The 288,358-nt window shown below is 44.3% G+C and overlaps 2 protein-coding genes across 4 annotated transcripts; both read left to right on the top strand.

Moving 5' to 3' along the window:
- Positions 1 to 77,287: 77,287 nt before the first annotated feature.
- IFNGR1 (interferon gamma receptor 1) lies at positions 77,288 to 167,029 on the top strand. 3 transcript variants are annotated; one of them, XM_040350512.1, is made up of 7 exons: positions 77,288 to 77,529; positions 129,240 to 129,354; positions 134,111 to 134,283; positions 141,151 to 141,284; positions 143,244 to 143,394; positions 145,213 to 145,337; positions 163,056 to 167,029. In XM_040350512.1, exons 1-7 carry the CDS (start codon positions 77,436 to 77,438, stop codon positions 163,224 to 163,226), a joined length of 963 nt encoding a protein of 320 aa, XP_040206446.1. In that variant the 5' UTR covers positions 77,288 to 77,435; the 3' UTR covers positions 163,227 to 167,029. The 3 variants fall into 3 exon arrangements, with proteins under 3 accessions (XP_040206446.1, XP_040206445.1, XP_040206444.1); XM_040350511.1 differs by lacking the exon at positions 163,056 to 167,029 and adding an exon at positions 147,777 to 148,607 and having other exon boundaries at positions 77,292 to 77,529; positions 129,240 to 129,336; XM_040350510.1 differs by lacking the exon at positions 163,056 to 167,029 and adding an exon at positions 147,777 to 148,607 and having other exon boundaries at positions 77,293 to 77,529.
- Positions 167,030 to 173,675: 6,646 nt separating this feature from the next.
- Positions 173,676 to 221,863, top strand: LOC120937354 (interleukin-22 receptor subunit alpha-1-like). Its single transcript, XM_040350509.1, has 7 exons — positions 173,676 to 173,970; positions 180,823 to 180,955; positions 184,527 to 184,702; positions 189,385 to 189,536; positions 209,472 to 209,610; positions 216,461 to 216,597; positions 221,314 to 221,863. Exons 1-7 carry the CDS (start codon positions 173,931 to 173,933, stop codon positions 221,824 to 221,826), a joined length of 1,290 nt encoding a protein of 429 aa, XP_040206443.1. The 5' UTR covers positions 173,676 to 173,930; the 3' UTR covers positions 221,827 to 221,863.
- The last annotated feature ends 66,495 nt before the right edge of the window (positions 221,864 to 288,358 follow it).

The raw sequence follows: 288,358 nt of genomic DNA, 5'->3' as shown, positions 1-288,358 counted from the left end.
TGCGCAAACCAATCAATAAACGCTTATTGCGATTTTTTTACGAAAAATATGTAGAAGAATTCGTATCGGCCTAGACTGAGAAAAAAAATGTTTTTTTTTATATATTTTTGGGGGATATTTATTATAGCAAAAAGTAAAAAAATATTCATTTTTTTTCAAAATTGTCGCTCTATTTTTGTTTATAGCGCAAAAACTAAAAACCGCAGATGTGATCAAATACCACCGAAAGAAAGCTCTATTTCTGGGAAAAAAAGGACGGCAATTTTGTTTGGGAGCCATGACGCACGACGGCGCAATTGTCAGTTAAAGCGACGCAGTGACGAATTGCAAAAAGTGGCCTGGTCTTTGACCAGCAATATGGTCCGGGGCTTAAGTGGTTAAACATACAGCCAGAGCTACAATGGAATGATTTATGTCAAAGCATATTCATGTGCTCGAATGGCCCAGTCAAAGGCCAGACCTAAATACAATTGAGAATCTGTGGCAAGACTTAAAAATTGCTGTTCATAGATGCTCTCTATCCAATCTGACAGAGTTTGGGCTATTTTGCAAAGAAGAATGGGCAAAAATGTCACTCTCTAGATGTGCAAAGCTGGTAGAGACATGCCCAAAAAGACTTGAAGCTGTGATTTCAGTTAAAGGTGGTTCTACAAAGTATTGACTCAGTGGAGCTGACACACCACACTTTTTACATATTTATTTGTAAAAAAAAATAGAAAATCATTTATCATTTTACTTCCACTTCACAATTATGTGGCACTTTGTGTTGGTCTATCACATAAAATCCCAATAAAATACATTTACGTTTTTGGTTGTAACATGACAAAATTTGGAAAAGTTCAAGGTATGAATACTGTTTCAATACACTGTACATAGCAGAGAGAGCGAGAGAGCCCTTAACGTGGTTCTAGACCTCAGACATGAAATATGAAGCACATCCATCTATAGTATTGTCTCATTTAAGAGCACTAAGTGTAATTTATGTCTGCTACTTCATTCCTCTGCTATCAGCATGAATCACTTCTCACATGTTTTCCTGACACCAAGAGAAAAAAGGTGACAGGGAAGGAGCTCCACTTGATTAATAGTCTTAGCTCTGTTCCTGTGTGCTGTGTGAAGGGGGTGTGTGCCTTACCTCCAATCAACTCTCAAAGCTCTTCTCACTAAGCTTCTGTAGAGTGTAATTTCATTCTGACAGCTTAGACAAACTTTATAAATTCTGGTAGATTTTGAACTGCTGTAGAGGAGGCAAGAGTGCAGATAAACCGGTCCAACATATGTAGGAGGATTTGTTTAATCTCTGTGTATCACCTGAGGCCAGTCACTTCACTGGGTATACAGTATCTCACAAAAGTGAGTGCACCCCTGACATTTTTGAAAATATTATATTATAGGTTTTCATGTGACAACACTGAAGAAATTACACTTTGCTACAATGTAAAGTAGTCAGTGTACAGCTTGTATAACAGTGTAAATGTGTTATCCCCTCAAAACAACTCAGCACACGGCCATTAATGTCTTAACCGCTGGCAACAAAAGTGAGTACACCCCTAAGTGAAAATGTCCAAATTGGGCCCAATTAGCCATTTTCCCTCCCCTGTCCAGGGGGCTTGTTAGTGTTACAAGGTCTAAAGGTGTGAATGGGGAGCAGGTGTGTTAAATTTGGTGTTATCGCTCTCACTCTCTCATACTGGTCACTGGAAGTTCAACACGGCACCTCATGGCAAAGAACTCTCTGAGGATCTGAAAAAAAATAATTGTTGCTCTACATAAAGATGGCCTAGGCGATAAAAAGATCGCCAAGATCCTGAAACTGAGCTGCAGCATTGTGGCCAAGACCATACAGCAGTTTAACAGGACAGGTTCCACTCAGAACATGCCTCGCCGTGGTCGACCAAAGAAGTTCATTGCACATGCTCAGCATCATATCTATGTGCTGCCAGCAATTCTGCAGAGGTTGAAGGGGTGGGGGGTCAGCCTGTTATTACTCAGAGTATATACCGCACACTGCATCAAATTGGTCTGCTTGGCTGTCATCCCAGAAGGAAGCCTCTTCTAAAGATCATGTACAAGAAAGCCCCGCAAACAGTTTGCTGAAGACAAGCAGACTATGGCCATGAATTACTGTAACCATGTCCTGTGGTCTGATGAGACCAAGATAAACTTATTTGGTTCAGATGCTGTCAAGCATTTGTGGCGGCAACCAGGAGAGGAGTATAAAGATAAGTGTGTCTTGCCTACAGTCAAGCATGGTGGTGGGAGTGTCATGGTCTGGGGCTGTATGAGTGCTGCCAGCACTGGCTAGCTACAGTTCATTGAGGGATCCATGAATGCCAACATGTACTGTGACATACTGAAGCAGAGCAGTATCCCCTCTTTTTGGAGACTGGGCCACAGGGCAGTATTCCAACATTATAAGGGCCCCAAACACACCTCCAAGATGACCACTGCCTTGCTAAAGAAACTGAGAACCTTTTCTGCAAAAATGTTCTCAGTTTGCTGGTGATACTTTAGGATTGCTTTCTGTTGAGTGAGCCCCCAGATCCTTCCAGGGTTTTATTTGGTAATATAGTATTTTTGAAAGAACTTTCTCTTTCCAGGCTGGTATACTTGGTAGCTAACATCATCATAGGAGCAGAAATTTACTCTATACAACACCAAAACAAATCTGTCTCCCAGGTAAAGGTTCTGCTTTTTAGCATAGCAGTTAATGCAGATTTTATGGAATTTAATTGATATCCATTATTAAAGGGGAGTTCCAGCCTTTTAGTGTTTATTAAAAGTCAGCAGCTACAAAAAGTGTAGCTGCTGACTTTTGATAAACAGACACTTACCTGCTCCACAGTCCAACGACGCAGCCGCCCGGAGCTCCGCTCCTCTCCCCCCCTCTCCGGCCGGCGTCCTCATTGTTACTGTGGGCACCCGGCCGTGACAGCTTTCAGCTTCACGGCCGGGCACTCACTGCGCGATTGGCTGGGATCTGTCACGTGTCCCAGGCGATCGCCTACAGGGAAGGGCCGCCAAAAGATATGACGTATCGCCTTAGCGGCCCCTCAGCAGAAGGAGGAAGTGGGACAGGATGTCCCACTCCTCCTGAAGCCTCCACTCCCCCCCCCCCCCCAAAAAAAATGACATGCCAAATGTGGCATGTAAGGGGGCGAGGAGTGGATTAAGCGGAAGTTCCACTTTTGGGTGGAACTCCGCTTTAAAGTGCTAACCAGGGCAGTGGTTGCAGATTCATGTTTCCTTGTTCTATAAAATTATTTGTCCATGTTTTACCTTGATCCGTGCAACTCAGTAACAAGAAAACAAACATTGGAGGTAATTTATTAAATCATTCATGTTTACTCTGGTACACTTAATATATTAAATCTTTTTTTGGGGAATTTTTTGGAAACATAAGGTTTCCCCGAACTTGACCGGGTAGTTGTAGATACACCGTTGAATGAGTAGTAATCACAAATTAGCTTTTGGTGAAATGTAACAGTCACAACTGAGGCCTCGTACACATGACCGAGAAACTCGACGGGCGAAACACATCGTTTTACTCGTCGAGCTCCTTGTGAAGCCGTCGAGAAACTCGACAAGCCAATTTTCTCCATTCCCGTCAAGGAAATAGAGAACATGCTCTCTTTTTGGCTCGTCGAGTTTCTCGACAGTTTCCTTGACGAAAATGTACACACGACCGGTTTCCTCGGCAAAATAATATCTCCCAGTAAGTTTCTTGCTGGTTTTTGCCGATAAACTCGGTCGTGTGTATGAGACCTGAGAATGTCCTGCTGGAGGAAAAACTCACTGGTTCATAATAATATATGCATCCACATTTTTCGTAATAATGACTACTGCTGAATGGCCACCAAAACGCTGGTCATCTTTGGGGTCACAAGTAGCCAGTCCACAACTGCTTTTAATTTTTATTAGATCGATCCCCTGTTTAATTTTTATTAGATCCCTTCTAGCCTTACTAGCCAAACTGCTACCCAAACTCATCGATGCATTCCATTACAATTCTGATGACTGCTGGCATGCAACAAACAGTTCATACACTAGTGAAATAATATATATCTAGTGCCTAAATGTCCTAAATATTCCACGCAGAAAATTTTAATTGTCTTTTATAAAACATGCTAGACACAATTTATCTCAGCACAACTATATGTGCATATTAAATGTGACTGCTGATAAGAAATATAGTCTTAACAGCACATAAAAAGGCAAAACTAACACAGTGTAAAAAATGCAGTTAATGTCAAACTTCAGCAGTTATGGAATAAAAGAAATGAAAAATGGTCAAAATCTTGTTTGAAGACCTTAAGAAGGAGAATTTATTGTTGCTCAGTAAAGCCTATATTAAATGGGTTGGCAGAAGCATACAAATAAAGCTGCTCGCATAATGGGTAATGTTAGGACACAGAAAGATGAAAGTAAAGTAAGTTCATTTCTTCCCATAACAAAACAAAGGTTCATGGAGAATATACTTGATATCAAACTGAGTTTCCTGCTGGCTCTAGTTACCTGGGAGTTTTCAGCCCACTGGCTGAATAATGTGCTTCAAACAATAGCAATGACAGCAGAAGTGTGGAGAGACTGATGGGGCTTCCTGTGGTCTTTTCCTTTACAATCTAACGCTATTCTTTATCAACAAGTATATAAGACAATGTTTATGTTTTTAATAAGTAATCCTCCATGGAACAGACTTTCATTATAATAACAAAGGAGAGAGTTCTGAGGTGTTGTTACCAATGAGTCCAATTAAAAACTTCACACTCATACATTACAAATATGCAATGTTCATCCATTCTAGAGATCATACAAATGAAAGATGATTTATTTTTCTGTTCACATCCCCCTTACTCCTATTCTAACTACCTTGTAAAAGGAAGATGCTTATAGGTGAAACTCGAAAATTTTTAATATTGTGCAAAAGTTCATTTATTTCACTAATGCAACTTAAAAAGAAACTAATATATGAGATAGACTCATTACATGCAAAGCATGATAGTTCAAGCCATGATTTATCATAATTGTGATGATTATGGCTTACAACTCATGAAAACCCCAAATCCACAATCTCAGAAAATGTGAATATTTCATGCAATCAATAAAACAAGGATTGTACATAGAATAATATCGGACTTCTGAAAAGTATAAACATGCATATGTACTCAGTACTTGGTATAGGCCCCTTTTGCAGCAATTACTGCCTCAATGCGGCGTGGCATGGAAACTATCAGCCTGTGGCACTGCTGAGGTGTTATGAAGACCAGGATGCTTCAACAGTGGCCTTCAGCTCTTCTGCATTGTTCGGACTCATGTCTCTCATATTTCCCTTGGCAATGCCCCATAGATTCTCTATGGGGTTCAGGTCAAGGAGTTTGCTGGCCAATCAAGCACAGTAATCCCACGGTCATTGAACCAGGTTTTGGTGATTTTGGCAGTGTGGGCAGATGCCAAGTCCTGCTGGAAAAAAATTAAGTCAGCATCCCCATAGAGCTCATCTGCGGAAGAAAGCATGAAGTGCTCCAAAATCTCCTGGTAGATGGCTGCGTTGACCCTGGACTTAATGAAGCACAGTAGACCAACACCAGCAGATGACATGGCTCCCCAAATCAACACAGACTGTGGAAACTTCACACTGGACTTCAAGCATCTTGCAGTGTGTGCACTGACTCCAGCCTCAGTCCTCTCCTTGTGAAAGTCCCCAACACTTTTGAATGGCCTTTTCCTGACAATCCTCTCCAGGCTGCGGTCATCCCTGCTGCTTGTGCACCTTTTTCTTTCACATTTTTCCCTTCCACATAACTTTCTATTAATGTGCTTTGATACAGCACTTTGGGAACATCCAACTTATTTTGCAATTACCTTTTGAGGCTTTCCCTCCTTATGGAGGGTGTCAATGATGGTTTTCTGCACAACTGTCAGGTCAGCAGTCTTTCCCATGATTGTGATTCCTACTAAACCAAACCATTTAAAAGCTCAGGAACCCTTTGCAGGTGTTATGGCTTAATTAGCTGATTAGAGTGGGATACTTTGAGCCTAGAATATTACACCTTTTCACAATATTCAAATTTCCTGAGATTGTGGATTTGGGGTTTTCATGAGCTGTAAGCCATAATCATCACAATTATGACAAATCACGGCTTGAACTATCTTGCTTTGCATGGAATGAGTCTATTTCATATATTAGTTTCATCTTTTAAGTTGCATTAGTGAAATAAATGAACTTTTGCACGATATTCACATTTTTCGAGTTTCACCTGTATACTTACCTATTATGAGTGTGCTCCAGTTCGGTCTTGTGATCTCCCCAGTGGCCGACATCGGGGTTGGTGACATCACCCAAAGGCTTATTATGGGGCATCCATTATCTGCTGCTCCCCCTCTCCTCTGAAGCCATCACTGGAAGCCAACTACATGACTGGACCAGAGCACCCTGAAAAGTATAAGCAACTTTCTTCTACAGGGTAGTTAGAATAAGTATTAGAGGGGGTTGGGAGCAGATATAGGATTATGTAGTCGAATCCTGGACTTCCACATTAATAGTCAGGGCTGAAACTAGGGGGGGGGAGCATGTGCCCAAGGTGCCACATTGAGAGGGATTACACTGTCTCCATGTTCCAGGGCCCCCATGCAACCTCCCTGTCATATGTAGACAGGGGGGGTGTGGGGGCAGCATTTACTAGAACTGATAGGTTGTGTTTTTCTTCTGCAGCAGCTGAAAGCCAACTTTTCCTCCTCTCCCTCCCAGTGGAATTCAGTGACTGCAGGAAAAAATCAGCCAATTGGTTCTAGTAAATGCTAGAATCCAAGACTATAGAATGAGTCGATTACAAGCCTAACCTCCAGAGCAGATTAGGAGGGGTCCTGCCAGGAAAGAAAACGAGCACACAGAGGCAGGTCTTATTAAAGACCCGATTTTTGTCTCACTTTTTCTTTTGCCTTCCTAATCCGCTATGGAAGTAAGGCTTGAAAACACCTCATTCAGACCTCACCTATGCAGTGACTGTGTAGTCCTTTGTGCTACATGTGCAGAGAGTCACTATTACCAAAACTTTGAAATGACAAAAATACAAGGGGTATTCAAAAAAGTTTCCACACTTTTTTATTTTTAATAGAGATAAAAAAAGTGTGGAAACTTTTTGAAGAACCCTTGTATATATTAATATTGCCATCCTATGGCTTATTTATTTATTTATTTATTACACTTAAACTTCTCTCTCTGAGCAGGGGGTGTGTGGATGGAGAACTTCTCTCTCAGGGGCGTCTTTGCCCCAGGTGAAAGAATGTCTAGCTTTGCCACTGTTAATAGTCACTAATGTGCACCACCTACAACAAGCTGTTTTTAAAGAAAAATATAATATATAACTTATTTTGCATCAAACGTAAAGAAGACCAGTGAGCAGCTTCTGGAGAACAGTCCCACAGAAGGAATGAGGCCTCGTACACACGACCATTTTCCTCGGCAAAATCCATCAAGAAAAATGCTGGCAGAGCATTTTTGCCGAGAAAAACGGTCGTGTGTATGTTTTTCATCGAGAAAACTGTCGTGGATCTCGACGAGGAAAAAAGAGAACATGCTCTCTTTTCGCTCGTCGGGAGTCTCAGTTTCCTCGTTGTGTTTCTCGTCGCGCTGGTTTACGACGGGAAAAAAGTTTGTGTGTTTGCTCAGAATAAAGTATGAGACGGGAGCGCACCTTCGGTAAAAGTAGCATTCGTAATGGAGATAGCACATTCGTCATGCTGTAACAGACTAAAAAATGCGAATCGTCTCTCACCAAACTTTTACTAACATGCGGTAACACGAGATTAGCAAAAGCAGACCCAAGGGTGGTGCCAGTGGAATCGAACGTCCCCTTTATAGTGCCGTTGTACGTTGTTGTCTGTCACCACGTTTGGACAAGATTCTCGACAAGCCTGTCAAGAAACTCGGCGAGGAAAACAGCGTTTCTTTTACGACGAGATTCTCGGTCGTGTGTACGAGGCCTGAGTCTATAGGAATGAGAGATGAGGTGGGCAAAACTTATTTTTTACTAGTACTCTAGACCAAAACTTTGTTCCCCTTTTTTCTTGATGTTTACTTAATCCTCCTCCCAGGGTGAGGCTTGGTTCATTTGGTGGTCCCCAGGTTCCTGATTTCAGCAATTATTTAATATAATAAAGATATTTATAATTAGAAATATGAAAATGTGAATTATAGTTATAATTTTTTTTTTATGAGAATTGATTGTTGTTTATGTATTTTCACAGAACCTGAAGAAGTGCGGCATTTGGGACCCACTAACCACATTATGATCGTTGTTAATCCCCCTATCAAAGTCATCTTGAATCCACAGGTTATTCAGCTTCAAGAATAACAAAGGAGACAAGTGGTATATATTAAGGATGGGAAACAATGACAAGCTGTGAAACACATTTGTAGAAAATATCTTTAATATGTTTTCATGTGATATTGGAATTTAGCAAAAAAAACCTTGTTGTATTTGTTAAGCTATTGTTTTTATAGTTTTATTTGAATTAAAATTGAAATTTTAACAGTGATATGTGTGCATCATATTATTAGGCACCTTCAAAGTCTCATATTTGGTAAAATCTTTTGGTATCTGTAATTTCAGGGATGGTGGTGCGGTGCCTATTCTGACAATCTTGGCAATTTATACAGAGATGGTTGCAAAACAAACATTTAACTGTGGGAGTGCATGGGAGAGCCCCATTGCAAGGGTAGGTAATCTCCCTGAAGTTCAATTTAAAAGTTTAACTCTATGCAAAACGTTTTTGTTTATTTTTCTTCGTTTTTGGATAGAAGGGGAATGAGTTTAGAAATTCTGTCATGCTTTATCACTTAGCTATTTCACTAAGGAGATTTACAAGGAACACCAAACAAAAAAAATTAGAAAAAGGATGTCCCAGATATAGATATTAGGGAAGATGAGCTATCTCCGAGATAATGCTGTACTCAATTTAAAGCCTAAATCCAGATTGGTGCCCCTCTCTGCACCAGGTATTTTAGGTGTCTTTTGACCTGTTGGGTGATCAGAAAAGCCATGGTTATTGGGCTCTGACCTAGGTGAAGGATATTCCTCACTGCTGAAAATAAAGGAGAGCATGTTGAAAAATATGAGCAGCTTTTTTTGCAGCATCATACTGTGAGCCCAAGCTCTTGGATTACACTTCTCCAAGGATGTGTCATTGATAGTCTGGTGTGACAGGAAGTACCAGGAAACAAACTCAGAAGTGAAACTACTCACGACACAGAGCACAACGCTGGGGTGTGAAAAGGGTGACTAGTAATCGTGCTTTGAAAACATTCACTATACTGTATATTCCAGTTTGGGTTCTCATAAGCTTTGGACTAAGGATCTACACTTTGCAGAACTGGATTAGTATGTTAGTGTGACACACTTTTAGTTGGAAATGTTAAAAAAAATTATATACATTTATGTGCATTGTAATATGCAGAGCCCATGGTCACCAAACAGCCATTTGTAAAAGTAAAACAGTCTTTATTGATTTTTCATTAAATTGGAAAATGCAAACTTTCTTCATAAAAGCAAAATACAAACAGTCCATAGTGCTGGTATTGTGAAGGCAATATTATGGCTTACCGCCGAAATGCCAGTCCCACATCTGGGTTAGGGATCTTGTCTGCCCAGGGCACTGGAAAAGGTGCAGGAGCTCAACACTGTATCCTGACCTAGGCCAACAAGGCCCATGCCTAGGGCAGCACGTTGCAGCAGTGCAGCACGGAAAGAGTCCCTGCCTGCTTGCGCTACACTGTAAGTGTAGCACCAGTCTGGTCTGATGGGGCGAACTAGGCTAAGGGGCAAATTAGTCTAGTGCCTACATTAAGCGACTGCACTGCTTCAGGTATGCGGGCAGCCGGCATTCCGAAACTGTGTGGGGGGGGGGGGTGGGCTGCTTCTAATTTTGACTTTTCCATCATCCTGAACCACAAGCCTTCCTCACTGTGCTATATGTTTTCTGCTGTACCATTGGCATGGTTATATCCTCTTAGTCCTCTCCATAAAATTATCAGAAATTTGCGCTTAAAATAGAACTATAGGCAACACTTTTTTTTTCATTTTGGATGGAGTAAGGGAGAGTTATAGTCCCTGTCAATTTTTTTTTTTACCATCCCTGTCCCATTGCAGAGATTTCCCTTCACTTCCTGCCCCATGGCCAAACAGGAAGTGAGAGGAAATCTATGCAAATTAAGGGAAGCCATTGCCCCTCAACCAGGCTCCCAGAACTAGTGTCCCCAATCAAACAAATTCAGGGCGGGTCTTAAACAGAACAGGGTGTGGCATTGACAGGAAGGGGTGGGTCATATTTAAATTAGGGGGTGCACGAGTTTAGTCAGGCCTAGGGCAGCACAAAACCTAAATACACTACTGCAGGAGCTCAGCAAACAGATTCTCAGTTTCCAGACAGTCCACACTATCTTACAGCTGTGAACTGCCTTACACTCCACCTCACAGACCCCTGATGACTCGGGCCTGTTCAAGCTTCCCTTGCAGGTGGGTTAACCTTTTCAGGACCAAAGTCCCTGTAATCAGGGTTTGGAGGCTCATTCCTACTCAAAGTCTCTCAAAGTCTCCTAATTCTGAGTCCCAAATATTACTTACAATACAGAGAGTGCTGAAATCCAGGAATCTTTAACCCTACATGGGTTAGAACCACTGAGTGCTAAAACTGTCCTTTAAACTCTGCTTTAAAGGGACCACAATCCAAATAGTGGAGAATTATATCCCCCATCTAGGACCCATCCCTGGCATTCTGTACAACAGTTAATTCCAGTAGCTCCCTTGTGACTCACTGCTACATGTGTGTGACACCACCTGTCCTTTACCTGTGTGGGGAGATTCCCTGTTTGCATTTGTGCCATGTCAAAAGTAATGCTTAAGTTCACTTAAACTTGTGTGTTGTCAAATTTTCTGTTGCTAGGGGCTAAAGATTTGTTTGTTTGGGGGGGGGGGATGTAGTTCCGGTTGGGGCTCTTTAAATATCCCCTAGCAGCACTGACAAAATAAAAATCCACAGGACATGTTTTCGCTTTCCCCTGTTTGAGTGATAGAAGCAAAGACAGAGGTGGGGGGACTGGACTTTGATTGGCTTCTAGCACAGTTGAGGGGCAGGACCCCACCCTAGCAATGGCCAGAGAAATTCTGATTGGCTGCGCTGCCAGAAGTAAGCTTTGCTCCCAAAACACCTATGGGACAGAGAGCTCTCTGAGCATCATGTGTGGGTGTGTGGCCCGGATGTTTGCTGAGTCCACATGGTCACTGTGCTGCTAATGGCATGTGTGAATGCGGCAAATCCCCAACGACCACATGGGCTATCCCTGTCCTTTTGTTGCAAAGTGCCATTCCTCAGAACATTCTCACCATGCCCCAAAGCTGGCTCAAGAGATGAAACCTGGGAGAGGGGTGAGATCCTTTTGCTGGCACACGTGGGACCAATGGAGTTCTGGGAACAGCTGTTAACCTGATGAGAGATCTTAAGAACCTGTTTATATTTGAGCACTCCAATGCTACAAAACAAGGGTGCCAATTCCAGCAGGACTTTGTTATTACGTTTACTGGCCAATGCTGTAGGCAAGGCTTTGTCTTTACAGGGAGTGCAGAATTATTAGGCAAATGAGTATTTTGACCACATCATCCTCTTTATGCATGTTGTCTTACTCCAAGCTGTATAGGCTTGAAAGCCTTCTACCAATTAAGCATATTAGGTGATGTGCATCTCTGTAATGTGGTCTCTGTGGTCTAATGACATTAACACCCTATATCAGGTGTGCATAATTATTAGTCAACTTCCTTTCCTTTGGCAAAATGGGTCAAAAGAAGGACTTGACAGGCTCAGAAAAGTCAAAAATAGTGAGATATCTTGCAGAGGGATGCAGCACTCTTAAAATTGCAAAGCTTCTGAAGCGTGATCATCAAACAATCAAGCGTTTCATTCAAAATAGTCAACAGGGTCGCAAGAAGCGTGTGGAAAAACCAAGGCGCAAAATAACTGCCCATGAACTGAGAAAAGTCAAGCGTGCAGCTGCCAAGATGCCACTTGCCACCAGTTTGGCCATATTTCAGAGCTGCAACATCACTGGAGTGCCCAAAAGCACAAGGTGTGCAATACTCAGAGACATGGCCAAGGTAAGAAAGGCTGAAAGACGACCACCACTGAACAAGACACACAAGCTGAAACGTCAAGACTGGGCCAAGAAATATCTCAAGACTGATTTTTCTAAGGTTTTTATGGACTGATGAAATGAGAGTGAGTCTTGATGGGCCAGATGGATGGGCCCGTGGCTGGATTGGTAAAGGGCAGAGAGCTCCAGTCCGACTCAGACGCCAGCAAGGTGGAGGTGGAGTACTGGTTTGGGCTGGTATCATCAAAGATGAGCTTGTGGGGCCTTTTCGGTTTGAGGATGGAGTCAAGCTCAACTCCCAGTCCTACTGCCAGTTTCTGGAAGACACCTTCTTCAAGCAGTGGTACAGGAAGAAGTCTGCATCCTTCAAGAAAAACATGATTTTCATGCAGGACAATGCTCCATCACACGCGTCCAAGTACTCCACAGCTAGGCTGGCAAGAAAGGGTATAAAAGAAGAAAAACTAATGACATGGCCTCCTTGTTCACCTGATCTGAACCCCATTGAGAACCTGTGGTCCATCATCAAATGTGAGATTTACAAGGAGGGAAAAACAGTACACCTCTCTGAACAGTGTCTGGGAGGCTGTGGTTGCTGCTGCACGCAATGTTGATGGTGAACAGATCAAAACACTGACAGAATCCATGGATGGCAGGCTTTTGAGTGTCCATGCAAAGAAAGGTGGCTATATTGGTCACTGATTTGTTTTTGTTTTGTTTTTGAATGTCAGAAATGTATATTTGTGAATGTTGAGATGTTATATTGGTTTCACTGGTAAAAATAAATAATTGAAATGGGTATATATTTCTTTTTTGTTAAGTTGCCTAATAATTCTGCACAGTAATAGTCACCTGCACACACAGATATCCCCCTAAAATAGCTAACACTAAAAACAAACTAAAAACTACTTCCAAAAATATTCTGCTTTGATATTAATGAGTTTTTTGGGTTCATTGAGAACATGGTTATTGTTCAATAATACAATTAATCCTCAAAAATACAACTTGCCTAATAATTCTGCACTCCCTGTAGATTGGTGTATTTCTGTATTAGAGATCACATTGGGGCTTATTTACGAAAGGCAAATACACTTTGCACTACAAGTGCAAACTACAAGTGCAAAGTGCACTTGGAAGTGCAGTCGCTGTAAATCTGAGAGGTAGGTTTGAAATGAGGGGAAGCCCCTCTAATTTTATCATCCAATCATGTGCAAGCTAAAATGTTGTTTTTTATTTTCCTTGCATGTCCCCCTCGGATCTACAGCGACTGCACTTCTAAGTGCACTTTCAGTGCAATTTCAAGTGCACTTTGCACTTGTAGTTTGCACTTGTAGTGCAAAGTGGATTTTCGTTTCGTAAATAACCACCATTGTGTCTCTGTTTAACTCCCTTTCTTTTACATGGCTCATTCCCTTTAAAGCTCTTTGAAACATTCAGTGTGTCATGGTGTTTTTCATGTTCAGGTAAGGGTGGATCACTACTAGTGCAGAACAGAAGGGACCTAATAAATCCATCAGTCCCTTGGGGGGCTATCACTACATACAGTGAAAAAATATTTGAACTTTTAGCCTTCTGACAATGTTTTTATCGCTATAATTCCTTCCTGTCCTGGTGACAACTGCACCTCCCATTTCTTGCATAGGCATCACAGGGACAGGAAGTGAGGGAATATCTTTTTAATGAGGTCACACACACATATAACCTGACAAACATGTTAACATTTTGTAACTCTATCCAAAGCTAAGAAAAATAAAATGTGTCTATAATCAGGCTTTAAAGTTGGCACTTTCAGGTGATTACCTTTAGCACTGAATTATTTATCACTTGAAGTATCGTTATTAAAACTCTACTGGCAGACAACTAGAAGATGTTCAGCTTTGAAGGAAGCACAGGTCTTAAAATATATACAGCAAAATGTTCATGTAAAATATAAGAAAAATAACCAAAAAATATGCCACAGCCGTTAGCATAATAAAACATTTGGTAATGTTAATACTGAAAATTCATTCTATTTATTATACAAATCAGGCGAGAGTAAGAGTAGAGCAGGAGATTTAGTGTTTTAGATTCAACAACATAATGATTTATTACAGAAGCTGCCCTCAGCGTGCAAGAAATAAAGCGAGGAAGAAACACACAGAGCACTTTATGAGCTGCAACATTTAACTATCTGGAAATATTTATAGTCACCAGTAATTCATAGCATTTAAATGTAATTCTATAATGCAAATAACCATTTTTCCTCCAGCAGTTGGCTCATGAATAAACCTAAAAGGGTCTCAGGTTGGAGACAGCAGTGGAGAGAAAGAAGAGACGCAGGGGGAATAGGCGTAGCAGTGCTCCTGTTGTCTCTCTGAAGAAATGTCACTGAATGACCATGGGAGCAGTTCATGGCTCAGCATGGCCATTCTGTGTAATGCTATATGTGACATGACACAGAACAATCTACAACCACCACGACAACAAAACAGGAATGCTGATCAGCCAGCCAAGAAAAAAATGGATGTAATTGTAATAACAGGAAAACAAGTTTTCAAGACATGTTCCCTTTATTTAAAAGAACATTAAATAAAAATGAAAAGGAAGGATTCATTCTATTAGCCACTTCGTCTCTGCTGAAAAGTTGTAATTACCTATCGTATTCTCTTATTTTTGTTCGTTCTGATGTTTAAAATGTAAGTTCCCTTTAGTTGAGAAAAATAAAATAATTTTCCTATCAATTATATATTTTAAAATAATTTAGTAGACCTAATGTTGTAAAAATATTGGCGTTATCCAACCACTTCCAGCCCAGGCATATTTTTTATTTGAAAAAAAAAAAACACTTTCATGAATTAAAAAAACTAAAAACTAAAGTTAACCCAATTTTTTTTTGTTTTATGCGAAATACGATGTTACGTTGAGTAAATAGATACCTAACATGTCATGCTTTAAAATTGCGCACACTTGTGGAATGGCACCAGACTACATTTTTTTACAGGTTACCACTTAAGAGTTACAAAGGAGTTCTTGCCTTAGAATTATTGCTCTCACTCTAACATTTGCGGCAATACCTAACATGTATGGTTTGACTGCCGTTTACATATGCGGGCACAACCTACTTACGTGTTATCGCTTCTGCGTGCGAGCACGAGGGGATGGGGGCGCTTTTAAAATGTTTTATTATTGTTTTTCTTTTATTGTTTTTAGAGTTTCCCTTAAAAAAATGTTTTATCAGTTTTATTCCTATTAGAAAGAATGTAAACATCCCTTGGAATAGGGCATGACAGGTCCTCTTTATGGAGAAATCTGGGTGCTATAAGTCCCCAGATCTCTCCTCTATGCTGAAAAGCCTGAGATAAAGAAAAAAAAAGATCTTAGGCTTCCCAGAAAAAAACAGTCAGTGTTTACATGACATCGCTTGCTTCCTCCGAGGGTCATAGAGATGGCCGGGGACCATGTGGTCCACAGTCAGCTGTAATAAACTGACACCGGGGCGGATTCATTCTCTGGCTCCTCGGTCGCACAGGTAAGCCGGGAGGAGCACCGGAGGGCGGAGGGACATGCGTCCCCTCCCACCAGTAAAAGCAATCAACCGGCTGAACAGCCACTATGATTGCTTTTACATTGCAGGGAGTTTCCGGCTGAAAAAAACGATATGTGAATGATAAATGCAGCTGTAGGCACCATTCAGAAATCTCCACTTTAACCTAAGGACGTCATATGACGTCCACTTAAGGTTAAGTGGTTAAGGGGCAGTTATCTTTCCATGGAGTAAATGCTTTGGTCATTATTGTAGTTTTTACCAAAAATAAATCTTGGATCTATCAGTCAAAGCTTAATGTTTACATTTAGAATTTAATAGTTGTGACTACAGTGCATTAGGGATGAGCCAAACACCCCCAGTTCAGTTCGCAGCAGAACATGTGAACAGGCAATGCATTTGTGCAATCACGCGAACACCATTAAAATATATGGGGCATGAATGTGAAAAATACAAAACGACTGTTTGTTCAGGAGCAGTGATTTTAATAATGCTTAAAGTGAAACAATAAACATGAAATATTCCTTTATCGTGCCTGGGGGTCTTCTTAGTCTGCCTGTAAAGTAGCGCATCTTTCCCATGTTTATAACAGTACCACAGCAAAATGACATTTCTAAAGGAAAAAAAAATAATTTAAAACTGCTTGTGGCTGTAATGTATCCTGGCAATATAGATAAAAATCATTGAAAATAAATAAAAGGAAAATGGTGTGGGGTTCCCCCGCAAAATCCATACCAGGCCCTTTAAGGTCTGGTATGGCTATTAACGAGAACCCTATGCCAATTTTTTTTATAATGGTGTGGGGGTCCGCCCCCTAAAATCCATACCAGGCTCTTCAGGTCTGGTAGGGATTTTAAGGTTAACCCTACACAAAAAAAAATAAGAAAAATGGCTTAGGGGTCCCCCACCAAAATCCATACCAGACCCTTATCCGAGCGCACGACCTGGCAGCCTCCCCATTCCCTGTTAAAGGGGGCTTCCAGATATCTTCCTTTGTACACGCTCCACTCTTTGTATCATGTGATTATTTTAGAAAAACTACTACGAAGAGATGGTTTTATTTTTTTCTAAACTACAGCATAAATAACTTTCTGACATCTCTTAGGCTGGGTTCACACTATTGCAAATTGTAAGCGGTTTCACCGCATCCAATTCACAATAGCAGGAGATTTTGACCGGCTCTCTATGGAGCTGGTTCACATATCTTCGCTGCGGCTCCGATGCAAATTTGCACAGGAGCCCTCTGTGTCTTTTGATCCGTTTCAGGTCTGAATTCAGCCAAAAATTCAGTCTGATAACGGACCTGAAATGATGAATGGGCACGCATTGGACCCCTGCTGTGAACCACTTGCGAAGATAGTGGGAACGCAGCCTGAACATTTTTAAATATTGAGACTCAGCGCTGCTTACTGCCACCACATGCATTGGCCCATGAGTACCATTATGGTGAACAGCCTTGATAACATACAATTCAAAATATTAATCTCAGTACTGCACTGACATTTTTATAGCTTTCATAAACAGTTCTATGGGCTTCATTTGCTTATTTGCTAATCTAAAAAGGGTGAACAGTTTTTCTTTTTCTTTTTCCTTTGTTGCTAACTATAATGTAATAATTTGCTTGTACACTAATTACTACATATTTTGGGGGAAGCTGATCAAGGTTTTTTAGCTTATTGTAGAGATTGGATTAGGATAAAAAACTATGCACCACTTTTTAGGTTCTAGTGGTAGCCATGTACCCTGAATATTTTATAACTGTGATCTTATTATATTATTAACTATTTCAGACTCGGGCCACTGTAAAAAGACGGCCTCAAGGTGGCTCTATAAATCCGGGAGGCCGTCTTTTTACGGCCTCGGGTCCTCCGGCCACTGGGGGGCGCGCGCCACATCACCGCAATGCCGATGCGCGTGCCTGGCGGCCGCGATGTCCGCCAGATGCCCGCGATCGGCACTTTTAGAGCAGGGACGTGGAGCTCTGTGTGTAAACACAGAGCCCCACATCCTGTCAGGGAGAGGAGACTGATGCTGTGTCCCTTGTACATAGGGACACAGCATCGGTCACCTCCCCCAGTCAGTCCCCTCCCCCCACAGTAAGAATCACGCCCAGGATCCACATTTAACCCCTTCCTCGCCCCCTAGTGTTTACCCCTTCCCTGCCAGTCACATTTATACAGTAATCAGTGCGTTTTTATAGTGCTGTTCGCTGTATTAATGTGAATGTGTCCCAAAAATGTGTCAAAAGTGTCCGATGTGTCAGCCATAATATCGCAGTCCTGACAAAATTTGCAGATCGCCGTATCACTAGTAAAAAAATAAATAATAAAAAAAATGTCAGAATTCTATCCCCTATTTTGTAGCCACTAAGGGCCAGATTCACAGAAAAAGTTTCAAATTTGCCGCGTCGTATCTTTATTTTGAATTCACAAACAAAGATACGACGGCATTTGGCTAAGATCCGACAGGCGTACGGCTTCGTACGCCTTCGGATCTTAGGATGCAATACTTCGGCGCCCGCTGGGTGGAGTTTGCGTTGTTTTCCGCGTCGGGTATGCTAATTAGCTGTTTACGGCGATCCACGAAGGTACGCGCGTTCGTCGCATTCTCTTACGTCGTCGCTAGTCGGCTTTTCCCATCGCAAAGTTACGGCTGCTATTTAGGTGGTGTAAAATTAGACAGCCCATGTTAATGTATGGCTATCGTTCCCACGTCGAATTTCTATTTTTTTTTTTTTTCGTAAGTCGTCCGGGAATACGAAAGTACGTAACGCACGTCGCCGTTCAAAACATTACGTCGGGGGCGACGTCATTTCGCGCAAAGCACGGCGGGAAATTTCAAAACGGAGCATGCGCAGTACGTTCGGCGCGGGAACGCGCCTAATCTAAATGGTACACGCCCCATTTGAATTAGGCGGGCTTGCGCCGGACGGCTTTACACTATGCCGCCGCAAGTTTACAGGCAAGTGCTTTGTGAATCAAGCACTTACGCTGTAAACTTGCGGCGGTGTAACGTAAACGCGATACGTTACGCCGCCGTAAAAGTACATGAATCTGGCCCTATAACTTTTGCGCAAACCAATCACTATACGCTTATTGCGATTTTTTTTATATATTTTTTTTTTACCAAAAATATGTAGAATACATATCGGCCTAAACTGAGAAAAAAAATAGTTTTTTTTTTTTAAATGGGATATTTATTATAGCAAAAAGTAAAAAATATTGTGTTTTTTTTCAAAATGATCGCTCTTTTTTTGTTTATAGCGCAAAAAAAAAAAAACGCAGAGGTGATCAAATACCATAAAAAGACAGCTCTATTTGTGGGAAAGAAAGGATGTCAACTTTGTTTGGGAGGCACGTCGCACGACCGTGCAATTTTAATTTAAAGCGACGCAGTGCTAAAAGCTGAAATTTTGCCTGGGCAGGAAGGGGGTATATGTGCCCAGTAAGCAAGTGGTTAATAGTGTATCTGTATAACCACATCTAGCATAGGCTGGCTCAGATTTCAATCCAATTGCATACAGAAATCGGGGAGTTCTGTAGACTCTATGGAGAATAAAGATCTGTGTCAGTCTGTGTGATGGAGAAAAAGACACCCGGGGCGAGGACCGAAAAATATCATCCCAGACCTCCTCGGGGATAGAACCAATATCTTTTTCCCAACCAGTCCTAGAGCAAATGGGAAAGTTCAGTGAAAAGCTATCAAAATATCATCCCAGACCTCCTCTGGGATAGAACCAATATCTTTTTCCCAACCAGTCCTAGAGCAAATGGGAAAGTTCAGTGAAAAGCTATCTTACAATATCCTATATGTATCAGAGGTGAGACCTTTTGTTGACCTTGCCTGTACTATCTTATCAAGAACAAGGATAGGGGGAAAAATATCCTAGCAGAAGTGAATTGGGCAGGTAAAGCATGTCTTAGTTGGAGGAATTAATAAAACCAATTAGATTGTAAAGAGAACCCTTCCCTTAGATCTTCAAAGGATTTAAGTATACCGTTTTCCTATAACTGAGGTAGAGTTGTTATTCCTAATTTCCACCATCTCTGAAAGTCTCTAAGTACCAACATTTTAGGAAGTCTATAATTTTCCCATATGGGAGTGTATCTAGTAGGATAAGAGACACCCAGTATTTTTTTAACTGTTTCCCATATTTTACATATTAATGTGCAGGTAGGCATATCGGCAAGCGAGACACCCATCTTGCACCATCTAGGACATAGAGTGGTAATCGACCCTTAAATGCATACGAAAATAATCGTTGAGCAGGAAGAAGTGTCTGGTCAGACTCCCATCCAGCAAAGTGCTGTAGTTGGGATGCAAAAAAGTATAACCTTGGATTAGGAACTGCCAGACCGCCTGCATTTTTGGGGTGTTGTAGAATCTCCAATTTAATGCGAAGGGTTTTATTCCACAATATTAATCGTCTAAATATGGTATTAATCTTAATAAAGTTCCGTATGGGTATCCACTTCAGGGCATTGTGTAAAAAAAAGAAGAAGCTGAGGCATTTATATGATGTTAATTAGAGTGATACGGCCTATTAACGGGAGCTTATTCCAGGTTTTACTTTGATTTTGGAATCTAGAAAGTAATGGAAGTATTTGATCCACAATATATGACTTATATCTCTTAACTGGTATTTTAGAATCGTGTAGTATAAAAAAAAGGCCGGATCTTCAGGGATCTCATCTTCCCAAAACTGCTGACTAATTCTCTGAACCTCCCTCCAAAAACCCTCAATTCTAAGGCAGGACCAGAAAATATGCAATAACGTCTCAGGCTCCTCACTGCATCTCCAGCAGATATCAGAGACATCTGGAAAATATCTGTGGAGAAGAGCTTGGGTCCGATACTTTTGAGAGACAATTTTATAATTTGTTTCCTGCGTTCTCGTACACATTGAAGATTCAAATATGTTATGTATTATATTAGTACGCTGTTCTTCTGAAAAAGTTCTACCCAGTTCCAATTCCCACTTACATAGGAATGGCAATTGGAAATCTTCTGAAGGTCTGATTAATAAGTCATACATCTTCGAGAGAGCATGGGAGAGCATAGGAGAGCATGGGAGAATAAACTTTTCTCGTTACAATATTCTTCAAATATCGTTATTTCTTCTGATTACTGCACTTTGCACATTTCTGTTAGGCCTCGTACACACGACCGAGTTTCTCAGCAAAAACCAGCAAGAAACTTGCTGGGAGATATTTTTTGCTGAGGAAACAGGTCGTGTGTACATTTTCGTCGAGGAAACTGTCGAGAAACTCGACGAGCCAAAAATAGAGCAAGTTCTCTATTTCCTCGACGGGAATGGAGAAACTTGCCTTGTCGAGTTCCTTGACAGCCTAACAAGGAACTAGACGAGGAAAACGATGTGTTTCGCCCGTCGAGGTCCTCGGTCGTGTGTACGAGGCTTCACATTTCATACCATCTTAAAGAATAAGCTTTGCTTAAAGTGGATGTAAACCCAGTTCATGGAATTTGAGCTGGGCACATATATCTGCCATATTTTGTTATCTCTCTTCAAAGAGCTAAGTCTCGTAGCTATCTCCTGACCTGTTCCTCTGTTATCAGCATAATTCTCGGACACATCAGATAAAAGAAACCTGAAATTTCTGTCGGGGGAGGTTGCTATAAATAGATTAGCAGGGAGCTGGCCCAGTTACAAAACACCTCTGATGCCTCGTACACACGATCGGTTTTCCCGACGGGAAAACTACCATGTTTGCTTTTGGTCAGGAAAACCAGCCCTGTGTGTGCTCCATAGCAGTTTTCCCGACAGGAAAACTGCGAGCAAAAAAATTTGAACTTTTTTCCCGTTGCGATCCTCTGCATTCTTTTGCTCGGCAGTTTTCCTATGGGAAACATTGCAGTGGAGAATACACACGGCCGGTTTTCCCGACCAAAGCTGTCATGGCAGTTTTCCTGTCGGGAAAACTGGCTGTATGTACACAGAGAAAAGCAACCAAGCAGGTTCTCGGTTTTCCCCTCAGTTTTCCCCGCGGACTTTTGACCGCGGGGAAAAACCGATTGTGTGTACGAGGCATTAGAGTCTCAGCCTATGATGAGTGGTGTGTGCCTTTCCTCCAATCAGCAATTTTAGCTATCTTGGCTGTATGCCCAGACATCACACTGTGTTAAACAGGAAGAGAACATTTCCTAACACGATCTGAACTTTCTAAACAGTATATAAATGTGAAGACGGCAGATATACATGTAAAACCTATGTAGGGAGATTTTGTTCATCTCTGTGTATCATCTGAGGCTGTTTACTTCACTGCATGTATGGAGCACTCTAATAATGTAATTCACAGGCACCATCAATAGGGGACACACCTATAAACTACAACTATCATTTGTAAGGGTTCTTTGATTTTCAAATTTGAGGTGAAGAATCCAATGTTTAGAATAGATATTACTTAAAGGGGAGTTCCACCCACAATTTCACTTTTTAAATATAAATACCCCTGTAATACACAAGCTTAATGTATTCTAGTAAAGTTAGTCTGTAAACTAAGGTCCGTTTTGTTAGGTTGTTACAGCATTTAAATAGTTTATAATCTAGAAATAGACCGTGGCCATCTTAAGTGTGGGCATCATGAAGCCAGACTGTATGACTTCCTGGATTTCAGCTTTGCATATCTCGCACATGCTCAGTGCACAAGCAATGTAATAGGTTTCAGTCAGGTTTGCAAGGACTACTGGGAAACATGATGCCTATCCCAGAAACCCTTGCAAATAGCCTAGGCAAATAAGGAGGAGGAAGTAATGAAGGACTACAAAATAAAGGTATTTACAAGCAACAAATTAAATAAAAATTGTCCATTCTGAACACTATGAGATTAGAGCATGCAGCACAGACAAACATAAAAAAATGGGTGGAACTCCACTTTAAGGATATGTTACAGTCAATCAAATTTAGAGGGACTGCCTTTTTGAACCCCAAATGGAAATGTATATTTAGACATTTTGCTACAATGGCCCTGCATAGACTGCATTTATTAATGGATGCCTGCACTCAGAAAGATGCAAATCATAAAATATCAGACCACTGCATGCACAAATGTTGAGTTAGCTAGATTGTTATATAAACTGTTTTGCATGACATAAAACTCAGAGACAGCCACACACACTAATTTTGCATTCAGTGTGTGATGTCAGAATGATTACCCTTGTCATAAAATATCTCAGCTCTATATTTTTCATTATCATTTTTATTGACACATAAAATTCTGTTAACTCATGGACAAACTGCATTATTTGCACAATAACAAAAGTATTTTAACTAAACTTGCCAAAATCTGTGATATTACCATTGGTTAAATTGGATCATCTTTATATCTTTAATATTCACCCTTCAGTAAGCACTTTAAGAGTTTTATTTGGAACAAATAATACATTTTATTGCATTTGGCTCTTGTATCCCAGCTGTGAACAATCTAATTATGCTAATCAATTAGTTTTTGCTTTTTATCATTTTCTCAGCTGCCGTTCTGTCAAATACACCCACAGTTTTGTGGCCCATTTGTGCTTTGGTTTGACTTACTATGTGAAATATAAAGTTTGCCAAACATAATTAGTACAGAAAAATATTTAGCGCTTTTCATACAATTTCCACTGGCTTTAGTAACATTTCCATTTTTTTTTTACTAAGTTAGCTATTATGTGCATAATTTTTTTCAGAGGAAAGAAAAAAGAAAGCAAAATACTCCAAGGTCAGTGATCAGTGTGTAAGTGTAAAATCGGGATTTCAATTTCACTGATTGAGCTTGTTTCTCTTTTTTCAGTCAGTTTTTTTCTTTCTGTAAAAAAAATAATTAAATAATGGATAATGAGGGGCTCTTTTTTTGGTACAAGCGCAGGCCCATGATAGTTAAAAGGGGTTTTCATAACTCTCCGAAGCCGTTTAAATACCATTGCACACAGTGCCGATCCTGACCTCCCTGGGGCCCTAAGCAAAATGACATGTCACATTTTGAGAAGCGGGGGGGGGGGGCTGCCGATAGTGACATGTTACATTAACCACTTCAGCCCCGGACCATTTTGCTGGTCAATGACAGGGCCACTTTTTGCGATTCAGCACTGCGTCGCTTTAACTGACAATTGCGCGGTCGTGCAACGTGGCTCCCAAACAAAATTGGTGTAATTTTTTTCCCACAAATAGAGCTTTCTTTTGGTGGTATTTGATCACCTTTGCGGTTTTTAGTTTTTGCGCTATAAACAAAAATAAAGCGACAATTTTGAAAAAAAAATGAATATTTTTTACTTTTTGCTATAATAAATATCCCCCAAAAATATATAAAAAAACTATTTTTTTCCTCAGTTTAGGCCGATACGTATTCTTCTACATATTTTTCGTAAAAAAAATCGCAATAAGCATTCATTGATTCATTGGTTTGCGCAAAAATTATAGCGTCTACAAAATAGGGGATAGTTTTATGGCATTTTTATTAATATTTTTTTTTTACTAGTAATGGCGGCAATCAGCGATTTTTATCGGTACTGCGACCTTATGGCAGAAACTTCGGACACTTTTGACACATTTTTGGGACCATTGGCATTTTTATAGCGATCACTGCTATAAAAATGCATTAATTACTGTAAAAATGCCACTGGCAAGGAAGGGGTTAACACTAGGGGGCGAGGAAGGGGTTAATTATGTTCCCTAGGTGTGTTCTAACTGAAGGGGGGTGGGAATAACTTGGGGAAATGACAGATCGCTGTTCATACATTGTATGAACAGACGAACAGTAATTTCTCCCCCTGACAGGACCAGGAGCTGTGTGTTTACACACACAGCTTCCGGTTCTCGCTCTGTAACGAGCGATCGCGGGTGCCCGGCGGTGATCGCGCCCGCCGGGCACGCGTGTCGGCACCAGGGGCGCACGAGCGCCTCCGGCGGCGTGCACGCACCTTTAATGGCTGGAATGCGAAATTATGTATAGATACGTGATTTCGTGCAGCCGACCTGCCGCCGTATAACTGCGGCGGCTGGTCGATTAGTGGTTAAAGATTAAAATTGAGAAGCGGGGGAGGGGGTGTTCTGCTGGAAATTACATCTTACATTAAAGTGAGATTCAGGGGGTGCTGACTTCTTACCATGCAGCCAGTGAGTTGAGAAGCAGGGTGATGGGCCGAAAATGACTTCTCACCTCTAGTAATTTGGGGGGCCCTCCGCAGCTTTGCGGGGCCTTAAGCGGCTTGCATGGTGAGCCTATAGGCCCTGATTGCACTCTTAACCACTTAACGCCCGCCGCACGACTATATACGTCCGCAAAATGGCACGGACAGGCAGATGGGCGTATATATACGTCCCTGCCTTCTAGTGGGTGGGGGGTCCGATCGGGACCCCCACCCGCTGCGTGCGGCGGGCAGATTCCCTCGGGGAGCGATCCGGGACGACGGCGCGGCTATTCGTTTATAGCCGCTCCGTCGTGATCGCTCCCCGAGGCTGAAGAACGGGGAGAGCCGTGTGTAAACACGGCTTCCCCGTGCTTCACTGTGGCGGCGTATCGATCGAGTGATCCCTTTTATAAGGGAGACTCGATCGATGATGTCAGTCCTACAGCCACACCCCCCTACTGTAGTAAACACACACTAGGTGAACCCTAACTCCTACAGCGCCCCCTGTGGTTAACTCCCAAACTGCAACTGTCATTTTCACAATAAAGAATGCAATTTAAATTTCTTTTTTGCTGTGAAAATGACAATGGTCCCAAAAATGTGTCAAAATTGTCCGAAGTGTCCGCCATAATGTCGCAGTCACGAAAAAAATCGCTGATCGCCGCCAATAGTAGTAAAAAAATAATCTATATATATATAAAACTCAATGTGTGTGTGTGTGTATGTATGTATGTATGTATGTATGTTCCAGCATCACGTCCAAACGGCTAAAGATATTAACATGAAACTTGGCACACATGTTACTTATATGTCAGCAACAAACATAGGATAGGTGGTTTAACCCTTACCCACCCCCATTTGCCATGGTCAGGGTTTTTCTTTAAAGTCCCATTCAACTCTATGGGAAATACATGTTACTGCATAACTTACAAACGGCTGTAGATATTTCGATAACACTTGGTCACATGTTACTTATATGTCCACTTAAACTATAGGATAGTTAATTTATCCCTTAACTACCCCCATTTGTGAGGGTCGGGGTTTTTGTTTAAAGTCCCATGCAAATCAATGGGAAATGTATGTTCCCACATAACTTCTGTACGCCTGCAGATATTTCAATAATACCTGGTACACATATTACTTATATGCCAAATAAAAATATATGACAGTTAAATTAACCCTTACCTACACCCTTATATAAAAGATGGGTATATTTATATTACTATGATTTTCCTCCCCAAAGACCGGGCAACGCCGGGTATTCGGCTAGTAATTAATAAAAATGCAATAAAACTATCCCCTATTTTGTAGAAGAATACGTATCGGCCTAAACTGAGGAAAAAAAAAAATTTATATATGTTTTTGGGGGATATTTATTACAGCAAAAAGTAAAAAATATTGCATTTTTTTTTTAAATTGTCGCTCTATTTTTTTTTATAGCGCAAAAAATAAAAAACGCAGAGGTGATCAAATACCACCAAAAGAAAGCTCTATTTGTGGGGAAAAAAGGACGCAAATTTTTTTTGGAGCCACGTCGCACGACCGAGCAATTGTCTGTTAAAGCGACGCAGTGCCGAATCGCAAAACCTGGCCTGGGCATTTAGCTGCAAAATGGTCCGGGGCTTAAGTGGTTAAAAAAAAAAAAAAATCTGCATTCATTATTGACTTCAATACATTTATCAAAATCTCCAGATATGTTTCTGAAATTTCACAGTTAATTTATAAAAAAAATGTGTTTATTCAACTGCCCAACCAACTAAATCTTTTGGTTCTAACTTACAATAAGTTTGAACAAACACTTCCTACAAGATTTCTACCTCGGAGGAAGACACATTTCCATTATACTAAACCACCAAACTCATAGTAAAACTTATCTATTATTGCTCTTGAGCCTTTACCACCTCTTGTCTGGCCTATGGTAAAATGACGGCTCGGCAGGAGCTTCCTTATCCTGGGTGGATATCATATGAAGTCCTCCAGGTTCGCGATTTGTGTGTGCCCTAGGGGCTGTGCATCGGCGTAATCTGACACCCGCTGTATCCCCTGGACACAGCGAAGACAGATCATAGTACCAGGCCAGCCCTGGTACCATATGATTGCTGTGACCAATCATAGCGATCACATGTAAATAGTACACAATGGCTTTCATTCATAGCCAGACATTGTGTACTATTGTGATCTCTGTGATTGGTCACAGTGATCAGTGCCACAAAAAAATCAGTTCCAGTTAGTTCATCCATATGCTGCACTGATCACCCACTCTATCCACATGCAATTTGCCTTGCTGGGATGGGGAGCTGCAGAAGCTCCCCATGGACCTGGGGCCCCTGGGCACTGTCTGTGAAAAAAGATGGCCCTGGCAGCGATCACATGGTACAGGAGCCTATCACAGCAGACCTGTACTATGTGATAGCTGTAGCCAATCACATCTATCACAACAGTACACAATGGTACATGAATAGTTGCCATTCATAAAAATGATTGCTTACAGTATAACAGTGATCAGATCATCACTGTAATAGGTAATTATAGTAAAAAAAAAATCCTGATCACCTTCCCAGAGCAATTTAGTGGGGTATTTGTACTGCCCTGGCATTTTAGGACACTTTCACCCCCTTCCTGCCCAAGCCATTTATCAGCTTACAGCGCTGTCACACTTTGAATGACAATTGCACGGTCATGCAACACTGTACACATATGAATTTTTTATAATTTTTTCCCCACAAATAGAGCTTTCTTTTGGTGGTATTTGATCACCTTTGCATTTTTTTGCGCTATAAACAAATATAGAGCGACAATTGTGAAAAAAAAAAAATATTTTTTACTTTTTGCTATAATAAATATCCCCCCAAAAAATACAAAAAAGCTATTTTTTTCCTCAGTTTAGGCTGATACGTATTCTTCTACATATTTTTGGTAAAAAAAATCTCAATAAGCATATATTGATTGGTTTGCGCAAAAGTTATAGCGTCTACAAAATAGGGGATAGATTTATAGCATTTTTATTATTTTTTTTTACTAGTAATGGTGGCGATCTGCGATTTTTATCATGACTGCGATATTGTGGCAAACATGTCGGACACTTTTGACACATTTTTGGGACCATTCACATTTATACAGCGATTAGTGCTATAAAAATGCATTGATTACTGTGTAAATGTGACTGGCAGGGAAGGGGTTAACACTAGGGGCGATCAAGGGGTTAATGTGTTCCCTAGGGAGTGATTCTTACTGTGGGGGGAGGGGACTGACTGGGTGATGTGACCGATCGGTGTCCCTATGTACAAGGGACACACCATCGGTCTCCTCTCCCTGATAGGACGTGGATCTGTGTGTTTACACATACAGATCCACGGTCCTGCTTAGTTACTGGGAAATCGCTTGTGCCCTAGTGGCCTGGGAAGGAGAAGACGTCATATGACATCTTCCCAGAACGAAAGCCTTATTGTCCCACCTTCATATGACGGCGGGCGGTAGGCAAGTACTGTATTTATTGGCGTATAACACTAAATTTTTTCCCCTGAAAATAGGGGGTAAGCTGCATGTTATACGCAGGGGGCTGTGGAAAGGTTTTTTTCCTGAAATTTCCCTCTTAAAGTTAGGGTGCGTGTTACACGCCTGTGCGTGTTATACGCCGATAAATACTGTAGTTAAATATATATACCATCATTTGTAGTCTCTATGGGCCAGATTCACATAGAACTGCGGCGGCGTAACGTATCGTAGATTCACAGAGCACTTGCGATGAAAACTACGCCGGCGCAAGGCGGGCCAATTCAAATGGGCGTGTGCCATTTAAATTAGGCGCGCTCCCGCGCCAGACCTACTGCGCATGCTCAATTTCGCAATTCCCGTTGTGCTTTGCGCGCCGTGACATCATTTTTTCGAACGGCGACGCGCGTAGCGTACTTCCGTATTCCCGGACGTGTTACGCAAACAACATTAAATTTTAAATTTCGATGCGGGAACGACGGCCATACTTTATACAGCAATACGATTGCTGTGTAAAGTTAGGGCAGGTCAAATAATGACTAACTTTGCAACGGGAAACTAGACTAGCGGCGACGTAGCGAACGCAAAATCCGTCGTGGATCGCCGTAACTCCAAATTTGCATACCCGACGCTGGTTTACGACGCGAACTCCCCCCAGCGGCGGCCGCGGTACTGCATCCTAAGATCCGATAGTGTAAAACAATTACACCTGTCGGATCTTATGGATATCTATGCGTAACTGATTCTATGAATCAGTCGCATAGATAGAAACAGAGATACGACGGCGTATCAGGAGATACGCCGTCGTATCTCTTTGGTGAATCTGGCCCCCTCAAACTATGGCCCTCCAGCTGTTGTAGAACTACACATACCACGAGTCATTGTAATATACTGACATTCATAGACATGACTAGGCATGATGGGAATTGTAGTTCCTGAACAACTGGAGGGCCGTAGTTTGAAGACCCATTATCTATCCCCTATATTATAGACGCGATAACTTTTGCGATAACTTTTGCGCAAGCCAATCAATATATGCTAACTGGGATTGTTTTTTACCAAAAATATGTAGCAGAATACATATTGGCCTAAACTGAGGAAGAAATATTTTTTTTTTTACATTATTTTTTGGATATTTATTATAGCAAAAAGTAAAAAAAAAAATTATTTTTTTCAAAATTGCCGCTCTTTTTTTGTTTATAGCGCAAAAAATTAAAACCACAGAGGTGATCAAATACCACCAAAAGAGGGGGAAAAAAGGACATCAGTTTTGTTTGGGTTCAACGTCGCACGACCGCACAATTGTCAGTTAAAGCGACGCAGTGCCGTATTGCAAAAAATGGCCTGGCCAGGAAGTGTGTAAATCCTTCCGGGCTGAAGTGGTTAAGTAACGGTGTCTATGTGCTGGTGAGTTATTTTCCAACTTATTTTTGTAAAACTGACTGCTAAAAATGTAAATAACATAGTTTATTCCATATTTAACAAACATATCATGGTTCAGGCATATGATTAGAGAAAAGTATTTTTACAGGGATTACACAATGTGGTGGATTTACTAAAGGCATAGACTTGCAAGTGCAGTTGCAAAAATGCTGTTTTTTTATTTTTTTTATTCTTTGAATGTGATTGGGTACTCTTTGCAAAATTAAGCTTTACCTCATTTATTAAGTTCTGGAGCAATTACGCGTGGCAGAGTGCAACTGCACTTGCAAAGTGCACAGTCTATTTGTCTTTAGTAAATCCACCCCAATATGCCTTCAGGGGTTCCACTGTTGACCACCACTGCAGAGGATTATATCCATCCCATTCTAGCATCAGTGGGGTAGATTCAGTAACATTTGCGCATTTTTTAAGTAGGCGCAGGGCACCGTTTTTGCCCTGCGCCCCCGCAAATTTTCTGCGCTACCCTCGATTCACGGAGCAGTAGCTCCGTAAATTGCGTGGGCGCTCCGGCAAAATGCCCGGCGTAAGCGCGCGCAATTTAAATGATCCCGTAGGGGGCGGGAATAATTTAAATTAGGCGCGTTCCCGCGCCGAGCGTAGTGTGCATGCTCCGTCGGGAAACTTTCCCGACGTGCATTGCGGTAAATGACGTCGCAAGGACGTCATTTGCTTCAAAGTGAACGTGAATGGCGTCCAGCGCCATTCACGATTCACTTACGCAAACAACGTAAATTTTAAATTTCGCGACGCGGGAACGACGGGTATACTTTAGCATTGGCTGCCCCTGCTATAGAAGGGGCAGCCTTACGCAAAAAAACGACGTACGCAAACGACGTAAACTGCGTACGCAGGGCTCGCGTAACATTGTGAATCGGCGTTAGTATGCAATTTGCATACTATACGCTGACCACAACGGGAACGCCACCTAGTGGCCAACGTAAGAATGCAGCCTAAGATATGAGGGCATAAGAGCCTTATGCCACGCATATCTTAGGCTGCAGTCGGCGTAACAAGCTCTCTGAATCAGGAGAAGTCGTTACGCCGGGGCAAGTAAGCAATTGCGCTGCATAACTATGGTTACGCAGGCGCAATTGCTTCTTGAATCTGGGCCAGTGTTAACATGGCAGTCTACCGCTGACTCCTGTGCTGAGCACCGTTGGGCAGATTGATATCAGCCTAACAGTACATTTGCGTTCCAGTGCCTAATGTCACCATTCTGAGTCGGCAGCAATGTGTAGTTATACATAAATGTGCATCCTGCTCTGGATGGGAAGGGGTTAAATGTGTACAGACTATTTTCCAGGCTTTCTAGAGTCCTGCTCCCTGCTGCAAGCCCCATAAATACCAAAGGAGGGCTTAGGCCTCGTACACACGATAGGTTAACCAGAGGACAACGGTCTGAAGGACCGTTTTCATCGGTCAAAACCGATCGTGTGTGGGCCCCATAGGTTATTTAACCATCGGTTAAAAAAAAGCCAACTTGCTTTAAATTTTAACCGATGGATTCCTAACCGAAAGGTCAAAAACGATCGTTAGTAGGCACGAACCATCGGTTAAAAATCCACGCATGCTCAGACTAAATTAGGGGACGGGAGCGCTCGTTCTTGTAAAACTCGCGTTCGTTTTGGAGATGGCACATTCTACATTTTGAAAACTAGTGCCTCATTTATTGCAGCACATTTTTTTCTTCCTTCTATTGCTAGAATAAACACGTTGTTTTGCTGATGCTATTTAGACAGAGTTCTCCCATACTGACTTCTTTTATTTTTTGCTTGTGATCTAATTTTTTTTTGTTTTGGTTTTTAGAAAGCTAGATCTCCAAAATAATTTGTTTTACTCCACATAATTTTTTTTTTTTTTTTTTGGAGAATTTTCTTTTTTTTTATTATCTCAAGTTATCACAACAATGTTTTTTTTTTCTTCTTCTTTTTGGAGAATTTTCTTCTTTTATTTTTTTGAGGCCAAGAAATATTTTGTAAACTACTATACCTGACTGAAGATGTTCAGATCTGGCTACTCAATCTCTGCCAACTCCGCGACACCCTCTGCAGGGGTGGGGGGGACAGTGGAAGGAACGCTGGAGGGAGCGGTGGAGGGAAGGGTGGAAGGAAGACTGGAAGGTGATTATCTGTCCTTGATCTCATCGTCCAGAAAACAGAGCTGTTTATAGTACCACAGCTTGGGCTCCTGTACTTCATCTGCTGCTGCTCCTGACCTCTGAGAAGCACGGACCTGTATCAAACGCTTCTTGTAAGCACTCCTCATGTTATTGATTTTTTTGCTTATCATGGTGGAAGTTATCTCTTGTATCCAGGTCTGCATATACGTGATCAATTGGTCAATTGTTGCCCTTCGAACATTCTTGTTAGAATAGGATGGATTTCTGATTTCCCACTGGTTTTTAAAAGTTCAATATTTGTTGATGAATCGCATTATATTCTCGGGGTAAAAAATCCGCTGCCAGGGCCCGTTGTCGCTCATCCATTTTTTGCAGCTGGTCAGCAAGGTAGGTGCTGTAGCCCTCAACAGGGTTAAGGGGGCCCTCATGATGGAAGCCGCCTCCCTATTGACCTGCAGAGACTCTTCCTCCAGCTGGGACATGCGCCTCTGTTTTTTTTGGGTTTGTTTACAACAAAATATGGTCTGGCATAGCAATGGAGATAAGCCTCATATTTTATATTCCATGTGAGTGCATCTGAGTGTGTTTTGTGCAAGACCCCCTGGCTCTATCAATATTACACAATCCTGCTCTATGTTCCTTATGTTTGCATGGACTGCCTTGGAATGTGAGAGCAACTTATACCATCAAGACCAGACCATAAAGGTTTTCCTATCAGGCTCCATTTGCTTGATGTAAGGTGAGCTGCTGGGACCACCAGAGGTGTGTGTGGAGACTTTTAAGGTGACGGTCTATCCTTTCTTCACCAGAGTTGGCTGCGGGGTCTCCCTTCATTGAATATCTGTCCTCATTTTCAACCATCAAATTTACCAGACTTTTGGAGACCTGGGGTTTCTTTCGTCTCTTGGACTTTATTTTAGTTGCATATGTGTATCTTCTATATTTACTGAGTTATTGTTCAATTTATCACTATCTATAGTAATCACCACGGTATACCCACGTATTCACTGTCACTTGTGTCCCCTCCCCCCCTCCCCTTTCACACATTTGCAATTTATTATTGATAGTGTGTTTCACAGCGCAGACATCTTTTACTTGTTCCATTATCACTTTGTCTATCAAGGTAGACCTTCCTAGGTTTTGCAGCAGTGCTCCTTTCACCCTCCCTCTCCCCTACCCCCCCCCCTTTGCATTCACAGACAGCGCAGGAGTTTCACTTTTCACCTTTTAAGTTGCATTAGTGAAATAAATAAACTTTTGCACGTTATTGAAATTGTTTGAGTTTCACCTGTAAAGCTGACCATACCTATACAAGACACCACCTAAATAAAAGTTAGCCTTTTCTTTCCCTATGAACCCTGAAACTCTTCTACTTGCTTGTGCTAAAGGGGAGGGGAACAGTAAGGGACTTTCAGGGGCTGGTTTATAAAACATTCACTTTGAGTGTGTCTACATTCACGCACGTGTAACCAATAATTCCTGTGGGAAAAAAAGGACGACAATTTAGTTTGGGTACAGCGTTGCATGACCGCGCAATCGTCAGTTAAAGCGACACAGTGCCGTATTGCAAAAAATGGGCTTGGTCATTAAGGGGGCAAATCTTCCGTTCCTTAAGTGGTTAATCTTTGTAATCGATACCAGGCCTAAAGGAACTCACACTGCTTTTTTTTTCACTTTTCCCCATGTTTGTTTCCCTTCATCTGTCAGTCATCCCTGGCTGACAACTGAATGTGCCAGGAGGGGATGAGTTATTTCCTGGGTAGATATGAATCACTGGTTGTTAGGATGCCATGCGTGCCAGCTCCCTAACACCAAGGAGGAAGCTTTCGCATTTAGCCGTAATAATACAACTGCAAAATGTTTTGCTTCACTCTGCAGCTGAAGGTTCCTTTGGCTGATCAAACACCCATTTGTTCGGTTGTTCATAGACTGATAGACTGCACAGTGCAGAAGCCTCCCTCATATTATGCCCCCCGCTGGTTGAATATTCTTAGCCTCTTAACTTTCATGGTCGAATGTTCTTAATCTATTTTCCTATTAGGATCCCATGTTAGGGGTTAAACGTATTACATTCACCTGGCGAAAGATAAGAAAACTATTACGCACCTGTTACAAACATTACGGGAATTATTTGTTGGGCTTACACAAATGTTGAGAAATTTTCAAAGAATTTTTTTTTTTTTTTATATAAATCAGCCTCTAAGGCCTAGTACACACGAGAGGATTTATCAGCGGAAACAGTCCGCGGATCAATTCCAGCGGATCGATCCTCTCGTGTGTACGGGGCCTAAGAAGGACTTTTTACTTTATTTTACTTGCACTTGTACTTTAACTGATGTACAAGAGAGGTGACAATCCTCCATCAGATTGGGACCAATTTATTTTCCCAAAGTTTCCATGTAACCAAGAGTGGGACTATAATGTGAGTGCATAATTCCAATAACAGTTATTGTTAGACTAATAGTGAAATATTTAATACTTAAAACAAAAGAGAAAGTGCACCAGCCAAATACAACACTGACACCATTTTTTTTTTTAAATCATAGACATATCATCATATAGAGTACAGAGTATTAGGTAGATTCAGGTAGCTTGGCTTAAACTTATGGCAGCGTAGCTTAGCGTGTTTAGGCTACGCCGCCGTAAGTTAGCTAGGCAAGTACATGATTCACAATGTACTTGCCTTCTAAGATACGTAGCCGTAGCCTAAAGCGGGCGGGCGTAAGGGCGCGTAATTCAAATGTGTGTAAGGGGGCGTGTTTTATGTTAATGGGGCTTGACCTGACGTTTTTGAAGTTTTTTTTAACTTGCGTTTCGCCGGGCGCCTACATTTCCCAGTGTGCATTGCGGCTAAGTACGCCGCACGGGCCTATTGATTTACGTAAACGACGTAAATCCCGATTCACGGACGACTTACGCAAACAACGTAAAAATTTCGAATTTCGAAGCGGGAACGGCGGCCATACTTTAACATTGGCTACACCACCTAGGGGGCATCTTTAACTTTAGGCGGCCTATCTCTTACGTAAATGGCGTAAAAGTACTGCGTCGGCCGGGCGTACGTTCATGAATCGGCGTATCTACTAATTTGCATATTCTACGCCGACCGCAATGGAAGCGCCACCTAGCGGCCATCCGAAATATTGCAACCTAAGATAGGACGGCGCAAGCTGTCTTATCTTAGATATGTTTAAGCGTATCTCTGATTGAGAATACCCTTAAACATAAGTCGGCGTAGATTCTGAGTTAGGTCGGCTTATCTACTGATAAGCCGGCCTAACTCTTACTGAATCTACCTATATGTTCACATCCAGATGTAGGATAAGAAGACCTCTCAAACACTTACAGTGAGATGTAGTTGGTGCAAGTAAGCTAACCCATTTCAAGGGCCAATTTCTCAAGGCAAAGCTGCTTGCATTAATGCTTGCCTTTAAACGCTTGATGTATCACTGACATGTAAGGTGGCAAGGCGGCTCTGCTGCTCCAGCACTCTGCCGCGGGCGACCCGGCTGTGCTGTGATTCTACACAGCAGATTCCCATCAGCAGGTGCCGGCCAATGGATGACCGCCGGCACCAGCCGATCATCGGGAAGACACACAGAAAAAACAAGACAGAGCTCTGTCTTGTCAGTAGGAAAGTTATGGATTTTCTTTCCCTGCAAAGCCGAGAATAAAATCCATCACTTTTCTTTAGTAATAGCAGCACACCTAGTATACCAAAACACTGGTGAGACACACACTTAACCCCATTGCCCTAGCTGTTTAAACCCTTCCCATCCAGTATAATTAGTACAGTGACAGTGTATATATTTAGCACTGATCATTGTATTAGTGTGACTGGTTCCCAAAAAGTGTCAAAAGTGTCAGTGTCCGATTGACCACTGCAATGTCGCAGTCCTGCTATAAGTCATTGATCGCTGCCACTACTAGTGAAATAAATAAATACAAATTCCAGTATACATACCATTGTTGCCTGCGACCAGATGCGACCAGATGCCATCAGGTATCCCCATCGGTGTACTTGGTGTGGCCCTGTTCACTATAAATTTCTGGTTTGCTGGTGTGAATGTAGCCTACCACTTGTTACTTGTTAGTAGGGATGACGTCAGGTGTGTTTGGATCCTAGTCCGAAAACACCCAAGCAATCATGCCGGAAACTGTCACTGTACTGGGCCAATCATAAGCAGCTGAGGCAGTCGCTGGTATAGAGGACACAAAAAAAAAGGATTCTTCAGTTCCACAGTCTTAGTATCTTAGGGCCTAATCCACAAACAGCGGCGCATGTCATTTAAGTTACGGCGCCCTAATTTGGTGTCGTAAGTGCCGTATCCACAGCGCATTTGCGCATAAAATTGCGCAAGCGTAACTTAAATCCCGAGGCGTAAGGCGGGGTTATTGCAAGTGGAAAGGAAGTGGGCGTGCTTCATTGTAATGAGCCGTGACCCCATGCAAATGAAGGGCCGGCCGTACTGCGCATGCGCGCACGAATCTGCTGCTCACTGGGCATGTGCAGAACTTGGCTTGGCGCAATCAGTGAGATAGGTAAAAGGCCAAGCGTACTTAGTTTGAGGATCGCCCTGTGTATAAAAAGCCCCACACAAACACACTTCCCTTGCAAAAGTATTTCCCTGTGTTACCCTTCCTAGAGCAAGTTGCTTCTGCTATGAACGTTTGTTGGTGTTTGTTGGTGAGTTGTGTGTGATAGTAAAGTTTTGGAGGAGTATTAGATTGTAGTTGGTGTTTGTTTCTGCTAAGTGTATTTTCTGTTTGTTTTTTTCTGAGTGTATTTTGTGTTTGTTTTTTCCTGAGTGTATTTTGTGTTTGTTTTTTGCGTGTATGTTTTTGAATTTGTAGTAGCTGTCTGCTTGTGTTTTTTGTTTATTGTGTGTTTCTTCTGTGTGTATTTTTGTTTGTTTGTTGTGTGTGTATTTTTGTTTGTTTGTCCTGTGAGTTGATTCTTGTTGCTGAGTGGTGTCGGTGATGGCACCCAAGCGCAGGAAGCTCAATTTTTCACAGGTAGAGAAGCAAATTCTTGCTCGGGCCATCGTCCTATATGGGCGATATTTGCATGGCCCTGATAGCCGGAACACCTCCCCGGCCCAAAGGAAGGTGATAATAAAAAAGATTACGGATCAGATCAATGCGGCGGGGGGGGGGGAGACGAGGACCCCCGCTGGCATCCAAAAAAAGATTAACGATCTAAAGAGCCTGGTCCGTAACAAGGTGGCCCAAATAAATGCCCATACCACGGGCACTGGAGGAGGCCCAGCCTGCCCCATCAGGCTCAGTGAGGAGCAATGGGCAGTGGCCCGGTGTTTCCAGCCAGAGCATGTGGTGGGCCTGCGTGGATATCAATCTGATGTTCCTGTGAGGCCAGGTAAGTTTTTGGTTTTTCTATCTGGTGATTAGCATGTGTGGGTGGGGGAAGGGAAGATGTGCCAAGTGTGTGGATCCTCAAACCTGTGATTGTTTTGTGTCCTCCACAGATGACCAGGAGATTGCAGGCCCATCAGGCCAGGCTGCTGCACCACCCCAAGGACAAGAGGCTGCTGATGAGTCCCAAGAAGGGCAGGATTCCCCAGGGGAGGGGAGTGGCCAAACCTCCCCTCATGAGGAGGTTGAGGGGGAGGAGGATGAGGGGGAGGGGGATGAGGGGGTGGAGGAAGAAGATCTGCAGATTGGCCGGGAAGTCCTTTTGGCCTCGGATATGTTGTCCCTTGAGGCTACCCTTGAGGCTACCCCTGAGGCTGCCAGCAGTCAGGCCACCATCAGGGGTAGCCCCTCCCACTCCTCTCTCAACAGGCCTCAACCCACAAGGGTCACTCTCTCCCCTCCTCCAGGGCCACAAGCCTCAGGGGCAGGCAGGATGGCGACTCAGGAGACCAGGGGGGTGGCCGAGCGTCTGCCGGGCAGTCTGCAGAGGGACAATGCCCGGCAGACCCGCCATCTGGGTCAGATAAAAGAGACTCTGACCCAGATGGAGCACAGCCTGGGTGCAATGAAGGAGTCACTCAGTGATGGGGCCACAAACTCATTGGCGGTCATCACATGTTTGTGGGACCTGAAGACCGCCACAACAGGCGTGGCCCAGGAGGTGACTGCCCTGACCCAGGCTGTGCAGGACAATACCAGGGCTGGCCAGGCCAATACGGCTGCCCTCACAATGTGTCTCACAAGGATAGCAGTGGCCTTGGAGGGAAGGCCAGCAGGAGGACAGTCACCAGGGGAGGCTCCTCCTTCCCGTGCTCACCCACCCCCCCATGAAGATACTCCCTCCCCTGCTCACACCCCCTCCATGAAGATACTCCCTCCCCTGCTCACACCCCCCCATGAAGATCCTCCGGTTGCCCGTGGCCGTGCCTGTGGGCGGCCCAGGCGTAGCAAACGCCGCCGCTATTAATTTGGCAGGGGTACTTTTGTTTTTTATTTTTATGATTTTGTTTGGCATACTGTACTTATGATTTGGTTTATGTGTGTGAATGATGTGTGAATGTGGGGGGGTGGCATTCCTGATTAAATAAGGGTGTCACCCTCAGTTTTGGTGGAGAAGGGATCCCCAGGACCAGGGAGAAGTGATGCCAGGTCCCTGAATGGTGTATGAATGCACAGTGACATAATTGGAGCCGTGGCGTGGGCGTTACTGCTCCCAAGTACCATTGGGGGGGGTACTTGGATCTAATCCAATTCGATGTGCATGTGATGTGTCTGTGCTAGTGGTGTGCATTCATGCATTCTCATTGTGACATAATTAATGTGCGTTTACTGTGCAAAGATACATTCTCATTGTGCCATGTTTAATGTGCGTTTACTGTGCAAAGATGCCTTCTGCGAGGCGTCTCCTGGCTGCTGTGCCCTCAGCATACCGGGTAGAGTTGGTTGGGGGGGGATTGTCTGGTTCAGGGGTCAGGTCATCACATATGTCAATCTCCAGGCCCCTTCTCACTGCGAAGTTGTGCAGAATACAACATGCACCGATGATCTGGCACACAAAGTCTGGGGAATACAACATGGTACCCCCAGACTTATCCAGGCATCGGAAACGTGACTTCAGGAGGCCAAATGTGCGTTCCACCACTGCACGGGTACGTATGTGTGCAGCATTGTATCTTTCCTCTCCTGGGGTTTGGGGGTTCCGGAATGGAGTCATAAGATGGGGTCCCAGTGCATATGCAGAGTCACCTGGAAGGGAAAAGACAGGAGGATGTTAGTCATGCATGTGCCCCTCGTGATGTCTGCATCATGGGGGGGGGACAGTCATATCTGACACCCATGTCACTCACCAACCAGCCAGCTGTCCCCATACACATTCTGTTCCAATTCTCTGGAGATCTTGCTGTGACGGAATATATAGCTGTCATGGCTGGATCCTGGGAATTTGGCACAGACGTGCCATATGAGGCATTTGGCATCCACTATCACCTAAACATTGATTGAATGCCAGTGCTTCCTATTACGGTACATGTGCTCTGTCTCATGGGGGGGTTGTAGTGCCACATGGGTGCAATCAATGGCCCCGATGGTGCGTGGGAATCCAGCAATTTGGAAAAAATCAGTCATTGTGTCCATTCGCTGGACCTCCTGGGAGGGTTTGATGAATTGATTGACCATGCGTCTCAGGATTGCAGGGACAACCTGGTGCACACATCTGCTCATGGAGGATTGTGCCATCCCAGCCACACGTCCACTTGTGCGCTGAAAAGAGCCAGTGGCAAGGAAATGGAGTGTTGCCATTACCTTGATCAGTGGCTGCACTGCATGTGAGCGTTGTGTTGGGCTGGTGAGATCATCCTGCAGGATTGTGGTTAATTCCAGGATGGCTTCACGGTTGAATCTGAAGGTGCCATACACCTATCAAAACAGCGGCGTGTCTAGCGTAATTTGCGCATGAAGAAGCGCCGGTGTAATTATTTTAGGTTGGACGGAAAAACCTGGATTTCAGGCGTAACTCATTATGAGGATCAGGCGCAAAGATACGCGCGGTGTAAATTTCAATTACGCCGCGTATCTCGAGTTAAGTCGGCGCATCTGCTTTGTGGATTAGGCCCTTAGGGACCACATTAACCCTTTTGGGTTTTATTCTTTTCTATGTCTTTTTTATTTATATTTTTGTTATATAAGTATATTCTGTGAAAGACAGATCACAAAGCCCAGCTTTATTGCTTGTTTTTTGTTTTGTGTTTTGCAATTGTACATGTATATAGGCTTTACATATTATAGTCTAGGTTAGAGTATGAGCATTGTATTTGTTCTTATTTCTTTTTTGCATTCTTTATTTATGTCTTGGATATGTTTGCCTTGTGTATTATTTATAAGGAAACAAAGATTATATTTAAAGGAAAGCACCCGAATAGAGTCTTAACCATTCCCTACTCTATACAAAACAAAACACAAAAAATGTTTCTACTTTATATACACTTTAGGTAAATGAAAGTGAATAAGACCATTTCTCCTGTGTGAATAAAAAAGAATGTGTTATGGTAAATACAGAGGATCTTATCCCCATTGTATTAGGCAAATGTAAGGGGTCTTTGTAAATAAAAAAACGCAGTGTGGTTGTCTTGAGCGTTTGCACAGATACAAGGACAAATCACCATACTTTTTATAATATGATTATTTCCTGTGATTGTCAGCTCTATCTAGTGGCTATAATAATGTCATCTAATTTTATTTGGGTGTTTCAGAAAAAATACATCATTATGGCCACTAGATGGAACTGAGAGCTTACAGTATATGACAAAAATGTGATATTCATATGTTGTGCCTGGGCAAATTCTTAAGATAACCCCACAGAATTATTTTATACATATACCCCAATGTGTCTTCAAATTGGACTCTGAAGTTATGGTTTACATATTGCATTGTGAATACCATGTAATGGCTAGCACGTTATTCTGGCTTTTGTTGCTACAAGGTCTCAAAAGCTTCCATTAATTGCTATTCAAAATTCTTTCTTTAGTGACAAATGAAATTATATGTTTAAAAAAAATATACTATAGCTCAGCATAAATTACAGCACTGTGGCCATATCTAAAATGATGTACGGCTCCGCTCAGCACAGCAATAACTACAGTTATTTTACATGTGCATTCCATTAGATAACTAACGAAAAACCATCCCAGTCTTTTCAGATGGTTTCATGTTCTCTGTCTTAGCACCTACTATAAACCTTCAGTAGAAAATAAATTTGAACAGATTCCTAATCGGCTATTTATTATGCAAACATAATACAAGAGTTCACGTCAAGCATTTGGCATTGTTTAATAAATGAGAAAAGAAAAAGTGGAAAAATACAGAGTAAGAATTTTGGAAGCAATGTATTAGTTGTGATCACTGAATAATTGTAATGGATTTATTTAGCTGTTGTTTACTATTGAAATGTTTACTCAAAAGTAAGTTTAGATACGCATTTCCCATTTTACATATATCCCCTTTATATTTTTGTTATTGTATTTAATAAAGCCATTCACAGACTAGCCATATGTCCAAGCTTTCAATGGCCCAGTGAAATCACCCTGCTTCCTGCTTTAAAAAGTCCCACATAAACTTAAATGTTTGCTCTGACTTATGGTTTATCTCTAAGCATACTGTTAAGCTACAATGACATGCCAAATTTTCTGCCTTCATAATTGGTGTCCTGGAACCTGTGGGACAGTTCTGAGATTTTGGCCACTAGATCCAGGGCACTCAGCATTTTACTGATTGGTGGTGGGACAGTCTGCATTCTGACAGCTAGTGCAGCAATTTTGCTCCTGGCTGAGGAAATCTCCTATCACTAACACCTTTTTTATGCCTCTTTTCAGTATTTTGCGTGACATGTAAGGCCCCGTACAGACGAGAGGATCTATCCGCTGGGATTGATCCGCGGATCAGTTCCAGCGGATAGATCCGGTCGTTTGTAGGCCCGAGCGGACAATTTTCGGCGGATAAAAATCCAGCCGACGGATTCCCAGCAGATAAAAATTTTGTAGCATGCTACAAAATCTATCCGCTGGGATCCAGTCCAGCGGACTGATCCGGTCGTCTGTACAGACTCACCGGATCAGTCCGTCCGCTCCCATCCCTCGCATGCGTCGTAATGATTCGACGCATGCGTGGAAGTGTTTACCTTCCAGCGTCGCGCACATCGCCGCATCATTGTCGCGTGACGGCGCGACACGTGACAGCGGATGTTTTCCGCACGGATTTTGATCCGATGGTGTGTACAAGCCATCGGATCAAAATCCGGAGGAGGAATGTCCGCTTCCAGCAGATAACCCCTCGTCTGTACGAGGCCTAAGAGTTAAAAATAGATCATTCATTTCGGGAGACATCCTATGTTGGGAGCTGATTGCAAGTATATGTGGAGATTTCTGAAGGTTAGAGGAGATCAACAGGACTGTCACTAAATTCCATTCCCATGCATATTGGACAGTACGAAACATACTACCGTTATGTATTGCTGATCCCTGCACTTTGTACATTACATTCTCCTGATCCCTTCACTCTGTACATCACATACTACTGACCCCTGCAATGTTCGTTACACATTCCCGACTCCTGCCTTTGACCTTTGGCTCATATGGCCCCAAGCATTAGTATCACGAGGACACCGTCCAACCGTAGCAGCTATTAGCCTCTGTCGGCAGACGTGCTGCACGGTGTGCCTTCTGCCTACACAAAAAAGTCAGAAACTCATGCACAGGGGCTAAACACTGATTGTGTATGAGGCCTAAAATGTATATTTTCCTTGAAATTCTGCATAAGATATTTATTTTATACATATCAGTGTGTACATATTGTATATATTTTGTTGCATTCTATTTCAAATTCTTCTTTTATGTCGTACTGTGTATTTAATACATGCTCCTTTTCTAGTTGTAGGGGGAGCCATGTCTTTGGTTGCAATTTTGGCTCATGATGATGTTTGTTGCTTTTCAAAATAAAAGAACTTGATGAAAGTTGCTGCATCAGTTAGCTTTCATTTAAAGGATGACATCACGGTAATTATTAATGTTGTTTTATCTAAGGGGAATTTTGAAAACATGGCTGCCCATTGCCCATGTTCTCTAATTCCTGCGCTATCAATTATACAGTGCATTGTGTTATGATGCCATCTGGTGGAAAAAAAAGATATTGCATCTACGTGTACATTAAATGTTTTTGCACTCTGTATAGACTAGAGCAGGGGTCCATGCGGCCCGCAGAGGACATTTAACCGGCCCACCCCACCCTGAAATGCACGGCAGGTTGTAACACAGCGATCCCACTGTGTCACGGAGCTCACAGTGTTAACAGTTCGGGCGCGCTATGATAAAAGTCCCGCCCTCCTCCTGACCTAGACTAGCTTGTGTGATAGAGCCAGTGTTCTGTCTATCACACGAGCTAGTCTAGGAGGAGGAGGGCGGGACTTTTATCATAGCGCGCACGAACTGTTAACAACACTGTGAGCTTCGTGACACAGCGGGACCGTGACACAGCAAAGGTGAGGGGGGTTGCAATGAGGGGCTGATGATGATGATGATGATGATGATGTAATGATGATGGGGGGGGGCTTGCAATGATCTTTATCGGCTTGCAATTATTGATTGTGAGGGGGGCTTGCAATGAGGGGCTTGCAATGATGCTGGCGAGGGGGGGCTTGCAATGAGGGGCTAATGATGATGAGGTGGGGGGGGGGGCTTGCAATGATCATGATAGTTTTTTTTTATAGTCCGGCCCTCCAACGGTCTGAGGGACAGTGAACCGGCCCCCTGTTTAAAAAGTTTGAGGACCCCTGGACTAGAGAGTAATGCCTTCAAATGGGAGTAAGCAACCTTTGAGAGATGGAGATATGCCTGAACAACATGGAAGAGATGAAACATAACCTAAGTGATGTACCCCTTCTTTGTATGTAAGAGATTAAATAGTAAGGGCACAATAAAAAGAAAGGATGGTACAAAGAAAACATTAAACACTAGCTTCATTAGGAACTTGGCATCCACTAAGATTCACAATCATTTTCATGTCTGGAGAGTAATTGGTCACGCCAAGTCTGATGTAGGAGACTAATGTGAATGCAGTACAACTGATGCTGCAGGCTGATCCACTCAGCTTGTTTCTGACCCAGCTGGTCTCAAATCTGGCCCATCTAGCTGGTTTGAGTTCTAGCCCAGATGACTTCTTTGAGTTCTGGTCTGGCTGGCTTGTTTGAGTTCTAACTAGAAATGTGCTTTCATTATGATTCATTTTTCAGATGAAATTTTTTTTTTCGGAGATGTATCTGAATTTCCAAATGGACAATGAATCTGAAACGACGTTATAATGAGAAAAAAAATAATGCATTCATTCATTCACGTTGTTCAGATGACATCACATTTTCAAAAGCATTCAATAACATTCAAATTAATTGAGAATAGCTGTGGTTAATAGGAAGCAGGTGAATTTGGGGGGGAACCCCATGCCAAATGTAAAAAAAAAAGTGTGGGGTCCCATCCAAATTCCATTCCAGACCCTTAAGTCTGGTATGGATTTTACAGGGTACCCAATGCCAATTTTTTTTATTGCGTGGGGTCCCCCAAAATCCATACCAGACCCTTATCCGAGCATGTAGCCCAGCAGGTCAGGAAAGGGGGGACAAGCAAGCATCCCACCCCTTTCCTGTACCATACCAGGTCACATGTCTTCAACAAGGACTTCCCCACAACCCTGGCCCAATGGTTATGAGGGTGCAGGTCGTAAGTTATCGGAATCTAGATGCCCCCTTTAAAAAGGGGGCACCAAGATCCTGGCCCAAGGGGGCACCGAGATCCTGGCCCGCTTTATGTGAATGAGTAGGGGTACACAAAAAAAAATCAGAAGTAAATAAAAACCAAGAAGACATGTTTTTTATTAAAAAATAAACCCCAAAAAATGAATGTTCCCTGAAGAAGATTCAATGTCAATCATGATAATAGCTGACCCACACAACAAAAAAAAAACGCCCAGCGAACATGATTTGTCCTGTGAACAAGACATGACTAGGCATAATGGGAATTGTAGTTCCTGAACAACTGGAGGGCCATAGTTTTGAGACCCCTGGAGGGCAATGAGTCCCGCAGCAGCCTATTACAAAACGTCAAGAAATGGGAACATTTTTGGAAGTAACATTACAATAAGCTGAACGTCACACATAACTCAAATACACTGAGAGGTAGGGAAACATTATTGCCAAGGATTATTCCCAATGTCTCATAGCATGATACCTCATGATACCCAATGAAAAGGAAAAAAGAGGAAGAAGAAAAATAATTAAAGTAAGAGAAAAAGCCAGAGATGGTCCCTTCAGTTCGAGCCTCCTTCCACAAGATGTCCCAGTGTCTAGGGAGCTTGGAGGTACGCAATCCAGGAGTTCCACACTTCTCAAACCTAGCTTGTTTATCTCTATGGATACTGGTCAGTTTTTCATTAATCATAATCCAGGATATTTTGTGTTTCACAAATGTGACATTTATCACGGGCGATTTAAATGCCCTTGCTATAGTTATTTTACTGTAGCTTCTACCAAATTTAAAAATATAAGAGTTCGAAGATGTCTGGGGATCTCCTCCGACAGGTCAGCGTCAATCTGGCTATATTATGTCCCATCACTAAGTGGATAAGATTGAACATCCTGATCCAGAAATGTCAGACTGAATTTGGACTTTTTAATCACAGATATACCGTATGTATTTTCTTTTCAATTTTTGTTTATTAAGGAATGATAAGGTTGTATTTCTATATGTCTTTTAAATTTTGTTCCAATCTGTGTTTGTTATCCACATGAAAAAACAATTATTAATTATTCTAAATGCAGTTACTGTCTAAATAAAATATTTAAAATGGTAAAGTAATACATACCTGTTTTCAAATAGAAGAATGGGAATTCTTTGTTTTTTCTGCAAAAAATTAAAATTCTAGGTTCGGTTCACACTATTGCGAATTGGAATGCGGGATCCCCGCATTCAATTCACAATAGCAGGAGATTGTGAATGGCTCTCTAGAAGCCGGTTCACATACCTTTGATGCGTCTGTGGCACGAATTTGCACAGGAGCTATGTGCGTCTTTTGGTCTGTTTCAGGTCCGAATTCAGCCCGAATTCAGCAAAACCAGGATGCACAGGACCCCTAAATGGAACAAGGACTGTATATGTTATGAACTTTTCAACTGTACACAAGATTAGGTAACCACCCCCTTTCCCTCATAAAAATGTAAAAGCTTCCGGTTGATATCAATTTTCAGTGCTGATCTATAAGCATATATTGCTTGACAAATGTTCTCCTGATTTTCTCTATAAATAAAAGGTATTGTATATTTTTGGCAGGCCATTGTTTGTAACTCTTCCTTACTTTAAGATGCTAAAGGTGAAGAAACACTTTGTGATGATCCAGACGCAGCAGAAAGAGTGTTTCTGGAATGAGAACTCTGGAGGGAAAAGCTATTCGCACTTTCATTCTGGTCCTTATCATTTCATTCCACAAAGTATCTTTCAATGTCTTTAGGGGACCTCAGGCATACCAGGATATGTTTCGTCATCCTTGTAGCATTTGTAAAATAATATTTTTTCTCACAATATTTGAGAATTACAGCTTTGCTCTCAGCAGAAATTGCAATGTGGAAATGTTTCCAACCTTTAGATGTTGGTCTCACCTGTTTACTGATGATTCGTACCAGGGCCGGACTTAGGTGTTCAGGCGCTCTGTGCGAGATAATCCTGTGCCCCCACCAAATGGCCCCTGTAAATTAAAGTATAGGGTGGTATTGGGCCGGCTGGGGCGATATAGGGGAGGTTGGGGTAATATAAGGCAGGTTGGGGTGGCATAGGGCAAGATGGGGTGGTATAGAGCAGGGTGTGGTAGCATAGGGCAGGTTGCGGTGGTATTGGGCAGGTTGCGGTGGTATAGGGCAGGCTGGGGTGGTATAGGGCAGGCTGGGGTGGTATAGGGCAGGCTGGGTTGGTATAGGGCAGGCTGGGGTGGCATAGGGCAGGCTGAGGTGGCATAGGGCAGGCTGATGTGGCATAGGGTAGGATGATGTGGCATAGGGCAGGCTGATGTGGCATAGGGCAGGCTGGGGTGGTATAGGGCAGTTTGTGGTGGTATAGGGCAGTTTTTGGTGGCATAGGGCAGTTTGTGGTGGAATAGGGCAGTTTGTGGTGGCATAGGGCAGGCTGGGGTGATATAGGGCAGGCTGTGGTGGTATAGGGCAGTTTGTGGTGGCATAGGGCAGTTTGTGGTGACCAAGGGCAGTTTGTGGTGGCATAGGGCAGGCTGAGGTGGCATAGGGCAGGCTGATGTGGCATAGGGTAGGCTGATGTGGCATAGGGCAGGCTGATGTGGCATAGGGCAGGCTGGGGTGATATAGGGCAGGCTGGGGTGGTATAGGGCAGTTTGTGGTGGTATAGGGCAGTTTGTGGTGGCATAGGGCAGGCTGGGGTGATATAGGGCAGGCTGGGGTGATATAGGGCAGGCTGGGGTGGTATAGGGCAGTTTGTGGTGGTATAGGGCAGTTTGTGGTGGCATAGGGCAGGCTGGGGTGGCATAGGGCAGGCTGGGGTGGTATGGTGCCAGGTCAGGACTCTGTAGGGACATGTGCAGCAGTGCAGTAACTAACAGCATGAGACATTGGAGATCCCTGAGGGACAGCATTAGATGGGGGAGTGTTACAGGCAGGCAGCCCCCCCCGCACAAGCCACGGGGGGGGGGGACGGGCCAGGACGGACCTGGGAAACCGCGCGGTGGCTGTGAGCTGCAAGAGAGACCCCAACAAGGGGGAGGAGGAGGGAGCTGAGCACTGTGGCGCTTGAGCGCCCCCACCTCTGTGGCGCCTGGGTGAACTGCACCCCGTCTAGGATCAGCCCTGATGTGACTCACATTCTGCGAGCTGTGTGTGCCACATGGCGCCCTTGTTGCCCATGGCGCCCTGTGCAGCCGCACGGCTCGCACACCCCAAAGGCCAGCTCTGCCTCGTACACACGACCGGTTTTCCCGTTGGAAAAACTGCAATGAGAGCTTTTGGACAGGAATTCCGACCGTGTGTATGCTCCATCGCTGTTTTTCCGACATGAAAACTACCGGGAAAAAAAGGAAAAAATCCTAGCGGGAAAACCGTTCGTCTGTATGCTTTTCCGATGGGACAAAAAACATGCATGCTCGGAAACAATTTGACGCATGCTCGGAAGCATAGAACTTCATTTTCCTGGCTCGTCATAGTCTTTTACTGTACGTCACCGCTTTCTTGGCAGTCAAAAGTTCACCAGACTTTTGTGTAACCATGTGTATGCAAGGCAGGCTTGAGAGAAATTTTCCATCCGACGAGGCATGAGAGGAGGAAAAGAAACCAATTTACTGACCATACTATAGGCAAACAATATGCTGTAATGGTGGAAAACATTAATATGAATCATTTACAGGTTATAAAGGTATGTGAAAGGAAAATAGATAGGGGGCGCTAATAGTTAATTTGTGAAAATCCAAGTAAACACTATATAATTACAATAAAGTGCTTGTGCATACTGTGCAAAAAATGTAAATTTTAGCCATAAAGAACAATCACAGAATGAATGTGTTGTATTGCAAAACTTTTACTAAACAAAAATAGATTTAAAGTGCATGTGCAATGAAAACAAAGAATAAGAATGATTAAAGTGAGTGAATCACACAATTAGAAAATACACAAAAATATGAGCTAAATAAATTAAATTATTAGATTGCAAATGTCCATATGTTCCCTGATCGACACTGCATGTGTGATAATTATAAGATAATCAGGATGTCCACCTTCACCACTTTTATCACCCGATAGTGCATAAAAAGATGGCCCCTTACCGCATGTAGTTGACCTTTTTAACTAAAAAGAGGTCAGATAAAGCTTAGTTGTCACCATGGACAAAAACGTGGATAATCTGAGATTCCTGTTGTTCCGCTGGTTAGGGCATCATATGAATAAAAACAGAGAGATGCCACCATAGCATAATAACGTTTTATTTAGGATAAATACATACACAGTGGGGAAAATGAAGGCTTACTTGAAAAGTGCCCACATCCCGGCACTGAGGCTTTGGGCTAGTAGATCAGAATGTCAGTCCTGAAAACCGCGCGCTTCCTGATGACGGATTACTGAAACGTACGTCGAGGCGACACGCAGACCACGCACAACTTCCTGTGCAGCTGGTTCTCAGCCTTTGCGAGTTGACACGCACGCTGTAGCTTCCACCGGCGCGGACATCGCTCCTCACTTGATCGGTTTTCAGCACTGACATTCTGATCTAGTTGACGCATGCTTGGAAGCATTGAACTTAATTTTTTTCAGCACGTCGTTGTGTTTTACGTCACCGCGTTGGACTCGATCGTTTTTTGAACTGATGGTGTGTAGGCACATCAGACCGTCAGTCTGCTTCATCGGTGAACCGATGAAACTGAACTTCAGTTCGTTTTCATCAGTTTGGACTGATCGTGTGTACAGAGCCTCACCTGTCAATTAAGGCCTGAGAGGGCAGAAACTATTATGTATTTTATCCCAACAATCACCCAACTGTAGGAGTTAAAAGATGGAGCCCACAAGCAAACTAAACTGGAGACTTTCTCTTGCAGTGCTCCCTAGTGGCTAAAATTCATATTTCTCTTGTTTGAGAACTGCATTGAGAGGTACAGTGTTACTTAAACAGTTTTTTGGGATTCACTTGTCTTTAGCTGAGAGAACCGGGAATAATTTAAGACTTTGCATAAAGTTTTTAGAAAACTTTCATTACGTTTTTCATGTTATATCGTTTTGTGTCATAGATATATTATTTATCATTGTAAAAGAACGTAATCCACACTTTTTCTAGAGAAAAAACAAAAACGGCTATGAAAAAAATGGGAAAAAAACTGTTTTTTTCCCAGCTTGCCTTCTCTACATCAAACACAGCAAGTTTAGTTGTGCTGCATGAATGTTTGTCACATTCTTACAGCAAAGATTTTCTACATAGACCCCTAAGTGTTATGTAAAAAACACAATAAAAAGCAAAACTGTCCCCTGTGTCATTTGGAAACTGCTGACAGTGTCTAGCCAAGCCAAAGAAATGTTACAAATTGAAAGAAATAGTACTTCATGATGAGTCAGTAAAAATACCACAATAAATTGCAACAATTTCACATCATCAACATATGTGTAAACACACTGCCATCTCGTGGACTTGGTATAAAGTGTGGAACTAGATGCCAGTGTGTTCAAGATATTGTAGCCTGCTATTTGACCAAGGCAACTTTCTATCAATATTTGTAGTACAACAAAGTCACATTAGTGCAGTTATAATTCCCCCTGAATGGCTTAACAGTGTACAGTTACTTGATTTACAATTTAATATTTTTACATTAAAATAATGCTTATTTTCCTGACACTTTATGGTGACAATGGGGGTTATTTACGAAAGGCAAATCCACTTTGCACTACAAGTGCAAACTACAAGTGCAAAGTGCACTTGAAATTGCATTAAAGTGCACTTGGAAGTGCAGTCCCTGTAAATCTGAGGGGTAGAGCTGAAATGAGGGGAAGTTCTGCTGATTGTATCATCCGATCATATGCAAGATAAAATGCTGTTTTTTTATGTTCCTTGCATATCTCCCCCGGATCTACAGCGACTGCACTTCCAAGTGCACTTTCAGTGCAATTTCAAGTGCAAAACACTCAGAGAAATAACACAAATAAAGATGTTAAACCTTTATCTCACATGTACAGTATCTCACAAAATTTAGTACACTCCTCACATTTTTGTAAATATTTTATTTAATCTTTTCATGTGACAACACTGAAGAAATTACACTTTGCTACAATGTAAAGCAGTGAGTGTACAGCTTGTATAACAGTGACAACTTGCTGTCCCCTCAAGATAACTCAAGACACAGCCATTAATGTCTAAACCGCTGGCAACAAAAGTGAGTACACCCCCAAGTGAAAATGTCCAAATTGTGCCCAAAGTGTCAATATTTTGTGTGGCCACCATTATTTTTCAGCATTGCCTTAACCCTCTTGGGCATGGAGCTTCACAGGTTGACACTGGAGTCCTCTTCACTTGAAAGACCCACATCAAAGAAAAAGGCGGACTTCTCCTTGTTCTTCATCTGGGATCTTCAACCCTACTATACCTCCAGTCCTCTCAAAAACCAGCACTGAGAGGAATGAAGGTATAGCAGTCGGTGTCCCAAGTCGCTGCAGCCAATCTGCTAGCAGTAAACCACCATCTGATTTTAGCAGGCAAATTTCCCTATCCCATTTGCTGAACTGTAAAAAGAAATTTGGTCCCAGCCATCCACATGCTCAGTGTCTAAATGCTAGCCTGGCCAAATTGCTAGCACTGCAACTTCTGCCATTGCAGCTGGTAGACTCTGCCCCCTTTCATGAATTTGTGGAATGTGCTGTACCTCAGTAGCAGGTTCCAAATGCCATTTCTTTTCACAGAATGCTATTCCGGCTCTTTACCGGCATGTGGAAGACAATGTTTTGGTCTTGTTGGACAGGGTGGTCAGCAGTAAGGTTCATATTACTGCCGACTCATGGTCCTTACCTTTCCTTAATTCTGCTGGTAGCTGGGAATGATGCATTTTTTTATTAAAACATTTAAAATGTCCCGCAATGTCCATTCATCTTCTATTCTGCCACAGATGAGCCGAAGGAAAAAAATGCAACAGTTCCGCCTCCATAGGAGGCATCCTGCCGACTGACGCTTCTCTCGCTTTTACAGCTGTCATATAGCTGACGGTGGGGCCACTCAGTGACGTAAATGGGTGACCCTGCCCACCTCTGACGCCACGGGGGTTTCGACTCGAACATCAAGCTCATCCCTACTGACGACTGAAAAATAGTTTAAAGGCATTGGTCATTCGATTCTGAGTTCTCTGGGTCACTAAGGATCACAGGATCCGTAACTACCTTCTCCCAGCCACGTACAACTCCTTTGGTTTCTGGGGACTGAAAACCATCCCTTGAAGACTGCTGCTGAGTGTTATCCTCTACATCCATGCTGACACAATCCTCTTCCTCCTCCTCTTCTTCCTGTGTGTTTGGCAGGCCCGCAGGAATGCTATCTGGATAAAGGGGGCCTTGAGAGGTAAGGAAGTCCTGTTCTGCCTCAAGTGCTCTGTCCATGATTCCACAAAGCGTGTGCTCCAACAGGAAGACTAGAGGGACAGTGTCACTGATGCATGCATTGTCGCTGCTCACCATCCTTGTGGTATCCTCAAATGGTGACAGGACAGTGCATGCATCCTTGATCAGAAGCCACAGGTGTGGCAAAATGAAGCCAAGCTCCCCTGACTCTGTCCTGTGCCATACTCACACAGATATTCATTGATGGCCCTCTGCTGTCTGTGCAGCCGCTGCAGCATTGCCAACGTTGAGTTCCCCGTGGTGGACATGTCACAAATGAGGCGGTTGGTGGGAAGGTTCCATTCCCTTTGAATGTCAACCAGCTGAGCACTGGCATTGTATGACTGGTGGAAATGACCACAGACTTGATCTTGTAAGCCTGGGTACCTGTTCCAGAATTGCTGCACCACCAAATTCAGGATTGGTGCCAAACATGGAACATGGGTCAAGTGTCCCTGTCGGAGGGTGGAGAGAAGGTTGGTGCCATTGTCGCATACAACCATTCCTGGCTGAAGCTTGCATCTCTGTGCCTGCCCCTGCAGAGCTGACAGAATCTCTGCCCCAGTGTGGCTCCTGTCCCCTAGGCAGACCAATCCCACCACCACATGACATCTTTTTGCCTGACTGCTTGTGTAGCCCCTTGAATGCTTACGGAGCACCGCTGGTTCAGAGGACAAATCTGCAGAAGAGGTCATAGAGGAAGAAGAGGAGGGGGTGGAGGAGAGAGCTGGGGCAGAATCACCACTAGCATTTTGGAGGCGTGGTTGCGGAACAAGCTCCAACAACACTGAACCCTGTCCTTTATCCTTCCCAGCTACCAGCAGAGTTACTCAGTTCTTATTACAGTTCAGCAACTGGGGTAGGGAAAATTGCCTGCTAAAATCAGATAGTGGTATACTGCTAGCAGATTGGCTGCAAGTACTTGGGACACCTATTGCTATACCTTCATTCCTCTCAGTACAGGATTTTGAGAGGACTGGAGGTATAGTAGGGTTGAAGATCCCAGTTGAAGAACAAGGAGAAGTCCGCCTTTTTCTTTGATGTGAGTCTTTCAATGTTTTTGCCAACCGACTGCATGGCAGGTCGTCATATGTCTGGTCAAGCATGTGGTGCCCAAGTGGCTGCTGTTCTGGCCACGCTTGATCAACTTCAGACATTGGTTACAAACAGCAATGGTGAGATCTGCTGCACACAAGGCCCACACCAAGGAACTTTTAAAAGTCAGCGGGGAGTCAGCAGCACCCTGCACCTGCAGAGTTCTGCAGTGTGTTGCAATAGGGTGGCTGCCCTTAAGCTGCTCCCTAGAGGAATTCTGCCTTGTTGTGCCTCCTCCTTCTCTCTTCTCTCAGGCACCCAAGTACAGTCAGTGACCTAATCATCCCCTCTCTCCTCGTCACTGGAGCAAACTTGGCAGTATGCTGCAGCTGGGGGAACATGACTGCTAGTTTCTTGTCCTTCTGGGCACCCCCTCTCTTTAGGATCACGTTACTCCACTCTACTACACTTATGGCGTACACAGTATACAATAAAGTGCAGCCATTGTACAGTTGCTAATACAGTGCAATGCTCACAGGCCACTAAAAGAGGGCAAGCAGCCTCTGTGTCTACAGTCAAAAGTGGTGGTCATGGACATGGTGCATCCTCTGCAGGTGGCAGTGGGGCCCGCTTGTCATTTCTTTCTGCTGCTGGCCGTGTTATTGGACCAGAACATGCAGAAGAGGTAGCTGCCAAAGTGGTCTATTCCACCGGCTCCTTGTCCACAGTCACTCCTCCCGTATCCCCACCATCATGCACGGAGGAGTCCCCAGAATTATTCGACCACAGTGTCAGGTACATGCTGCAGGAGGATGCGCAGCGATTTGAAGGCTCCAATGTTGGTTCCCAGGTTGAGGAAGGGTGTAACGTGAGCCTAAAGAGAGGTGGGAGCTAAAGGGAGCTGGCAGGCACCATTAATGCTTTCCCTACTGCAAATCAGACCATCTCTGACACTACCTTAAAAGATATGCTGATTTCTCTGCGCAGCTCCCTTCATGCAGACATGATGGAATGTATGAGAAACTTTAAGGCTGAAGTGGGAGAACTGGAGGCAGAACTGACTACTTGGAAAGAAAGGTGGGTGAATACGCATCCTCTTACAACACTTTAGTGGATTCACATAATTACCAGTCAGATGAAGTGGCCTGGCTTAAAGCTAAAGTCGCAGACCTCTAGGGCAGGACATGTAGGAAGAACGTGAAAATGCGTGGCATACCTGAAGCTATTTTACCTGCACAACTCCACCAATATGCCCAAGATTTCATGGCAGCATTCCTACCCTCAACACCGGCCTCTGAACTGGTTATTGATAGAATCCACCACCTTCCCAAGCCCCCTCACCTCCCGAACAACATTCCTAGGGACATGCTGATGCGGGTGCACTTTTATCACATAAAAGACCAGTTTATGCTGGCCTTTCGCAAGAACACGCAACCCCCTGAGCAATACTCTGCCATTCAAATTTTTGTGGACCTTTCACAGTATATTATGCAGAAATGCAAATCTCTACTACCTGTGACCAAGGCACTTCAAAACCATACTATTGTCTACAGGTATGGGTACCCAACTAAACTCACTATCACCCGGGAGGGCAAGTCCTCTATGATCACAAGCTTAGGAAAAGGCCTGGCCCTACTGCGAGCGTGGGACATCTTGCCAGAACAAAATCCTGACAACTCCATGTCCACCTCAAAGATGCACACTCAGGATGAATGGCAGGTTATGTCGCACAAACTGAATTACAAAAAACACAATGCCTCAGTGCCTTGGTAGTAATAAATTACTTGTCCTACAAGATTCCTGAATCACTCTGGAGCTCACAGCCCACGAGTCTCCCCTCACTGAGTAATAAGCAGCAAATCTGCCACAAGATTCCGGATGGAATCTACCTTTTTATCTTGCCAGTTATATGTTTGTTTTTTTACTTTCACTTTACTATTTCTCATGTTTCTTACTCTCCTCCCTACCCCATCTGAGATGGAAAACAAGTTTCTACTTTTAAAGACAACCTATTCTACACCTGCGCTCACAATCTGTCGACCAAGGATCCTGTGGAGAAGCCCTGGGCTCTATAAGGTACAGTTCTAATTTTTCCTCACATATCGCATATGCCAATTACAGTGACTTCTTTCAATGTCAATGGCATGAACCATCCAGCTAAAGGAGCCTCGGTTTGGAGAGAAGCTCTTAAATTGCACTCTGATATTTTGTGCATACAGGAAACACACTGGGCGGCCTCAAATGCTCCCATCTTTCACCATAAAAAATTCCCACACATATTCAAGGCCTCAGCTTCTAAAAAACAGAAAGGGGTCCTCATCGCTATCAAAGACTCTGTGGCTTTCTCCCTCCAAGAGACACTCACAAACCCCGACGGAACATACCTGATCCTAGTGGGTATATTCAATAACAAACCCTACACAATAGTCAACCTTTATGCACCCAACACTCACCAGCTACGCTTTTTTTAAAAACGATTTTGTAAAATCAACACAGTTAAGTGTGGTGCTCTAATAATGTGTGGAGATTACAACATAACGGTTGACTTTACAATGGACACTACCTCTAAGTCAAAATGTCCTCTACCTGCACTTCAACCCCTGCTTCATGCTGAGGAAATGTACGATGCCTGGAGATATCAGCATTCGAATGAACGTGACTATTCCTTCCATTCCTCCAGGCACAATTCGTACTCACGCATTGATCTAATTTTGGTTGATAGACTCATGTTACAAAAAATGTCCTCCTCCACCATTCACGACATCACGTGGTCAGACCACGCTCTGGTATCTATTACGGTAAACAAGGGACATTCCTCGAATCCTGTTTACATTTGGCAGGCTAATTCTTGATTGTTTCGACAGTCTTCACAGGTGACCTCCTTAACCAACCATCTAAATTAATATTTTTCTTTAAATGCCCAATCTGTGTCCAACCCATTCACTGTATGGTGCGCCCATAAGGCCTTTATTAGAGGTATTACACTCCAAATGTGTTTGTGGGCAAAGAGGCAGGTGACAAAAACTAGATTCCCTACTTTCTGAGATTAAACAGACCCATAACAAAAACGGGTCTGACAAATTCATAGCTAATAAATTGACCAAGTTACGTTCGGATCTCAGGCTCTTCTTGCTAGAACAATATGATAAACATATTCAATCTCTCAAATTGGCCCACTATTCTTCTGGCAAACGAGCTGGCAAGTTCTTGGTTTAGAGGCTAAAAGATTGCAAAGCAAAAACTAACATCCTCAGACAAAAGCAACATTTTTAACCCTAAAGAGATAGCAAACTTTTTTTGCTGGCTACTACTCTTCCCTATACAACTTAAAAGAAGACCCCAATACTCCCCAACCCAATGATGACGCCATCCAAACCTTCTTGGCAGATCTTGCACTCCCTACACTGTCACAATCACAATTGGAGTCCCTTAACTTACCCATCACGGAACCTGAGATCCAGAAGATGATTAAAAACCTCCCCGGTGGTAAATCCCCAGGCCCTGATGGGCTACTGAATACCTTTCAAGAGGTCCTTGCCCTACACTGAAACTGGTTTACTCTGAAGTAATGTCCTCTGCCTTGTTTCCTGCCGAAATTCTTAAAGCATATGTTGTTACCATCCCAAAGCCAGGTAAAGACCCTACCACGGCAGCCAATTTCAGGCCTATCTCTTTATTGAATACTGACGTCAAGCTTTATGCCAAAATCTTGGCCCACAGATTACTCCCCATCCTACCAACTCTGATCAATTCAGATCAAATAGGGTTCACCATTGATGCCAAAGATGCCAAAAGAAGTGTCATAGTGTATCTAAGCTGGGTCCTGTCGGGTGCCTTCTCTGCTACTCTCTTTGGATGCAGAGAAGGCATTCGACAGGATGCATTGGGGCTACATGACCCAGACCCTCAGGTAATTTGGGTTCTCGGGCCCTATCCTATCGGCTATTTTAGCCCTGTACTCCTCCCCATGCGTACAGGTCTACACCTCTAATATGCTGTCTCTCCCCTTTTGCTTAATTAATGGAACAAGACAGCGGTGCCCCCTGCCCCCTTCAATTTTCAATCTTCTTATAGAGCCCCTAGCTGAAAAAAATCAGAGCTCATCCCAGTATTCAGATGTATTTCATGCATCACAGGAGTCCTGACATCACCCAGTCTTGAAGCAGCACTATTAAACCTAGGTATTGAGAACTTCCCTCCCTGCTTCCGCACAGTAGTCACCCATATCTTGTTAGCAGCTAGATCATTGATAATTAAAAACTGTAAATCAAACAAGTTCCCAACATCTCAGAAGTACTTGAAATCACACAAACTAACTATACCTACGAAGCTTTGTTAGCACAGGGAGATGATAGGAGGGTTCGACAATCAGTAGAAAATATGGGCTAATTGGTTTAGAGAAGAATAAAACATGTCTAGTGATATGTACACTAATGATTGCACTAGTATTTAAACAATACTCATTTACGTCTAAAATACTTGTCTGATAATGATTAATGTTCACTTTGTTGTTATCCATCTAATACCCTACCTCCCTTTTTCTTCCTCTAATGTTATTGTTTTTCTAACGGTAAAATATATACCTACCCAACCTTGTATCACTATACCCCCTATGTATGTTCTGGTTGCCTACTGCTTATGGTGTATCCTTTGTTCTCTTTGTATTCTCTGTACTATTTTGTACTTTGGTTTGTACTCTGAAAAATTCTTTAATAAAAACAATGAAACAAAAATGCATTGGGGGGGGGGTATGATAAATGGACGTCCCCAAGCAAGATATAGCATTAAACCCATAGGCAAATAAACTTTGCTAAGTGGAACAGTGGGCCTGGTAATAAAGTTGGCAGCACCTCCACCCAGGACAGGGCCTCAGAGGGGAAATCAGACAGTAATCTAACCAAAGTATATGAGAGCACAGGAACTACTGCAACCAGCATATAACATTAATCAAAGTATATAGATGCATGCAAGTATGGAAATAATAAAAGCTTTATATACGAAAATTAATAATAGTACATACATCCAATTTTTAAAGAGGTATTTTTAGCAAAGGGCCCAACAAGCATTCTGGTGGAATTGTGCACCCAGGTATATATGTATAATAAGGATGCCTCTGTATAAAGGTCAGGGTAGTTTACTTTGTCTTAGAGACCTGAAGGCAAGATCAGCAGTGATGGGGAGATCCTCCAACTGTTGTTTAACCAGCCTGGAATGCAGCTTCTCACCGGTAGATACATGCCCAGATTTACTCCCTTTGCTGCCCCAAGGCTGGGTCCTTCAATGTCGCCTCCCCCCCCCCACACACACACACACACATACCATCACATAGGGGGCTTCTGAGCCCCCCCATGTGATAGAATGCTCGTGTAGAGCAAGGGGCAGGTATATTACTGTTATGTGGTGCAAGGGGTGGATCTGCAAGGGGCGGGTTTATTACTGTTATATGGTGTACATCCATAATACATGTTTAAATGCATCCCCTGTAGTCATTCTGTGGTAAAGGGGTTAAGACATAAGCATAATAACAATATACTCTGACAAGTATTGAAAACGCCCATCAACCTTTTTATCATCTCTGTCCATCATTTTAAAATTGTCCCTCTTCTGTAGCCATCCACTCCTTGCACGATATAACAGTAATACACCCGCCCCTTGAAGAACCATCCGCCCGTACACCATATAACAGTAATAAACCCGCCCCTTGCAGATCCGCCCCTTGCGTGAGATAACAGTAATACACCGCCCCTTGCTCTGCGCAAGCATCGGGAGCATGCCGCTGCATCGTGGTCATTGCGCAAGCTCCCTGTAAAAGGTGACTCACAGTTATTCATCTTCGGCTAACTTCGGAGGCTCCGTTGTGGTTCGTACTGCGCAATGTAGCTGAGACTTTCTCTCTCTCTCACTCCACTTCCTCCTTTTGGGGTTTCAAAGCCAGCCTCACAGAGACAGGAAGGGCCAATACATAAATAACTGTGAATATTAAAAGCACAGGTACTCACAATTACAAACAGTAAAGGGCAGCAGATAACTACATTCTAAACGTTTATGAGAAAGCATTGTTACCAATTGCTTTCATTAGGAACAAAACTGTTTTACACATCGCTCATCATTAATGTAGAGGATAAGTATTCTACAATAGAATTTAACATACATGGAAGGTAAATTATAAAAACTGGAACAGCCAGAATCTGGAGCAGCTATGCATTGCAACCAATCAGCTTCTATCTTTAATTTCCGAAACTTAACAGAACAGGTTGAAGATAGAAGCTAATTGGATACCGTGCACATCTGTACCAGATTCCGTCTGCTCTCTAGCTTTGATAAAACCCATAGCATGTCTAGGTTCAAAGATGGGTCAAAGATGGGTCAATAAATCAACACCCATTAAACCATACCTACCTTCACTAAGTGCCCTTTTTTCAGTCAACATAGGAAAGAGTTCCCCTTGCATTTCATCTAAGAATTTTGTTAAAAGGTGCCTTTGTCCTATGTTACATAATCCAAAGAGGAAGTCAAGTAGATGAAACACATGTTCTATTTAAACAGAGAAGTGATCACGGTTGAGAACAGGGAAGTAAAAACTAAATTAAACATTTTCCTGTGTTGGTTTTGTACCGTTTCAATAGTCTTGTCACCAAGCAGCTAAATGTTTAGTCTGATTTATTTGCTATACTGTATTTGATAAACCTCCAGATACTGCTATGTAATATATAGAACAAAATATACCAGCAAGCCATATGCACCTTCTTTTTTTCATAACCCTGATTAACATGTAATTTCTAATGATCTCAAAGTGGCCAAAATTTGAAAATCATTTGCAAGGATATCAAGAAGATAAACTGTATGCAGGTTTGGCCATTGAAATAGACATGGTCAACAAAGTGAGTATCACTTCAAAGTGCTTGGCTTGTGGTCTGACACCTTTCCACACTTGTTGTGCTATGTTTTAGACAAAACAGGGCCTGGAGGCACCCTGAAGACAAAGTGGGAATATCCATTACTGTCAGAGGCCACAAGAAAAAGCCCCAGCATTAGGGTTGAGCGAACCCGAACTGTAAAGTTCGGGTTCGTACCGGACTTTTGGTACCCAGACCCGAACCCGAACAATTTGCTGTAAGTTTGGGTTCGGGTTCGGTGTTCGGCAATGTAATGGCGTACTGCAGGGCAGCCAATCAACATTTGTTTAACTCGTCGTGTGACCTAGAAGCCATCACAACCATGCCTACTAATGACATGGCTGTGATTGGCCAGTGCAGCATGTGACCCGCCTCTATATAAGCTAGAGGCACATAGCACAGCATGTCACTCTGCTTTAGATAGTGTAGGGAAAGGCTGGCGCTGCTGCTGCTCTGAGGGAGAGAATTAGATAAGAGTCAGACTGTCCTGCTTCAAATTAAATTAAATCAAATTACTCAGCGATCTACATATGTGCAAGTCACTCTGCTTTAGATACTTTAGGGAAAGGTTCCCGCCTGTTTTTTCTTTTAGGGAGAGAAATAGATAGGAGTCAGTCCTGCTTCAGAAATCAAATTACACCAGCACTGCATATGTTCCTGTGAGATACACCCTTCAGATACTTTTCTTCTATTGTGCTATTCAAAAAACATCCATTTAGGGGGAAAAAATATTGTTTTGCAGTGTTTCCTTCAGTGTTTGCAGTGTTTCCTCCATATCTGTACGTGTGAGATAAACACTTTAGCTACTGTTCTTCTATTTTGCTATTCAAAAAACACCCATTTAGGGCAAAAAAAATTTTTTTGCCATGTTTCCTCCAGTGTTTGCAGTGTTTCCTTCAGTGTTTCCTCTATATCTGTACGTGTGAGATAAACACTTTAGATACTGTTCTTCTATTCCTCAACCTCCTACTCCATATCCTAGGTCAAGATTATTTTTATTTTATTTTTAGGTATTTTATGTTATTTTAAGTTTTTACCCTATCCACATTTGTTTGCAGAGTACTTGCCATGCTCTTACCAACATTGTTCTGCCATTTGCAGCCCTCTAGCCCTTTCCATTACTTTTTTAGAGACATTTAAGTACTCAAAAGTTCGGGTCCCCATTGACTTCAATGGGGTTCGGGGTCAAGTTCGGGTCCCGAACCCAGACCTTTTTCCGAAGTTCAGCCGAACCTGTCGAACCCGAACATCCAGGTATCTGCTCAACTCTACTCAGCATTAGTGTCACTGGGTGCAGTGATAAGCAACAACAATGGTGTCAGTGGGTGTCCAACAACAATGGTGTCATTGGGTGTCCAACAACAATGGTGTCAGTGGGTGCAACAACAATGGTGTCAGTGGGTGCAACAACAATGGTGTCAGTGGGTGCAGTATTAACCTCCAGCTAGTTTTCACTGTTGCACTGTTATTCCTCTGCCTGCCTCTACACCCTCGCCCTCAGCTTGCCATTGCACTCTCTGCCGACAGCTCTGTACAAGTCGTGAAACATTTGCTTTTTCACCTTCCTCCACAGCTTGCCCCCCACCCCACTAAGCATAGCTCACCTCTGCACATCTTATCCACCAATCACCTCTGCGCCCCTCCTTCATAGCTCGCCCACCCCCCACCCCACTAAGCATAGCTCGTCCTTCACAGCTTCCCCCATACCCCCAGCCTCTCTAGTCTACTGCTAGCATCTGAAGCTTTCACCCAAGGTTAACCCACCCCACAAACACACACTAAACACGTCACTGCGTATGTTTTCCAAGGGGATTTTGATCTGATGGTGTGTACAGCTATCAGATCAAAATCCGGAGCAGAAATGTACGATTGAAACGGTCCGGCGGACCGTTTTCATCGGATATCCGCTCGTGTGTACAGGGCCTAATTCTTAGGATACAGCCACTATGAAACAACTGAAAAACAGAAAGAATGCCCCAGGGCAATCAAGGACAGTTGGTAAGTAGTGATGTACCTGCATTCAGTTTGGGGGCAGGGGACCCTGTTGAAGTCAATGGGAGGCAAATCCTAAAAATCAGTAACGGCCATTTTCTAGATCAATAAGCAAGGGATTGTCTCCTGGATGACACATGTACCAAAATAAAATAAAAAAGCCTGTACATAGGGTTGCCACCTTTTTTTCAAGTCAAACCCGAACACTTTAGCGGGGGGCACAGCAATTTTTTTTAAATATAAACTATACATAGACAGTTACAATAAAAACAATGTGAACCCTTTTGGAATGATATGGATTTCTGCACAAATTGGTCATAAAATGTGATCTGATCTTCATCTAAGTCACAACAATAGACAATCACAGTCTGCTTAAACTAATAACACACAAAGAATTAAATGTTTCCATATTTTTATTGAACACACCATGTAAACATTCACAGTGCAGGTGGAAAAAGTATGTGAACCCTTGGATTTAATAACTGGTTGAACCTCCTTTGGCAGCAATAACTTCAACCAAAAGTTTCCTGTAGTTGCAGATCAGACGTGCACAACGGTCAGGAGTAATTCTTGACCATTCCTCTTTACAGAACTGTTTCAGTTCAGCAATATTCTTGGGATGTCTGGTGTGAATTGCTTTCCTGAGGTCATGCCACAGCATCTCAATCGGGTTGAGGTCAGGACTCTGACTGGGCCACTCCAGAAGGTGTATTTTCTTCTGTTTAAGCCATTCTGTTGTTGATTTACTTCTATGCTTTGGGTCGCTGTCCTGTTGCAACATCCATCTTCTGTTGAGCTTCAGCTGGTAGACAAATGGCCTTAAGTTCTCCTGCAAAATGTCTTGATAAACTTGGGAATTAATTTTTCCTTCAATAATAGAAATCCGTCCAGGCCCTGACGCAGAAAAGCAGCCCCAAACTATGATGCCCCACCACCATACTTCACAGTTGGGAGGTTTTGATGTTGGTGTGCTGTGCCTCTTTTTCTCCTCACAGTGTTGTGTGTTTCTTCCAAACAACTCAACTTTGGTTTCATCTGTCCACAGAATATTTTGCAAGTACTGCTGTGGAACATCCAGGTGCTCTTGTGCAAACTGTAAACGTGCAGCAATGTTTTTTTTGGACAGCAGTGGCTTCCTCTGTGGTATCCTCCCATGAAATCTATTCTTGTTTAGTGTTTTACGTATCGTAGATTCGCTAACAGGGATGTTGGCATATGCCAGAGACTTTTGTAAGTCTTTAGCTGACACTCTAGGATTCTTCTTCACCTCATTGAGCAGACTGTGCTGTGCTTGTACAGTCATCTTTACAGGATGGCCACTCCTAGGGAGAGTAGCAGCAGAGCTGAACTTTTTCCATCTATAGACAATTTGTCTTATCCTGGACTGATGAACAGCAAGGCTTTTGGAGATACTTTTATAACCCTTTCCAGCTTTATGCAAGTCAACAATTCTTAATCGTAGGTCTGTTGAGAGCTCTTTTGTGCAAGGCATCATTCACATCAGGCAATGCTTCTTATGAAAGGCAAACCCAGAACTGGTGTGTGTTTTTTATAGGGCAGGGCAGATGTAACCAACACCTCCAATCTCGGCTCATTGATTGGACTCCAGTTGGCTGACACTTCACTCCAATTAGCTCTTGGAGATGTCATTAGTCTAGGGGTTCACATACTTTTTAAACCTGCACTGTGAAAGTTTACATGGTGTGTTCAATAAAAACATGGTAACATTTAATTCCTTGTGTGTTATTAGTTTAAGTAGACTGTAATTGTCTATTGTTGTGACTTAGATGAAGATCAGATCACATTTTATGACCAATTTGTGCAGAAATCATATCATTCCAAAAGGGTTCACATACTTTTTATTGCAACTGTATTTTGCAATTAAATAACATTTCTAATCATATGACGATAATCACAAGAGTCCCCCTTTACATCAGAGTCCACAGAGTTCACTCTTTTCATCTGAATCCGCAGAGTTCCCTTACACTGTAAGGTGCAGACTCTGATGTAAGGGAGGACTCTGGGGACTCTAACATAAGGGATGCTCTGGGAACCCTGATTTAAGGGGGAACTCTGAGTACTCTGATGCATTGTAAGGGGGAACACTGTGGCCTCTGATGTAAAAGGGAAATGTGATATAATGGGTGCTCTGAAAACCCTGATTTACCTTGGTGTACTCACTCAGATGCAAGATAGAGAATGGGGGAGGTGGAGAGATTTCAGTCACAGACAGGGATGGATGGTGAGCTCACACACCCCTTGGCAGTCAGCATCTCTCATCCAGATGTATCTGAGGCTGCAGGACTTCAAATTTCCGGCCCCCACTTCCCTTTTCTGAGGCACATCACTAGGGATTGGAGTGTAGAGAGACACAGAGGGGTAGGGGCTGGAGGAAGAAGAGCAGATCAAGCCCTCTCTCCTCTCCCATCTGTATGTGGGGGATACTGTTAGTGCTGGCTTTGGGCAGTGTGAAAGAGAGTGTAATAGACACTCTCAGCTTAGACAACTGCAGCCAGCAACCCTGCTGAGAGGCCATAGTCCAGTCTGAAGAATGTGTCCGGGTTTCAGGCAGTTTTAAACCCGGACACATGATTCCAAACCCGAACTGTCCCGGTGAATTCCAGACAGGTGGCAACCCTACTGTACATTGCCAGTAAATGACAGTTCCCTGCTGAATCATACGCCAAATGAGTCTAAAAGGGCTGTATGGTGACATTACACTGAAAACACGAAGACCTCAGCACTGGAACTGGCAAACATCAGAGTAAGATAGTCACACTTTCATCTCAGCAATAAGTAGCATAACCACAATATTAACAATACGTTCCATGGCAGAGATGTTCAGATTCACCAAAAATTAGGAAAAGGTATGCACATAGTGTAAATCCGTTTAACAGGAAAAACATTTATTTGAAAATGTTTAAAATTTACACCCACATTTAAGAGGATAAACAAGCGCTTGTATATAATGAGTAGATTCCATACAGTAGTAGCTGTAGATATGACCCGACGCGCATTTCATCTAAGAAGACATCATCTGGGATGCAGTGGTGGCTGGTGCTAAAAAAATTGGGGGGGGCGCAAACAAACTGAAAAAAAAACATCAAATGCAGCCACTATTCAATCAAACGCAGCCACTGTGCCATCAAACGCAGCTACTGTAACCATCAATTTTTGCCACTTTGTGCCCATCAATTGCCGCCAGTGTGCCCATCAATTGCTGCCAGTGTGCCCATCAATTGCCGCTAGTGTGCTGCCAGTGTGCCCATAAATTGCCACCAGTGTTCTGCCAGTGTGCCCATTAATTGCCGTCAGTGTGCTGTAAGTTTGCCCCATCAATTGCCGCCAGTGTGCCCCATCAATTGCCGCCAGTGTGCCCATCAATTGTCGCCAGTGTACCCCATCAATTGCTGCCAGTGTGCCCATCAGTTGCCACCAGTGTGCTGCCAGTGTGCCCATAAATTGCCACCAGTGTGCTGCCAGTGTGCCCATCAATTGCCGTCAGTGTGCTGCCAGGGTTGCCCCATCAATTGCCGCCAGTGTGCTGCCAGTTTGCCCCATCAAATGCCGCCAGTGTCTTCCCCCCCTGCCCGGCACTTACCTGTCTCGGTTAAATCTGTCCTCCGAGTCCTCGATGTCTTCTCCCTTCTCCCGTCCTCTTCGGTCTTCTGCTATGACACAGTGCCTGACGCTTCTGCCAATCAGGTGACCAGACCCGGTGCAACCGATTGGTTGAGAGGCAGGTCAGTGTTAGGGAAGCGATTCCCTAGCACAGCACTGTTTAAACAGCGAAACACACAGCAGTGAGCCCGCTGTTTAACAATTTGGAAGCCTATTAGAGCCCACAGGCTCTAATCAGGAAGCCTATAAGAGCATATGGCTCTAATCAGCCACTTCCAAAACACCCACATCCACTGTAATTCAGATGGCCGGCGCTCGACAATGGGCCAGACACCTGAATAGGGGGCGGCAACAATAGATAGATTCATGCAATGCATGAATCTAACTATTGTTGATTAACGGGTGCAGGAGAGAAGGGGTGGCGCTTCTTCGCCCACTATGGACGCACCGCCACTGCTGGGGTGTGAACAAATTTAACACACCTGCTCCCCATTCAAATCTGAGATCTCGTAACACTAATGAGTCACAGGGTGTGCTCACTTTTGTTGCCAGCGGTTTAGACATTAATGGCTGTGTGTTGAGTTATTTTGAGGGGACAGCAAATTTACACTGTTATACAAGCTGCACACTCACTACTTTACATTGTAGCAAAGTGCCATTTCTTCAGTGTTGTCACATGAAAAGATAGAAGAAAATATTTATGTAGCACCCTGGTGTTTAGGCGGGGTTGCTAATAAATTTAGATTAACGGGTATTAATCATCCTGGCTGATTGTTAGACAATCCACTGATTCCTCTATAACTCTGGATTGCTGTATCTTTTCTCTTCTGCCACTAAGTGGCACTTGCTGGTGGCATTAGATTGACAAGGGTGTAGCAAGGTCAGACATGAATGGATGGGGTGTCTCAGCCAATTGGCACAGGTTTCTTTGGTCTAAGTTGACCAGATTTTTAAAATGAAATCCGGAGACATATTTTTTTTCTACTTGTAATGGCAGCAATCAGCGGCTCATAGTGGGACTGCAATATTGCGGTGGACAAATCGGACACTAAGGGGGTTATTTACTAAAGGCAGATCCGCTTTGCACTACAAGTGCAAAGTGCACTTGAAAATGCACTGAAAGTGTACTTGGAAGTGCAGTCGCTGTAGATCTGAGGGGGACATGCAAGGAAAATAAAAAACAGCAGTTCAGCTTGCAGATTATTATTATTATTATCATACAGGATTTATATAGCGCTAACAGTTTGCGCAGTGCTTTACATCAGGGAAGACAGTACAGTCACAATACAAATCAATACAGGAGGGATCAGAGGGCCCTGCTCGTTAGAGCTTACAATCTAGATGATTGGATAATAAAATCAGCAGAGCTTCCCCTCATTTCTGATCTACCCCTCAGATTTACAGGGACTGCACTTCCAAGTGCACTTTGCACTTGTAGTTTGCACTTGTAGTGCAAAGTGGAGTTGCCTTTTGTAAATAACCCCTTAAGTGTGACACTTTTGACACTTTGTGGGAACCAGTGACAATAATACAGTGATCAGTGCTAAAAATATGTACTGTCACTGTACTAATGACACTGGCTGGGAAGGGGATAACCTCTAGGGCAATCAAAGTGTTAAATGTGTGCCTAACAAGTGTTTTCTCACTGTGGGGGAGGTGCTTTTACTAAGGGAAGCCATAGATCCCTGTACCTGCTTTGCAGGAACACAGGATCAATGTCTTTCATACTGACAGAACGGCAATCTGCCTTGTTTACATAGGCAGAACAGTGGTTTGCCTATGTACATACCGATCAGTGGGTACTGATGGTCATCGAGTCCACCGGGCCTGCTGATTGGCTCCTGTAACGGTCACCACCGTTTACAACCTTCCATCAACTACGACAGCTCATCTGACACACAGACAAACCAGCAGGCCTCCCATTTCCCCAGAATCAAGACGAGACACGCAGCTCTGTACTTGTTTCAAATGAAGACTACTTTAATGGTACACTTGGCTTGTTTATATGCAGTACACAGGTTACAGAAACAATCAAACTGTCCCCACCCACACATCACACCTTGGGGGGCTTCAATCACATTCTTTGAGCTAATTACTAAACATTCCTTCATTAACAGCATAACAAACAAAACACCATCACACACTGAGTTCCCTAGGCAGACGTTCCGTCTCCGCATACAGCTTGACACCTATTCACACCTCTGAGCATCAATAGGCTTTAGACAGTGTTATCACACAATTAAATGTCTTCCAGGAGCCTGACTCAATTAGCATGTCACTAGTCAGGGCTAATCATAGAATGAGTCACTATTGACTGGTTGGGCCAACGTCTTGCAGCATCTCAAAATCCTGCAATACGAACTATCAGTGATGTCCCATCTCATGTAATACATGAATTATGATTCACTTGCCACCCCATGCCCAAAGGCATGGGGTGGCAGAGTTATCAGTGACGCTGACACAGGAGTATCCCCCACCCTCACAAAGTCTCTGGGTGTCCCGGGTCATTCCGTTACAGCTCCCATACCCAGAAATGCAGAATTATGTATAGAAGTGATCCTGCGCAGCGCGACCCCTCTGTAGTAGTAAATCTGCTATGGAGTGATCAGCGACTGGTTAAGATCATCAGCATTATGATAACTCACAGGCAGCAGGCACTCTATCATGGCTCTGGTTGGCTCTGTCACAGTGTGTCACATAACATGGCTGCTGGGGGCTTATTTTGTTAACTTATGACCAATAAGTGCCTGCTCCCTGAGTTATGATACCATCCATTATGCCAGAGAGACAGACACAGTGCAGTGCACCCCCTGTGTTTAAGCCTTGAAGGCACTGGCAGCCCCATGATTGGATCCTCTTCCCCTCTGTTCCTGCTGCTGGACACCATCAGCTGAGCTTAGCTGCCTCTCTGCCCGTCGCCGCTGCCGTCAGCCTCACAGCCTCTCAAGTCTTACTCTCTGGGCCCCGGCTACTACTGGGTGGGGAGCAAAGGAAAATGACTCTGCCGGGGAAGGCAAGGAGATAAGCAGGCAGGCTGCTGATGGATTTAAGCCAAGGCAGAAGAACATGTGAGCGGAGCTGAATGGGCATACACCCGAAACTGATGAAATATTCCCTCCGCTCTGACCAGCACATTATCATCAGAAAGGGACACAGGTAATGGAAAAAATACACCCCCTAAGCTAGTAGGAGCGGGGGTGTGCAATTCAGATTTTTTTTTATTCTGCACTGACTGTCTTTGAAAATTGCCCCAGCTCTTGTTGAAATCAAATCCGGAGATAGAACCGGGGACAGACTTGGTCCGGGGACAGTGTCCTTAATCCGGGGACTGTCCCCTGAAACCGAGGACATCTGGTCACCCTACTTTGGTCCCTTGGCCTGCTGGGAGAGCCTATTTATTTGGGTGGAGTCAGGTGATGGGGGCTCTGTGCCAACTGGATGGCTGTCTGGGTGGACATGTGTTATGTCGCCCCTGCTAGGCTGTCTGAGGCCTATCCAGGAGCAAGAGAAGCAGCGTAGGGTTGGGACTACAGGATTGGAGTCCAACCGAATTATACATCAGACAGGAGGCTCATATCTTATGCATTATCTTTCTTTAATAATGCCCATAGCAGAAATACAGTAAACATTTATTGTAACTTAAAAAATTCAAAGAACTACCCTTCCCAGCAGTCCCTGGGCCACTGTAGCCCCTCCCAGACCGTAGCCTATATAAGGGACTGTCTGAGGTAACCTATTCCTCTTTCTTTCTGCTCATAGCCAGAACTCAGATAAGTACATTACTCTATGTTTATAATTTTTATGTAGGCTTGCTTGTTATTTGGTTATCAGCAGCCTTTTTTAATTTGTGTAGATCCTAATGTCACATCGTCTTTCCACAGGGTGCTGGGGATCCCCCCCCCCCTCCCACCCCGGCTTTTATTACAGCTACGGAGGTTTTTCCCTCCTCCGCTATTCCCTTCAACTTCCACCTGTATCTGTATATACCCTCTGATCCCCTCAGACCTTCATCTGTGTGTTCTATCAACCTTCTGTCTTATGAAGCACAACTGATATTTCTAAAAATGATAAACGTTTAGTTTTTGCTGTATGTTTTTCCCACTTTGCTATCTGTGCCACCCGTTTTGTAGAGAACGCGGTTTCCTCTAATGTGTACATCTTACAGTCATTGGGCTTCTTTATTTGTTTATTTTACAATATACCGCTGCTTTGCTTCTTTTGTTTCCCCCCGGTGCGCTCTGCACACTGCTCGTTTTCTGACTGGAGGTAGGACGGCGCCATTTTAACATCTCGGCGCCTTTTTTCCTACCTCCCTTCTTCTCCTCAGAGCGTCTCATCTCTGAGGGGGGCGTGGCGGTGGGGATCTCCCTGCACCAATCGCGCTATTGTCGCGAATCGACGGCGCCATTGCTGCGGACCTGTCCTGGGGACCCCATCCTCCGTGTGCTAGGCCGTCTCTCCCCATCGCCGCCACGCCAGGGTGCGGGCGGCTGTATGGTTGGAACTCTGTGTAGATCTCACTGATCTATGCGAATCACGTTAGGCCGTAGTCTCGCGAGACTACGGCCCCGAGCCTCACGTCTAGCTCCCCTTGTGGTGGGGAATATCTCCCCTCATCTAACTTCTGTCACTCACACCTAGCTGGTGGGGAATTCCTCCCCTCCCCTGCTTCTGTCACTCCTTCACCTTCAGTCACATTAAACATCAGTTCTTGTTCTGGGAATTTATTCCCCTGTAGTCTATTCTACATATAATGAATATATTAATACATTTAAATAAATAATACATTTACATAATTATACGAATGAATAAATTATTGACTTATTAAATAAATATAAATAAATCAATGAACATAAATGTCTATAAATAAATAATTTATACAATCTATATGATTGAATAAATAAATAAATATATAAATATATATAATAAACAAATGTTAAATATAAACTATTAAACTATACTTTATATATAATTGAATAAATAAATAAATACATATATATATATATATATATATATATATATATATATATATAAATAAATAAACAAATTATAACAATAATTGAATGAATTATATAAATTACTATACAAGTTATAGTACATAACTTCCGTATCTTCCTGTGCTGCACGGCCGTGCTGTCCGCAGACAGCTGACTCCTCTCCTGTGGCTGGCGACAGATCCTTTACTCCCTACTGGTGCCACTGAAGTGGTGGACGCAGCCCTGGAAGGCCCTACCTACCTCAGTGCTGCACTGGTTCCTGAGCTGGTCGGTAGGTCCGTCCAGACTACCAGGGCATCGGTTGTTCCAACCCACATGCACCCCTATGTCCGGATCTCCCGGCAAGGATATAACGCCCCTGAGTAGGGCATGGCGTCCCGTATGCGCCGTCACATTAATGTGGCCTCCGTCTCCCCGGCAGGGGAAGTAATTAACATGCCCCAGGCAGTACCCTCCCAGGACTGCCGACCCATTGACTCCCCGGCAGGGGAAGTACATAACATGCCCCAGGCAGTACCTTCCCAGGACTGCCGACCCACGGACTCCCCGGCAGGGGAAGTAAATAACATGCCCCAGGCAGTACCCTCCCGGGCCTGCCGACCCACTGCCTTCCCAGACTCCAATCGACCCCCGAGCCTCGGGGAGATGCACATGCAGAGGCAGCGATCCGCTAGACGGACTGAGCCAGACTCCTCGTGGACTCTTCCAGAGTCGTCCGCGGAGTACGAGGCGGCTAACACCTTTGAGTCTGAGGATGAAAATGATGATGATAATGATGATGATTATGTGAGCAGTGGGCACATGGCGCTCCATGACCACGCCAACCCTAGGTCCCAGGGTAAAACCTTTTTGGACTCTTGTGGAGTACCATTTTTCGATCAGGAGGTGATTGGCCACCCACACTCCGGTGACTGGGCACCTCTACCTGAGGTGATCCAATAGATCGAATGCTGAACCCGGAGATCGATCGGTACGCTAACCGGACAAGTTGAGGGTGGAATACTCACCCTTCCATTACCAAATACGGTGGTGCTCACTCCAGAGGTGGATCCCATAATCATTCAGTATTCCAGGAAGGGAATAGAGAGGGCCTTTGGGACCTCACAGTACTGGGTCTTAGATCTCTGGACCTATCACCTAACCCTACGCCTTAGTGAGCAGGCTACCGCCTCTGTAAGCCGGTTGACCTAGCACAATGGGATCACGCTAATTGATGATATCTTTAAGACGGTAGGACAAATGGAGTTATATTACCAGGCGTATACCTGGTTCACTATCCCATTCGGTTTTTCAAACCTAAACACCGTCCTAATGGACAACAGGTTGCTAGACCTTGGACCAAACAGCCGATAGTAGAGATGGACCCGCTCTCTTTGAACTTCCTCAACAACATCTTCCCGATCAGGAAGAAGAAAGGCGGTTTTTCGTCCGGTGGGAGCTTGAGAAATCTCACCAACTTACTGCCCTGTGGAACAAGGGTGAGGTTGAACATCTACTTGAACGACCTACTTCTAATGGCTGGTTCCCCTCGCCTAGCGAGCGAACACGCCTCCTGGATGGTCAGATCGCTTCGCGATCTGGGACTCCTCATAGATCACGAACACCTATTTCATTTCAGGAGATAGAGTTTTGGGGTTCTTGGTGGACACCAACCGAGCGATCCTTCGGCTACCCATACCCAATTAGCCGCCATCCGCAAAGACATCAGTATCATGCTGGGCAGCAGCGAGTGTCCTTACGCGGACTGACTCGCTTAGTCGGCCTGTTCCCGGTGTCAATCCAGGCCACTCTCCAGCCCCTCTTCACTGTCGAACCCTCCAGAGACTCGAGACTCTACATCTTCGCTAGGGGCTTCGCTATACAAACTAAGTGAAGCCATGGTGGATCTACGGTAGTGGTTACGTCATGCCGTCAAACGGAACGGCGAGACATTTTCAACTCCTCACCGGATTTCGTCATAGGGTCGGATACCAGCCGCCTCGGCTGGGGTGCTCGGTGCAGTCCCTCGTCCTCCGGTAGGACGTGGTCCGCAGAGAACCCTCGGCTGCACATCAACACGTACACCCCTGACGGCCTTTTTTGCCATCGGAAGTCTGTTGCCACGCACGTCCATCTGCTGTGTGCTATTGCGTTCGGACAACGTACCCGCAGTCCGGTACGTCGATCGCTTGGTGGGCCCCTGATCCAGAATCCTAGCGGATCTAGTAAGACTTCGGGCACTTCTGCCTGGAATGCAACATCGTCCCGATTGCGGGATATACCACAGACTATCCCTATAGGGTGGCAGATTGGATTCTCGTTACCTGACCGATTCCAACGATTGGCGACCGCACCGGTCAGGGTCCCTGATCCTCGCTCACTTTGCGGATCCTTCTCTATGGACCTGTTCGTTCCCCGTATCAACCACCAGTTTCCGCGCTCTTACAACCGGAGGCCGGATCCGGAGGCGCACCATGTGGACGCCCTCCACCAAACGTGGTCACAGGGGACACATTACGCGTTCCCCTGTTCCCGGTGACCCTCAGGGTCCTCCTTCACTTAGCGAGACGGAGGGCATCAGTCGTGCGGTTCACTCCGTGGTGGCCGACGCAGCCATGGTTTCCCCTCCTTCTGAGGATGACGGTGGAACTCCCCAGGTTGTTTCCTCATTCCCCCCACCTCCTCACTGGTCCGAACGGGGATCTGCACCCTCTACTCACGAAGCACATCCTACCTCTCCTCACATGGTTAGTATCGGGGTTCCGGTCGCAGACTACGACCTTTCGGGAACAGCTAGGGATTCCCTGCCTTGGACTGGGCCCCGGGACTAGATCGGCATCTCGATCTACCTGGGGACTCTGGGTTACTTGGTGTGATCAACGACGGGTCGACCCCGTTCAAGCGCCAGGGTCTGTAATAGCCAATTATCTGGCGGACTCTTTGGATCCGTTGGTGTGTCAATTTTGAAGGCGTTAAGTTTAAATCGCCCAATGTACCAGCACACTTGGGATTTTTCCAAGGTCATGATCATGTTCTCGGGCTGGGGGACGTTGACACTCTGTTTTGAGGTTACTGTCTTTCGAGCTTACTGTCTTCTTGTGTCTGATTTCCATCATCGTGGGTCAGACGTCAAGGCTTTGGACATATCCAGGCGTCATTCCTCGCCTCAGAGACTCAAGTCTTTTTCCGTCGTGCGTTGGACCAGACGGTACTTCGATCGGTTTTCTACCCGTTCTTCCCCGCACATCCACAACTGTATGTGGTCCGCTGTCTACAGACTTATATGTCCTTGACAGCCTCGCTGCGATCTTCGCAAGTCTTTCAACTCCTCGTTTCCTACGTTAATCCTCTCTTCCCGGTTTCCTCTGTGACTTACTATAGCGCCGGACTGTTGTCAGCGACCGCTTTTCCGCCAATCCCGCTTTGAACAGGAGGTACACATATCTATGTCAGTGTTGTGGATTATTTTGATTGTTATTGGTCATATGCATTGTTATAGCTTTGAACTTGCATAAGATATGAGCCTCCTGTCTGATGTATAATTCGAGATTTTCCTAGCTTGTGACGGAAAATATTAATTATATGAAGACAGGAGGCGAGTATCTTCCCTCCCAACCCAACCCTGTCACGAGGTTGTCTCTCTCTCGTTCTAGACTGATGAACCACGCACCCTGCAAGTCGGAGGCTGGTACGCCCCGGGAGTTCGTTTTCACTATCCCCGTTGGGATTGCTGTCCGTTTCGATCCATGGGTTTAGTTCACCGCAGATGGAGGTTCCTACTGCGTTCCAGATCCGGAGTCGGGATGCCGTTGACTGAATCCGTTGGTCCATGTTCCTGAGGACAACTGACCGGTCGGCTCTGAATGGTTTGGGTTTCCTATAGTCCCCGTTGGGATGAAGTTGGTCCGGATGAAGTTGGTCCGTGTTGGCCTTGTCCTTTCGTTTCCTCCAGATTTGGATGTTGTGTTCCGGTCGGAAGGTTCCCGGCAGCCGCGGAGATGTCTAATTGGACTTCCGGTTCCTGTTTACACTAATTCGCATGAAGAAAGAGGAATAGGTTACCTCAGACAGTCCCTTATATAGGCTACGGTCTGGGAGGGGCTACACTGGCCCAGGGACTGCTGGGAAGGGTAGTTCTTTGAATTTTTTAAGTTACAATAAATGTTTACTGTATTTCTGCTATGGGCATTATTAAAGAAAGATAATGCATAAGATACTCGCCTCCTGTCTTCATATAATTAATATTTTCCGTCACAAGCTAGGAAAATCTCGAATTGTGAAGGATGGGGATGGGGAACCAGTTGTGGTTGGAGGTAGAGGGGAAGCTGTCCACACTAAGGGACCATCCACCTTGTTACTGGAGACTACAGTGAGTAAGCTGGAGCCAGTACCCGAGCAGTCTTCTCACCAGCCAGGGACAGTGAAAAAGGGGGAAAGCTTCAGCAGGTGCCAAGCCAGGGCCCAACATGACAACAGTGATGTCACACAAGGAGGTGAGAGGCCATTTTTATTGAATATAAACATACAACACTACCTGCCTAGAGTTTGCATGTTCTCCCTGAGTCTGCGTGGGTTTCCTCTGGGTACTCTGGTTTCCTCCAACACTCCAAGGACACGCTAATAGGTTAATTGTCTCCTGTCTAAATTGGCACTAGTATGTATGAATGTAAGTTAGGGACCTCAGATGAGCTCCTTAAAGAGGAGTTCCACCCAAATTTGGAACTTCCTCTTATCCCACTCCTCTCCCCCTTACATGCCACATTTGGCATGTAATTTTTTTGGGGGGGAGTGGGGGCTTCAGGAAGAGTGGGACTTCCTGTCCCACTTCCTCCTTCCTGTAGGCGACTAAGCTTAATCACCTTCAGGAAGGGGCTGCTGTAGGCGATCGCCTAGGACACGTCACAGGTCCTAGGCGATCTCCTGGCCAATTACACGGCGCGGCGCCGGGCCGCGCATGCGCAGTGCCGCTCGCGCATGCGCAGTGGGTGCCCGGCCGTGAAGCCGAAAGCTGTCACGGCCGGGTGCCCACACTGAGAATGAAGACGCCGGCCGGGGAGGGGGGGTGAGGAGCGGAGCCCCGGCCGGCGCGTCGCTGGAGCAGGTAAGTGTCTGTTTATTAAAAGCCAGCAGCTACACTTTTTGTTGCTGCTGACTTTTAATAAACATACAAATGGCTGGAACTCCCCTTTAAGGATAAGTACTGATGTGAATGTATAATACATAAGTAAAGCTATATATATATGTAAAGCTCTGCGTAAATTGACGGCGCTATATAAGTACCTGAAATAAATAAATGAATATCTGGGCAATTGTTAGGAAGAGGATTCCACCATTATTGAATATTATACATAGTATTTTAGTAAAAAAAAACTATTTATGGACACTTATTTAGTTTTGTGTTTGGTTTGTTGTGCTGCACAATTAATAGTCTTTAATCTGAGTTCTTGTTATTCATTTTGTTTAGGACTACACGTCCCACTCCCAGCATTGTTGTTCAGTGTGTGCAGGACTACAAGTCCCATCATTGTTGTTCGGTGTGTGTGTGTGTGTAGGACTACAAGTTCTATCTCTGTTATTCATTGTTTATAGAACTACAAGTCCCAGCTGTTTGGCTGCTTTCACACTGAGGCGCTTTACAGGAGCTATGGCGCTAAAAATAGCGCCTGCATAGCCACTGTAAAGAGCCTCTCCTCTCACTCCAGTGTGAAAGCCCTCGGGCTTTCACACTGGAGCGGTGCGCTGGCAGGATGGTAAAAAAAGGTTCTGCGAGACGCATCTTTGCAGCACTGTAGGAGCGGTGTATACACTGCTCCTAAAGCGCCCCTGCCCATTGAAATCAATGGGCAGCACTGCCGACCCGATCAATTTTGAACCCTTTTCCAGCTTATAGCGGGGGTTAAAAGAGGCCCGCTAGCAGACGAAAAGCGCCGCAAAAAAGACGGTAAAGCGCTGCAAAAATTTGCGACGCCTCGGTGTGAAAGTAGCCTTAGGCTCCATGTACACGGGACGTTTTTACAACTGCTTCTAAAGGATTAAACTTGACAGATAGTAATCCACGTTTAAAACGCCCGTTTTGCCACATTTACATGCCACGTTTAGCGGCATTTTGCTGTGTTTGCATTTAGAAGCTTTTTTAAATATATATATATATATATATATATATATATATTTTTTAAATGGCCAAAAATAAAAAACGCCTATAAAAGGTAAACGCGGCTAAAAGCTGGTACCAAGTTTAGCCGATGGCATCTGAAACTTGGAAATCTCCGGCGTCTGAACTCATTTTTTTTGCTTTCAAGTAAACGCTGTTAAAAAGCAACTGCCTAAAAACGACTGTAAACGAGACTGTGTACATGTACACATAAGATAACATTGAATGTGTTCAGGGGCAGTTGAAAAAAGCATCCAACTGCCTCTGAATGCACGTTTAACAGCAGTAGTGTACATGAGGCCTAAGTGTGTGTAAGACTACAAGTCCCAGCTTTGTTACTCAGTGTGTGTAGGACTACAAGTCCCAGCTGTTGGTGTGTGTAGGACTACAAGTCCCAGCTGTTGGTGTGTGTAGGACTACAAGTCCCAGCTGTTAGTGTGTGTAGGACTACAAGTCCCAGCGTTGTTATACAGTGTGTGTAGGACTACAAGTCCAAGCTGTTGTAGTGTGTAGGACTACAAGTCCCAGCGTTGTTATACAGTGTGTGTAGGACTACAAGTCCAAGATTTGTTATACAGTGTGTATAGAGGGAGGTCTAGTCAGGAAAGGGGAAGTGTGGCGTAATGTGCCTAAACTGTACAGTAGTGAGTGCCCCTCCCTCCCCCTGAGCCTGGTGACTGTGGTAAGGGATGAGGGGAGGATCTTACTGGATCTGTGAGTCAGACGTGTCAGGAGCCCGTCCTAGAGAACGTTTCCTTGTACTGGAAGGACCATTCGGTCCTATGAAGTGGCCGTTCTTCGCACATTTTCTGTGAACAGTTATGGCAGCGGTTATTGTGTTCCTGCTCCCATGGGTTCTCCTTCTGCTGTGTGTCACCAATGGAAGGCCCAGTCCAGTCAGTGAAGCCGAGGAAGGTAGGCAGTGTCCCTGTGCTGCCTGCACTCCATGTTGTTGTGTTCAGTATGTGGTGGGAGGGGTGTGCAGGACTTACTATACATACACAAATATAGTGTATACATACACACTTATAGAGTACACACACACACACAGTGTACATTATAGTGTACATATACACACACACATAGTGTACAAATATACACACACACACATAGTGTAAATTATAGTGTACATATACACACGGGGGCTGATTTACTATGCTCTGTGCGCTGCGCTGGTTCATGCCTTAATTAGTGCGCCGGGTGGAGGCTTAATTAGGCGCATGAACCAGCGTAGCAGCCGGCGCATTGAAAGTAATATGTAAAGCCGCGCCGAACTCCCTATAGAAGTCTATGGGAGAAATCAAAAGTGTTCATTTTAAAGGCTAATCTGCAAGTTTTGTCCTAAAAAGTGTTTGGGGACCTCAGTCCTGCCCCAGGGAACATGTATCAATGTTTTTTTTATTTTTTAAAACGGCCGTTTTTTCGGGAGCAGTGAAATTAATAATTCTTAAAGTGAAACAATAAAAGTGAAATATTCCTTTAAATTTCGTACCTAGGGGGGGTGTAATGTCAGCATGTGAAATAGCGCATTTTTCCCGCACTTAGAGCTGCCCCTGCACAAAATGACATTCAGAAGGAAAAAAGTCATTTAAAAATTCACACGCGGCTATAATGAATTGTCGGCTCTGACAATTCTAAAAGGATTCATTCATAAAACCAAAAAAAAAAAATGTGTAGGGGTTCCCCCAAATTAAATTACCAGGCCCTTCAGGTCTGGAATGGATATTAAGGGGAACCCCGCCGTAAAAAACAAAAAAAAAAAAGACGTGCGGTTCCCGGCAAATATCCATTCCAGGCCCTTCAGGTCTGGTGTGGATTTTAAGGGGAACTCCACCCCAAATTTAAAAAAAAAATGGCGTGGAGTCCCCCTAAAAATCCACACCAGACCCTTATCCGAGCACGTTGACCTGGCCGGCCGCAGAAAAGAGGGGGGGATAGAGTGCGGCCCCCCCCTCTCCTGAACCGCACCAGGCCACATGACCTCAACATGGGGAGGATGTCCCCATGTTGATGGGGACAAGGGCCTCATCCCCACAACCCTTGCCCGGTGGTTGTGGGGGTCTGCGGGCGGGGGGCTTATCAGAATCTGGAAGACCCCTTTAACAAAGGGGACCCCCAGATCCTGCCCCCCCCTATGTGAAATGGTAATGGGGTACATTGTACCTCTACCATTTCACCCCAAAAAAAATGTCAAAAGTGTTAAAAATGACAGTAGCCGGTTTTTGACAAATCTTTTAATAAAATCTTCTTTTCTTCTTTCCTTCGGGTTTCTTCCGCTGCTTATTTCTTGGGTCTTCTCGTCCACATCTTGCCCGACGTGTTCTTCTATCTTCTCCGTCCGTCCTTCAGCCTTCTGGTCCCGCATCTTGCCCGACATCTTCTCCTGTCTTCTTCTCCGTCCGCCAGCCTCCTCGTCCGCATCTTGTGTCTTCTCCGGTCTTCTTCTCGGTCCGCCAGCCTTCTCGTCCACATGTTTTTCTTCCCCGGACCCAGCGTTTGAATTTGATTTGGCCGCCGTGTTGCGCTCCTGGGACCCGCCCCCTCTGACGCCACAAGTAAACTCCTTAGAAGGTCATGTGCGTCAGAGGGGGGCGGGGTCACAGAGCGTCACACGGCGGGGGAATTCAATTTCAAACGCGCCGCCCGGAGAAGAAAATGCCGCCGCTTCCAATTGAAGTTCCCGCCGTGTCACACTCATGTGACCCCGCCCCCCTCTGATGCACATATGCCACACGCGGACTTTCATATGAGTTTACCTGTGGCGTCAGAGGGGGGCGGGTCCCAGGAGCGGGAACACGGCGGCCAAATCAAATTCAAACGCTGGGTCCGGGGAAGAAAAAGATGTGGACGAGAAGGCTGGCGGACGGACGGAGAAGAAGACAGGAGAAGACAACGGGCAAGATGCGGGACCAGGAGGCTGAAGGACGGACGGAGAAGATAGAAGAACACGTCGGGCAAGATGTGGACGAGAAGACCCAAGAAAGAAGCAACGGAAGAAACCCGAACGAAAGAAGAAAAGAAGATTTTATTAAAAGATTTGTCAAAAACCGGCTACTGTCATTTTTATCACTTTTGCCATTTTTTTTGGGGTGAAATGGTAGAGGTACAATGTACCCCATTACCATTTCACATAGGGGGGGGGGCAGGATCTGGGGGTCCCCTTTGTTAAAGGGGTCTTCCAGATTCTGATAAGCCCCCCGCCCGCAGACCCCCACAACCACCGGGCAAGGGTTGTGGGGATGAGGCCCTTGTCCCCATCAACATGGGGACATCCTCCCCATGTTGAGGGCATGTGGCCTGGTGCGGTTCAGGAGAGGGGGGGGGCCGCACTCTGTCCCCCCCTCTTTTCTGCGGCCGGCCAGGTCAACGTGCTCGGATAAGGGTCTGGTGTGGATTTTTAGGGGGACTCCACGCCATTTATTTTCAATTTGGGGTGGAGTTCCCCTTAAAATCCACACCAGACCTGAAGGGTCTGGTATGGATATTTGGGGGAACCCCACGCCATTTTTTTGGGGGTTTTTTACGGCGGGGTTCCCCTTAATATCCATTCCAGACCTGAAGGGCCTGGTAATTTAATTTGGAGGGACCCCCATTTTTTTTTTTTATTATTTTTAATGAGCAATGACTGTATTCTTTATAGCCATGAGTACTTTAAACTTCCTTTTTTTTGTTTCACTTCAGAAATGACATCTTGTACAGGGACAGTTCTAAGCACGGGAAACATGCGTGTACCCCCCCTCCCCCCCCTGTATGAAATTTAAAGGAATATTTCACTTTTATTATTTCACTTTAACCACTTCCATACCGCGCCTATTCTGGCACTTCTCTCCTTCATGTAAAAATTATATTTTGTTCCTGGGAAATTAATCAGGACCCCCCAAACATTATATATAATTTTTTAGCAGACACCCTAGGGAATAAAGTGGCGGTCATTTTTTATTTGATTTCCAACGGTATTTGCGCAATCATTTTTCTAACGCCTTTTTTTTTTGGCCCAAAAAAAAAACACGGTTCATGAATTAAAAAAAAAAAAACAGTAAAGTTAGCCCAATTTTTATGGATAATGTTAAAGATGATGTTACACCGAGTAAATAGATACCTAACTTGTCACGCTTTAATATTGTACACACTCATGGAATGGCGCCAAACTTCGGGACATAAAAATATCCATAGGCGATGCTTGTTTTTTTTTTTACAGGTGACCAGTTCAGAGTTACAGAGGAGGTCTAGGGCTAGAATTATTGCTCTCGCTCTAATGTACGCGTCAATACCTCACATGTGTGGTTTTAATGGTGTTTACATATGTGGGCGGGACTTACATGCATATTCGCTTCTGAGTGCGAGCTTCTAGGGACAGGGGCGTTATTTTATTTTTTTGTTTGTTTTTTTTACCTCATATTTTTCTTCTTGCACTTTTTTGACACTTTTTTTGATTTTGGATCACTTTTCTTCCTATTACAAGGAATGTAAACATCCCTTGTAATAGGACTAGTGTGTGACAGGTCCTCTTTATGGAGAGAGGCGGGGTCAATAAGGCTGGAAAGCATGGTATTGGAAAAAAAATAAAGATCTCATGCTTTCAGCTGCAATCATGTTCGTTCAGCACAGTGGTGTAGTGTATAGCACTTTGACCTAGCAGCAAAAGAGTCGTTGGTTCGAATCCCACCCGTGACACCATCTGCCTGGAGTTTGCATGTTCTCCCTGTCCTGCGTGGGTTTCCTCCCACAATATAAAAACACGCTGTAAATCGGATCCGGTCTAAATAAGCCCTAATATGCAGTAGTATATTTAGGTTTTGTTCTGCCCTAGGCCTGACTACATATCTGCACCTCCTAATAGAAAAATGACCCACCCCTTCCTGTCAAGGTCACACCCTGTTTTTGTATGACCCGCCCAGGAATTTTCAGGGGACCCACACACTAGTTCTGGGGGGGAGGGGGGCACTGGATTCCCTTAACCACTTCCATACCAGGCACTTACGCACCTTCCCGCCCAAGCCAATTTTCAGCTTTCAGCACTGTCGCACTTTGAATGGCAATTGCGCGGTCATACAACACTGTACCCAAACAAAATTGGCGTCCTTTTTCCCCCACAAATAGAGCTTTCTTTTGTTGGTATTTGATCACCTCTGCGATTTTTTTTTTGCGCAACAACTAAAAAAAGACTGCAAAGTTTTTCTCTTTCAATTACGGGCACTGATATGGCGGCACTGATGGGCACCGATGAGATGGCACTAATGGACATCGATGAGGTAGTACTGACGGGCACAGATGAGGTGGCATTGATTGGCGGCGCTGGTATGCGGCACTGATGGGCACTCATAGGCGGCACTGATGGGCACTCATGGGCGGCACAGATGGGCACTCATGGGTGGCACTTATGGGTGGCACTGATGGATACTTATGGGTGGGCACTGATAGGTGGGCACTGTGCATGGATGGGCACTGTGGGGTGGCACTGATGGACACTGTGGGGTGGCACTGATTTTCCCAGGTTGCCAGTCAGTGCCCATTTGTGGGCACTGATTGGCATCTTTTTTTCTTTTTTTTTTAATGCTTTTTGTTTTTTTTCCATATTTTTTTTTTTGCCCACCCTGGTGGTCCAGGGTGGGCATCCCTGGTGGTCCAGTGTGGTGATCCGAGGGGGGGCTGCGCTGATAAACAATCAGCGCGAACGCCCCCTGTCAGGAGAGCCGCCGATCGGCTCTCCTATACTCGCGTCTGTCAGACGTGAGTGAGGAAGAGCCATCGATGGCTCTTCCTGTTTACATCGTGATCAGCCGTGATTGGACACGGCTGATCACGTGGTAAAGAGTCTCCGTGAGAGACTCTTTACCGAGATCGGAGATGCAGGGTGTCAGACTGACACCCCGCATCACCGATCGCCGCGCTGCGTGCCCCCACAGGCGCGCGCGGCATGAAATCCTGCAGGACGTCCTGTCAGGATTGTGTAACCACTTCCCGGACGTAAATCGGCCATAGGCTGGGCGGGAAGTGGTTGATTTGCATAGTTTTTCTCTCACTTCCTGTTTGGCTATGGGGCAGGAAGTGAAGGCAAATCTCCCCAATTGGACACAGATAATACAAAATAAACTGACAGGGCCTATAACCCTCCCTCACTCTATCCCAAATTAAAGAAAATAAAACGTGTTGATTATAGTTCTAGTCAGGGGCGGACTGACCATTGAGTCACTCGGGCACTGCCCGAGGGCCCCATGCCACTAGGGGGCCCTATCCTGGTTGCCAGGCTCAGTAAAACCAGGGACAGTATGTAAAAATCTGTGTTTTTTTTAGATCTGTCCCTGATATGTCCGAAAATGACATGCTTTTAATGTGAATATCCCAAGATTTTAGCTGCCCGCCTCTGCACTACCTCCTGGCGTGGTGGCCATCTGTAAGCCAGAGGGGCCCCATACTCTTCTATTGCCCGGGGGGCCCCATGAGTTGTCAGTCCGCCCCTGGTTCTAGTTTAAGCACAAATTTCATAGAGTTTTATTGAGAGCCCTAAGAAAATATAACCATGCCAATAGGCCAGGATACAGCGTTGCTAATATGTAGTAATGTGTGTGTTAGAGCACCCCACCCAATGTTAACTAAAAAATTATTAATTTGCAAATAAGTATTATCTGCTAATTTTTTTGGGGATGTCTGCACCCCTGATAGTGACAACATTTGTGAGGTGTCTTCACCCTTTCTAATTCAAATTCATTCACTTCCTGTCACATAGCCAAACAGGAAGTGAGGGTAAAACCTTACTAATATCTTTTCTTGGGGACACAGAGATCAATCTAAATAGTTTCCCATTATGTAAATTGCACTCTAGCATTTTGCAGTGTACACCCCAAATTATTAGGAATCTTGGACTTTGGGGTCCATTTACTAAAGGCAAATCCACTTTGCACTACAAGTGCAAAGCAAGGAAGAAAACAAAACAACTTTGCTTCTACAGGATTGGATGTTAAAACCATCAGTGCTTCCTCTCTGATTTTCAGCAACTATGCTTGTACTGCAGAGTGGCTTTGCCTTTACTAAACCCCAAACTAAATAATCATTTGGGGCAGGGATCCTCAAACTACGGCCCTCCAGCTGTTGTAGAACTACACATCCCATGAGGCCTTGTAATGCACTGACATTCACAGACATGACTAGGCATGATGGGAATTGTAGTTCCTGAACAACTGGAGGGCCGTAGTTTGAAGACCCATGATTTGGGGTGTACACAGCAGTGCTGGAGTGCAATTTGCTTAATGGGGACACTAGTTAGATTGACCTGTGTCCCCAAGAAAAGACACTGGTAGGGTTTTAACCTCACTTCCTGTTCAGCTGTGCGACAGGAAGTGAAGCCAATTTTAAGAAAAAGGGACACAAAGCTCAACCCCCAAAAAAAAAACACAAGCAGGGGTTCTAACACTCACTTGGCTTCCCTCAAACACCCACAATTAGAATAGGATTGCCTTGCCCTAGATTTAAGCACAGTGCTGTAAATCAGCACTTCAAGCCTGTCCACCAATGCCCCCCCCCCCCCCCCACATTTCATGATTACACACCAGGAAAGAAGCTTAGACAAAAATCACACCTAATTTGTTAGGCCCTAACCTAGTTCAGCTGCAGCTGTCAAAATATGTTGCATGAAAAAGTAACAAAAAACAAACTTCAAAATTTTAAAGTAATTTTTATTGGTCAACAAAACAAGGAAAGCAAAAAAAACAAACAAACACACACAAACAAAAATACATTTCAAAACTCAAAATAAACAGATTTAAAGTCGCAACATCTTCACAATTTTGTCATAAAATAAGGCCACAGAGACAAATACATCAAAGTGAACATCATTTAAAAATAAACAAAAACCATTGGCAAAATAAAAACCCATGCAACAAACCACATTTGTGTTCCGCAACAGCATTTCTGCCTGCCCCTATGAGGGCAGCTGAGGACTGATCGATGCACGGTTTTTATAACATGTGCTAGTAATGAAGCAATTGAAATCACATGAACAAATTGCAGTCTCTAGTGTGGGTGAGCTTACACCTGGTTAATTAACCCAACCCACGCTCTATGACCATCCAAGTGATTTTCACCTTTTAAAAAGAAAGGATTTTTTCTAAGTGTTTGAGCAGACTCAGTTCATCACACATGTAGGAACAAAGCTGCAATGGCATGAGAGTTTTTTTTTTTTTTTTTTCCCTGATCTCATGCTTTCCAGCCTGGCCCGGTCATTGACCAGCAATATGGTCCGGGGCTCAAGTGGTTAAAAATTAACAAAACACTAAAGTTAGCCCAATTTCTGGGGATAATGTGAAAGATGATGTTACACCGAGTAAATAGATACCTTACATGTCACGCTTTACTATTGGAAACACTCCTGGCAATGGGGCCAAAATTCATTCCGTGAATATCCCCATAGGCGACCTTTTTCTTTTTTTCCAGGTTACCAGTTTATAGTTACAAAGAAGGTCTAGTGGTAAAAGTATTGCTCTCGCTCTAACGCACGCGTCAATACCTCACATGTGTGGTTTGAACGATGTTTACATATGTGGGCGGGACTTACGCAAGTCCCGCCCACATATATAAACATCGTTCAAACCACACATGTGAGGTATTGACGCGTGCGTTAGAGCGAGAGCAATACTTTTACCACTAGACCTTCTTTGTAACTATAAACTGGTAACCTGAAAAAAAAAGAAAAAGGTCGCCTATGGGGATATTCACGGAATGAATTTTGGCCCCATTGCCAGGAGTGTTTCCAATAGTAAAGCGTGACATGTAAGGTATCTATTTACTCGGTGTAACATCATCTTTCACATTATCCCCAGAAATTGGGCTAACTTTAGTGTTTTGTTAATTTTTAACCACTTGAGCCCCGGACCATATTGCTGGTCAATGACCGGGCCAGTTTTTGTGATTCGGCACGGCGTCGCTTTAACTGACAATTGCGCAGTCGTGCGACGTGGCTCCCAAACCAAATTGGCAACCTTTTTTTTTCCCCACAAAGAGAGCTTTATTTTGGTGGTATTTGATCACTTCTGCGTTTTTTTTTTTTTTTTTAGAGCTCTAACCAAAAATAGAGCGACAATTTTAAAAAATAAAGAATTATTTTTACTTTTTGCTCTAATAAATATCCCCAAAAATATATATTCTAAAAAATAAAAAAAACCTCAGTTTAGGCCGATACGTATTCTACATCTTTTTGGTTCCAAAAAATCGCAAATAGCGTTTAGTGTTTGGTTTTGGCAAAAGTTATAGCGTCTACAAAATATGGCTTTTTTTTGTTTTAACTAGTTATTGCGGCGATCAGCGATTTTTATCGGTACTGCGACATTATGGCGGACACATCGGACACTTTTTTGGAACCATTGGCATTTTTCTAGCGATCAGTGCTGTAAAAATGCATTGCTTACTATAAAAATGCCACTGGCAGGGAAGGGGTTAACACTAGGTGCGAGGGAGGGGTTAAATATGTTCCCTGGGTGTGTTCTAACTGAAGGGGGGGTGGGACTGACATGGGTAAATGACAGATCGCTGTTCATGAAGGGGAACTCCAGACCCAAAAAAATAAATAAAGTGGGTTCCCTCCAGGTGCATACCAGGCTCTTAGGCTTGGTCTGGAACATAAGGGGTTAAACCCGCGCAAAAAAAACAGCGTGGGGTCGTCCCCCCCAAGATCCAGACCAAGCTCTTATCCCAGGCACGCAGTCTGGCCAGACAGGAATGGGGGTGGGGACGAGCGAGCGCCCCCCCCCCTCCTGAGCCGTACCAGACCACATGCCCTCAACATGGGGGAGTGTGTGCTGTGGGGGAGGGGGGCACTGCCCCCCCACCCCAAAGCACTCTTGTCCCCATGTCGATAGGGACAAGAGCCTCTTCCCGACAACCCTGGCCGTTGGTTGTCGGGGTATGCGGGCGGAGGGCTTATCAGAATCTGAGAGGCCCCTTTAATAAAGGGGCCCCCAGATTCCGGCCCCCCACCCTATGTGAATGAGTATGGGGTACATCGTACCTCTACCCATTCACATGGGGGAAAGTGTAAAGTAAAATAAAACACCACACAGAATAAAATATTTTATTAATCTGCTCCGGAGCCCCCCCTTTCTTCTTTAGCTCTCTTACAAGGGGGGGTTTCTTCTCTCCCGATCTTCCGCCGGGACCCTGGGCTTCGGTGATTTCTGCCGGGGGAGGGCGCCATCCCTCGGTCCTCTCCGGAGCCTTCCGCCGGATGCCCCCACCCCATTTAAGCTCTTTTACATTAGGGGGGGGCATCCGGACTTCAGGGTCTTCTGCCGGGGGATGGCGCCTATCCCCCGGTCTTTCCGGGGCCTTCCGCCAGGGTTCCGGTCTTCCTGGTCTTCTGCCGGGGGTGCGCCAACTCCCAGGTCTTTTCTCTTCTGTCTTCTCTGCTCCCTCTTCTGCCTGGCTCTCCCGCGGAGCCAGGGCTTTCTTCCGTCTTCTTTCTTCTCTCTTCCTTCTGCCTGTCTCCTCCGCGGAGCACAGGGCTTGTCTGCGCTGTCCTCTCCCTTCTCTTCCATTGGATGTTGACACGACGAGGTCCAGCGCTGGAATGCCGTGTCAGCGGCGGGCATGGACTTATATAGGGCAATGCCACCATGTGACCTCAACCCATGTGACATCACATTCCCTGGGCATGATGGGAATGTGATGTCACATGGGTTGAGGTCACATGGTGGCATTACCCTATATAAGTCGATGCCCGCCGCTGACACGGCATGTCAGCGCGGAACCTCGTCGTGTCAACATCCAATGGAAGAGAAGGGAGAGGACAGCGCAGACAAGCCCTGGCTCCGCGGGGGAGCCAGGCAGAAGAAGGAAGAGAGAAGACAGAAGAGAAAAGACCTGGGAGTTGGCGCACCCCCGGCAGAAGACCAGGAAGACCGGAACCCTGGCGGAAGGCACCGGAAAGACCGGGGGATAGGCGCCATCCCCCGGTAGAAGACCCCGAAGTCCGGATGCCCCCCCCTAATGTAAAAGAGCTTAAATGGGGTGGGGGCATCCGGCGGAAGGCTCCGGAGAGGACCGAGGGATGGCGCCCTCCCCCGGCAGAAATCACCGAAGCCCAGGGTCCCGGCAGAAGATCGGGAGAGAAGAAACCCCCCCTTGTAAGAGAGCTAAATTAAGAAAGGGGGTGCTCCGGAGCAGATTAATAAAATATTTTATTCTGTGTGGTGTTTTATTTTACTTTACACTTTCCCCCATGTGAATGGGTAGAGGTACGATGTACCCCACACTCATTCACATAGGGTGGGGGGCCGGTATCTGGGGGCCCCCTTATTAAAGGGAGCTCGCAGATTCCGATTAGCCCCGCCCGCATACCCCGACAACCAATGGCAAGGGTTGTCGGGAAGAGGCTCTTGTCCCTATCGCCATGGGGGCAAGAGTGCTGTGGGGTGGGGGGGCAGTGCCCCCCTCCCCCACAGCACACACTCCCCCATGTTGAGGGCATGCGGTCTGGTACGGCTCGCTCGTCCCCACCCCCATTCCTGTCCGGGCCAGACTGCGTGCTTGGGATGAGGGCTTGGTTTGGATCTGGGGGGGGGACCCCCGCGCCGAATCGGCGCGGGTTTAACCTCTCACGTTCCGGACCAAGCCTAAGAGCCTAATGTAGCCCTGAAGGGGGACCCGCGCCGATTTCAAGTTTGAAATTTGGCGCGGAGTTCCCCTTCATGGCTGAAAACAGCTCGGAGATTCCCTTGCGCCGCGTCACGCAGCGCATTCACGGGTACGCCGCTTGGTATTTACCAAGATTTTCACGGCGTACTGACAAGGCGCACAGGAAGCGCCAAAATTTCTCTCTGCGCATGCCCAGTATGCAAATGAACCTCCCGAGGTTCAGGCGCACTGTGCAAGCGTTTTTCAAAAAACACTTTCCCTTTCAATTCGGCCCGCCAAACACATTCAAACACATGTCACTTCACTTCCCCTGCATCCCCCCACCTCCCCCCCTAATAAACTCCTGCCCAAACACCCGCAATTTACAGTTCAATGTGCCGTGTCTGTACTGGTGCACAATGCACCCTCTCCTGGGCGCACGGAGCACATTAGTAACTAGGGAAATACACTGCACTAGCAGTGTATTTCTTTAGTAAATGTCAAAACGGCTGCTACTCCTGCTTTTACTCCATGAGTCATGTAGTAAAGGCTTGGTAAATCAGCCCCATAGTGTACATTATAGTTTACATACACAAATGTATATATACACAGACATAGTCAGGGTTCAATGCTACATCTGTCCCCCGGTGCCTCTACACTGAAAACCGAGCAATCGAACACCGCCGATCACTCGGTTTTCATAGCTCCGTGAACAGAGAGCTTACAGACTGTGAGTCACAGTTCTCTGCTCTTCTCCCCCCTTGCTCAATAGAGCGCTGAGCTGTGGAGGGGTGGGGAGCGGCCATCTCAGGCTCTCAGCGGCTCACCGAGAGGCTGAGTGGGGTGTCAGTCTAGGCACCTGGCAGATTCAGACTCCATTGTCGGGATTAGATGTCGACCGATATGGGTTTTTCTCTGGCCGATGTCGATATTTAGAAATCGGGCGGCTGATATATGTTGCTGATATTTTAGGCCAATTTTTATTTGTTTCCTTCGTCTCAGAAAATCTAGGGTGGAGAGGTGGGGAGGAGGTTATTGTTTAGGGTGGAGAGGTGGGGTGCAGCCTATTAGTGTCCATCAGTGCCACCTCATCAGTGCCCACCAGTTCAGCTTGTCAGTGCCACATCAGTGCCCACCGGTGCAGCCCATCAGTATCCATTAGTGCCCACCAGTGCAGCCTGTCAGTGCAACCTCATCAGTACCCACCAGTGCAGCCCATCAGTGCCCACCAGTGCCACCTCATTAGTGCTCACCAGTGCAGCCTATCAGTGTGCATTAGTGCTTACCAGTGCAGCCTGTCAGTGCAACCTCATTAGAACCCACCAGCGCAGCCCATCAGTGCCACCTTATTAGTGCCCACCAGTGGAGCCTATCAGTGTCTATCAGTGCCACCTTATTAGTGCCCACCAGTTCATCCTGTCAGTGCCACCTCATTAGTGTTCACCAGTGCCACCTCATTAGTGCCTACCAGTGCAGCCTATCAGTGTCCATCAGTGCCATCTCACCAGTGCCCACCAGTGCAGCTCATCAGTGCCCACCAGTACAGCTCATCAGTGCCTACCAGTACAGCTCAAAAATGTTATTCACTGACACCTCATCAGTGCCCACCAGTATAGTGCTCCTGGCTCCGTTCCGTCCCCTCACCTGGCCAAAGACAGATCCATTCATCCCCTGATTCCCCCCAGCACGCCCCTGCCTCAGATCCCTCACAATCAGCATTTTTTTACATAATAATCGCCCGATGTCGATTTCTTTAAAAAGGCAAAATATTGGTGGACCGATATATCGGTTGACCTCAAGTCGGGATGGTGCGGTGCCTGGACTGAAATCTGTGAACGGTCACAGGAGTGCAGAATTCCACTCCTGTGATCCATAGGAGAAGCCAACCAAATGAGCTTTGGCTGGACTTCTCCTTTAAGGCCTCATGCACACTGTTTTTTTTTTTAAATGCTGTTTATCCTGACAGGAGAAAATCAGCGTTATAAACTCACCTAAGCTGCATTTTTTAAAAAAAAATAGGTGAGTTTAGCAGAGTTTGGAGTTTGCAAGTTTATTTATTTAAATAAATCAATTTTTATTGATTCTGGCCATTGAAATAAATAAATGCTGAAGTGCTAAACGTGCCTAAAGTTTATGCACATGTATGATTGTTTATGCGCGTTTAACAGCATTCAGCGTTTTTTGTGGTCATAATTCCTGCTCCTCAATGCGATTTTAAGGCGTTCAGAAAACAGCCTATAAACTCCCCTGCTACTAAATTACTGAAAACTTTCATGTGTAAATGGACACAGGATAACAGGGAATTTAAAGGCAGATAAAACCCCCCCCCCAAAAAAAACGTACAAAAACATGAGTTTAACAGCAGCAGTGTGCATAATTCATTAAGATGTATAAAAGGGGTTAGCAATCTGCGGCACGTTTTTTTATTGACAGACAAAAACGCTATTTCAATAGGCTGTAACTGACTGCGCACTAGAATCAGGGGTCTCCAAACTCTCTAAGCAAAAGGCAAGTTTAATGTCCTTCAGACTTTAGGGGGTACGGACTGTGTCCAGCAGGAGTGGAAATTTTCCTAGCATCAGTTGGTGTAAACATATTTGGTATTAGGGGGAGGAATAGTGCCCCATTGTTGGTATCATTGGGAGGAATAGTGCCCCATTGTTGGTATCATTGGGAGGAATAGTGCCCTATTCTTGGTGTCAATCCCCGCGGACAGAGAATGTGGTGACGTAGACAACACCGACGTTCTCTAGCGCGCAAGTTCAATGCTTCCACGCATGCGTCGAATCAATTAGACGCATGCGTGGGATTTCGGGGTCCGCTGGTTAGACGTACTAACCAGCGGACATGTCCGACGGACAGCTCTCCAGCGGACAAGTTTCTTAGCATGCTAAGAAACTTTTGTCCGCTGGATATCTGTCCGCTAGCCTGTACACATGATCGGATCTGTCCTCTGAAACTGGTCCGTGGACCAGTTTCAGCGGACATGTCCGGTCGTGTGTACGAGGCCTAAAGGTTCAAAACTGGGGCTGATCTGTGACCTGAAGGTGCAGGGTTTGCACCTTCAGACCTCGGATCGACCCAAATTCCTGCACCTTCAGACCTCGGATCGGCCCCAATTCCTGCACCTTCAGACCTCGGATCGGCCCCAATTCCTGCACCTTCAGACCTCGGATCGGCCCAAATTCCTGCACCTTCAGACCTCGGATCGACCCAAATTCCTGCACTTTCAGACCTCGGATCGGCCCCAATTCTTGCACCTTCAGACCTCGGATCGGCCCAAATTCCTGCACCTTCAGACCTCGGATCGACCCAAATTCCTGCACCTTCAGACCTCGGATCGACCCAAATTCCTGCACCTTCAGACCTCGGATCGGCCCCAATTCCTGCACCTTCAGACCTCGGATCGTCCCCAATTCCTGCACCTTCAGACCTCGGATCGGCCCCAATTCCTGCACCTTCAGACCTCGGATCGGCCCCAATTCCTGCACCTTCAGACCTCGGATGGGCGCCACCTAAGTGTAATATGTTAGGTACAATTTATTGATTCAGTAAGTAATGCACTTACAGGAAGTAGATTAAAAACAGGCTCATCTGTATCCATCGATCGATGCAGTCCGGTCTCTGAAGCATAATGTCCACAGGTAGCAGCAGTCCGTCCTGTGGCCACCAGGAAGCTACCCGTGGACGTTATGCTTCAGAGATCGGACTGCATTGATCAATGGATACAGATGAGCCTGTTTTTAATCTACTTCCTGTAAGTGCATTACTGAATCAATAAATTGTACCCAACATATTACACTTCTCATATACTTGCAGAGTCTGCTTTTCTCTAAAGACAGCTTAGAACTGTTATTTTTTTTAACAGTTCCCTTCTTAGAAATTGTATTTTATTATTTCCAATGGACTGATGAACTTTTATTGTTCATATATCGCCTGTTGTATTTGTATATGCACATTAGTGTTTGCGCTCACAGTTTTCTTTTTCTTGAACAGTTTGCTTTTAGCCTGCTGTCGGCTGAAAATGGATCACAGGAGTGCAGAACGAGCTGCACTCCTGTGATCCATAGAAGTATGAGCCAAATAACTTTGGCCATACTTCTCCTTTAAGAGGAAGAGCTTACACGCACACACCCAAAAAAACGTTTCTTATGCCCGGTACACATGATCAGAAAATCGTATGAAGAATACAGATTTCGGAGCGATCATACAATAATGTGATGGTTAGTACAGAGCTTTTGAGAGCCGATCAGGACAGTTCACCCAATATTATTTGATCAGACATTTTTTTTTTCGATTTGTACGATTTTTGTTTAATTAGTATAGCTGTTCGAAAATGCAATACAGATGCATTACGACACGTGAAATCACTTCTGAATTTTTATTTTGTCGTACGCTAATTTTCGTGACTTTAGCAAACTCATCAGATTCGATCTGAGATTGGCATGCAAAAAAAACTGACGATCATTCGTCCGACAATCTCATTGTGTGTACCGGGCATTAGCCATGATACCTTTTACTTTACAATCTCCACTGGTTTTAGTAAATTCTTATTGAACCAATGCTAAAATATATTACACACAATATCTCACAAAAGTGAAAGAGTTAGAGCGAGAACACCAAATTTAACACACCTGCTCCCCATTCACACCTGAGAACTTAGGGGTGTACTTTTGTTGCCAGCGGTTAAGACATTAATGGCTGTGTGTTGAATTATTTTGAGGGGATAGCAAAATTACACTGTTATACAAGTTGTACACTCACTACTTTACATTGCAGCAAAGTGTCATGAAATGATATAATAAATTTTTTACAAAAATGTGAGGGTGTACTCACTTTTGTGAGATATAGTGTGTGTATATATATTTGTGAAAGCCAATACCACAATGCCAAGTAGTAAGGGCCCTTTCACACTTGCAGGCCGTATGTCCGCTTTTTCATCCATCCATTTACGGATGAAAAAGGGACATACATGTATCCCTATGAGATAGCGGGTGTCAGCGGATGAACATCCGATCTCATCGGTCCCCGTTATGCTCCCATTCTGCAGACAGAGGAAAATCTTACTTTTCCATCAGTCTGCAGAGCGGATCGGGTGAACACGGACAGACGGTCCATGTTCATCCGATCCCCCCATAGAGGAGAGCGGAGATCTGACAGGGCGGTCCCTGCACAGTGTGCGGGGACCACCCTGTCATCTGCCGGCTCAGCGGGGATCAACGGAGCGATCACCGTTGAGCAAGCGGATGAGACATGTACGGATCCTAATGAGATCTGTACATGTGAAAGGGGCCTAAGTGTTGCGTGCATTGATCCCATCCATCCAGGAAGCTCGTTTATTTTCAGTTTTGTTGTACACAAGTTAGGAATTGTCCCTGGTTTGATAGATGTTTGTTGTAGTGACTATACAGGAAATTTTGGTAGTTTTATTATACTATCTGGAACAGTTGTGTAACCTTCTGTTGCCAGTTCAAACAAAATGACCAACTCTTGAAGCCCATCCTCTTGACCTACTTACATTGTTCCCCCATATCTCAACACTTATATTCATGTTTTGCACGCTGCCCAACACTCGAGATTTTTACAGGTGTGAGGAAATCATGTGACCATCTTCCCTTACTAGAAGAATTCAGAGATCAGGTCTGATTAGCCAATCTCCAGGCTTAAATACTTGTCACATGGGAAAAGGAGAAAGGCATTACCCTGTGTTAACTCTGACACAGAGGGGTTGATATACTATAGGCAGATAGGCTGTTTACTTTGCAAGGGAATTTCCTTATTCACTAAGCCCTGGGGAAAATTCCCTTATAAAGTGAAACTTCACATGCAAAGTGAACAGCCTGTTTGTCTTTAGTAATTCAACATGAGAGCTTACACAGGGACTCAGGGCTCTGACAAATGAATGAAATAACAAAGGAGCATAGGAAAGGTAAGTATTAGTAGGGGTGACTGATCAAGAGAACCTGTCACTCTGCTCTAGATGAGCAAAGTGAATGATTCTCTTTAAAGCGGTAATAATCCACAGAAAAAAAAAAAAGAAAACAACCTACAAGGCAATAGCATATTGTGCTAGAATGCATCACATGTAATACTTACCTTAGAACGAGGCTCCTGCAGCCCGCCTGGTCACCGCTGAGGGTGTTGATATGTTCCCTTTGCGTTTCTTCTGGGTTTTTGTGCTCCGGCCCTGTGACTGCACGCGGTAGTCCTTCATTCCGTCAAGGTCTGGCACGAGCCGCTGGACCTTCAGCGTGAATGCGCTGCTGATGTTAGTGGGTACATGAAAGGTAAATATCTCCTAAACCGTGCAGGTTTAAGAGATATTCATTTTATCTACAAGTGAGCCTTATTATAGGCTTACCTGTAGGTAAGAATTACCAAGTGGACAATACAACTGCTTTAAAGCTGAAGTTTAGTCATTTATTTATTTTTTTAAACCCCCAGGATGCTACTTATCAGCAAGGAAGTGTGTTCTGTAAGACGGGCCGAAGGAGCGACCATGGTTGGCACTTTTGATGAGTGTTTGTAACCGGTGCAGCTTTTGGTAAACCCCAGATCACTGCTGTGGCCAACAGGACACACTTTATTGTTTGTAAGTAGTGGTTAGCAGATCTCCCCCTGTGAGTAAACCTCTTGATTTTATCTTGTTTTACTTTTCTTCTAACCTAGCAATTGTGAGAAAGCAATACAATGGTGGTAGTGGTTTTCCATGGTAACCAGTTACAACCTAGCTGTTTATTAATGAAAGCGGAGAACTCGTTGGTGGATAGAGAAACGTTTAAAAAGCCACATTTAGATTAATTTGTTACTGGGGACTTTGGTTCAAATCTCAGCCAGGTCAATATCTGCCTGTTCTCCTTAGATGTGGGTGGGTTTCTTCTGGGTACTGTGGTTTCCTCCCACATGCCAAAGACTTGCTGGTTGGTTAATTGGCCCTAGTATGTGTATGTATGCATGTGAGGTATGGACATTAGAGTGTAAGCTCCTTGAGAGCCGGGACTGATGTGAACATACAATATGCAAAGCACTGCATAAATTGTTGGTGTTTTATAAATTCCTGTAGTAAATACTGTAAATAGGTGGCGTAATATAGTATTGCAATAGACATTTTCTCAGTTGCATCAATCAGTTCAAAGTGAGGCTAACACTTTAACCACATTAGTCTAACACTTCCTTTGAAGCATTATCATTCTGTAGTAATGAATGACAATTGAATTGCAACCTCTTTAAAGACTCCTGAAACTATGATTAGCAATAATGTCTGAGGAAAAAAAATCATGGTGGGAGATTTCTTGACTTATGCCGCGTACACACGATTGATTTCTGGATTTTCTGATGTAAAAAACAAAGTTTTTGAGCCTCTAGAAAAAACAAAGTTTTTTCCAACTTCATCATTAAAACGACGTTGCCTACACACGATCGTTAAAAAAAAAAATGCTCTAGCAAAGCGCGGTGACGTACAACACGTACGACGGCACTATAAAGGGGAAGTTCCATTCGGATGACGCCACCCTTTGGGCTGCTTTAGATAATTTTGTGTTAGTAAAAGACGATTCGCGCTTTTCTGTCTGTTACAGCGTGATGAATGTGCTTACTCCATTATGAACGTTAGTTTTACCAGAACGAGCGCTCCCGTCTCATAACTTGCTTCTGAGCATGCGCGGGTTTTTCACGTCGTTTAAGCCCACACACGATAATTTTTTACAACCCGAAAAACGACATTGTTTAAAACGTCGTTAAAAAATGCAGCATGTTCGAATTTTTTTTTGTTGTTTTTCAGAACCCGAAAAATTATGTGAAGCCCACACACGCTCGTTTTAAATGAAATTTTATATAAACTTTCTTTTTTACATGCCGAAAAACGATCGTGTGTACGCGGCATTACTCTTTTTCTAAATTAAATGGAAGAGTTTTTTACTGCTTTAAATTCCCAGTTTTTTACTGCTACAATTCCAACCCTGCAGACTTGACATCATTTTTCCTTTTTTTTTTACATCAAAAAGGTTTTTATTGAGCAAAATTACAATTTACAGGGCATGTAGAAGTTGTGCAGTCATAGCATACAACAAATATTCGCTGACAGAGTACAAGCTTAGGTATGTGACTATAGGTGCCATAGGGTACAATAACATTCAGTCCTAGCCTTCCCGCGATGCGGGCGCAGCACAGTTGGGTTAGTGATCCTTCAACCCGTGCCCCTCCCGTTCTCCCCTGCCTTTTCGCGAGTTCAGTGGTTCCCTGATCATATCATCCCTACCGGGAGCAGGTTGCAGATGAGTTTAGCCATTTTCCCCATATTTTTTCATATTTGGCCACACAGCCCCTATGTGAATACACTAGTTTCTTATAAGGCAGTGTGCTGTTTACTTCTGCTAACCAGTGGGACAGCTCTGGGGGTTCCGACCTCATCCATACCCGTGCTATAACTTTTCGGGCTACAAATAGTGTCTCATGCAGAAAGATTTTGAGAAATTTATTGATTTCCGTGTCTGGGAAGATGCCCAGAAGGCATATCTTGGGCTGTAGCGTGATGGGGGATCCCATTTTGTCATGGAGGAATCTCACGACCTGCTCCCAGAAAGCCTGGACCTTGGTACACTGCCATATTAAATGGTAGAAGGTGCCCGTTTCGCGGCTGCACATTGGGCATGTGTCGGAGAAATCTCTCCTATACTTAGAGATCCTAAGGGGTGTGAGGTAGGCCCTGTTAATGATGAAAGTTTGCGTGAGTCGATCTGTCAGTTTCGGGGATACCAGTTTGCATGCGTCTAGAGCGTCGCTCCATTCGTCGTCCTCCATTGGGCCCACCTCCGCTTCCCACTTGGGCTTTAGGGCGTATGCCGCTACCGTCGCCTTTGGGAGCGTGATCATAGTGTGGAATTGGGTGATTAGCTTTTTGGGGTCGGGATACTTGACAGCAGCCATGAGAGGGTTGTCGGCGAGGGCTAAGTCGTTTTGGGGGAATTGAGCCCTAAAGGCGTGCCGCAGCTGGGCATATCGGAATATCATGTGGTCTGGTAGGTTATACTCATGTTGTAACACCGGGAAGGGTTTCAGCTTTCCGCTCCTGGTGGCATGGGACAAATAGTAGATTCCCCTAGCGCTCCAGACCTCAGTGTCTTGAATGCGCTCCAGCTCCGGTAAGGCGGGGTTGTGCCACAGGGAGGTGTAGCCATGTAGGGGCGGTATGTTTAATCTGTCTGACACTATATTCCATACCCTCCTATAGTGATAGAGCAAAGAATGTCTTCCCTCTGCTATCCGTGACCCTCCCGCTATTGCCACTAGGGGATCGCCTAGTGATTGAGTCCATGTTGGGCAGAGCAGGCGAAGGAACCTGGTTCTGTCAACTTTGTCCACATGGAAAAGTTGTGACAGTTGGGCAGCCAGATAATATGCGTTTAGATCGGGTAGCGCCAGTCCGGCCAAGTCAGTTGGGTTCTTCAGTCTGTGCCAAGGGAGTTTATGTCTCGCGGTGCCCCACACAAATGGCTTTAGGATAGTTTCCATAGGTCTGAAGCACCTGAGCACAATGTATATCGGCGAGTGCCACACTATGTAGAGGATCTTGGGCAGCAGGACCATCTTTATTAAATTCACTCGGCCCGAGACTCCTAGCGGGAGTCTGGTCCAGGCTTGCGTTTTGGACTTTAGCATGTCATACAAAGGCGTGACATTTAGCTTGATGTAATCTGCAGGATCCCTGGTAGTACGAATCCCTAAATATTTAATGTCAGCCACTCTCTGTAGTGGAAGAAGGGCCCTGTCTCTGGTCTCTGGGTAGCTGTCAAGTGGAAGTATTTGGGATTTGTCCCAGTTGATCCTGAGCCCCGAGAAAGCTCCGAAGCGCTCTATCAGGGTCAGGGACAGTGAAAGGGAGTCCGTGGAGTCGTCCAGGTATAAAAGTGTGTCGTCTGCGTATGTGCTTATTCTTTCCTCCACATCACCTCTCCGTAGGCCCGTTATGCCTGGGTGCGAACGTATGGCAATTGCCAACGGCTCTGCCGCCAGGGCATACAGCAGCGGCGACAGGGGACAGCCCTGCCTTGTGCCACGCCGCAGGGGGAACCGACTCGAGGGCCATCCGTTGGCTAGTACTCTTGCCACCGGGGCCTGATAAAGGAGTTTCACCCAGTGGATGAATCTGGGGCCTATCCCAAATTTAGTGAGGCATGTCCATAGGTACCTCCACTCCACCGAGTCGAATGCCTTGGCGGTGTCTAGTGTGACGATAACTCTAGCCCCCGGGTTGTCGTGTCTGGCCTGAAGATTGATGAACAATCTCCTAAGGTTGAAAGAGGTATTCCGGCCAGGCATGAAGCCTGCCTGGTCGGCGTGCACAAGGGAGAGGATCACGGTGTTGAGGCGAGCTGAGAGCACCTTGGCCAAGATTTTTATATCTACTTGTAAGAGGGAGATGGGGCGATATGACTCTGGTTGGTGAGGGTCCTTGCCTGGTTTAGGAATTAATACTATGGTGGCTTCCCTCATTGAGGGCGGGAGTTCAGAGTCATCGAAGATGGATTTGTATAGGGCAAGAAGCCTAGGGACCAGCGTTTCCGCGTATGTGGAGTAGAATTCGGCTGGCAAGCCATCCGAACCTGGGGCTTTGGATTTTGGGAGGCCAGCGATAGCAGCGGATATTTCCTCTGCCGTTAGTGGCTCCTCAAGTGTTTGGGCCTGCTGCGTAGTCAGTCGTGGAATCTGGAGGTTGGCTAGGAAGTCTTCCGACAGGGAGTCGGTGTCTGGGGCTACTGTGTCGTACAGAGAGGAGAAAAAGTCGTGGAACCTACTAGCCACTTTCTCTGGGTCAGCTATCAGATCTCCGGCTGGAGAGCGCAGGGATATCACCACTGGGGGTCTTTCCTCGCAGTGTACCAAATAGGCAAGTAACTTTCCCGCTCTCTCCCCGTGTTCGAACGTCCGCTGTCTGAGAAGGAAAAGTTTGCGCTTCGATCTCTCGTAATGTAATTGGTCTGCCGCCCTAGTGCAGAGCAGTAGCTCCGCAGCAAGGTCAGCGGTCGGGTTGGCAGTGTATTCTCTCTCTTTGGCTATCACAAGTTCCGTGGCTCTATCCAATGTCTCCGCCGCAGTGGCTTTAAGGGAGTTGATGCGGGATGAGAGTATCATGCGGGCGTGGATTTTAAAGGCCTCCCAAACTGCCCGGGGGGACGCAGACCCAGAGTTATCAGTGAAATAATGTTCCCACTCCGTGGCTAGGTTCGCGTCCTCCGGGAGCAGGGTTAGCCAGAATGGGTTTAACCGCCAGGAGGGTGGCGGGCGAGCCCGGGGCAGCGACAATTCCGTCCAGCATGGGCAGTGATCGGAGAGGGACCGAGGGGAAAAACCCGAGTCCCTCACTCTTGGGAGAAGCTTTTTAGATACTAATATCAAGTCTATGCGGGACATTGAGTGGTGAGAGGTCGAGAAGCATGTGTACGCCCGGTCTGTGGGGTGCCCGTATCTCCACGTATCAACTAGGTTGAAATCCGCGAGAAGTCTCGCAAATCTAGTAGGGCGCGATTCCGCAGGTGCGGCCTGCTCTCTGGCCATTCTGTCTAGTGAGGGGTCTAGGACCGTATTAAAGTCTCCCAGCCAGATTGCCGGTGTGTCGGGGTGTAGGGCCATAAAGTCAAATCCTGAGACTACTATAGTGGACTGAAATGGGGGTGGAATATAGAATGCCATAAGGAGGACCTGGTCCCCATACAGTTTAGCTTTTAGGAAGACATACCTGCCCTGCGGGTCTATCGCTGAATCCTGGAGTTCGAAATGTGCCGTTTTAGCGATTAGTACAGAGACTCCTCTGGAGTGGGAGGTATGGACAGAGTGAAAGTCCCAGCCCACCCACGGCCGCCTGAGCGTCCGTTGGGCAAGGCCCTCCGCGTGTGTTTCGACTAGGACTACAACATCTGCTCTCTGTTTTTTGAGGATTGCAAATATTGCAGATCGCTTAATCGAGTCCCTCATCCCTCGGACATTCCAAGTTAGTAGTTTTAGTGTGGCCATGGGATATACCAGGGTAGGCTATGAACTCCAGGATTCTGGCCACATTTGATTGCACACTGCTTAACCCCGTACCCACCACTGTGCACATCCCTACATGCCAACAATCTATGTACATTCTGCTCAGGTGAAATATCAAACAATAGGAAATCATTTACAACCCAGAACTTTTGCAACCCTCCCTCCCCCCACCCCGCCCTGCACTTTCCCCAACTGGTGCGGGCTTGAACCCTCAACTGCCAACATGGCGAGAGCAGCACCCTTTGCAAAATAACAGGTAACAGTCTAGTTATCCAGAATACACTCTGGGGGACCACCTGCACGATCCCGGGTGTTACCCAGCCGGGCCACCCTGGGTGGAACCGCGCTGAGGTGCTCCCCAAAGGACTATAGTGGGTTGCTGCTAGTGGGGCGGAATTCCGCTGCGTGCACAAGCACGGTCCAGGACCTGTCACGCTGACCAGTGCGTGTCCTTGTAGTGTGCCTCCCTCCGCCGGTAGAGGGAGAATGGAAGTCAGTGGAAATCAGGAGGAGGATTATAAAAAAGTAAAAAAAAAAAAAAAAAAAAAAAAAAAAAAAAAAAAAAAAAAAAAAAATTTTTGGAAAAAAAGAATCCAGGGGGAGAACAAGGAGAAAAAAGAAAAGAAGGGGTGAGAGATACCCATGGAGACTTTCAATGACATCGGATCGTAGGTAGAGCAGGCCGGTATTCAGAGGTGTGGGAACGAATATTTATCTCCCCCGCTCGGCCCAGCACGCTGTTCGTTCTCTCAGGTACAATCCAGCCAAGTGAACAGTACAGGGTTCCGGATCTCTATGTGCTGTATGGGCCACCTAGGTGACGCAGGGGCTCCAAGTATCAAAGAGCAATGTCTGGATGCGGTCTGGAGCCCTCTGCCTTCCGTTTAGGGGGGAGAGGACCGCAAATCGAAGGCGGCCATGTGGGGGAAGGTGCGGCAAGGCCGGGTACACTATAGAGGATATTCTGAGGGAGGGATGGGGGGGGAGATCTTCCCACACATAAGGACAGCTGAGGGCCGCGATATCACTGGTGAGGTGGCCAAAATCAATAGTTCAGGGCCTAGGTGCCATTATCTGCAATGTACCGGGGAACAGGGAGAATTGGTTACTTATCTGCGTCTGTCTTGCCGCTCCATCCAGGCCAGCACCTCCTCCGGATCGTCAAAGAAGTAGGCCCGGTCCTCACCTTCCACGCGGAGACGGGCCGGGAACAGCATGGCATATTTCACATGTTTGATCCGCAGGCGTCGCTTGGCCTCCATGAAGGTCTTCCTCCTGCGTTGAACTTCGGCTGAAAAGTCCGGATACGCGGCCACCATCTTGTTGTCAAAGGGGATGTTGCCTCTCTCCCTGCTCAGCCGGAGGATGGCATCTCTGTCTCTGTAGTTTAGAAATTTGGCAATGAACGTGCGGGGGGGCGCCCCGGGTGGTGGCTGCCTGCCCGACATACGATGGGCCCGCTCTACCGCGAACATGGGGGAGAAGGCCTCTCTGCCATATGTATCCCTAAGCAATTTTTCCAGGAAGTCCTGCGGATCTCTCCCCTCCACCCCCTCCGGGAGACCGACGAACCTTAAGTTGCACCTGCGACTTCTGTTCTCGAGGTCGTCTTGCTTCTGTAGAAGCTGGTTGATTTGCAGCTGCATGGCCTCTGAGGATTGCTGGATGGGGGGGAGGGAGTCCTCCACCGTGCCCAGCCTCACCTCCGCCTCGGACACTCTCTCTCTCAGCCTCTGCATATCTTGGCGCACCAGCGAGATGTCCACCTTCACCTCCTCGATCTTTGCCGTGAGGGTGGTTTGGCAAGTCGCCACAGCCTCTTGGCAGGATGTAATAGCCAGCAAAACCTTGGCTATGTCCGCTCCAACCGTGGCTTCCTCCGACCTCGTGGCGCCGCCATCTTGCGCCGGGGGGTCCTTCTCCTGGCGGAGGTACTGGTCGATTTTCGGACCGGCCGATTTGCTTGCCTTCGGTGGGGCCATGATTATTGTAGTATCCGGGGTCTGCCGAGGCGGTTTGGTGTGAAAAATCTCGGGTATGTGTGCAGGATAAGGCGAATAGGATAAACGGCCGGCGGAGCTCTGCAGACTAGCGTCCTATCCCATGTCGCTCCAGGCCACGCCCCGATCATTTTTCCTTTTTAAAGTATATGCGAACCTTCACCATGTAAAACAACAACACTCAGTTTAAAATAGAAATGCAGGGCCAAACTTGTGTGTATATCTATAAAAACATTATAAATATTTTTTTAAGTGATTACATAACCTCAGTTTTAAAGCGGGATTCCACCCGCGTTTTTTTTTTTTTTAAGTCAGCAGCTACTAACAGTGTAGCTGCTGACTTTTAATAAGGACACTTACCTGTCCTAGTCGCCCGCAAAGTCGGTCCCCCAACGGCGATCGCTCAGTCCTGGCGCCTCCATCTTTACTAAGGGAAACAGGTAGTGAAGCCTTACTGCTTCAATGCCCGTTTCCTACTGCGCATTCGCGACTTGCGCGGCCAGAAAACTGACCACACTGAAATGGATGTGCTTTTATGTCTAGTGTGTTCAGTTTGAAACGCTCAGGAGGACTGGCAGGATCACCAGGTATTTCACACAACTTGGTGACAGAGCTTCTAGCATTTCTCAACTCTGAGCACCATTACTTCTGTTGTTGCTGCCTGAACGTTTCCTTTACCTTTTGTCTGAAAATCAGCAAAAGCTGACAGGGATTTCAATCCTTTACAACTGTACCAAAAATGAAACAAAAAAAAGTTTTGGCTATATTGAGTATAGATACATTTTAAAGAAAACCTTTTATGGAGCATATGCACACCTACTAAAGCCCCACTCCAGGCAAAAAACTGTTGTGTGGTCTCATGTAAACAAGACATTACTGACTTGTGAAAGCATCAGATCAAACCAATCTCCATTTAATCTGATACTTTGGAGGTCAGAGGAGAGATATGAGGTCTCGTAGACCCTAGATCTCTTCATAAAGAGGATCTATCACAAGATATGTTTTTAATCGAGTTGATAAAAAAAAAGGTATTAGAAGAATTTGACAAAAAAAAAAATGTTTTATAAGCACTCCATTCCCGCCCTCATATGTAAACCGCGATCGCACCACACAATCCGAATATCGTACAAAAGCGGTTGTCCGAGGAAGAATTGTACGATAATCGGATCGTTAGTACAGAGCTTTCGATAGCCGATCATGAAAATTCATCTGATATTATTTGATCGGACAAGCACAAAAATTTTCCTCATACGACACCAGATCGTTCGATTTTTGTTTAGTCAGTATAGTTGTCGTCCAAAAATACATTACAACCAGGGCTCAAGTCCTGCGGGAACGCGTGGGAACGGAGTTCCTGCACTTTTTTCACAGCAGGAACGCAGTTCCCTTTGCAGGACTAAAGCAGCCGAGCCACCCGAGCCAATCCTCCACTGAGTGGCGATGCCCAGCTTGACTCACTGTCAGGGGCAGGCGAACCTTATTAATCCTTTATGTTACTGGCCGCTTCCTGTATAAGGATTCATCGGGTAGTGTGCGGGTATTCCGTCACTTCCTCGATGCCGCAATGTGTCCTGGGAGCTTTTGTCATTGTTCCCAGGAGACAATCCGGAGGTCTGCCACGAGTTATCGCGGGATTTAGAAAGAACTTGCTTTAAAAAATAACATGAGCTTTAGTAATTATGCATATGAGCGTATCATTTTTTTTTTTGGTGGTGGAGTGGATCTTGGGTGGGAGTTCCCACACTTTTTTCCCCAGGACTTGACCCCTGATTACAACGTATGACATCACTACCGTTTTTTTTTTATTTTTCTGTCGCACGAGAATTTTTGTGACTTTTGTTACCTATTCAATTTCTACTTACATCTATTAAAGCGGGGGTTCACCCAAAAATATATATTTTTAACATTACATTCAGCCGAGTTGTCCTAATGACAATCGGCTGTTTTTTTTCCCGTACATACCGTATTTCACCACCGCTTCCGGGTATGTCTTCTGCGGGAGTGGGCGTTTCTATCTGATTGACAGGCTTCCGACCGTCGCATACAGCGCATCACGAGTTGCCGACAGAAGCCAAACGTCGGTGCGGCTCTATATGGCGACTGCGCACCGACGTTCGGCAACTCGTGACGCGTAGTATGCGACGGTCGGAAGCCTGTCAATCAGATAGGAACGCCCAGTCCTGCAGAAGACATACCCGGAAGCGGCGGTGAAATACGGTATGTACGAAAAAAAAAGAAACACAGCCGATTGTCATTAGGACAACTCGGCTGAATGTAATGTTAAAATTTTTTTTTGTTGGGTGAACCTCCACTTTAAGCGAAAAAAGTCGTACGATCTGCCGTACGATACTCTGATCGTGTGTACAGGCCATTAGCCTTGACACATCACAATTTTTACAACCTTTTTAAATCTAGAACAAAAATATTTCTTATTCATGTTTTGTTGCATAAACATTTTAGTTATGTGAAAAACTTTTTTCTGGTTACTTCCTCTTTTGGTTTTTACACTGTTTCTTGGAACTGTGTCAGCATAAATTTTATCACCATATTTAAATATTCACATACTTACCCATGGGACTAAATGTTTTAAAGCTAAAAAAAAATACTGGAGATCTTTTTATTTATGCTGTGATAGACTCACCCGGGGCAGAGGCTTTTGGAGGGGGACTGAATGCTAGCCGCTTTCCTACCGACTATGCCCTGGCATTTGAGGGACCTACAAGCATTTAGGAAGATGTTCTGTTATGTAATACAAAAGGACATTAGTAAAAAAGCCATGATGGTCTCTGCCAGCAAGCCATCTGCCACAATGTGTTTACTGATAGTAGGTCTGCTATTGTCTAATGGTGTTCTGTTGTTATATAGCCAGATTCAGGTAGATGGGCGCATCTTTGTGCCGGTGTAACGCAACGTATATGCGCTACGCCGGCATAAGTCAGAGAGGTAAGTACATGATTCACAAAGCACTTGCTCTCCACGTTGCGCCGGCGTAACGTAAATGTGAAGGCGTAAGTGTAAGTGGGTGTGAACTTATGCAAATGATAGCCTGAGCGTGGAGCAGTGGATTACGCCCGGCGTATCTTCCACGGAGCATGCGCAGTTTATTGTTTATTGCTTGTATAGCGTAGAATCACCCGAAGGTATCGAAACGCTTCCAGACCTTAACAATTCACAACAAGACCGAGTGTTACAGGCATAAATTAACATAATAACAATATAAAATATGTACCACAGACAGATCTAGCAGTGCTTCCCTCCAGAATGACCCTAACCTCACTCTTCCTATCAATCTGCCTCTGCCCACAGATAGGTTTTTTTTTTTTTTTTTTTTTTTCTTCTTTTCTTCTTCCGCTCAGTCAATAACTTTATTGGTGACTTTCTCATGGAAGATGGTCCCCCATCGTCTCCGAAGAAGTTTTAGCATCATCTGCGGATGTATAATTCTTTTTTTATTTTGGTTTTTCATGCTAAATCTTCTTTTTTTTTTTTTTTTTTTTTATATATATTATCTATTTTTATAAAAGATAAATTAAATATTCCAATCAGACAGAATAAGGGATTACATAAATTGAACCCAACGACCCTCCCCCTCCCTCCTAACCCCCCCCCCACCCCGCCATCTCGTGACTCCACTTTTACTAAATTGTCCCAGATGCTTCTTGAACTTTCTAGATCTCCCTCAGATTTTCCATGTATCCCCTAGTTTTTTTTAACTCAAACCAGTTTGTCCATTTACCCCTGTGGTCAGCAATTTCCTCATCCGCCCCTTCCTTCCACTCCTCCCTCCTGTAGGTCTCCTCCACTGACTCCATCCACTCCCACACTTGTGGGCTTTCTGCTTCCCTCCACTTTTTTGGTATCAGGCGTTTAGCTGCGTTGAGTAGATGGGGAGTCAGCGATCTTTTGTATTCTTTTATACTCTCTTCCCCCCCCGTGGAACAGAACTACCCATGGATCTTCTATTATTTCTTTCTTGGTTATTACCTTAATCAATGGCAGAATTTTTTTCCAAAAGTTTTTTATTACCGGGCAGTCCCACCATAGGTGGGCCATTGTCCCCCTTACTGTACACCCTCTCCAGCAATCTGCTGACTGGCCTTCTCTATATTTGCTAGTTTTGTCTGGGGTAGCATACCACCCCGTTAAACATTTAAAATTCATCTCAGCGGTCCTTACGTCTATTGCAGAGGAATGAGTCATTTTTATTATTCTTGTTACTGACGTGTTTCCTCTAGGTGCATCCAGTTCTCTTTCCCATTTTAGGATGTATTTTGGGATCTCTAACTCCTCCCTTTTAAATAAAGTCCTATAGATTTTGGAGATGTTACCTTTTGAACTAACGGTAATACAGAGTTTTTCTATCGATGTATACTCCTCACGTGGTCGGAGAGGTAGTGGGAGACGCTTAATAAAAAGCGCCAACTGCATATATCGCCATTCATCCAGCCTCATGGATTCAATCTTTGCTTTAATCTCGTGATGTGTCAATATCTTACCCTTGTGAATTATATCCCTAACCTGGATTCTATTTTTAATCCAATTCCCTCCCACCCCTTCAGTCCCTGGTGCAAAGTATTCATTATCTTTAAGGTCCATTAATGGGGAGTTAAATTTTGAATTCAATTGTTTGTGTAGTCTATCCCAGACCCGCAGTGCATTAAATGTTATTTCATGTGCAGTAGTGTCTAATGTTCTATGTTGTGGTGGATTCCAAATTATTCGTCCCAGTTGTGCCCGTGCAAGTGCGCATTCAATATTAATCCATCTTTTGTCTAGGTTTTCTTTGGCCCACTCTATTACCCGTGCGAGAACCGTTGCAACGTAATATTTTCTGATATCTGGGACCGCCAGTCCACCCATTTTCTTATTCTGTTTTAATACTTGAGCAGAAATCCTCTGTTTTTTATTTTTCCAGATGTAATTCATCAGGAGGGAGTTTAATATTTGAATGTACGTCTGTGGCAATGCTACTGGAACCATTTGAAATTTATAAATTATTTTTGGGATTAAGACCATTTTTACGACGTTTATCCTGCCGAACCATGAGATTGGCCGATAATAAATAGTTTTAATTTCTCGTTTAATTTTGTTTAACAGAGGGATATAGTTGACTCTGTACATTTTCTTTAGAGAATTTACGAGTTTTATGCCGAGGTATTTATCTCTTTTTTCCAGGAGAAATTGAATGTCTTTTGGAGGTACCATTTTTCCTCTTTAGGGATATTGACATTCAAGATCTCCGTCTTGGAAACATTCATTTTAAAATTTGAGACCTCGCCGTACTGTATAATATTTCTCATTAGATTCGGGAGTGTGTTTCTGGGGCTGCTTATGAAAAATAGGATATCGTCCGCGAAGGCGGCCAATTTGTGCTCTTCTTCCCTGACTTTGGGTCCCAAAATCTCGGAATTGTTACGTATCATTGCCAGTAAGGGTTCCAGCGAAAGTACGAATAGGAGAGGGGATAGTGGGCACCCCTGCCTAGTCCCATTCCTCATCTCTAGGGGAGTGGATAAGGACCCATTGATTTTAATCCTAGCGTGCGGGTGATGGTAAAGCGTTTTAATCCGCCTCACCATCCTCGGGCCTATGCCTATATCTTCTAGCGTTTGAATCATGAGTCTACCCTGTCAAACGCTTTTTCAGCGTCGACTGACAGGAGTAGACCGGGGGACCCACTGTCTTTAATTTGCCGCAATAGAAGGAGAGCCCTAACCCCATTGTCCTTACCCTCTCTACCAGGTATGAAGCCCACCTGGTCAGGGTGCACTATGGTTGTCATTAGCCCCTTCATGCGTTCGGCTAATATCTTTGCATACAACTTTGTATCTGCATTTAATAGTGAGATGGGCCGGAAGCCTGAGCAAAGTGTATTGTCTTTTCCCTCTTTTTTTATAACAGTGATTGTTGCTTCCAATGCTTCCCGGCTCATCTCATAGTCAGCCCCCAATCCATTAAAATAATGGCAAAGTCTAGGAATCAATATGGTGCCGAACTTTTGCAGATACAAAGTCGTAAAGCCATCTGGGCCTGGGCTTTTCCCCTTGGCTGAGTTTTTTAGAGCGATGCTCACCTCCTCCTCAGTTATAGGTTCTTCCATTTTTGCGGTTGCTTGGGCTTCTATCTTAGGTAGATTTGCTTTCTGTAGTACTACTCTTATTTTGGCCTCTTTCTCTCCGGGGTTCCACTTTTTTTGTTGTACAGCATATAGATCTTCGTAATAGTTTCTAAAAACTTTGGTTTTATCCCTAGTTGAGTTAGCTAATTCCCCATTCTTTTTTTGGATCTTTTCAATAAAATTTCTGGTTTTCTTTCTTTGTACCATTCTAGCTAAATGCTTACTGGGTTTGTTCCCCCAAATGTATCTTTCTCTGTCTCTTCTATTAAGAAGTCTCCTTGTTTCTTGCTCGGAAAGTGCTCTGTATTCATCTCTTTTTAGGGACAGTGCGTGGAGAGTTTCTCTCTTTTGACCCTGTGTTTTATGATCTTGTTCTAATTTATAGATTTCTTCTGTTAAAGATTTTAATTTCCTGGTACTTTTTTTCTTTTTCCTTGCTCCCTCCGCGATAAAGATCCCTCTTACGTACGCTTTATGGGCGTCCCAAAGGGATGCCCCCGAGATCCCCTCCTTATCATTCTCCCTAAAATAGAACTCTAGTTCCTTTTGGACTCTCCCTGCAACCTCTTCATCTTCAAGTAGACTTTCATCCAGTCTCCACGTAGGTGGATTTGTTTGCTGTAGTGATGTACTAATTCTTAAAGTTATAGGGGCGTCGTCCGAAATTGTCATGATCTCAACCCCTGCATCGATTACCCTATCAGGTAGTCTATGATCTATGAGGATATAATCTATCCTCGAGTACGTCCCGTGCACAGGGGAGTAAAAAGTGTAGTCACGCGTCTTGGGATGTAGAGTTTGCCATACATCTATCAGTTGGTTGTGTGACATTCGTTGTTTCAATTCTTTTAAGTGTTCACCATTAGTCCCCTGTGCCTGGGACGTACTATCGAGTATGGGGTCCATGCAGCATTTGAGATCCCCCATTAGTACCACATGCCCTTCCTCAAAGTCTTTTAATTTCCTTAAGATTTTATTTACGTATTTGGCTGAGTTCACATTGGGGGCATAAACGTTTGCCAGGGTAAAATCCACTCCTATTTTAACTTTCAAAAACAAAAATCTTCCCTCGGGATCAGTCCGCCTATCACCCAGTGTAAACCGTACATTACTTGCAAATCCTATAGCAACCCCACGTGACCTCTTTGATATTGTATCTCCATAGAACCATGTGGGAAAATTGGGGGAGAACATCTTAATATTGGACTCTGATGTTAAGTAAGTCTCCTGTACAAAGACGACATCCGCCTTGTAATGTTCCAGTTCCTTCAGAATTTTGAGTCTCTTAACATGGGAGTTCAATCCTCTTACGTTGTATGAGAGAAATCTAATGTCGGTCATTTAAGGGAAATTTGGGTGAATCTACCTATTTCTCGTGGAGTCTCCGAGATGGTCCAGTCCCCCCCACCCTCCCCCCTCTCCCGCCCCCCTTCCCCTCCCTCCCCTTGGCCCATTCTTGGCCTAGGAGCCGCTATTGGTATCCTCCTCCCCTTTACCATTGGCTCCCCTCCTAGTGGTGGTACTCAAGAACACCCCATGATTGCCCCCCATCCCATCCCCTCTCCCCCCCCCCCTGCTCTCCGTCTACACACCCTTGCCTTTTTTTCTTTTCTCTCTTTTTTTTTTTTTTATATTTATTTATTCAACCCAGTCCGGCAACTCTGGAACTATTAAGTCCATTTTTTGACAGAACCCCATCAACTCTTCTGGGTATCTCAGCCGTGTGGTTATCCCCCCTTTTAGACCAATGAGGCATGCAGGGAACCCCCATTGATATTTCACGTTCTGTGCGCGCATTAGTTCCAATAGGGGTTTCAAGTGTCTTCTCCTTGTTAGTGTTTCTTTCGATAGATCAGAGAAAATCTGAATCTCCTCCTCTTTATATCTAATGGGGGGCTTCCCCCTCAGCCTACCCCAGATCTCCGCTTTATCTTCATAGTTCCGAAACCGAACTATAACATCTCTCGGACCCTTTCTTTCTGTCTGTTTGGGGTTCCCTACTCGATGTACCCGTTCAATTTTAAGAGGCTTTGCCTCTGCCGGTTTGTCTAATAGGGGGTTAAATATAATATTCATGATCTTCCTCAGGTCTTCTCCTTTCTCTTCAATTAACGCACGGATTCTGAGGTTCTGTCGCCTGTTGCGATTTTCCTGGTCTTCTAGCCGGTACGCTAGCATTTTTTGATTCTCTATCAGAACTTGGACTTGTGTTTTTAATTTATCAAATTCACAGTCTTGTTCTTCAATTCTTTTTTCCGTCTCCTCCACTCTTTCTAATAGGCCTCCTAAGTCCGTTCTTATCCTGTCAATTTCTGTTTTAATGACATTTTCCATCCTAAGCAGCATCACATTCATCTCAGCTTTCGATGGCGGCTTTGTCTCCTGACCTGTCTCCTCCAACCTACTTTGCTCGTGTTCACTTTCTGAGGTAGTTTCCCCTTTAGAACGGTCCGCACTATCTTCCCCTGTTATAGTCACAGTTTTCTTTTTTTCAGTTTTCTTTGCCGCCACAGGGCTTTTGGTGTTGCCCTCTTGGGTCATATAGTGCTGAATTGAGCTGGTCCCGGCTTTACTTTTAGGCCCCTTTGGGGCTGCGCCTCTCATGGACCTATTCATCTTGGTGGTAGGTCTAATTCTCTTCCCCAGTTTGAGGTTATTCTGATATCTTATTTCCTAGGCACTTTTAAGACAACTCTGTATGTTGTAGACACAAGGCCTACCCCCCCCCCCGTCAAGGATTTAGCCCAGCACGGAATTGTGCTCAGGGTGCCAAAAATATAAGTAAAGATAAGCATTCAACAAAGCCAGAGATTATGCTCAGCGTGCAAGAGTTTTGGGTGGAGATACTTGTAGTCGGAGCTATTCCCTGGTTCACTAGGGATAAATTTAGGTACATACACTCCTAATACTACGATCCGAAACCTTGCTAATAGACAGAATTCGCTCTCCCCCACATCTCCTGCGCAGTATAAATCACTGATTGCCCAAGTGACCCGAGACCCAGGAACAGCAGAGAAAAAGCGTTGTCTATTCACCCATATGATATACCTTGATGGGATTAAAAGCTGGTTCTTGTGTTTACATAGCCCTACTTTCTTCTAAAGCCCGAATGCTCAATTCCCTCATTCACTGTGGGAGGGTGAGAGAAGGGGGGGGGGTCCAGGGGGAACGGGACCGACCCAGCTCAACTCAGACTGGGTGCCTTACCGATCCACATGACCCCTCCTCCGTCCGACCGCAGGGCTATGCAGCTTTTAGGGGGTATCTTAGTCGTCCCCCTGAAACATGCTGCTGTTTAAGGATGTTATTTTGTGTTAGTATATTATTTTACATTATGCAGTGAGGGCTATCTTGTGTATACAGAATTAGTACAGCGCTACCACACCGTCGGCACTATTTGTCAATCGATTATTACCAAAAGCCAATCGTGTAATGCAATACAGTTCAATTCAGTTCCATTCGCTATAGGAGAGGCAGCAGTAGAAGACAGATTAATCACATCAATATATCTTTAGCCAAGAGAGACCAATAGGAGTGCAGGAGCAGGTGAGTCACTGAATATCAAGCCCCCTGGTTATTTCGCCAGTAACTTCTTATATCACATGTCAAACTACTGACTACACAGTTCGGCTATATGTTTTTTCTCTTTTCCTTTTTTTTTTTTTTTTCACCAGGCAGTCCTATAAAAAAAAAAAAAACCACTTGCAGATAGGTATGTACTACTTTTGCACTGAAAATTGCCTAATAGGCTGTATTAGGAAAACAGGGGGGGATGGGGGGGCGGAGGGAGACCGGATCATTCTCGGCTCTGCTGAGCGCCTCACCAGACCCTAAGATTTCCTCCAATCGCCGCTGCCCGTCCGCTTAGCTCCAGTAAACCTTCAGGATGTTTCTGTGGGGACCCAGCTGTCTCTCACACAGCGTGACCTCCGTTCGGGTTGCTGGCACCCTCCCAGCCGGAACTCACTCCGGGGACCCGGCTGTTCAGGTTTCTTCCGCTGGCTGGCTGGCTGGCGTGTCACACGGGGGCTCGATCTCACACTTTGTCATCTGGGGGAGTCAGGTCCTGGTCGGGGATGGAGCTCCCGCTCGATCCTCACAGCACCCCAGCCTCTCACGCTGTTGTCTGCGGGTCCTCCGGTGATGACATCGGAGACTTCAGAGCCTCGAAGCGGCGGGTGTCTCCTGCAATCATGGGGCTATCCGGCACTTCCCACCTCACGCACGTCACGTCCTCATTGCGCCCGCCACAGATAGGTTTTTAGATCCCTCCTGAATGTGGGTAGGTCAGGACTCTGTCTAAGACTTAGGGGAAGTAGATTCCATTCTCTCGGGCCAAGGACAGAAAAAGCCCTGCCCCCCCATTTTTTCAGCCGACTCTGTGGCTGTTCCAAACGGAATTGGCAGCTCCATCTAAGGGAGCGGCCAGTAACATGTCTATTCAATTTCTCACAGAGATAGGCGGGTCCTAGCCCGTGAAATGCTTTAAAAACAAGTGTTAGAATTTTAAAGCGCACCCTCTGACCAACTGGCAGCCAATGCAGGGCAGCCTGATGTCTCGCGGTGGGGCAGTGGCCTCTGAGATTTAATGCAAGCCTTACCGCCTGATGTCGCAGTGATGTCGACGTATGATCGCTTCCTTGTGCGCATGCTCACAACTACGACGGCTGAACTTCCTGGTTTACGCCGGCTTACGCCGAGAGCATAAATACGCCCAGACATGCGCCCGTCCGACGCAAAATTACATCCTGCTTTTTCCCCCCCTGAGCAAGGTAATTTTGCTGTTCTTTATTACTGCTCTCTTTTGCTGTGCTATGGCTGCTCCAGTCAGCAAGAGGAAGAGAAATTTTTCTCCCCAGTAGAGGGCAATCGTCATTGCTGGCATGGAGAGATATGAGACCTCCCTCCATGGTGCCCAGAGTCGGGATACCAGCCGCGCCAGGAAGCTGGAAATCCTGGAGACGATTGCTACTCAAGTTAGTGCCCTTGGCAATGCCACCAGAAGCGCCAAGGACATTAACAAGAAAATTAATGACTTGAAGCTCCGTGTGCGGGAGAAGCTGTCCGCCATTCCGGAAGCACCAGAGTGGCACGGGGGGGTGGACCACCCTGCAATATTGTTTTTACCCCGGATGAGGAGATGGTCGCCCGGTTTATACAGAGGGAGCAGTTGGAGGGAGTTGAGGGCTTCGATTCCCGTGATGAGGCCTCGAGGACAGGTAAGTGTTTTATATCCCCTATCCGGTGTGTAGCATGTGAGGGGGTGGAAGGGAACATGTGACAAGTGTGTGGGTCCCCCAACATGTGACTGCTTTATGCCATCCACAGATGTGCAGGAGGGAGCGGGCCCATCTACTGGCGGTGGCCGTCCCACCACATCGTCCCCGAAGCAGCCTCAGCAAGACCCCCAAGATCCAGCGGGGGAGGGGAGTGTCCACACCTCTCCTCTCGCGGAGGTGGTGGAGGAGTCAGTGGACCTAGGGCAGATAGGCCTGATTATAGAGGAGTCCACTCTCCTGCCTGGACCCTCTCGCAACTCCCCCCCTATCAGGGGAAGCCCCTCTGTGTCTGCCACCAGCAAGGGGCTCACCCTACACCCGCTCGCAGGTGTCTTCTGCCCCAAGAAAGGCGTCAAGGAAGACCAGGGGTGTACCTATCAGTGTCCAGGACCAAATAGCCCTGGACCAGGGCCAGCAGACCCGGCATATGGGGGATATAGCTGGGCACCTGCAGCGGATGGCACATAACACTGGCCAAATCTATGATGCAGTGCTGCATGGCAATGCCAACAGTGCTGCAGTGGTAACCTGCGTGGGGGAGCTGCAGGCCACCACTGTCAACCTGGTGGCCGAGGTTGAAAGCCTTACTGAGGCCGTCAACGCCAACATGGCTGCCATCCAGGAGGAGGGGAGACAGAGGCAGCGCAACCAGCGGCATAACATCACCCGCCAGCTAAGGATGCAGGCCCAGACAAATGTCTTTCTGAGCCGGATTGCTGTGGCCTTGGAGGGCAGGCAGCCATCACCTGCCAGGAGTGGCACACCTGGGGATGAGCCACCTCCAAATGTCCCCCCCCACCCCAGGTTCCCCCCAGGCAGCTGAGGAGCCAGAAAGCTGCCACCAGGCACAGCCCCCGTCAGGCAAAATAAGTGCCTTTATTTTTTTTTGACTATTATTTCTATGCTCAGGTCATGAGCTTATTTTTATCATTTTATTTCTATGCTCAGGTTGTGAGCTTTTTTTTTGTTTTTTTAAAGCACACGGTGAGGAGTGCTGGCTACAGTGTGACTGGTGTGTGAATGTGGGGGGGGTGACACTCCTGCCAGTAAGGGGTGTCACCCTCGGTCGTTGGGGAGAAGTTATCCCCACGACCCGTGTGAATGTGGTATGAATGTACAGCGACATAATTGGAGCCTTGGCGTGGCGTTGCTGCTCCCAAGTCCTGCATGTTGGACTTGGGCTAATCCAATGTGATGTGGGGTGTGTGAGCTAGGGACCACAGTGGTGTGCATGCGTGCATTCTCCTTGTGCCATGATGAATGTGTGTGTTTAACGTGCAAACATGTCTTCTGTGAGGCATCTCCTGACTGCTGCTCCCTCAGCAGACAGGGTACCCTCGGTTAGGGGGGGATTGTGTGATTCGGGGGTCAGGTCATCACGTAGGTCAATCTCCAGGCCCTTTCTCATGGCGTAGTTGTGTAGAATGCAACGTGCACCGATGATCTGGCACACAAAGTTTGGGGAATACAACAGGGTCCCCCCAGACTTATCCAGGCATCGAAAACGGGACTTCAGAAGGCCAAATGTGCGTTCCACCACTGCACGGGTACGTATGTGTGCAGCATTGTAGTTTTGCTCTCCTGTGGTTTGGGGAGTCCGGTATGGAGTCATGAGATGGGGTCCAAGTGCATATGCAGAGTCACCTGGAAGGGAAAAGGCAGGAGGATGTTAGTCGTGCATGTGCCCCTCATGATGTCTGCATCATGGGTTCGGACAGTCATACCTGACTCCCATGTCACTCACCAACCAGCCAGCTGTCCCCATACACGTTCTGTTCAAAATCTGTTGGGATGTTGCTTTGACGGTATATATAGCTGTCGTGGCTGGACCCTGGGTGTTTGGCACAGACGTGCCATATGAGGCATGTCCCCCGCCGAGTTTCTCTCTCCCTCCGTGTCCCCCCGTGTTTCTCTCTCCCTCCGTGTATCCCTGTGGTCAGTTGGCAGACAGGTTGGTGAGTTGTACCAGATCGTCGCACCGGAAGTGACGTGGCAGGGCCTGCGGGAACGGACCAATCGGATGACGCGTTTCACAGATCTGATGAAACAGCGGAGCTGTGAAACGCGCCATCCGATTGGTCCGTTCCCGCAGGCCCTGCCACGTCACTTCCGGTGCGACGATCTCTGTTTGCAGTCCACGCTGAGACGCACGCCGTCCTGTACGGCTTTCTGCACGGCTTGCTGTTCTCCCTTATGGTTGTCTTCAGCGACATACTGGTACATCAACAGCTCCCCCGTCTTGACACGTCTCACACGTGTCTATCACATGTGAGACTCTCCAAGAGTTCGGCTGGCTTCTGAATCTCCAGAAGTCAGTATTGGTTCCGTCCCAGCGGCTGGAATACCTGGGACCAGTCCTGGATTCTGTGGAGGCGAGAGTGTTCCTCCCATCGGAGAAACTGAAGACTCTGCAATCTGCAGTGAGGCAGCTGTCGACCCAGAAGTGGTCATCTCTTCACTTCTGTATGAGAGTTCTGGGTCTGATGGTGGCCTCCTTCGAGGCGGTTCCGTATGCCCAATTCCACACCAGGGAACTACAGAAAGAGATTCTGTCACGTTGGGACAAGCTCCCGTCTTCTCTGGATTACCAGATTCGGTGGAGCCATCTGGCCAAGTCTTCCCTGGTGTGGTGGCTGACGTCTCCGGTGCTTCGGACCGGGAAGTCTTTTCTGCCGTGCCGCTGGACAGTGGTCACGACGGATGCCAGCCTCTCCGGCTGGGGGGGCGTTTGGGGCTCTCAGTCATTCACGCCTGCCGATCAATATTCTGGAGCTCCGAGCAATCAAGCTGTGCCTTGCCAGGTGGTCCCTGGAGCTGCAAGACCGACCGGTCAGGATCCAGTCCAACAACACCACGGCCGTGGTGTACGTCAATCATCAGGGCGGCACAAGGAGCTCGGCTGCAGCGACGGAGGTCGCACACATCCTTTGGTGGGCCGAAAGGTCCGTTCCAGCTCTGTCGGCCGTGTACATTCTGGGAGTTCAGAATTGGCAAGCCAATTTCCTAAGTCGCACAACTCTGGATCAAGGGGAGTGGTCTCTCCACCCGGAGGTGTTTCAGAGTCTGTGCCAAAAATGGGGCACTCCAGATGTGGACTTTCTAGCGTCCCGTCTCAATCGGAAGGTGCCACGGTTCGTGGCCAGGTCAAGAGACCCGTGGCGTCTACCCCTGAGAGAAGATCTCCTGTCACAAGGTCCGATCTTCCATCCTGCTTTACAGTCGCTGGCTTTAACGGCGTGGCTGTTGAGAGCCAGGTACTGAAGGACCGGGGCCTGTCGGGCCTGGCGATCTCTACCATGCTGCGCTCACGGAAGTCTACTTCACGAAAGATTTACCATCGTATGTGGAAAGCATACATCTCTATGTGTGAGAAGATGAAGTGGCACCCCCGTACATACGTGGTGTCCCGGATTCTGCTGTTTCCACAGCGGGGAGTAGATCAGGCTCTCGCCTTGAGCACGATCAAGAGTCAGATTTCTGCTCTGGCTGTTTACTTTCAGCGACTCTTGGCGGCGCACTCTTTGATTCGCACGTTTCTGCAGGGGGTCCGCCATGTGGCCCCTCCGGTGCGCCCTCCACTGCCCTCTTGGGACTTGAATTTGGTCCTCTCTGTGCTTCAGCGAGCTCCTTTTGAGGACATCCGGAAGATCCCTTTGTTGACTCTGTCACAAAAGGTGTTTTTTCTGGTAGCTATTACCTGTATCAGACGCGTGTCTGAACTGGCGGCCTTGTCCTGCAAGGCCCCCTACTTGGTCATCCATCAGGATAAGGCGGTGCTGCGTCCGCAGCCCTCTTTTCTTCCAAAGGTCGTTTCGGCCTTTCACATTAATGAGGACATTGTTCTTCCATCCTTATGTCCTCAGCCGAAGAACCAGAAAGAGGCTACTTTACATTCCCTGGATGTGGTTCGGGCCCTTCGAGTTTACTTATCAGCGACGGCTCCGTTCCGGAAGTCGGACTCACTGTTCGTGTCGGTGTCTGGTCCCAGAAAGGTTGTACTTCAGGCCTATGCCCTGAAGGGGCGGGCGCCTCCTTTTCGGGTCACAGCGCATTCGACCAGGGCAATCGGGGCCTCTTGGGCTTTCCGACATCAAGCCTCTGTGTTACAGGTGTGTAAGGCAGCGACCTGGTCGTCGGTTCACACCTTTTCAAAGTTTTACAAGGTGGATGTGAGTGCATCTTCTGATGCCTCCTTCGGCCGCAGGGTGTTACAGGCGGCAGTTTAAGGTTGGAGTTCCTCCGTTGAGTAACTCCGGTTTTGTTTGGGGTGAAGCTTGGTTTGCTGTGTTGTTTTTTCCCACCCCTCGAAATATTTTTGAAACTGCTTGGGGACGTCCCTACTGTCAAGGATGCTGTGTCCGTCTATGAACGGAAGAGAAAATAGGATTTTTGTACTCACCGTAAAATCCATTTCTCTGAGTTCATAGACGGACACAGGACCCACCCCTCCTTTGTTTGTACTGCTTGTTATGAACTGGGGCTGCTAGAGCAGGGTGTGGGTTATGCCTGGGGAGCCACGCCCCCTGGGAGGAGCGGCACTTAGGAAAGGTTTTAACGCTTTAAGTGCTGTAAATTTCTGCCTAAGTCTCTCCTGGAAGGAAGGTGCATAACCCTACTGTCAAGGATGCTGTGTCCGTCTATGAACCCAGAAAAATTGATTTTACGGTGAGTACAAAAATCCTATTTTTTCCGTGAGGGAAAAAAATGATTACAGACCTGTCATTGGCTGGCAGCTGATCACATGGTGATAAGAGAATGCCCTGCAGGAATGCGCTGACAGCGCATGTTCGAGAGGGCGTCTATGGACGCCCTCCTGGCAATTAAGGCCCGCTCTACAGCCACATTTCGGCTATAGCACGGGCGGGAGGAGGTTAATATCATGAATTTTATATGAATTTGTTGTCTGCCATTATTGGTACCTTTAAAAGCAGCGTTAAAAATCCTGCTTACTGCATTTTTGGTGCAAATTTGGCAAACTGGACCAAAAACGCATCTCCCCATTGAAATGCATTGAAAATGTTGCAAGAACACAAAAAATGCACCCATGTTGAACTTTTGATGCATTTCTTGAGTCACATGACCTATAAAAAAAAAAAAAACTTAAGCAAGGTAAAATCGCATCAAAATCACGGTAAAACCACAGGTGTGTTTGGCAGATATGTTCGGCACTTTTTTTCTTTCGGCACAACGCCCGCCAAAATTTCGGGGAAAAACTAAAATATACTTATTTTTAATGTTTTATATAGCTAGACCTGCAAAAGGGGCCAGCCTGAAATTGTCTAGCAGGACTTTGTAAATAAAGTTCTACTTTAAAGTTCATACTGCTGCACCCCTTTTTTTCGAAAAAAAAAAAAAAAAAAAATTCTCTAAATATCACAAAAAGCAAAAAGAGTGGGCCATATTCCCGTAGTTTTTGGGCGGGCGGCGCGTAAGCCATTTACACTCCGCCGCCCCAACCTACAGGAGCAAGTGCTGTATTCCCCAAACACTTGCTCCGTAGTTTGGGGCGGCGTAGTGTATTTGGCCCGGCGTATCCCCGCGTAAATCCAAGGGGGCGGCTTCTATTTAAATTAAGCGCGCCCCCGATTCTAACGAACTGCGCATGCGCCGGGCTTAAAATAGCCCAGTGCGCATGCTCCAGTTCTCGGCGTAAAACGTCAATGACGCCGACGTGTGCGTCATTGACGTAAAGTCGTATTCAAGAACGACTTAGTAAAACGACGTACCCGACGGGAAAACACTACGCGGACCCGACGCCATACTTAACATGGCCTACGTGGGACTGGCGTAAGGTTACCCCTCATATAGCAGGGGTAACCTTACGCCTACGCAAACGATGTAAGCGACGGTTACGCGACGCAAATTCGTTCAGGAATCGGCGTATCAGGCTCATTTGCATAAACAAATGAGACCTGAACGTAAACGCCACCTAGCGGCCGGCGGAGTAATTACATTTAAGATCCGACAGTGTAAGTGACTTACACATGTCAGATCTTAAGCGTATCTATGCGAAAATGATTCTAAGAATCACTCGCATAGATACGCGGCCCAAAAAAGAGAGATACGATGGAGTATCCTGAGATACTCCATCGTAACTATACTCAGAATATGGCCCAGTATTTGGAAATACTACATCCTTACAATCTCCTCCTGCTCAGGGAAGTTTTCTAAACAATGAATATGCTCTCAGCCAAGAGCCAGGCATCCTATGGGATGTAGAAGGGGGTTACAAAGGAAAAGGTGTGTCACAGACTCCAGCTGTAAAATGAAATACATTTCACATTAGCTTTTAAAGTGCAAATGTACTAGTTATAAATGTCATCTGGTAATTAAGTGAATATAGTGAAAATGTCATCTGGAACTCAAGTGAAATAGCTGAACAAAGAAGGAAGGCAAAAGGCAATGGAGAAAGGGGAACATTTAGCCAACTGAATGCAGACTTCCAGAGGATAGCAAGAAGAGACAAAAAAACCTTCTAAAGACTGGGTTCACACTGTGTGCGGCGCGGCTCGCAGCAGGGATTCCGAAGCATCCCCATTTATAGTTTCAGGTCTGAATTAGGTATACATTTTTGCTTGAATTACGATCTGAAACAGAGCCAAAGATGCACAGGACTCTTCTGCTGTGCTCTCTGCGGCTTCCCCGGTGATGTGTGAACCAGCTCCATTGAGAGCCGGTCACACTCTCCTGTCATGTGAATTGGCCTTAAACACTCAATGATATGAATTTGAGGAACACAACAGGATGAGAAAGATGAGAGTTTCTTAAGAAAATTGGAGATATCAAGGTAAAATGTTGTGCAAAGCTGGGCACGATGATCGAAAATGGGAAGGAACTGACAGAAGCAGAAGAGATGGCAAGGATACACAGAAGAACTATACAAGATCTGAACGTCCCATATAGCCATGATGATGCAGTCACTGACCTTGAACTGGATATCCTGGAGAGTGAAGTCAAGTGGGCCTTAAAAAGAATTGCTAATAACAAAGCTAGCGGAAGTGATGGTATCCCAGCTGAGTTATTTAAAATACCAAAACATGATGCTGTACTCAATATGCCAAATTTTCTCCTCTCACACGATAGCAAGGTTATGCTGAAAATTCTACGAGCTAGGCTTTGGCAGCATGTGAACTACCACAAGTACAAGATGGATTTAAAAAAAGCTGAGGAACGAGAAATCAAATTGCCAATATTTGCTGGATCATTTAGAAAGCAAAGGAGTTCCAGAAGAATGTCTACTGCTTTATTGACTATAGTAAAGCCTTTGATTGTGTGTATCACAACAAAATGTTCCAAATACTGAAAGAAAGAAGAAATACCAGATAACCTTACCTGTCTTCTAAAAAAACCTGTATGTAAGTCAAGAAGCAACAGTTATGCGGCCTACACACGATCATTTTTCGGCATGAAAAAAAATAGGATTTTTGTACTCGCCGTAAAATCCATTTCTCTGAGTTCATGGACGGACACAGCAGCAATTGACCTTAGGGTTTATCTACCTTCCTTTCAGGAGATGACTAGGCAGAAAAAAAAAGCACTTCAAGTGTTAAAACACTTCTCAGTATAGCACCTCCCAGGGGGGGGGGGTCCCCCGGGTACATCCCTCGCTCTGCATCATGCAGCCCCAGTTTGTAACAAGCAGTACAAACAAAGGAGGGGAGGGTGCTGTGTCTGTCCATGAACTCAGAGAAATGGATTTTACGGTGAGTACAAAAATCCTATTTTCTCTTCTGTTCATGGACGGACACAGCGGCAATTGACCTTAGGGGCGTCCCCAAGCAGTGTCAAAAAATTTCGAGGGGTGGGAACAACACAGCAAACCAAACTTCACCCCAAACAAACCAGAGTTCCTCAATGGAGGAACTTTAACCTTAAACAGCCGCCTGTAAAACCTTGCGGCCAAAGGAGGCATTCGAAGATGCACTCACATCCACCTTGTAAAACTTTGAGAAGGTGTGGACTGACGACTAGGGGTGTTAAATATAATCGATGCATCGCGATTCGGGGCCCCCCGATGCGGCATCGATGCATGTGACCCCAATAATCGATGTCGGGTGACGTCATCCCGACTTTCCCCGCCCCTCCCGGGAGAGCAGGTCTTTTAAAATGTTTTTTTTTTATAAATGCGCGTTGTAAGGCCACCGCTGTGTGTGCTTTTTTTAAATATATGTAGATTCATACCTCGTAGCTCCGTGTGTAGTAACTGTACATGCGATCATGTGACTCCATGGTCCGGCCCGCCTCTCTCTTCCTCTGTCCTCTCACATCCCTCGTCTCAAAGTCTCTTCTGATGTCAGCCCCGCCCGCCTCTCTTGTGATCTGTTACTTTAGCTAAAGACGATGGGCGGGGCTGAGAACGGACATCAGGAGCGATGAGAGGAGAAAGAGGCAGGTCTGAGCATGGAGTCACATGAGGGGAATGTAATATACACACAGAGACATGAGGTATGATTCTGCATATGTTTTAAAAAGCACATTACAGCAGTGGCCACTTAATTATAACTGCATTTATTATCACAGATATTTTATCAGCAGTCTGACTCCTACAGTGCTCTGCCTGTGCTGACATTTCTTTGCTTTGCACATTCCACTGTGTTAACTCCTAGTGTGCTGGAATGTGCAAAGAGTCAGAGAAATTTCAGCAGACAGTGCAGTGAAACTCACAGGGCTGTCAGTTGTTGAATCTAATCCCTGAGTCCTGAGTGACCCCCCAGCAGCCGTGTGAGTATTCCTGTGCACTTTTTAAAGGGGAGTTTCACCCTATTTACACCCATTAAAAATGCACAGATGACAATGAACCCTCAATAAAAAATATCAGTACAGCGAAGACTTGGGAATGTGTCAATTGTAATAGAAAATAAATAACACGGTAGTCCTCGCTGTACTGATATTTTTATTGAGGGTTCATTGTCATCTGTGCATTTTTAAAGGGCGTATTGATGACAATGGCAATACATAAAAACACACTGAAAATGCACAGGCAAAATCATGTATTTTCCTCATTGTTCTCTCCAATCATCCTCTGTGCGCAGAACAGCATGTAAGTACAGAGGAGGAGGGGCTGCTGTTATCCGGGGACACAGGGGGGGTACGGGCATGTAGTGGAATCTGATGTGTCACCTGTGATAAGTCATTGTCACTGCAGGGACTGGGCTGTATGGAGGAGAAATATAGACCATCTCCTGTACTATGTCCACAGTCTCTGATCATCTCCTGTACTATGTCCGCAGTCTCTGATCATCTCCTGTACTGTGTATGCAGTCTCTGATCATCTCCTGTACTATGTCTGCAGTCTCTGATCATCTCCTGTACTATGTCTGCAGTCTCTGATCATCTCCTGTACTAAGTCCACAGTCTCTGATCATCTCCTGTACTATGTCCGCAGTCTCTGATCATCTCCTGTACTATGTCTGCAGTCTCTGATCATCTCCTGTACTATGTCTGCAGTCTCTGATCATCTCCTGTACTATGTCTGCAGTCTCTGATCATCTCCTGTAGCATGTCTGCAGTCTCTGATCATCTCCTGTACTATGTCCGCAGTCTCTGATCATCTCCTGTAGCATGTCTGCAGTCTCTGATCATCTCCTTTAGTATTTTGGGGGGAGAGCCATGCGCACTTGCGCTGCAATCGTGATGCATCGCCGAATCGAATCGTGGACTTGATAATCGTAATCGCATCGAATCGTGAGACCGGTGAAGATACGCAGCCCTACTGACGACCAGGTCGCTGCCTTACACACCTGTAAAACAGACGCTTGATGGTGGAAAGCCCAAGAGGCACCAATCGCCCTGGTCGAATGCGCCGTAACCTGAAAGGAAGGCGCCCGCCCCTTTAGGGCATAGGCCTGGAGCACGACCTGTCTGATCCACCTAGAAATGGTGGCCGACGAGACCGCCAGACCTTAACGGATCCAAAACAGAACTACTCACCCTTAACGCAAATAGGAAATCCATTTCTAGGACCACAGGGACACCACCCACCATCCTCGGACAAACCATCGCGCCAAGCAATAAAGCCAAAAGTCTCGGAGTCATCTTTGACTCTGACATGATGTTTGATGCACAAATAGGATCAGTTGTCAGCGGTTCTCATCATCTGCTCCGAATGCTACGTAGACTCATCCCCTTCATCCCAGAAGAGGACACGGCAGTAGTGGTGGGAATGATTATCAACTCTCGACTACGCAAATTCCCCCTATTTAGGACTACCAAAATACCAGATTTCACGTCTACAAGTCGTCCAGAACACGGCAGCCAGACTGGTAACAGGTAAAAAGCCGTGGGAATCAGTCTCCCTGGCCTTGAGATCCCTCCACTGGCTGCCCGTACAGGATCGGGTGACATTCAAGACACTCTGCCTCACCCACAAATGTATACAGGTGAACGCTCTCCAATACTTAAGCGAGAAAATAAAACCCTACGTCACCAAGCGCGTTCTCCAGTCAACCGACCAAAACCTTCTCCAAATTCCTAAATCCCGCTACAAATCGAAGGGAGAACGTAGATTTTCGGTCCAAGGACCACGGCTCTGGAATGCTCTACCATCCGCTTGGAGGAAAACCATCAGGCCTTTAGGAAAAAACTAAAGACTCACCTCTTCGGAAGGACCGGCACGACTCTGGACGGGAAGCGCCTTGAGGCGATTTAGTTCGCATTTGTTGCGCTATACAAGTTACTCACTCACTTTCTTAGGACCAGTCACCGACACGAACAGTGAATCCGACCTCTGAAACGGAGCCGTAGCAGACAAGTACACCCGTAGGGCCCGAACCACGTCCAAGGAATGCAACGTGGCCTCCTTCGGGTTCTTCGGCCGAGGACATAAGGATGGCAAAATAATGTCCTCATTAATGTGAAAAGCCGAAACAACCTTTGGAAGGAATGACGGCTGCGGCCGCAGCACCACCTTGTCCTTGTGGATGACCAAGAAAGGAGCCTTGCAAGACAAGGCCGCCAGTTCAGAAACCCGCCTGACCGAAGTAATTGCCACCAAAAAAAACACCTTCTGGGACAGAGTCAACAAGGGAATCTTACGAATGTCCTCAAACGGAGACTCTTGAAACACCGAGAGGACTAAGTTCAAGTCCCATGGAGGTAGTGGAGGACAGGAGGGGCCACATGCCGAACCCCCTGTACAAACATACGCACCAGGGAGTGCGCCGCCAATGGTCGCTGAAAGTAAACAGCCAAGGCCGAAATCTGACCCTTAACTGTACTTAAGGCGAGAGCCTGATCCACTCCACGCTGTAAGAACAGCAGAATCCGGGACATCACGTATGTACAGGGGTGCCAACTCATCTCCTCACACATGGAGATGTAGGCCTTCCACGTACGATGGTGAATCTTCCGCGAAGTAGACTTCCGTGCACGTAGCATGGTAGAAATCAGAGTCCGACAGGCCTTGGTCCTTCAGCACCTGGCTCTCAACAGCCACGCAGTTAAAGCCAGCGACTGTAAAGCAGGGTGAAAAATAGGACCCTGCGACAGAAGATCTTCTCTCAGGGGTAGACGCCAAGGGATGTCTGCCACCAGACGCACCAGGTCCGCGTACCATTCTCCTTAGTCTAGCGTCTGGCGACTTAGGTAGTAGAAAAAAGTAGAAAAAAGTAAATATTGCGCCAGCCTGATGATATAACATTCAAGTCCTTTTTAAACCACAGAGAAGATATCAATGGTAAAAGTCCATGCGATGTAACACTGAAGAGCTGGAACAGACAGCACCCGGTGCACTGATGACAAAGTGATCCACCACCACACAGACTGAGGCTTACCAGAAATAAACCAATTAACAATGTTAATAATGGTCTCAGCAGATATCCAGAGTGTAACCACAAGCCAGGATGAGATGTGCAGCATAGATCATAACAATCATATATCCACGGAGGGATGGAACAGACTTGACGCAGACAAATCCTCTTAGGCTTTTCCGGAAACTCATCACCATGTCATATAAGAAGAGAACTTCACATAGTGTATTACGTCCAAACGACAAATTTATTAAAAGATAAAACCTACTTACAGCGATGAAGCTAAAACAGGCGTGTAAAAACAGATGCCGGCCGGCATAAACAGGAGCCCTTCCTCCTCGTGAGAACGCGGTGACGTCACTGCACGCCGTAGGTAGTCGGCCTGCCAGTTCTGCACCCCCGGAATGTACACTGCCGACAGAGCCGGAACGTATCTTTCGGCCCACCGGAGAATGTGCGCGACTTCCGTCGCTGCGACCAAGCTCTGTGTGCCCCCCTGATGATTGACGTACACCACAGCCGTGGCGTTGTCGAACTGGATCCTGATTGGTCGGTCCTGCAGATCCCGAGACCACTTGGAGAGGCACAGCCGGATTGCTCGGAGCTCCAGGACATTGATCGGCAGGCGGGACTCCTCCTGAGTCCAGCGCCCCTGGGCTGACTGGACACCCCAGACACCCCCCCAGCCGGAGAGGCTGGCATCCGTTGTGACCACTGTCCAATGGCCCGGCAGAAACAATTTTCCGGTCCGAAGTACCGGAGATGTCAGCCCCCACACTAGGGAGGACCTGACCAGGCGATTCACCCGAATCTGGTAATCCAGAGACGAGGGGAGCTTGTCCCAACGTGACAGAATCTCTTTCTGTAACACTCGAGTGTGGAATTGAGCATACGGAACTGCCTCGAACGAGGCCACCATCAGACCCAGAACTTGCATGCAAAAGCGAAGCGATGACCACTCCTGGGTCGCCAACCGCTGCACCGCAGATTGCAGCGTCTGTAATTTCTCCATTGGGAGAAAAACCCTTGCCTCTGAGGAATCCAGGACCAACCCCAGGTATTCCAACCATTGAGACGGTACCAGAACCGACTTTTGGACATTCAATAGCCAACCGAACTCTCGGAGGGCCTGACAGGTGATAGACACGTCCTCTTCTAACTCTGAGCTTGAGAAGGTCATCCAGGTATCCCACGATAGTTATCCCACGCTGCCTCAGCAGGGCCAGAATCGGACCGAGCACCTTGGTGAAAACCTGTGGTGCCAAGGCCAGGCCGAACGGGAGGGCCACAAATTGAAAATGGTCCTCTCCGACCGCAAAAAGCAGAAATCTCTGGTGTTTTACGCATATGGGGATATGCAGGTACGCGTCCTTGATATGCAAGGACGCCAGAAAATCCCCCTGATGGAGAGCCGCCACTACCGAGCGAATCGACTCCATCCTGAACTTTTGCACTTTGGCAAAACAATTGAGGTCCAGGATTGGATGGACCCCGTCCTTCTTGGGGACTACAAACAGACTGGAGCCGTTCCGCTGAGGGAACTAGTACAATCACTCCCCTGACCAGCATGTCCTGAACAGCCCCTGACAGGGCCACCCGGCGCGGAGGAAGCTGGAGGTTGGAAGGAAAAAATCAGTTTGGTGGACAAGAAAGAAACTCTATCTTGTACCCCGAGGAAACTACTTCGTAAACCCATCGTTTGGAAAGAAGAGACCTCCACCGAGCCGTGAATTCGCGAAGCCGGCCACCCACCCGAGATACGGGCGGGGGCAGACCTTCATGCAGAAGAAGACTTGTCCGCAGGCTTGTTGGCCCTGGTATGAATATGTGTGAATACACGTGCCAAAAAATCAGAAGGGAAAATTTGTAAGATGAGCTGATTTTTGTATCGTTAGTATGGTGCTTTCGACAGCCGATTTGACTTTTTCGTCAGAGAGTTAGCAGAAGGGTTAGCAGAAGGGGTCCAAAGGGTGGCGCTTGAGAAATTAACTCTTTATACACTCATAGTACGTCACTGCGTTCGTGTTTGTCAAACAACAATTTGCGGATAGTTATTATGCTAGACAAAATCCTGCACACATGCTTTTGACAAAAATCAGACGCTCGGTCGTACAACAATCAAACTGTGTGTACGGGGTCTAAAGCTAGGTATTGCGAGCTGAACGGGGTAAAAAAACTACCGGATTCTTCTATGCACACTAGTGAAGCGGATAGAGGAATCCTCTCAGCCAGGACATTGTACAGTAAGTAGTCTGACAGTGGCTAATGCTGCTGTCAAAACACTGATCAGCAGCTGATGCTGTTGTCAACACACTGCATCCTCTAATCAACAAAAGCTTTCCAGCATGTCCATTCGATAGCAGTCGATCTAATGATGGAATTCTGTTGAACAAGGTGGGTCACACACCAATCAAAATGATTGGTCCCTGCTAAAATGACAAAATTAGATCCATCTATGCCCATCTGTGCAGCCTTGTTTGATGAGTGTGCTATCTTCACAGCATAAGCTGTTTACCATATTAAATTGTTATTTTGCCATACACCATCGACATCCTCTCTGTACCATAGTACAGTACCATGGTACTTTTGATACATTGTTTACACTTTAGGCTGCTTTCCCACGAATACATTCTTTAGAGAGGTAAAAATGCAGCAAAAACACATTGGCATGAAAGCAGCCTAAAACGCAATCCTTTTAAATCCTATGGAACTCTGCACACCACAGGTGCTGTACACTTTAAAAAGCCCGGTGTGCTGCATCCTTGATGCGGTTTTCAAAAGTGCACCAAAAAACACAGCTGCCCATTGAAATTAATGGAAAATGAGGCAAAAACACATTAGGGGCCAGATTCTCGTAGTTCGGCGTAGCGTATCCTATTTACACTACGCCTCTGAAACTTAGACGGGCAAGTGCTGTATTCTCAAAGCACTTGCTTCGTAAGTTGTGGCGGCGTAGCGTAAATAGGCCGGCGTAAGCCCGCCTAATTCAAATTTGGAACAGGGGGGCGTGTTTTATGTAAATAACTTGTGACCCGGCATGATTGATGTTTTTCACGAACGGCGCATGCGCCGTCCGTGGAATATCCCAGTGTGCATTACTTCAAAGTACTTCGCAAGGACGTATTGGTTTCGACGTGAACGTAAATGACGTCCAGCCCCATTCACGGACGACTTACGCAAACGACGTAAAATATTCAAAATTCGACGCGGGAACGACGTCCATACTTAACATTGGTACGCCGCATGTACGCCTCATATAGCAGGGGTAACTTTACGCCAGGAAAAGCCTAACGTAAAAGGCGTATCTGTACTGCGTCGGCCGGGTGTACGTTCGTGAATTCGCATATCTAGCTGATTTACATATTTCTAGGCGTAAATCAGCGTACACGCCCCTAGCGGCCAGCGTAAATATGCAGTTAAGATCCGACTGCGTAACAGACTTACGCCGGTCGGATCTAATAGAAATCTATGCGTAACTGATTCTAAGAATCAGGCGCATAGATACGACCGCCCAGACTCGGAGACTCAAAGGAGATACGACAGCGTATCTCCAGATACGCCGTCGTATCTCCTTTGAGAATCTGGGCCTAAGAATGCAACATGTTGCATTTTTTGGTGTGGGTTTTTTGTCAGAAGTCCATGTTTCACGGTTGCAGGGCACACAGAAAACACACTGTAAATGCTTAAAAAATGCGGAAAAATTAAAATGCGTTTTTTCCACAGAGCAGTATGAAAGCAGCCAAAGTATTATAATACACTTTCAAAACCACATAAATAATGGTGCATTAAAGCTTAAACACATACATTACTAATGAGAATTTGTTGTGTTCTTTTTTTCCTCTCTCTACAGTTCCAGAACCTTTCAACTTGACGGTTAATTCATATAATTTCAATACAACTTTCCACTGGGACTACAATAGAATGGAAATTAAGCCTTATTTTTCTGTGGAAATATGTCAACCCATGTAAGTATTGTTAATTATCCATTATATAATTGTTTTTACTGCAAAATAAAGATGTCCAAAGACCTTTAGGAGACCTATTATTGATTAAAATAATTTCCCCTATAAAAATTTACTGGCATCACTGGCTGACCAACTTTGGGTTCAAAAAGCCAATGAGTTGGCATGGTTGGATTTTTTCCAGTTGATTGCAACTGTTCAATAGTTACTGCAGTAGTTATCTTTCCTGGGAACAATGCTGGTGAATGTGCCATTCTGTGCTGGCCATGTTTAAGGCTGGCCATATATGGAGCAAATTTTTTTCCTATAACCAATTTTTGCTTAATTTACCCATCAACACAGACATTGCTTTCATTGCCTGCTCCCAGCGTGTTGTACCCAAGTTGATCAACTTTGTACATTCAGCCTGCCCATTCACAGTTCAAAACCCGGCCGGTTCAGCAGGAACCAGCCAAGATGGCCTGCCTAAAGGTCTAGATCCTTGGCCATGTGATACCTACTGAAAGGCAAAAGTATATGTTAACAGTAAACTTCATTTTTTTTGCTCCCTTTATTGTCCATAGTGGCAAATGCATTTGTCTCTATTGCCATCCACCCAGACCTTTATGATCTTTTAACCACTTAAGGTCTGCAGTATAGCAGATTTATTGCTACAGTGCGGCACCTCTGCGCCGGATCACGTATATACAGTATACACATGATCCAACTTTCCCTGAAGGAGGCGCGTGCCACCGTCGGCTCGCTTCTGCTGTGATTACACACAGCGGAAGCCGATTGGCGGATGCACGGTACCCAATGACCTCCAGCACCTACCAATCGTTGGGCAGAGAGACAGAGCAGCAATCTGCCTTGTTTACATCCTGCCTTTGTTCTTTGACAGAAGGGGAGGGATGTAATTTGTGTCCTTGCAAAGCAGGGAATAAATTCCATCTCTTCCCCTAGTAAAAGCACCTAACACAGTCAAATAAAATACAGGCTAGGCATACAATTAACCTTTTGATCGCCCTGATGTTAAACACCTTCCCAGCCAGTGTCATTAGTACAGTGAGGCCGCGTACACACGATCAGTCCGAAGGACCGTTCTCATTGGTTAACCGATGAAGCTGACTGATGGTCTGATGTGCCTACACACCATCAGTTAAAAAACGAGTCCAACGCGGTGACGTAAAACACAACGACGTGCTGAGAAAAATGAAGTTCAATGCTTCCAAGCATGCGTCGACTTGATTCTGAGCATGCACAGGTTTTTAACCAATGTTTTTGCATACTAACCGTCAGTTTTGACCTATCCGTTAGGCGTCCATCGGTTCAATTTTAAAGCAAGTTCTAAAATTTTTGACCGAAGGATTACTGACCGATGGGGCCCACACACCATCGGTTTGGACCGATGAAACGGTCCTTCAGTCCGTTTCCATCGGTTTTGACCGACCGTGTGTACGCGGCCTGACATATTTTTTAGCACTGATCACTCACTGTATTAGTGTCACTGGTCCTCAAAAAGGGTCAGTTTCAGCATATAAGGATAAGCCGCCTTTACTAGTTAAAAAAATAAAAATATCCCAGTTTGTAGATGCTATCATCTACGCTTATTGGATTTTTTTCCCCAAAAACATGTATCAAAATACGTATTGGCCTAAATTTATGAAGAAATTTTTTTTCTATTTTTTTAATTTTATGTTGCATAGGTTTTTATTTTTTTTTCAAAATGGGCAGTCTTTTTTTTAAAGCGCAAAAAATAAAAAAAGGACATACGTTTTATTTGGGTATAATGTTGCATGACCGCGCTATTATAATTTAAAATAGCGCAGTGCCGTATTGCAAAAAATGGCCTGTTCATGGGAGGGGGTAAATCTTCCCGAGGTCAAGTGGTTAAGTGATATGGACTTGATGGTTTTTCCTTCTCTTTTAAATGACAGCTGATAGTAACTAAACAAACAGTGACTTTTTGTTTTACCTCTGTATGCTAGGCCTTCTTATTTTTAGATATAAAAGGGGTATGTGATTCCGTGCAAAGGAAAAAAGAAGAGTGCTGAACAGGAGAGAAGAACTGCTGCCCCTACAAAATACTGACACTTAGGTGGAGTATAGAAATTAATATGAAAGGTGTAAGGCCTCGTACACACGATAGGTTAACCAGAGGACAACAGTCTGATGGACCGTTTTCATCCTTCAAAACCGATCGTGTGTAGGCCCCATAGGTTATTTAACCATCGGTTAAAAAAAAGCCAACTTGCTTTAAATTTAACCGATGGATTCCTAACCGATAGGTCAAAACCGATCGTTAGTAGGCACGACCATCGGTTAAAAATCCAGGCATGCTCAGAATCAAGTTGACGCATGCTTGGAAGCATTGAACTTCATTTTTTTTAGCATGTCGTTGTGTTTTACGTCACCGCGTTCTGACACGATCGGTTATTTAACTGATGGTGTGTGGGCGCGACGGACCATCAGTCCTTCAGACCGTTCTCATCGGATGGACTGATCGTGTGTACGAGGCTTAAGAGTGGCGCTGTTCTGATTATATCAAGGTGCTATATATAAATAAATAATATAATCCTGCTTGTTCCGAGTGTAAAAAATGTAAAAATAAATATATATGTGTGTGTGTATTATATATATATATATATATATATATATATATATATATATATATATATATATATATATATAGATATATATGTGTGTGTGTGTAATATATAGGCCGGGATTCAGAAAGGACTTACGACGGCGTAAGTCTCCTACGCCGTCGTATCTTGGGTGCATATTTACGCTGGCCGTGGAGGCTTTCTCCACACCAGGGAGAAAGCCTCGCATTACGGTGTGGAGTTACAGACAGAAGAACAGAAAGTGAGGGTTTCTCAGAATAAAAAAGGACATTTAAAAGAAAAATGGAGGGATGAGGTAAGTGAAGGAGCACTGCACTAAGGTAAATTAAGCTATTTTGGGGAATTTTTTTTTTTACTTTTACAACCCCTTTAATTTATGTGACACATTATAGTACATATCAATAGATTACATGAATTATATCTTCAAGAAACCAGTTTGTAAGTAAACAAGCGTAAACTAAGTAACACATTTAGTGACAAATGGTGACTTGTGCTCATAAATAAAGTCCAGTGCTTGGTGAACCGATGCTAGTTTCAATTTCCTTGCGGTGTGCGTGATTATCCGTGCTTGTTCTATATATGCACTCACCCGAGTTTTCTGGGGTATAGCTCGGCCTCAGTATTTGCCACTGTGTAGCAATCTGGAAGATAGTCAGCTCCGGATATGTTTGGGGTTCTGCACTGCAAGGGCTCTCCTTTCTCTCCTCCTATGTTTCTTTGCCCCAGCGGACAACAGAGTTCTACTTTTATATATTTTATTTTGTGCACACCAAAAAGGTAAACACCCATTTGAGGGTGTTACACTCCATCAGCACCTCACATATATATTTTTTTGCACATTATAAAGGCTACTCCCAGAAGAGGGTTAAAACACTTTATAAGGACTATATATATATATATATATACAGCCCTCAAAATTTTCACTCGCCTACTAGCATTTGGCGAGTGGATTTAAGCTGGGGGCGAGTGATGACAGGGCTACATGACCAATCTCCCTCCAATCTGTGCCTACACTTAGAGTCCCGATGAGATTGGCGGCCGAAGAGGAAAGGTGCATGCTCGGGAAAAGTAGTCTGGTGAGCCGCGCACAGGCAGAGCAGTACACAGGTGCTCTCCTTACAATTCTCATTAAGCCATGGGATCTAACAGTATGACCTCTCTGAGCCTGCCCCCCTCCCCCGGGCCCAGACCAATGTAGCTGGAGAGCAGAAAGTAATGAGTGAGGTGGAGGATTGCAAAAATTACCACTCCGGTGCAGCGCTCACTGAAAGTTGCCCTGACATGAGAGCGGCAGCCTTCTAGTTTGTGCAGTTTTCTTCTCCTTGTGCTCTATGTAAGTTTAGCCTGAGCACTGTGAACAGACTGGTCTCAGTGTGTGCTGTGCGCTGTCAGTGTGCGCTGTGCTATGGTGTCAATGGCTGTGCAGTTGTGTGGATCTCAGCGCTGGATTGTACTCCCTCCCGCTGTGCTGCAGCTCCTCTCCTCTCTGCCAGCCTGAATAAAAGGGGGAAGTGGGGACATGCAAGCGTGGAGCCGCACACACAGGCTCCTGATGATGAGATGAATAGGAGAGGGAGAGAGAGGATGGATGGATGGGAGTTGCAGAGGAGACAGCAAGAGAATGGGGAAGAGACCCAGTTCTAGTGCCCTGTCCCTCTGGTCTGCCCCCAGTGCCCTGTCCCTCTGGTCTGCCCCCAGTGCCCTGTACCTCTGGTCTGCCCCCAGTGCCCTGTCCCATTTTGTTAAAGTTGTTGTTGGTAATATTTAATTCTGTAACTTGATTCTGCATAAAACATTGTCATTCCATGAGATAATCTACGAGGGCGTGTTTACGGGTGCAATTAGGCGCAGGGCAGTGTATGAATTAGGTGGGGCAACCGGTGGCGAGTAACTCTTGAGGCCTGGCTAGTAGCTCAGGACTTGAAATTTTGAGCCCTGTGTGTATATATATATATATATATATATATATATAACAAATTACACTCGGAACAAGCAGGATTATATTTAATTATAGCACCTTGATACAATCAGAACAGCGCCATACTTACACCTTTTCATATTCCATATTCAGAAAATATGGATTCAGAAAGAAATGATATCTACTATATAAAAAATAAAAAAATAATCACTTTTATTTTGAACTTATTTTTCAGAGACATGAATTGGAAAGGTATTGAGACTTGCCAGAATATTTCACATCGCTACTGTGACCTTACCCATGAGATAGATTCAGATCCTCTAAACAACTATAAAGTTAGAGTTAAAGCCTTAGTTGGATCTAAAATAAGTAGCGCTGCAAAAGTGGAGTTCAGTGTAAGCAATGTAGGTAAGTGACTATCAAACCTTTGAAATGTGTTTTATACTCTTCTCATATTTTCATATTCCATTACTTCAGTTTTAGTTTTAAACTAGAATTTTGACAGCCTGCTCTTATCTAACCAAATGAATCCTTATTTATATTAAAGTGGATGTAAACCCACCACTCAACTGATTCTCAACTATTGTCATCTTATGGATATATGTATGGGTACCTCCTGCATGTATCCCTACCTTTTAAAAATCACCCCCTTCTGCACACTGAGCCCCGCAAATCTCTGAAATCCATGGCGGGTCTATGCTCCAGAGCTAAGTGGGTGGAGTCGTGATGTCATTAGACCCGCCCACCTCTACACTCCCCTTTGGCCAGACAGCGTCACAAAGGAAGCAGAACGCGCTCACGGCCCCCTGTGACTCCTGCACATGTGCTACATAACACAGGCTGTAGTAATAGCTGTGAGACGCTAAGAGAGTGCTAGTGCATGAGATAAGGAAATGAGCTGTCATTCACAGCAAGGGAGAAGAACTGACTGTTATTCCTTTGCTTAGAGCTGGATAAACTTCTTGGCAAGACTGGGCACTGATGACATGAAATCCTATGCTGAATCAGGTACAAGCTTTAAAAAAAACAAAAATCTGGGGGTTTACATCCACTTTAAAATTGTATGATCAGTTCTATGTCTGTATTCTCTGTACACTTCAATATCTGGGATAACTAAGATAAATATGTGAACCCTCGCTTTGTAAACCAACCCATTCAGATTAAAATAGACATGGAAGGCAAAACATTTGTGTATAGATTTAAAAAAACATTATAAACACCTTGGTCGCATACCCTTCTAAACTCAGCTACATTAAGAGCTCAGAGAGCTATGGAAGGAGAAACAGCGGTACATGGAACTCCACAGTGTGTGGCTGTGCGGGGGGGGACAGCACAAGTCTGATCATTGGCGGAGAAGAGGATAGGTTCTCAGCACAGCTAGAGAACTGCTGACCATGCTGTGCTGTCATGCTTAGTGTGGTCAGCTTTTAATAGGAAAGGAAGTAATACAAAGAGAACATGATAGTTTTTCATACAAGTACATGGTACAGCAGGCACAAATCAGCAATATAAAATGTTGGATTTACATATTATTTAACCACTACTTTGACGTAGAATACCGGGGTTATGGCAGCAGATGGCGGTGAACTGTCCTCTTTCAGATAAAAGTGATCACTTTTATCAGGGGTCTCCGCCGCTTATCGGAGCCGATCGCTTCCTCTCCCCTCAGTAGCCTGGAGCCGAGTGAGGGAAAGATGGCCCCCACTCGGCTCCATACCATCGGATGGTGGGCAGAAGCGACGTCAAACGTCACTTCCGCCCATTGGTCTTAAAGGGGAAATTGATTTTATTTTTTATTATTTTTTGCCCAAGCCAATTTTCAGCTTTCAGCGCTGTCGCACTTTGAATGACAATTGCGCGGTCATACTACACTGTACCCAAACATTTTTTTTATCATTTTGTTCCCACAAATAGAGCTTTCTTTTGGTGGTATTTGATCACCTCTGCGATTTTTATTTTTTGCGCAACAACTAAAAAAAGGCCGAAAATTTTGAAAAAAATAAAGGGCCAGATCCACAGCCAGCGCCGCAAATTAAGTTACTCAAAACTTAAGTCATTTAAGTTACGGCGCCCTAAGTTGGTGTCGTAATTGCCATATCCACAGCGCATTTGCGCACAAAGTTGCGCTTGCGTAACTTAAATCCCAAGGCGTAAGGCAGGGTTTTTGCAAGTGGGAAGGAAGTGGGCGTGCTTCATTGTAATGAGCCGTGACCCCATGCAAATGAAGGGCTGGCCGTACTGCGCATGCGCGCACGAATCTGCTTCTCACTGGCATGTGCAGAACTTTGCTTGGCGCAATCAGTGAGATGGGTAAAAGTCCAAGCGTACTTAGTTTGAGGATCGGCCTATGTATAAATAGCCCCAGTCAAACACACTTCCCTTGCAAAAGTATTTCCCTGTGTTACCCTTCCTAGAGCAAGTTGCTTCTGCTCTGAATGTTTGTCGGTGTTTGTTGGTGAGTTGTGTGTGATAGAGAAGTTTTGGAGGAGTATTAGATAGTAGTTGGTGTTTGTTTCTGCTAAGTGTATTTTCTGTTTGTTTTTTTCTGAGTGTTTTTTTTTTATTTTTTTCTGATTGTATTTTCTGTTTGTTTTTTGCGTGTTTGTTTTTGAATTTGTAGTAGCTGTCTGCTTGTGTGTTTTGCTTTTTGTGTGTTTCTTCTGTGAGTTGTCCTGTGAGTTTCTTCTGGTTGCTGAGTGGTGTCTGTGATGGCACCCAAGTGCAGGAAGCTCAATTTTAATCAGGTTGAGAAGCAAATCCTTGCTAGGTCCATCGTCCGATATGGGCGCTATTTACATGGGCCTGATAGCCGGAACACCTCCCCAGCCCAAAGGAAGGCGATTCTAAAGAAGATCACAGATCAGATCAATGCGGCGGGGGGGGGGGGGGGGGGAGACGAGGACCCCCGCTGGCATCCAAAAAAAGATCAACGATCTAAAGAGCGTGGTCCGGAACAAGGTGGCTAAGATCAATGCCCATGCCAGGGGCACTGGAGGAGGGGGACCCTGCCCCATCCGTCTGAGTGAGGAGGAATGGGCAGTGGCCCGGTGTTTCCAGCCAGAGCAGGTGGTGGGCCTACGTGGCTATCAAACAGGTTCTCCTGTGAGGACAGGTAAGTTTTGGGTTTTTCTATCTGGTGATTAGCATGTGTGGGTGGGGGAAGGGAAGATGTGCCAAGTGTGTGGATCCTCAAACCTGTGATTGTTTTGTGTCCTCCACAGATGACCAGGAGGTTGCTGGGCCATCAGGCCAGGCTGCTGCACCACCCCAAGGACAAGAGGCTGCTGATGAGTCCCAAGAAGGGCAGGATTCCCCAGGGGAGGGGAGTGGCCAAACCTCCCCTCATGAGGAGGTTGAGGGGGAGGAGGATGAGGGGGAGGAGGATGAGGGGGTGGAGGAAGAAGATCTTCAAATTGGCCGGGAAGTCCTTTTGGCCTCTGATATGATGACCTTTGAGGATACCCTTGAGGCTAACCCAGAGGCTGGCAGCAGTCAGGCCACCATCAGGGGTAGCCCCTCCCACTCCTCCCCCAACAGGCTGCAACCCACAAGGGTCACTCTCTCCCCTCCTCCTCCCAGGCCACAAGCCTCAGGGGCAGGCAGGATGGCGACCCAGGAGACCAGGGGGGTGGCCGAGCGTCTGCCGGCCAGTCTGCAGAAGGACAATGCCCGGCAGACCCGCACTCTGGGTCAGATAAAAGTCACTCTGACCCAGATGGAGCACAGCCTGGGTGCAATGAAGGAGTCACTCGGTGATGGGGCCACAAACTCATTGGCGGTCATCACATGTTTGTGGGACCTGAAGACCGCCACAACAGGCGTGGCCCAGGAGGTGACTACCCTGACCCAGGCTGTGCAGGACAATACCCGGCCTATCCAGGACAATACCCGGGCTGGCCAGGCCAATACGGCTGCCATCACTGTCTGTCTGAACAGGATAGCAGTGGCCTTGGAGGGCAGGCCAGCAGGAGGACAGACACCAGGGGAGTCTCCTCCTTCCCATGCTCACCCACCCCCCCATGAAGATACTCCCTTCCCTGCTAACACCCCCCCCATGAAGATCCTCCAGTTGGCTGTGGCCGTGCCCGTGGGCAGCCCAGACGGAGCACTCGCCGCCGTTAAGAATTTGCAGGGGTACTTTTGATTTTTAATTTTTTTTATTTTTTTTTATATTTTTATGATTTTGTTTGGTATACTGTACTTATGATTTGGTTTATGTGTGTGAATGATGTGTGAATGTGGGGGGGTGGCATTCCTGATAAAATAAGGGTGTCACCCTCAGTTTTGGTGGAGAAGGGATCCCCAGGACCAGGGAGAAGTGATCCCAGGTCCCTGAATGGTGTATGAATGCACAGTAACAGAATTGGAGCCGTGGCGTGGTGTTACTGCTCCCAAGTACCAATGGGGGGGGGGGGTACTTGGATCTAATCCAATTAGATGTGCATGTGATATGTCTGTGCTAGGGACCACAGTGGTGTGCATTTATGCATAATCATTGTGACATAATTAATGTGTGTGTTTACTGTGCAAAGATGCATTCTGCGAGGCGTCTCCTGGCTGCTGTTCCCTCAGAAAAGGGGGTACCCTCGGTCACTGAAGTCACTAGTCTAGCTATGCGCATGGATGCCCCTGGCATGTTGGCATACAGATTGTAGTCCAGCAAGTGTGTGTGCTCAGATCTTCCTTAATGGTGTTGCTTTAGCTGACCTTTACACGGCATGTGTAAAATTAGGGCTGCTTTTATAAAGTGTAAATTTACACATTGAAACTAACAGAAGCGCACAGGGCGTAATCTACGGCGCACACACTTAATTTTGTGGATCGCCCTATCTCCCTCATTTGCATCTTTGCCTATCAAAACAGTTTTTTTTAGGTAGGACGGAAAACCATGATTTTAAGGCGTATATCGTTTTGAGGATCAGGCGCAAATATACGCGCCGTGTAAATTTCAATTACGCCGCGGATCTCGAGTTAAGTCAGCGCATCTGCTTTGTGGATCTGGCCCAAAGTTTTTTTTTTTTTATGTAATTTTTTTTGTAAATAGGTAAGTTTTCTTCTTCGATTACGGAGGCACTGATGGACACTGATAGGCGGCGCTGGTATGCTGCACTGATGGGCACTCATAGGCGGCACTCATGGGCGGCACTTATGGTTGGCACTGATGGGTACTTATGGGTGGCATAGGTGGGCACTGGGCATTAATGGGCACTAAAGGGGTGGCACTGATGGCATTGCTTCCCTGGTGGTCCAGTGTGGGCATCCGAGGGGGGGGGCTGCGCTGATAAACGAGTGTCAGACGCGAGTGAGGAAGAGCCGATCAACGGCTCTTCCTGTTTACACTGTGACACTACCCCCATCATACTGCCCCCTCCTTTCACAGTGCTCCCTCGTTACACTGACCCCTCTAATCACACTGCCACCCTCCTTTCATACTTCCCAGGTACCCTTCTCCTCTCACACTGCCCCCCTCTTGTCACAATATCCCCCGTCATACTGCCCCCTCCTGTCATACTGCCACTTCTTGTCACGCTGCCCCCCTCCGGTCACACTTCCCAGATACCCTTTTCCTGTCACACTACCCACCTGTCACAATACCCCGTCATACTGCCCCCTCCTGTCACACTTACCCCATCATATTGCCCCATCACACTGCCCTCTCCTGTCACAATACCCTCCCCCATCATACTACGGGTCAGGGGCCCCTTATGGTTTCTTGCATCGGGGGCCCTGAAGGTTCTAGTTACGCTTCTGACTAGAGGTTACTTGTTCCTACTTTTAAATATATGGACATTCAAATAAAATACTGTGTGAATTTTTGTCTATTTTAATTGACAGATTTTCTCTATTGAGACTGCACTTTTTCTCACAGATAAAGTGAAGGCTCTGCTCCTTAATACCACAAATGTGGCAACAAAGCATACCAAAAGGCTGCAGAGGGTGTAAAAATAGGGCTACCTGGGTTATTACTTGCCGTGATGGAAATGATCAAAGGTAGCCATGGTAACTTTAGTATAACTTTCAATCAGGTTAGGGTTAAAGTGATTGTAAACCCTTATTTTGTAAAATAACAGAGTCAGTTTAAAACAGAAATGAAAGGCAACACATGTATATACATTGTAAATATCTTTTCCCCCCTTTTTATTAGAAGTGATCACTTTCCCTCTGTTCTCAGCTGCATAGAGAGTTGGAGAGGTCAGTTTTTATTAAGGAAGCAAAGGGACTGGCATGAACGCTAGGTATTCACACTAGGGTTGTCCCGATACCACTTTTTAAAGACCAAGTACCGATACTTTTTTCAAGTACTCGCCGATACCGATTACCTATAGTTTTTTTTTTTATGTCATGTGATCATTTGACTAATGGGCGCTGATAGGTGGCACTGACAGATGGGACTGATGGGCACTGATAGATTGACACTGACAGATGGATGGCACTTATGGGCACTGATGGATGGCACTGAAAGGCGGCACTGATAGATGGAACTGATGTCACTTATGGGCAGGCACTGAAATGCGGCACTGATTGGCAATTGCATAATAAATGACATGAATGATGAGAGGAGAGGAGAGGAAGGATTTTGCAATGCTATTTGGCATAACTTCTAGTAAGTACGCTGCGATGCCCATATTGGTACACCTTGCAATTGGCTGCAGTAAGCCAGCAGTGGACATCTTGTTACACCCAGCCCGAACTATATGGGCTGGGTGTAACAAGATGTCTTCTGCTGGCTTACTGCAGCCAAGTGCAGGGTTTACCAAGATGGCCTTTGTGATATTTACCCTTCCGACAGGGACACGGAACGTCACTTCCTGTACCGAATGTGGTACACCGGAATATGCGACGGAGCCCTGCACCCCTGCCCTGGCTAACTTACCCACTGCACTCTGATCCACTGCTGCCAGACCGATCTCCGCCCTCTTTCCGTCCACCGACTTCCGGTTCCAGGTATCGAATCTGGCATCAGGAGCATTAGGAGCATTTGTGCAAGTACAAGTACTCGCACAAATGCTTGGTATCGGTCCCGATACCGATACTAGTATCGGTATCGGGATAACCCTAAGGACAACCCAAAGGAAGCAATACAAAGAGAACAGGTTATTTTTTTTATTTTTTATTTTTTTTTCATACAAGTACATAGTACAGCAGGCACATATCAGGAATATGAAATGTTGAATTTACATACACTAACATAGTTGCTTCTAGTGGGTAGGAACCCCATGTACTACATATGGTGTCTACTTTGAATACGGTTATTATAATGTTGTCTTTTTTTAGGAATTATTGGTCCTCCAGAGTTAAAAGTACTCAAGAGAGAAGAGATCGTTGAGATTGAGATTACTCACCCGAAAGTACCCTCTATTCATGAAATAGAACTATACTATAAAGTATACTATGGAAATGAAAGTAAGGTAGGCCATTATATTTTCTTTTTTTGATGTGAGAATGCTGTTTGCAATAAGGATGGCTGCAACATTTAGACAATAGAACAATACAAAAATAACAATATTCATTGTAATAGTATAGTTTGAGGTTAGATTAGCGTTTAACACCAAATGCGCTTCTGGAAGAATGGTCAAAATTTTCATAGACACTCTCCTAAACCTTGTGGATATCCTTCCCAGAAGAGTTGAATCTGTTATAGCTGCAAAGGGTGGGCCAACTACATATTGAACCATACGGACTAAGACGCTATTAACCACTTGCTTATTGGGCACATATACCCCCCTCCTGCCCAGGTGAAATTTCAGTTTCCGGCACTGCGTCGCTTTAACTGACAATTGCGCAGTCGTGCGATGGGGCTCCCAAACAAAATTGACATCCTTTTTTCCCCACAAGTAGAGCTTTCTTTTGGTGGTATTTGATCACCTCTGCGGTTTTTATTTTTTGCGTTATAAACAAAAAAAAAGTGTGACAATTTTGAAAAAAAAATCAATATTTTTTTCTTGTTGCTATAATAAATAGCCCAATTATAAAAAAAAAAAAAATGTTCTCAGTCTAGGCCGATACGTATTCTTCTACATATTTTTGGTAAATAAAAAAATCACAATAAGCGACTGGTTTGCGCAAAAGTTATAGCGCCTACAAAATAGGGGACAGAATTATTATTTTTTATTATTTTTTTTTTTAATAGTAATGGCGGCAATCTGCGATTTTTATTGGGACTGCGACATTATGGAGGACACATCGGACACTTTTGACACTTTTTTGGCACCATTCACATTTATACTGCGATCAGTGCTATACATATGCACTAATTACTGTATAAATGTGACTGGCATTAAAGGGGTTAACACTAGGGGATGAGGAAGGGGTTAAATGTGTACCCTGCATAGTGTTTCTAACTGTGGGGGAAGGGGACTGACTGGGGGAGGTGACCGATCTGTGTCCCTATGTACAAGGGACACAGCATCGGTCTCCTCTCTCCCTGACAGGAGTTGGATTTCTGTGTTTACACACACAGATCCACGTCCTTGTCGGTGTAACCGCCAATCGCGGGAGCCTGGCGGACATCGCGGCCGCCAGGCACGCGCATCGGCATCTCAGTGGACACGCCCGTGCCGCCGGCGCTCACGCGCTCCCAGTGGCTGGAGGCAATTTGGATCCACACTGCGGCTGTACAAAGTCGTACGGCCGGCAGCAAGTAGTTAAAGTTCATGTGCGTGTAAATGCAGGCGTCCCAAAACTTTTAGTAATATAGTGTATACAAAATGCTTTATTTCTGGGGATAGCTTGAACAATCCTATTCCTGATGTTTAAAATGTAACAGCGGTAACTATGGTAGCTATATTTAGCCATGTCTCTAGATTAACCAAGATTGACTGAGGTTATGCAGCATTATATTTCATATACAGTATATCTGAGTAAATGAGAAAAAACGTATACTGGAAATGTTTTGTTTGAAAGTAGTATTAAACTCATTAGCATTTTTTAGCTTAGTGCATTAAGCACAATAAAATAGACATTTCCCAGTAAACTATTTGTTAAAATTCTTATCCCACAGCTCTTGTAATCTACAACTTTCAATGCTGCTGCCTCTTGCTGTCTCAGTGCTTCTTCCCTGAACCTTTGATCTTCACAAAAGTTAACTGTGAACTGTGTTCAGTTGAGTCAGTCTTCTAGCTTGGAGGGGGTAGGATAAGGAGACTGCCTTCCAATGCTACGGGGCTCTGTGTTTCTATTGATGCACACAGCGTAAGGAGACATAGTTCTAACTCCTGCATACAACGGTTGCTCCATAGAACACAAAACCTGGGGCAGAGGCCATGGCTCCAGCTTAAGCAGGAACATGGGCAAGGATCTAACAAAGACAAAGCTGCATACTCGGTAAGCTCTCCTCATAGTGCATCTTTCTTTCTTTTTTTTTGCAGATGGCAACAGATTGTGACAGTTTAGCATGTACAGTTACATTTTCTATTTCGGATCTTGAGACTTACTGTTTTTCTGCAGAAGGTGTATCAGATTTTTTTATTGGGATGACAATGGAGAGATCCAAGGAGATGTGTTTTTCTGATGAAAAAGGTAAGTTATGTTTTTGTTATACTGATGAGATCCCTTTGGTCATGTGATTTTTCTTTTCTTTAATATAGCATTCTGCAATCAGGGGCGGATCCAGAGTCTAGTCTCGGGAGGGGCACTAACAGAAAATATTTTTTTGGGGGACATTTTATCAGGGAAATTTCTGGTGATAGCGTTTCAATGATCACTGCACTATGGTTGATATGGTGTCAGGATGATTGAAACGCATTATTTCTATTATTACATTGTAATATAACATGACCATAATGTAGAATCAGTGGGGGCCCTGAGTGTTTCACTTGCCATGTCACCTGCCAGAAGATGCAGCTTGTCACTTGCCACATCGCCTGCCACAGGTTTTGGATTGTCACTTGCCACATCACCTGCCACAAGTTGCTGAATGTCACTTGCCTGCCACCAGATGCAGATTGTCACTTGCCACGTCACCTGCCACATGTTGTGGATTGTCACTTGCCACATCACCTGCCACAAGTTGCTGAATGTCACTTGCCTGCCACCAGATGCAGATTGTCACTTGCCACGTCACCTGCCACATGTTGTGGGTTGTCACTTGCCACATCACCTGCCACAAGTTGCAGAATGTCACTTGCCTGCCACTAGATGCAGATTGTCACTTGCCATGTCACCTGCCACATGTTGGGGATTCTCACTTGCCATGTCACCTGCCACTAGATGTAGATTGTCACTTGCCACACGTTGTGGATTGTCACTTGCCACGTCAACTGCCACAAGTTGCAGATTGTCACTTTCACATCACCTGCCACATGTTGCGGATTGTCACTTGCCACCTCACCTGCCACACCTTGCAGATTGTCACTTGCAGCAGAGAGATGATGTAATCTCTCTGCTGCCTGCACAGTAAGGGGGGAAGTTACTGCAGGGATGCAAAGCTGGCGTGGGCGGTGAGAGATGATATCATCTCTGCTCCCCCTGGCTTGTTGATTGGCCAACCGCCCGCACACCCACAGAGTAGAGAGCCAACCAGCTGACCGCCCACTCTCTGACTCTCACTCCCTGCGGACGCACTCAGACTCTGCGGTGCCTGCGAATTCCGCAACTAAAACAAATTTCTCGGGGGTGGCAATTGCCCACACTTTTACGGTGGCAGGTCGGCTCTACTACGCGAACCGACGTACCTGTACGTCAGTCCTTGCAAAGGTCTGTCAGGAGTCCAGAAACTCATTGACCTTTTATACACACGCACTAATTACAAGCAAACAGATCACAGGTGAGGATGGTTACCTTTAATAGCAATCTGAACCCCTTTGTGTCAACTTGTGTGCATGTTATCAGGCCAAAATCACCACGGTATATAAACTTTTGATCAGGATCATTTGGTTAGTTTCTGTTGTGATTCTGATTTAAAAAGAGTAAATAGTTGATAAATGGCTTCTGCCAAACACTAACCAGGAGTGAAATAAAAGTTTTTGTGTTATCATTCATATTTTCAGAAAAATGACCAAGAAATCATAACTTCTGCCAGGGTATGTAAACTTATGAGCACAACTGTATTGTGTGGTTGTCTGGAGTGTGACTTTTAAGTTGACACAGTTTATTATATGAACACAGTTTATTATAGGTCAGACCACAGTAAACAACACTACTAGGAACAAATAAATGCCGTAGGCTCAGAAGCAAAGTGACAAACACTTGCTGCCTACAAGTCTATATTTTTGCAACCTACAGAAGCCCCCAAGAAGTATGAAGCCAGCTGATTTGAAAAAGCAGAGAATGTTTAGCTTTCAAAGAATAGCTTTAAAATTTGATTTGGTTATTCTTTTCTTTTTTTTTTTTTTTTAGGTATATCGCATCAGGCTAAACTAATCATAATTGGAGTTGCTGTTGTTTTTCTTGTCATTCTTGCCATTTCTTGCTTTATTATTGCAAGATGGACTAAAGCCAGGAGTTTGTTGCCACAGTCATTGGTATGTCATGAGAAATGGTATTGTATACTCTACAGCAGACACATTTTACAAACGTTAAGCCCCCAATAACCTTTTTTTTTGTTTGTTTTTCTTTTGTTACTTACTACTGACCTGACTTACAGATAAGGTTCAGTTGCAAATTTTTGGATCCAGTGACCACCGGCGTCTGTAACAATAGCTGGTTCTTAAGGAGCGGGCCTGGAAGCCGTCCGATGTGTCCTTAAAGTGGTTGTAAACCTCCGGTTTTTTTACCTTAATGCATCCTATGCATTAAGGTAAAAAAACTTCTGTCAGTCACTGGCCCCCCTGTTTTACTTACATGAGCCCTGAAATGTCCCACAGCGAGGACACGATGGCTCTCTGCCCGGGGTTCTCGGCTCTTGATTGGATAGATTGATAGCAGCACAGCCATTGGCTCCCGCTGCTGTCAATTAAATCCAAGGACCCGGGGGCGGGCCGAGTCCCGCATTCGGCAGCTATGGACACCAAATGCTAGACACAGGAGTGCGCCCACAAGGTAAGCCCCCCCCCCCCGAGAGAGCGCTTTGAGGGGGTTATCTGATGTGGTGGGGAGCCGTGAGAGCCGCCGAGGGACCCCATAAAACGGTTTTCGGGGCCACTCTGTGCAAAACAAATTGCACAGTATCGCTTCTAGCGGGTTATCTGATGTGGTGGAGAGCCGCTGAGGGGCCACTCTGTGCAAAACGAATTTCACATTGGAGGTAAGTATGATATTTTTGTTTATTTTTTTTATTCAAACCTTTAGGCCTCGTACACACGATCGGTTAACCAGAGGACAACGTTCTGATGGACCGTTTTCATCGGTCAAAACCGATCTTGTGTGGGCCCCATAGGTTATTTAACCATCGGTTAAAAAAAAAGCCAACTTGCTTTAAATTTAACCGATAGATTCCTAACCGATAGGTCAAAACCGATCGTTAGTAGGCACAACCATCGGTTAAAAACCCACGCATGCTCAGAATCAAGTCGACGCATGCTTGGAAGCATTGAACTTCGTTTTTTTCGGCACGTCGTTGTGTTTTACGTCACCGCGTTCTGACACGATCGGTTATTTAACCGATGGTGTGTAAGCGCGACGAACCATCAGTCAGCTTCATCGGTTAACCGATGACAACGGTCCTTCAGACCGTTCCCATCGGATGGACTGATTGTGTGTACGAGGCTTAAGTATCACTTTAACAACCGATGACTCATCTGCTGTCAGCGGGTTCTCCACTGATAACTGAATGTAAAAGAAATTTGCTGGCAATGAGAAATTCTAAAAATGAAACAACGTGCCCCCCGAATCCATACCAGGCTCTTTCCGGTCTAGTATGGAATTTAAGGGTAACAACGCCAAAATAATAGTTAAAAAAAAACGGCGTGGGGTCCACCCCCAAATCCAACTATATCCAGTGTAGATCCAGCGTAAATTACAATGAGTTCTGCCACCGCCGCCAACTCGGAAAAAAAAAACACAGGTCGGCACCGGTTGTTGGCTCCCACCGTCTCCCAGCTCCACTGTCTGTCAGTCCTTAAATAGCTAAGGGGCTTCCTTGCAGCATCATCAATGCATGCTGGGTCGATGACATCACCCGGTTACATCATCGGGTGGCCCCACACCTTAATTATTTAAGAACTGTTAGGCGACGGAGCTAGCAGATGAATGAAATCAGCAACGGGTGCGGACCTGTTTTGTTTTGTTTTTTCTCAGTTGGTGACAGAGTTTATTGTGATTGTCACTGCATTTACTTTGGAGAAACTTTATTTTTGTGTTTTATTTTTTTTAATAAAGAAATTGTCAAAAACTTTCTGTGCTTTATTTCTTTTTGACACTTTTTTTGTAAACAAGTAGGGGTATAATGTACACTATACTCATTCACATGTATCTGGGGGGCTCCTGGGTTGTGGGGAAGATGCCCTTGTCCCCCTTTCCTGGCCTGCCAGGCTGCATGCTCGGTTAAGGGTCTGGTATTGACTTTAGGGTGGACCTACACACCTTTTTTTTATTTTATTTTTGGGATTCCCCTTAAAACCCATACTAGGCCCTTAGGGCCTAGCATTCTCAACTGAATCTCACCGAAGTACTCAGAAAACGTACAGGGCTCTTTTTAAATTTGCAGTGAATTCTCACTGCTGCTGCACCACAGATATGTGAACCGGCTCCATAGAAAGTTTGGTTCACATTTCATGTGAATAGGATGCGGTTTAAAACGCATTAACTTTGCATATATGTGAACAAAGCTTAATAGGGCCAACTAGTGCAGGCATTTGCTCCCACCGAAGAAAAGTTGACAAGACACATCTAAAATAATAGCACGTCAAACAATTCATATTTGCAGAAACATTACTTACAATATATATTATATAAGCCTGCATCTTTGTAAAGCTCAGTATAAGCAATCTTCCAACATTTTATGTCTGTGTTTCCCCCCCCAGGATTCTGTTGTAAGAAACATAGCTGCTCAGATGCCAACACATCAAACACCCAGATATGACAATGTTTCCACTTCTCCCATTGAGCCAACTGTTAAAGAAATAAATTACGTTAAGGAAAAAGTGAAGAAAGACACTGACGTGTCAACTGATTCTGTTTCCAAAGAAAGTACGGACCCTGGATACCATAGTTCAAATGAAATAAAATCAAGCGAAAGAGATTATCAGTCCAACAGCAGCAGTTATTTCCATACAGATAGTAGTGCGAGTGGTAATAATTCTAGAGACACTTCATTGCTAGAGAAAGACGAGGACATCTCTAAGCATGCACCAGAACCACCTAAGCCATTAACGAATTCCTTTGGATATGATAAGCCCCATTTTCCTAAAGAATTGGTCTGAGACTGCTACTAAATACCTTAGCACTTCTAAGCACTTCCTTCTATCAGCTGTCTATATTGTGCCACATTTAGACCTATGACCCTTGCTGGTGTGATCCAATGGCAGTGTACTACAGCAGTACAGATAGATGTTTTTACTGAAGAGAGTGAATTATTGTATGAAAAGACTCTTATCTCTTCTCTTGCCTCTAAAGCATTACAGAGTTCTGAGAGGACCAAGCAAAAGTATTTACAGAGAAATCAAAACTCTGGGGTAATATACATCTCTCCTTAAATTTAGGACGATATCATTGCACTTATGAGCGAGTGAGTGAGTGTTGAAGAAAGTTTTGCATTTTAAGCATATTGCAGATAACACTGGTTTTAACACATGCTTCTGTATTTATTTTTTTATGTCATATAATGATAAAATCAATTGATTTGTGCAAATTGAGATCGGGCTACATTGTGTATAGTTTATGGGGGTAATCCACAAAAGGTATACGCCGGCGTATCTACTGATACGCCGTCGTATCCCTGTTTCTATCTATGGAACTGATCCACAGAATCAGTTTACCATAGATAGGCAGAAGATCCGACACGTGTAATTGAATTACACTGTCGGATCTTAAGGATGCAATTCTAGGCCGGCCGCTAGGTGGCGAGGCCATTGCGGCCGGCCTAGAATATGCAAATGAACACTTACGGCGATCCACGAACGTTCCGACGGGCCCGTCGCTCTAAATCTACGTCGTTTACGTCGAGTTACGCCGCGTAAAACTAGGGCTGAGCCCTAGTTCTCTTAAGCCATGTTAAGTATGGCCGTCGTTCCCGCGTCGAAATTTAAATTCTATGTCGTTTGCGTAAGACGTTCGTGAATGGCGCTGGACACCATTTACGTTAACGTCTAAGCAAATGACGTCGGAGCGACGTCAGTTAGCGCAATGCACGTCGGGTAAGTTACCCGACGGAGCATGCGCAGTACGTCCGGCGCAGGAGCACGCCTAATTTAAATGGGACTCGCCCCATTAGATTCGGCACGCCTTGCGCGGGACACATTTAAGTTACACCGCCGCAAATTTCAAGGTAAGTGCTTTGTGGATCGGGCACTTGGGGAGAAATTTTGCGGCGGTGTAACTTAAATCGGAAGATTTAAGTTGCGCCCGATATTTGTGGATTTGGCCCTATGTTCACAACTTTTAGACAGTACTATTTTAATTTTAATTTTTTTGAGTAGGGGAAAAAAGCATGGCCAAAAACAAGCACGAGCGCACACACACACACACACATACAGTCTGAGATTTGCTTCCTAGGATACGTTGCATAGATGGTTGTAAGCCCAAGACGAGAGTGCTGAAGGAGTGTAGGCCCCCTGCTATGCTTTTTCCATCTCCTATGTGCTTCAGCATCTGGTGGGTGTTACAGGAAGGGGACCACTGTCCAGTGCAAATGAATGTTCATCTCTTTGCATCTCACAGGACTAAAGGAATTGTGTAAGGTGGTGTTATCCTCTACTGTGGGAGAATTTTCTGGTATCAGTTAGGCCCCATTCACACGAGGCGGACTCCGTCGCTAAGGAGTCCGCCTGCTCCCGCCAGCTCAGCGGGAGATCAGTCTGCAGATCTCCGCTGAGCTGGCAGATGACAAGCTCTTCTCTGCTCACTGAGCAGGGAGGGGCTTGTGCAGCGCCGCTGATTCCTATGGAGCGATCTGATGAAAACGGACATCTCACCCATCCGATCCGCCATTGATGGATATGGACGTATCGCCATACGTCTGATTTTGGCGGATCGGGTCGGATGTCATCGGACATGTCTCCGCTGACATCCGACGCTCCATAGGACTACATGGATCGGCCGTTCAGGTCTGCCGTCAAAACTGACAGGTGGACCTGAACGGTCCGTCCGTGTGAATGGGACCTAACACTATTTCTAATAACGGCAAGTGTTTAGCTCTGCCAGGTCATTATTTTATCAGTGATTTGCAGTTGATTCCTGTGGTAGACCTACCATGCCTTCTCCCACTTGGTCAATATTCACATGTTTGTCTAATGTTTTTGTTTAGTAAAACATCATAATGATTTTGGAACACGAGGGGATCCGTTTCCAGCGGAGATTCCTCCTCCGGATTTGGATCCGATGGCTTGTACACACCATCGGATCAAAATCCGCGCGGAATTCATCCGCGGTGACGTGTCGCGCCGTCGCCGCGACGCTGGAAGGTAAGTACTTCCACGCATGCGTCGAATCATTACGAAGCATGCGAGGGAGGGGAGCGGACGGATTGATCCGGTGAGTCTGTACAGACCACCGGATCAATCCGCTGGACCCGATTCAAGCGGATAGATTTCTTAGCATGCTAAGAAATTTATATCCGCTTGAAATCGGACGGCCCGAGGAATCTCCGCGGATAAATATCCGCTAGGCCGTACAGACGAGCGGATTTGTCCGCTGGAACTGATCCGCGGATCAATCCCAGCTGATAGATCCGGTCGTGTGTACGAGGCCTTATTGGATTACATGTTCAAAAGTGTTTTTGCCTGTATAAAAACTCAGGCCCAGATTCTCAAAGGGCTTACGACGGCGCAACGCAATGTACGCCGTCGTAAGTCCTAATCTGGGCCGTCGTATCTATGTGACTGATTCTTAGAATCAGTTACGCATAGATATCCATTAGATCTGACAGGCGTAAGGCTCTTACGCCGTCAGATCTTTTTTTTTGTTGCTAGGTGTCGCCTCCGTCGTTTTCCCCGTCGAGTATGCAAATTAGCAAAATACGCGAATTCCCGAACGTACGCGCGGTCGACGCAGTAAAGTTACAACGTTTACGTTAGATTTGCGACGCGTAAAGTTGCCCCTGCTATATGAGGGGCAACCAATGTTAAGTATGGCCGTCGTTCCCGTGTCGAAATTTTTAAATTTATGTCGTTTGCATAAGTCTTCCGTGAATGGGGCTGGACGCCATTTACGTTCACGTCCTTGCGACGTCATTTGGACGGCGCATGCGCAGTACGTTCGGCGTGGGAACACGCCTAATTTAAAAGTTCTTTGTGAATAAAGCACTTGCCTGTAAAACTTGCGGCGGCGTAACGTAAACCAGATACGTTACGCCCGCACAGTTTTACGCCCATGTACGAGAATCTGGGCCTCAGTTCTTACCTTTTCTTATAAGCACTTAGGGCCAGATTCACAGTCCGGTGGCGCAGCGTAACGTAACCCGTTTACGTTACACCGCCGCAAATTTTCCGATTTAGTGCCCGATCCACAAAGCACTTACCTGGAAATTTGCGGCGGTGTATCGTAAACAGGTCCGGCGCAAGGCGGCCCAATTCAAATGGGGCGGGTACCATTTAAATTAGGCGTGCTCCCGCGCCGGACGTACTGCGCATGCTCCCGTCGCAAATTTCCCGACCTGCTTTGCGCAAAATTACGACGCGCCGACGTTTTGTGAATCGCGACGTGAAAAAAAGACTTGCGCCGGGAAAAATAAAAAATTTAAAAAAAATTCAAAAGCGACGCGGGAAAGACGGGCATACTTTAACATGGTGGAGTACTTTTACACAATGTTAAAGGTGCCCTATCTTTGCGACGGAAATCTAACACTCGCGACGACGTAACGACAGGAAAAATCTTCGTGGATCGCCGTAACTCCTAATTTGCATACCCGACGCTGTATTACGACGCAAACTCCCCCCAGCGGCGGCCGCGGTATTGCATCCTAAGATCCGACAGTGTAAAACAATTACACCTGTCGGATCTTCTGGCTATCTATGCGTAACTGATTCTATGAATCAGTCGCATAGATAGAACAACAGATACAACGGCGTATCAGGAGATACGCCGTCGTATCTGCTCTGTGAATCTGGCCCTTATTGTATTATTGTTGGAGCAGTGGAAAGTAAAGGTCTCTGTCCATTGTCCAAAGAGCCAAGTGGTTTATTCCTCTTGCACACCATACTAGAATCAACCATGTGATTAAAAGGGTGCTGCAACAAATCCCGACTGGTGTACATGAATGCTATATGTCGCCAATCTTTTATGAAGCAGTCTAATGTTATTTTTGTTTTATAGTTAGGTGTTATAAATTCAGAAATGTAAAAGAAAGATACAGTTAAAGATGAGCCGTTCTCGTAATATCTGAGAAATTGTAGATTTTTTTATATCGGCATGTGTGTGTGTGCATTTATGTATCAATATATATATTAATGTAAATATATGAAACAGACAAAATAAATGTGGCACTTGCAGTTCTTTGCTGGTTAAAAAAATAAATAAAAAATCACTGGTATGTTATTAGAACCAACATTTCTTTGCAGCCACCATTCTCAAAGTTACATTAAAAAGTCAATAAGTCGTATAAATATCATCATATGTAAAACCCAACCCCACCTTTTAATTGTGACAGTAAAAACCATAGATTTTGTTACATACAGAGGCAACAGTGGCTATACTTTTGTATGATGTAGCTAAAAGCACTGTGCTCTCCATTGAAAAGCAATGTAAATAACATGTATGCTATAGTTAAACAGCAAATTACAGAAGGGGGAGTCAAAGGAGGATATACAAATGATATCCAAGCAGATATTTATTGGAGATGAAAGTTGCAGTTTGGGTATAGGAGAAAAATGCACTAATGGTTAGAGAAAGTGAGCTACTTGACAGTGACAATAGAGACATTTATATCTATTAACCCCTCCCCAACGACAGTACGCATTTATGCGGCCTCAATGGACTTGGCTTTTTTCCATGGCGACACATATATGCGTATCTGTCTTTGTGCTGGGAGTGCGCCGTACTAATGATCAAGACCCGTAACTCCCGGTTCCGGGTCACCTGATCGCTGTGATAGCCTCTGGTTGGCTATTACAGTAAACAATAAAAGCAGTGATCTGTCACTGTGAAGCTCACCCCTGTGTTTTCTCTCGCTCTGAATGGAAGGGAGAGATACATTGTATCTCCCTCTCCTTGCAAAGAGAAAAATAAACATAACTGCATGTAAAAAAGTGAGTACACCCCTCAAATTTTTGTAAATATTTTATTATATCTTTTCATGTGACAACACTGAAGAAATGACACTTTGGTACAATGTAAAGTAGTGAGTGTGCAGCTTAATATTTTGTGTGTCCGCCATTATTTTCCATCACTGCCTTAACCCTCTTGGGCATTTAGTTCACCAGAGCTTCACAGGTTGCCACTGGAGTCCTCTTCCACTCCTCCATGATGACATCACAGAGCTGGTGGATTTTAGAGGCCTTGCGATCCTCCACCATCTGTTTGAGGATGCCCCACAGATGCTCAATAGGGTTTAGGTCTGGTGATCATGCTTGGCCAGTTCATCATCTTTACCCTCAGCTTCTTTAGCAAAGCAGTGGTAGTTTTGGAGGTGTGTATGGGGTATGTCACAGTACATGTTGGCATTTATGGTTCCCTCGATGAACTGTAGCTCCCCAGTGCCGGCAGCACTCATGCAGCCCCAGACCATGACACTCCCACCACCATGCTTGACTGTAGGCAAGACACACTTGTCTTTGTACTCCTCACCTGGTTGCTGCCACACACGCTTGACACCATCCAAACCAAATAAGTTTATCTTGGTCACATCAGACCACAGGACTTGGTTCCAGTAATCCATGTCCTTAGTCTGCTTGTCTTCAGCAAACTGTTTACGGACTTTCTTGTGCATCATCTTTAGAAGAGGCTTCCTTCTGGAAGGACAGTAATGCAGACCAATTCGATGCAGTGTGCAGCGTATGGTCTGAGCACTAACAGGCTGTAGGTTCTTTGGTAGTAGGTTATGGTAGAAGCAAGAAATATATACAACATTTTTTTTATTTTTTTACTATTTTGTGCCAGTTTTACTTTAATAATAAAAAAAAAATAATCAAGAGATATCCATTACCATTTACCACTAAATAAAAGCCTAGTATGTCCTAAAAATGATTTTGCAAAATTGTGCTTGGGCATAAACATATTTGTTTTACTCTTAGATGGGAGTGGGTGAAAGCGGAGTTCCGGCCACAATTTCACTTTTTAAATATAAATACCCCTGTAATACACAAGCTTAATGTATTCTAGTAAAGTTAGTCTGTAAACTAAGGTCCGTTTTGTTAGGTTGTTACAGCATTTAGACACTTTATAAAATAGAAATTGACTGGGGCCATCTTAAGAGTGGGCATCATGAAGCCAGACTGTATGACTTCCTGGATTTCAGCCTTGCAGATGCACAAGCAGTGTCAGATCAGGTTTCAGCACCTGTGCTGTCCAAGTCACATGATTCTTTGAGACTGGGGAGTGCACAGACTCCTGGAAAGTTACACCCACTACATTCCCAGGAGTCTGTGCGGTGCATTAAGCACCTAGGTGCAGGAAGTGGGAAGATTAACTATTCTGCCTAGCAACAACACTTTGAAGGCATCTAAAAAAAAAAATTGTTTTCGTAAAGGACTAATGACATTTTTTTAAAACTACTGATGTAATGTTATATTTATGGGTGGAACTCCACTTTAATATCAGTTTGCAATGTTTCTTTATAAAACAATATCTAAAATGAATTATTCTGAATTTGCTGTTTAACGGAGAAGAGTATTACCAACTAGAGTGGCTCTTGCCTTGATGCGCAATTATGTACAGCATACCTGCACATTATGGAAGATGTCTGTTCTAGTCTACTCTTCTCCATTGCTGACAGGTCAATGATTACTGTCAACACATTCCCTCCTTGCCTCCTCTGCATCTTCTTCAGTCCAGCATCTTCTCTCTAAAGCCTCGTACACATGATAGGTTAACCAGAGGACAACGGTCTGAAGGACTGTTTTTATCGGCCCCATAGGTTATTTAACCATAGGTTAAAAAAAAGCCAACTTGCTTTAAAATTAACCTATGGATTGGTAACCGTTAGGTCAAAACCGATCGTTAGTAGGCACGACCATCGGTTAAAAAACCCACGCATGCTCAGAATCAAGTCGACGCATGCTTGGAAGATTGAACTTCGTTATTTTCAGCACGACGTTGTGTTTTTTACGTCACCGCGTTCTGACACAATCGGTTATTTAACCTATGGTGTGTAGGCGTGACGGAGCATCAGTCAGCTTCATCGGTTAACCTATGACAACGGTCCTTCAGACCGTTGTCCTCTGGTTAACCTATCGTGTGTACGAGGCTTAACCATTGGGAGGCCAATCATAATACTACCTCATAACATACATGCTGGTGTATGTTATTGTGCTCACTTTTTTTTTTTTTTTTGCCTCAGAGAACTCTGTCAGAAGACTTAATCAATTTTGCGTTCATTCACAGTCTCCATCCTAGTTCACATCATAGTTGTAAATGCTTCATAAATTTATTATTACATATATATATTTAGATATAGTGAGCCTATTTCGGCCCAGAATAAATATACAAAAAATACATTCATTTACAATTATTAAGAAAAAACCCTGCCCTAACCCACCCTCTAGCCACTCCCCCCACCAACCAACCCTCCTCTCTTCGAATATCCATCTCATGTTGTGTCTCCCTTTGCCTATTGCACCATAACATCCTGTCTACAAATCTCGGTGAAAGCTTATATTTAACCCAATCCTGCCATTTCAGTTTAAATCCCCCTTCTCCTTCCTCCCCCCGTAAACCTGAGCTGTTCAGTGTAATAAATGAGGATCTGGTACATACTGATCAGGTGGGTTTTGTCCCTGGTAGGGATAACAGCATCAGAACGCTCCTACTGATACAGAAAATAAAAGATAGTAAGTCCCCAGGTCTACTTCTGTCAATAGACGCCGAAAAAGCGTTTAACAGTAGACTGGGGATTTCTTCAGGATACATTAGCGTTTATTGGGGTGGGACCTAAGATGCGGGGATGGATAAAGGCTCTACAATCACCCAACCACTAGAGTTAAGGTAAACGGGAAGGTATCAGGGCCATTTGAGATGTTTAACGGGACCCGACAGGAGTACCCCTTGTCCCCTTTATTGTTTATCTTATCTCTAGAACCATTGCTGGCCGGGATTAGAAATAACCCTGATATTAGGGGGGATTCAGACAGACGACGGGGAACACAAACTTGCGGTGTATGCCGACGATATTCTGCTATACATAATGAACCCAACCATATCTCTTCCTAACTTACTAAAAACTTTTAAATCCTATGGGGAGGTATCACATTTTAAATTTTTTAAAATGAATCCCTTAAAATCAGAAATAGCTAAGAAATACCTAATATTAGTACGAATGTACAGGATGAATGTAGATATAAACAAGACTTCCCTTTTATTTGGAGAGACACCGAGTGTAAAATATTTGGGAGTCAATATCACATCATCACCTGAGTTAATTTACCTACACAATTTTATCCCACTACTGAATTATATTAAAATGGATTTAAAGAAAATCACATCCAGACAAAGATCTATGTTAGGGAGAATAAATAGCTTCAAAATGTTAGCCCTCCCTAAGATACTATATAAAATACAAATGCTACCGATTGCACTCCCGGAAGCTCAGTGCGGCGGTCGGTAAGTGGTTGCGAGCAATCCAGGATGAGGGGGCGGCTATTCGATTCCAGCCACCCCCTCGCGATTGCTCCCAGCCAATGGGCGTCCTGCTCAGCCCCTTCCTGTGTTAAGTGTAAACACAGGAAGGGGAAGTGATGTCCTCTCTCCTCGTGTGGGTCTTTTTCGTCTGGATCCAGAGGAGAGAGGACATCTGTAACGTGAGTTGCACCAAACACCACACTGACACGTTACACATAGGCACACAACTCCCCCCCCCCCCAGTCACCGCTGATCACCCCCCCCAGCCAACTGTCACAGTGTCACTATTGCAGTGATCATTTATTTTCTGATCACTGCAATTAGTGTCATTTGTGACAGAAAAAAGTGTTAGGGACATTAGCTTTAGGCCCCCTACCCCCCCCTAATAAAGGTTTAACCCCTTGATCACCACCCTAATTAACCCTTTCACCCCCTATTGCCAGTGTCACTAAGCGATCGGTTTTCTGATCGCTGTATTAGTGTCACTTTTGCCGCTAGGTAGCTAGTTACGCCGCGTAAAATTAGGGCTGAGCCCTAGTTCTAAGCCATGTTAAGTATGGCCGTCGTTCCCGCGTCGAAATTTAAAAAACAACGTCGTTTGCGTAAGTCGTCCGTGAATGGCGCTGGACGCCATTTACGTTAACGTCTAAACAAATGACGTCCGTGCGTCATTTAGCACAATGCACATCGGGTAATTTACCCGACGGAGCATGCGCAGTACGTTCGGCGCGGGAACGCGCCTAATTTAAATGGTGCCCGCCCCATTTGAATTAGGCGGACTTGCGCCGACTGGATTTACGTTACAGTTTTGAGAATCAGGCACTTACGCTGTAAACCTGCGGCGGTGTAACGTAAATGGGATACGTTACGCTGCCGTGGAGCAACGTAAATGTATCAGAATCTGGCCCTATATTCACAAGCACTTACGCACATTGATAATGGTTATGCATAGGTCAAATTAGGATTGCTCACAGCAGTTCCTTTTTGATATTCGATTTAATCACTTATATGTGTTTTCTATGCTGATTCACTTAATTACCTATAGTGATCATCACCTGTTACTACAGCCTATAACTGGTGTTAACACATTGCAGCTACCACACTTATTCATAGTATGTGTGGTCCAGTATTGGAAGAATATTGCTGCCTATGGTCTGTAATCACTTTGTCACTTGATCCATAATAGACCCGTCATACAGGTGGTTCTTTTTTTCTAGTCTCTAGACCTGACTGTGCTATTCAATCGGCCTTTGCATCAGCTATGCCAGGCCAGCCCATGCCCAGTGAGCCTCCTACCTTTTTCTTGTTCTGCAACCTCGCCTCATCCTAGTACTATTACGTCCATTCAAACCTGTCTAAGGGGCTCAATCCATCCTTTAGATAGGTTGCCTCATTAGGCCAAGTGGGGTTTTCTACCTTGTTTTCAGGGCTCTCTGCATTCTGCTGGTTTTTCTGCTATCCAGCTTGACTCCTGTGTCATGTCACCTTCTAACCAACCTGACCTCAGGGTTCCTCTGACCTCTGCCCAGTCTGATGGTCCTGTGCTAGATGCCCAGTTCATCTTTAAGGGTCTGGGGAATCCTCAGATTCCTGTTGATCCTCTCATGCCCTTACTTATTCCTAAAAGGCCTTTAGTCCTCAGTAAATCCTCTTGTCTTCTCCCTACTTCGGTTCTGGTCAATGAGGATAATCTAAAGTATGAGGTAACTCAAGTTCTGGATTCTCGTCTCTGTAGAGGCATTCTTCAGTACCTTGTGCTTTGGAAAGGGTTTGGTCCTAAAGAGGCATCTTGGATTTCTGCATCTGAGGTCTTTGCGCCCCATTTGTTGAGGAGGTTTCGTCTGGGATTCCCCTTTAGGCCTGGGTCCAGGCTGGAGAGAGGGAGGGCCATAAAAGGGAGGGTACTGTTATGGATATGCAATAAAGTCTGGCAGCTTACCTGATCTTCATGTGTTCATTAGAGGCCTGACCCTCCTTCTGACTGTCTTTTATCACCTTCCTCCCTGTATTGCTCCACCCTAGGCAATCCCAGGAAGCCTATATAAACCACTGCACTTCTAGTCTGCTTTGCTGTTCAACCGTGTTGTTAGCTTTAGTTCCTGTCTGCAGTGTGCTACGATTATCTTCCTGTGTACCGTTTTTGGCTCGTCCCTGACTTCTCCTGTTTGCCTGTGATCCTGATCTTTTGCCTGTCTATCGATTACCCTTGTCTGCCTGTTGCCCTGACCTCGGCTTACCCATCACTACTGCTTGTCCGACTTGCTGCTTCCCCTCTCTCCCTGCGGAACGTGACCTAGGGGATCCCAGGGGTCGCGACCTGGATCCAGCTGCGGCGAAGGCCATCCTTACCACTAGAGGCTCTGGTGAACACAAAGCTGGGTCTTAGACTCCGCGCCCTGGGCGATCTTGGGTTCACGCCTCCTCTCCAATCTCAGCAGTCGGCCATAGGGTTCACTGCCCTGTGGTGCATCCCTGACCCCAACGGGGTGCACTTGTCACCTGGCCGCACTTGTCACCTGGCCACAGGTGACCTGACAGTTTGGGTTCGAAGGCAGAATTCACTCTGCTATTATGGCACTTTACACAACTCCGTCAGGCCCAGGTGTACATTTCGGGAATGCTTTCCACACCATTCAATATATCTAATGGGACCTGTCAGGGGTGCCCGCTCTCCCTGCTTATATTTACCTTACTTATGGAGCCCTTGGCTATGCATATTTGTTCCAACCCTCGGAACAGTGGTTTTAGAACCAAAGACTCGACTCACACCATTAGTTTGTTTGCGGACGATATCATCCTAATGCTCACTAATGTGAAATCTTCCCTGGCTTTGGTCCAACAGTCATTGCAGTTGTTTGCATCAGTGTCCTTTTACAAGGTTAATGACACAAAATCGTTTATTTTAGGATTGGGTATTTGTGATAAAACTAAACAAACCATGGACGAAAAGTTTCCATATGTATGGAAGGAAGAAGGTATTTCATACCTAGGTATAACCCTCACCCCTAGAACTTCCGATTTACACCCCTCTACTACAGTCACTTCCCTCCAAGCTGAATAAATTGGCAAAGTTTGAATTATCCTGATCGGGACGACTGGCCGCTTTTAAGATGCAGATTCTTCCGCAACTAATATACCTTTTCAGAACCTGTTCCCACCTTCTTTTTCTCCTCAGCACAATCAGAAGTATCTTCGAAAAATTCCGTTAAAAGCCCTTTTAATTCATCTCATAAAAAATCAATTAGAGCTGAATCTTTTTTCGAACGAGGTAACCTCCTCTCACTTGACTCATTTCTTCTTAATCACCCTGACGGTGATATCTCCTCAAATGACTATGAACTAATAAATCGCTTCTTATGTAAACTTAATTTGCGTTCAGATTGGTATAGGCACAAAACCCCTTTAGACATTTTATGCCTCAAAACTACCCCTCAACGACATTTGATTTCTTCAATTTATGCAATTTTTTTCTCAACATATGACCTCAAAAACGACGTAATAAATCAAAAATGGGAAAAAGACCTTGATATCTCTCTCTCTCCCAAGAGGAATGGGAACATGTTTTCCACCATATCCAAAAAGGCTCATTGAATGCATTGACTCAGGAGAACGGCTTTAAATTGTACTCTAGATGGTATAGAACCCCTTTCATTATTCACAAATATAATCCAAGTATTTCTCCTTTATGCTGGCGTTGTAATACTGCTCAAGGCACACTCCTTCACATATGGTGGGATTGTGATCTCATTAGACCCTTCTGGAAAGAAATCCACCATTTAATGTCTCTTTTTTTTTTTTTTAATTGACAATTTTTATTGGGTGTCAACATACACCATTCAATGGTTTAAAACATAAACAAAAGAACAAAACAATACAAAAGTAAAAGGGAATTAGTAGTCACCATCAGCTCTGGAATGGGCACGGAGGTCTACAAATTATAAAATTAACACACAAACCACAGACAGGAATCAACAAGGGAAAGCACTGCGTATCAGACAGAGGTAGCGCTAAAGTAATTATAGCGCAGGCTTCTCTCACAAAACAGACCATTAGTAAGGTCCGCGATTTACGTTTGTGTGTCCCGCTATTCCAAAGAGAAGGAAGAGAGAAAAAAAAGGGGGGGGAAGAGAAGAGCAAAAGAAAAGTAATAAGAGAAAGAAAGAAAGAAAGAGAGGAAAGAAGGGGGGAAAGGATAAGGGCAAGGGAAGGGCATAAGAAAGTCCCAAGCAGAAGGGCGCGTCCCTCCCGGGCTCCAAGCGATCATGTTGTACAGAACGGGGGGGGGGGGTCTTGTGAGGTCAAGGGGGGTCTATTCGCTGGTGCCACGGTTCCCACGTTGCTGAATGTCGGTCCGCCAGCCTAGCCGTCATGGACTCCATGACCTCCACATCCTTAAATCTGTAATAAAGATCAGATAGAGATGGGGGGTTTCGTTGTTTCCAGTAGAGGGCTACTAGACATCTGGCTGCTGTTAAAATTTGTGTGGCCAACTTTTTAGCTAGTGTGGATAGTTTAGGAGGGGGAGGCCCAGTAAAAAGAACTTAGGGGAGAGAGGGATATCTACCTCGAATAGCCGGTGAAGCAGCCCCCGGACCGAGTGCCAATGGGGTTGGAGGAGTGGACAGCTCCAGTAAACATGGAGTAGTGTGGCCCGGTCCTGGAGACATCTCCAGCAGCGATCCGAGGCCGACGAAAAGATAGCATGCAGACGTGACGGAGTCAGGTACCAGTGGAAAAGTACCTTATACGAGTACACATAGAACTCTTGGCTGCCCAAGGCCATATGGTAGCCCATTGTTCAGGGGTTAGCTCCTCTCCAATGTGTTCCTCCCATTTACGCACCCAATGGGTCTGAGGGCTGCACGCCTGCGCACTACCTCTAGTGCGTCTGGGGTTGGACGGAGGACCACGCCAGCGTCGCGATCATGTGACGTGGTCCGGGATTTCACACATAAACAGCTCTTGGAGCTCCACTGTGTGAGACTGCACGGACGCTCCCCCTGGGATCATGCGGTATTCAAACGTTTCATCGGTAAGTTCTCCTTTTAAAGTCTGCTGACACCCATACCCTTCCGGCTTTAGATCATAAAAAATGGTAGCTTAGTCTCCATCTTAATCTTCTTCACAGCCGGATGTACCTGTCTAGTGTTTCCATACCTATCAGTGTACCATTCTACCCTACCATCGTTACTGATCTAACCGCTTACATCAGCCCCAGCCCATATACTTTGCAACAGCATTGTTGGTAAGAACCCCCTTGAAATTGATATCCTTATTTTGTGCGACACTTGGATTGGGTCAACACTTCCTCCTTTCATTCACCATGGCACTCCTTATCTAATTCCCATTCACCTCCCTGCACTCCACTCCCTTTTTTCCCCATGTTCACTATATTAATATTCCCTGCATTTTTTCTGCACTTCTTTTGTATATTTATTATTTCTCTCTCTCTCTGTTTCCTGTTTTCCCTCCCCCCCCCCCCCCCCCTTCCCCTTCCTCTTCCCTGATGTCTTTTGCTTTCCTTCACTCCATTCTCTTCCTCCCTCCCATACCTTCCTTTCCCTTCCCCTCCGCCCCCTCCCCCTTTCTTCATTTTTCCTTCCTTTTTTCCCCTTCTTTTTTCCTTTTCCTCCTTTTCTTTCCCCCCTCCCCCCTACTATATTCAAATCCTACTTATTCCAAGGTTTCAGCTATTGCTGCTTCCCTTTTCTTTTTCTATGATTCTTCATTTCCCTTCCCCCCTTCCCATATCCCCCCCCTTTTCCCTTTTCTCTTTTCTCTTTTATTCCCTTTTCCTTTTTGTTTTTTCTTTTTTCCCTCACCCCCCCCCCCCCCCCCCCCCTTTTTCTTTCCTTTCCCATATTTTATTTGATTTTAAACTTCCCTCTTCTTAACCCTTGTTTTTGTTCCCCTCTTTCCCCCCTCCCCCTCTCCCCCTCCCCAACCCTCCCCTTTTCTCCCATTGTTCTCATTCTTTGGTTCTCCCCCCTATCCTCCCCTCTAACATTCAATTTTCTTTCTCCCCCCAGTCTTATTTTGCTCTTTCCTTCCTCCCCCATTCCTCACTCCTCCCCCAGCTTCACCACCCTATCCTTATTCATGTTTTCACTGGGTGGCCCTCCCCCACTTACCCACCATTACCTAATATCATTATTAAGGTTCTTGTTTACCTTACCAGAGCCTGTCTTTATTATCCCCCTTGTGTACCACGGGGGGACTATCGTGCCCATGGCTCGTTCACTTGGACCAGTTTAGGTGAGCAATTTGCTTTTTGACTCCTCTAGATAACGTACTGTTTTTTGAAAATCTTGTGGCTATATACTATATTTACATTGTGCTTGGTGTTTACTGTACATTTTGTATATATCTCCTAGACTCTCCTGAAGAAGCGGTACAAACGCAAAACCGGTCGAGAAATTGTCTGGCTGGCTCCACGTATTAGACCTAGATGGTTTTGTTATCTTTACATTACCTTATCTGATTTGTGGGGCTTGTTCCTAATGTTTTTATGTCTTTTTATATTTGTATTTTTTGTATGTAAATAAATCTTGTTTTATACCTATTCATGGTTTCCTATCAGTGCCTCGAAAGTCTCAACCAACACCCCCTTTTTTTGACCTAAGAGTATTTATGCTGACGGGTCCCAAGCAACCGCTAGCTTGTATTCAAATTGGTCTCATCCCTTATAGTTTAGGGTTGTAAAGAAAAGCTGTGACCAAAGAGGCCTCAGATTGTAGGGGGGTGTTGTGATTCAGTTGTCTCCAAATAGTGCGTAAGAGGCTCATGGTATGTAGCAGGGCGGTGGAGGGGACATCTGCATTAGTGTTCCACAATAAATTGTTTGGGTGGATGGGGGCTAGCCAAATTTTATCTATTTGAGACCCAGCGATTATAGGCCGGAAGGGTAACCCAGGAAGCTATAGCCCTTAGTTGTGCTGCATAATAGTAGCGCTGGAGGTGTGGAAAGGCCAGACCCCCGTCCTTTCGGGAGGCACACAGTATAGAGCATGCTAGTCGGTGCTGTTTATAATTCCACGCAAAGTCTAGGAGGTCGGTCTGGAGCCTCCCAAGCTGGGCGGACGGGATAGGCACCGGGAGGGTCATGAAGTGGTACAATAGTTTAGGTAGTACGTTCATCTTGACCGAGGCAATGCGTCCAAACCAAGACATCGGGTAATGTCTCCATTTGGCCAATAGGGATCGTATAGATGCAAACAGGGGTCTGAAGTTAGCATCATATAGAGAGTCATATTGGGGAGTAAGGAATACCCCCAAATATTTAATGGCATGGGACTTCCACGTGTATGAGAAGTTTTCCGATAGGCTGTGCACTTCCGCGGGGGGGGGAGATTAAGTGGGAGGGCTTCCGATTTAGCTGGATTAACCTTATATCCTGATAGGGACCCATATTCCTTAAAATGTTTGTGGAGTTTGGGGAGGGTGATATGCGGGCGTGTTAGGGTGAGGAGAACGTCATCCGCAAACAATTATATTTTAAATTTGCGTCCTCTGACCATTACGCCAGTGACGTTGGGATCTCGTCAGATCTGGGCCGCCAGGGGTTCGATACACAGGGCGAAGAGCAGTGGAGAAAGTGGACAGCCCTGCCTAGTCCCATTCGAAATAGGAAAGGAGGCAGAGGCCGCAAAAGGTGTTTTGATGGAGGAAGATGGAGTTGCATATAAATGCCTGATCGCCCGAAGGAACAGCCCCCGGAAGCCCAGATGTTCGAGGGTGGCAAACATAAAAGGCCAGCTGAGCCTGTCAAATGCTTTCTCAGCATCTAAGCTGAGCAAGAGCGCCTCGTCTTTTTGTCTGTTAATGATGTCAATTAAGTTGATGACTCTTCTGGTGTTGTCCCCCGCCTGGCGCCCAGGAACGAAGCCTACCTGATCCTTATGGATCAGGGAGGGGAGGATCTCATTCACTCCGAGGGATAATAATTTTGTGAAAATTTTCAGATCCGAATTTAATAAAGCTATGGGCCTGTAGTTCCCGCATAACGTATGATCTTTGTCGGTTTTGGGTATGAGCGTAAAGTGTGAGGACTGCATGTCCTGTGGAATTTCGTCATTGCCCATAAACCCATTGAACAAACGGACCATATGTGGGAGCAGGGTGGGTAGGAACACTTTATAATACTCATACGGAAGGCCATCAGGGCCCGGGGCCTTATTGTTCGGAAGAAGTTTCAGAGTCTCTGAAATCTCCTCGGCGGTGATTGGGGAATTAAGGGAGTGTAGAGCCCCCACCGGTAAAGTGGCCCCCCCGCTGGCTGCGAGGTAGATCCATACGCGGTCAGTGTAAGTCGCTTGGGTCGGTAAATGCGGTATAGAGGGATTGTTATAGAGGTCCGAGTAGTAGTCTCGGAGTAATTGGGCAATACGCTCGGGGTGGGAGTGAAGGGTGCCAGCTGGGTCACGTAGGGCGTGGGGAGCCGAGGCCTGAGTGTGTTCTCAAAGTTTACTCGCTAGAAGGGTATAGGCTTTGTTACCTTTATCATAGTATACCTGACGGAGCCTCTGAAGGGCCTTTTCAACCTTGCCTATGTCTATGCTTTTAAGAACTGCCCGGAGTCGTATAATTTCTCTTAAGAGACGGATCGAAGACAAAGTCAAAAGTCTGGATTCTAAGTCCCGTAGTCGCTGTGCTGTATGAAATTTTTCTTTTGGGCCGTAGAGACCGCTATACATTGGCCACGTATGACCGTTTTGTGTGCCTCCCAGAGGGTTCCCACAGAGATCTCCTGGGTATTGTTCTCTGCGAAATACAGCTTTAAAGGGTTTTCTAACTCTGACCTATGTGCGAGGTCCTTTAAGAGGAAGTCGTTGAGTCGCCAATGGCAGCGTCTGACCCTAGAGGGATCCAATTTAAGTTTCAAGAGGATCGGAGCATGGTCCGACCATGATATAGGCAGAATTTCTACATCAGTAATCACCCGCAGCGAGGGGGCATTAGCAAAAAAGTAATCTAGCCGTGCATGTGTGCGAAACGGGTGGGAGTAATGGGAGTATTGACGTTCAGTCGGATGTTCCACACGCCAGGCGTCAAACAGGGCAAACTTACAGGTGATCTGTCGGAATTGTTGGGATTGTCTAACAAGGCGTGGGGAGGGGATTTTCTTGTTAAGGGATGTCTTATCTAGAGTAGGGGAGAATGGGAGGTTGAAGTCCCCTCCTACTACTAAAAAGGAATGTGTGGTTCTAAATAGGCGGTTGTACACCTTGGTCACAAAAGACATCTGGTTCACATTTGGTGCATAAATATTGCAGAAAGTTATGTCAGAGTGTTGCCATCTGCCACTAAGGATCAGAAACCGTCCCTGGGGATCGGAGTTGGAGGAGGTGGGTGTAAATGGAGACCCTTTCTTTATCAAAATGGCCACCCCTGCTTTCTTTTTGGTATTGGCGGCCAAAAATCCCACGGGGAAGAATCGTGACGCAAACGCCAGAGTGCCCGTCTTATTAAAGTGTGTTTCTTGTACAAAGATGACCTCCGCTCCAGAGTCCCTGAAACTTCTCAGTGCTAGTTGCCGTCTAAAGTTTGAGTTAAGCCCATTAACATTATGTGAGTAAACCTGCACCATGTTGGGGTTGAGATGTAGACAAGAGACAGTGGAAGGACGTGCGCCAGTGTGTTATATACTTATCGAGCCCAGAGATCCAGGGAGACCAGACTGGAGACCAGAGACGCGTTTAATGTCTCTTATTACATCTTATACTCATGATTTCACAGCAGCACAATATATATTGCATCATTCCTCCCTGCCTCATTCAACATACAAGTAATCGATTGTATTGCACCTCATCAATGCTGCTAAACTTTGTATAGCCAATAAGTGGACACAATCGTCACCCCCTGTTGTTTCTGACTGGTTAAATAAAGTAAGACACATAGCCGAAATGGAAGATCTAATTCAACAATCCAGGGACTCTCCTAAAACTTTTTATGACAAATAGGCTTGCTGGTTACATTTTAAAAAAATCGACTAAATTTCAACTGCTAATGAATGCATAAATATGACTTCATTCAAGTTTTCTCTTTTCCCTGTAACCCTTTTCTTAAAATCTTGATTTGGTTATATTCTAACTATCTTACACTCAATCTTTTATATTCTATCCCCTATCGTTCCCTTTATTCCTTTTCTTCCCCTTTTCTTATGTATTCCTTTAAATTTGTTCACCTTTGACTAATTGAACATTACATGACTTAACTTATAAACACATTTTGATCTCCCTTTTTGAGAATATTATTCATGAGTTGTATGTACAAAGATATGTATTTATGTATTTATTTAATATTCTGTATTTATTTTTCTGAAATTCCAATAAAAACATTTGAAACAAAAGTTTTAGCATGTATCATAGATTGTGTGACTCTTTGTTTGACTGACTCTATGCAGAGAGAGTTTGATTTCAATGCTTTTGCTACAGTTTGTTTAGCTGCCATGGTTATAAAAATAAGTAATTTGAATTGGCGGTGTGTTATGATATGTGTTTTTTTGTTCAGAAGTGCTAACGAGGGATCGGGTTTAAGGGTTATATTGAACATAGTAGAAAGAATTGTGAAGATTTCTGACCAAAAGGAGCTTACTATGGGACATTCCCACCATATATGTACATGTGAACCTAAAGTAGTACAGCCTCCAAAACAGTGAGAGGCATATTGAGGGAAAAATTTGGATATTCTGGATGGAACCAGATTGTCAGGAAAGGGTTCACCCATTGGTGGCGCTGTTGGTCCCGTGGATCGCAGTACCAGTGTCCACCAGCAGGTGTCTTCTTGCAGCCATGATCTGTGATAGAGGATCGATGGGCCGTAGTACCAGTGTCCACCCGCGGGTGTATTCCGGCAGTGTGGGGCAGGCAGCACCTCCTGCGCTCAGGTGTTACCTGAGGACAATTACCACAGTCTTATAAATACCCGGCAAGCCCTCACATACTTGCCTTGGCATCTCTCTCCCTGACCTTGAGCCTGCAATCCTGACCCTGAGTCTGCATCCGACCCGACCTGACTTGACCCGATCTGATCCCTATCCTGAGTTTATCCTGGACCTATCAATGCTGTTACCTGTTTACCTGGGATCCCTGCCCTGTAGCCTATCCATTCATCCTCTCCCTGTCCTGTTGGTTTCCCGTCCTTACCTATCTGCTGACCTCCCCGTGTATGACCCCCCGGCCTGGCTTTTGTTATGATTCTGGTATCTCCCATTATTGTACATATTTGTTTATTGTTATCTTTGGGTCACTGTTTATTGGTTGGTTTATTGCACTGTGTCTTGTTGGAGCTGGTTGTGTGTATATTCACTTATCTTAATAAATGTATTATATTTTCAAACACATGCGTTTTTGGTTTTCTCTGTTTCTCTGTTTTCTCTCTGTTTGTGTGTCAGTGGGTTTGTTGTGTTCCAAAAAAAATGTAATTTGGAGATATCGAAAGGTTTCTGTGAATGGGAGGAAATATGTTTTGCTTAATTACTCTCATGAGTATTTTAGGAAAGAATACAACAAATAACTGGAGGGGAAGGGGGGAATATTATTTGACTTTCATCTACAAATTAGAGATTTTTACAATTGAATTTGTGGCCATCAATTAGTTATTATGCCTCATACACACGACCAGTTTTCCTGGCAGGAAAGCTGCCATAAGAGCTTTTGGCCGGGAATCCCGGCCGTGTGTATGCTCCATCGCAGTTTTGCCGACAGGAAAACTGCCGGAGGGAAAAATGAGAACATGTTTTCTTTTTTCCTGCCGGGATTCCCAGGGGTCGTTTTCCCGGCAGTTTTCCTATGGGAACTACTGCGATGGAGCATACACATGGCCGGGATTCCCGGACAAAGCTCTCATGGCAATTTTCCTGCCAGGAAAACCGGCCGTGTGTAGGGGGAAAAAGCTGCCAAGCAGGTTCTCGGTTTTCCCGCAGACTTTTTCCTGCCGGGAAAACCGATCGGGTGTACAAGGCATTATTATAAAATCTTTATTATGTTATTGGCATTTCAAAAGTTATTTCCCGTCTCTATAAATCTGCAGCTTTTATTAAAAGTGTCCCTGGAAATTCTTCCCTAAAGGTTTCTATTATATGGTGACAACGCTATGTCTCCCAATTGTTCAAATGAACATCCAGGTATATTTATAAAATGTTTGTTGTACGAATGTCAGAAACATTTCTGCAAGTTGAACGAAAAGTCCTATGTATACTCTGCCCCATCTGGTGGCAAAATGTGGTAGTTTTCTAAAATACCTCAATGAGAAAAACACATTTTAGCCACTAGATGGAGCTAATAATACAGGCATTAATCTCTTAGAAAAAATACTGAATATTTTGTACAACTTGTAAGAATGCTGCTGACATTCATGCAACTAATGTTTTAGAAATAGAGCCCCATGAGTGAGTGTGACAATACATATTAAGCAGGCATTGGCCACTGTTCAGAGGATCTGAGGAAGCAAGTGTGACTCTTAAAACAGGCCAGCCGCCACCAGGTACCTGGCACGGTGCTGAATTATACTCTTATGCTGGAAGCAGACTGGAAATTCTGATATAGGAGATTAGCAGCACATAGACACAAAAATAAAATGGAAAAAGTGAAAACAATATTTTCTAAAAAATATAAAAAAAGGAAATTGTATGATACGCGGTACTTTAGCAAAATAAGTGTCCTTCAGTTAGGGTTTATATCTATTTTAAATATGCCCTACATAAATTAACAGAAAAAGCCAGAAAATAGATGTGTCATTGTATTTAAGAGATGTATGAGCTTCACATAACACATAGCAATGACTAATTTGCAAGTGACTGATAAATGTTGTCAACACTGGAAACAATGCGCTGTGTGTTTCGTGAAAGGACAGGTGTTGGATTGTTTATTATATGGAAAGCTATGCTTTTACTGCCTCTGTGCTTATCATTATCACTAGGTATTCTTAACATGCCTGCACATGGAACAATATGTAGTTGATTTCCGACTCCTAAACTTAACAAAATTTCCTCCAAGTAAGAATTAAAACACTATTACATTTAAGCAACCAGAATATATTACCGAAAAAGGCAAGCAAGCCTAAATTATATAAGTACACCATTTTGATCATGTTTAAATGGTGTAGAAGATGTATAGAACCTCCTATATTCATTTCTTTGTCTGTGTTTTGTTGGGGAGAATTTTCCTTTCTTTCTGTCCCAAAGATACAACAGCCAGGGTGGAAAGGGCAGCTAAAGCAGGCAGTTAAGCCCCGACCACCAAACTGAAGTTCACAACACAGGGGGTTCACTTACCCCAGCCACAATGCTTTACATCGCTGCTGCAAACTCAAGGTGGCATGTCGAATTGACAGGTGGCATAGCCTGTCAAACCCAGCTATTCAAGTCAATTGGGCTGAGCTGCAACCGGGAGCCAAACCTTGGCTCGCATTTGCAGTGCCTCAGTCCCATTTTATATTTTTTTGTTTAAACATTTTATTGGTATTTCTGAAGAAATTATACAATAAAGCAATATACATGTGAGAGTACATCAAGATAAACATTAGATGAAATTGAGTGGATCAACAATATCCACAGAACAGTATAAGTCATTTAAATACATATTCCAATTTTATAAAAAATTAGATCAGTTAGATCGAAGGACATTACAATTTATTATAATTTTTCTTATTTTTTTATTTTTTTATTTATTTATTTTCTTCTCTTTCTCTTTTCTTTTTCTCCCTTTTTATTGTTATTATATATATTTGAGATAATATAATTTCCATTTTATATTTTTAGCCCAAAAAGTGACAGCCTAAATGTTTTAATGCTGATAGTAGAGGAACGAAGTAGCAGACAGAAATTACACTAAATACTCTTAATGGAGACAAGTACATACTATACAGAGGGATATGCTTGAATCATATTTCATGTCTGAAGTTTACAACCACTTTAATGCAAGTATGTCTAATTAAAAATCTTTCTATAGACATTACATTGGGTGACCTTTCCTGTTTGCGGAAGAATAAGGAGTGAGCGCTGTGGGTGCAGACAATAGTGATCGCCCAATCAAGTTTCGCTTGAGCAAGTTCTGCAAGGAAGCATCATCCGGAGTCGTGTATATGCCTACAAACATACAATCATTCGTTGATCAGACCAAAAATTATCAGATCAGGTAAACATTCTTTAATGTCTTAAAGCGGAGTTCCACTCATTTTAAAGTCAGCAGGTACAAATAGTGTAGCTGCTGACTTTTAATAATCAGATACTCACCTGTCCCATGGTCCAGCGATGCAGATGCCAGAAGCCTCGCTTCTCTCCCCCTCCTCTTTGCGGTGCCAGTATTGCAAGTGGGGATGCCTGGCTGTGGCTGCACTGCGCGTTGTGAATGGCCGGCAATCTTCCGGGACGTGTCACAGAAGATTGTAGAGAGGGAGGAGAAAAGGTGGACTTCCGCTTGGCGCCTCGGTGCCAGGAGAGGAAGTGGGAGCTGGATACCTTTGAAAACTAGGTACCCCCCTACCCCTAAAAAAAATGTGGCATGTCAGGGGTCACAAGTACTTAAAACGGAAGATCAATTTTTGGGTGGAGCTCTGCTTTAAGACAGGCAGATGTGCCTATCCTCAGGATGCTTGTGAACTCACCACAGAAGTAAAACAGTTTTTCACAAACAAAATATCGGATTTAGGGTTCTATTTATCAATGTGTTCACAATAGATTCACACAACTTCACAAATAGTGTAAATTCGTGTGTAAATAGTGTGTGACTTGGGTGCAAGTTTTGGTGAATATTGGGTGAAAACATTAAGTTTACATAAAACCTTTTTAGAAAAAAATAGAAAATCAGTCTGAAGTGTCCTTTGCACTGATGACGGCAGTCACATTTGAAAATTTGTGTTCAAATTTTTTTATTATAGTTTCAAAGTTTCAAAAGAACAGTTGCAAAGATGTAAGCAACACAGTGGTAACTACAAGCCTTCAGTAGACACGGATTGATGAAAAAAGACCAGCATTAATACAAATGGGTGCAAGAACAGTCTAAATAGAAAGCAATATAGAAGAGCAGGCATCAATAGTACAGCTTTAATTAATGGAGGAGGGGGCGAAAAGGATGGCCAGTCTGCACTCTTGATGATCGTCTGATGCAGGTCCTTGGCTCTATTGGTTGAACTAGATGTGTATTTTCAGCTAGACTAACTATGTAACCACTTGCCGACTGCCGCACGCCGATTTACATCGGCAGAATGGCAGGGGCAGGCAAATGGGCGTACCTGTATGTCCCTTTAAATTTGCCGCCTAGTGGGCGTGTGCGCGATTGTGTTACGAAGTGGCGGAACGGGGAGATGCCTATGTAAACAAGGCATTTCCCTGTTCTGCCTAGCAACATGACAGGGATCCACTGCTCCTTGTCATCGGGAGCAGTGATCTCTGTCATGTTCTAGTGACCATCCCCTCACAGTTAGAACACATCCCTAGGACACACTTAACCCCTTGATCGCTCCCTAGTGTTTAACCCCTTCTCTGCCAGTGTCATTTATACAGTAATCAGTGGCTATTTGTAGCTTTGATCGCTGTATAAATGACATTGGTCCCAAAATAGTGTCAAAAGAAAAGCACCATCCCTTGTGCTGATTTTTTTACGTTTTAATTTTTCTAGAAAATGACTTAAAAACCCCAAACATTATATATATATATATATATATATATATATATATATATATATATATATATATATATATATATATATATATATAATTTTAGCAGAGACCCTAGAGAATAAAATGGCGATTGTTGCAATTTTTGGAGAAAAAAGACACTTTCATGAATTTAAAGGAAAAACAGTAAAGTTAGCCCAATGAATAAACAGATACCTAACCTGTCATGTTTTGAAATTGCACACACTCATGGAATGGCAATAAACTACGGTACTTAAAAATCTCCATAGGCGAAGCTTTAAAAATTGCTACAAGTTACCAGTTTAGAGTTACAGAGCAGGTCTAGTGCTAGAATTTTTGCTCTCGCCCTAACGATCATGGTGATGCCTCACATATGTGTGGTTTGAACACGGTTTACATTTTCGGGCGCGATTTACGTATACGTTTGCTACTGCGCACGAGCAAGGAGGGAAGGGGCACTTACATTTTTTTTTATTAATATTATTATTTATTTTATTACATTTAAAAAATATTAATAAAAAAAATTCTATTAATCTTTATTGCTGTCACAGGAAATGTAAACATCCCTTGTGACAGTAATGGACCGTTTTCATCGGACCAAACCGATCATGTGAGCCCCATCGGTTATTTATCAATAGGTTAAAAAAAAGCCAACTTGTTTTAAATTTAACCGATGGATACCTAACCGATAGAACAAAACCGATCGTTTGTAGGCACGTCCAACGGTTAAAAATTCAGGCATGCTCAGAATCAAGTCGACGCAACGTTTTTTTAACCGATGGTGTGTAGGCGCGACTGATTATCAGTCAGCTTCATCGGTTAACCGATGAAAACGGTCCATGGGACCGTTCTCATCGGTTTGACCGATCGTGTGTACGCGGCATTATAATCAGTGACAGGTACTCTTTATGGAGGGATCGGGGTTTATAAGACCCCAAATCCCTGCTTTGCACTTAAAAGTATTCAAAACGCCAAAAACTGCATTTTGGAATAGCTAGGGATTTTTCTAAATCTGCACCATTGGCAGCTGAGTAAACTGGAAGTGATGTCATGACATTGCTTCCAGGTTACTAGATTGGGTGTCCTATCAGAGCCGATTCTGGCTTCATTCGGGTCTTAGGCTGGCTGGCGGTTGTGTCGGCTGGCTGCTCGAGCCTCCCGGTGGGACGGGAGAGCCCGGGCGAGCCATGGAAGGTGGCAGGGAGGGTGGGGGCGCCCTCTCCCACTTCTTAGGATAACAGCTGAACGGCTTTTTAGCCACATCGGTTGTTATCACTAAAAAGCCAACCACTGGCTCTAAAAAACGGCACCATGGTGATGCCTGCAGCTGCACCCCGGTATAACCCCTTCAAGCCGAGAAAACAAATTTGCGTACAGTCGGTGTGAAGGGGATAAATAAACCCCTTAATGTATTATGTATACACTTCTTTAAATATTATAGATGTGTTCTAGAAAGATGTCAGGTTCACTTTATTATTGGAAGGGGGAGGGCAATAAAGTTTATCCATAGGGGACACAACTTCTGCTTTACCTGCTGCGAAAAAGGGGAAGTATTTTCCTACGTTAGCAAAGTCAAATAGCCATGCAAAACACCTGTGTGTAACAGAGGAAAGATGGTCCTCATTCTGAATCTTTGTCTGCTGAGCATTTTCTGTAAGTAATATATTTATCCTATTTTTTTACTTATTGTATCCTTATTTAACTTACTCTGTTTGTTTCTGAAAAAGCATAAGGAAAGAATACTCTTTCAATGTAAAAGGTATGTCCCTTTTACTTTGTCTTTATGGAGTTTTCCTATAGGTTTATCATTACTTGCTGTTACCTGCAGTTGCATGTTCACTGAACACTCAGCAGAAAAATACAAGTTGTTTATCCTTGTAGTGATGTGACACCCATCTCAATGTCCTTCTGACTAGACTTGCTCTTAGCTATCTATGTAGACAAAAAAGTGCAAAATCGTCATGAGCTATAAAGGAGTTTTTAGTTTATTTATTACAGGAATTTACACAACCCCGACAATTTCCACATACTGTACCCCTACATTTTATGCATTTACCTCAGTCCCTTCCCCTCAAGCAGCTTACAATCTAAAAAGCCTTATCTCACATGCATATATACATGCACACAATTTGGACAGGAGGCAATTACCCTACAAGCGTGTCTTTGGAGTGAGTACAAGTGATATTAAAACCCAAAGCAAAAAAAGTAATATATTGTAGTTTACCAATCTTTAGATGTGGTGGCTGCATTAGCTTTCTTTTTTATGCCCCGTACACACGATCGGTTTTCCCGTTGGAAAAAAGTCAGATGAGAGCTTTTGGTCGGGAATCCTGACCGTCTGTATGCTCCATCAGACTTTTTCCAATGGACAAACTGCTGCAAAAAGATAGAGAGTAGGTTCTCTATTTTCCCGTCAGGAAAAAATCAGATCGCAATTTCCTATCGTGTGTACAAATTCCGACGCGCCCAATTTCCGACGCATTCTCGGAAACAAATCGCCGCATGCTCAGAAGCATAGAACTTAATTTTCTCGGATTATCGTAGTCTTTTACGTCATCATGTTCTTGGCAGTCAAAAATTCACCGAAATTTTGTTTTTTACCGTGTGTATACAAGGCAGGCTTGAGCGGAATTCCGTCGGAAAAACCATCCAACTTTTTTCTGATGGGAATTCCGCTTGTGTGTACAGGGCATCAGGCTTTATTACCTTTATTTTTACCTGGTGATCCAGACAGTAGCACACTCCTTGCTTTAAGGTGTCTGAGCAATGAAGACACCTTTGGACAGCAGCACTGTCAGTCTGGTGAGAGGACGGTTAGATGTACTAGCAGATTTAGCTCAGTGTTGCCAACCTACCAGATTAAAATTTACTGGCAAGACACCCGAAATTTACTGGCGCAGCCACGTTTTTACTGGCATTTCACAAAAGTTACTAAATTACATTTTTAGGTGCAAATTTCAGTATTTAGGCTACAAACAAGTACGTTAGGCAAATAGCAATGTGATTTAAGGCAGATACTAAGGTAAAAAAACATATTTTTGTTATTTTCATTTATAATAAGGGCAAAATATTTAGTCACATCACCCCCTGCCTCCACCCCCCTCTGCCACCAACACCCCCTGCCTTCACCTCCCTCTGTGATGCCACAATCTCCCCCTGCCTTCATCGTCCCCTGCCTCCATCCCCCTCTGCGGTGCCACCAACAACCCCTGTCTCCATCCCCCACCCTCTGCGTTGCCACCATCCCCCTCTGCGGTGCCACCATCTCCCCCTGCCTCCATTGCCCCCTGCCTCCATCCCCCTCTGCGGTGCCACCGCAGCCACCATCTCCCCCTGCCTCCAATCTCCCCCTGCCTCCATCGTCGCCCCTCTGCGGTGCCACCATCACCCCCTGCCTCCATCGGATCCCCCTCTGCCACCATCACCTGATGTCACTGTCGGCTGGGTTGTCTGTCGCTCTGTCCGTCCCCGACTCCCCTGTATTGCCTGGATGCAGCAGGCTCCTCCATTCCGCCGCCACCGCATGCTGCTCAGCCTCCGAGTCCTGACTCCTGTTCCAGTGCTGTGCTCCTCCGACCTCCTGGTTAGTTGCAGATTTAAAATTCTGGCGTGCGCGCGCCTGGCGGGTTATCCTAGTACATCACTCGCCGGTGCCACACGGCACAGCCTCTGTGAAATCCGCCCCCCGCCGACCGAATACAGCATATGCTCGGCTTGGCAAGCTCCGGAACTGCGAATGCGCAGTCCCAAGCGGAACCAATCTAGGCTATTTTTACTGCCACATTTCCGCGACCACGGACATTTACGGACGGGTAAAAATACGGACAGTTGGCAACACTAATTTAGATGGACTTGACTAACACATTAAAGCACTCCTGGGACCAGGAGCACTAGATCGAACACGCTCTGACGGCCGGGAGACCAGCTTGCCGCTCGTATGTGTTTTGATATTGTATCACCGTTGCAAATGTGAATGTTATTTTTATTTTTTCATTAAATACTTTTTATTGTGGAACTATACTATGTGCTTCCCTCTCTTTCCTTTTACCTACATCCTCTGAGCGATATACTTTATACTACTTGGAAGCCAGGAGGAGGAGGAAGTGGAAGAGAGATACTCAGGAACACACACAGGATCACTTGCGAACTCGGCGTTCGTTGGAGATAGGCCCACTATTCATGGCCTCCATGTGAGTGCATGTCTATGTGATTTATCCATTACTCCCAAGTGCCCTCACAGTATTACGCCATTATCCCTTTGCTGTTTCCTTTATATGCTAATCTGATGTGGAGCCCTCCAGCTACATACAAGCCTTGCTGCATCTTTGAGTATACACCTGTGGTGTTTCTGGCAGTCTGTGCTATAGCTGTGAGGTGAGCATTTAGGAACCACAAGAGGTGTCTGCACTGAAGCTTTTTCTCTCAACACTGGAGTTTGGCTTTTCTTTGGGATCACCGTCCATAAGACTTTTCTATATTACACACATGTGTGTTTGCCATTTCATGTTCATGTGAATTCACTAGTACTTATTCATATATATTTTTTTGTTCACGATTTGTCAGTTTAAATGCTTGTTTGAGCATCTATTTATTTGCACCAGAAGTTCATGTTGGTTTTATGTTTTGTTGGTATATTTTTTATACTTCACTTCACCTAATAGGAGGTTATTTGCCCCTAGTGGTCAATTCCCCCACCCAGTGGGCTTTGTATCACTTTATGTTTGTTTAGTTACACAGCGCAGTCACTATCACCTATTTTATTTCTATTTTTTCTGGTGAGGACAGACTACCAGGTGATTGCAGCAGTGCCCCCTAGCGTTATTTACCGATAGCACAGGAGCCTTTATTTTTCAATGTTTAGGCTGTATTGCCGACCTAACAGATTGAAATTTACTGGCACGACACCCACAATTTACTGACCCTGCCAAGTTTTTACTAACATTTACAAAAATTCTAAAAATTACAGTTTTAATTGCAAATTTCAGTATTTAGGCAACAAACAAGTAACATGTGCAATTAGCATGTTGATTTATAAAGTGATTTAGGTAGATATTAAAGCGGAGTTCCAGCCTTTTTATGTTTTTATGACTTTTAATAAACTGACACTTACCTGCTCAACGGTCCAGTGACGCGGCCGCCCGGAGCGCTGCTCCTCTCCCCCCCTCTTCACCGGCACCTCCATTTACAGTATGGGCACCCGGCCGTGACAACTTTCGGTTTCACAGCCGGGCGCGCACTGCGAATGCGCGAGACGCACTGCGCTCTACGAGTGGTCAGGCAATCTACTGGGACCTGTCACGTGTCCCAGGAGATCGCCTAGAGGGAGGGGCCGTGTAGGGGCAGAGGAGGAGTCGCCTAGGTGTCCCGTAGGTGGAAGTAGGAAGTGGGACAGGAAGTCCCACTCCTACCGAAGCCCCCACTCCCCCCCAAAAAAATTACATGCCAAATGTGGCATGTAAGGGGGTGAGTGCTTAAAGCGGAAGTTCCACTTTTGGGTGGAACTCTGCTTTAAGTCAAATAACATATTTCTTATTTTCAGTATGGTAAAGGCGTATTATTGTAACCCATCAGTATTTTGTCACCTATGTGAAACTGGAGAGATTCCCTTTAATTTCTGTCCCCAAAGAGAGAGAGAGAGACAGCTCCCAATTCACCCCACAGAGAGAGACTGTTCCCACATTACCTTATACAGCCAGAGAGACAGACAGACTGCCATGCCCCCACAGAGAGAGCCTCAGCCTGCCCAGCAAACAGAATAAAGAGACTGATGCTTATTGCTTCCCATTCCCAGCGCTTAAAGTCTGTGTACCTGATTCAACTTCACACACAGTTATGTGACAAGATCACAAAGTATTACTAGCACTTACTGGCAATTACGTCACTAGGGTTGGTGTCACCAACCTTCACCAATAATATTCTTCCCATGTAGATGCTGGGCAGGCTAGTTTCAGGCTGGCAGCGCACCGCCAGGGTGTGCACCCCAAGCCGGCTTCTGTAAATGATGCTGTTGGTGCTGGCACGCTGATCTGTGCACCATAGACGTGCTCTAGGGGCTACTTCACATTACGGTCAGAGATTACTGCTCACTGAGTGCTGCTCATTGATTGATTGCTAGAGGTTTCTAAACATTACTGCTTGTTGATTGGTTACTAGAGGTTACTATACATTACTGCCCACCATTCGGTTGCTACAGGTTACTGCACAATGATTGCCTGCAACTCAGTGTTTCTCTCTGCAAGCTGCTCAGTCCTGCCGCTGCTTTATTAATCCCCACCCCCACTTCTGGCAGAAGAAGGGTGAGGAAGAATGCACACAGCCCTGTCTGTGTGTCATTGATCTCTGTGCTTGTGCTGCTGACCAGAGAAGGGGGAGGGGCATCACAAAGAGCCAGGTCTGCCTCACTTCCTGTCACAGACTCACAGCCGCTCTGGTCCAGACAGAGGGAGAAGCAGGCTCTCTAGAACATGCAGCCCACAGCAGTGCCTCTCCTCTGTCACAGTGTGACCAGGAGAACAAGTGGGGGTGATGGTAATGTAAAGCACAGGAAACAGATCAGACTCCCACCCGCCTCAATACAGTGCAGCCACACTTTCAGCTGCCCGCATCTTCTTGTCAAATGTGACGGGCTGCAGGAGAAGGGCGGGTTACAGTACAGCTCTAAATGCTGATTGACTGAGAGGCGGTGGTGGGCGGAGCAATTTTCAGAGGTGCAGATCGGATCATCTCGGGCAGCTAGCTCTCAAGCATCTCCTGAAATTGCACATGCACAGTTCCGAGCTCAGCTGGTCACGGACATTTTTACTGGCACTTTTTCCATGCTACAGGCATTTACGGGCAGGGGAAAAAGTGCCCTGTTTTTACGGGCTGCCCATAAAAATACGGGCAGTTAGTAACACTGCTTAGACCCACTTTAAGCCAAACTCCAGCTAACACTTTTTAAGCAGTTATAGCAACAGTTTTATTTTTTTCCTTTTGGGATAAAGGTTTTACATAAATGAATAAATGCTGATTATTGTAAGCACCGAATTCTGGTGAGCCTGTGCAAATTGTAGCCTTAGTTTCCTGTTCTTAGCTGATAGGACTGGCACCCAGTGTGGTCTTCTGCTACTGTAGCCCCTCATCTTCAAGGTTCGATGTTTTGTGCATTCAGAGAATGTATTCTGCATACCCTGGTTGTATTTGAGTTACTGTTGTCTTTTTATTATAGCAGGAACAAAGATTGTTTCTGGACAGCCGCACTCTGAAAAATTGTAGCCTTTTTAAAAAGAAGGACAGCACTACAAGTCACAGCAACATAAAATAAAACCCGACTCCTGACGCGTTTCGCACTGAAACTAGTGCTTAGTCATAGCTATGATCTGGGTTCCCATCTGGAGCGGCTACTCCCTTTTCCCTTGCCTTTTTATTATCTCGAACCAGTCTAGAGATTGTTGTCTGTGAAAATCCCAGAAGATTAGCAGTTTTTGAAATACTCAGACCAGCCTGTCTGGCACCAACAACCACGCCACGTTCAAAGTCATTTAAATCCCCTTTCTTCCCCATTCTGATACTCAGTTTATACTTTAGCAAGTCATCTTCACCACATCTAGATGCCTAAATGCATTGAGTTGCTGCCATGTGATTGGCTGATTAGCAATTTGTTTTACCAAGCAATTGAACACAGGCGTACCTAATAGGGGCCAGTGAGTGTATGTAGATCATTGAGTCATAAGTTTGTTTTGTTTCAGCAATTCAAAATGTATAGGCGTTAGGCCTGGTACACACGATAGGATTGATCCGCGGATACAATCCGCCGGACCGTATCCGCGGATAAATCCTCTGAGGATTTTTTTTCCGATGGAGTGTACACACCATCAGATCAAAATCCGCGCCAAATTCCCATCGCGGTGACGTGTCGCGCCGTCGCCGCGGCGACGTGCGCGACGCTGTCATATAAGGATATCCACGCATGCGTCTAATCATTACGACGCATGCGAGGGATGGGTTCGGACGGATCGATACGGTGAGTCTGTACAGACCACCGGATCGATCCGCTGGAGCCGATTCCAGCAGATAGATTTGTTAGCATGTCTACAAATTTTTATCTGCTGGAAATCGGAAATATCCGCGGATAAATATCCGCTGGAACGTACACACCAGGGGATCTATCCGCTGAAACCGATCCGCTGAGATTTTTCAGCGGATGGATCCTCTCGTGTGTATGGGGCCTCAGAGACAGTCAGGCAGCTAGCATTATCAATTCTGAAGAGATTTCCTTAAACCACTCAACTTTTTTCTATGGGGCTCTATTGGGGAGACCCCTGCATTTAAGGTATGGGGAATGTGGACAGAAACTATGTCAGACAATAAATGTAAAACCCAGTAAATGACTCAGTCCAACAGACTCAGCCTGTAGCTGATATACAGTGTTGCTTATATAAGGCTGGAGCAAACATTTTCTGTTGTGTTTGTGTTTTTTTTTGTATTTCAACTTGGCTAATGTTGTATTTTTGTTTCTGTATATAGATATCTCAGCTGTGGATATGACTGTTAAAGTAGAGAACGTGTATTTTAGTTCTGTAAACTTCCATACCACACTGCGTTGGGATGCCGTGTGTGATGTACAACAGCCATGCACGTATCTCGTGCAGTACCAAGTGTAAGTCATTTTAAAAAGCATATAAAAAGTATTTATTTACAAAGGCACTATCCATTGTTCACTGTACAATAAAATAAAATGCCAACATTTTATTTAATTTTATTTAAAGCCAGTGTAGTGACAATGATTTTATTTGATTCTTTCCCAAAATAGTGCAGAGACCACCAATCACACAAGAAACATTGCATTCATTCTGACTCCAATAAACAATCTAGGGGTTGTCTTTTTGTAGTATATTGCTTGCAGAACTTGGGATGGGAGAGGGGTTGAAGTGGTATGGTATATTCCAAAACTTGCTGACTTGTAGCAGAAGGCCACTCTTGACTAGGTTAGGCTTTTTGAACCGCCAGGGGTTAATAGACATAAAATACAGAATTGAGACCCTGTAAGAGCTGTCCAAAAATGTAAGAACTACTGCTAGTGCATATCCTTCAAAAGTAGCACACAGTCATTTTGATACTGAGCTCAGGTCTATTTTCACAATGTCTTTCTAGGACAGCTGAACTCCCCCAGTTTCTATCAGGCATCTCCATGCTTCAGGACAACTGCTCAGTTCCTAACTTCCACCTCTTCAGTGAGGGAGAGGTTAATACAATGCTACAGGACAGTTACCACTTTCCAACTCCCACCCAGCACTCTTTTAGTGAGTCTTCCTGACCAGATGCTTAGTGAGACTGCTTGGCTGGCTCCAAAGATGATTAGGAATAGGCCCCCCAACTCTGCCCCAGCTGGGCTCTTGATTAACTCCAGCAACTCCAACCAGCTACCTCAAAAGGGGCAGCAGCCCTGAGGCTGGGAACTTCTCCAGCACAGCAAGAACATGGCTGCTTCAGACCCCAGACTATTTGTGTTACCCTCCAGTCACCTACTGGGCACACCTCCCAAGGATTGGCTGCAGCACAAATATTCAAGCTGCCCATTTGACTCTCCCAGCCCCCTATATTCTAGAAGCCTCTAGATGGCGGAGGGAAGCAATCAAACTGGCAGCCTGTGAGATCTAGACGTGTGCATTCGTTTTCATCCGAATGCATTTTCGTCCGAATTTCGGAAAATTTTATGTCGGAAAGATCCGACATAAACAAATGCTTTATTTTAGTTTTCGTTGCAACAACAGTTCGATATGGATAGGAGATCTGACGCTGACAATAGTGATCTGTTTCTATCGAACCTGTGGTCGAATGTGCCTAACCTAACTCTATTAGTCCAAGATTATTCGACATAGAGAGAAAAGATTCGACATGAAGACTCAACGAAGCAGTCGCCGCGAGCGGACATTTATGGTCAAATGCTCCGCCCATAGGCTATAGAAGAATTATAATGTTGGTTGACTAGTAATAATAATTAATAAATATAATTATTACTAGTGTCATACAACATTAGAATTCTACTATAGCTTGTAGGTGGAACATTCAACTGGAAATTGAATTGCGGCGGCGGAAATTGAATTGTATGATTGCGGCGTCGTACAGTTTAGCTGCTCTGTTGAATCTTCTTAGATCATTCGACAGACACCATAAGCCTTCAATGACAGATTCAACCTTAATTATTTCGAATTTTTAACACTTTAAAGAGGAGGTTCACCCTAATATATTTACATCTGACCAACATGGATCCCTGTGTGAGTGCAGGGGAGCATTCAGCAGCAATGGGGGACATGATAGGAACAAAGTAAGCCACTCTCTACTCTACTAGTATTATATTACAATCAAAATAATAGTTTGTGGGCACATCAGGCAGCGTGTCCGATGGAACAATCACCATCCTTTCTCCCAGGACATAACCGGTCTGGCGGCAAACAAAATTTGCTGCGCTGCACCCAGTGGCTTGTTATGGGGACACTAGTCAGGGGGGAGGAGACAGAAGCAATGGCGGGGGATCCCAAAAGAATAGGATTGGGGCTTCTGTGTGCAAAATCATGGTGGATGTGCTCTATGGCCTTTCACACTTATAGTATCTCCTCGACCCCTTCTCCATGTTACATGGTTCTGGGTAATCCTGAATTTTCGTTTGGCCTATTGGAAGTCCCCTTCCTGTCACCAGGGCATGCATTCTGCCATACACTACATTAGGATGGAATTCCAAGTGAGAGAGGGGATTAGTAGGTGGTGGCGCCTTCTGTATAATTCATGAATGTGTATGTGCACGTGAATGTAAAAGTGAAAAAAATATATATATATACTCAAGTGAAAAAATAATTAAATAATTAAATATAGTGCAAAAAATTCATGAATGGAATAAATTAATAATAAAAACATGTGTCACATATGAAGACTAATAATAAACAATTAACTCAAAAAGTCCATGGCTCGGATTCACAACAGAGTTACGACGGCGTACCTCTGGATACGCCGTCGTAACTCTGAGTTGCGGGGTCGTATCTATGCGACTGATTCATAGAATCAGTTACGCATAGATTTCCCTAAGATCCAACCGGCGTAAGTGTCTTACACCATCGTATCTTAGGCCCAGATTCTCGTAGGAGATACAACGGTGTATCTCCAGATACACCGTCGTATCTCTGAGTCTGAGCCTTCGTATCTATGCGACTGATTCATAGAATCAGTTACGCATAGATTTCCCTAAGATCCGACCGGCGTAAGTCTCTTACACAGTCGTATCTTAGGCTGCATATTTACGCTGGCCGCTAGGTGGCGCTTCCGTTGTTTACAGCGTTGAATACGCAAATGAGCAAGATACGTGAATTCACGAACGTACGCCCGGCCGACGCAGTACAGATACGCCGTTTACGTTAGGCTTTTCTCGGCATAAAGTTACCCCTGCTATATGAGGCGTAGATGCGGCCTACCAATGTTAAGTATGGACGTCGTTCCCGCGTCAAATTTTGGCATTTTTCCCAATTCCTTTTATATATATATTTCTTATATATATATTTTTTTATATTTTGCATGTATTTTTTATGTATTTTTCATGTAATTATTGCACATGCATTTCATGTAACCTTTGCATTTCATCGGGGTTGTTTCTATTTAATATAATTGAAATATAATTTAATTATTATTTTATTTTTATGTGGTCCGGCGTAAGCCCGCGTAATTCAAATGGGGATGATGTGGGCGTGTTTTACTCAAATTTGGTGTGACCCCACGTATTTGACGTTTTTTACGAACGGCGCATGCGTGGTTCGTGAAAGAATCCCATTGCGCATGCTCGAAATTCCAGTGCAAATCGTCAATGCTTTCGACGTGAACGTAACTTACGTACAGCCCTATTCGCGAACGACTTACGCAAACTACGTAAAATTTTCAAAATTCGACGCAGGAACGACGTCCATACTTAACATTGCGTACGCCTCATAGACCCAGGGGTGACTTTACGCTGGAAAAAGCCTAACGTAAACGACGTAAAAAATTGCGCCGGGCGGACGTACGTTTCGGAATCGGCGTAACTACATAATTTGCATATTCCTTTGATCTATGTTCTGGTGAGCATCTTGCACTCTTGTGATCACTTATCCACTTTTATTTTTATTGCACTTTTTTCATTTATTTAGCGATGCACCATATATTGTTTATTTAGGAAATACAAATATGTCTTTGTTTTCAAATTATAGATATGGAGACGAGGCATGGACAAATAAGGCAGATTGTCGGGGAACACAGAACTTCTGTGATATGACTAAAGAAACATTAGAGAATGCTAAGGAAAAGATGAGGGCAATAGTAAAGACAAATGCAACAGGGAATGTGACTTCGGCAAAGAGCAAGTGGTTTGTGCCCATACGTAACAGTAAGTTGAATAAATGTATCTTTTGCTTCCTGTGGAATATAACTTTGAGAAAAAAACACCAGAGGAAGAAGAAAAGCATGCAGGCAAAGCATAGTCCTTTTTTGCATATTTGTCACACTTAAATGACCCAGATAATCAAACAAATTTTATTATTACACAAAGATAAGGTAAATACAAAATGCAGTTTTCTAATGATAGTTTAATTTATTAAGGCAAAAAAGCTAATAACTGGCATGGAGTCTTTCACATTGCTGTGGAGCAAGTTTGGCATACTGGGCCAAATCCTCAAAAAAGCTGCCTAACTTAACTTTCAGCAGTTAAGTTACACAGGCGTTAAATTTCTACCTAAGTGCCTGATCCACAAAGCACTTACCTAGAAATTACACGCCGTGTAACTTAAGTGCCTCCGTCGCAAGGCGGTCGTCTGATCGAGGGGGCGATTCCTATTTAAATGAGGCGCGCTCCCTCGCCGGACGTTCGGCACATGCGTGTGACGTCATTTTTCCCGACGTGCATCGCGCGAGCGTACTGTACGCCGGGCTTTGTGGATCGCGACGGGACAATAAAGTTGTGTCGGGTAAAAAAAAAAATACGCACCGGGAAAAAAAATTCGAAATTTTAAAAAAAACGCGGCGATCGAAAAAAAGGTTTGTTTTTACAGTTTAGGCCTTGTAAAAGCATCCCTAATTTTACGCATGCAAAACGTAACTTACGCAGAAAACACAAAGCTAAAAAGCTTTGTGGATCTGCCTAAGTACTCATTTGCATACGCAAAGCGGCATTTCGACTCGAAATGCCCCCAGCGGCGGATGCGGTACTGCATCCTAAGATCCGACAGTGTAAGTCTATTACAGATGTCGGATCTTATGCCTATCTTTGGAAAAATCCTTCTGAGGATCGTTTCCAAAGATAGCCACAGGGATACGCAGGCTGAACAGCAGTTCCGCCTGCGTATCTCCTTTGAAGATTTGGCCCACTCTTCTTAATTCGGCCACTTTGGAGGGTTTTCCAGCATGAACAGCCTGTGTAAGGTCATGATACAGCATCTCAATTGGATTTAAATCCGAATTTTGACTAGGCCACTCCAAACCTAAATTTTGCTTTATTTGATAAATTTGGAGGTGGACTTTCTGTTGTTTTTCGGATTATTGTCCTGCTGCATAACCCAAGTGCTAGTGGTCGGACATTCTCCTTTAGGATTTTCTGGTAGAGCTCAGAATTCATGGTTAGTTCAATTATGGTAAGTCGTCCAGGTCCTGAAGCTGCAAAGCAGCCCCAGACCATCACACTACCACTACCATGTGTGACTGTTGGGATGATGTTCTTGTTATGAAATGCTGTATTCATTTTATGCCAGATGTAAAGGGACGCACACCTTCCAAAAAGTTGAATTTTTGTATCATCAGTCCACAGAATATTTGCCTAAAAGTCTTGGGGATAATCAAGATGTTTTTTGGTAAATGTGAGATGAGCCATTGTGTTCTTTTTGGTCAGCAGTGGCTTTGGCCTTGAAAACTCTCCCATGGATGCAATTTTTGCCCAGTCCTTTCTTATTGTTGAATCATGAACACTGATCTTATCTGAGGCAAGTGAGGCCTGCAGTTCTTTAGATGTTGTCCTGGGTTCTTTTATGACCTTCTGGAGGAGTCGTCGTCATGCTCTTGGAGTAATTTTTGTAGGTCGGCCACTCCTGGGAAGATTCACCACTGTTGCAAGTTATCTCCATTTGTAGATAATGGCTCTTCCCATGGTTTACTGGAGTTCCAAAGCCTTAGGCCTCGTACACACGACAGAGTTTCTCGGCAGAATTCGGCGAGAAACTCGGTCAGAGCCTGATTCTGCCGAGAAACTCTGTCGTCTGTACACTTTCGGCCCGATGGAGCCGCCGAGGAACTCGTCGAGGAAATAGAGAACATGTTCTTTATTTCCTCGTTGTTCTATGGGAGCTCTCGGCCCGCCGAGCTCCTCGGCGGCTTCAGGGCTGAACTGGCCGAGGAACTCGATGTGTTTGGCACGTCGAGTTCCTCGGCCGTGTGTACGGGGCTTTAGAAATGGCTTTGAAACCCTTTCTAGAACGATACATGTATATTGCACTGTTTCTAATCTGTTCTTGAATTTTTTTAGATTGTGGCATGATGTGTGGCATTTTGTGATCTGTTAGCATGCTTCACTTTGGCAGACAGCTTCTATGTATGTGATTTCTTGATTCAACAGGTCTGGGAGTAATCAGGCCTGGGGGTGGCGAGTGAAATTTAACTCAGCTTTCCAAAAAAATGTGGTTAATCACAGTTCATTCATGATTCAGTATCAGAGGGGGCAATAACTTTTTCACAGCACTGTATGTACAGTATATATTTTATTTATATATATATATATATATATATATATATATATATATATATATATATATATATATATATATATATATATATATATATATAAATGTGACCGTTGTGAGAGCCAGTCATAGCAGTTACATGATAGAGAAGCTTTGCCACTTTGTCTCTGAGAGGCAGCATTAACCACTTAACGCCCGCCGCACGCCTATATACGTCCGCACAATGGCACGGACAGGCAGAAGGGCGTATATATACGCCCTTGCCTTCTAGCGGGTGGGGGGTCCGATCGGGACCCCCTCCGCTGCGTGCGGCGGGCGGGATCCCTCGGGGAGCGATCCGGGACGACGGCGCGGCTATTCGTTTATAGCCGCTCCGTCGCGATCGCTCCCCGGAGCTGAAGAACGGGGAGAGCCGTATGTAAACACGGCTTCCCCGTGCTTCACTGTGGCGGCGCATCGATCGAGTGATCCCTTATATAGGGAGACTCGATCGATGACGTCCATCCTACAGCCACACCCCCCTACAGTTGTAAACACACACACAGTGATCCTTAACTCCTACAGCGCCCCCTGTGGTTAACTCCCAAACTGCAACTGTCATTTTCACAACAAACAATGCAATTTAAATGCATTTTTTGCTGTGAAAATGACAATGGTCCCAAAAATGTGTCAAAATTGTCCGAAGTGTCCGCCATAATGTCGCAGTCACGAAAAAAATCACTGATCGCCGCCAATAGTAGTAAAAAAAAAATAATTAATAAAAATGCAATAAAACTATCCCCTATTTTGTAAACACTATAAATCTTGCGCAAACCAATCGATAAACGCTTATTGCGATTTTTTTTACCAAAAATAGGTAGAAGAATATGTATCGGCCTAAACTGAGGGAAAAAAAAAATTTATATATGTTTTTGGGGGATTTTTATTATAGCAAAAAGTAAAAAATATTGAATTTTTTTCAAAATTGTCGCTCTATTTTTGTTTATAGCGCAAAAAATAAAAACCGCAGAGGTGATCAAATACCACCAAAAGAAAGCTCTATTTGTGGGGGAAAAAGGACACCAATTTTGTTTGGGAGCCACGTCGCACGACCGCGCAATTGTCTGTTAAAGCGACGCAGTCCCGAATCGCAAAACCTGGCCTGGGCATTTAGCTGCAAAATGGTCCGGGGCTTAAGCGGTTAAGAGATTACTGTAAATAATAAATCAAATCTAATAACAAATGTAGTAAAATAAAGCAGCCCAGCAAATAAACAACTTTATAAATAGCAGTTCATTTTGTCTGTGTATGATTATGTGCAATAAGCAAATGTCACAGTCTTCCTTGTTGTCTATTAGGGAAGTCTGTACACATCACAGTAATCTAGTTACCCATGGAATATTCTTGTAAACAAAATATTTCCAAAAGGCCTATTTAACTTTTCTTTTTTACTACCAAATATGTATCCCCTTGGCAAGTACTATATTTAGAAAAATTCAGTCCGCCTGTAACTGATATTTTAAATCCGGCAAGTGACTTTGCGTTAGGCCTCGTACAGACGACCGGACAGTCCGCTGAACCGTTTTCAGCAGACATGTCCGGTCGGAGATTTCTGTCTGATGGTTGTACACACCATCAGACAGAAATCCGCGCGTAAACAATATGCGGGGACGTGGCCGTGCCGTCGCCGCGACGATGATGCGGCGACGTGGGCGGCCACGACTTTGGGACGACTTCAGGGCGACTTGCATTCACTTCAATACAGAAGTCATTTTGCAAGTCGCCTCTGAAGTCGTGTGCAGATTGCCTTGCCGAGTCGCGCGGCAAGTCGTACTGCTCCTGTGTGAACCGGCACTTAGGGTGTCTCCACTCTGGATAGAGAAGCAGCAGAGACACCTTCAGACAGCAGCCTTGTCAGTCTGGGGAGAAGGTGGTGTTATATGTACTGCAAGATTTACATGGACTCGACTGACTTGACTGACAAATTAAAACCGAACCCCAGCTAACACGTTTTAGTTACAGCAGAAAAAGGAATGAAGCCACCACATCTAAGATTTATATATATATATATATATATATATATATATATATATAGATAGATAGATAGATAGATAGATAGATAGAGAGAGAGAGAGAGAGAGAGAGAGAGAGAGAGAGAGAGAGAGAGAGAGAGAGATAGACAGAAATATATAAATATTGAGACAGTGCATAACCAGTATCTAATTCCATACCTCCTAAAAGACTTAACTGTTCATGGACAATCTCTCAATCAGTGGGATTATCTCTACGTGACTGCCTTGAAAAAAAAAATTGAGATAAAATTAACTAGGTGCTAAATTTTATATATATGTTTTTTGTCTTTTAGCGAATATAAGTGTTCCAGATGTCATCCTTTCTCCCTCTGCAAACTCCATAGTGGTATACATGTCTACTGTTCCACCGTTATTATACATCAACAATCCTAAAGAGAGAGAGCAGAAATTATCTTATATCATTTTCATTTCAAATATGTCAAAGGTAAGACTTTTCACACTGATAAATACATTTGTATACTTTAACTTTCAGGTCCTCCAGCTCTTAAGAACTAAAGGCAAAACTTTATTTATTTTTTCATTTTGGATAGCGTAATGGAGAGTTATAATTCTTGGCAGTTTTTTTTGCCTTCTGTGTCTCATTGTGGAGATTTCCTTTCACTTCCTGTCCCATAGCCAAAACAGGATGTAAGAGGAAATTCCTCCAAAGTGAGAGATTCCCTTGTTGTATTCGGGATCACTAGAACTAATGTCTCCATTGGAATATTTACCTTCTATTCCCTTCCATTTTTATTGCTTTCAGTGATAATGGTAAACAAGACAAATAAAGAGAGTGAAAATCCCTAACGGGGACACAGACAGCAAGAACACGACTAGTTCTAATCAATCTCCACTCGAGTAAAAACTTAAAAAAGCTATATTTTAGTTCAACAGAAACAATGTCATTTCAAAAAGAATGTGTTATGAATTGTATACAGTATATCAGCCCTCAAAATTTCCACTCGCCTGCTAGCATTTGGCGAGTGGATTTAAGCTGGGGGCGAGTGATGACAGGGCTGCATGACCAATGTCCCTTCAATCTGTGCCTACACTTAGAGCCCCGATGCGATTGGCGGCCGAAGAGGAAAGGTACATGCTCGGAAGCAGACTGGTCTCAATGTGTGCTGTGCGGTGTCAATGTGCGCTGTGCTATGGTGTCAATGGCTGTGCAGTTGTGTGGATCTCAGCGCTGGATTTTACTCCCTCCTGCTGTGCTGCAGCTCCTCTCCTCACTGCCAGCCTGAATAAAAGGGGGAAGTGGGGACATGCAAGCGTGGAGCCGCACACACAGGCTCCTGATGATGAGATGAATAGGAGAGGGAGAGAGAGGATGGATGGATGGGAGTTGCAGAGGAGACAGCAAGAGAATGGGGAAGAGATCCAGTTCTAGTGCCCTGTCCCTCTGGTCTGCCCCCAGTGCCCTGTCCCTCTGGTCTGTCCCCAGTGCCCTGTCCCATTTTGTTAAAGTTGTTTTTGGTAATATTTAATTGTGTAACTTTATTCTGCATAAAACATTTAACAGTGTCATTCCATGAGATAATCTACGAGGGCGTGTTTAGGGGTGCAATTAGGCACGGAGCAGTGTATGAATTAGGTGGGGCAACTGGTGGCGAGTAACTCTTGAGGCCTGGCTAGTAGCTCAGGGCTTGAAATTTTGAGCCCTGAGTATATAAGGGCAGGATACAAAATAAAATTTTTAAATATTTCCTATTTTAAGTCAGTAAATAAGAAATACTGCAAGTGAAAAAAGCTTTGGTCATACTTAGGGCCAGATCCACAGAGATTTAGATTGGCACAGCGTATGTGAGATACGCTACGCCGCTGTAACTAACTTTGGGCTGCTTTGAATCCTCAAAGAATTTGCGCCGCAAGTTAAGGCGGTGTAGCGTATCTCTGGCGGCGAAATTCAAATCTGCGATTAGGGGGCGTGATTCATTTAAATGAAGCGCGTCCCTGCGCCGAATGAACTGCGCATGCGTCGTCCCGAAATTTCCCGCCGTGCGTAATTTTTTAAACTTATACGTGAGTTACGTCCATCCCTATTCACGGACGACTTACGCAAAAAAAATAAAAAATTCAAATGAAACGCGGGAACGACGGCCATACTTAACATGGCAAATCTAACTATACGCCGCAAAATACCAGCTTTAACTATACGCCGGAAAAAGCCGACTACAGACGACGTAAGAAAATGCAACGGCCGCGCGTACGTTCGTGGATCGACGGAAATAGCTAATTTCCATACCTGACGCGGAAAACGACGAGAACTCCACCCAGCGGGCACCGAAGTATTGCATCTACGATCCGAAGGCGTACGAAGCCGTACGCCTGTCGGATCGAACCAAGATGCCGTTGTATCTTGGTTTGAGGATTCAAACTAAAGATACGACGCGGGTAATTTGAAAGTACGCCGGCGTATCAGTAGATACGCCGGCGTACTCTGTCTGTGGATCTGCCCCTCAGTTTTTAATCACTTCAGCTCTGGAAGGTTTTAAACCATTTGTTATATTTAGTACTGCGCTACTTTAACTGGAAATTCCGCGGTCATGCAATGTGGTACTCAATCTAAATTTATATCATATTTTTTTCACACAGATAGAGCTTTCTTTTGGCGGTATTTAAACACCACTGGGCTTTTTAATTTTTATTATATACATTTTTTAACAAAAGGAAAATGTTGGGGGGAAAAAATCTGCTATAAAACAAATCCAATAATAAAAAAAAATGTATTCTGCTGCATGTCTTTGTTAAAACAAAATCCCAATACGTGTATATTGATTAGTTTGCATGAAAGTTATAGCATCTACAAACTATGTCATATATCCTGGATTTTTTTTATTTATTATACTAGTGATGGGGGTGATCAGTAACTTAGGACTGTAGCAGGAAATGTGACACCAACTGACACTGGGTGGGAACTGACTAACTGCCACTGACATCACCAGTAACACTAATAATGTGATCAGTGCTAATACTATACACTGTCACTGTACTACTGACACTGGTTGGGAAGAAGTTAACATCTTGGGACAATGAAGGAGTTAACTGTATGCATATCAAGTATAATGTGTGCAATATGTGCTGCTTTTACTAATAGGTGTGGCTGATTTTTCTCCCTGCTTTGCAGGGGAGAAAACAGCCACATCTCTGCTCCGTGTACAATACAGAACCGTGTGTTGTTCATAAACACAGAGCTATGCACTGTGATTTACTAAGCTGGGCAGCAGGTCCTGGTCATAAAGCATTGGTATGGACTTAGCATAGAGAGGCCGCCCCACCGTTGTATATGTGCATGGGATGGTCCGGTTAAACTCCCATGCTTTGCTTCTCCCTGGTCACTGCAAATATTCTATACTACCAGGTGTGGCAAATACCTACTGCACATTGAGGCTCTTCTCCCCAGCTTGTATGTCTTGTAGAGACTGGTGAGAGAAACCTGTAGCTAGGAGCTGGCTATTGTTGCCTGCAATTCAGGGACAGTATGAAGTTCTGTTGATGTGGAGCTGTGTCCCTCAAGTGTTGGCTTAGACTCCATGTTTCCTAAAGACAGAGCAGAGCAAAGCATCGTGGGATGTGTGGATCCGAATGCTGGGGTTTCAATTCCAGCAGGACTGGCCTGAACTACAACCACCAGATGGCTGTGAGAGAAGAACAGACTGCTGAGAGAGGATATAAAGGGGCTGGTTGAGGCCTAGATCGCCCTCTTGGAACCCCTGCCTGGATTTTTCCAGCAGGAACTTTGTGGCACTGCAAGCTGCAGCTGAGTTGCGGCCTACATAGGTGAGAGTTATACATCGGCATCCAGAGAGACAGCATCGCTTCCTATCTACAGCAGTACGGAGGTTGTTCCTGATCCATCGCGCTACCTGCACTTTAGATCCAGGTGGGCTACGGCGTGGTGTGACGGAGGTCAGACGCCATCCCCTGAGTCAAGACCCAGAGGGATATGCTGAAAGAACCATCATCATCTGCATTGTTACCAGCAACTTTTGTTACACTGTCGGTGAGTGGGCACCTGCCCAGTTAATCCTATAGACACAGCATATAGACATCCTTGTCTCTGCCCAAATATATGATACTTGTAGTGCTACTGGATGCAGGTTCATTCACTCCCATAGACACTGTATGCAGACATCTGTGCTTTGCTCACATCCCTGTTGTCACATCTACCCCAATGCAGGTGGTCAGACACTATAGCTAGCTACTGTTTGCTTCACCTATAGCAGCCCAGTAGGAGTGGTCTGACCTAAAACATAAAGTGCTAGTCCCCTACCTTTCTGCTGCCTGTTCACATAGGTTTCAGGGATGGTAAATAAGGTTTGATTGTATTTAACCACACTGTTTGGTAGATTCACGTAGGGACGCCTAACTTTAGGGCGACCTAGCCTAGTCTTTTTAGGCTACACCGCCGTAAATTAGTTAGGCTAGTAGTGATTCTCAAACCACTTACCTGCTAATTTTCGGCGGCGTAACCTAAAACGAGCTGGCGTAAGCGCGCCTAATTCAAATTTTTTGGAGGGGGGCGTGTTGTATGGAAATGAGGCTTGACCTCACGTTTTTTGACGTTTTTTGACACTGCGCATGCGCCGGGCGACTACATTTCCCAGTGCGCATTGCGGCTAAGTAGGTCGTACGGGCCTATTGATTTTGACGTGTACGTAAACGAGGTAAATCCCGATTTGCGGACGACTTGCGCAAACAACGTAAAAAATTCGAACCTCGCGGCGGGAACGGCGGCCATACTTAACATTGTTATTCCACCTATTCCTCATAGGTGGAATAACTTTAGGCGGCCTATCGCTTACGGAAACAACGTTAATCGACTGCGGCGGGCTCGCGTTCGTTCGGGAATCGTCGTAAATGCTCATTTACATAATCTAGGCCAGCAATCTAAGATAGGACGGCGCAAGCCGTCCTATCTTAGATATGCTTAAGTGTATCTCTGTTAGAGAATACACTTAAACATAGGTCGGCTTAGATTCAGAGTTAGGTCGGCTTATCTGTAGATAAGCCGGCCTAACTCTTTGTGAATCTACCTATGTGTTCTTTGCATTTTACTTTACCAACATAAATCTCAAAATTGCAAAACTGTGTTTCATATTAGTGCTATATTGGTTTCAGATAAGGTATCTTTATGACCAACAGTTTTATGTTATCCAATTTTATGTGTCACTTTTACCACAGTAAACAAACTTTAACGGCTGCACTGGCATTGTGTAAGTTTCTTGTTATTGGTGTCAATGGATAAAAATGACTGAACCCAGGGTGTCAGAGATCTTGCAGAGTCAGGGCAACCGGTGGGGTATAGATTCTACCAGCGGCCCTCATGAGGGCAGAGCTACAAACCACAGCATGTGACAGGGGGAGCAGGTGTTCACTCACCCAGAAGTGTTAAATACCTGCAGCAAAGTACCAGAGTATGAAGACATGGACCGTTGGAAAGGTGGATATAAATTATTTTCTTTTAAAAGATGTAATTAGCTTATATGTGCCTCTGTGGTGATCAGGCTACTTTAAAAATGGTCACATGCTGTCAGATTTGCATTTGCATGAAAAATCGTGGCATTCAATAATCCCATCAAAGACTTGAAAAATGTTCTTCAAAAGTACTTAACATTCAGTTTTGGAATGAATGGAATTTTCTGAACGAAAACTGCATTTACTGTTAGAATTTTCCAAAATCAAATGTTTTTTAACAAATTTCTACCTGGACAGCTTAACCACTTCCGGACCACCGCATTACTTAATACGTCGGCACTTTGAAGAGGGATATGTCTGTTTGGGCTGGTTCACACTGCTGCGGTGCGAATTTTCCGCGAATTTGATCAATTGCAATTCGAATTTTCAGTGTGAATTCTTTATGTGTTCTTGCGAATCTACTGTGATTCTACGGCAATTATTGCAAATTGGTAGTCAAATTGGGAGGCGATCATGATTTTATGTCTGGCCAATAGAGCCCAGTGTTTCTGCTGATGTAAAAAGAGCTGTTCTCTTCCTGGTTTTTGTGGAGTGTGTAGAGAAGAGCATGTGTTTCAGTATGTATTACCATTCTTTGCCTTTGGTTATGGCAGCAGTAGTAACTGCTACAGCTGTAGTCATGATTTAAAAGAAAAAAGCCAGGTTGAGGAGGAGGATGATGCTGCCAAGTAGAAGATACTGGGTCCACCCTGCAATTGCAAATAGGGAGGAAAGAGGCCAGTTTAGGATCATCTATAATGATCTACATGCACATAATGATACATTTTTTAACTACACTCGTATGTCAGTGGACAGGTGAGTAAAATTCCTTCTTTCTCCCCATTCCTCCATTCCTCCCTTACACCTGTATCCCTCCCCCACTATCTCTAACCTGAACCGAAATGTTTGACAGGATTTCGCAGAGTACTTTATGTCAGAAAATAGGCAGCTGTCATGGCAGCTAGATGCAATTGAGGCTTAAAAGGGTAAAACACTGTACTCTGCTGAACATACTACATGGTGTCAATTTTCATTGGTTAAAATAAAGAATTACATTTGCTACTGTTCAAGTGTGTGTACTATTGTTATTATTTTACAGGGTGTGTGTGTATGTTTGTGTACATATATATCTTCTTACACCATATCACTAATACAGATAAGCCTAACCATAAGCAAGCTAACATAACCCTAACCTTAAAATTAACCCTAACACTAACCAGAATCCCAAACCTAACGATAATTGTAACCAATCTAATCCTAACCCTAATCTGAACCCTAACCCTAACACTCATTGTAACCAAGCTAACCCTAATCCGAACCCTAACCCAAACACTCATTGTAACCAAGCTAACCCTAACCCTAATTCAAACCCTAACCCTAACACTCATTGTTACCAAGCTAACCTTAATCAAAACTCTAACACTAACACTCCTTGTAACCAAGCTAACCCGAACCCTAATCTGAACCCTAACACTCATTGTAACCAAGCTAACCCTAATCCGAACCCTAACACTTATTGTTACCAAGCTAACCCTAACCCTAATCCGTACCATAACACTCATTGTAACCAAGCTAACCCTAATCCAAACCCTAACCCTAACACCCATTGTAACCAAGCTAACCCTAACACTCATTGTAACCAAGCTAACCCTAACCCTAATCTGAACCCTAACCATAACACTCATTGTTACCAAGCTAACCCTTATCTGAACCCTAACCCTAACACTTATTGTAACCAAGCTAACCCTAATCTGAACCCTAACACTCATTGTTACCAAGCTAACCCTAATCTGAACCTTAACCCTAACACTCATTGTAACCAAGCTAACCCTTACACACCAAGCTCACCCTAACACTCATAACCCTAACCCTAACCAAGCTAACCCTAACACTAATTGTAACCAAGCTAATCCTAATCCGAACCCTAACCCTAACTTTCATTGTAACCAAGCTAACCCTAATCTGAACCCTAACCCTAACACTCATTGTAACCAAGCTAACCCTAACACTCATTGTAACCAAGCTAACCCGAATCCAAACCCTAACCCTAACACTCATTGTAACCAAGATAACCCTAATCTGAACCCTAATCCTAACATTAACCATACCCTATCAGAGTATAGAGGGGCAGTTATACTTACGCAGGTCTTTCTGGACAGTGGGTGTGAGGCTGTCCAACTCCGGAAACAGGATGTTCACAATCTCTTGCCATCCTGTGTTCTTCTTTCCAGAATCTTTGTGACGTGGGTCCCTGCTGTGCTGTCCCAGAGGTACTGTTTTTGTTGGACCAGCCTTATAAGATCCTCATTTTCAATGCCAGTCTTCCTGCGACTGCTGGGCATTTTGGCATGAAATATGACTGACCAGCACAGCACATGGAAAAAAAACAGGAAGTGAGGTAGCGAGAGGAAGGGAGGGACTGTTAGGAGGAATGGATGTGAGGAGTAGGAGGGGGAAGCAAAAAAATAAAAAATTGATGTGAATGTACAATTGTGCTTTAATTGCGAGTTATATTGAAGTCTATGGAGCTGAATTCACATCGCACATGGATCAAACTCGCACAGGACCCTGTTTGCTCGCAGCTTAGATTCGCAACCCACTGATGTGAACGCCACTAATGGAAAACAATGTTATTTAAATGACTTGCGAATTTGAGTGATCGCAACAGCTCAAATTCGCAATAGAATTCGCAACAGTGTGAACCGGACCTTATGGCAGCAGCTAGCTGTCATAACTCAGGTATCCTCGTCTTCAGGCAAGGGTCCAGCTTACGATAATAGTGGTCTCTGCGGAGGATTCGCCACGAGATCTCCTGTGCCCTCCGCTGCTTACCAGAGCCGTCGACAGCGGCAGGGGAGATCGGTTGCTTCCTGTGGCTGGATATGGAGACGAGTGAAGGGAAGATGGCCCCCACCCGTCTCCATACCATAGCAGGGCGGAAGCGTTGTCAAAACGTCACTTCCGCCCATAGCTCTTAAAGGGCCATTTTTTTAATAAATGACAACTTTTTTTTTTTGTTTTTTATTGCATTTAAGTCTAAATATGAGATCTGAGGTCTTTTTAACCCCAGATCTCATATTTAAGAGGACCTGCCATTCTTCAACAGAGATTTGCTATTTCCTATCCAAAATTACAAATGAAAGCATATTTTCCACTGCTCTTTTCGTGTTTGACTACTAACTCACTAGTGTGATCCTTTGTCCTGAACCCATTTATGTCTAAACCAGCCCTGACAAAATGTAGGAAGAACGCCACTAATATTTACAGTGAACTCCAGTGAATTTAGGGAAGTATTTGCTTTCATTAACCACTTATGCAGATTGATGATTTGCAGACGTTTAGCAATAACTGGCTTGTCATCTGGTATATGGCGCTCAATAAGATAAGATAACTGTGTTTACCTAACATCAGGAGTTAAAGTGTATTTTCGTGATTTATTACAAAACCAGAAGATGAAAATGCACAGGCAGAATTGGAAATAACAAAACCTATACCAGGTTTATAGATTCTGAATAATGATTATACTTAAAATGATTGTAAACATTTTTTATTTAATATCTTTATTGAAAATCAGTAAGAGGTATGGTTTCCATTTGCAGTAAAACATTAATTTACTTTGTTAGCCAATCTAATAGTGTTTGATGGCTTCTTTAGGAATGTTCCAGGTCTGTGTTATTATGACAGCCAGTGCTTTAATATTTCAAGCCTGTCATTGACCCACAATAATAGTTCTGCCAACTACATGCCAAATGTGTCTAATGGAAACAAATCAGCTCAGTGGGTAGCTTGTTATGTCTAATAAGTGCATTCGATCCATTTGTCCTTTGGTGTTGGTATGTTTTGAATTGCTTCAATTCTGCTATCAGCAGGGTGTATACCCACAGACGTTAAAGTGATAATAAACCCTTGGTTTTTGTAAGCACCTTCGGCATCTGATTTAATCACTAAGGCTCCATGCACACTGGACGCTAAAAAAAACTATAAAAACGCCAGTAGTTTTGCAGAGAGCCTTTCAAAAAAAAAAATTAAGTTTTTGCAATAGAGTTTTTTAGCGTTTTTCAGTGTTAGCGTTTTTTTATCTTTTTTTTTTTTTAGCTTTTTTCAATGGATGAAAAAACGCAAAAAAACGCTGGCGAGATGCGTTTTTGAGCGTTTATTAGCATTTTTGGTATTTTTTGCGTTTTTTGACGCCAAAAAACTGCACTTTGATCGTGATTTTCTGGCGTTCAGAAAAAAGCCCATAAAGTCCACTGCTCATTAAAGCTGTAAAATGTCCATGTGTGCATGGACACATAGGCTAACATAGAGTGGAGTTTATAGGCTTTGAAAAAAAGCCCAAGCTCCAATAAACTGCAGTTTCTCAGCTCCAGTGTGCACAGAGCCTTACTGAGCTTTTTCATCCTGCACTGTTGGTGCTATAAATGCTGCCCCAGTCTCCCTATTTCAGGGTGGCTTCCTTCTCTTGCAGTATCCTATGGAGCCACCCTTGCATGAAGGGACTAGAGTTGTGTCTCCATACACTGTGAACATCAATAGAAACAAACACAGCCCCAAATCCTAGAATGGCAGGACACTCCTCTGCTCCTCTCTCCTCCTCTTCCTTCTCCAAGCTATTAGACTGACTGTAGACTGCACTGTCCATTGTTTACCCTATTCTTATGAAGACCGGAAGTTCAGGAAAGCAGCACTAAGAGAAGGCAGAAGCCAGCAGCATTGAAAGTTGTAAATTACAAGCGCTGGGGCTAAGAATTTTAACCAAACTGGGGAATGCTTATTTTGGTGTGCTCAATGGGTTAGGCCTAAAAATGCTGAGGGTGTAAAACTACTTTAAAGCAACCCTGCCCTTCAACAAAACCACTAAATACAAAATGTGACTGCTGAGGCCAAGCGCCACCTACAGTGGCGAAAACAGATAGTTGTCCCTACAACTCCTAATTACTACGTGTACTCTCAAAGTACCTGAGCTATATTGCCTCTCATACGCAACTATTAGTTGTTACTACAACTCATATTTACTACATGCTTGACATAAGTATAAAATGCTTATAGGCACTGTCCTAAGTTGTTGAACATGTTCTCGCTAACTTTTCTATGCTAAGGGTTGATGGTATTTCATACCAACTCCCTTAGTGGCCTAATACATCCATGTATGTTTAAGTGATATGATGTAGAGAACCCCCAAACTCCTGTTTGTGTGGAGTGACGCCTGGGGTCCCGTACTGATAATCACTTGCATATAGAGGTGTATTGGAATCTCCAAATTATATATATAATTTTAAACGCTAAGCTCTGGTCGCATGTTGTAATGCGTCCATGCTTAGTAGCTCAACGCCTTTCTTTATGTGACAGAGAGATGATGTAGAGATCCCCCAAACTCCTGTTTGTGTGGAGTGACGCCTGGGGCCCAATACTGAGTTGTTACATAAAGAAGTGCATTTAAATCCTTGCTAACCGCAGTTGTGGTTCACTCCGTTCACCAGTGCTGTTACAGTTTGGCAGAACGGTTGCCACTTAGCACACAGGGTCTCAGCAGGTTGCGATGTAAACATCTCTTTATGAGATTGGTATGCTTGATATGATCCTCAAAGGTCTTGGAGAAAATTATATCATCCAAGTAGACTAGCACAGTCTCAAAGTTCAAGACCCCCAAGTATCTATCTATCAAGCATTGAAACATGCTTGGGACATTACTCAGCCCAAATGGCATATGGTTAAATGGTAACAGTCCCTGTGGTGTGACAAAGGCAGTCTTGCTGCAATCTTGATTTCTCACTGGGACTTGCCAGTAGCCAATTCACAAGTCATGGGTGGAGAAGTACGAGTCCTTGACCCCCCTGACATGAAACTTGGTGAATATGACACTATTGCACCAGAATAGGTGGAGCAACCCCCATATAGATTGGGTAATCAATGGCATCAGTGTAGCCATAGTCTACCAGGCTGGTGGCAAAAAACAGTAGATACTTTACAAGCACTTGATGAAGCAGTCTTTGTTGCGGTAGAGGGTATTCCCAAAAGGGAATGTCCAGCTGCAATACGCTTGTGGGAACCTTATTCATGTGTGCAACACTTTCAAATCTCTCCTTCCACTCAGCCGTGGTAACCAGAGCCAGAGCCAATCCTAGTGGTGCCATGATGGTACCTGCTTCTGCATTCAGACATGCTAAAAAAACAGCGTCTGTCTTGAGGGGCAGAATGCAGCCTGGCCGATCCATGACCAAAGGGGGAGGTGTCCATGAAGGTTGGTGTGTCCTTATCCTTACCTACTTATCTGGAACTTCTCCCTGCCACTATATACTGTCTCTGTCTGATGGGTGACCTGTCCCTACACTAGCCACATGCGAAAAGCATGTCAAGCCTGGGAGGCAGGCATTAAATTGGCTTGGCCTGACCCAATATGGCTGTCAGAGTCACATGGGGCAGCAATATCTAATTGTATAGCTTCCCCAGGAATGCATAGAAGAACAATGTTCCTCTTGACTTCCCCTCCAACTGCAATGTCACTGCAGTCTAATGCCACCTACAGTGTAAAAAATAGACTGCACCTGTCTACATGTCCTGTACTGGCTTCATACTGATAACCTAGCCTCCAGGTCCAATGTCATTCCCATATGCCTTTTCTGACAGATGAAGGGGAAGGAGCAGTGTTGTGAGGAATTACAAGTCCCATTGCTGCTCATGCACTTTTTTTTGTTACAGGCAAGTGTAGTGCTAGGTTCATACACAGAAGCCCTTTTACCTGCTTTGGTGGTGCTTTTCTCCAGAGTGTTCCTGCTGCCAGATATGCTATCATGCACAAAATCCATCTTCTTGCTTGCAATATAGTCAGACAGCGATGGTAGGGAAGAGGACAGACTGTCCAACTATGCTGCTCAGCAACCAAAGCACTATTGGAATGGGACCAAGTGCTCCACGTACTAGGTCAGGGGTAGGCAACCTTTGAGAGATGATCTGCTCTGATTTCTGCCCAGTGTAAGTAGTAGGTAGGGCATTTGAAATTGCCTAATCTTTCTTTAATTGTGAAAAAGATCCCCGGCTCGCTGTCATTAGAGGCATTGGGTCAGGGGGATTGAGGAGGAGGGCTGGTTGGGATGAGTGCGGAAGTGGAAGAGATCAGGTGTCTTAGGAGAAGAACCTGAACCCTCCCGAGCTATTCTCTACAGCCTAGGATTGGGTGAGCGTGCACTTGCACCAGTCCCGGTCAGTAACACTGGGTTGTTTTTGCGAGCTACATATCACCTGTAGGCAGTTGATGGGTAGGTCGCCATTGACGGGTTGCAGACTGCCGTAACTAGGTCCTCTGGAGAATTCAAAAATAAATTTTCATTTGTAGTGATAATTCTTCTTCTTTAACTGTATGGAAATCGATTCAACTTCGCAAATTCTGCATCTCATCAAAATAAAACTCCTTTTGATTACTGTTTGCATCTTCCGTGCAGATGTCTGAGAAAAGCAGGGGATTAGAATTTTGTGAATGTTTTGTACACAGACTAGCTGAAAGGGGGAAATACAGTAAATGAGGAAGTCAGGATAACTTCACAACAGTGAAAGGAGAGGCACAGAACTGCTATTGCTGCAGTCGAGCAGCAGTCTCTCTGCAGAGGTCCAACATGCTCCCTTTGGGTCAGAGCAAGATGTCCCTGATGATTGAGAAGCTATGGGACTGGTGCAGCAGGGGATATGTTGGACCTCTGCAGAGAGAACTCTGCTGCAGTTGCTTTAAAAAGAAAACAAACTGTAAGACTTTGCACAGCTTTTGCATAGCTCCCAACTGCCCCTGATTTCGAGGAACTGTCCCTGATTTCGAGCACCTCTTTCCTCCTCATTTGTCCCTCATTTTGGTCTAATCTATATAGATGTATATAAAATACAATATTTAACTTTCAAAAAGTGTTTCCCAGTGCTAAGCCAATATACAAGAATAATAGTGGTAAAAAAAAGACTGTGTCTAAGGTCTTTTTTTGGGGGGGTTAATTCTCCTTTAAGGGGTCGTGATAGGGAGCATGTCCTATGTATTTATATTTCTACTAGTAGGTGTCCCTCATTCCCATCTCAGAAAGTTGGGAGGTATGCTTTTGTGTTGATGCAAGTTTTATGTTTAGCTGATTTAAACTAAAATTGTTGTAAGCAAAACATTTAGTAAGGGCTCTTTCATGCTAGCTTTGCTCTCTGAAAAGGTCTCCAAATAGTATTTAACACGTGGTGAAGAGGCTTTATATTGTCTCCTCACCACCTTGAAGCCTACACTAGCTTGGCGCAAAGGTGTGATAAAATGTCATCTTTTTCTTGACTGCAGTAACCCAAAATGTAATTTTTGAGTTACTGAACTATTCTAAAATGAATAAGCAATGTTTGCACATGAGTTCAGTGACCAGCAGAGGGAGCCCAAGCCTATATATTAAAATATGTTTGCTATAAACCTTTTATCGCTTTTCTTTCAGCCTATCTTGGCTAATGGTGAGAGATTTTTCATTATGTAGAGTAGTGCCGTCCTACTCTTCACATATTGACCAAAAAGCCATGATAACTTAGTTAGCAGGAGTAGCAGGATTCCTATAGATAGATAAGCTGAAGATAATTGAAATTACTTTGCGTAAGTAAAGTAAATGTGAGTCTCCAAAACCTCAGATGGTGAAAACCGACACACACATATAGCATCTCAAACAGACCCCATTTTTTTAAATTTTGTATAGGAAATAAAAATGATAAACATGTTTCATTATGCAAATACATATCTCCCTGTGTTCACTTACCTAGTACTCTATGAAGGTTAGCATAGGCAAATATGTATATGTAAATGGAGGTAAACAGGCGACAGAGATTTAAAGGGAACAGGCAAACAACTTCTCCTTTTAGCTAGTTTATGCAGAGTAATCAGCAGTTACAATAATGCAGTTTTCTTCCTCCAAAGTTCAGTTCTATACAACAGTACACTTATGTATACCATTCCAAACCTCTTCTCACTGGCCATACACATATATGCTGCCTCTTGGCTGATTGGCTTTAACACAGACAGGAAGCATATATAAGAAAAAAGATTATAGTTGCGCTGATAAGTGAAAAATTGAAAATGATAATCAAAATCCTAAATATTTAATAAGACCAAGCAATAGAGTCCAAAGGTTCCAGAGTCCTCAAAATGCTTGGAATATTAATAGTGAAGAAATAATGCAGTGAAACCAAAAAAACTTAACCACCACCGGTGAAAACACCTAATGAGATATACGCTTACCAGAAGGCAAGCATGTTAGGCTTGCGGCTGAATCCCAGCCAGGGTCTTTACACTGGAACAGCCACCGACATCAGGGATGAGGATCCTCCCGATTGGCATAGATGGTATATTAATCCCAGGAGAAAAAGACTCACAATAGTGATGTACCATAAACACAGTATTGGCTAAATAGCAACACACTAAGGAAGAGAGAACCACCACCGTCAGGAAGCACCAAATAGATTGCGCGCTTACCAGACAAATAAGCTTTGATAGCTTGCGGCTGAACCCCAGCCAGGGCCTTTATACCGGAACTGTCTCCAACATCAAAGGCTCAGGGCTCTCTCAATCTCCAAAGTGACAGTAAACCACCAAAAATGATAAACTTACAATAGTGATGTACCATAAAAAATGTATAAGTTTAATGTAAAAAATGCACTTACAGAAATAGCTTTCTTTAAAAGTCTAAAAGGTGAGCCGGCCGGCTTCTACGAACGCCTGTCCTCATGGACCGTAACGCCACATGTCAGAATGTCTCCTTGCCCGACGTACGTTTCGTCAAATAATGACGTTGTCTGGGGGAAGCATATATGCATCTCATATGTAAACGTTTCTGTGCTGAAAGCTCATGCCCTGCCTGCTCCCAGCACAGTTACCGGCAGGTACCAGAAAGCTCCCGATGCCTACTTGCGAACAGGAGTTATCCAATCATGAGACCGCTGTGAAAGCCAATCACATCAAATGATTGGAATGCCTTTCTCCATCTCCGGGCATTTAGAACCTCTTAAAGGGTTGGGAGGTACAACAAAAATATTAAATTTTTTCCTTTTTCAAATAATTGTAACAAAAAATTACAACTTCAAAAAGCTTGCCATGCCTCTTACTAAATACCTTGGACTGTCTACTTTCCAAAAAGGCGTCATTTGGGGGGATATTTGTACTGTCCTGGCATTTTTGGGCCTCAAGAAATAAGAAATGAGGCCGTTAGTACATCAGGATTGATCGATTTTCAGATATATATCGTAGTTTGTGGACTTTATTACTTTCCTAGTCTAAATAATATACACAGATTTGGGTTAATTTGAGCAAAGAAATGTAATAGAATACATTTGCCTAAATTCATTAAGAAAAATTGTGTATTTGTAAAATCTTATAGCAGAAACACATTTTTTTTCTTCAAAATTTCTGATTTGTTTCTTTTTTTTTTAGCAAAAAATAAGCTCCAAAAGTGTGAAAAAAAAAAGATTAAAATGTCTTATGGGTACAGTATTGCATGAACGCGCAATTGTCACTCAAAGTGTGACAGTGCTGAAAGCTGAGAATTGGCCTGGGCAGGAAAGAGGTGAAAGCGCCCTGTATTGCAGTGGTTAAACATGGCTTTTTGGAGGTGTCATTCCCAAAGGAATGCTGTCCTAGCACAGTGGTGCACAGAAGTTCACCAGATCAATTATCTTAAACATTGTAAGCATATATTCCCCAGGAACCAGGCAGTTTCCAAGGTTGTCCAGTAGAGTCCCTAAAACTGTCCCCCCTTGTCAGGAACCTGACCCTAATGCTTGACCTATGTTTCCCTGAAAATCAGGTCTCTGTCCCCCAGCTGAAACTTTCCATGCAACAGGCCTAGAATGACAAAGTAGGGGTTATTTGTTTCAAAGCTGGCCCCCAAATCTGGAGAGAACTCCAAATCAGGCACAGGCTCTCCCTAGATTATACCCAGTGTAAATGGCAGAGGTCACACTATTGTTATTATTTCCATGCCTAGCTTCCCTTTGCCTGTAAAATAATTCCAATTAAGGACAGGTGGGGGCATCTAGTGGTGAAAAATGAGAGTTGCACCAAAATCTCACTAGACAGAAACAATGAAAATGAACACTTCTTCCATAAACCTTAAAAAAAAAAAATTCAATCACATTAAACACAATGGGGGTTATTTACAAAAGGTAAATCCACTTTGCACTACAAGTGCACTGCAAGTACACTTGAAAGTGCAATCACTGTAGATCACTGTAGATCTGAGGGGAAGCTCTGAAATTAGAGGAAGCTCTGCTGATTTTATCATCCAATCATGTGCAAGCTAAAATGCTGTTTTTTTATCTTCCATGCATGTCCCCCTCGGATCTACAGTGACTGCACTTCCAAGTGCACTTGCAGTGTACTTTTAGTGCAAAGTGGATTTGCCTTTCGTAAATAACCCCCATAGCATGCGTAAAGCGGGAGTTCACCCGAAAAAAAAATGTTAACATTAGATTCAGCCGAGTTGTCAGAATGACAATCGGCTGTTTTTTTTTATTCTATCCCCGTACATACCGTATTTTTACCGCCGCTTCCGGGTATGTCTTCTGCGGGACTGGGCGTTCCTAATTGATTGACAGGCTTCCGACCGTCGCATACTGCGCATCACGAGTTGCCGAAAGAAGCCGAACGTCGGTGCGCAGGCGCCGTATAGAGCCGACTCGCAGTCCGGCTTCTTTCGGCAACTCGTGACGCGCAGTATGCGACGGTCGGAAGCCTGTCAATCAATTAGGAACGCCCAGTCCCGCAGAAGAAATACCCGGAAGCGGCGGTGAAAATACGGTATGTACGGGGATAAAATAAAAAAAAACAGCCGATTGTCATTAGGAAAACTCGGCTAACATTTTTTTGGGGGGTGAACCCCCGCTTCAAGTGCAGTTGCTCCAGAGCTTAGTAAATTTGGTGAAGCTTCACTTTGCAAAGAATACCCAATCAGGTGCATGACAAATAAAATAATGCATTTTTGCTTGCACATAATTGGATGATAGAATTTAGTAGAGCTCATTTATGAAGCTGGAGCAAATGCATTATTCCAGTGTGTTTCCAGTGAAAGTCAACATTTCACAGTTTACTATGGTAAACCTCACTAATGTTACTTTACAATAATGATCAAACTTAAGTCATTAAAGAGCCACGGAAAAAAAAATTTCACGCAGAGGGCAAATATCTATCTGGTCTTACTGCAGCTGAATTTTCTCCAAAACTATCTTAGGAAGCCTTGTTCTACATCTACACGGTCTATATATGTACTGTAGAGGTGGCAAGCTTGGTAAAGGACAAGGAGTTTGCTTCCTCTTGTCAGAGCCTCCAGCAAGGAGAACAGTGAGCAGTGCAGTAGTAACATCACAATTGGGGGTTATTTACGAAAGGCAAATCCACTTTGCACTACAAGTGCAAAGTTGACTTGAAATTGCACTGAAAGTGCACTTGGAAGTGCAGTCGCTGTAAATCTGAGAGGGACATGCAATCTGAGGGGGACATGCAAGGACAAGGAAAAAAAATAGCATTTTATCTTGCACATGATTGGATGATAAAATCAGCGGAGCTTCCCCTCATTTCAGATCCACTCCTCAGATTTACAGCAACTGCACTTCCAAGTGCACTTTCAGTGCAATTTCAAGTGCATTTTGCACTTGTAGTTTGCACTTGTAGTGCAAAGTGGATTTGCCTTTCGTAAATAACCCCCTATATCTCTTTCTAAATCACTTGAGTCTAGCAGTCAGAGGCACCAGTGACTTAGATCTCACACATCAGATATACAGCTATGAGGCTGCAGGCAGAGAAGAGCCTAGGCACACTCATAGACTGGAAAGTGCGTTGCTATTTTGTCAGAAGGAATTCCAGACAAAAAGTACATTTTCAAGGTACTGCTTACATTAAACATATTCAGCATTTGTTAATGTTCTCTATAGCACAGCAAACATTCACTTTTTAAAGCTGAACTTTAGCTAAAGTAAAAAAATAAATAAGTCCCCACAGCTTTAGTCATGTCACTTGCCTCTAATGAAGTATGTCCCACATTGTAAATCGCACCAAAGTCTGCGCTAAGGTGAGATACTCTTCATGGAGGTTCTGTCTCCCTGGGAACCAAAAAATGATACAAAGTCCACCATGCACCACCGAATGGGACTACCTAGGATCATCAACAACTGTGACAGAAAAATGGATGCACATTGGCTTTTCTGCCCTCTTCAGTACAGGGACACCAAACCAAAATTGAAAAATTGGAAGAAAGCGCACCAGCCTAGTGCATTTTTGTAAAAAACGTATAAATCGTAGTAAAACACTCTATTTTGCTCTCAAAGAGAGAATGTTCACAGGCAAAAATACAAAGCACCACCAGATGTGTGTCAGTCAAATACAGTGGGGATCGAAAGTTTGGGCACCCCAGGTAAAAATTTGTATTAATGTGCATAACGAAGCCAAGGAAAGATGGAAAAATCTCCAAAAGGCACCAAAAGACGCCATTTTTTTGTTTTCTGTAATTTTGAAAGTGTAAATGATGGAAATAAAATCTAACTTTTTTTTACATATTATAAGAATGTCTAATCTGTAATTTGGTGCCTTTTGGAGATTTTTCCATCTTTCCTTGGCTTCGTTATGCACATTAATACAAATTTTTACCTGGGGTGCCCAAACTTTCGATCCCCACTGTAGATGCATAGGAAGAGGGCAAGTCCTTCAAAACCCATCAGCTGCATTTATTTGATTGACACGTGCCTGGTGGTGCTTTGTGTTTTATGCCTGTGAATATTCTCTCTTTGTGAGTATGAAATGTTTTACTATTATTTATTAAAGTTTTTAATTAAAATGCACTAGGCTGGTGTTCCTTCTCCCATTTTTCAATGTCCCACACGGCCAGCTGGATCCTGGAGAAATCTTCACTACAGGGATGCCCTGTCCTCTTCCTGGCTCTGAGTGTCTGGTGCTGCAATGGTTAACAACTTCAGGCAGAACAGCAGTACAGATGGCTCAATGAAGACGTGACCCTTCTTTCCTCCTCCTCCATTGGGAAAAAGTTCTGTAACATGATCTGTGAATGAAGGAGAGTCTGATCACTCACATGGCTTTCTCTACTATTCACAGATCATGTTGCAAGCTGTTGTAATCCATGAGTAGAACTTTTCTTACTGGAGCAAAAGGAAGGAGGGAGCATGCCCTGTTGGGTCATCTGTATTGCTGTTCTTCCTAAAGACCCGAAGCTGTTACCCTTGCTATGCTGGAAGTGCAGAGGCTGGAGGAGGATGGCAGAGAAAATTTCTCCAGGATCCAATGGCAAACATTATTCATTACAGGTAAGCAACTTTTTCAGATAAACTTCAGCTTAGGTGTGAACATTGATCCGCTTTAATGTGAATCTGTCAGCCATTGTAGACAATAAAGCCTTGTGCACATGGGTGAAAATGATGCCATATTTTAACAGGCTTTTGTTAATCTTTATCAGTCTCCCCTCTGCACCGCTCTCATTTATTTTAATACTATGGACATTGCTATTAGGGTCAGTCCACTTACCTTCCTGCACATTGTTCAACGGTCACTGAAGCTCCCAAATTGAACAGGAGTGTACAACTTGGTTACGGTTTAGCGCAGAAGTCAAATACTAAAGCCAAAGTGAAACTTAATCAGAAAGGCACACAGATGAGTGTTTCTGGTGAATAAAGGGTAATAGTACACATCTGGTACCTAATGTTATTAGAAGGTAAGAGGTACATTGGAATTTAGGTTCAAAACAGGACGACTGCCAGCTATTTTCATATTCTGCTACATTATTAACATTGTATCATGTATCATTTCTTGTAACATTGTATATTTTTTTGTATCATTGTATAATTTCTTGTAACATTGTATCATGTAATATTTTTGTAACATTGTATCATGTATCGATTCTTGTAACATTGTAACATGTATCATTTCTTCTAGTTGCTGTTTACTGAGGACACACATCAGAATGTATGGGAAACAACACACCTAGCACCTGACCATTACTGCATCAGTGTACAGATGAAGTTTGAGGAAAGAACAAGTAATCCAAGTCCAAAAGTGTGTGTGAACCTGAATGGTAAATACAGTCAATATTCATATCTGGGTCATAGAATATAGTATGACATCTGGAAGATTACTGGTGTTTTCTTTTATTGCAAAGGGCTAAGTGACACTTTTTATAAAGCTCTTCTCCACTGAAATAGCTTACTCTGATTTCAAAGAACACCGTGAGCCTCTCAGTGTGCATTAGAAGCTGCACCGCTTTTATTCCTTGGATTTCAGCTATTTCAATCACATAGCTCCCAACTGTCCCTGGTTTTGAGGGACTGTCCCTGATTTAGAGCAATGTTCCCCTGTCCCTCATCCCCCCTCATTTTTCCCTAATTTGGTCTGATCTATATAGTTGTATAGAAAAATTCACTTGTTATCTTTCAAAAAGTGTTTCCCAGTGCTAAACCATTCATCTAATTTTTAAATTGCTGCGTTTGTACATTTCAAAAAAGCCAATATAAAGGAATAGTGGTGGTAAAAAAAAGCCCTTGTGGATTTAATTAACCTTTTTTTGAGTTAATTCTTCTTTAAAGGGGTGTGGCAGGGGGCGTGTCCTATGCTTTCATACATTCGCCAGTAGGTGTCCCTCATTTCCATGTCAAAATGTTGGGCGGAAAGCAATCATGGAGGCTCAACATTCCACACAGGTTTGTCTGTTATTGAGGGCAGTCTGCATGCAGATACAGTCTACCTAGGAATGGCCCTCCTCCAGACTGACATCCATGTGATACTTGCATAACTCCTCCCATGGGCCATCCCACTGTTTGCATCAGGGCTGAAGGCTCTTAAGAGGAGTACTGAGGCAGGGTGCTGTGATATTTCAGAAAGCTATGTACAACACTCTACAGGTCCTTTCCACCAGTTATAATCTGCCTGCATTGCATAGAGAAGTACCGAGATCTAGTGATTATATTTTTCAAAAAAAATCTTTAGGAAGAGGGATAAGAGGAACCAGAAAGGGAAAATATAAACAAAATATAAACAGATTCGACTTCAGTTTTAAGATTAACAGCATATCTGGAAACACAAGCCTGATCATAAATTTTCAGCTTGAGATACTTGTGTATATTAGTGTATAAGTCACTTGGACCTATTGAGACTGGCCCAATGTGTAATGTTACCCCATACATTTTAATGTACAGTATTTTACTCATTACCTGCATTGTGTTAAGGCAGCCTATTTACTGTATTAAAGAAATACACTACAATTGATTAAAGAAAGAAGGTTGGGACTTTGAGTGAGATGTGTTTTTGTACAGTAGATAATTGTACCAAAAAAAAATATAATATAAAAGTTTATTCATAATTAGCACATGAGACATGATACATAGCAAATATGACAATCTGATATGAAATATAACAAAATATAACATTACAATTCCAATATTGTACATGATAAGTAAACTTCCTAAATAAGATGGAATGTAGACGCATAAAAAACTGCATTAAAAATCTTGACGCATTTCGTGGATATGATTCCACTTCTTCAGAAGTAAATGCAGAATGCATATCTAAAAATAAAAAGTTCCAAATTATTAAATAAAAAGTAGGATAAGGGGGGAGGAAAAAAGCCAACTACCCCAGACAATAACTTACATGACAGCCCTGTAATAGGTCATGAGATGCTGAGAGCTGGAAGTTGTTGGGGAAGGCTGGAGAATGTCCCCGCCAGGAGCTGAGGAGACGTGCATTCGCGGACAGCCAAGGCAGACAACCCCACACTCGAGGGGAGGAGAAGGAGGTCCATGGGACTGGACATAGTGATGCCGACCAGCAAATCCAAATCTGAATAGATTAAAATAGTGTAGTAAAGATGATGTATCTAGTGTGGGGCCTACCGCCAATGTGATAGTGAAAGAAAAAATGGTGAGGTGAGGAAATATGTTTGAAAGCCATCAGAGAGCCTAAGGGCCCTTTCACACGGGGCGGATCAGTAATGATCCGCCTCCGTCTGTCCGTCAGCTCAGCTGAGATCCTGCGTAAAATCCCAGCTGAGCCGTCGGCTGACACACTGTGCAGGGACCGCCCTGTCTTTTCTCCGCTCTCCCCTATAGGGGGATCGGATGAACACGGACCGTGTGTCCGTGTTCATCCGACCCGCAGACGGAAGAAAAAATAGGATTTCCTTCCGTCCGCAAAATCGGAGCTTTGCGGAGTCGGGTGATTACATAGGGACCAATGTATGTCCCGTTTTCATCCGCAAACGGATGGATGAAAATGCGGACATACGCCTAATGCCGAAAAAGTAGGAAAGTGCAAAGGTCCTAGAATTCATGAACAACCAGAGGTGACCGAAGAAGAAAGAGACCAGTGGAAAGAAAAGGTTGGGAGACAGAGATGATGCAGTGGGAAGTGAAAAGTGGGGTACCTAACAAGTCTGGCGGTGATGCCGAGGCTGGCATGTGTTCCAAGGAGTGTGCAAAGTTGAAATGAAAAGACAAGACCTCCCACAAGACTGCAACGCTTGTACGCCCGGCCGCCATGCATGATGCCCCCAACGTCATGCTGGGCATGTAGGGGCAGGGCATGCCCAACACACGCTAGGGATGGATTGCACGCAGCCGGTGCCGGTGACGTCATGCACAGGCTGTGACGCTGATGCACCGAGGAAGGCCCACCCAGTCCCCCAATGAAAAACAGGGAGGAGAGGGGAGGCCCCAAATGTGCATCACAGCTCCCAAACCAGGAACAAAACGGGCAAACAAAAAACAACCAGTTTACATGCCTCAAAGAAAAATTTGCGTATATACAGTAGAGACCAAAATTTTGGACACACCTTCTCATTCAAAGAGTTTTCTTTATTTTCATGACTATGAAAATTGTAGATTCACACTGAAGGCATCAAAACTATGAATTAACACATGTGGAATTATACATAACAAAAAAGTGTGACACAACTGAAAATATATTTCATATTCTAGGTTCTACAAAGTAGCCACCTTTTGCTTTGATTACTGCTTGGCACACTCTTGGCATTCTCTTGATGAGCTTCAAGAGGTAGTCACCTGGCGCAGCACCCCATCACTCTCCTTCTTGGTCAAACAGCCCTTACACAGCCTGGAGGTGTGTTTGGGGTCATTGTCCTGTTGAAAAATAAATGATGGTCCAACTAAACGAATAGCATGCCACTGCAAGATGCTGTGGTAGCCATGCTGGTTCAGTATGCCTTCAATTTTGATGAAATCCCCAACAGTGTCACCAGCAAAGCACCCCCACACCATCACACCTCCTCCTCCATGCTTCACGGTGGGAACCAGGCATGTAGAGTCCATCCGTTCACCTTTTCTGCGTCGCACAAAGACACGGGGGTTGGAACCAAAGATCTCAAGTTTGGACTCATCAGACCAAAGCACAGATTTCCACTGGTCTAATGTCCATTCCTTGTGTTCTTTAGCCCAAACAAGTCTCTCCTGCTTGTTGCCTTTCTTTAGCAGTGGTTTCCTAGCAGATATTCTACCATGAAGGCCTGATTCACACAGTCTCCTCTTAACAGTTCTAGAGATGTGTCTGCTGCAAAAGGTGGCTACTTTGAAGAACCTAGAGTATGAAATATATTTTCAGTTGTTTTACGCCTTTTTGTTATGTATAATTCCACATGTGTTAATTCATAGTTTTGATGCCTTCAGTGTGAATCTACAATTTTCATAGTCATGAAAATAAAGAAAACTCTTTGAATGAGAAGGTGTGTCCAAACTTTTGGTCTGTACTGTATATAAGTTGGTATTTACAAATAATAAATGCAAGAGTGGAAATATTTATGCCTTCCATAACAATTTACCATTGGGATAAATGCGGACCACTTCCAACCGGGTCAGCTGTCAATAATGACAATGCACAATAGACTAGCAATAATAAATATGTGTAGGCAATTTTCTCCACTCCTGTCACACATCTTCATCCCTGGATCGTGTTGTAGAACGGGTTTGGGACTTTGAATGAGGCATATGATGAAACAAACAAACATACACCTCCATCCCTGTCAATTGATTAAAGAAAGAAGGTTGGGACTTTGAGTGAGATTTGTGTTTGTACAGTAGATAATTGTACCAAAAAAATTATATAATATAAAAGTTTATTCATAATTAGCACATGAGACATAGTACATAACAAATATGACAAGCTGATATGAATTATAACCATTACAGATCCAATATTGCACGTGATAAGTAAACTTCCAAAATAAGATGGAATGGAATTTACTGTATAATGAATAAGCTAAGAATGAACCACAGCACACATATGTATGAATATGCTCTATGTTATTTCAATGTAACACTTAGGGGGTTATTTACTAAAACTGGAGAGTGTAAAATCTGGGGTAGCTGTGCATGGTAACCAATCAGCTTCCAGGTTTTATTGTCAAAGCTTAAATGAACAAGCTGAAGTTAGATATCACGCTCAACTTCTAAAACAAATCTAAGATTGAAAATGTAGAATCAATGTCATTATGAAAAAACAGTCCATATTTTTCATATGAATGCTTCAAAAGGGGGTGATGAGCATACACCAGCAAGTGTCCAAAGTAAAATGGATGATTGTTCAAGTGACTTTAGTGACAACCTCCACCAGTGGTAGTTATAGCAGCTCACCTCAGCTAATGGACCCCTGAGTGAATCAGTCAGGTCTCGTAAGCGGTTCCCTCAATGAGATAATCAAGCCAGGAACTTTTGATCAGGATACAATGCGAATAATTTGCTAGATCGTGAATGGTTTCATCAACAGACTCCAATGGGATAAGGACATAGAAAAGCCGAAACAAAATCTAGTGCACTCCTTTTAAATAAGATTTATTTTAAAAGGATAAAAAGATGTACTTACAAGCAAGGCACTGTTCCACAGTGCCAGGGATTCACAGCGTGTAATCTGCCTGTACTCCACGAGAGACAGTGCATAGGAGGCGGGTGACATCACGATCATCAATCACGTGTTCCCTACGCGTTACGTCCCAAAGGGGCGGGACTTCTTCAGTGGTAACGGAATGACGTGAGGCACCCGCTTATGTACACTGCTAGCCAACGTCTCTTACCAAGCCAGTCTAGCAACCCAGTACTACGGCTGATGTAAGGCAGAGAACGTGGCATTATTTAGAGAACTCACAAGAAAAAAACATTGCAGTTTTAAAACTTTACCAATGCTAAATATCACCATAGCAATTTTCTTATAGAATGAAAAGGATTTATAAAAAAAATTATATAAAAAAAAATACACATACATAACATATGTATCTATTTTATATATAAATGTCATCCCATGTCCAAACTGTGTCTCATGGGTACTTTAGCAGAAAAAACAACAACAATAAATGTATACAAAAACTACTCATTGCAAAAACTAAACACATTTTTAACGGTCAGAAATGAAACAGTTAATATCAAATTCGACATTCAGGCCGCCCGGCACCATAACCTTAGTTTTATGAATCCAATGAGATTCCCTTCGAATACAGTGCTTAATTACCTTTCTAATACCCCAGAACTTCAAGCCCCTGGTGTTTTGATTGTGAACCAATTTAAAATGTTTGGACACATTGTGCGTTTTAAGTCCTTTTTTGATGTTGTTTACATGCTCACCCAATCTGACACAAAGGGATTTCGAGGTCCTGCCAATATATTGGAGACCACATTCACATTCGAGCATGTAAACAACACCAACTGTGGCACTAGCAATAAGTTGATCTATCTTGTACTGTTTATTTGTGGCAGCAGCCAAAAACTCCTTACGTTTTTTAATATTGCCTTTTGAATGCTTACAAGCAGTACAACGCTTGCAGGCGTAGAAACCTGAGAGGAAGGAAAAAAGACTACTTTCTGACTGTACAGGTGGTATCAACCACCCCTGGAGCCAGTCGATCACATAGGGAGGGTGCTATTTTATATATAAAAGAGGGACGTTCGGGTAACAAAGGGCCCAATACCCTATCTTTCTTCAGTCAATTATTGGATACGATTTTTCCAAATTTTTTGTGATGATCATTATAATCCAATATCATCCTGAAATTGGAAACACTCGTGCTGGTCTCCTTAATTTTATCGGAGACCAACACAGTTCGATCCAAACCCTTCACCTTCTCAATCTCATTGTTCAAAGAATCTTTATCATATCCCTTTTGCTGGAATCTGAATGACATATAAAAAATATGGACTGTTTTTTCATAATGACATTGATTCTACATTTTCAATCTTAGATGTGTTTTAGATGTTTTGTGTTGCACTGCTGTTTTTATCTTCTGTGATTGGGGATTTGATATTTTGACCCTCCACTTCTACAGCCTCCACAGCCTAGCTGCTGTGTTTTAGGTTTTATTTGCGCTGGTTGATTTACAATTTGTTAGCATCATGCTCAACTGCACCAGTTTTAGTAAATCTCCCCCACAGTGTCAAGGTGTGTTGCAGTAATACACAGTAAAATGTATGTTACTGAAATGCTAAATTCTGGATGGGGTACAAAATCTCTCAAGATTCCATCCAAAATAACACTGTACTCATAAGTATTTTTACTATGCTGTCTATGCATTCATTCTTCTAATTTGTTGCCTCTAAAGTTCATTATACACTCATATCTGCACAGTTTCCAACATCACTAACACTATAGTAACCTTGGCAAATAGAAAAGTTCAAAACATATACAACAAAAAAAATTGTGGTCATTGCAAGCCTGCACAACCGAAGAAAAATCAATGATAATATATTCTAAAAATGGCACATTTTCTAATATTAATGTAAGTATTTTTTTTTTAAATGTTAACGTATTCAGGTGTTTAAATTTCATGATATCCTCTTGTTTTCCCTTTAACATAAAAAGATGCAAAACTGTATTGAAAACTAGTACCAATAATTATATAAACACTTTTTTCTGTAATATTATCTATTCTACAGACCTGGCACACAAGGAAGTCATTTTGGGATCTGCTGTTGCCATATGTGTTTGTTTGATAATACTTGTGATTCTAGCAGTTTACCTTATTGTGTATCGGCACGTGTTACATCCCAAATCACATCTTCCTTCAAATCTGGTAAGCTGCATGTATATTTAGACAAAAAATATAATTCAAAGGTTTTGGTCTGCACCACAATAACTTTACACATTCTATAGCAAATGTATGATTATCTGCAAATACAATCCTGGCAGATAGAATGTGTTCGTAGATGTGGCCAACATCACTAATCGAATAACACTATACATTTCCCATGGGCCTTTTTAGGGCCAAAATGTGTAAACCAAAATCATCAAAATTAAAAATACAATCATTTTTATTTGCAATGTTCATTAAAAGACAAGTGCATAACGACTCATGTACGCATCAATGCATTATGTCATAGAATACCCCAAAAGTCACTGATCAGGGAATAATTATAGTGCTTGGCATATCCACACTGGTTTCTGAATAAGGGGTTAGTCCTTGTACAGGGATCTACCCCTGACCCTTACACACACCCTCCAAACCTCAAATAGTGGGTGTGGTTAAATTTCACTAACAGTGGGAGGGTCTTAACAGGGTCATTAAATACCAGGAGTGCATTATGTACAGAGTGCATAGTTCAGAGAGGGGTTACACACAGACTGCAGAGTTCAGGGTGTGCTACGTAAATAGTGCAGAGTTAAGGGATGCACAGCATACAGAGTGCAGAGTTCAGGTGTGCGCTATACACAGTGTGAAGAATTCAGCCTTTTTCCACAGCTGCTTACATCTGTATCCCCCATCCACATCTGACTTTTACCCCTCTTCAGCTCTGACCTCTGCATGCAACCCCCTTCTACTGCCTCCATCTTCTCCCATCTCCTTAAAAGCTCCACCATCTTCCACATGTCTTTTTTTTGTTGCTGTATTAAGCTGAAGCACCCAGCCAGCTCTAGTACCTCCCTGCATACGGTAGCTGGCTCACTTGCGGGGAGATCATCCAGTTGTGATGTTGGCATTTGCACCTGCATCTCCCTTGTCCCCATCCTTCACTCAGTGGGAGCCACTCAAGAGATCTGATCTGTGGGAGCTGTTGATGAACAAGCTGCCATTTGTAAGCATAGAAGCCAGACTTTTGCCTTTTCAAGTAACAGTGGTCAGCAGGGAGCAGAGGGCCTAAAGCCTCGTACACACGACCAAGGAACTCGAAGGGCGAAACACATCGTTTTCCTCGTCGAGTTCCTTGTTAGGCTGTCGAGGAACTTGACAAGGCAAGTTTCTCCATTCCCGTTGAGGAAATAGAGAACTTGCTCTCTTTTTGGCTCGTCGAGTTTCTCGACAGTTTCCTTGACAAAAATGTACACACGACCGGTTTCCTCGGCAAAAAAATATCTCCCAGCAAGTTTCTTGCTGTTTTTTGCTGAGAAACTCGGTCGTGTGTACGAGGCCTGAGTCACAGGTGGTGGAAGTTCCAGCTGAAAAAAAGCCCTGTTTATTCCGCAATCGGGGACTTTTTGGGTCTTCTATGACATATTGGGGTTTATTTAGGAAGAGCAAATAGACTGTGCACTTTGCAAGTGCAGCTGCTCCAGAGCTTAGTAAATGAGGTGAAGCTTCACTTTGCAAAGAATACCCAATCACGTGCATGACAAATAAAAAAAAAGCATTTTTTCTTGCACATGATTGAATGATAGAATTCAGCACAGCTCATTTACGAAGTTGGAGCAACTGCACAGTCTATTTGGCCTTGGTAAATCAACACCATTGTATTGTTGAGTACACCTGTAGTTACATATTTTATGTCTATTAAAGGGGAGTTCCAGCCTTTTTTGATGTTTATTAAAAGTCAGCAGCTACAAAAAGCATAGCTGCTGGCTTTTAATAAACATACACTTACCTGCTCCACTTCCCAGCACCGCGCCGCACGGATCTCCGCTCCTCTCCCCCCCCTCTCCACGGCGCCTACATTCCTAACTGTTATCACCCGGCCGTGACAGCTTTAGGCTTCACGGCCGGGCACACACTGCGCATGCAAGAGCGGCGCTGCGCTACCTGATTGGACAGGCGATTGCCTGGGACCTGTCACATGTCCCAGGCAATCGCCTACAGGGAGGGGCGGCCAAAAGGCGATATGACGTATCGCCTTAGCGGTCCCTGGGCGGAAGGAGGAAGTGGGACAGGAAGTCCCACTCCTCCTGAAGCCCCCCCCCCCCCCAAAAACAAATGACATGCCAAATGTGGCATGTAAGGGGGTGAGGAGTGGATTAAGCAGAAGTTTTTTGGTGGAACTCCGCTTTAATGAACAGTGTAAATAAAGATTGTTGTATTTTATAATTTTGATGATTTTGATTTACACATTTTGGCCCTAAACGTCCCTTGGGAAATGCATGGTGCTATTAAGTATAATGACATTTTTTTTTACTTTTTTTATGTTCAAGTTGACACAGCTTATCAAATAAAGACAAACATTTTTAAGGATATTTCATGTATATTCTCACAGTCAAGCTTATTGTATTTTGCTGCCTACATTCTCAAGCAAACCTGATTATCCAACAAGTGTACCTGGTAGTGTGTGGGGTGTTATATCAATGCTGGGCTGTGTAGTAGGCTTTTTTTGGGTGCTTGCATATATTATTACATTCTTTGTAGTTACAGCTATAGTATAGCCCAAACTTTTCATATGTTGTAGCAACTCATGTGGCCTTGTCTACACTTGAGGCTGGGGACAGTAAAAATAGGCTGCAGTTTTATCATCCCCTGACAATCCAATTTCATCTAATATGGCAGCTAGAGGGGGTGGTACAAATGCTTCAAGCGGTGATGCTTTGCTTCTTTAAGGGTTAAAATAAGCGGTAATGAGGCAACATATCACCTCCTAGCTTCCTGCCAACCTCTCCTCTGATTGTTAAGTTCATTGAACTTTAAGCTGAATTCCAGGCAGATATAAAAGAAACGAAAGAATGCAGCTTTGTGTTCAATAAAATGTTCCTTGAGCCTAGGTTCACACTGACTGCAGGAATGAAATAATGTGAGTTCAGCTAAACTCGCACAATTTTATTCCCGCGTGTCAGTCCCGACTTTGGGTGCAATTTCAGAGACATCCGTGTGGGTTTCTGCACAGATGTCAATGGAAATCGTACCACGAAATCACCAAAAGTAGTACAGAAACTACTTTTGGGAATTACAGCTCATCAATTTAGAGTTCACCAGGAGCTTTTGTGCTAGAATTATCACTGTAAAAGTGATCCGCAGCTATACAGCCACCGGATCACTTTCACCTTAAATGCTGGAGCCGGCTGACCAAGAAGAACACAAACTGATGGCTGCGGTAGGGAGCGCTATAAACTAGTGAGATCTTAAATAGTGAATAAACATAAGAGTGAACATATAAACCAGTGTTTCTAGTGAAAGATGATACAACTAATCATCAAACATATGTACAATTTTCTTTGTATACAGTAAGGCCTCGTACACACGACCGAGGAACTCGTCGGGCGAGACACATCGTTTTCCTCGACAAGTTCCTTGTTAGGCTTGTCGAGGAACTCGACAAGCTTGCTTTGCGTACACATGGTCAAGACAAAATCTCCTCATTCTCAAATGCGGTGACGTACATTAAATACAACGGCACGGGAAGTTTGATTCCACTTGCACAACTCTTGGGGCTGCTTTTGCTAATCTCATGTGTTTGTGTGTTAAGTAAAAGTTTGGTAAGAGACGATTTGCACTTTACAGTCTGTTACAGCTTGAAAAATGTGTTATCTCCATTACAAATGCTACTTTTACTCCCATCTCATACTTTATTCTGAGCAAGCGTGGGTTTCTTAGCATACATACGCTCGAGTTTCTCGTTGAAAACCAGCCCGACGAGGAACACGACGAGGAAGTTGAGACTCCCGTCGAGGAAATAGAGAAATTGCTCTCTTTTTTGCTCGTCGAGTTCCTCGACAGTTTCCTCGATGAAAAACGTACACACGACCGGTTTTCTCGGCAAAAAAGCTATCCCACCAAGTTTCTTGATGGATTCTGCCGAGGAAACCGGTCGTGTGTACGAGGCCTCAAATAATCAACCATATCTTCACAACATGTGCTGAAAAAGGGAAAAAAAGATTGTCCGATGTGAAAACCAAAAGGAACTTTTCTTCCACTGTTGGAGTGAGCCACCTTCACCGACTACGTTATGTTTATTCACTATTTAAGATCTCACTAGTTTATAGCGCTCCCTACCATATTTTTATTCTAATTTGCACTAGTGGTATTCACACCTAGTTTGGGGCAGCTGCTTTATTTTAATTGTATTTTCGTAAATATTGGTTTTATATTTTGGCGCAAGGTAATTATTAATTCATCAATTATTTAAGTTAACTAGGTAATTTTACAAACAATCTGCATATTACAGCCCTTGTACAGTAGGACTCCAAGAGGAGAAGGGAGAAGCAGTACAAGCAGCCAGTGAGGTGGGTTGTAATGCAAGAAACCTGCTGTTAGGAGGAGGGAGCAGAATGACAAAGATTTACTGTCATGAGTGTGCCTCTTCTCCTTTCACTGGCCAGTCAGGTGGTGTGGATAGGAAAGATACCTGTAAGTGAAAGTGTAACTGCAGCAGAGAATGATCAGGTCTCCTGCCATGTCAGGCAGAATTATGCTGTGTGGTAAAACTGTGTACATTTTAGGATTGGGTGGACAGAAAAACAAATCCATTTGGCAAGTAAAACAACTCCCGTATATACTATATGTCATTTGTGTATTAATGTAGCTGTTTGACTTTAATGTGGTAGTTATTTTACAATACATTTTTAATCTGTGTCTATACATTTCTGTTTTCAATAGAATTTTAATGATGTAAAAGCAAAATCAAGTGCCAGCGATTACAAATCTGATGAAGCGTTTTTGGCTCCCTCAATATTTGAAGGTATGGAATTTGGTAAACACACACTGGACTCTGATGATCATGAAGAACATCCTCAAAATAAACGATATGTCTCGACTGAAACTTGGAGAACAGGCTATGTTAACTTCAGGCAGAAATACACTGATCCTAATTTTCCTTTAAGCAAAACAGTGGAACTTAGAAATTCGACATATGGGGCAAATGCTGCACAAGACTGTCTCCTGGACTATCCAAGCATTTGGATTCCACCAGATGCAAGCTATACGAAGGCTAAAGATTGTCTTCATTATGGACACATTTGCAATGAATATGATTACTATAATGGCCTAACGTCATTTAGGCAGGACTGTAATAAGCCAAATCAGCTATATTTCAATCAGGAAGAAAAATCACATTGTTTGTACATTAATGAACAATTTCGGGCCTACACCAATATTTCAGGTGATACCTAACTTCTAAAACCAGCCCTTTGTCTATTATAAAAAAAAACTAGTAATGACTTTGTTTAAAGGAGAGATTTTAGTAAACGCAGGGAAAGATGAAACTTTTTACTGTTCTTGTAAGTCAAGACAAGTCTATTTGTTCAAGATTATAGGAATGTCAGATGTGTCCGCTTTGACCATATTACTCATATCAAATAGCGAGCTGGCCAAACCAGTTAGTCTGGTTTTAAAATGTAAGAGAGATGGGCAAAGGTTTGCACTGAATAGAATGTTTTCAAAGCTAGCTTGGTAACATTTTTTTTAATATTTGCTGATCTCTATCCATTGTCTGAAACAATTAGAGTGGAATTATCACATTATGATGGGTCAAGGAATGGGCTCTTCATCTGCATACATATTTAGACATTGTGATGATGAATTCTTTGGGGTTGATTTACCAAAACTGGAGAGTGCAAAATCTGGTGCAGCTTTGCATAGAACTTAATCAGCTTCTATATATTTTTTTTGTTTTTTTTTTGTTAAAACATAATTGAGCTGAAGTTAGAAGCTGAATGGCTACCATGCACAACTTCACCAGATTTTGTATGATCCAGTTTTAGTAAATCAACCCCTTTTTGGGGGGGCTTTTTACTTTTATTTTATTAAATTACCGCTCTATTTTTGCTATGTAAACAGTGCTTTAACTGGGCCGGAACGCGGCGGTACTCAGTACCGCCACTTCCAAAAATGGCCCTGGAGAGTACCAGCACCTCTCCGTGCGCCCAGTACGTGGGTTTCCCGTACCGGAACTGGCGTAGCGAGGGGGGGGGCGTCGCACCGGGCGAAATATTCGGGGGGGCGAATTCCTGCACCGTTAATGTGTCACTTATCATGGTCCGTGTTAAATTTGATGTACTGTGTCACTGGCTCGGTCGCCATGTTGCGCCCTGCGATTGGTCGATTGTGGTCATGTGCTGCCGCGGCTGGCCAATCCTTGAACGTGGGCGGCGCATGCGCGAAAGACCCCACCCCCCCCCGGCGCCCGCGCTTCTGTAAGCCGCCACCGTCTTCTCTCCCTGACCGGATCTGGAAATGAGTCTTCATCTGTGACGTGGAACTCGAGTCAATGGACAACAGGTCAGCAGCAGTTAGGGAGAGGAGAGACACGCCATGCCACAGTACAGACCGAGACCGTTACATGCCAAAAGCCCCCTCCAAGCCCCCCCCCCCCTCAGGAATCAGATTAACGATTTATTGAGCTTCATGTACCCCTCGAGGGTTTTAAGCATCATGTAAGGGGTTAAATGATGAATCCTGCTAGGTATTTGGCATGTCGAATGCCCTGAGGGATGAATTGTATAGCATAGCAGGATTAATCATTTAACCCCGTACATGCTGAAAGCCCTGAGGAATGCATTATATTTCAGCATGTAAGGGGTTAAATTATTATTCCTGCTATGCTATACAATTCATCCCTCAGGGCATTCGACATGCCAAATACCTAGCAGTATTCATCATTTAACCCCTTACATGATGCTTAAAGCCCTGAGGGGTACATGAAGCTCAGTAAATCATTAATCAGATTCCATGTAATTGAAGTGTTACTCGCGGACATGGAAGGTAAAAAATATTCTCATGGTGCAGTATGTTAACTCAAATACATTGAATATAAGAATTATTGCCCTTACAAGAGCTATGTTGGTATATCAGCGAAACAGCAATCACATATGTGGTCATGTAAGGAGCTGTGGCATCTCTGTTAACTTCTCTCTACTCCCTATCGTCAATCCACCGTCTGGAAAGGAAAAACGCAATGATGTCACCAGGGCTCCACCCGCCATCGCGTTTTTCCTTTCCAGACGGTGGATTGACGATAGGGAGTAGAGAGAAGTTAACAGAGATGCCACAGCTCCTTACATGACCACATATGTGATTGCTGTTTCGCTGATATACCAACATAGCTCTTGTAAGGGCAATAATTCTTATATTCAATGTATTTGAGTTAACATACTGCACCATGAGAATATTTTTTACCTTCCATGTCCGCAAGTAACACTTCAATTACACTTCGCTGTTTCCGGATAGCACTTGAGTCTTGGGGAGACCGTTAAATTCCCTATACTTGGTGAGGCTGTGTGACAGTCAATGTCTCCTGGTAAGCAGGCTACTTAGTGCTTCTCAATTGGGTGTCGGGCTATTTACCCGGTGGCTGGTGTGAAGATTTGTGTCACTTATATGCTATTTTTCACTCATTTGGATGCAAAGCATTGCATAGACTCTTATGAAATTCATTGTGGTTGGGACTCTGCATTAGTTGTCTCTTTTTTCACCATTTTTTCACCTGCTGAATTTTTCACCACTCATAATTCCTTTATTTTCATTTTGCATAGACCTACATGAGCTTTATGAGATTGAGATTCTGCAATAGTTTTCCTTTCTTACTGTTTTTTTTCACTTGTTGATATTTTTTTCATCTCATTTGTTTGTTATTAGTATCTTGCCCAGATATATCAATTTTATGTGATAATGATTCTGCAATAGTTTTCCTCCTTCACTAATTTTTATGTCTTAATTTCATTCAATTGAAAATTATTTAGAATCATATGAATTTAATATGACTCTGCATTAGTTTTCCTTTCCACCAATTTTTCAAATTACACCTATTGACATTAATTTATTTATTCATTTAGCGCTGTACCTCATTTTGCATATTTCAGTGTAGGTGTGAGGTCGGTGGGTCAGTGTATGTGTCAGGTAGGTGTCGGGGGTCAGTGTATGTGTGTCAGTCAGTGTAATAGTCAGTGTTGGTGTCAGGTGGGGCAGTGTAATGTGAGTAGTGCAGGAAGCAGGGGTGAGGTGGGTTAGTGTAGATGTCAGGTGGGTCAGGGTGCAGTGTAGTGGTGTGCAGGATAGTGGTCAGTGTGTGGGTTATTGGTCAGTGTGTAGTGGAAAGCCCGCAGGTTGGAGGGGTGCAAATATCTTCCTACTTTTCAAGACAAAACCGAGAAAATAAACATAAAAGGAAAATAACAGGGCAAGTCTGCATGGCTGTCTGAAACGAGCCATGATAAATTGCAGAGTTCCTAATCTCTATAGGAGGAGACGCTGTGAGATGTCATTCCCCATCACCTCTTCATCCTTCTGGTGTAATACACAGGTACCATGCCATGTATATTACAATCCTGTGAGATGTCATTCCCCATCACCTCTCCATCCTTCTGGTGTAATACACAGGTACCATGCCTCAATCCTGTGAGATGTCAACGGTTAGGATTGTAATATACATGGCATGGACTCACCTGTGTATTACACCAGAAGGATGGACAGGTGATGGGGAATGACATCTCACAGGATTGTAATATACATGGCATGGTACCTGTGTATTACACCAGAAGGATGAAGAGGTGATGGGAAATGACATCTCACAGCGTCTCCTCCTATAGAGATTAGGAACTCTGCAATTTATCATGGCTCGTTTCAGACAGCCATGCAGACTTGCCCTGTTATTTTCCTTTTATGTTTATTTTCTCGGTTTTGTCTTGAAAAGTAGGAAGATGTTCATTGTATGATTATTGTTGCAAGCTTGCACATGGACTGCTCAGACTGATGAATAACATCCATTATTCTATCTATTTTCTGTGGTGTCTGTCCCTTGTCATGCTTTGTGCCCATTTTATCTTCTCTTTTTTTAGTTTCTGACATCATCAGCTGGTTTATGTAATTTTAGCAGCAAAATCAAATGTTAGGTTTCGTCTAAGAGAGGGTTTGTAAAATATATATATTTTCATGTTCAGTATTGGGGGGGGGGGGGAGCACCGGCTTTTAATAGAGTACCGGCACCTCTTTTGGCCCACTTAAAGCACTGTATGTAAATAGTGTCAGTGTGATGACTTTCCCCATTCCTTTATCCTATGAGAAATGAATGACTATAGAGGGTCAGTTAGTGTGGGAAGCTTGATGATCTCCATTCAGTTTTTTGAAAATAACTAGCAATTTGTATAGTTGTTTTGTGGAAACAGTTTTATACTGTATCAGTATAAATTAACTTTTTCTATCAAATGTTTTTATTGAATTTTTAAAAAAGGAGAAAAAGAATGCACTATTAATGTATCACATACCATTCAAACCAAAGATAGGCAAAAGTATAAGATGGGGGTGGGTGCCAGACACCCAAAAATGCGCTCAATAATCTCCAATGTTACAGAGTATATTAACAAGCAATAGGTACAAAAATCCAGTTCGCTGTAGTAAATCAAACTTTCCTCTAACAGCTTGTAATATCCTGCCACCTCCAAAGAAAATGAGAGGGAAGTAATTGTACAAAAATAAAGGAATTAAACAAATCAAAATTTTCCAAGTTAAAGTAGTAAGCCTTATGACCTATAGGGTTTGCAGTCACATTAAAAAATAAAAGCGGCTAAATTTAACATTAGAAATTGGAACTTGGTCTACAACAGCAGGACATAGTTATTATGAGCACAAGAACTGCCTATAAAATCTCTCCAATTAAATCAAGAATTCACCTAGAAAAAAAAAGGAAAGAAAGAAGAGAAAATAGTAAACAGAATGAAAGATGTACTGTATAAGAGAGAGAAAAAAAAAAAAGGAAGAAGGGGAAGAAAAGTGCCTGGCCACTAATTCAGATTGACACCCTCCAGGGGACGGGAGAATCAGAACCTTGTATTATGTTGATTAATATATGTTGAAATATAGGTTTAACTGCGGTCAGGCAGAACATTTGGTAACTGGGAACCAGGAGAGGATATGTGCAGTGTGGTCCATAGGGTCTGCGAGCGATCATGGTGTTACATCGTAATCTTGGCTGCCAAATACATAAAATAAAATAGGGTTTGTGTATGTCTTGGGATGTTCTCCACTGGCTCATTTAAAAGTGCAACCCAAACGTCTTTGGCAATATTGACCATAGCCATTGAATATTTTGTGTTGAGTGGATTTGCATCCAAAAAGGCCTGACCTTGGGACATATAAGAAGGCCAGTATGGTGGCCTGAGTTTATGGGAGGAGCCCGGAGGGTATTTAAGCAGCCCACTCACACATGCTCTTTGTCGGTTCAGTGTGCGGTACTACACGTCACTGGGCCGACTCTTTCCAGCTCACCTCATGTCCGTGAGTCTGCGCATTCAATCGCATTCGACACCCTCCCGCCCTTCCCTTTTTCAGGGCACTTCTCAGCATATCCTTATTCAATTAACTACCCATTACTTACCTTGGGTATGCCCCCTTTTCTTGGCATACTGACCAGACCACCAAGGCACACTTCAGGTCTATTTATGTTGTAAGTCTTGTCGCGTGTTTATGTGATCCACATCTCTCTCGGTCAGAGGGTAACGACCATAAATACTATATATATATATATATATATATATATATATATATATATATATATAAATATTTTTACAATAAACATTTTTTTTACATATAGTGGGACACCACTTTGTCTCGCTCTGCTACCCATCCTAGAAACAGTAGAGGGATGCAGAGCTAGAGACCATGTGTTTTATGTACACTACTTGGTTGGATGGCTTCTCTGCCCAATCAGAGTACTCTGTTACTGGGAGCTTTTGATTAACCACCAGGGTATCTCACATACCATAGCTGTAAATTAATCAGTATATCGGATATATTCTGTGACTTAGCACTCTGGGTATGAAATGCACAAGGTTTATGGCTGTTGACTACACACTGTGCTTGTATTCTGCATTCATTAATACACAAACCATTAGGCTGTTTTAGCATGGACCACTTTGCACTCAAAAAAACAAGGAACAACCAAGCAAGTCTTAAGATATAACCTCTCATGTCTGCCATTTTTGGCTCTGAAAGCTGTTAGAATTGGCAGACATCTAAAGCCTCGTACACACGACCGAGGAACTCGACGGGCGAAACACATCGTTTTCCTCGTCGAGTTCCTTGTTAGGCTGTCGAGGAACTCGACAAGGCAAGTTTCTCCATTTACCGTCGAGGAAATAGAGAACTTGCTCTCTTTTTGGCTCGTCGAGTTTCTCGACAGTTTCCTCAACGAAAATGTACACACGGCCGGTTTCCTCTGCAAAAAAATATCTCCCAGCAAGTTTCTTGCTGGTTTTTGCAGAGAAACTCGAGACCTTACTCAAGCCATTACTTTGTTTACATCCTGCCTGTCTGCACCGCAGTCTATTCAGCAGTATGCACAGCAGGATCAGAGCTGGGCATATACTCTATTCGAATTTTGTTAGACATTTTTCATTTTAAGATCTTTCGTTTATTTTCTAATGATTAGTAGGTTCAAATTGGTGGCTATTTTTGACCGCAGTGATAAGAACAAATTACTAACAGTGAATGTGGTTTTCACACATTCCAAAATTAAATGTTACAAAGCCAATAAAATGTACCGTAAGTACTTTTGAATGGCATTCATCAAGTGATTGAATGTATTGAGAATTTTCTTACACACGTTCGTATGAATGTTTGTGCGAAAATCTACTAGTGCATGGTCAGCTTAACAGCAATAAGATGTATTTTCTGCAGAGGGTTACCTGAAATCATATGCGATGGTTGTGTGACAGACATAGCCGAGACAGTGGCTTTTGGCGAGGACTGGGAGCAAGCCGCTTACTCATTGACTACGGACCCTGGTATTTAAGGGAACACTACTCATTGGAAGGTTTATACCTGGATGATCCGTGGAGTGGTTTTGTTACTTTGGATTCAAGTCCATGTTTCCCCAAGACACATAGACTCTGGGACTCTAGTCCCAGAATCCATGTTAAGGGCCTAGATGTCACATTTCCAGCAATGACTGCTCCACACTGTGGGACTCATTGCAGATGTTGATGTCATCATCAAGTCACCTTTCTGGGGTTGCCTGCTGTAATGTGTTTAGCATAAGTAGGTCTAGTGTGACTCCTAACGGTCTTTCACCCATTGTTGAGCTAATTAACACACCTATTGTCTGTCTGCTAGCAAACCATTGTGGGTTGTGTTTATACTTGTAATAATGTGTATTGTACAGTACACTGTATTCAGTATGGTAGGGGCCAGGAAGTCTGACCTGGAATGAGACCTCTGAGTCATCCAGGTGTCTAATTAACGTAATGTTTATAGTATATGTCAGTTGTTGTAATTATATTCTTGTGTACAGGTTGTATTGTTAGGGTATTATTAACAGGAGGGGGATTTCCCCCTTTGGTGTATATATTCTGTGTAAGTTTTTTCAGTAAATAGAGTTCCAGCTTTGCAGCCAAATGAGTCATGCCTAGTTCTTGGTTGCAATAGGCGGCTATAATATCTGATATCTATGTTCAGACTGGAGGGAGCAGTATATTGACGGAAGCACCTAAGCAGAGTGTGAAATGTTTTGTTACAGGGTGTAAATATAAATTTGTATGAAGAGAGCTTTCTGTATGCAGCTTCTGATGATTTCTTCAGTGATTACATTCAGGGCCTGATGTATCTTGTCTAATCTTGGGGTTCAAGGCATAAACATATTTTAATGTGATCCTTGTGGCTATGTGCACTGCAGTGGTTGGGCTGGGCTGGAATTTAGTGCCTTATTATAGGGCCCACCCTGCTGATGCTACTGGTCCTGGGGGCTGGAAAGACCAAAATCAGGGGGAGCAAATACCTCAATGAGAAAATATAATGTATTTTGGACACTAGATGAAGCTAACAGTCATGGGGGTTACTCTATTAGAGAAATTACAGCCACAACTCGTGCAGCAATATATTTGACATCTATCCAAATTTTTTTTATAAAGAGACCCTTATGTGTAAGTAGATTGTAATTGTGTAAAACGTTTATTAGATTAGATTTCTTATCTTAAAAAAAAGGAAGTGTTTTGCGAAAATTTGTATTTCTTTTGTTCACTATTTTGTAATGAAACATACCCTTAATAAATATTTTATGTAGTGCTGGTTGTTTTGTTATTGTTGTAATTTATATCTACATAATCTGTATTATCAATATCAAGGGATCCATTTATAAAATATTCACACTTTCATCCAGAATTCACAATCTTGTCTGAAAACATTTATAAATCGGCCCCTAGTGTTTCTGTGACAGTTTTTCCACCATGGTTAATCTTTAGGAATACTGACGTTTTTCTAGTGTACTGAAAAATATCAGTCAGTCATTTGGCACCTAAAGGGGTTGTATTTTAATAAAATTAGATGTGATACTTGCCTGCTCTGTGTTAGCATATTGCAAAGAGCAGCCCCAAACTTCCTCTTCTGGGGTACACTGCTGGTGGTCTCCATAGTGACTCTACTCTGTGCGCCACCATAGGAAGCTGATTCTTATGGGGACACACCTTCAGAAACATACAGTGTGCCTTGGCCTCGTCCACTGTTACCTTCTCACAGGATTTGACTGACTGCAGCAAGAGCCAAATTACTCCCACTGCTATCAGCTAGGTTTACAAGAGCAGAGAGAGGGAAGAGAAAAACTGCAGACGGTCACAGCACATAATCAATAAAGGACTCGGGTAAGTATTAAGGGAGGGGCAGAGGAACAGCAACTGGAATATTTTTTACCTTAATGCATAAGGGAAGTGGGGGGGGGGGGCAGGAGGGGAAGCTGCCCCAGGTGCAGTGGTATCATGTGAGGAGAGGCACCCCTTGGCAAGTTCCTGGCACTACAAACTGACAGAAGTAATAGCAGCAGCATTACTATTCTTGTCAGCTTAGCCCTGGAAGTTACAAGCCAAATTTAGAGAAGAGGAGGGAGCTGGGAGGAGGTGCAAGCTATGCTCCCCCAGCTACCTCCTGCCACTGCTGAGCTCCTGGATTGGGACTCTCAGATCTGGGCTGTGCAGGGTTTTCTTGCCGCCTCCTATCTCCTTTTTAAGCTGCCTAGGGGGTGAATAAGCAAGCCCTAAAAGTCCTAATCTGACAGTCAGTGGTGTCTCCGGCGGCACAATACCATAACCATGCAGAAGCTTGTCAAAAGTGTTAAAAAGTCAAAGCTGAGGGAAGGTTGTCCTAGGCTCCTTCTCATCTCTGACGAGCCAAGATGAGGAGAAGCCTGGGAGGAAAGACATCCCACAAACATTTGCTGTGCTGCATCTGAGGTCTGTGTATCTGAGGGAGGGGGAAATTGTACTGGGGACACAACTAGGGGGCGAGGCAGAGTAACAAACCTTTGTGCTAGGAATGAGAGTATTTGTGCTGAGGGGTATTGTAGGAGAAAGGATTTGTGCTGGGAGGGGGGAATTTGGGGGGGCATTGGCGGTAAAGATTCCTCCTTGGAGGAGAATGTGCAAGAAAAGGGTGACTTGTGGAGAATTGTGCTGGGAGTGGGGATGGGGGGGGGATTTGTGCTAGGAGGGGGATTGAGGGGGTTGTGCTAGGAAGAGAAAATTGGGGAGGGGGAGAAGATCTGCGCTAGGAGATGGGATTTGGATTTAGGGAGGTGAATTTGTGCTAGTAGATGACATTTTATTGGGGGAGGGGGGGTTGGTGCTAATGGAGGTGATTGGGGGGTTGTGCTAGAATGGGGGTATTTATGCTTCTAAGGGGGATTTGTGTTAGGGGTAATTTGAGAGGTTGAGAGTGTGTGCTAAGAGTGATTATTTTTGAGGGGAGGAGGGATTTGTGCTAGGCGGGAGGTTGGAGGGGGAGCGATTTGAGCTGGGAGAGGGAATTGGGGGCATAGATTTGTGCTCTGAGAGGGAGTTTCAGGAGGTTTATGTCACTACAGGTATCCCTGCTTAGAGGCAGCAAGGTACCATTGGATATGTGGAAAGTAAACAGCAGAAGAGAAGCTGCAAAGCATTCAGGGAGTCCAGGAAGTTGTGGAAACAGATGTCCAGCAGACAGGCAGAACTCACAACATGAAAGATTTTATTGGATTGTGAAAAATAAGTATTGTATGTATTAAAAATTAGAAAATGAAAGTGCGTAGTTTGACCATTTTCTTTAACATATCAAACTGAAAACTGTACGATAACAATGGTATTTAAAAAAATAAGTAAGCATGAATTGGGCATTTTCAATTTTTGGAACATTATTTTGATTATCTAAAAGTTAAAGTGGATGATTCGAAAATTGCTTTCAACCAGGCCCGAACTGGCCATAGGGCAGCCTGGGTATTTGCCCAGTGGGCCGGAGCTGCCCACACTGTGGCCTGTTAATGATCAGGCCGCACAGCGGAAGGTAAGTGGGGAACGTGGCATGGAAAAAGAAAGAGAGGACTGTGCTGGAACTAATAGCCCCAGCCCCAACAGATAGAGTCAAGCTGTACCCACACCACCAGATAGATCCACTCTGTACCCGCACCACCATATAGAGCCACACTGTACCCACACCACCAGATAGAGCCAATCTGCACCCGCACCACCAGATAGAGCCACGCTGCACCCGCACCACCAGAGAGAGCCACGCTGTACCCGCATCACCAAAGAGAGAGCCACGCTGTACCTGCACCACCAGAGAGAGCCACACTGTACTTACACCACCAGAGAGAGCCACACTGTACTTGCACCACCAGAGAGAGCCACACTGTACCGTGCCACCAGAGAGAACCACAAGATCCACGCTGTACCCACACCACCAAGGAGAGAGAGAGAGACACTCTGTACCCGCACCACCAGAGAGAGCCACGCTGTACCCGCACCACTAGAGATAGAGAGCCACGCTGTACACGCACCACCAGAGAGAGCCACGCTGTACCGCACCACCAGAAAGAGAGCTCCACGCTGTCCAGCACCACCAGCGAGAGAGCAGGTCAGTGTCACTGGGCAGTGTGGGCACAATAGGAGACAGACAGTACTAGCATTGTAGGGCCAAAATAGGACTGGGACATTGTAATATAAAGGGGACTGCACTGTAAAGGGGCACTGTAATCATTGCAGTGCCCCTTTACAGTGCAGTCCCCTTTATATCACAGTGTCCCTGCACATTACAGTGTGGCCTATTTTTTGTCCCAGTCTGGGACTGCTTTAACAGATGAGAAAAACCATAGTGTTTTTAGCATTTAGACATAGTACCACTGCTCAAAGGTGAGCTGACATGGCTATATGTTCTCTGGAGTGGTGTGCATATCCCATCGCAGCTGTAGTAATCCAAACAAACAAGAAACTCAAGCACTGCCAAGGAAAGATCCAAAAAATGCCTTTATTGTTTTCTGCATGTACTTGCATCAAAAATCACGACATTGGCATGGTACTTGAATGAAAAATTGCTTGAAATCAGTTCATTAGTCCATGGAAGCACCATTGAATGTTCTGGCAAATGATTTTTGATGAAAATCTGCAGGTTTTTATATCCCAACTCTTCGCCCTGAACTTTACTCCCCTGCTTATTAGGACCCAATCTGATTTGACCACCTATGCGTCTAAGCGGCTCTCATGGTTAGGTAGAGTGAATGCTCTTAAAATGGATGTTCTCCCGAGGTTCCTGTATTTGTTTCAAACTATTCCTATTCGTATACCCAATTCGTACTTCAAAAAACTACGCCAGATGTTCTCCAAATTTATTTGGAATGCTGCCCGTCCCAGAATACGATACGAAACACTATCTCTTCCAAAGGCTAGAGGGGGAGCCGGAGCTCCGGACGCCTCCTTATATCATAAGGCAGCGGTACTCACTCGTATACTGGATTGGTTCCATCACTCTTCGACCAAGCTCTGGGTTCAGCTGGAAAGCCACATGAACCCAATTGAACTCCCCGCTCTCCCATGGATCTTGCCCACGGTTCAGGGGTGTTCGGGCCCTCTCGGCGACCTTACCTTCCAGACGATCCAGATCTGGGATCGCCTCCGGTCCAGAGGGGGCCTGTCGAATTGCATGGGGCTTTTGACTCCCTTCTTTGGGACCCCGGCCTTTCCACCAGCTCTTTCTGTAACTAGATTCGGACCGTGGCGAAAGGAGGACCATAGGAGACTTGCCCAGGTCCTTCGAGCAGACCCCACTCTAAGGGCGGATACCCCTGCCAATCCGACCTCCCGACACCCCATGCAGTGGCTTCACAGGCAACAGACCACTTCCTACATCCGAACTTTTCCATCCATTCCAGACATCCTCGCTGAACCGACGGGATTTGAGGTGCTGCTTCTTCAGGCAGAACCTCCAACACATGTGGTATCTCAACTCTACTCCCTGCTGCTTACTATCTTCTCCCCTGATCCCCCGCCGTTTACGGTGGCCTGGGAAGCAGACCTGCGTCACCCTGTCTCCCCTATTGACTGGCAGAAGTGTTTTACCCTGACACACAAACTATCCTTGGCCACTAAGACCCAGGAGAAGGGGTTCAAGCTGCTAACAAGATGGTACAGATGCCCAACAACTATTAAACACTTCAACCCTACGGTGTCAGATACCTGCTGGCGATGTCTGAGATCCCGGGGTACCATGCTCCACATCTGGTGGGAATGTCCTCCTGTTCAAGGATTTTGGCAGCGGATTTTCAAGCTATACTGCAAACTGATGGCGACTTCTATCCACCCTTCCCCTGAGGTGGCTCTCTTATCTATACTCCCGGGCTCGTTCAAGTCCATTAAAAATGATGTGTTGCGACACTTTCTGGCGGCGGCCAGGGTGGTGATCCCACGTCATTGGAGATCGGCAGCTATGCCTTCCCTAGGAGACTGGGCTGTTGAGGTGGACCGCATAAGGGACCTTGAACGTCTGTTGGCGGAGGAGTGTGATAAAAGTGAACAATTTTCTCTCACCTGGAGTTCATGGTCTATGTTCAGATACTCCTCTGAGTTCATTTCCTGGGCTGAAAGTAGCTTAGATGACGTCGCTCTGGTTCCATGATGGAGTGCTTCTTGCCCCAACGCTTGCCCCAATTTCTCTCCCCCCTCTGTTTCCCCCTGCTTCTTTTTCTTTTCTTGTTATCTACATACATCCTCGGGTTCTCGTTTAGTCCACATTTTATGGCTTTGATCTGCCGAATGTTGCTTATTCGCTACCCGACCCCATGTGTCGTTTTTATTTTATTTATTTTTTATCTCTTTTTTCCGTACAGATTTGTATGCTCTCCCATATGCTGCACCGTATGCGGGGTAGCACTACTCCCTTACCTGTAGTGTGGTTGATAGCTACCATAGCTAGACCTTCCTTCCATTTTTAGTTTTACGGGGATTGCTAACACTAACAACCTCATGGGGGTCCTTGTATTCCTGCTTATACTCTCATTTCTATGTAACATCGACATGTCTATATTCTGTTGTACACATTGCCTACTGTTGGTGTATTTCATTTTGCTGTATGTAATGTTGGAGAAGATATCTGTCTTTCTGCTTCTCTTTTCCTTAATAAAATAAGATTGAATTAAAATCTGCAGGTTTCAGGCCAGCTTTAAAGAGAGGTTGCCTAATTGGAGATGTACCTTTTGCAGTTTTTTTTTATCTCTTCTATTTTTCTTTTGTTTTATACTTCAATATAAAAAGCTTGCTTAGCACATCTAGATTCAACCATTATTAAAATGCATAACATGTATAAGTGAAGGAATTTACATTTACAAAAAGAGTTTGTTGAAGTAGTACAGAACTAGGAAAACTGAGAAAATAACTACTTACAGGTCTCTTCCTTGTCCTCTGTTAAAGAGCCGCTGTCACCAATTTGCATCTCTATACAGTAGGAAACCCACCAATATAGAAACATTGTGAAATAGGTCAGGTATACACTACTAGATTTTTGAATGAACATTCATATAAAAATTCTTATGCCGCGTACACACAATCGGTCAAACCGATGAGAACGGTCTGATGGACCGTTTTCATCGGACCAAACCGATCGTATGTGGGCCCCATCGGTTATTTATCCATAGATTAAAAAAAAGCAATCTTGTTTTAACTTTAACTGATGGATACCTAATCGATAGAAGAAAAACGATCGTTTGTAGGCACGTCCATCGGTTAAAAATCCACGCATGCTCAGAATCAAGTGGACGCATGCTTGGAAGCATTGAACTTCATTTTTTTCAGCACGTCGTTGTGTTTTACGTCACTGCGTTCTGACACGATCGTTTTTTTAACCAATGGTGTGTAGGCACGACTGACCATCAGTCAGCTTAATCGGATAACTGATGAAAACGGTCCATCAGAGCGCTTTCATCGGATGGACTGATCGTGTGTACAGGGCATAAGTACGACTTGATCAATGTCATTTGAAAGTAGTTCACTTTTAGCATTTGATTTTGTAATTAATGGACTTTACCAAACAAAAAAACACATACACTGTTAGAAATTCATTCATTTGAGAAAAGTTTTCCATCGTGTTCCTTCAAATTTAACTCATCACTATGAGCTGGGACCTGTTCAGGAGTTCGGTTCAGTACAACAAAGTAATCCTACTACTTTTCCGATAAGTGGGAGGCAACCCTATGCAATTACTTGGCTAAGATCAAGTGTAGTATCTGTTTTAATCAATCTCCAGTAGGAGTGCTTCATAGTTATTCTGTCCTTAGGGTAGGGATGAGATGGCTGTTTGTATATTGCTTCTGCTGGTATGATGGAGGTCCTGAGGTATCTTCCCTATGGACAAGGAAATCGAATATAGCATGCACCCCCATCAGAAGCCTTGTGCCCCAAGGCCTCGTACAAACGAGGGGATCTCTGCTGGAAACGGTCCGCCGGACCGTTTCCAGCGGAGATTCCTCCTCCGGATTTTGATCCGATGGCTTGTACACACCATCGGATCAAAATCCGCGTGGAATACATCCGCGGTGACGTGTCGCGCCATCGCCGCGACGATGACGTGGCAACGTGCGCGACGCTGGAAGGTAAGTACTTCCACGCATGCGTCGAATCATTACGACGCATGCGAGGGAGGGGAGCGGACGGACTGATCCGGTGAGTCTGTACAGACGACCGGATCAGTCCGCTGGACTGGATACCAGCGGATAAATTTCTTAGCATGCGAAGAAATTTTTATCCGCTGGAAATCCGTCGGCTGGAGAAATCTCCGCCGAAAAATGTCCGCTAGGCCGTACACACGACCGGATTTGTCTGCTGGAACTGATCCGCGGATCAATCCCAGCGGATAGATCCGGTTGTGTGTATGAGGCCCAAGGGGTCAGGGAGAGGTCCTACTTCTTTGGGAGATGAACCAACGACACACCCTTTTTTGTGTGTGTTCACATGCACTTTTTTGGTTCACTTACTGTTTCGTTTTTGTGCACGCATCACAGATTAAAAAAAGATAAAAAAAAAAAAGTACTTAATATGAATTATTAACCTGCCTGGCGGTGTTCCCGAGTCTGACTCGGGGTTAGATTTTCCTGCTGCGAGCGGTAACCTCGAGTCAGACTCGGGCTTGCCTCGCTAGATCCACAGGCACTTTTTACTTACCTTGTCCCTGGATCCAGCGATGCCACCGCGCTGTGTGAGCGAGTGGGACCTCGCTCGATTCACACAGTGCCTCTGTGTGACGCCGATCTCCGTTCCCTGCGACGTTACGACGCACGGGGACGGAGAACGGCGCCAAATTCAAAAAAGTAAACAAACACATTACATACAGTATACTGTAATCTTATAGATTACAGTACTGTATGTAAAAAATACACACCCCCCTTGTCCCTAGTGGTCTGTCCTGTGTCATGCATGTCATTTTATATAATAAAAACGTTTCTTTCTCCCTGCAAACTGTAGATTGTCCATAGCAACCAAAAGTGTCCCTTTATGTCAAAAATAGTTTTAGATCAGCTAAAAAACAGCGATAATAAATTATAATCGCAGAATTGTGCGATAGCGATTTGTGGGGAAATTCGTCATAAAAAAAAAAAATAATGACAGCAACAATTCTGCAACTGAGAAAATTTCAGTGATTTTAATTTGATTACATTATTGAATAATTTTTATTATAATTATATTATTATTTGTTATAATTATTTATAATTATTTATTATATTATAATTTATAATTTTGTTTTTAAAAAAATGTCATACCCGGGATGCCTATTAGAATCTTGTTTGGTCAGATTTAAGTGAGTTATTTCTAAAAATTACAGACCTACAATATAAAACGCCAAATTTCCTTGCAAATAATGGTACCGCTTTCAGCATGTTTTTTCTGAAAGAATCATACCGCCAGGGAGGTTAAAGACATCAGGCTTCTTCAATGTGAAGTGGGCCTTACCTTTCTAAGAGCTCTGCAATCTGCATGGTATCCATAATGTGGTTGTGTTAACTAGTTTGTGCTACAGTTTTTCTCTGTTCTTTTCAGAGAAATGCCCAGTTCCATAGCAAGGACTGTGTGTCTATATTAGTAAAGAATGTGCCATATAGGGTTGCCACCTCATCCCTTTAAAACAGAACACATATTAATTACACAGGTTCTCTGGCTGATTAAGGTGCTGCTAATTAAACTCACTCGGTGCCTTATCGACATTAAATTAGCCCCAGAACCTGATTAATTACTATGTGTTCTGTTTTAAAGGGATGAGGTGGCAACCCTAGTGCCATATTGCCTGAAAACGATTTGTTGGTTATACAAGAAAAAGGAGAGTGCAACTATGCTCTATGGCAGCTTATATGCAGTCTTGGGAAGACTACTACTCTGAGTGACACAGTGTTCTTGGGAATCTGGCTACACTGTTGGAATTTATCCTGTGAACAGAGACCGGTTGACTCAAATTCATGTAATTAGCTATTCTACCTTTAGCATTAGTTTCAGCTCAGAGGCGGCTCTCTATTTAGGCGGTCGCCTAAGGCCTTTCAGTCACAGGGGCCTCACAGCCGCCTAATTTTCCTGTGATCAATACTAATGTCAACGTCATCGGATCTCTCTATTACCTCTCTCTCTTTCTCACCTCCCCCTCTCTCCCCCCTCTTGCATTGGCTGAATATGTCTGATGGGTGAGGAGGGTGCCCTGGAAGTGGTGTTGATCACCTGTGTGCTAGATCCGTGCATTTTCTGCAGCCATTTTTCTTGCTTGAATTATTTTTCCCATTATGGGCATGAGTGGGGCCTCATGTCTAAGTTTTTGCCTAAGGCCTCACAAAGCCTAGAGCCGCCTCTGTTTCAGCTCCAACCGCACTTGCCTGTAAAGAAGTTCAGTAAAGCTGATACAATTTTATCAAAGTGTCTCAAGTGTCCTGTGCACTGCAGCCAGTACCTAAATTTAAATCTGGACTCCAGGAATTTAGCAAAATGTACCCTTGCAATAGGGCCCCTGCAAGGGTTTTCTGCTCGATAAGTCTGGTTCCTTCCATATAGGGGACTGATCCCTCACTGACTCCTCTCTAAGGCACTCTCCGGGCCGCCTTCACATACAGTGCAGGGTTGCCAGGTATGGTGCAGGGTTATTAGCCGTGTACTAATTATGTGACTATTCTAATGCCGTGTACACAAGATCGGTTAACCGATGAAGCTGACTGATGGTCAGTCGTGCCTACACACCATTGGTTAAAAAAACGATTGTGTCAGAACGCGGTGACGTAAAACACAACGACGCGCTGAAAAAACTGAAGTTCAATGCTTCCAAGCATGGTTTGACTTGATTCTGAGCATGCGTGGATTTTTAACCGATGGTTGTGCCTACTAACAATCGTTTTTTTTCTATCGGTTAGGTATGCATAGGTTAAATTTAAAACAAGATTGCTTTTTTTTAACCTATGGATAAATAACCAATGGGGCCCACACACGATCGGTTTGGTCCGATGAAAACGGTCCATCAGACTGTTCTCATCGGTTTGACCGATCGTGTGTACGCGGCATTAGAGACTTTCCACAGCCCATAGCTTTAGAGAAAAGAGGACATTGGCAGATCCTGCAAGAGCAGGGGTTAAGCTTTAACCTGGTATCGGCCTCTTGCAGTCCCTCTACAGCAGAGCTCAGAGAGAGGGCAGGAGAAGCAACATAAGAAGACATCAGGTGTACTGCAATGGAAGGAGCATGTTCATAAAAGAAGAGAAGAGACTGGCAGAAAAATGTGTAATTCTGCATGCTTTTCCCTCAGTCAAATCACATGGTAGAGAGGAGACCTGTAAGTGAAAATGAAACTGCAGATAAATCAGATCCCTTCCCCTGTCAAACAGGACTGTGCTTGTGTGGCAGAACTATGTAAATATCAGGTCTCAATGAATAAACATACAATACCTTTGGCAAGTAAAACAACTTTCTAGTATTTATTTCATATGTGTATTTATAGCTGTTTGCCAAGAGTTTCACTTTTACATTGCTTCTTGTATACAGTAATTATTATATTTGAATATATTAGTTTTGCAGAACAAATATTAATCTGAAATTAAGGATATTTTGACACACACACACCAGTGCACAAGCCTTGGTTTGTTATTAATAATATTAACGTGCTGGAGAACCCAGAGTATATCATGCTTTCATTATATTATTCTAACTTTATAGCCTAAAGCTGTGAACTCTTAGGCTGCGTACGCACGATCGGTCAAAACCAATGAAAACGGACTAAAGGACCGTTTCATCGGTCCAAACCGATCGTGTGTGGGCCCCATCGGTCAGTTATCCTTCGGTCAAAAAAAAGAGAACTTGCTTTAAAATTGAACTGATGGACGCCTGACCGATAGGTCAAAACCGATCGTTAGTATGCAAAAGCATCGGTTAAAAACCTGCGCATGCTCAGAATCAAGTCGGCGCATTCTTGGAAGCATTGAACTTCGTTTTTTTCAGCACGTCCTTGTGTTTTACGTCACCGCGTTCTGACCCGATCGGTTCATTAACCAATGGTGTGTAGGCACATCAGCCCATCAGTCAGCTTCATCGGTTAACCCATGAAACGGTCCTTTGGACCGTTCTCATCGGATGGACTGATCGTGTGTACGAGGCCTGACTATGATCCTATGTCACCATGCTGTAGAAGTGTTGTGCTGTGTTCCTTTACCACACCTATCGACAAACAATTTTTATAAACGCTGTTAAATCGACTGAAACTAATGTCTGCAATCAAAGGAAAAGCTAATGCTATGCATTATATAAATAAAGTAACAGATTATGGGGTGCTAAAAGGGCAGCAATCTTCATTGATTTCATTATGCACTATGGTAACATAGGTTATGAAAAATTTGATTAATCAATGATTATTTTGCTGTCAAGTGGAAATCATTAATGGATGTCAAATGTCACTACAAGGTATAAAGAATTGTACTAAAATACACTGTTTTAAATGCTACCTTGGTCTATCTTTTGAGTTTATGTAATCACAGTCATTATATCTTTATGCGTGTGTGTATGTAGACGGTGTTCTCGGAGTCGCTTTGTCCCTCTCATCACTGTTGGTATGCTATCTCACTTTAAACATTTTACCCGAATTGGTTCATTTATTCTTATATATAATGCACACTACTGCTCCAAGTCAAGATAGCAAACCCAGACAGAAGTCAAGCTAATAAATACAAAGACAGAAGACCTTAGTGATAAAATAAATGTATTTAATTTTTTTATATGTCAATTGCCTGAATTTATTTGGGCCTCCATGTCACTGCTGTATTCTATAATGACTTGCAGGCCAGCATGAGGAACCAGTGCAAGCTGTGGAGGATTCAGGAGAACGACACTCTCAGATGTGTTGGATTCTCTGCAGATTTCTGCTGAAGATAGAGGGCCAGATCCAGAGAGAATTGGATCAGAGATACGCTACACCGCCGTACCTTACCTGGCGGAATTTCGAATCCTCAACGATTTTGCGCCGTAAGTTACGGCGGCGTAGTGTATTTCTGGCGGCGGAATTCAAATCGGCGATGAGGGGGCGGGTTTCATTTAAATGAAGCGCGTCCCCGCGTCGAATGAACTGCGCATGCGTCGTCCAGAAATTTCCCATCGTGCTTTGAACTTAGACGTGAGTTACGTCCATCCCTATTCACGGACGACTTACGCAAAAAAAAAAATATTCAAATTTCGGCGCGGGAACAACGGCCATACTTAACATGGCAAGTCTATGTATACGCCGCTAAATACCAGCTTTAACTATACGCCGGAAAAAGCCGACTACAGACGACGTTAGAAAATGCGACGGCCGCGCGTACGTTCGTGGATCGTCGTAAATCACTAATTTGCATACCCGACGCGGAAAACGACGCAAACTCCACCCAGCGGGCGCCGAAGTATTGCATCTAAGATCCGAAGGCATACGAGGACGTACACCTGTCGGATTTTACCCAAATGCCGTTGTATCTTGGTTTGAGGATTCAAACTAAAGATACGACGCGGGAAATTTGAAAGTACGCCGGCGTATCAGTAGATACGCCGGCGTACGTGCTCTGTGAATCTGGCCCAGTGTATTTTAGCAGTGCAGACAGCAGCGAAAAGTAAATTTTCATTGAGATGTCTGTGTGGGGATTTTTTTTTTTTTTTGTGGTAGGACCACCTGACACCAAATCACGTACATGAACATCATTTGACTTTCAGTGGTTGTACCAGGATGATGCCAACAGCTACAGGCATCATCCCAATATTGTTTTTTTTTAGGCACCCGGCTTTTATGTAAAAGCCTTCCTAAAGGCTAATTAGCTGTTGGATGGCTCCCCCAGACTCCCCCTTTTACCTACCTGAGCCAAGATCCAATCCAACAATGAGCCTGAGCCTAGCGGCTCCAGCCACTGTCTCTCTCATCATTGGATAGATTGCTAGCAGCAGAAGTCATTGGCTCCTGGTGCTGTCAATCAAATCCAGTGACACGGAAGTGGGGGGCAGGGCTGAGTCCTGCTGTCTATGTCAATGGAAAGCTGCTTTCTGTGGGGGCACCCGATGAAGGGGAGGAGCCAAGAGCACCGGAGGGGGCCCCCAGAAGAGGAGGATTGGGGCTGCTCTGTGCAAAACCTTTGAACAGAGCAGGTAAGTATAACATTTTATAAAAAAAATAATTAACCTTTACAACCCCTTTAAGACAAGGAGAGAGCATATAAATGTCAGTGAAGGGATATATGCACATGGTGAAAGTATAGTGCAGAGGATTTTAAATGCACTATAAAGAAAAAACAGAATCTATTAGGATGCATATTCAAACACACTTTTTATATGGACACTTTATGTTTATGTTTCAGAAAATATAAACTGTTCATCAGCACAAAAATGCCTTTTTAAACACTTTTTTTGTGTGAAAATAAAAATGCAAAAGCGACTCTGGCAGCGGAAGGCTTTAACTGCTGTGTCTTATTGGAGAAATGAGCTGTCTGTGGAATACCCTTTTTCTGCAGTTGGTCATATTGGCCAGACTGAAAGACATATTGGACTGAGTTCTAAAGGAGGTATTTCCATGCTTAAAGTGGATGTAAACCCGAAAAAAAAAAATTGATGTCACAATGTAGAGTATAAGATTTCCTATCATCTGTGCCCAGTCTTGCCACACAGAGTTAATCCAGCTCTGAGCAATCCTCTTTTATTGTTCAGTGAAATAAAACAGACTTACAGAGAAAAACCTTAGTCCGTTCCGCCCCCTTGCTGTGAGTGACAGGTTATTTACATATCTCATGCACTAGCTTGGAGACAGGCATTATATTTTAATTCCCACCCCCACCCCTTTTACTGAATTCATGTGGTTACTTTTCTGGATTTTGACTGGATGTTAGTGATCATCGCAGAATTTAGTGTAAGGAATACATAGGAAAAAAAGCATGTTGACAAGGGGAGTGTAGAGGTGGGCGGGGAGTCTACTGACATCACGACTCAACCCACAGAGCTCCAGACAACAGATCCACCCACAGAATCTGCAGTTTTTCAGTTCTTATAACAGACGGAGGGGAGACATTTGACAGGTAAGGATACATGCAGGAGACATGTATATTCTTATAGATCAGCACTATGGAAGTAGTTTAGAAAGGATGAGAGTGGGTTTACATCCACTTTAAAGTGGTTGTAAATGCTCAAGGTGTTTTACCTTCATGCATGAAGGTAGAATACCTCCTCTGTGCAGCAGTCCCTAGTCGCCCCTAATACTTACCTGAGCCTGATCTTCCTCCAGCAATGTGCAAGAGAGCCTCAGCTCTCTGGGGACTCTCCCTCTTCATTGGCTGTCAATCACAGCCAGTGATCCAATGAGGAGAGGGGGGGCAGGGCGGGGCAGAGCCACGACTCTGTCTGCGAATGGACATGCCGAGCCGTGGCTCATGAACAAGCCTGTTTGGGTGCCCCCATTGCAAGCTGCTTACTCTGGGGGGCACTCAGCTGCAGGGAGGAGCCAAAACTGCCTGCAAGAAACCCGAGAAGAGGAAGATCGGGGCTGCTCTGTGCAAAACCAGAGCAGGTAAATATAATATGTTTGTTATAAAAAAAAGGAAAGTCTTAATATCACTTTAGGTGTTGCTTCAAACACATCGGTAAACAGAACAAGGTCTGGTAGGACCTAAATCTGCCTTTAATGAACATTTGTAGTAAAGGATCACATATAAGGCTGGTTTCACACTGTTGTACTCTAGTTTGGCTGCAGCGTGGGTGTGTCAGTAGTCTTCGCACGTTTTACCCGCGGTTATAGCAACGGTCACATAGATTTTCTATTAGGTCATGCATTTTTTGGCACTTTTTCTGAAAGTCCTGCATGCTCTATGGGACCATGGCTAAAACATGCAAAAAATGCAGATACACCTGCTGTAAGTTGTTCTACCAGTGATTTTCATAAATATCTCTTCAGCATGACTGTAAGCCCAGAAACGGATTGTGTTTATTCCTGACCTTGATAGCATGTGTTTGCAGCATCACAATAAATGAAACACTACCAGTTTTAAAACAGTGGCCCAGATTCCAGAAGCACTTGCGCCCGCGCAACCATAGGTTACGCAGCGCAAGTGCTTACTTGCTCCGGTGTAACGAGTGCTCCTGATTCAGGAACCTCGTTACACCGACTGCAGGCTAAAATCTGCGCAGCATAAGGCTCTTATGCCTCGCAGATTTTAGGCTGCATTCTTGCGGGGGCCGCTAGGGGGCGCTCACATTGTGTATCAGCGTGTAGTATGCAAATTGCATACTACCACTGATTCACAAGCTTCCATACGGCTACTTTTAGCGCAAGGCTGCCCCTTCTAATAGTAGGGGCAGCCAATGCTAAAGTATAGCCGGCCTTCCCGCACCGTGAAATTTGAATTTCACGGCGCTTGCGTAAGTGAAACGTGAATGGCCCTGGACGCCATTCACGTTCACTTAGAAGCAAATGACGTCCTTGCGACGTCATTTGCCGCAATGCACGTCGGGAAAGTTTCCCGACGGAGCATGCGCTGTACGCTCGGCGCGGGAGCGCGCCTAATTTAAATGATTCCCGCCCTCGTGCGCTACTGCTCCGTGAATCGAGGGCAGCGCAAAATATTTGCGGGGGCGCAGGGCAAAATCGTTGCCCTGCTCCCCCGCAAATATCACGCAATTCTACTTGAATCTGGGCCCTTGTTGCAGTCTGCTGCAATGTCAGTTTACAGCTAGAGTTACTTTTGGACTTTGCTACTGAGAGATGTAACTACCTACCAGTCATCTTATTAGCAGCACATTGATTTCAGAGTGTTTTAGGTATAATTTGGGTTATTTGACACTTTCAGGAGTATCGGGTGACCGTTCCACACCTCAACCAATAGTTTCTTTGATTGACCCCTTACAGTATGGCAGCAGGGCTGATGCTAGCATTAGGAAAACTAGGCAGCCTAGTACCGAAGGAATGGAAGCAAGCAAACATTCATTGATGGGCACTGGTAGGCTGCATTGATGGGCTCTGGTGAGGCTGTATTGATGGGCGTTGGTGAGGCTGCATTTAAATGGCCGCTTCATTAAAAAGGTTGGGCATACATGGGCAGGACAAAGTCAGGAGTGGAGCCGGGGAGGGAGGGGGGGTTTCAAAATGAGGTTTTGCCTAGGGTGTCAAAAATTCTTGCACCAGCCCTGTATGCCAGTGTAAAGTCCTTTAGTGATATAGGTGCCAGAAGAAGGAATCACAGCATGTGGCAGGCTATACAGATATCTAACACTTTTGTGAGTACCAAAAGAGAGAAGACTGCAGGGTTGGAATGGAGTGGCTTCAGTTGTCGCTTTGCACCAGAAAACTACCTACGCTGGTGCCCAAAATAGTATAAGAAAAATTGTGCTCAGCAACTACCAACATTATTTTATAAAAGACGGCAAATGCTGAGAAAGTGCATGTTAATTTTTTTTAATAGGTAGAGTATCAGATGGAATCAATGCAGCCAGTCAGTAAGTATTTGACTCTTGGGTCCAGCCACAGGTGCCTAGAGAAGTAGCACTGCCTCTGGAACCCATATACAGTATCTCACAAAAATGAGTACACCCCTCACATTTTTGTAAATATTTTATTTCATCTTTTCATGTGACAACACTGAAGAAATTACACTTTGCTACAATGTAAAGTAGTAAGTGTACAGCTTGTATAACAGTGTAAATTTGCTGTCCCCTCAAAATAACTCAACACACAGCCATTAATGTCTAAACCGCTGGCAACAAAAATAAGTACACTGGGGATCGAAAGTTTGGGCACCCCAGGTAACAATTTGTATTAATGTGCATAACGAAGCCAAGGAAAGATGGAAAAATCTCCAAAAGGCATCAAATTACAGATTAGACATTCTTATAATATGTCAAAAAAAGTTTGATTTTATTTCCATCATTTACACTTTCAAAATTACAGAAAATAAAAAAATGGCGTCTGCAAAAGTTTGGGCACCCTGCAGAGTTAATATCGTGTACTGCCCCCTTTGGCAAGTATCACAGCTTGTAAACGCTTTTTGTAGCCAGCCAAGAGTCTTTCAATTCTTGTTTGAGGTATCTTTGCCCATTCTTCCTTACAAAAGTCTTCCAGTTCTTTGAGATTTCTGGGCTGTCTGTCATGCACTGCTCTTTTAAGGTCTATCCATAGATTTTCAATTATGTTGAGGTCAGGAGATTGTGAAGGCCATGGCAAAACCTTCAGTTTACGCCTCTTGATATAATCCCCTGTGGATTTTGAGGTGTGTTTAGGATCATTATCCATTTGTAGAAGCCATCCTCTCTTTAACTTCAGCTTTTTCACAGATGGCATCAAGTTACCATCCAAAATTTGCTGAAATTTTATTAAATCCATTTTTCCTTCTACTCGTGAAATGTTCCCTGTGCCACTGGCTGCAATACAACCCCAAAGCATGATTGATCCACCCCCTTTCTTCTCCAAACGTACCTTTGCTCAGTCCAGCCAAAAATTTTTATTTTAACCTCATCGGTCCACAGAATTTTTTTCCAAAATGCATCAGGCTTGTCTATATGTTAAGGAAAAAGGGTTAGAGTTGCGCTGTGTGAAAAATAATAAACCTGAAATAATAATGAATGATGAAAGACCATATGTGAAAATGGTGAATCCTTGCATATATATAAATACTGGTCCAATTGTGAAGCAAGGTTCAAATTACTGGAAAAAATCCAGAAAATTGGAAAGTTATATTTGTGTAGAAACAAATCGTGCGTCCTGGACGTTGGGAACAATTCCTGATGATGAGAAATTCCGCAAGACAGTGCAAATTCAATAACCACCACCAATAGAAACACCTTTAAAAAATGGAGGCTTACCAGAAGGCAAGTATAACCAGCTTGCGGCTGTAAACCCCAGCCAGGGCCTTTAAGTGAAACCGCAGCAGATACAAATGGACTGAAGATCCTCCAGGTAAGTCATCAACAGTTAGGTATAACCAAAAATATAAGAGACTCACATAGTGAAGTACGGCAAACAACGAGTGCAGATAATACAATCGTGATTTAAATAGATAACCACCACCACCAAAACATCTAATAGGATGGAGGCTTACCAGAAGGCAAGTGTAACCAACTTGTGGCTATAAACCCTAGCCAAGGCCTTTGCATGAACCAGCAGCTGACTTGGATGCCCTATGGATCCTCCAGATATTCCGTCATCGAGAGTATACCAAAAAGGAATAATGGGCCCACATAGTGAAGTACGTAGAAATATTGCCAAGTTTAATAAATAAGTTACACTTACAGAAAAATAGATGGATAAAAGCATGGATAATGTAAAGCCGGCCAGCTTACTCGAACGCCCGTTCCGCTCGGATCGTCACGTCATAGAAGAGGTTTTCTTCTGATGACTCTTCCATGAAGACCATATTTGTACAAGTATCTCTTTATAGTGGAATAGTGTACCACAACTCCAGTGTCTGCCAGATCTTCCTGGAGGGATCGTGCAGTCAAACGTGGGTTTTGAATTGCTTTTCTCCTGCAAGCTGTTCTGTCTGATATTTTTCTTGATCTTCCAGATCTTGCTTTAACTTCCACTGTTCCTGATGACTGCCATTTCATAATTACATTCCGAACAGAGGATATTGACATCTGAAAACACTTTGCTATCTTCTTATAGCCTTCTTCAGCTTTTGAGCGTCAACTATTTTTAGTTTCAGTTTTCTAGACAACTGCTTAGAAGAACCCATGGTGCTGATTGTTGGGGCAAGGTCAGATGAGTCTGGGCATTTAAAACCTTTGAGATTGACATCACCTGGTCTTCCCAGACAATGATTGAGAACAATCCATGACACTGGAAGGTCTCAGCTTTGCAAAGGGGACAGTGCATGCTATAAATTCTGCAGGGTGCCCAAACTTTTGCAGATGCCATTTTTTTGTTTTCTGTAACTTTGAAAGTGTAAATGATGGAAATAAAATCTAACTTGTTTTGACATATTATAAGAATGTCTAATCTGTAATTTGATGCCTTTTGGAGATTTTTCCATCTTTCCTTGGCTTCGTTATGCACATTAATACAAATTTTTACCTGGGGTGCCCAAGCTTTCGATCCCCACTGTACACCACTAGGTGAAAATGTCCTAATTGGGCCCAAAGTAGCAATATTGTGTGTGGCCACCATTATTTTCCAGCACTGCCTTAACCCTCTTACGCATGGAGTTCACCAGAGCTTCACAGGTTACCACTGGAGTCCTCTTCCACTCATCCATGACGACATCATTAGCTGGTGGATGTTGGAGACCTTGCGCTTCTCCAACTTCCGTTTGAGGATGCTCCACAGACGCTTAATAGGGTTTAGGTCTGGAGACATGCTTAGCCAATCCATCACCTTTACCTTCAGCTTCTTTAGCAAGGCAGTGGTCATCTTGGAGGTGTGTTTGGGGTCATTATCATGTTGGAATACTGCCCTGCGGCCCAGTCTAGCAAGGGAGGGGATCATGCTCTGTTAACATTCATGGTTCCCTCAATGAACTGTAGCTCCCCAGTGCCAGCAGCACTCATGCAGTCCCAGACCATGACACTCCCACCACCATGCTTGTCTTTAGGCAAAACACACTTGTCTTTGTTCTCCTCACCTGGTTGCCGCCACACACACCTGACACCATCTGAACCAAATACATTTATCTTGGTCTCATCAGACCACAGGACATGGTTCCAGTAATCTGTGTCCTTAGTCTGCTTGTCTTCAGTAAACTGTTTGCAGGCTTTCTTGTGCATCATCTTTAAAATAGGCTTCCTTCTAGGATGACAGCCATGCAGACCAATTTGCTGCAGTGTGATGCGTATGATCTGAGCACTGACAGGCTGACCCCCCACCACTTCAACCTCTGCAGCAATGCTGGCAGCACTCATACATCTACATCTGCATCTCATACATCTATTTACCAAAGACAACCTCTGGATATGACACTGTGCACTCAACTTCTTTGGTCAACAATTGCGATGCCTGTTCTGAGTGGAACCCGTCCTGTTAAACCACTGTATGGTCTTAGGGACCATGTTGCAGCTCAGTTTCAGGGTCTTGGCAATCTTTTTATAGCCTAGGCCATCTTTATGTAGAGCAACAATTATTTTTTTCAAATTCTCAGAGAGTTCTTTGTCATGAGGTGCCATGTTGAACTTCCAGTGACCAATATGAGAGAGTGAGAGCGATAACACCACATTTAACACACCTGCTCCCCATTCACACGAGTCACATGACACTAGGAAGGTAAAATGGCTAATTGGGCCCAATTTGGAAATTTTCACTTGGGGGTGTACTCAATTTTGTTGCCAGCAGTTTAGACATTAATGGCTGTGTGTTGAGTTATTTTGAGGGGACAGCAAATTTACACTGTTATACAAGCTGTACACTCACTACTTTACATTGTAGCAAAGTGTCATTTCTTCAGTGTTGTCACATGTAAAGATGTAATAAAATATTTACAAAAATGTTAGGGGTGTACTCACTTTTGTGAGATATTGTGTATGTAATCATCCAGCATTTTGTACTAAGTTGGGATGAGTGAATATGTCTAAGTTCTATTTGTGGCCAGACATCAACTGAATATCATCAATTTTCCCTGAACAACTTTGAATTCTATAGGAGGAGAATTTTGATACCTGATATTGATTTTGTGGGGGTAATAAACAAACTTATAAAAAGCTTGACATTTGGGAGGCAAACAACAAAAAAAATGGCATACGACCTTTATTTGGATTTGAGGGCTTCACTGAAGATAGTTTTATGCAATAATGCAATGTTCACAGACCGCCTCAAAGAGGAGTAGGGGCAAGAGTGCAAGGGTTGTAGAAGGGTTTGTCAGCAAGTCTGACAACTATCTGCCCAATGTGCTGTGACTATATTGATTGGCCACTTTGGGAAAAATACCTCCAAATACTTCCAACCTCCCTACCATCGCTATAGCCTACAGGACCTGCTGGTCCCCTTTTACCACCACATGCAGCACCTCTGCCTTTCATTTTAAACCTACCTCTGTGGTATTTTTGGGAGGTGAATTGAATGTTTAGCTTTCGCTGAACATATGGCAGTAGATTTAACAGAACCCCATGACTAAGCTCCGATGGGCGGAGCAAAACACATTGGGGGTGTGGCCTGGTCGGAGTTTGCCACTCATACATTAATCCCAGGGATGGTTTGGATGTGCGGCCATAGGGTGACCTTTTTTTATCTCTACTTATGACTGTAGTAGGGTGAATTTTTTGTGCTATTGAACACACTAGTTACTGCACAGCAATGCGGTGGCGTGCTGTGTACAAAGGGCAGCTCCAACAAGTGTCCAGAAACAAATGAATGCTACTACACACCCAAAACTTAAAAAAAATTGCAAGACAAATATAAAAAAAAGGCCAGTTTTGTTTTACTCTACTGGAAAATAAACTAGAAAATGTTAAACGAAAAAAAGACAGTAATAAAGCTCAAAAAACTTCAATGGGGCATCACAGAGGCTAGCAAGCAAGCAAGCATGTTTGCTGCTGGTAAGGAAGAAAAAAGTCCCAAGAAGAACAGTTGGTCTATGGAACTGTAAATACAGAATGATACACAAGGGTATGTAACGCATCACACTGCAAACTACAGGATAGCACTCTACAGTACTGTATTTTTCCTATTCAAAATGAATGGCACCACTATGCAGCAATGCATGTAACATATGTTGCGGTAAGTAAGTAAGTATGCATTACCACAATGCATAATCTATTAAAGGGCCCTTAATAAAAATACTACAATACAGTAAAACCTTGGTTTGAGAGTAACTTGGTTTGAGAGCGTTTTGCAAGACAAGCTATTTTTTTTTATAAATTTTGACTTGATATACAAGCGATGTCTTGATATACAAGTAGTGTCATATCACAACTGAGTATCAAAGAGAAGAGAGGCACCTCTAAGTGTAGCAACATGGTTACATATAATGAAGGTACAATATTTATCAACGTATTGCTTCACTTAGAGGCGCCTTGTTTCTCTTTTATACTCTGTAGCTTCTAATCCCCTTGTGGAGGCTGCCATTTGTAGACGGACATTTTATAGTAACACAGCCTATCACATTGCTATAATCTTTTTATATGAACTATAAACAAAAGGACCTATGAATAAATGGTTGTGGAACAAAACATTTGAGTTTCCATTATTTCCAATGGGGAAATTTGCTTTGATATGCAAGTGTTTTGGATTACAAGCATGTTTCTGGAACAAATTATGCTCGCAATCCAAGATTTTACTGTATTTTATGGTTGGCTGAATACATAAAACTTTAAATTTATATTAAAGGGCCAATTGTTTCTTTAAATAGTAAACATGTCATACTTACAGTTTCTGCTCTGTGCAATGTTTTTGCATACAGCAGCCCAATCCTCCTCTTCTCAGGTTTCCCGCCAGCATTCCTGGCTCCTGCCCCCTTTAAGTACCCCCACAGAAAGCCGCTTGCTGGGGGGTACTCAGTCTTGGGGGCTCACTCTTGAGCCCCGCTGGCTGCGTCCATAGACACAAACAGCAGGGCTTTGCATAAGAAATATTCCCACTTATACTTGGAGTATGTTCTACGCATTTTATCCACTTTTGTTAATGACCAACATAAGTCAATAAATAATTCTTATAGACCCTCTGATTCAGATTTGTACATTACATTAAAATGCATTTTTATTAAGTTAAATCTTCTAAAAAAAATATATATATATAGAAATTTAGCAAAAAGTAATTTAGGTGTCAGACACATCTGCCAGTGGTTCTACTAACAATGTTTTAGTTGTGTGAACCTTTTTTTTTTTTTTGTGGTTTAGTGAAAGTGTGCATAATATGTGCTCACTCTTGCCTATAAAGGAAGTAAACAAAAACTTGGTCAGGGTATTCAAAGAACTGTCATTTTTTTTTCATAAAAATAACTTTTTTTCCAGTAGCTAGACTTTTAGATATATTATAAGTTATGCTAGTGCTCGACCACCAAGTACACGAAGTTGTCAAGTTATATAAGTAAATAGCATGAAGCTCTGCAAAATTGGTTGCTATTTTATTCATTAAGAGAATAAAAAAAAATCCTGTTTACTGCCATGGAAGGGTTTCAGGCTGCTACTGAGAATCTTGACTGAGCCATAAATTAACCAGCCTAAAAACATTCAAAAGTGCAAAAACACTATACACCTCTCCAGGTTGGTCCACTGCTGACTCAAAACCCAAATCTTTCAGGTTCTGATCTGGCTCATACTGCAAAATTTCAATAGCAAAATGTGGATGACGTCACACTGATTGATGTTCAGTAAAATCCACAAACAGTATTTGCAAAAAAATGTAATTAAAAAAGCACACAGTATACAAGGAGATCAAAATTGACACGTTTCACACTAGAAGACACTTAATCATAGCATCCCATACACAGAGAGACTTCAGCATAAAGTGGTTCTAAAGGCTCAAGGTTTTTTTCCCTTCATGCATTCTATGCATTAAGGTAAAAAGCCTTTTATGTGCAGCATGCCCTCAGCCCCCCATAATACTGTACTTATTATGCAATGTGCATGAGTGCCTTTGCTCTTTGGGGCTCTACCTCTTAATTGGCTAAGACAGCAGGCTCCCTCTGCTGTCAGTCACAGCCACTAAGCCAATCAGGAGAGAAAGAAGACGAGGTCCAGCCACGGCTCTGTGTGTGAATGGACACGCAGAGCTGCAGTTCGGGAGTGAGCCTGCTTGGGTGCCCCCATTGCAAGCTGCTTGCTCTGGAGGCAAGAGGGAGGGGCCAGGAGCGTTGGTGAGGGACCCGAGAAGAGGAGGCTAAGGATTATTTTGTGCAAAATTCCTGCACAAAGTAGGTACGTATAATATGTTTGTTTTTCAGTAAAAAAAAAAAAAAAGAGAGACTTTATTATCACTTTAAAAAACAATTTTAGAGATTAAACACCCAGTTGGAGCCAATCTGTGGAGGTGCTCACAAAATTGATACACATTTATATGATTCTCACATCACAAACCATTAAAGAAAAGTAGCATGCATAAATATCATAAATCATATATAAGCGTAAACACCAATGAAAATATAATAATACAAACTCAATAATAATATTAAAATAATACAAAATAAATTACTCAAAAGTTATCATGTTGTGTATACCCAGAGAATAAAAATAAACTCCCTGTCACAGATTGTACTCCACTAGAAATCAAAGCTTCCCACCAGAGGCGTAACCAAAATCTTCAGGGCCCCGGTGTAAGAAACCATGAAGGGCCCCCACCAGGGTTGTTGCATGGTCTACAAAATATCTCGGGCTATGCCCATAGCAGCGAAGTAAAATAAGTGATACATTTGGGCGGGCCCTTACATCAGGGTCCCCAGAGATCCCCCACTTACATCAGGGTCCCCAGAGATCCCCCACTTACATCAGGGTCCCCAGAGTCCCCCTTACATCAGGGTCCCTAGAGAGCCTCCCTCATTACATCAGGGTCCCCAGAGAGCCCCCCTTACATCAAGGTCCCCAGAGAGCCCCTCCTTACATCAGGGTCCCCAGAGAGCCTCCCCTTACACCAGGGTCCTGTGATACATGTTGTTTCTTAGGACCCTTCCACACTGGGTGAGCTCTGTTTGAATCCACCTGTTCAGTGGGGAATCTGCCCGCTGATCCCCGCTGAGCAGGCAGATGGCTGGTCCACTCTCCTCTATGGGTGGTTGGATTTAATCGGACCACCTGTCCATTTACACCTGACTGCCATACGATCCGATCTGCCAGGTAATCTCCCCAGGATCAGATCGGATGTCGGTGGGTGTCAATGGACACCCGCCAATCCATAAAGGGGACTAGAGGGTCCGACCGGGTCCACCTGGAAAAATGACAGGTGGACCTAATCGGACTGCTAGTGTGAAAGGGGCCTTATTGTATATTTTTTGTGTTTATATACAGTGCATATTATTTTATTCACCCCCCCCCCCGAGTCAATACTTTGTAGAACCACCTTTATTTGGAATTACAGCTGCAAGTCTTTTTGGGGATGTCTCTACCAGCATCGCACATCTAGAGAGTGACATTTTTAGTCATTCCTCTTAGCAAAATAGCTCTGTCAGATTGGATGGAGAGCGTCTGTGAACAGCAATTTTAAAGTCTTGCCACAGATTCTCAATTGGATTGAAGTCTGGACTTTGACTGGGTCATTCCAACACATGAATATTCTTTGATCCAAACCATTTCTTTTGCAGACTCTACCAGGTTTTCTTCTAAGAGTGCCCTGTATTTGGCGCCATCCATCTTCCCATCAACGCTGACCCGCTTCCCTGTCCCTGCTGAAGAAAAGCATCCCCATAACATGATGCTACCACTGCCATGTTTTACAGTTGGGATGGTGTGTTCAGGGTGATGTGCGGTGTTAGTTTTCCACCACACATGGCATTTTGCTTTTTTGGCCAAAAAGTCATTTGACTTTGAGACTTTGGTCTCATCTGACCAGAGCACCTTCTTCCACATGTTTGCTGTGTCCCCCACGTGGCTTCCCACAAACTGCAAACATGATTTCTTATGACTTTCTTTCAACAATGGCTCTCTTCTTGCCACTCTTCCATAAAGGCCAGATTTGGGGAGTGCACAACTAATACTTGTCCTGTGGACAGATTCCTCACCATTTATTAGTTTCTTCTGCTTCCCTATTCCTCTATTGGAAAGAAGTGGTAGGCTCATAGATGACATAGGGGGTCATGTTTACATTTTGTGATTGCTGTGATTGGTCATCACAGCAATCATATGGTACAGAGTCACTGAGGCAAATCCACGTTGCACTACAAGTGCACTTTCAGTGCACTTGTGAGGGCAAGATGTGAAATGAGGGAAAGCTCTACTGATTTTATCACCCAATCATGTGCAAGCTAAAATGCTGTTTTTTCTTTTTCTTGCATGTCCCCCTCAGATCTACAGTGACTGCACTTGAAAGTACACTTTCAGTCCACTTGCAGTGCACTTGTAGTGTAAAGATGGATTTGCCTTTCGTAAATAACCCCCATTGTGTCTGTCCAATAGCAGCTAGGTTCACAGCCATGAACAGGTGCACTGGCCTTTGAGGGCTATGTCTGAAGTACAGTTTATAAAGGGCACTCCAGGAAAAAAATATCTACCATCCCGACATTTTTTTCACTACAGTGGTAAGGTGGTGGTATCAAGAGTCTGTACTGAAGAAATATGGAATCAGCCACTGCTGAATTCTCTTTCTGATTTTACTAGTTCCCTGGCTTTCATGATGATCTAATTGCTTTATTACTTTTATCACCAACTCAGAACACATATGCAGATCAGGAATTCTTACTTCACTCTGACTGATCGGCATGTTTGCTCCAGGCTAGTCTATTATGTGTTAAACCCAGAAACTTGTATGTTCAGAAAGAGGTCAGCATTGACATTTTCTATATTTTTCAATGCGCTTTTCTAACTATTGTTGAATGACAAATTATAATGGCATTTAACATACAAGATAAAACCATATTTTTTGACTCACATTTCAGGAATCTATCATGTGCAAATTTGTTTTGCTCTAGAAGAACAAAGCTGCACTCCAAGAAAGTTACACTGTAACTAACCATTTCAGCCGGAGGAAGATTGTCCCCCTTAATGACCAGGCCATTTTTTGTGATACGGCACTGCGTTGCTTTACCTGACAATTGCACGTCCTTTTTTCCCCACAAATAGAGCTTTCTTTTGGTGGTATTTGATCACCTCTGCGGTTTTTATTTTTTGCAACAATTAAAAAAACAACAAAAAAAGACTGTCTTGTTTTTACTTTACTTTTACTTTACTTAAATTGTTTTTACTTTTGCTACAATAAATATCCAAAAAAAAATAAAAATAATTTCTTCAGCAGTTTAGGCCAACATGTATTCTTCTACATATGTTTGGTAAAAACAAAAATCGCAATAAGCGTATATTGATTGGATATAGGGCCAGATTCAGATACAATGGTGTATCTTTTGGCCAGCGTAGCGCATCCCATTTGCACTACGCCGACGTAAAATAGTGAGGCAAGTACAGTATTCACAAAGCACTTGCTTCGTAAGTTACGTCGGCATAGTGCAAATGGGCCGGCGTAACCCCGCCTAATTCAAAGTAGGCATGTAGTGGGCGGGCTACATTTAAATTAACCGTGACCCCATGTAAATGAGGGCCGTTCGTACGGCGCATGCTCAGAATCACGTCGCAAATACTCCCTACGAAATGACGTTGGCTCAATGCTTTCGACGTGAACGTAACCTACGCCCAGCCCCATTCCCTTACGCTTACGCAAACAACGTAAAATACGATGGCTGTTCCGTCGTCCATACCTTGCATGAGCTGCGCCATCTTTTTGGTGGTTTATCTTTACGCCGGCTTATGTCTTACGTAAACGGCGTAGCTTACTGCGACGGGCGTACGTACGTTCGTGAATCGGCGTATCTTGCTCATTTACATATTCGACGCATAAAATCCACATACACGCCCCTATCGGCCAGCGTAAATATGCACATAAGATACGACGGCGTAGGAAACTTACGTTGGTCGTATCTTAGCAACAATGAGGCGTATCTCATTTTAAGAATGCGTGCAAAGATACGACAGCGCACATTCGGACTTACGACGGCGTATCTACATTCTATGCATTAAGGTGAAAAACCATCTGTGTATTAGGCCTCCCCCCCCCCCCCCCCGCCCCCCTTTACTTACCTGACCCTTCGAAAGTCCTGCGCCGTGAACGCGCAGACTTCTGGGCCGTCTTCCCAACTCATTCATTGGTTGATTGAAGGCAGCGCAGCCATTGGCTTGAGCTGCTGTCAATCACATCCAATGACGTGGCGTGCCCGGGGGCGGGGCCGAGTGATACAGTGAGCGTCTATGGCCGCCGGCTGTATCACAGGAGCGCGCCTGCAAGCACTCAACACCATGCTCGCTCGCTCGCATTAAGGTGTTGAGTCCTTGTGGGGGGGCCGAGACAGCCGCCGAGGGACCCCAGAAGACCAGGTTCAGTGACACTCTGTGCAAAAACGAGCTGCACAGTGGAGGTAAGTGTAGCACTACCCCCGAAGGACATGCTGGTTTGTTTTGGGTGGCCATGTTACCTCATGGCTCCTCCGCCGTCTAAGGGTGTATGGTGAATGTAGCATTAACGGAATGTCCACGACAGGTGTCTTTTTCTGTGCTCTTTATTAACCAGCCGGGTAAAAACAATAAAACTTTGTGGTGATAGAAGAGTTGAAGTAAAAGGAGAAATAGCAGATTCAGGCGTAGCAATAGGGAAACAGTCCTGCTTCCAACAACACTTAGTCTTCTTCGCCACTCCAGCCGGAGTGGGTATAGTGTACCTGGACAAGTCTCTCTCACTGACCTGGCAGCCAGAGTATCACTCGGAACTTAGAGGAAAAGTCTCTGCCACAGACCCTCCTTAGGATTGAGGTAGCGGAGGTAATCCTCCTTGATAGACTTTGGCCTGGATCTCCTTCAGGTAGTTTGCAGGTTACCGACTGACAGGTGACCAACGTCCAACCTCTCAGTAATCGGTTCCCTTGATCCCCGGTGGATTGTCGAATGGCGAGACCATATTGGATTGCTCTCACTGGGAACTCGCTTGGGATCTTCTCGTCGATTACTGGGGCCCCGCCACAGCTTTAAATGTTCTGGGCCAACATGGTCCCGGGAACCAGGAACACGCACACCCCGGCCTGGAAGGCCATTTCGCCGCGATGCAGTCACCCTAAAGGTGGGTGCCACACTCGATGAAGAACCCAGACCAATGGTGTCTGTCTCATAAATACCCTAACCCAGCATGCACAGTGAGGAGAAACCCTCCTGATAGGCTGCTGGGGAAAAGCACCCAAACCTCGACTCCACTGCTGCCACCCATCATCCTGGGGTGGGAACAGCACCCCAGGAACAACAGAATAAGCCCACAGCACAGCCAAGCTCAGACAGAGACCCAATTCAACAGAATTACTGGATCAGAGCCAATTAACTTTCTGATCCCCCTCTAAATTTAACAATGCACCGGTACTTGGAAGTAACCAGGCCCTACATAAGTATAACATGTTTTTACCTTTAGTGACCCTTTAAAGTACTAGTCATGAAGGGGTTAAATGAAAGAGGAAGCAATTGAAAGGAAAATATACCAATTTTTTATTGCGTGTTTATTAAAGTATGATTACATCTGTCCCTTTTTCAACTATTTCCATTCACTCTGATTAAACCAAGAGTCCTTTAGTGAAATCATTTGGCCAAAAGTGAAGATCTAGTGATCCCCTCTTCCATTCACTAACACACTTTTTGACCAAGAGATTCCAAGCCTGCCCACCACGGCAAGGTAGACTCTTCTAGGGCAGGACCTACACTAACTACACTGAGCAACCCTACTGGATGCTAGTCATCGTTTTTCTAATGTTGGATGTATGTTTGGAGTAGGCCTCATCCTATAATCTGTGTGTGCGTTCTACTCTCTCCTAATTTGGTTGTGTGTGTGTGTGTGTGTGCATCTCTCAAACGTATGTACCAGTCAGTTTATCTACATCTGGACGTTCTCTGTTAGTTTGGGTCGGTGTATGCCAGTCAATGTATGTTGAACAGTGTGTCAGTAAATAAATGTAAATCCTGTTTTGTACCTTGGAACGTAGCCACCAGTGTTAATTTTTTTTGTGGGGGGGGAGTGTGTACACTCTTTAATTTTAGAAGCAAATTTCGATTAAGTTTTAGTCTTAGGACAAAAATGGCATTTTAGTTTTAGTCCCATTTTAGTCACATGTGTAATATCGATAGTATATAGTATCCAGTTATAGTATGTACATTTAGAAAATAACTCAGGCCTTTTTTAAAGCAAACTATTGAGCTGGTCTATTCCACAGATTCACAGCTCTTACTGTGAAGAAATCTTTCCATATTTGGAGATTACATTTATTTTCCCCTAGATGTAAAGAGTGCCCCCTTGTTCTCTGTGATGACCTTAAAGTGATCAACACCAAGTTCACTATATTGACCACTTATGTTTTTGTACATGGTGGTCATATTTAAAAAGAGCCAATAGGCGATCATATTGAAACAGAACCAATAGAGTGGGATGGGTTGAGCTAAGTAGAGCAGACCAACAATCCAATCCGCACGCCAAAGCCTGGCCACACCCCTGGGGGGAGGGTTGTGGCTGAGCTGTGCCTTGCAGATTGGGTTGGTGGTCTGCTCTGCTGAGCTCCACCCATCGCACCCTATTGACTCTGTTTCAATCCATCCTGGCCCCTAAATACACTCAACCTAGGGTGGCTCTATCCAATCCGCAAGCCATAGCCTGGCCACACCCCTGGGGGGAGGAAGATGTGGTTGGGCTGTGGCTTGCAAATTACAGATCAATTAAAAGGAGAAAAAAACTCCTAAAGAAAAAACACACATACAATCCCATGTACACAATCCTATACCCACAGTTGATCCAAAGGAAGGTGAAAAACTCCAGCAAAGCACGATTCAATTTGCTCCAGCAGGGGGAAAAATTCCTTCCAGATCCCTCGAGAGGCGATCGGATTTTCCCTGGATCAACTCTACCTATAAATGTTAGTACCCAATTTTATTATGTATATTTAGGAAATAATTCTGCCTTTTTTTAAAGCAATCTACTGAGATGGTCAGAACCAGCTCTTGAGGGAGTCTATTCCACAGTTTCACAGCTCTTACTGTGAAGAAACCTTTCCGTATTTGTATATTAAATCTCGATTCCTCTAGGTGTAAAATGTGCTCCCTTGTTCTCTGTGATGACCTTAAAGGGACTAACTCAACACCAAGTTCACTATATGGACCACTTATGTTTTTGTACATGGTGGTCATATTTAAAAAGAGCCAATAGGTGATCATATTGAAACAGAACCAATAGAGTGGGATGGGTTGAGCTAAGTAGAGCAGACCACCAATCCAATCCACACGCTAAAGCCTTGCCACACCCCTGGGGGGAGGGTTGTGGCTGAGCTGTGCCTTGCAGATTGGGTTGGTGGTCTGCTCTGCTGAGCTCCACCCATCGTACCCTATTGGCTCTGTTTCAATCCATCCTGGCCCCTAAATACACTCAACCTAGGGTGGCTCTATCCAATCCGCAAGCCACAGCCTGGCCACACCCCTGGGGGGAGGAAGATGTGGTTGGGCTGTGGCTTGCAGATTACAGATCAATTAAAAGTAGAAAAAAACTCCTAAAGAAAACACCCATACAATCTCATATACATGATCCTTGACCCACAGTTGATCCAGAGGAAGGCGAAAAACCCCAGCAAAGCATGATTCAATTTGCTCCAGCAGGGGGAAAAATTCCTTCCTGATCCCTCGAGAGGCGATCAGATTTACACTGGATCAACTCTACCTATAAATGTTAGTACCCAATTTTATTATGTACATTTAGGAAATAATTCTGGCTTTTTTTTAAGCAATCTACTGAGATGGTCAGAACCAGCTCTTGAGGGAATCTATTCCACAGTTTCACAGCTCTTACTGTGAAGAAACCTTTCCGTATTTGTATATTAAATCTCGATTCCTCTAGGCGTAAAGTGTGCTCCCTTGTTCTCTGTGATGACCTTAAAGGGACTAACACAACACCAAGTTCACTATATGGACCACTTATGTTTTTGTACATGGTGATCATATTGAAACAGAGTGAAAGGTGACCTTATTAAAACAGAACCAATAGAGTGGGATGGGTTGAGCTAAGTAGAGCAGACCACCAATCCAATCCGCATGCCACAGCCTGGACACACCCCTGGGGGGAGGGTTGTGGCTGAGCTGTGCCTTGCAGATTGGGTTGGTGGTCTGCTCTGCTGAGCTCCACCCATCGCACCCTATTGGCTCTGTTTCAATCCATCCTGGCCCCTAAATACACTCAACCTAGGGTGGCTCTATCCAATCCGCAAGCCATAGCCTGGCCACATCCCTGGGGGGAGGAAGATGTGGTTGGGCTGTGGCTTGCAGATTACAGATCAATTAAAGGAGAAAAAAACTCCTAAAGAAAACACCCATATAATCTCATATACACGATCCCTAACCCACAGTTGATCCAGAGGAAGGCGAAAAACCCCCTCAAAGCATGATTCAATTTGCTCCAGCAGGGGGAAAAATTCCTTCCTGATCCCTCGAGAGGCGATCAGATTTTCACTGGATCAACTCTACCTATAAATGTTAGTACCCAGTTTTATTATGTACATTTAGGAAATAATTCTGGCTTTTTTTTAAGCAATCTACTGAGATGGTCAGAACCAGCTCTTGAGGGAATCTATTCCACAGTTTCACAGCTCTTACTGTGAAGAAACCTTTCCGTATTTGTATATTAAATCTCGATTCCTCTAGGCGTACAGTGTGCTCCCTTGTTCTCTGTGATGACCTTAAAGGGACTAACACAACACCAAGTTCACTATATGGACCACTTATGTTTTTGTACATGGTGATCATATTGAAACAGAGTCAAAGGTGATCTTATTAAAACAGAGCCAATAGGGTGGGATGGGTGGAGCTCATTACAGCAGACCAACAATTCAATCTGCATGCCACAGCCCGGACACGCCCCTGGGGGGAGGGGTGTGACTGAGCTGTGCTTTGCAGATTGGGTTGGTGGTCTGCTCTGCTGAGCTCCACCAATCCCACCCTATTGGCTCTGTTTCAATCCATCCTGACCCCTAAATACACTCAACCTGGAGAGGCTCTATCCAATCCGCAAGCCACAGCCTGGCCACACCCCTGGGGGGAGGAAGATGTGGCCGAGCTGTGGCTTGCAGATTGCAGATCAATTAAAAGGAGAAAAAAAATCCTAAAGAAAAAACACACATACAATCTCATGTACACAATCCTATACCCACAGTTGATCCAGAGGAAGGCGAAAAACTCCAGCAAAGCACGATTCAATTTGCTCCAGCAGGGGGAAAAATTCCTTCCTGATCCCTCGAGAGGCGATCAGATTTTCACTGGATCAACTCTACCTATAAATGTTAGTTCCCAGTTTTATTATGTACATTTAGGAATTCATTCTGGCTTTTTTTAAAGCAATATACTGAGATGGTCAGAACCAGCTCTTGAGGGAGTCTATTCCACAGTTTCACAGCTCTTACTGTGAAGAAACCTTTCCGTATTTGTATATTAAATATCGATTCCTCTAGGCGTAAAGTGTGCTCCCTTGTTCTCTGTGATGACCTTAAAGGGACTAACTCAACACCAAGTTCACTATATGGACCACTTATGTTTTTGTACATGGTGGTCATATTTAAAAAGAGCCAATAGGTGATCATATTGAAACAGAACCAATAGAGTGGGATGGGTTGAGCTAAGTAGAGCAGACCACCAATCCAATCCGCATGCCAAAGCCTGGCCACACCCCTGGGGGGAGGGTTGTGGCTGAGCTGTGCCTTGCAGATTGGGTTGGTGGTCTGCTCTGCTGAGCTCCACCCATCGCACCCTATTGGCTCTGTTTCAATCCATCCTGACCCCTAAATACACTCAACCTAGGGTGGCTCTATCCAATCCGCAAGCCATAGCCTGACCACATCCCTGGGGGGAGGAAGATGTGGTTGGGCTGTGGCTTGCAGATTACAGATCAATTAAAAGGAGAAAAAAACTCCTAAAGAAAACACCCATACAATCTCATATACACGATCCTTAACCCACAGTTGATCCAGAGGAAGGCGAAAAACCCCAGCAAAGCATGATTCAATTTGCTTCAGCAGGGGGAAAAATTCCTTCCTGATCCCTCGAGAGGCGATCGGATTTTCACTGGATCAACTCTACCTATAAATGTTAGTACCCAATTTTATTATGTACATTTCGGAAATAATTCTGGCTTTTTTTTAAGCAATCTACTGAGATGGTCAGAACCAGCTCTTGAGGGAGTCTATTCCACAGTTTCACAGCTCTTACTGTGAAGAAACCTTTCCGTATTTGTAAATGAAATCTCGATTGCTCTAGGCGTAAAGTGTGCTCCCTTGTTCTCTGTGATGACCTTAAAGGGACTAACACAACACCAAGTTCACTATATGGACCACTTATGTATTTGTACATGGTGATCATATTGAAACAGAGTGAAAGGTGACCTTATTAAAACAGAACCAATAGAGTGGGATGGGTTGAGCTAAGTAGAGCAGACCACCAATCCAATCCGCATGCCACAGCCTGGACACACCCCTGGGGGGAGGGTTGTGGCTGAGCTGTGCCTTGCAGATTGGGTTGGTGGTCTGCTCTGCTGAGCTCCACCCATCGCACCCTATTGGCTCTGTTTCAATCCATCCTGGCCCCTAAATACACTCAACCTAGGGTGGCTCTATCCAATCCGCAAGCCATAGCCTGGCCACATTCCTGGGGGGAGGAAGATGTGATTCGGCTGTGGCTTGCAGATTACAGATCAATTAAAAGGAGAAAAAAACTCCTAAAGAAAACACCCATATAATCTCATATACACGATCCCTAACCCACAGTTGATCCAGAGGAAGGCGAAAAACCCCCTCAAAGCATGATTCAATTTGCTCCAGCAGGGGGAAAAATTCCTTCCTGATCCCTCGAGAGGCGATCAGATTTTCACTGGATCAACTCTACCTATAAATGTTAGTTCCCAGTTTTATTATATACATTTAGGAATTAATTCTGGCTTTTTTTAAAGCAATATACTGAGATGGTCAGAACCAGCTCCTGAGGGAGTCTATTCCACAGTTTCACAGCTCTTACTGTGAAGAAACCTTTCCGTATTTGTATATTAAATATCGATTCCTCTAGGCGTAAAGTGTGCTCCCTTGTTCTCTGTGATGACCTTAAAGGGACTAACTCAACACCAAGTTCACTATATGGACCACTTATGTTTTTGTACATGGTGATCATATTGAAACAGAGTCAAAGGTGATCTTATTAAAACAGAGCCAATAGTGTGGGATGGGTGGAGCTCATTAGAGCAGACCAACAATTCAATCTGCATGCCACAGCCCGGACACGCCCCTGGGGGGAGGGGTGTGACTGAGCTGTGCTTTGCAGATTGGGTTGGTGGTCTGCTCTGCTGAGCTCCACCAATCCCACCCTATTGGCTCTGTTTCAATCCATCCTGACCCCTAAATACACTCAACCTGGAGTGGCTCTATCCAATCCGCAAGCCACAGCCTGGCCACACCCCTGGGGGGAGGAAGATGTGGCCGAGCTGTGGCTTGCAGATTGCAGATCAATTAAAAGGAGAAAAAAAATCCTAAAGAAAAAACACACATACAATCCCATGTACACAATCCTATACCCACAGTTGATCCAGAGGAAGGCGAAAAACTCCAGCAAAGCACGATTCAATTTGCTCCAGCAGGGGGAAAAATTCCTTCCTGATCCCTCGAGAGGCGATCAGATTTTCACTGGATCAACTCTACCTATAAATGTTAGTTCCCAGTTTTATTATGTACATTTAGGAATTAATTCTGGCTTTTTTTAAAGCAATATACTGAGATGGTCAGAACCAGCTCTTGAGGGAGTCTATTCCACAGTTTCACAGCTCTTACTGTGAAGAAACCTTTCCGTATTTGTATATTAAATATCGATTCCTCTAGGCGTAAAGTGTGCTCCCTTGTTCTCTGTGATGACCTTAAAGGGACTAACTCAACACCAAGTTCACTATATGGACCACTTATGTTGTTGTACATGGTGGTCATATTTAAAAAGAGCCAATAGGTGATCATATTGAAACAGAACCAATAGAGTGGGATGGGTTGAGCTAAGTAGAGCAGTCCACAATCCAATCCGCACGCCAAAGCCTGGCCACACCCCTGGGGGGAGGGTTGTGGCTGAGCTGTGCCTTGCAGATTGGGTTGGTGGTCTGCTCTACTGAGCTACACCCATCGAACCCTATTGGCTCTGTTTCAATCCATCCTGGCCCCTAAATACACTCAACCTAGGGTGGCTCTATCCAATCCGCAAGCCATAGACTGGCCACATCCCTGGGGAGAGGAAGATGCGGTTGGGCTGTGGCTTGCAGATTACAGATCAATTAAAAGGAGAAAAAAACTCCTAAAGAAAACACCCATACAATCTCATATACACGATCCTTAACCCACAGTTGATCCAGAGGAAGGCGAAAAACCCCAGCAAAGCATAATTAAATTTGCTCCATCAGGGGGAAAAATTCCTTCCTGATCCCTCGAGAGGCGATCGGATTTTCCCTGGATCAACTCTACCTATAAATGTTAGTACCCAATTTTATTATGTACATTTAGGAAATAATTCTGGCTTTTTTTTAAGCAATCTACTGAGATGGTCAGAACCAGCTCTTGAGGGAGTCTATTCCACAGTTTCACAGCTCTTACTGTGAAGAAACCTTTCCGTATTTGTATATTAAATCTCGATTCCTCTAGGCGTAAAGTGTGCTCCCTTGTTATCTGTGATGACCTTAAAGGGACTAACTCAACACCAAGTTCACTATATGGACCACTTATGTATTTGTACATGGTGATCATATTGAAACCGAGTCAAAGGTGACCTTATTAAAACAGAGCCAATAGGGTGGGATGGGTGGAGCTCAGTAGAGCAGACCAACAACTCAATCTGCATGCCACAGCCTGGACACACCCCTGGGGGGAGGGGTGTGACTGAGCTGTGCTTTGCAGATTGGGTTGGTGGTCTGCTCTGCTGAGCTCCACCCATCCCACCCTATTGGCTCTGTTTCAATCCATCCTGACCCCTAAATACACTCAACCTGGGGTGGATCTATCCAATCCGCAGGCCACAGCCTTGCCACACCCCTGGGGGGAGGAAGATGTGGCCGAGCTGTGGCTTGCAGATTGCAGATCAATTAAAAAGAGAAAAAAAATCCTAAAGAAAAAACACACATACAATCCCATGTACACAATCCTATACCCACAGTTGATACAGAGGAAGGCGAAAAACTCCAGCAAAGCACGATTCAATTTGCTCCAGCAGGGGGAAAAATTCCTTCCTGATCCCTCGAGAGGTAATTGGATTTTCCCTGGATCAACTCTACCTATAAATGTTAGTACCCAATTTTATTATGTACATTTAGGAAATAATTCTGGCTTTTTTTTAAGCAATCTACTGAGATGGTCAGAACCAGCTCTTGATGGAGTCTATTCCACAGTTCCACAGCTCTTACTGTGAAGAAACCTTTCCGTATTTGTATATTAAATCTCGATTCCTCTAGGCGTAAAGTGTGCTCCCTTGTTCTCTGTGATGACCTTAAAGGGACTAACTCAACACCAAGTTCACTATATGGACCACTTATGTTTTTGTACATGGTGGTCATATTTAAAAAGATCCAATAGGTGATCATATTGAAACAGAACCAATAGAGTGGGATGGGTTGAGCTAAGTAGAGCAGACCACCAATCCAATCCGCACCCCAAATCCTGGCCACACCCCTGGGGGGAGGGTTGTGGCTGAGCTGTGCCTTGCAGATTGGGTTGGTGGTCTGCTCTGCTGAGCTCCACCCATCGCACCCTATTGGCTCTGTTTTAATCCATCCTGGCTCCTAAATACACTCAACCTAGGGTGGCTCTATCCAATCCGCAAGCCATAGCCTGGCCACATCCCTGGGGGGAGGAAGATGTGGTTGGGCTGTGGCTTGCAGATTACAGATCAATTAAAAGGAGAAAAAAACTCCTAAAGAAAACACCCATACAATCTCATATACACGATCCTATACCCACAGTTGATCCAGAGGAAGGCGAAAAACCCCAGCAAAGCATAATTAAATTTGCTCCATCAGGGGGAAAAATTCCTTCCTGATCCCTCGAGAGGCGATCGGATTTTCCCTGGATCAACTCTACCTATAAATGTTAGTACCCAATTTTATTATGTACATTTAGGAAATAATTCTGGCTTTTTTTAAAGCAATCTACTGAGATGGTCAGAACCAGCTCTTGAGGGAGTCTATTCCACAGTTTCACAGCTCTTACTGTGAAGAAACCTTTCCGTATTTGTATATTAAATCTCGATTCCTCTAGACGTAAAGTGTGCTCCCTTGTTATCTGTGATGACCTTAAAGGGACTAACTCAACACCAAGTTCACTATATGGACCACTTATGTATTTGTACATGGTGATCATATTGAAACAGAGTCAAAGGTGACCTTATTAAAACAGAGCCAATAGGGTGGGATGGGTGGAGCTCAGTAGAGCAGACCAACAATTCAATCTGCATGCCACAGCCTGGACACACCCCTGGGGGGAGGGGTGTGACTGTGCTGTGCTTTGCAGATTGGGTTGGTGGTCTGCTCTGCTGAGCTCCACCTATCCCACCCTATTGGCTCTGTTTCAATCCATCCTGACCCCTAAATACACTCAACCTGGGGTGGCTCTATCCAATCCGCAAGCCACAGCCTGACCACACCCCTGGGGGGAGGAAGATGTGGCCGAGCTGTGGCTTGCAGATTGCTGATCAATTAAAAAGAGAAAAAAAATTCTAAAGAAAAAACACACATACAATCCCATGTACACAACAATCCTATACCCACAGTTGATCCAGAGGAAGGGGAACAACTCCAGCAAAGCATGATTCAATTTGCTCCAGCAGGGGGAAAAATTCCTTCCTGATCCCTCGAGAGGCGATCGGATTTTTCCTGGATCAACTCTACCTATAAATGTTAGTACCCAATTTTAATATATACATTTAGGAAATAATTCTGGCTTTTTTTAAAGCAATCTACTGAGATGGTCAGAACCAGCTCTTGAGGGAGTCTATTCCACAGTTTTACATCTCTTACTGTGAAGAAACCTTTCCGTATTTGTATATTAAATCTCGATTCCTCTAGGCGTAAAATGTGCTCCCTTGTTCACTGTGATGACCTTAAAGGGACTAACTCAACACCAAGTTCACTATATGGACCACTTATGTTTTTGTACATGGTGGTCATATTTAAAAAGAGCCAATAGGTGATCATATTGAAACAGAACCTATAGAGTGGGATGGGTTGAGCTAAGTAGAGCAGACCACCAATCCAATCCGCACGCCAAAGCCTGGCCACACCCCTGGGGGGAGGGTTGTGGCTGAGCTGTGCCTTGCAGATTGGGTTGGTGGTCTGCTCTGCTGAGCTCCACCCATCGCACCCTATTGGCTCTATTTCAATCCATCCTGGCCCCTAAATACACTCAACCTAGGGTGGCCATAGCCTGGCCACATCCCTGGGGGGAAGAAGATGTGGTTGGGCTGTGGCTTGCAGATTACAGATCAATTAAAAGGAGAAAAAAACTCCTAAAGACACACATACAGTCCCATATACACAATCCTATACCCACAGTTGATCCAGAGGAAGGCAAAGCACGATTCAATTTGCTTCTGCAGGGGGAAAAATTCCTTCCTGATCCCTCGAGAGGCAATCGGATTTTACCTGGATCAACTCTACCTATAAATGTTAGTACCCAGTTTTATTATGTACATTTAGGAAATAATTCAGGCAATTTTAAAGCAATCTACAGAGATGGTCAGAACCAATAGGGTGGGATGGGTGGAGCTTAGTAGAGCAGGCCAACAATTCAATCTGCACGCCACAGCCTGGCCACACCCCTGGGGGAGGAATGTGGCTGAGCTGTGCCTTGCAGATTGGGTTGGTGGTCTACTCTGCTGAGCTCCACCCATCCCGCCCTATTGGCTCTGTTTCAATCCATTCTGGCCCCTAAATACACTCAACCTGGGGTGGCTCTATCCAATCCGCAAGCCACAGCCTGGCCACACCCCTGGGGGAGGAAGATTTGGCCGAGCTGTGGCTTGCAGACTGGTGGTCTGCTCTAATGAGCACCACCCATCCCACCCTATTGGCTCTTTTTAATCCATCCTGGAACCTAAAAACATTAAACCTGGGGTGGCTCAGTACAATCTGCAAGCCACAGCTTGGTCACACCTCGGGGTGTCTAGCAAATTTGAGCGTTTTAGTGCTTATATTAAACTTTAATCCTAACCTCCTAAATATTAACCCCTAATCCTAAACCCAAACCCCTAACCCGAATCCAACCTCTAACCTGAATATCAACCCCTAATCCAAACCCAAACCCTGAACCCAAATCCAACCCCTAACTCGAATATTAACCCCTAATCCAAACCCAAATCCAACCCCTAACCAGAATATTAACCCCTATTCCAAACCCAAACCCCTAACCCAAATCCAATCCCTAACCCAAATATTAACCCCTATTCCAAACCCAAACCCCTAACTCAAATCCAATCCCTAACCCAAATATTAACCCCTTTTCCAAACCCAAACCCCTAACCCAAATCCAACCCCTAACCCAAATCCAACCCCTAACCCCAATCCTACTTCTAACACTAATATTACCCCCTAACCCTACTCCTAAACCCTAGCCCTAATATTAACCCCTAACTGTACTAAATAAATAAATAAAATAACCCCAACCCCTAACCCTAATATTAATCCCTAACCCAAATCCTGAACCCTAACCTCCAACCCTAAGCCTAACCCTAATATTTACCCTAACCCCAACCCCAATGTGCACTTAAGGGAGCTCATTGGTCTAAAAATACTTTGGATCTGCCAGCTCTGGATACATGTCTTGGAGGATATTCATGCCAATGATAATGTCTGATGAAATGTCATCAACCACTACAAAGGTCTTCCTGGGGTAGACATGTTTTCCGGTAACAACATTAGCATTGAAAATCCCCCTAACCCTAAATAGATATGATGCACGTAGTGTTTGTAGTAAAGACTTGTCGCTAGAGGATGATGATATGTCGTTTTTTGTCCAGTGCTTTAAGAAACACGAGGTCTTCATCAGGCTGATCTTAACTCCGGCATCCATATATCCCTCAATGTCCACACCGTTAATTTCAGGTGTGAGAAGGGGATTATTAAAGGTAAATTTCTTCAGCAGATCCTCCGTTATCCTTGGATTCTGTTTAGAAATAAAAACAAAGAAGGGTCATTTTATAAATATGCAGTTCTATGGATTTTGGTATGTATGTTATTAAAAATGTGATAGAGAATTGGAGAATAAAGACATGGATTAAATGAAGAACAGATGAGTAAACTCCACAAATATGGTGTAATCAGGACTGTGGGTGTATCAGTGTGTGTGAAAAAATATAACTTATTGCAGTTTTCAGATGACAGATCTGCTCTGTACAGTTGGTTTTGCACAGAGCAGCCCCGATCCTCCTCTTCAGGGTTCCCTCTTTGGTGCTCCTGGCCCCTCCCTCCTGTCGAGTGCCCCCACAGCAAGTATCTTGCTATGGGGGCACCTGAGCCAAGCCGCAGCTTTGTGTGTCCAAGTCCTGCACCTTCTATCTCCTGATTGACTAACTGACTTTGATTGACAACAGCGGGAGCCAATTGAGCCGCTGCTATGTCTCAGCCATTTAGGAGGGAGAGTCCCGGACGGCCGCGACACTCCTTCAACATCGCTTGATAGAGATGGGGCTCAGGTAAATATTAGGGGGGCTGAGAGACTACTACGCACAGATGTTTTTTTTATCTTAATGTATAGAATCCAGATTAATAAAAAACTTCTGCCTTTACAACCACCTTAAAACAAGGTAACTACTCACATATACAAAGCAATGTACAGCGTCTCACAAAACAACCATCAGTAGCCCTGGCAGGCAAGATGACCTCAATGCAGTAGCTTCCCTTAAGTGTTTCGTCCAAAAGGACGTCTTCACAGGGGCTCGCTGAGATACGCAATAGAACTTGTTCTGTAATACCAAAGACGTTTTGTTGTAAAACGTCTTTACCGTTACAGAACAAGTTCAGTTGAGTGTGACTACTATTTGCTATGATCATACTCCATGCTTTGGTTGAAACCAGGGTGACCTAGGAAATGTGTGTGTGCCGCTCAGGCTCGGTGGTGAGAGGGTATGTAGTCAATGCTTCCCTAGCTGCTGCTAGAATGCTGACAGGGGATGGAACCCGTCCTGGTTCCTGTAGAGCTTAAAAAAACAATGGGGTAGCCCCTAGAAGTCACACATCTAGATGTTCTGGAGTGATGGATAGAGTCCAGGCTAAGGTTGCCACTCTATTCATCACTCCAGGACATCTAAATGTGCGACCTCTAGGGGCTACACCATTGTTCTTTGATTGAATCCAGAGGGTGGCATTTAGAATGGGTGCAAATAGTAAATAGAGATGCCTGCACTAAGAATTGGTGGCCTTTTAGTGAGATAGAAGCCCCCCCCCCCCAGAGATTTTCAATTCAAAACTTGTCAGTATTATACTAGTTGGTGGGCAAACATCAGACTTAGAAAGGATAAAGGTTGTCTAAATAACTATGATAAAATTGTAGACTATATAAAGTGAACATGTTTTACTTACTGGGATGGGATATTTCACGACATTCAGTCCTTCAAAGAGGAAGAATCCCAAATTCCTTGTGTATGTTGGTCCATAGATCTGGAACTTATGGAACTTCCCAATTCCCGTGAAGAGGGTGATGATCTTCTCTTTCTCGTCGGCTAAAAACTTGATTGCTGATAATGGAAGGACCCTGTATTAGGAAATGAAGATAAACAATCATTTTACACTTGTTAATTACTCGAGAAAAAAAGATCTCTTAATTACAGGTTATCTTAGCGATCATTGTGCATCTTTTTGAATGCCATGTCAGAATGATACCCAATGCGATTGGATGCGTTTTACAACGCAGCCAATTAGCAGGACATGTGAGCGTGACCAGCTCTCAATGGAGCCAGGTTCACACATGTCCGGTGTGGTTTCCAAAAGGGTCCTGTGTGTTTTTGGATACGGTTAACCACTTAAGGACTCCTTCATGCCGATATACGTTGGCAGAATGGCACGGCTGGGCACAAGCACGTACCTGTACGTCCTCTTTAAGTGCCCAGCCGTGGGGTCGGGAGTGCAAAGGTCCGAAGATCCGTGACAGCGGTGTCCCACGAACGGTCACAGGAGCTGAAGATCGGGGAGAGGTGTGTATAAGCACACCTTCCCCGTTCTTCATTCTGGCAATGTCAGTGATCGTCTGTTCCCTGATATAGGGAAAGATGATCCCTGACATCACACGTCCAGCCCCACCCCCTACAGTTAGAAACACATATGAGGTCACACTTAACCTCTACAGTGCCCCCTAGTGGTTAACTCCTAAACTGCAATTGTCATTTTCACAGTAATCAGTGCATTTTTATAGCACTTTTCGCTATGAAATGACAATGGTCCCAATGTGTCAAAATTGTCTGATGTGCCATAATGTCGCAGTCACGAAAAAAACCGATGATCGCCGCCATTAGTAGTATTAATAAAAATGCAATAAAACTATCCCCTATTTTGTAAACGATATGGGCCAGATCCACGAAGAAGTTACGTCGGCGTATTTATTGATACGCCGCGTAACTTCTAGGATGCTCCGGCGTATCTTTGTTTTGTATCCACAAAACAAGATATGCCTGAAGCTGGGCTAGATCCGACTGACGTACGTCTTAGTACGCCTTCGGATCTAAGGTGCATATTTACGCTGGCCGCTAGGTGGTGATTCCGTTGATTTCCGCGTCAAGTATGCAAATTAGCTAGATACGCCAATCCACAAACGTACGTCCGTCCGGCGCATTTTTTTACGTCGTTTACGTAAGGCTTTCTTCGGCGTAACGTTACCCCTGCTCTATGAGGCGTACGCAATGTAAAGTATGGACGTCGGGCCAGCGTAAAATTTTCCATCGTTTACGTAAAACGTTTGCGAATAGGGCTTTGCATAAATTACGTTCACATCGTCTAGGCCTTGAGCGGGCGTAATTTAATTTGAAAATTCAATGTGATACTGAGAATGCGCGCACATGCGCCGTACGAAAAAAGCGTCATTTACGTGGGGTCAAGCTTATTTTACATAAAACACGCCCCCTGTTCCTCATTTGATTTAGGCACGCTTACGCCAGCAGATTTATGCTACGCCGCCGTAACTTTAGAGGCAAGTGCTTTGTGAATACAGCACCTGCCTCTCAAAGTTGCGGCTGCGTAGCGTTACTACGATACGCTACGCCCATGTAAAGATACGCCTATCTACGTGGATCTGGCCCTATATATTTTGCGCAAACCAATCGATAAACGCTTATTGCGATTTTATTTTACCAAAAATAGGTAGAAGAATATGTATCGGCCTAGACTGAGAAAAAAAAAGAGTTTTTGTATATCTTTTTTGGGGATATTTATTATAGCAAAAAGTAAAAAATATTGGTTTTTTTTTCAAAATTTTCGCTCTTTTTTTGTTTGTAGCGCAAAAAATAACAAAGAAAGCTCTATTTATGAGAAAAAAAAGAACGCCAATTTTGTTTGGGAGCCACGATGCACGACTGCGCAATTGTCAGTTATAGCAACGCAGTGTCGAATAGCAAAAAGGGGCAAGGTCCTTAACCTGCATATTGGTCCGGGTCTTAAGTGGTTAATAAATCAACCCCAATTGCATTGTAATTATAGTTTTCCATCCCTTAAATCTATCTAGTACTGTATATAAAAAGCTTGAGTTACTCACTTTTTTATTACATATTTGGACTCTTTGTAGTTGTACTCCATCCACAGAAGATCGGATGGGAAAACCTGCTTGTTGTCTTTAAACAGTACAGCAAAGGCTGTAACTGTGGGATTCTTCAAGAGGAGACTCCTCCAAAGCCTGTCACATAATCCATTGTTGGTGATCTAAAGAAGAAAGAGCAAACATGTTAAAATACTGTATCTCATTATATATATTGTATATATGTATTTCATTTAGAATAAATAGAATAATAGAATAAATTCAAATTTGAATAGAATAGAAAAGAAAAAAATATAATAAAAAAAACAAAAAAACAATAGAATAGAATGGAATAGAAAGAATATAGCTATCTTCCAAAATTCGAATTTCAAATTTAATTCGAATGGAATTAGAATAGATTAAAATTTTATAAATTCGGATGAACTCACTTTGCAAAATTTGAATCGATACAATTTCTAATAAACTAAACAAATTCCATTAAACAAATTTGACTAAACTAATTTATGTAAATAACGAATCTAGACAAAACAAAACTAATTATTTTGTTTCGCACATGTCTAATAAAAAAGTATCACCGTTTATATAACAAGAACCACACAAAAACTTACCTCAGTGAAATGCCCTGGCAGCACGTAGGCGTGGTCTGGCAGGTCATATTTTGGGCCCGCAGACGTAGAGTTGTGGAGCTGGCGGTAGATGGAAGTCATTTTTTCAATAACCTGCAGAGAAGATAAAGGTATAAAGAGTGAGCAGAATGACACACATTGGGGGGATTAACGACTTTAAACAAACATTGTAATCTAATCACTGGAGATGTAGATTGATTATACAAATATAAAAATAATTGACGGGAACCTGTCAGTCATAAAAGTGTACAAACTGACCACCGTTGTGGTTTCTGAAATGGTACCGTTGCCTATACTGTATGCCCGGGGAGCCCCCATCCCCAATGTAGTGTATATTGTAACCATTTTATGCAATCTATACGATGGCCTTAGTGTCTGGGCATTCTATATACTAAAGCTGGCCGTACACTATACAATTGTCTCTCAAGCCGCTTGCTATGGGGGCTCTCGTGTGGGATCGCTCCTGAGCCTCGCTGTCTGCATCTGTTGACACATACAGCGGGACTCGGGAACAACCCCCCCACTTACTCGTCACTGGCCCAGATTCAGGTAGGGGCGCGCACTGATACGGCGTCGCAGCGTCTCGTCTTTACGCTACGCCGCCGTAAATTACAGGAGCAACTCTGTATTCACGAAGCACTTGCTCCGTAATTTGCGGCGGCGTTGCGTAAGCGCGTGTAATTCAAAATGATCCCGTAGGGGGCGTGGATCATTTAAATTAGGCGCGTTCCTGCGCCGAACGTACTGCGCATGCCCCGACGTGCATTGCGGTAAAGGACGTCGCAAGGACGTCATTGGCTTCGACGTGAACGTAAATGGCGTCCAGCGGCATTCACGAAAGACTTACGCAAACGACGTAACATTTGAAAATCGCGACGCGGGAACGACGTCCATACTTACCATTGGCTGCGCCTCCTAATAGCAGGAGCAGCCTTACGACGAAACCGACATACGCAAACGACGTAAAAAACGACCGCCGGGCGCACGTACGTTTGTGAATCGTCGTAAGTATGCAATTTGCATACTCTACGCTGACAACTACGGGAACGCCACCTAGCGGCCAGCGTCAGAATGCACCCTAAGATACGACGGCGTAAGAGACTTATGCCAGTCGTATCTTAGGCTACAGTCGGCGTATCTAGCTTTCTGAATACAGAAAATAGATACGCCGGCGCAGCTTTTGAATTACGCGGCGTATCTATGGATATGCCGGCGTAATTCTTTACTGAATTTACCCCACTATGTCTGTAACTGACAGCAGTAAGAGCCAATGGCTCCCACTAATACATCTAAACCAATGAGGAGGGAGAGAGCAGACAGAGCTTCTTCTCTCATGCAAATTGCTGGATCGAGATTGGGCTCAGGTAAGTATAAGGGGGGGGGGGGGCTGGGAAAGGGCGGGGGCTACTGCATGCAGAAGGTTTTTTAATTTAATGCATAGGATGCATTACAGTAAAAAAAATACTTTAAAAACAATTTAAGGCTGATTTGAATTTGCCATCATTTTAAAGTATAATTAAATGCGAAAAAAATGTATTTATAAATATATATATATATATATATATATATATATATATATATATATATATATATCTATGATAGATCTATATCTATATATATATTTTTTTTTATACATTAATATATATTTATACATTAATATATATATATATATATTAACTTCTTTTTTATATATATATATATATATATATATATATATATATATATATATATATATATATATATATATATATATTTTTTTCTAACACCCTAGTGAATAAAATTGCAGTCATTGCAATACTTTCTGTCACACCGTATTATATATAGATATATATCTATATATATCTAGAAATATATCTATTTAGACAGATATATATCTATATATTGGATGGGATGGCTGCTTTAGCCACATTAATTCCTCCTCTGCATCTATGGAGGAGCAGTTTAGCCAGCCTTGGACAGCAGCATTGTCAGCACTGGAGAGAGGGTGGGGGGGGGGGTGTTGGATGGACAAGTAGATTTAGATTAACTTTAGCGATTATCAATGTAAAGCCCAATTCCAGCCCACAATTTATAAACAATTACAGCAATATTTTTTTTGTCCTTTTGGGATAAAGAAAATGTAATTTTCTTTTGACATAAATAAATAATAACGGACTGTAAACACCCCTGTCATGGTTCAATGGTTTGTCCCAACTGTCGTTTGTACAGCTTGGTCTGTTGTTTAGGATTTAAAAAAAATAACGGCTTTACTGGCTGGATCACCTGTTACTATAAATAGATTACAGGGGACAAAGATTGCGGTATTAATGGTGCTGGCAGACCGTATCATTTATGTCATGTATGATTACAGCCATAGTGACACCTTTAAGTCCTGATGACAATTAGTACTGGGAAATATAAGTGGGGCGGGGACACAGACAGCAGTAAATATTTGAGTGTTTGATAACCCCTCAGCCCTCCATCCAAAGATATGGCTTTAGGTACACTCTAATGATCTTCACATCAATATCTGTGTTAGGGGCTATTTTTTAAATCTATAAAAATTAAGCTTTTTTTTTTTTAATATCTTGAATATTTGATACTTACCTCTTTTTCCCGATGAAATAAAGTTAAATCTCTTGTAATCAAATCAACAAATCAAGATAATTCGATCTGTAATCAGTAATTTCTCAGATTTCTCTCTGCACAACAGCAATAGATGCTCACTCTCTGAAAGTCACTGATAGACTGACTGACTGACTGCCACTGCTGCCCGGTGATCCTTAAATAGCATTGGTTACACTCTGACATCACAGCACTCTGGCAGCTTTTTTTTTCTTCTTTCACAAAGCTTTATTTAAAACAAGCATAACCTGTGCTGCTTAAGGTTTTTTAGTCTCTAAGTTATGTGACTGCACTTTTCAAATTTGAATTGACTGTCAGTTGAAAATAACTGTCAGTTTAAAAAAAAAGAAGGACGCTGCCATCTAAGCGTCTGTTTGATTTGCAGTTGCCATGGTGACACACATTTGATCAGATGTGACACCAGACATTTGATGGTTTGACAGTTCAGAAGAGCACAAGCAAATGTAACAGTTTTTATCATTCAGGACATGCCTTGATTGTTTGGGAACTGTTAAATCGATGGGTTTAGTTCCACTTGAATTATATTATAAACACGTTTTGCTCCTTAGTGGTAAGTAAATCATAAAGTGAACCTATGCAGGGATTTTGAACATTGACTTTTTTTACACATTTTTCAGGCTAGTTCACACCACAGGAAAATAGTCGCGATGCGCTCTGATGTGCGTTTTTAATTTAGTATTTTACCCCCCTTTTTGTCCTGTTTTTTTTTATTTTGATGTATGTAATGCGTTTTTGATGCATTACGGTGCAGTTTTGATGCATTTTGCCACATTACGGAGCATTTTTGATGCATTTTGGCGCACTCCGGTGCTGTTTTGATGCATTTTGTTGCGTTCCGGTATTGTTTTGTGCAGAAAAAAATGCAGCATGTTATACTTAATTTTTTTTCTGCACTGGATCGCACTGGAACTGACCGCACTGGTGTGATTGGAACCCATATAATCTATTGTCTATGCGTTTTTAATGAAGAAAACAATGCATTGGAATGTATCTGGCGTGAGCTGACCCTTGCCGACCGCCCACAGTATATATACGTCATTACTTTGATGTTTTATTATCAGGGTTATGGCAGCAGCTAGCTGCCACAACCCCGGTATAATTTTTTTCTGTGGGGAAGCAATTTGTTGGATGGATAGGCAGGAAGTCAGGTGTGGCAAGATGCCCCCACTCAGCTCTACGCCTTTGGAGTACCAGAGCGACCTCCGATGCCACTTCCTTTTCTCGGGCTTAGAGAGAGGATTTTTTGTCAAAGTGTAAAAAAAAAACACATTTTTTTATATTGCTTTTAAAGGTAAATGTGAGATCTGAGGTCTTTTTGACACCAGATCTCGCAATAAAGAGGATCTGTCATGCTTATTTATATTACAAGGGATTTTGACAATCCTTGTAATAGCAATAAACGCGATCAAATGTTTTCTATTCAAAGTGGATGTAAATCCAAAATGTTTTATTTATTTTTTTGATGTCACAATGTACAGTATACGATTTCCTATCATGTGTGCCCAGTCTTGCCACACAGAGTTAATCCAGCGCTGAGCAATCCCCTTTTATTGTTCAGTGAAATACTCTGTAACAGACTTACAGAGAAAAACCTTGGTCCGTTCCGCCCCCTTGCTGTAAATGACAGGTTATTTACATATTATTTACATATTTACATTATTATTTACATTATTTACATATCGCATGCACTAGCCTGGAGACAGGCATTATTTTTTAATTCCCACCCCCACTACTTTTCCGAAGTCATGTGGTTACTTTTCTGGATTTTGACTGGATGTTAGTGATCATAGCAGAATTTAGTGTAAGGAAAGTGTAGAGGTGGGCGGGGAGTCTACTGACATCATGACTCCACCCACAGAGCTCCAGACAACAGATCCACCAACAGAATCTGCAGTTTTTCAGGTCTCATAACAGACAGAGGGGAGACATTTGACAGATAAGGATACATGCAGGAGGCATCTATATCCTTATAGATCAGCACTATGGCAGTAGTTTAGAAAGGATGAGAGTGGGTTTACATCCACTTTAAGGAATAGTATAAAAATTGCACTTGATGGTTTAGGAGATATTCACTTTGCATGCAGCCACTGACGTCAGCGGTGCATGAGCTGTGAATGCATGGCTGAAGGCCTGGTAGGACCTTGGCGGGAAGAAAACTTGCGCGCGGGTGTGACGTCATCACGACGTTGCGGCTGCAAACCCGGAAGACACGCCAAGGGCAAAATGTCAGCTCCTCTGCGTGGACCGGGATGAGACCCCGAAGCCTCGTTCTAAGGTAAGTAATAAGCGACTATGCATGAATGGTAAATACCTTTCTGTGTGCATCTTAACCTCCCCCCCGCTATACTGACCTGAGTCTGATCTTGATCCAGTGCTGTGCCCAATAGCAGCTGTTCTCCCGGTTCCCTCCATCCTCATTTGCTCAGACACAGCAGTGGAAGCTCTCACAATTGTCAGTCACAGCCACTGAAGGGGGAACTAGGGGGGCGGGGCTGAGCCACGAGTGCCCCCATAGCTACAGGCTTTCTGTGAGGGCACTCAGCAGGGAGGAGGAACCAGGAGTGCCGGCGGGGTACCAGAGAAGAGGAGGATCAGGGCTGCTCTGTGCAAAACGTTTGCACAGTGCAGGCAAGTATATCAGGTCTATTATTTCTTTATTTTCCTTTTAGCCCTGGTTCACATTGGTGCGTTTTGACATGCGATTTGACATGTGATTTAAATCCGCAGCCACTTGCTGGGAATTTGTATTTTTAACATGATGCAGACATGTGCTTTTAACAAACCCACCCTCGGTTTTCAATGTGGAAGTGATACGGCTGTGAAGTCGCTGATCACTTCAACAAGCACCACGATGTGCAACTCCCCCCCCCCCCATTTTCACCGGATCCCTCTGCCCAACCTGTGGGCCCGGTGTGGCAATGGCAGGTTGTCGCTAGGAAGAACGGCTCATGGACAGGATATGGAGTGTATGACTTATAGACCCTGGATGTCTCATAAAGAGATCCTGTCACCTATATGCTATCACATTGCCGCTATTTGTCTTCTAGATCAGGGGTCTCCAAACCCTGGCCCGCGGGCCACATCCGGCCCGCTTGTGTGTTTTATCCGGCCCGCTGTGTAAACAAAGCTGCCCATGCTACCACACCATTTTTTTTTTAACTAGACAAGCAGCGCCGTTTTTTTTCATTGGCTGCTGCCTGGGACCACCGAGGCTTGGCACCTCCCCTCTTCCCGCCCGCTGCTACACTCGTGGAAGGATCGTTAATTCAAACAAAGTTTGGAAGTGCCGCACCTGGACGTCACTCGTGGAGGAACTGTAGCTTCAAACAGTGGGCGGGGAGAGGGGAGGTGCCGCGCCTGGACATCACTCGTGGAAGAACTGTAGCTTCAAACAGTGGGCAGAAGAGGGGAGGTGCCACATCTGGACGTCACTCATGGAAGAACTGTAGCTTCAAACAGTGGGCGGGAAGAGGGGAGGTGCCGCGCATATGATGTCACTTGTAGAGGGATCATAACTTCAAACAGCGGGCGGGAAAAGGGGAGGTGTTGCACCTCGGAGACGGGAGCTGCAGAAGAGCTGCAATCAGCTAGTATGGGGGTAAGAGGCTGACAATGTTATTGTGTTGCACAATGCTGATAAGCACACTACACCTCTGATGGGGACACCGGTGTCTCCATCAGCGGTGTCCCCATCATCAGAGTCCCCATCATTGGTGTGCCCCTCAGCAGTGTCCCTATCAGCAATGATGGGGATGCTGCTGATGGGGACTCCGCTGATGGGGACTCCGCTGATGGGGTCACTACTGATGGGGACACCGCTGATGGGGACATGGGGTTTTACCGCTGATGGGGACACCACTGATGGGGACACCGCTGATGGGGACACTGCTGATGGGGACACCGCTGATGGGGACATGGGGTCACTGCTGATGGGGACACTGATGGGGACACCGTTGATGGGGACACTGCTGATGGGGACACTGCTGATGGGGACATGGGGTCACTGCTGATGGGGACAACGCTAATGGGGACACCGCTGATGGGGACACTGCTGATTGGGACACCGCTGATGGGGACATGGGGTCACTGCTGATGGGGACACTGATGGGGACACCGTTGATGGGGAAACCGTTGATATTGTCACTGCTGATGGGGACACTGCTGATGGGGACACCGGTGTCCCCATCAGCGGTGTCCTCATCAGCGATGATGGGGACACCGTTGTCCCCATCATTGGTGTTCCCATCAGCAATGGTGATGGGGACACCGCTGATGGGGACATGGGGTCACTGCTGATGGGGACATGGAGTCACTGCTGATGGGGGCACTGGTGAGGAGACCGCTGATATTTTATACATAACTGATTTTTTTTCGGCCCCCGAATACTTTTAAAATTTACAATGCGGCCCTCGTGTTGAAAAGTTTGGAGACCCCTGGCCTAGGCTATAAGAAGATTGCCAAGACCCTGAAACTGAGCTGCAGCATGGTGGCCAAGACCATACAGGACAGGTTTCAATCAGAGCAGGCCTCGCTATGGTCGACCAAAGAAGATGAATGAACGTGCTCAGCGTCATATCCAGAGGTTGTCTTTGGGAAATAGATGTATGAGTGCTGTCAGCATTGCTGCAGAGGTTGAAGGGGTGCCTGTCAGTGCTCAGACCATAAGCTGCACACTGCATCAAATTGGTCTGCATGGCTGTCGTTTCAAAAGGAAGCCTCTTCCAAAGATGATGCACAAGAAAGCTTGCAAACAATTTGCTGAAGACAGGCAGACTAAGAAAATGGATTACTGGAACCATGTCCTGTGGTCTGATGAGACCAAGATAATTGTATTTGGTTCAGATGGTGTCAAGCGTGTGTGGCAGCAACCAGGTGAGCAGTACAAAGACAAGTGTATCTTGCCTACAGTCAATTATGGTGAAGGGAGTGTCATCTCTGGGGACGCATGAGTGCTGCCGACACTGGGGAGCTACAGTTCATTGAGGGAACCATGAATGCCAACATGTACTGTGACATACCGAAGCCAAGCATGATCCCCTCCCTTCAGAGACTGGGCCTCAGGGCAGTATTCCAACATGATAACAACCCCAAACACACCTCCAAGACGACCACTGCCTTGCTAAAGAAACTAAAGGTAAAGGTTATGGACTGGTCAAGTATGTCTCCAGACCTAAACCCTATTGAGCATCTGTGGGGCATCCTCAAAGGTGATTTTTTTATACTACTACAGTTTGATATTGCCGCATGTACATATATGCGTGTTATGGCTTAGCAACTGTAGTAGCTCCATACATTATCCATTACATATTTATATATATTTTTTTATATAGTCATTAACTGGATCTTACGGGACAACTCACTTATAACTATTTTACATTCTTTATTTGTCACTTTCTACATTTATGTCTAACGGATGTGTGTTTTGAATGTGAACGCATTTTTTAGGTTACCTTCATGTACACATGACTATGGTATACCAGAATTCACCCTGACCGCTAAAGCCCCTTTACAGTTAATACCCCCACTTAACCTTTAATAAATAATGAGACCACTACTTAGTGTTGGAGTAAAAACTGGCCGTAGCAGCCTCCTTTATTTTAAATACTCTTTAAATAATCATAAATAACCAATAACAAAAACCAATAACACATAGAGAAAAAACACTTATTTCCTGAGATAATAACCTCTCTAACATGGTGCTGGACTTTGCAGGACCCATTAACCCTTAACTCGTTAACCTTTAAACTTTGTAACTATGTAACACTTTTTTGGCACTGCGGTGTCCTAACCTCTGGTCATAGGCCTCAAGCCGAAGCTGGCTCAAAGACGACCATTGACCGCAGTGCCCCCATTCACCAACCTTCCAGCTACATTAGTAGACTGGGAACTAGAAACCCCTTCAGGACCCCTCCCACCGCTGGGTACTGGCGTCCATCTTTGGGGTAATATCTTCTCCTGCAAAGTCCAAAAACACCCGCCACTGCCACGACAACGTGATCCATAAACCTGAAAGAAAAGAAAACACCAAAACAGCACCAAACCACATACCAATTTATCCATATACCATCAATACCGTAATCAATAAAACCCCAGAATAAAGGGAGGGTGGGTGGGAACTTCACTCCCCCACGCTGCCTCTGCCCGGGAAACTGAGAGTAAGAGATATCTGTGATCTCTCCTCCCCTGCTCTGCTCCTCCCCCCACAGCTACTAGGGTTTCTGTTAACCCTGTCATGGCCGGCCCTACACTGACTTCCAGTTGCTCCGGGCCTCACTTGACTATGGTATACCAGAATTCACCCTGACCGCTAAAGCCCCTTTACAGTTAATACCCCCACTTAACCTTTAATAAATAATGAGACCACTACTTAGTGTTGGAGTAAAAACTGGCCGTAGCAGCCTCCTTTATTTTAAATACTCTTTAAATAATCATAAATAACCAATAACAAAAACCAATAACACATAGAGAAAAAACACTTATTTCCTGAGATAATAACCTCTCTAACATGGTGCTGGACTTTGCAGGACCCATTAACCCTTAACTCGTTAACCTTTAAACTTTGTAACTATGTAACACTTTTTTGGCACTGCGGTGTCCTAACCTCTGGTCATAGGCCTCAAGCCGAAGCTGGCTCAAAGACGACCATTGACCGCAGTGCCCCCATTCACCAACCTTCCAGCTACATTAGTAGACTGGGAACTAGAAACCCCTTCAGGACCCCTCCCACCGCTGGGTACTGGCGTCCATCTTTGGGGTAATATCTTCTCCTGCAAAGTCCAAAAACACCCGCCACCAGCACCCAAAGGTAACCCCTTACCTATGGGAGCACCTCCACACCCTCATCGCTTGCTGTACCCCCTCCTCTAAACGCAACACCCACATATCAATCCCCACGTCCGTGAGGTGAACACCATCACTCCTGAGGTATCTCCATGTGTCCACTTCCAATTCGGGGTGCCGAACCACTAGCCCCCCGTTCCTGAGCACAAACCGCCCCACATTTCTGTTTATCTTCCTGCGCGCCCGATTCACCCCCTCTACCGACCTGGCCATCCTCCATGTTGACCTGGCCACCATGTCTGACCACACCACTATCGTATCCGGAAAGGACATCCGGATCCGCTGAAAGTCAAATTTAATGTCCCGTGCTATCTCCATCATCGATCTCACTCCAAGATCATTCCCCCCGGCGTGAATAACCAGAACCTCCAGTGGCCTGTCCAGCTGTGCAAATTTGTGCACCTCCAGCACCACCTTGCTCCATAACATCCCGGGGACCCCCAACCACCTTACACTCGCCTCCTGTCTCGATATTCCCAGCTGGCGACCGGTCGGGCGATCATCCGCCCGTCTGGCCCCCCGAACCACATAGGAGTGGCCCATTATCCAGACCAAAAGCGGTCCAGTACCTGAAAAACAGTAAACAAAAAAAAAAAAACACGTCACCAACATACCCACATAGAGATAACCCGCTTTTGAGTAATCCCTGTCACCCCCTTTGCCCCGTAACTCAAAACCCCACTCCCCAGACCTTCAACCCAAACTAGCCACCAGCTGCGGCCTAACATATAATTGAAACCGCCTGGATTCCCAACGCCCTATCCTCTTTATTGCCTCTTCACCCAGTCCATTCCTTGCCGCTTCCGTAGCTGCCCCGATCCTAAAGGAATGAGCCGAGAACTCCTTTGCCACCAGGCCCAATGCCCCCAGACACTTCCTAAACACTGCCACAAACTGATATCGTGACATCGGGGACCCATTTTCGTGTACCAAAAAGGCGCCCCCCACCCCCGGACGTATGTCCAGGTAGTCCCTTACCAGCCCGACCGGCACAACTCCAACCCTTCAATTGGGAACACATGAACCGCCCTTCCCTTGCCACTCTGATCCGTTTTGGACCTTCTGAGCCACAACGTGACCCCCTCCGGGGTCCAACCGACATCCGCAACTCCCATGCCCCCCTGGACCAATTTCGACGGGCTCACCAGCTCGCCCACCCTAAAGGCCCCAAAAAATGCCAGCGCGAATGCCGCGCGGAACAATGTAACTTCAAACTTGGATGAACATATCGCCCCCACTTTAGCCAGGATTCCTCTCAAAACTTCGAAAGACACCGGGCGGCGAGCGTCAGGTCGCCGCCCCTGTTTCCTGTACCCTTTCAGAGCTTGTCGCACCCAGAAGTCCTTTGTAAGATCCGGCCACCCTTGCCATTTGAACAGAAATGCCAACCCGGCCAATTTCTTATCCAACGCCGACGGCGACACTCCCGCTTCCATGTTTCTAGACAAAAAATACAGAACCAGTGTCCTCACCTCCGGTCCCGAAAGGTGAACCCCCGATTCCCTCACCAAATCGCTCCACTCCGACCATACCTTCTCATAGGCCGCCCAAGTACCCGCACTCAACGATTTCCTAATCCAGGTGGAGATTGTTCCAATGGAATCTGCCACAGCCACTCCGGACAAGGGACCCCCCGTTCCTCTGCCTCCGGCACCAGCTCCCGGAACCTGTCCCACTGAAACCGAGACAAAGCGTCAGCCACGACATTGTCCACACCCGGTAAGTGCACCGCATACACAAACACATTCAGCTGCATACAGCGCAGCACCAAGTGTCTCAGGAGACGAATCACTGGGGGAGAAGATGCGGTAACTCGATTGATCACCTGCACGACCCCCAAGTTATCCCCATGGAAGCGCACCTTCCGATCCCGGAAAGACGTGCCCCATAACTCAACCGCCAGCACCACTGGAAACAGCTCCAGCAGCACCAAATTCTTTGTAAAGCCCGCAGTCACCCAAGACTGCGGCCAAGAGCCAGCGCTCCACTGACCCTGAAAGAAGGCCCCAAAGCCCGCACCCCCGGCCGCATCTGTATACAGCTCCAGGTCAAAATTGCTGACCGGGCCGGACATCCACAAGGCCCTGCCGTTAAAACCCTCTAGAAAAGAGTGCCATACCCGCAGGTCCTCCCTATGCTCCTTCACGAGCCGCACATAGTGATTGGGCAACCTAACACCCGCAGTGCTAGCCGACAGCCGACGACAAAAAAACCCTCCCCATCGGGATAATCCTGCAGGCAAAATTCAGCTTACCCAACAACGACTGCAAAGCCCGCAGCTGCACCTTATGCACTCCAATCATACCCCTGACCTCCGCCTTGAGGCCTTCTAGCTTATCCTGCGGCAAACGACATTCCATCTTCTCGGCGTCTATGACTATGCCCAGGAATTGAATGACAGACCTAGGACCTTCCGTCTTTTCGGGCGCCAAAGGCACCCCAAAACGTTCCGCTATGTGTTCTAGCGTAGATAACAAAACTGCACAAATCCGTGACCCCCCCGGTCCAATGCAGAGAAAGTCATCTAGATAGTGGATGACTGAATTCACTCCCGCCACGTCTCGCACCACCCATTCCAAAAAGGAACTGAATTGTTCGAACAACGCACAGGATACCGAGCAGCCCATGGGCAGACATTTGTCCACATAGAACTCCCCTCCCCAGTGACACCCCAACAGTCTGAAGCTGTCCGGGTGCACCGGCAACAGCCGGAAGGCCGCCTCGATGTCCGACTTGGCCATCAACGCCCCCCGACCGTATTTCTTGACCCATCCCACCGCCGCGTCAAACGATGTGTAGCACACCGAACAATCGCCCGCATCAATCGCATCATTTACCGACCCCCCTTTCGGAAATGAGAGGTGGTGAATGAGTCTGAACTTGTTTGGTTCCTTCTTCGGTACCACCCCCAACGGTGATACCACCAGACCCTCCAAAGGGGGGGATTCAAACGGGCCCCCCATGCGGCCTAGCCCCACTTCCTTCCGTAATTTCTCAGAAACCACTTCGGGGTGTTGGAGAGCCGAACGCAAATTCTTGGACAGCGGCGGAACCACCGTCAAGCTACAAGGAATACGGAACCCCACAGTAAAACCTTCCTCCAGGAGCTGAGCCGCCGCTCTGTCCGGATACCTACCGAGAAACGGCAGCATCCTTCTCACCATCACCGGGGTGCTCCCTCTTACCTGAAGAATCCCCGGGACGTCCCTTGCCCTGCTTGAAGCAGCGGGAAGAGGGGTGATTACCCCCACACCCGGAGCACTCATGCTTGTATCGGCACGACCCCCCAAACTTGCAGCTACCCTCGTTGAACTGCCAACAAACCCCTTTTTTCTTTCCGGCCGACTGTCCCAGGGAAGAGGCTCCGCCGGCCCCCCCCTGAAAAAACGGCGCCGACGTCCTCGGAGCCGTCATAAGCCGCATCCAAAGGCTAATGTCCTTGGCGTCCCAACGAATTTCCGGCCTGATCGCCCGACGTTGCCTGAACTGTTCGTCATATCTAAGCCAACCTGTGCCCCCATAGCACCTGTAGGCCTCACTGATCGCCTCCTGGTAACTGAAGAGCGCCGAGCAGTGCTCGGGGTTCTTCTCGCCAATCACACTGGCCAAAATGGAATACGCCTGCGACCAGTTTGCAAACGTGCGAGGTATTAGCCTGTACCTCCTCTTCTCCTCATCTTCCTTCTTAGAATCCTCTGGTTTTACCCTGTCCAAATTGAATTTTTCCAGCGGTAACAGCGCGAATATCTCCACGTACTCGCTCTTCCAGATCTTTTCCCGTACCTCCTGTTTCAGATGCGACCCCAGCGGCGCATCGTAACAGGTGTAAACCTGTCCCCTAGCCTCATCCGCTAACCGTACTAAATCCCGTTTTTTTGAAGCGGCCCCCGCCGACTCGGCGGTAACCTCCGGCTGCACTGATGCCCCGGCCCCCAAGCCGCCCCCACTTGCCTCCTTTCCAGCTACCACCAACGGCGTAGTGGCAGCCGCCACCGCCGCCGCGGCCACCCCCGTAGCTCCCCCGACCGGCCCCCAAGCCGCCGCCGGGCTTGCGGGAGGTCTGTCCCCCCCTTTTAGCTGACTGACCAGAGCCTCTAACCCCGACAAAAACCTTTGCAAACCCACATCACCTCCAGCAATACCCACCTGTGCATCCGTAACCTGGGACGCCGGTGCAACAACCACATTCCTCTCAACCACATCAACACATTGCCTATTAGAAACATCAGTGTAAAATGACTTACCGGGCTGCGTGGAAGCAATCCCATCAGCCGACCGTCTCGAATCCCTCGTTGCTGGTATCGTCCTGGGCAAGACCTCGTCCTCAGATCCCGACCGCTCTCCCTCCGACCGATCCTCCTCCTCCGATGATGACCCACCGGGCGGCTCGGTCCCGGAGGCCGAAGGCCCAGGGCCGGATTCACTCCCCCTGCGGGCCCTGGACCCGTGCGGCGATTTTGCCGAAGCTTTCCTG

Source organism: Rana temporaria, chromosome 4 (genome assembly GCF_905171775.1).
Source record: "Rana temporaria chromosome 4, aRanTem1.1, whole genome shotgun sequence".
NCBI classification, from domain to species: domain Eukaryota; kingdom Metazoa; phylum Chordata; class Amphibia; order Anura; family Ranidae; genus Rana; species Rana temporaria.
The sequence above is the reverse complement of the archived record's forward strand: the minus strand, read 5'-3'. Positions and strand labels throughout refer to the sequence as shown.

Coding starts and splice junctions, on each gene's coding strand:
- IFNGR1 (XM_040350510.1), top strand. CDS start 77,436: ATGGCAGCGGTTATTGTGTTCCTGCTCCCATGGGTTCTCCTTCTGCTG. Junction 143,395..145,212: donor GTGTTTTTCTGATGAAAAAG/GTAAGTTATGTT, acceptor TTTTTTTTTTAG/GTATATCGCATCAGGCTAAA. Junction 145,338..147,776: donor GTTTGTTGCCACAGTCATTG/GTATGTCATGAG, acceptor TTCCCCCCCCAG/GATTCTGTTGTAAGAAACAT.
- LOC120937354 (XM_040350509.1), top strand. CDS start 173,931: ATGGTCCTCATTCTGAATCTTTGTCTGCTGAGCATTTTCT. Junction 173,971..180,822: donor TTGTCTGCTGAGCATTTTCT/GTAAGTAATATA, acceptor TTCTGTATATAG/ATATCTCAGCTGTGGATATG. Junction 209,611..216,460: donor AGTGTGTGTGAACCTGAATG/GTAAATACAGTC, acceptor TCTATTCTACAG/ACCTGGCACACAAGGAAGTC.